This window comes from Chiloscyllium plagiosum, unplaced genomic scaffold, assembly GCF_037043375.1.
Source record: "Chiloscyllium plagiosum isolate Xiang-an unplaced genomic scaffold, Cpla_swu_hap1 HiC_scaffold_29, whole genome shotgun sequence".
NCBI classification, from domain to species: Eukaryota; Metazoa; Chordata; class Chondrichthyes; order Orectolobiformes; family Hemiscylliidae; genus Chiloscyllium; species Chiloscyllium plagiosum.
This window is the reverse complement of record NW_028270167.1, coordinates 71,659,657-71,948,014: the sequence shown is the minus strand read 5'-3', so window position 1 is coordinate 71,948,014 and position 288,358 is coordinate 71,659,657.

Sequence of the window (288,358 nt, the reverse complement as noted above, 5' to 3'; positions counted from 1 at the left end):
AGTGGTGTACCACAGGGTTCAGTATTGGGGCTACTGTTGTTTGTAATCTATATAAATGATCGGGAAGAGGGCACTGTTGGTATGATCAGCAAGTTTACAGATGATACGAAGATTGGTGGAGTAGCAGAAAGCATCAGGGACTGTCAGAGAATATCGTAGGATATAGATAGACTGGAGAGGTGGGCCGAAAATTGGCAGATGACGTTCAATGCAGACAAATGTGAGGTGATGCATGTAGGCAAGACTAATTCGAGAGCGAATTATACAATGAACAGAAGAGCCTTGAGAAAAGTTGATGGGCAGAGAGATCTGGTCTGCACAATGGGAGTGCAGGTCATTGTACATTGAAGGTTGCTGCACAGGTGGATAGAGTGGTCAAGAAGGCATATAGTACACTGGCCTTCATTGGACGGGGTATTGAGTATAAGAGCTGACAAGTCATGTTAACATTGTACAAGACTTTGGTTCGGCCACATTTGGAATACTGTGTACAGTTCTGGTCGACACATTACCAAAAGGATGTGGATGCTTTGGAGAGGGTGTAGAGAAGGTTTTCGAGGATGTTGCCTGGTATGGAAGGTGCTAGCTATGAAGAAAAGTTGAGTAGGTTAGGTTTATTTTCATTAGAAAAAAAGGAGATTGAGGGGACCTGATTGAGGTTTACAAAATCATGAAGGGTATACACTGGATGGATAGAGGCAAGCTCTTTTTCCCAGGGCGAAGGATTCAATAACGACAGGTCAAGCTTTCATGGTGAGAGGTGGAAAGTTTAAAGGGGATGCACGCAGCAGGTACTTAATACAGCAGGTGGTGGGCGTTGCCAGCAGAGGTGGTAGAGGAAGGCACGGTAGATTCATTTAAGATGCGTCTGGACAGATGCATGAGTAGGTGGGGAGCAGAGGTATACAGAAGCTCAGGAATTGACCGATAGGTTTAGACAGTACGTTTGGATCGGCTCAGGCTTGGATGGCCGAAGGGCCTGTTCCTGGGTTGGAAATTTTCTTTGTTCTTTGTTTGTCACATTTTTAAGAAAGCGAGTCAAATCATTCAAACATGATTTATTCTTCATAAAACTATGTTGACTGTGCTGAATTCTGGCTTGACTTTGAAAATTTCTTGTTATTAATTCCTTCGTAATGGACTCTAACAATTTGTCTTCAATACCAATGGATTTCTCACAACTTTCCATTCCCTAATGAATTTGGTTATACATCATCTATTGCATCCTCTACACCCGATGTGGCCTCCTCTATTTTGGGGAGACAGGCCGCCTACTTGCGGAGTGTTTCAGAGAACACCTCTGGGACACCCGGACCAATCAATCCAACCACCCTGTGGCCCAACACTTTAACTCCCCCTCCCACTCCACCAAGGATATGCAGGTCTTTGGACTCCTCCATCGCCAGACCACAACAACACGACGGTTGGAGGAAGAGCGCCTCATCTTCCGCCTAGGAACCCTCCAACCACAAGGGATGAACACGGATTTCACCAGTTTCCTCATTTCCCCTCCCCCACCTTGTCTCAGTCAAATCCATCGAACTCAGCACCGCCTTACTAACCTGCAATCTTCTTCCTGACCTCTCCACCCCGACCCCAGTCTGACCTATCACCCTCACCTTGACCTCTTTCCACCTATTGCATTTCTGACGCCCCTCCCCCAAGTCCCTCCTCCCTACCTTTTATCTTCGCCTGCTGGACAAACTTTCCTCATTCCTGAAGAAGGGCTTATGCCCGAAATGTCGATTCTCCTGTTCCATGGATGCTGTTTGATACATTCAGTCCCTTCCTCCAGATCTTTGACACAGATATTGATCGTTGATGATCCCATAGTGATTTCTGAGGCACACCACCAGTTACAGCTTTGTAATATGACAATAAGCATTTATCTCTACTCTATTTTCTGTTAGTAACAGCTTCCTGTGTAGCAGCTCACGCAGTTTAAATGGCCCCCTGAGCAGTAAAATGTACTCAATGAGCTAAAATGTTTAGTTCTATTTTCCTCTGTAACTCGTTAAATAGGTAGAATGGTCTCCTCCAGTCTCATGGTAACTATTATGACTGGCTGAATGAGAAGGTCCCCTATCTCTGTTACAGCGTCGAGGGGTGGATGGAGGGCACAATATATGGGGTAGTAGCAGCTGTACATCCCTGTAACAGCATCGAGGGTGGATTGAGGGAACAACACATCGGGTAGCAGTATATTTCTGTAACCGCATCGAAGGGTGGCTTGAGGGAACGACACATGGGGTAGGGACAGCAGTATATCCTTGTAACAGCATTGGCCGTGAATTACGAGAGCAACACATGACGTAGGGACAGCAGCATGTCTCTGTAACAGCCTCGAAGGTGGATTGAGGGAGCAACACATGGTGTAGGGGCAGCAGTTGGTCATTTGGCGCCTCTAGTCAGAATGATCATGACTGATCCGATTGTGTTTGACCATCCGTCTCCTGTCTGTTCTCAATAAATATTGACTTTCCTGTCCAGCAAAGATCAGTCGAGCTCAGCCTTGAATATGTTCAAAACCCGAGTCTTCACTGCTCCCTGAGGATGAGGGATAGTACAACACGAAAGTGAAAGGGGCGACCTTATTTCAGCGTGGACTCTGTTATTTTAATCTGCGTTAACCTAACATGAAATCGCCACCTCTTTTGAAACACAAGGACAGAATAATTAGGAATAGACATAAACCATTCAGTCCTCTAACCCTGTCCAATAGTACCACTGATTCTTTTCAATCAAATATGTATTAAACACATTCTCTGCTCCTGTACCAGGAAGAGAATAACTGATAGCATGACACCACACGTGCATTAAAAACGCAGAATTAGGACATTCGACTCATCGACTCTGAATGTCATTAAATAGCGGCTTAGAGATTTCTCAACATCATTCTCCTGATTACTCTCTGTTACTCTTGACATGCTTATTCATCAAAAACCTATCTATCTCTGTCTTATAAGCACTAGTGTCTGTGTCTCTGTGGGTCCGTGTGTACACTTGTGTGTGTTTGTTCATGTGTCTGTGTGTTTGTGTATTTATGTGCTGACATCGGTTCATCTGTGTATTAGCCTGTGCGTTTTACTTGTGCTTGTGTCTATTTGTGTGCGACGGTCTATGTCTCCGTATGCCACTACTTGTGTGCGGTTCTATCTCCGTGTATGCACTGTGAGTGTCAGTATATGAGCGTGTCTACATATGTCTCGGAATATTTTTGTGTCTGTATCTCTCTGCAATTAGATAATTGTTGTTTTGGGAGGGAGAAAATTGTGAGAACAGACAGAGTGGTAAAAGTGCGAATTGCCATTCACTGAACATTGTTTTTTACTTAGTTGGAGGGACATGGATGTCACGGAATCTCCAGACGACACGTCACGGTCCTCTCCAGCTCATACCAGGTTTCTGCCCACATGGCGGGGGAGGGGTGGGGTGATGGACGAGGGATCAGATATCGGGCGCTCCACCATCTGGCCTGGCACTTTCTCTCCTATTACAGTCCGTTTCTCTTGGAATGGGAGAAAGGGGGGGAGGGAGTGATGGTGGGAGTGAGTGGCCGTGCTGTTAGTGCTGGTGTACAAGGAGGGGGTGGGGGAATGGTGAGGTGCCCGGGGGGAGTCAGTCCACAGTGTTGTATCCATGCAGTGTTTTTAGTGTTGGGAGTATAGTGAAGGGAGAGAGAGTGCGCGGGGTGGGAGGGGGGTGCGGAAGGTGCTGAATTCAGTAGTGAGAGTGGTAGTGTGTGAGCCTTATTTGGAGATAGAGTGTGAGCCTTGTTGGGGGTAGTTGCTATAACAGGTAATGTGTGTGAGGGAGCAGAGAGAGGACAGTTAACCTGACAGAGTGGGGAGGATATCGATGCTTGTCCTGTGATGCTGGTAATTTTTTCAGATCATGTCAGAATCGAGGTGACCCTTCCCGAATGTCTTTTCCAAGTCTGTCACTAATAACGCCACAGACTCTGTCCCTCAGATTCAACAGAATCCGTTTGGATCGATCTTACAAATAGGAAGGAGAAGCAAGCATTGGTGTATTATATATCTAAACCAATGGCCTCGTGCAAATTCTGTGCATTATATGCTCTGAAAATTAGAGATGCAAATATTGTGGGTGCTACAGTATTACTGCATGATCTCAAATTGCATCTAAACTGTGTTAACTAAGTGACTGCTAATGTTGTGAAAAATAAATTCCATAAACGTATAACAGGTTGGTTGAAGAGTATGTTGTGACTCAAACAAGAGAGCAGGTTATTTTGTATTTGGTGTTGTGTGGTCAGAAGGACTCATTATTAACCTTGCTCTGAGGACTAGAGGCGTTAATATGTTATATTTTACACAGCACCAGCATACAACATAGAATGTTTGGGCATGAAGTGGTAGACACGCAATGGCTGTTAGAGTCATAGAATCATGGAGGCCTGCAGCATGGATACAGGCCCTTTGGACCAAAGTGGTCGTGCCACCAAAATGTCCATCCTGCTAATTCCATTTCCCTGCCCTTGCCCCTTATTCTTCTAAAGCTTCCCTATCCGCGTATTTGTCTAAAAGCCTTTTGAGTGTTGTTAATGTACGTGCCTCAATCAAACTGCTGTCTGCTCATTCCATATGTGCACCAACCTCTGCGTAAAAAAGTTACCGTTCGGATCCTTTTTATTCTTTCATCTCTAACCTGATGTCCTCTAGTTATTGATTCTCAAAACTGGGAAAAAGAATGAGTGCATTCACCTTATTCACGTATCTCATGATCTTGTGCAATTCTATACGATTTCCCCATCAGTTTCTTACAGTCAAAGTAAAATGTTCTGGTCGGTCCAAACTCTCCCTACAGCTCAGCGCGCATTGAGTACTGGCAACATCCGTGTACATTTCTTCTGTCCTTTTTCCAGGTTAATCACATCCTTCCTATGGCGAAATGAACACAACCGAACACAATACTCCAAGTGCATGCCTCATCAGCGTCCTGTCCAACTGCAATATAACTCGCCAACTTCTATACTCAGTGCCCTGACTGATGAAGGCCAGTTTGCCAAAAGCCTTTTTCACTGCCCTGTCTACGTGCAACTACTTTCAGAGAACCACGGACCTGAACTCCAAGGTCCCAATGTTCCACTACACTCCTTCAGGGTCTAACATTCACCACGAAACTCCGACCTGGATTTGACTTTCCTAAATGCAATAACCCACACATATCAATATTAATCTCCAGTTGCCATTTCTCGGCCCACTTCCCAGCTGAAAGAATGTCCTGCTGCAATTTCTGATAACCTTTCTCACTGTTCACAGTACTGCCTATTTTATTGTCATCAGCCTAATTACCAATCATGCCTTCTACATTCTCATCCAAATCATTGATATAGATAACAAACAGTAATAGACCCAGCACCGACCCCTGAGACACTCCACGAGTCACAGGCCTCAAGTCCAACAAGCACCCTTCCAGTATTAGCCTCTGCTTTCTACCATCAAGGAAATTGAGTATCCAATTTGCCAGATCCCCCTGGATTCCATGCTATCGAACCTTTCAGAGCAGCCTATCATGTGGAACCTTATCAAAGGCCTTTCTGAAACCGAAATAGACTACGTCTACCACCATACTCTCATCAACATTCCAGGTCACTTCCTCAAAAGAACGCTAAAGAATTGTGAACTATGATATCCTCTGCACAAAGCAGTGCTGACTGCTCCTTATGAAACTGTCTTTTCAAATGCATGTATATGTTATCTCTCAGAACCTCAAGGAACTTACATGTCACAGTTGTTAAGCAAACTGGCCTAGAGTTCACAGGTTCTTCTTCACAAACACAACTTGAACAAGAGCACAATATTCACTACCCTCCAGTCTTCCGGGACCTCCCCGGTGGACAGCGATGATGCAAAAAATCAGCCAGGGCCCCGGCAATATCTTCTCTCGTCTCTTGCTGTGTTCTTGGATACACCTGATCAGGACCAGGAGATCTACAGAAATACTGCAATGTCTGAAAAATATGTCTATTTCTTTAAGGTAGAATCACCGAAGAAAGGGCAAGTGACTTAATGAAGGTTAACATAATAAATTAAAGATTATATTAATCATAGGAAATGAGTTCAGAAAAATTCTAGACATTGTGGAAACCGGAGAATTCTCAGAAATTTGTGTGGTGTTTGCATAATCTCCCCGTGTCTGCGTGAGTTTCCTCCGGGTGCTCCGGTTTCCTCCCACAGCCCAAAGATTTACAGGTTAGCTGAATTGGAAATGCTTATTTTCCAAAAGTGTTCAGGGATGCGTAGATTAGGTGCATATGTCGCAAAGTGTAGAATCAGAGGGGGAAGGGTCTGAGTGGTTACTCTTCGGAGAGGCGGGGTGGACTTGTTGGGCCCAAGGTCCTTTTCCACACTGTGGGCTTTTAATGATTCTGTGAAAGAAGAACAGAAAGACTGCATAAATCTACAATCTGTCTTGCAAAGAAAACAAAATAAAAGCAAGGTCAAATGTGGAATTTTAGAATCGGGAGAGGAGAGGTTACTGTGGAGAACAGGGAAATGGCCAAGAAAGTAACCAGTTACTTTGCATCTGTCATCACGGAGGAAGAGCCAGAAAATCGCTGAGAAATAACAAGTGATCACATGGAACCTGTGGAACTAAAGACATAAAGTCAATTCATATCAATAACAAGGTAGTAGTTGAAGGCTGGCATAGTAGTATTGTAGCTGGTTTGAGCATTGCTAAGTCTGATGAGCCAGTTGTACTTCGTATCAAAATATTAGAAATAAATCAGCAATAGACGCATTAATTGTGCGTCGATGACTGTTTTATTTTCCTGTACATTCTGCAGAGGCTGGAAGTTAGTCAATATGTTCCAAGCATTTTAGATGAATGGGAAGGATTCAAGCATCTGCAAAGGGAAGAAAATATAGTGTGGAGAACTGCAGACCAATTAACTTGACATCTGTAGGGAAACTGAAGGAATCTATTATATAGGATCTGATATTGGATATTTAGAAATTAACAGCAACATTGGAGAGAATCAGTATACACTGATAGAGTCTGACAGAGTCTTCATACTTGAAAAAATTCAGAATGATATGAACTTGTTTATTACAACATAGAAATGGCATATTTCGATTTTCAGAAGGCTTTTTATAAGAACTCATGCAGTGAATACCTAAATAAAGTAATGTGAATGGTAATTGGAGGAATATATAGAAGTGGAAAGTTAAAGTCAGGTTCGCCTTCATTTAAGAGAATCAGAACATAGTTGGAAGGTCATGTTAAAGCAGTTTCACAGCTTGCTAATGAGACTGTGCATAGAGTATTGACCCAATCTGAGAAAGAATATACTGACCACGGAGGATGTGCAATGGACATTCTCGAGATTAATCCCTCAGATGGCGAGATTGCCTGATGTGGAAACTCGGCCTGTGGCCTGTAGAGTTTCGAAGAATGAGAGTTGATCGTAGTGAAATTTAGAAAAGTCACTAAACAAATGACAAGGTGGAAATAAACAGGATGTTTCTCTGGTTGTCTACTCTACATTTAAGGCAAATAATGGCAGGTAAATGATAGGCCATTTCAGACTGCAATAAGAAGGCAATTCTTCATTTGAAGGGGACTGACTAACACAGCGACATGGAAACCTGCTGGCAGGACAGGATTAGGGAGAATCCCCAGATATTCTACAGGTACATCAAGTGGAACAGAATAGCCAGGGAACAGGTAGGACTCATTAGCGACTTGCCAAGTTGCATCCACATCAACTTAGTGGTAGGAGACAGAAGGTCTGCTGGTAGAAGGCTGTTTGTTTGTCTGGAGACTCGTATCCAATCGTGTACCACAGGGATCAGTGCTGTGTCCCATATTATTTGTGATTCGGAGATGCCAGTGCTGGACTGGCTCGGGCAAAGTTTAAAAATTGCAGAACACTAGATGAAAGTCCAACAGTTTATTTGGAGGCACGAACTTTCAAAGAGCATAATCACGTGATGAAGAAGCAACGCTGCGAAAGCTAGTGCGTCCGAATAAAACTGTTGGATTATAATATGGCGTTGTGTGATTTTAACCTTATTATTTGTAGTATTCATAAATGATGCAGCTGTGAATATGGAGGTGTTGGGGTGAGTGATAAATCATTTTGCTTTTGACACAAAGTTTGGCTGGTTGGTTGGCAGTGAGGAGGAAGGCCTTATATTCCAGGAAGATACAGATGGAATGATCAAATGGGTGGATCAATGGCTGATGGAATGTAACCCTGATAAATATGAGGTGATGTACTTTGGAAGAAGGAACCAGGCAGGGAAGGACTCAATGAATAGCAGCACAGTAGGAAGCTCAGAGGGTGCTTCTCCACATATTCCTGAATGTGATTAAACAGATTAATGCACAAGTTGACAAAGCATAGCGAACATAAACAGAGCCTTTATTCATGCAGACACAGATTATAAGAGCTATGTGGAACTTTGGTTAGGCCAAATGGAATACTATGTACAATTCTGGGAGCCACATTACAAGAAGTGTGTGATTGCACTGGAGAGGGTGCAGTGGAGATTCACCAGGATGCTCCCTTGGATGGAGTAGATCAACTCGAGTTGTTTATTCTGAGAGGGACGTGCTTCAGAAGGAGATTAACAGGGGCATGGACAGGATGGAAAGACAGCAGCTGTTCCTTTCAGTCAAAGGGCGATGAACAAGGGAGTGCCATTTTAAAGTGAAGGGTTTGATTTTTAATGAGGATTTGAGGATTGGTTTTCATCCAGAGGCTGTTGGGGTCAGGAATGCAGAGGGCAGTTGGCACAGATAACCACACAACCGTTAATAAATACATGGTCATGCCCTTGAAGTGCCATAGCATACATGGCTATGTGTCTCGTATCGGAAAGTGGGACTAATGTAGGTCGTGCTGTATTTATGACAGTGCAGAATCAGTGCTTATGTGATTGTATGGGTTGGACGGTCAATTATTGAGCAGCATAAGACAGGAATTGATGAGTTTCTGATGAATGCATTAACGAAGGTTATAGAAGTGAACTTGTCTCCATGAGCTAGAACAGGGGAAGCTCAAAGTCTCGAATGCCTTGCTCCCTTCCTGATGTTTCTGTGCAGTGTGCGGGAAAGCTCTGTCATTATTGTCACAAGCTCTTAAACATTAGGAAGGCGGCATCTGTCTGGTTGAAAGGATTGTGTTTCCCGTTCCCTTCTCCAAAGCTCGTTGCCGGTGTTCTGTCTAGTTTTATCCTTTAAGAACTCACTGTAATTTGATACAATTGAGTGTCTTGCTTGGCCGTTTCAGAGACCATTGTAGAGTCTATCACATGTCTGTGTGTCTGGAGACACTTGTAGGCCAGACCAGGAAGCACGGGAGATTCACTTCCTGAAAGTAAATTTGGGAAGGGACAGATGTTTACAATGGACATTAGATTTAAAGTCAATATTACTGGCACCAGATTTTATGTCTCGATATTTTGTTAATTGTTTTCAACTTTCACCAGCTGCCAGAGCATTATCCTGGTCTGGATCAGTAATCCAGTGACATTTGCACAACAGCACCATCTACACATGGGGATCTATCGGAAACCACACTGAGCACATTATTTCTGTGCTGCTTGACAGCTCTGTCAAAAAGAACTCCCACCAATGCGACTATCGCGACGGGACTGAGGGCGTGGTAAATGGTCAGACTGTAGTCATTCCCTTGTTACGGGACTGGGTATAGTTGAGGAACTTTTCACGTGGCCAGGCAGATGTCAGAGTTGAGCTGGATTGAATCAGCTTCCCCACCCACACAGCTTGTTGTGCAGCACAATCTTCAGTCCCATTGTAGGAATGGTGTCAGAGCCCATTGCCTTTGTCATATCTACTGTGTTCAGCTGTTTCTTCATGTCACGTGCAGCGAATCGAATTGGTTGAAGACTGGCATCTGGGATTCTGTGGGCATCACGAGGAAGGGAAGTTGGATTATCGAGTCAATACTTCTGGCAGGAGGATGTTGCAGATATTACATCCTTGTCTTTTACACTGATGTACAGAGCTGGGGATATTTGTGGAGCCCTCTCCTCCTGTAAGTTGTTTATTAATCCATCGACATTGATGACAGGATGTGGCTTGACTGCAGAGTTTCGATCTTATCTGTTTGTCTTGGGATCTTTCCCCCCTCTCCACCAGATGGTAGGTCTGCTGTTAATCATGTAACCAGTCAAGTGCGGTAGCATTAATGGGTTGTCATCAGGTTTAGATACACATGGTTCTGACATTGGTATGTTCATCCAAACTCGGCACTGAACCATTACTCGGCTTGATGATAATGGTAGAGTGATGGATTATCCTGGGGAAAATGTTATGGATTGTGATTGAACGCAGTTCTGCGGTGTGAGCTGCAATATCTGCAAATCAATTCTTCAGACTTTCCCCCAGTTCACACTGAGACCCGTTCACCTATCAGCCCTGTACTCAGTGACCTAACCTGATTTCTGATGTGCGAACACATCCAGTTTCATAATCGCATTCTGATGAGGGTCTCACACTGACGTCACACCTCCAATTTGTTACATTACACAGATGCTTTAAAATATTAATCTGAAACGTTTCCTTTCCTGTAATACCATCTCCTGTGTTTGAAGTGAATGTTTTTTTTTCCCTCTGTTTTTCCCCTGGTCATGATTAAGACCTCAGTGGTGTTAGTGATGCCAGCCTTATGTCGTTTTAGGGTCAATGAACTTGTGAACTTTGCGTTTTTGTTCACTTCCCAATGTACAGCGCGCTGTGCTGGACAGAGCGTTAGACCAGATTCGACACATGTCTTTCGAAAACTTTTAAAAACAGAAATTGCTGAAGAAACTAAGCAAGTCTGGCTGCATCTTTTGAAGTGAAAGCTGAGTTCATTGTTCGGGTCCAGTGAGCCTTCGACAAAGCTCCCACTTTCTACAGCAATTTGTGCATTTTAATTTCCAGTATTCATAGTTATTTGTTTAATTGAAAATTTGTGCTGAGCTTATTCATTTCTGGAGAAACCCAGCAGGTCTGGAAGCATTTACAGAGACAGAGAAACAGAGTTAGCGTTTCAAGTCCAGTCTGACACTTCCTCAGAAAAAATGATTGGAAACTGGGCATTTTAGTCCTTTGCCAGAGGTGGGGGGTAGGTCACTGGGAAAAGAGGGTGTGACAACAGATAAACAGGCTTTTAGCGGTGGTGAACGAGAAGGTGGTATAAAATGAGTTTAAATTAAGATATGAATGGGGGAAAGGAGTTCTCTCTATTGATGCAAGATAAAGAAGACACAACCACATAAGGTCATAGGGAGACCAGGAGGGAAAATGTTGAACATATGGTATTATATAGATCTGGCCAGAGATACATTTTCACTGTAGAGATCATCACTGCCATCAGACAAAGGAATTCATGTGCTTGACGGCTTATTAGCACTAGTAAGATTTTCATGCTGTCTTATTATTGTAATATAATGAAGATAACAACTAACAGTATGAAATTTGGGCTGGGTGCTGGTTACCTGTCACTTTTAACATTGTTTCAAATTTACAGTGCTGATCTTTAAATGCTTGTTCTTGAAGTTAGTACCAGATGGAGTGTAGGAGGGTGAGGGTGGACATAATAGAAATTTATAAAATCAGGGAAGGCATGGATAGGGTGAAAAGCTAAGGTCTTTTACACAGGATAGGAAAATTAAATCAGAGAACCATAGGTTTATGGTGGAATAGGGAAAATTTAAAAGGGAGGAAGAGGAAATTGATTTTACACAGAGGGTGACGTGTTTATGGAATGCGCTGCCAGAGGAAGACTGGCAGATGCAAGTACAGCTCCAACATTTGAAAGACATTAGGACAAACATATGAATGGGGTCCGTTTCGAGGCCTATGTGCCAAATGCAAGAAGATGGGAATAGTTTAGTTTGGAAAACCTGGTCGGCATGGAGAAGTTGGACCAAAGATTCTGTTTGTATGCGGTAAGACTGTATGAATATTGAAATCAAAGAAAAGGGAAGAAAAGATGTGATGTAAGCAAATTGTCAAGAAATATAAAAACAAGCAGCAGGAGCTTTTCCATGTATGTAAGAGGGGTTCAAGAGGTGTGTGTGATCTTTGGTAGAAAGGAAGTCAGGAAGTATATTCGAGACATTTGGAGTGTGTGACTGGGGAACTGGATACAGGGAACAGAAAGGTAATTTACACCAATATTTTACTTCGTTCCTCACAGGTGAAGATACTGTAAGTATTTCAATGGTATAAACAAAATGGTAATAGGAGGGAAGATCCAGAACTAACAAAAGGAACAAGACATTTCTCAAACAGATGAGACCAAGGGTAAACAGATCATCAACAATTCATAGCTGGTTTTAAGAAAAGTGGACACAGAGTGGCAGGTGGCACTGTGTGAAATATTCCATAACTCTCTGGATTAAAGGAGTGTTCCAGTGAAACTGGAGACCCTCCAATGTGGCGCCTGTCTTCAAGAAACGAGCGAGACTAAAAGCGGGAACCACCTAGCCTAACCATGATTGCTGGGAATCTGTGAGAGTCTGTTATTAAGGAAGGGACTGCAGGCCATATAGAAAAGCTTCACAGAGAGTCAGCATAGTCATGTTAAAGCCGAACTATATTTTGTCTGTAAAATAATTCAAATGTTTTCTGGAGATCCATTAGAATGTAACAAGCGGCCTTGATAAATGGGGACTGGTACACATAGGGTCATAGAATCATCGAGATGTACAGCATGGAAACAGAACTTTCAGTCCAACCTGTGCATTCCGACCAGATATCCAATCTCATCCCACTTGCCAGTACCAGGCCCATATCCCTCCAAAACTTTCCTATGCATATACCCATCCAAATGCCTCTTAAATATGCAATTGTACCAGCTTCCACCACTTCCTCTGGCAACTCACTCCATACACGTCTGCATGAAAAAGTTGCCCATTAGGCCTCTTTTATATCTTTCCCGTCGCACCCTAAACCTATGACCTCTAGTTCTGGACTCCACGACCCCAGGGAAAAGACTTTGTCTATTTATCCTATCCATGCCCCTCATAATTTTGTAAGCCTCTATAAGGTCACCCCTCAGCCTCTGACGCTCCAGGGAAAACAGCCCCACCCTGTTCAGCCTCTCCCGGTAGTTCAAATCCTCCAACCCTGGCAAAATCCTTGCAAATCTTTTCTGAACCCTTTCAAGTTTCACAACATCTTTCCGATAGGAAGGAGACCAGAATTGCACGCAATATTCCAACAGTGGCCTAACCAATGTCCTGTACAGCCGCAACATGACAACATGACCTCCCAACTCCTGTACACAATACTCTGACCAATAAAGGAAAGCATCTCAAACGCCTCCTTCACTATCCTATCTGCCTGCGACTCCACTTTCAAGGAGCTATGAACAAGGTCTCTTTGTTCAGCAACACTCCCTAGGACATTACCATGAAGTGTATAAGTCCTGCTAAGATTTGCTTTCCCAAAATGCAGCACCTCACATTTATCTGAATTAAACTCCATCTGCCACTTCTCAGTCCATTGGCCCATCTATTCGAGATCCTGTTATGATTGAGAAAACCCTCTTCACTGTCCACTACACCTGCAATTTTGGTGTCATTTACAAACTTACTAACTGTACCTCTTATGCTCACATCCAAATCATTTATGTAAATGACGAAAAGTAAAGGACCCAGCACCGATCCTTGTGGCACTCCACTGGTCACAGGTCTCAAATCTGAAAAACAACCCTCCACCACCAGACTCTGTCTTCCACCTTTGAGTCAGTTCTGTATCCAAATGACGAGTTCTCCCTGTATTCCGTGAGATCTAACCTTGATAATCAGTCTCCCATGGGGAACCTTGTCACCATCCCCGCCCCAGAACTCCACCCCTGCTCATGACTCCACCCACATTCCCCCCCACCACGCCAACTCCGTTACATCCTCCGCCCCCACTCCCATCTCAATACCCCACACCGATTCCCAGCTCCCAGCCCTGCCGCGTTTTCACTACCCCTTCAGACCTGCCCCTCACGGTGGACGAAAGATCAGCGCACGGCAAAGGATTCACCTGTATCACCCTCTTCCCACGCATCAATGAATTTAATACACGCCGTGATGTCAAACACTTCTTCCGCCACCTCCGTGCTCACATTTACAATCAGGACTCCAGTCCACCTTCCGAGGACCCCTTCACCCACCTCCAACACGCTCGATCTACCTGTACACCCCGTGCCAGCCTATTACCCGCCCTCGACCTCTTCATTTCCATTTGCCGCTGGGATGTTAACCGCCTCAACCTGTCTACCCCGCCTCCCCATTCCAACCTCTAACCCTCACAACATGCAGCCCTCCACTCCCACTGTTCCAATCCCGACCTCACTATTAAGACAGCATTCAAAGTGGGTGCAGTGGTAGTCTGACGCACTGACCTCTACACTGCTGAAGCCAGCCGCCATAAAGAAGTCACCTCTTCCCACCACCCCCTCGACCATGACCCCACCCCATCACCAAACCGTCATCTCCCAGACCATACAGAACCTCATCACCTCAGGAGATCTCTCACCCACAGCTTCGAACCTCATAGTCCGGGAACCCCGCTCTGCCCGATTCTACCTCCTTCCCAAGATCCACAAGCCTGACCACCTGGCCGACCCATTATCTCAGCATGCTTCTGCCCCACTGGACACATCTCTACCTACGTCCACACTGTCCTAACCCCCCCAGTCCAGGAACTCCCCACATGCCTTCGGGACACAACCCACCCCTCCACCTCCTCCAAGACTTCACTTTTCCCGGCCCCCAACGCCTCATCTTCACCAAGGATATGAAATCCCTCTACACCTCCATCCACCATGACCATGGCCTCCAAGCCCTCCATTTATTCTTCTCCCGACGTCCCCAACAACACCGTTCCACCGACACTCTCATTCGTTTGGCTGAACTGGTCGTCACCCACAACAATTTGTCCTTTGAATCCTCCCTCTTCCTCCAGACAAAAGGGGTAGACATGGGCACCCATATGGACCACAGCTGTGCCTGTCTCTGTTGGCGACGTAGAAAAGTCCATCTTACGTAGTTACACCGGCATCACACCCCATCTCTTTCTCCACTATTTTGATGAATGCATTGGCGCCACCTCGTGCTCCCACAAGGAGGTTGAGCAATTCATCAACTTCACCAACACATTCCATCCTGCCTTTATGTTTGCCTGGAGCATCTCTGACACCTCTCTCCCCTTCCTGGACCTCGATATCTCCATTAATGACGACCGACTTGACACTGACATTGTTTATAAACCCACCAACTCCCACAGCTTCCTGGATCACACCTCTGCCCACCCTACCTCCTGCAAAACTTCAATCCCATATTCCCAATTCCTCCGCCTCCCCCGTATCTGCTCCCATGTGGACCAGTTCCACCACAGAACACACCAGATGGCCTCCTTCTTCAGAGACAGCAATTTCCCTTCCCACATGGTTAAAGATGCCTTCGAACGCATCTCATCCACATCCCGCCCCTCCGCACTCAAACCCCACCCCTCCAACTGTAACAAGGACAGAACCCCCCCGGTGCTCATCTTCCACCCTACAAACCTTCGCATAAACCAAATCATCTGCCGACGTTTCCACCACCTCCAAACGGACCCCACCACCAGGGATATATTTCCCTCGCCACTCCTTTCCGCCTTCCCTAAAGACCATTACCTCCATGACTACCTGGTCAGGTCCACGTCCCCCTACAACCCACCCTGCCATCCTGGCACCTTCCCCTGCCACTGCAGGAATTGCAAAACCTGAGCCAACACCTCCTCCCTCATCTCCAGCCAAGGTCCCATAGGAGCCTTCCACGTCCATCAAAATTTTACCTGAACATGCACCAATATCATTTATTGTAACCGTTGATCCCAATGCGGTCTCCTCTACATTGGGGAGACTGGACGCCTCCTAGCAGAGCGCTTTAGGGATCATCTCCGGGACACCCACAGCAATCAACCACACCACCCTGTGGTCCAACATTTCAACTCTCCCTCCCACTCAGCCGAGAACATAGAGGTCCTGGCCTCCTTCACCGCCGCTGACTCACCATCTGATGCCTGGAGGAAGAATGCCTCGTCTTCTGCCTCAGAACACTTCAATCCCAGGGCATCAATGTGGACTTCACCAGTTTCCTCATTTCTCCTTTCCCCCTCATCCCACCTCCAGCCTTCCAGCTCAGCACTGTCCCCATGACCTGTCCTACCTGCCTATCTTTCATTTATCTCTCCACCCTACAGGCACTCTGCCTCTACTCTTGGTGAAGGGCGTTTGCCCGAAACGTCAATTTTCGTGCACGACGGATGCTGCCTGGACTGATGTGCTTTTCCAGTACCATTCTAATCTAGAATCTGGTTTCCAGCATCTGCAGCCCTTGTTTGAATCTTGCCAATCACCTTACCGATGTCCATATAGATCACATCTACTGCTCTGCCCTCATCAATCTTCTTTGTTTCTTCTTCAAAAAACTCAATCATGTTTGAAAGACATGATTTCCCACGCACAAAGCCATGTTGACTATCCCTAATCAGTACTTGCCTTTCCAAAGACATGTACATCCTGTCCCTCAGGTTTCCCTCTCACAAATTGCCCACCACTGAGGTCGGGCTCACCGGTATATTGTTCTCTGGCTTGTCTTTACCGCCCTTCTTAAACGGTGGAACCACGTAGGCCAAACTCCAGTCTTCTGGCACCTCACCTGTGACTATCGATAATACAAATATCTCAGCAAGAGGCCCGGCAATCACTTCTCTAGCTTCCCACAGAGTTCTCAGGTATATCTGATCAGGCCCTGGGGATTTATCCACCTCTCACCATTTCAAGATATCCAGCACTTCCTCCTCGGTAATCAGGACATTTTGCAAGATGTAACCATCTATTTCCCTACCGTCTATATCTTCCATATCCTTTTCCACAGTAAATGCTAATGAAAATATTCATTTAGTATCTCCCCCATTTTCTGTGGCTCCACACAAAGGCTGCCTTGCTGATCATTGAGGGGGTCCGATTCTCTCCCAGTTATCCTTTGGTACTTAATATATTTGTAAACACCCTTTGAATTCTGGTTAACTCTATTTGCCAAAGCTTTCTCATGTCCCATTTTTGCCCTCCTGATTTCCCTCTTAAGTATACTCCTACTTCCTTTATACTCTTCTGAGGATTCACTCTATCTATCCTGTCTACACCTGACATATGCTTCCTTCTTTTTCTTAACCAAACCCTCAATTTCTTTAGTCATCCAGCATTCTCTATACCTACCAGCCTTCCCTTTCACTCTGACAGGAATATACTTTCTCTGGATTCTTGTTATCTCATTTCTGAAAGCTTCCCATTTTCCAGCCGTCCCTTTACCTGCGAACATCTGCCTCCAATCAGCTTTCGAAATTGACCTTTCTCCAATTTAGAACTTCAACTTTTTGATCTGGTCTATCCTTTTCCATCACTATTTTAAAACGAATAGAATTATGGTTGCTGGCCCCAAAGTGCTCCCCCACTGACACCTCAGTCACCTGCCCTGCCTTATTTCCCAAGAGTAGGTCATGGTTTACACCTTCTCTCATAGTTGCATCCACATACAGAATCAGAAAATTGTCTTGTACACACTTAAATAATTCCTCTCCATCTAAACCTTTAACACTATGGCAGTCCCAGTCGATGTTTGGAAAGTTAAAATCCCCAACCATAACAACCCTATTATTCTTACAGATAGCTGAGATCTCCTTACAAGTTTGTTTCTCAATTTCCCTCTGAATATTAGGGGATCTATAATACAATCCCAATAAGGTGATCATCCTTTTTTTTTCAATTCCACCCAAATAACTTCCCTGGATGTATTTGCAGGAATATCCTCCCCCAGCACAGCTGTAATGGTATCCCTTATTAAAATGCCACTCCCCCTCCTCTCTTGCCTCCCTTTCTATCCTTCCTGTAGCATTTGTATCCTGGAACATTAAGCTGCCAATCCTGCCCATCCCTGAGCCATGTTTCTGTAATTGCTATGAGATCCCAGTCCCATGTTCCTAACCATGCCCTCAGTTCATCTGCCTTTCCTGTTAGGCCCCTGGCATTGAAATAAATGCAGTTTACTTTGTTTGTGCTACCTTGTCTCTGCCTGCCCTGACAGTCTGACTCGTTTCTGTTCTCAACTGTACCAGTCTCAGATTGCTCTCTTTCCTCACTATCTTGCAGGGTCCCAAACACCCCTCCCCTTCCCACGCCGCCACCTTATTACTTTAAATCCTCCCAAGCAGTTCTAGCAAATTTCCCTGCTAGTATATTAGCCCCTTCCAATTTAGGTGCAATCCGTCCTTCTTGTACAGGTAACTTCTACCCCAAAAGAGATTCCAATGATCCAAAAATATGAATCCTTCTCCCATACACGAGCTCCTCAGCCATGCATTCATCTGCTCTATCCTCCTATTCCTGCCCTCACTAGCTCGTAGCCCTGGGAGTAATCCAGATATTACTACCCTTGAGGAGCTCCTTTTTAAATTTCTACCTAACTCTCTGTAATCTCCCTTCAGAATCTCAAACTTTTCCCTTCCTATATCGTTGGTTCCAATGTGGACAATGATCTCTTGGTGGCCCCTCTCCCCCGTGAGAACATTCTGTACCCTCTCTGAGACATCCTTGATCCTGGCACCAGGAAAACAACACACCAGGAAACTCATCTCTACTTACCTCGACACTGTCCTATCTCTCCTAGTCCAGAAACTCCCCACATATGTTCGAGACACCACCCACGCCCTCCACCTCCTCCAAGACTTCCGTTTCCCCGTCCCCAACACCTCATCTTCACCTTGGAGATCCAATCCCTCTACACCTCCATCCGCCATTACCAGGGCCTCCAAGCCGTCCGTTCTTTCCTCTCCCGACGTCCCCAACAGTACCCTTCCACCGACACTCTCATTCGTTTGGCCGAACTGGTCCTCACCCTTAACAATTTCTCCTTTGAATCCTCCAACTTCCTCCAGATCAAAGGGGTAGCCATGGGCACACGTATGGGCCCCAGCTATGCCTGTCTCTTTGTTGGTTACGTCGAACAGTGATCTTCCGTAATTACACCGCCACCACTACCCACCTCTTCCTCCGCTACATTGATGACTGCATTGGCGCCACCTCGTGCTCCCGCGAGGAGGTTGAGCAATTCAACTTCACCAACACATTCCACCCTGACCTTAAATTTACTTGGACCATCTCTGACACCTCCCTCCCCTTTCTGGACCTCTCCATCTCCATTAGTGATGACCGACTTGACACTGACAGTTTTTACAAACCCACTGACTCCCAAAGCTACCTGGATTACACCTCTTCCCACCCTATCTCTTGCAAAAATGCCATCCCGTATTCCCAATTCCTCCGCCTCCGCCGTATCTGCTCCCAGGAGGACCAGTTCCACCATAGAACACACCAGATGGCCTCCTTCTTTAGAGACAGCAGTTTCACTTCCCACGTGGTTAAAGATGCCCTCCATCGCATCTCATCCACATCCCGCACCTCCGCCCTCAGACCCCACCCCTCCAACCATAACAAGGAGAGAACGCCCCGGTGCTCATCTTGCACCCTACAAACCTTCGCATAAACCAAATCATCCGCCGACATTTCCGCCACCTCCAAACAGACCCCACCACCAGGGATATATTTCCGTCCCCACTCCTTTCCGCCTTCCGCAAAGACCGTTCCCTCCGTGACTACCTGATCAGGTCCACACCCCCCTCTGACCCACCCTCCCATCCTGGCACTTTCCCCTGCCACCGCAGGAACTGTAAAACGTGTGCCCACACCTCCTCCCTCACCTCTATCCAAGGCCCTAAAGGAGCCTTCCACATCCATCAAAGTTTTACCTGCTCATCCACTAATATCATTTATTGTATCCGTTGCTCCCGATGCGGTCTCCTCTACATTGGGGAGACTGGGTGCCTCCTAGCAGAGCGCTTTAGGGAAGGTCTCCGAGATATCCGCACCAATCAACCACACCGCCCCGTGGCCCAACATTTCAACTCTCCCTCCCACTCTGCCGAGGACATGGAGGTCCTGGGCCTCCTTCACTGCTGCTCCCTCACCACCAGACGCCTGGAGGAAGAACGCCTCATCTTCCGCCTCGGAACACTTCAACCCCAGGGCATCAATGTGTACTTCAACAGCATCCTCATTTCCCCTTCCCCCACCTCATCCTAGTTTCAAACTTCCAGCTCAGCACTCTCCCCATGACTTGTCCGGACTTGTCCGACCTGCCGAGCTCCTTTTCCACCTATCCACTCCACCCTCTCCTCCCTGACCTATCACCTTCATCTCCTCCCCCACTCACACATTGTACTCTATGCTACTCTCCCCCCACCCCCACTCTCCCCAAGCTTAACTCTCCACGCTTCAGGCTCACTGCCTTTATTCCTGATGAAGGGCTTTTGCCCAAACATCGATTTCGCTGCTCGTTGGATGCTGCCTGAACTGCTGTGCTCTTCCAGCACCACTGATCCAGAATCTGGTTTCCAGCATCTGCATTCATTTTTTTTTAACTTGAAGAAACGGGCTGGCATTGAATGAGAGGAATATTATGAGATTGACTGGGTAGGTAATGAGGTGAGTTCGATAAGATAGCACCAAGATTCTAGCTCAGCCTCGTACAGACAATCCCTCAGTCACAATTAATAAAATTGTCACTGAAACAAATTATTGTTAGATGCAGCCCAATGAATCGAAGACTCTGCTGACCGCACACCCAGTTACAATGTTGCAGAACAAATGCTCACCAAAACTCTCCATCATCTTTACTGACACCAATATCCCCTTCAGCTATCATTCCTGGGAATACTGGCTCATGTTGCAGAATGCTGTCGAAATGTCTTCATTTCAGCATTCTGAAATCTATGACCTTACATGAAATTGTCTCTCAAACTCCCTTTCTTTTTTTTCCCCAAAATCCTTTTGATTGTTGGTTGCTAAACTGATTTCCCCGCCATCTCTCTCTGACAGGGGCTAGGGATTACGGAATAGGCAACAAGGACTCTGTATCAGGGTGATAATGTACCCAGACGGTGAATTCAGAGGAACGGGCTGTGCTTCCCAAGCAGTGTTTAAAATCCTACCACAGCCGATGTCAGAGCTTAAATTCGAATGACAAAAATTGGAATGAAACCTAATTTCACTCTTGGAAACCAGAAACCGTCAGGATTTATTTTTATTATTTCACTGATAGTCTTTGGTAAAGAATCTTAACATCATTGCCCAGTCTGATCTCAGTGTGACTCCAGACCCACAACAAAATTGTTGGCTCCATTTTGTCTTGACAAATGGCCGTGTGGTCAAGTATAATTAGTGATGGACAACAAATGCTGCCCTTGGCCGTGATGCTGGCATCCCGGAAAACAACAACATTAAAGGTGAAATAAACCAAGGAATGGTGGGTGCTAGAGCTCGAGAATAAAATTCTCCAGCGTCTGAAAGTGTTGGAGAATCTCGCAGGTATGGCAGCTTCTGTCAGGGGAAATGCAGATAACGGTTTGAGTCCAGCGACCCTGTTTCACAACTGAAAGCAAGCTGGGAAATAATATTATTTATCCTGGTATCCTGGATGGTTGGGTTGGAGAGAGAGGTGGGGGCCAGGTTTAAATTGAATGGATGGAGAAATGGCCAGAAAAAGAGAGGAAAATAAATGAAAAGTGAGCAAAGGGATTGCTGATGATGAACTGAAAGGAAAACAAAATGGCAAGTTATTCTCACATTTCGCCGTTTTCCCATATTCCTGAATATAGCGTCCATTTAGATTTGTCCCTGTTTAAAGTGAATTGGGTCCCTGTATCTCTCTTCTCTGAGTGTGATGATCAAATCCATTAGCAATATTGGTGCTGCCCTTCTAGTTGCTGAGACATAGAGAAAGGTAATGTTACATTGTCAACTGCTTCTTTGGCGAGAGAAACTGTTACTGTGGGACTCTGTAGAGATGCAACGGCTTTCTCAGCCAGGAAGAGAAACTCAGGAGTAGAAATAAATTTCAACACTGAGCGCGTGCACATTCCGTGTGGGGAATTTACTTGTTCCTGTCATTGGAAAATCAGTGGATTTTCTGGGGATGCTTATCTCGGGTTTGTATTGTCAGCTGCTCAGTCTGGTGACCCCACTCTATACCCTGCATTTACAGAGTGTCTGGGACATGATAAACAAATGTAGGTGAGGCTCCACAGAAAGGAAGCTCTATAAATAGGGAGGTGCAGGACAGTGCATTATCTCTCCTGGGATTTCCCGGGACATTTGTCTAAGCTGGACCAGGTGTCAGGTATGAAACCAGTTTGTTTCAAAATTGAGGTGGTCACTGAGCTGTGTCCCCTCCTTTAGGATACTGTGACAGGACTGTGCTGATGCTCACCATGAATTAAACTGCATTAATTCTGGAACTTTCCAGGCAGGCGTGATTAACATATCCATCGTCACCGGAGTGCAGTCCTCCGATATATTCACTGGCTGACAGAACCCCTCTGTCCACTGAGAGCAATATATTGTGTCCATCTCCCTGAGGAAGATACAGAAAGAAACTTCCAGAAATACAGGGGAACAGAGTGACTGGTGAAAATGAGGAACAGCAGGAAATTAGAATTACTAAAAGTACGACTTTCAAAACCTCATTGAATTTAAGGTTGCTATATTGCTGCATCTGATGAGCTACATCCCAGATTATTGTGGAGGTGGCAGTAGAGCTAGTGGAAAAATTGCTGATTATTCTTCAAAGCTGGTTAGATTCTGGAAAGGATCCTCTAGACTGGAAAGCAGCGATTGCTGCCCCTGTCAGCGATGCAGACATTCCAAATAATAACAAAATTAAAGGTTAAATAAAGCAAAGAATGATGCAACAAATCTGAAACAATAACGAACGAGAAAGTACCAGACAAACTGAACAGATGTGGCAGCCTATCTGCCACATTGGGTCGAGAGAAAAATAGAATTGGCAATTCGATTCTAATGACCATACATCAGAACTGAACACAGTTGGGAAATAGTGTGATTGATGTTGGTGACACCGAAAACTGTTATGAAGGGGAGAAGGACTGAGTTGAATAGATGGAGAAAGAGAGAGATAGAGAGAAAGAAGCAAACAAAGGGATTGTTGATGATCAGCTGGGATGGAAATAAAAAATGAAATTAAACCTTACTTATGTTTCTCCTCTTCCCATATTATTGATAATTATGACCATGTAAGGAATATGGCAAAGTTCCTGTTTAAAGTTATTTATGTCTGTTTTTCTCTCTTCCCTGAGTGGGATCATCTTCCTGATTCATTAATGGGATGCTGGGCCAACATTTAATTCCCTTTCCTCATTGTCCTTGAAAAGCTTTTGGTGAGCTGCCTTCCTGATCCACTGCAGTCCGTGGGCTGTAAGTAGTCAGTGCTGGGGTCCATGCGGTTTCATTTCTTTTGGCTTTGAAGTGACTGATGTAAATGAGTAGCTGGCGTGGCTATTTTAAATTGCAACTGAGAGTTAACCACATTGCTGTGGGTCTGCAGTTACATGTAAGCCCGACCAGCTGAAGATTGTAGATTTCCTGTCCTGAAGGGCATGAGGGTGCCAGGTAGGACAATCAGCAATGGTTTCATTGTTTCATTTGATTCTTAATTACTGATATTTTATTGAATTCAATTTCCAACATTTGCCATTGTGGGATTCGGATCCAATGTCTGGGTCATTACCTGATTCCCTGGATTAATATTCGGAGATAATACAGCTGGGTCATCGCCTCCTCAGTATCTCCCATCAACCCCAATGGCAACAGTGATGTTGTGGTTGGTGTGACTTTGCTTCATAAGGCAAATAAATGATTGGCAAAAAATGCCATCCTTCGCATTTTGTATTTATGAGAAGGCGAGATGATGGGAAGTGCTCTTGGTGAAAAGGAGCTGGATGTCCTTGATCATGGGGCATTAACAGAATCCATACAGAGCAGTCGGGTACTGGCAGGTGGGACTAGATTGAGTTGGGATATCTGGTCGGCATGGATGGGTCGGACCGAAGGATCTGTTTCCATGCTGTGCATCTCTATGATTCTATGACTCAGCAAATAATCAGAACAATAAATGAGTAGCATCGTTCATTACAAAATGATTAAAGTATAAGTGTGAAGACATCGTCCTGCAGTTGTGGAGTGTACTTGAGACAGTATTGTCTTTCATTTATAATCAATGATCTCCTAGCTACAGAGAGACGGTGTGATGGAGTTTCACCAGACTAATCCCTGCAGTTATGATACCATGAGGAGAGTGTGAAAGAAATGAGTGTTTAATCTGTAACGCTACAAAAAGAATGAAACGTGATTGCATTAACATTGGAGTGTTATGAATCAACACTCATTATTTCCAAAACAAAATACGGATAGCATTAGATATAACATGTTTTCCATGATACGTGTCTTCACATTTGGACAAATGTATAGATAGGAAAGGTTTAGAAGGATATGGACCAAGCGCAGGGAAATGGGGTTTGCATGGATGGACATTTTGATCAGCATGAACCAGTTTGTGATAATGGGCCTGTCTCTGTGTTGTGGGATTCTATGACTCGATGATCGTTTACAGAGCTCTATGTAGCCCCCATGTTGGTTGAGAGAGAGCTCCAGGTTCTGAAAGAAGTCTCACCGTCTGGATGTACAGTTGGTATGTGACCCTGTATTGAACGTCATTTTGTTCACGAATCTGTCATCAGCCACACTCTGATCGTATTAGCCATTCCCACCAGCTTCTGACCTCCATACAGAACACTCGCCTGTCTTCTCTGACTTATTTATTGCTAAAAGCTGTTCATTGGCTCAAGTAGACGCTGTCCTTGATGTTTTTTCAGAGGGTCAATAAAACGGGACCAGGCAACGATCAGTCTGGTTTGGTACAGACACGAAAGAGATTTTAAGAGGCCTTTTATTTAAATGTAAACAGATGAAACTACAGACCAAAATCGTCATGCTTCAGAAGTGACCTGTATAATGAACGGGGAGTGGACAGCTCTTTTAGCTGAGCTAGCTGAGTTGAGCTGAGTTGAGCAGTTTTCAGTTGAGTTTTGAACTGGGAAGTTCAACTGGGAGCTGTGTGGAAACTCTCTCTCTTTTCTGCCCTTCAGCTTCAACCTGGAAGCATGCATTCCATTATAAAGTTTTTCCAAGGAAGTTTGATTATTGGGACTATTGTGTGTATTTGGAATAGCATAATTAAATCTAGCTGGCTAGGTTGAATTCTGTTCGGGTTCTTTATTCTGTTCTTTGTGTTTCATTGTGTAACTTTGTGAATAACGTTTTTTCTCTGAGTTAAAATCTGGTAGTCACCCGAGCTAAATTACTCCGGGTAATTTTCATTGGATAATGACTAAAACAAACTGCAAAGTTATGCACTGGTCTGCTTGCTTAAGAATGTTTTGAGTAGTCTAGCCTCGTCCATAACAGACTGGGGGCTCATTGCTGGATTTTTAACAGCGAGTGGGAGATTCTAGTGTCTTTAATTCGGGTATTAGTTTGATTGGGTTGACAGAGCTTCGAATAGTAATGGCTATTTCAGTCGCCAAACGTTTCCTGGGTGTGCATGCAGTGACTTTGGAAATTTTACGAAAAGTTAATAAGACCAAGTCGCAAGAATTAGCAGAGAAGCTGGAAGTGAAACTGACTGCATCTGTGAGGAAAGGAGAGATAATTACAGCAGTAGCTCGTCAATTAAACTTGCTGGAAAAACCATCAGAATCTATAGAGATGGCAATAATTCAGTTGCAAATGAAACATCTTGAGTTAACATCGAGAGGTAAGGAAAGGGCAGCCAAAATGAAACATTTGACTTTCGATAAAATGCAGAAAGTGTGTGTGTGTGTGTGTGTGGGGGGGGGGGGGGGGGGGGGGGGGGGGTGGAAGGGAGCAGGAGAACAGAGAGTACAAAAATTGGCAAAAGAGAGAGCAACAGGGGAGAGAGAAAGAGAGAGCTTTTGAATAGCAAAAACTGACACTTAAAAAGGATAGTCAGTGTAACAGGCTGGAGATAACGTCTGAGGGTGCGCTTAGTAAGGACGAGAGTGAGGATGAGCAAGCCCCTGGTAGTTAGAAGCCTAGTGAGAATTTGTTTGTGTGTGTTCAAGCATTGCCTCAATTTGATGAGAAGAATGTGATGCCCTTTGCATCTCATTTGAAACGTTGGCTAAACAAATGCAGTGGCCAGAGGCATTGCGGGTTTTGTTGATCCAAATGAAACTTGTAGGTAGGACTGATGAGGTACTCACATCCCTACAGAGGAGGTATCTGGGGAATACGAGGAGGTTAAAAAAAACATTTTATCTGCATTGGCAACCTTCCAGGAATCTAATGAGGAATCCTGGTCAAACCTACACTGAGTTTGTAAGGAACAAACAGACTAATTTCGATAGTTGGATATGAGCTTTAAAATTCGAGCAAAGCTATAATGCCCTTAGAGAGGTTAGTACTTGGAGGAATTCAAAAATTCACTGCCTGAAGTAGTGCAAACTCAGGTGGAATAGCAGAGTGTAAACAGCAAGGTTAGTTGCTGAAATGGCTGATGATTATGAACTGGTCTATAAACTTGGTTTGGCTTCCAGAACCAGTTCTGGTCTCTGAGGGACAGAAGTTGGAGCAAAGAGATATCCTCGCGTGCAAAGGGAAAGGTAGATAACAGTGTAGAACGTAAGGATAATTTACCACGGTAATAAAGAAAACCTTGAGGGGGACAAAGAAGTTAAAATACTATGGTGTTTGAATTGTAATAAACTGGGCCACACAAAATCACAGTGTTGGTGGGCTGGGAGAAAACCAGATGTAGGATAACAGACAAGCCTGGAAGTTTTGTTAGACTCGTAACAAAAAGCATAAGGGAAGGTAGGCAACTGCCTCAGAGTGTACAAGATGATCAGTAGACGTGCCAATTCTGCATAAAAAACATACATGAAAGGGTAAAGTTTATTCACATAGGCCAGGAGTAATTGGTAAGGAGGTTCCAATATTAATTGACACAGCATTTTTTCAGTCTGTAATGCTGAGGGGTGAGGCTTTATGCACTCTTGAGAGACTATTACCAGAAAATATGCTGGTAACAGGAATTCATAGTGAGGCAAAAAGTGCTCAGTTATGTAAAGTGTGGCTGGAGAGTCCAGAGAAGTGTGGAGAATGTGTGGTCGGAGTAGTGGACCCCTAACTCTCAGCTCCCGAATAAAATTTGTCCTTGCAAATAATATAGCTGATTCACTGGTAGGCGTGCTGCCTACTCTAGTTGAAAAGCCAGTGGAGATGCAGGCAACTGAAAACCTGGAAAATGTTTAACCATGAATTTCCCCTGATTGCGTGACCAGAAGATCACAGATGCACAGGTTTTAGCAGGATAAAGGGACAGATAAGGAAGCTGACGTAGAGTTATCCGAAAGTTTCTTTTTGATCGGATAAGTGGAACAGAGAAGGAACAAGTAGGAAAATATCAACATTTTTGTAGCTCTGGTAAGCTGATTGAATTACAGCAGAAAGATGAGGAGTTAAAAAATTTATATCAAAAGATATTTAACAAGAAAGAAAATGAATGCATTCCTGTGTGTTATTACTTAACAAATGATGTCGTAATGCGGATATGGAGATCAGCGTACATTGAAGCAGATCAGACGTGGACAGAAATTCTTCAAATTATTTTACCTGTTCGGGTATAGAAAGGAGGTGCTGCGAGTGGCACAAGAGCTACCACTTGGATATCATTTCGGGGTGAGGGCATTACAGGCTGAAATACAAAGTTGTTTTCACTGGCCTGGACTACACAAAGATGTCGTTGAATATTGCCAAGTGTCTCAAACATGTCTAACAGGCAGTAATAAAACCTGCAACTTTAATACCGATTCCAACATTTGAGGAAACTTTCACAAGAATCTTGATAGATTGTGTAGGTCCCCTACCTCAAACAAGAGTGGGAATAAGTATTTATTAACAATAATGGATGTGTCGATTAGATTTCCAGAGGCAGACCCATTATGCAGCATTCCAGCTAAAAGAGCTGTAGAAAAAAATTCTCCTTATTTAATTAGGTACGAACTACTAATAGAGATCCAGACAGATCAAACCTCACATCCGAACTATTCAAGTAGGTGATTGATAATTTGGGAATCAAGCAATTCAAATATACTACGTAGTATTCGGAATCACAGTCAGCATGAGCGAGATGGTATCAAACAGTGAAGACCATATTGAGGGCTTTTGGTCAGGATTATCCAGATGAATGTGATAAGGAAATTCCTTTTGAACTCTTTGTGATCAGACACGCACGGAATGAATTGACCAAATTCAGACTATTTGAATTAATTTGTGGGCATGAAGTAAAAGGACCATTACCATTGGTTAACGAGAAATTAATAAATCATAATTCAGAGACCACCCATTTGAACAATGTGTCAAATTTTAGGGAACGCTTAAATAGAGCTGGAGGGTGGCTAGACAGCATTTAAAAGTATCGCAGCATACAATGAAACAGGAAGTGGATCAGAAATCACAAATTCGCAATTTTGCAATTGGGAATAAGGTATTGGTGTTACTTCCAGTAACAGCTGAGCCTTTAGAAGCAAGTTTTAGTGTACCTTATCAAATTGGGGAAGAAATTGAATGAGGTGAACTACTTGGTACGGACTCCAGACAGGATGAGATCTCACAGAGTGTGTCATGTGAATTTGCTCAAAAGGTATTTTGAAATGGAAGAGAAGCAAGTGGAGAAGGTGTTAATGATTACAGCACAGAGTGAAGAACCAAGTTCAGAGGATTCTGAATTGGACATTCCTCAAATCAAATTGAACAATGAGAAAGTTGTCAAAAATTGGGATAAACTATTGAGTTACCTTACACAAGAAAAGCAAAGTGACCTGAAAGAGTGGAGAGATATCGTGGAGAGATATGCGGCAATAAACTGGGAAGTACGAACATAATTGTGCATGATGTAGACACAGGGAATCCTGTTCTGATTAAGCAACATCCTTATAGGCACATGTTCAGAAGTAGATAGAGCGCACACTCCAAGATGTCATAATTAAGGACAAAAATATCAGATTGCTTAGATGGAACTTGTGGCTGCAGCCATTCAATCTGACAACTGTGCATATGGCAGGTCGCGAAAACGTGAAAGCTCATGAGTTATTGAGACTCGAATGAGATACGAAGGTGTTCGATGGTGGGTGTACCGCGGCCTGAATTTGCATAGGTTTGTGTTTGAATGTTTACAGTTAGTATAGTGTATCTGTTTGTGTTGAGACTACTAACTGGGTTCGAAGGGTTAAAATGCAACCAGCTTTTAGCATCGATGGTTCTTTTTTTTAGGGGGAGGAGACATATCACAAAGCAAGTTCCTTTTTTGTCTAAAAGCCGATCCTTGGCTCAAGGAGACTCTGTCCTTGATTTTTTTCAGAGGTACAATAAAACGGCGCAAAGCTCAGATCAGTCTAGTTTGGTACAGAAATGAAAAGTATTTTCAGAGGCCTTTTGTTTTTATGGAAACAAATGAGACTTCAGGCCAAAGTGGTCATGCTTTATAAGTGACCAGTATAATGAACGGAGAGTGGTGTGCTATTTTTGCTGAACTAGCTGAGCTGAGCAGTTTTCAGTTGAGTTTTGAACTGGGAAGTTCGACTGGGGGCTGTGTGGAAACTCTCTCTCTTTTCTGATATTCAACTTCAACCTGGAAGGATTTGTTCCATTTATACTGGTTTTTATTGGGAGTTTGCGCATTGGGACTATTGTATATATTCAGAATAGCATAATTAAGTCTAGCTGAATCGGTTGAATTCTGTTGTGATTCTTTATTCTGTTCTTTGAGTTTTATTGTTTAATTTTATGAATAAAGTTTTTGTCTGTTTTAAAATCTAGCAGTCAACCTAGCTAAACTACTCCGGGTAATTTTCATTGTACACTTACCGAAACAAATTGCAAAGGTGTGCTCTGGGCTGCTGCTTAAAAGTGTTTTGAGTGGTCTCGCCTAGTCCGTAATATCTCGGAGATGGAAGGTGCCTCCTTGGGACTTGGTACAAACCAATCACTTTCCCTCCTCATGGTCAGCATAACACGTGTGTACCATTAGCAATGGGGCCAAGAGGAACAACATGGAGCAGTCTGTCTGTGCAGTCTATGCCTTATTGATTTGTCGTGTTGCAGCAACAATGACATCCTCCTATTTCAGTGTAACAGTTTGGAGGGGCTGTATAGCCTCTTCAGTTCATGTGTCAGTGTCTCGAGGGACTGAATGGCTTCCTCCTGGCCAGAGGGAAGGCATTCAAGGACTTCAGTGGGAAGCCCGTGGTTCCTGCCTACCAACACGTTGTGCTGACTAGACTCGATCTTCCTGAGTCATAGGAGACAAACGGAAGGCTGAAAAAACACTGCAAGACAGGCAGCATCATGAGCTGGGAAAGTCAACATTTCAGGTATAAATGTCCTTCAGAACTGGATTGGTGGATAGGGGGAGCTGCAGATAAAGACTGAAGGGGGTGGTTGGGGTGGGGAGATCGGAGGATGGTGAGTTATGGATATGTGGACACAAGTGGTGTGTGCAACCTGATTGGGCGATTGGAGGGATGAATCCCGTTGGCAGCTGAAAGGTAGGGTGGTTAGGTGGAATGGAAGACCTCCCAGTCACTTCCTATTTCAATTCTCTTTCCCAATCCCTTTCAAACATAGCCATCCTTGGCCTCCGCCATTGCCACAATGAACCAAACCATAATTTGGAGGAACAAGATCTCATCTGTCACCTTGTGCAGCCGACACCCGGGAACTCAACATTGAATTCTCCAATTTCAAATAACCTCCCTTCGAATGCCCCGACTCCCTTCCCAGGCTCTCCCCTCCCTTCCATTCCTCTGAGCAAGCTTTTGTCCAGCTACCAACTGGATTCAGCCCTCCCATCAACAACTCGCTGATACCCTTCATCTGTGTTCACTTATCCCCCACCTCGCCACTCTGGCTCCTCCTCCCTCACCCGCCCCTTTATCTATAGACCCCCTTACTCCCATCCACAGTCCTGACGAAGGGTTATATCCAAGGCGTTCACTTCTCAAAGTCTTGATGCTGCCTTGCTTATTTTGTTCTTCCAGCTTCCTCATGTGTATTTTGGATTCCAATACCTTTTTTTTTAATTGTCTCCTTGTGTAATAGGTAGGAGTGAGTGAACGCATTGCGCCTCTTGTTATCCAACAGATCAGATGGGCTGAATGGCTTTCTTATATTACTGTGAAACCAGCTAAAGTTGCTCAAGGAGTTCCTCTTTCTTTGAATAGTGGAAATGTTTAGTGTCCAGCAGTGCTTTTGATTCATGTTACCTTTATATAAACAGCACAAGCTTGAATGTTGTCCAGATTTGATACTTTAGTACTTTAGGAGGTGACTCATTATTCTGAACATTGTATCATCCTCACAGAACATCCCCACCCCTGATCGTATGACAGAGGGAAAGACATTGATGAAGCAGCTGAAGATGTTTGTGCCAAAGAAGCCATCCTGAGGATTGCTCACAGGGATATCCAGGGACTGGGAGGATTGATGTCAACCAGCCCAATTGTGTTCTGAATTATTCAACCAGTGGGGAGTTTACAACTGATTCCCATTATGTTAAATTTTGTTCAGTCTCCTTGACATCTCGCTCAATCAAGAACTGTCATGATATCAGGGCCAATCACTTTACGCTGTTTTCATATCTTCTATCCATGTCAACAGCCCAAGGTATATGTGTGGGGAGTGTTTCCTTCTCGCAGAGGGTAGTGATGATTGGACCAGACAGTTGGGGAGGCCAAATCACTGAAATGTTTGGGGGGTGCGAGTGGGTGTCAGTGGACTTTGACCCGTCAGAGAGTCGAGGGCTACAAAGAATTGGGCATAAAAGAGAAATTGCGGCCGAATGCAGATCAGCCCTGACTTACTGAATGGAAGGGGAGGTCTGAGGGGCTATGTAGCCTGGTTTTATTCCAGTATACCCCATAGTCCAGTCACTTTGTGGCCTCTTCCATTTCCTGTGTTATTAACTTCAAGTAACTGAATAGACTGATCCTGTTGCTGTGTAACTGGATACTGGTGCTGCATGATCTGGTTACACTTTTATAGGCCTTAGGGGCTTATTGGACTCCTCCTGTAATTGTGTATCAGGCTCCAGGGGCTAAAAAGCCTCATTCTGTTTTGGTGTAACTGAAATCCATATTGACTAAATCGATTGCCCTTGGAGAAAGTGAGTTCTGCAGATGCTGGAGATCAGTGTCGAAAAGTGTGGCACTGGAAAAACACGGCAGGTCAAGCAGCATCAGAGGAACAGGAGAATCCATGTTTTGGACGTTCCTCATTAAGGGCTTATGTCCGAAACATACATTCTCCTGCCCCTCAGAGTAGAAATATTCGTTGAGGACTTCACCCATTTCTTATAGTTCCACACATACTTGTCCACTTTGATCTTCGAGGGGTCCTATTTTCTCTCCATTCATTGCTTTTTTCTTTTAATATACTTAAAGTACCTTTTTGGATTCATCCTAATCTTCTCAGCCAAGGCTCTTTCTTGCCCCTTTGCACCCTACTGATTTATTTCCTCAGTAAACTCCTGTATCTCTTATATATCTCCAGGGATTCCCTTGATCCCAGCTGCCTGTACCTGAGCCACGTCCCAAGTTCGAACATGAACCTGTGGACTAGTTTTGTCCCTCTCCATAACTATTTGAAAACTAAGAGAACTGTGGTTAGTGGTCCCAAAGTGTTCCCCCATTATCAACTCAGTCACCTGTCCTGTCCTGTTTCCTAAGAAAATTTCGAGTTTTGCCCCTTCCCGAGTAGGACACTCTATATACTGCTTGAGGAAACTTTCCTGACGCATTTAATAGATTCTATCTCATCAAATCCCTTAATGCTCTGGCCGTTCCAGTCTATATTAGAAAAATGAAAATCCCGTATTATGATAACCCTATTGCACCTGCAGGTCTCCCCTCTCTACCTGCATATTTGTTACTCTCATTCCTGTTGACTCTTTGGGGGTCTATATTACAATCCCAATCACCTCACTTTTCCATTCGTATTTCTTAACTCCAACCACAAAGCCTCACTGGGTGATCCATCAGTTATTCTATCTCTGATTATTGCTGTGGGACACCCCTCAATCAGAAATGCAACTCCCCCTCCCCTCCTTCCACCATTTCTGTTTCACCTAAAGCACCTGTTCCCTAGCACATTAAGCTCTCAGTTCTATCCATCACTTAGCCATATTTCTGTAAAGGCTATAATTTCTCAGTCCCACCTACGTATCCACGCCCTGAGTTCATCGGCCTTACCTGTCAGCCCTCTTGCATTGAAACAGATGCAATTTAATCCAAAATGCATTACTTCCTCTCTGTCGTTTTCCAGCCTAACCTTACTATTTCTATTTACTCTGTCTCCTTCCACTTGCCTCCCTGCTCTTGAGGATACGACCACCTGCCAATCTAGTTTAAACCCTCCCTTGTAACCCTAGCAAAACTGGCCGCCAAGATATTGGTATCCCCTCCAGTGCATGTCTCGGACGGTAATCTCCCTCTCAGGAGATTATCACTGTCAAGGTTTTTTTTAAAATGTTTCTCCTAGCTCTCTGTAATCACGCTGCAGGACCTCGTCCCTATTTCTACGGGTATCATTTGTGCCAACGTGCATTATGATTTCTGGCTGCTCACCGTCCCCCTTGAAAATATTCTGCAGCCACTTGGAGACATCCTGGTCCCTTGCACCTGGCAGGTAGCCCACCATCCTGGATTCCCGTTTGCGACCACAGAATCTCCGAACTGTCCCTCTAACAATCGACCCTCCAATCTTTATCATCCTGTTTACTTTAACCCTTTCCCGTGGTGCCCCAGAGCTAGTGGTAATACCACCAACCTGGCTCCTGCTGCTTTCCCCTGAACGGACATCGCCCCCAACAATCCAAACTGGTCTACTTGTTTTCGAGAGGAATGGCCACATTGGATTCGTGTACACCCTGCCTACTCCCTTTGCCATTCCTGGTGGAAGCCCATCTACTCTCTGCCTGGAACATGATAGGAAGCAAAGAACGCCTGTTGGGATTAAATTGTGTTTATTTAAATACAACAGGACTGACAGGTAAGGCTAATGAACTCAGGACGATGAACGTTGGACTGGAATATTACACTCATTGAAGAAACATAACTAGGGTCGTGTCTATAAATTTGTCAGTATCTCGGATGACCCTGAGTGCATCCTCGATAAGATTACCTACAGTGGTCCACCAAGTCCGCACCAACCTACCGAAGAGCAGCCCACCCAGACCCACTCCCCTATGCGCAACACTACTGGTCATTTAGCATGACCAATTCACCTAACCTACACATCTTTGGACTGTGGGAGGAAACCGCAGCACCCAGAGGAAACCCATGCAGCCACGGGGAGAATGTGCAAACTCCACATAGACAGTTGCCCGAGACAGAACCCTGATCGCTGGTTCTCTGAGGCAGCAGTGCAAACCCAAGAGCCACCGTGCCGCCCAACGTCGCTCCCTAACACGGTCTCCCAGGATCTAAAGCTAAGTGCAGTGCCCACACGTGTAGCCATCAGTGACGGTGGAAATCTCCCCCTGAGCAACCACATACCATAAGAGGAGCATGCGACTGCCCTAAATGCCATCTCGACTGCTGTAACAATAAAGTTAAAAGGACTATATTTGAGTTTACCTATACATTTTGCTGAGATGGAGCTGTCCGAAGCCTCTCGTGCCAAAGACTTACCGCTTACTCTGCTACCAACGGCATGTCTCTCTATCTCTCCATATTTAATTTTGGTCAGGGAAGGAAGGAGACACGACAGTGATGTAGTGTTTAGGCCTTCAGCACTCTTTGACACCTGGCCTCTGACTACCTGTTCCCCAGTGCAGGTCTCTGCTTGGCCTTGGTGGGTGTCTTGCTGAGGTCTTCCTTCTGGTAGTGGTGACTGTGTCGATGCAAATCCTCACCCCGACAGGCAATCCGTGTTATCGCAGTCCTCTCATACTCTCTGTATATTAGTATCGCGTTTATGAATTCCTTGAATCCCTCGATTGCATTCCAAACTGTGTCTCACTCCACAGTGAGAGAGATGGTGTTCTTGTGAATACAGGGCTATTGGAAAAGAACACCATTAGACATAGGGGCAACAATATGTTTATCCTCTCACTGAGTCTGCTTTTCCTTCGATTAGGTTATATTTATTTTGTTAATCCCCCATTCCACTTTCCTGTGATTTCCCCGTAACACTTGTATAAAAACCTGTCTGTCTCAGACTTGATGTTTAATGATCCAGCCTCAACAGCCCTCCGAATTTTCTAGAATTGTTTACTTTTCACTGATGTGAGACTTGGTCTTTAATCTGGTGATTTGTCCACTCTATCTTACATAAAATTCCAATTCTTCCTCAGGTCCTGTATCAATTTGCTCAAGGGTCAAACGGTCACTCTCCCTGAATCCAAGAACTGCTTCTCCAAACTGAAGACAGATTCGTAGCATGTTTTTAACCTATTCTCTGGCTCTGTAAACAGGCTGCCTCCTTCTTCCCTAATACTCCCATTCTTTCCCGCGTTATCCTCTTCCCCTTAGTAAACCAAACAAAAATTACTTTGGATTCTTGCTAATCTTACCCGCTAAAATTTTATCAACCTTCCTTCTGCTCTTCCACTGATTTTTTAAGTTTAGTACTACGCTTTCTATATTCGTTTAGGTCCTTCATTGACCTGCTCACTTGGTGCCAGATTTAAGCTTTTCATTCCTTTTTCATCCTGTTCGGAATTTGTGTCGACATCTGAGGTTCTCTGGGTTTGTTTACTTAACTTTTATCTTCGGTGTAACATGCTGGGCCGACACTGTCATCAATTCAATTTTAATCAAATGATCCCCCAACCCCCGCCCCATCTTGTTCTGCTACACTTTCACCCAGACGCAACTGCACTTTGGCCAGATCCTGTCATTTGTTTCCATAAAATCTGTCTCTCCAATGCAAATAGCTCTTATTTTTCTAACATTGTTGGGGTCTTTTCCTTAGCAAAGTCAAAATGTGTGATATCACAGTCACTGGTCCTATAATGCTCTCCCACTTCTAGCTGGAACAGCTGACTGGCTTCGTTCCCCACAGTGAGGCCAAGCACTGCACTGCCCTTTTTTGTACCTGCTCTACGTTGATATAAGAAGCTCTCTGGAATAAATTTCAAAACACCTGCCCCCTCTTAAAAAGTTATCATTGACCTAATGAATGTTTGGGATTGAAATGCCTGAACATAATGATCCTATTATTGTGTTTACACATCTCAATAACTTGGTTATGTACCTGCTCTCGTACTTTCCTTTATCTGGGGACCTATAATATATCCCTAGCAGTGTTTCTGTCATGGTTTTGATCCTGAGCTCTAAACACCAAGCCTCATTAGAAGATCCTTTCAAGATATCGTCCCTTCTTACGCCAGTAACTGATTCCATAATTAAAAAAGGCAACACCAGTTCCTCTTTTACCCTCTCTGCTGTCCTGACTATAGTTCTGGTACCACAGAATATTGAGTTGTCAGCCCCGACCTCCCAAAAACACATCTCTCTAATGGCAAAAATGTCACACTTCCACATGCCACCTCGTTTCCTTACCATATCTGTCTGTCTGATAATATTAGCAGCGTTAAGGTAAAGCACACCCAACCTGGAATATATCACCTGGAATGCTCTGCACCTCGGAATTCTTCAGTCATTCATTGTTCGTTATCAACCTGTCCAATTCATGAAATAAGACTGTTACTCTCGGACTGAATGAATATTTGTTGAATTTGAATTTCGGTTTTAGTAAATGTGTTCATCAAATGCAACTTTCCAGAACTGAACAGTCAGCTCCAGATGCAACGAGTTTCTGCTGATTAGTTCCCTGCTCAGTGTGCAGAGGGGACAGCCCTCAGTAATGGAGAAAATGAGGACTGCAGATCCTGGTGATCAGAGTCGAAAATTGTGTCGCTGGAAAAGCACGGCCAGTCAGGCTGCATCTGAGGAGCAGCAGAGTCAAATCTTCCCATGTTTTCCATTCCATAATATACAGGATATTGGTAACCATACTTGGTCAGGAAGGCAGCACTCTACAGAGGAGAAAGTGAGGTCTGCAGATGCTGGAGATCAAAGTTGAAAGGATTCCTGAAGAAGGGCCTGTGCCCGAAACGTCGAATCTCCTGTTCCCTGGATGCTGCCTGACCTGCTGTGCTGTTCCAGCAATAAAGTTTCAGCACTCTACAGAGCCCTGAAATTGAAAGCAGTCAATCAGTTGGTTGGACAGGGAGTAAACAAGTTGCGTTGAAATACAGATTGATTGAAGTACAAACATAAAGATAGATAAATCCCTCGGCCAGATGGGAAACACACTAGGTTACTACAGGAAGAGAGGGTAGAGATTTCTGTGCCTTTGGCGATGGTCGTTGCGTCTTCAGTCTCCATTGGAGTAGCGTCGGTTGATTGGAGGGTGGCAAATGTTAGTTCCTTGTTCAGGCAAGGAAACAGGTATTTTCCTGAGAATGACAGTCCAGTCAGTCTTGCATCATAATTGGGCAGAGTGTTGGAGAGGATTCTGAAAAATTATAGTTTGATTATAAATAGTCAGCATGGCTTTGTGAGGGGCAGGTCATACCTCACAACTCTTATTGGATTCTTTGAGGATGGGATTAAGCACACTGAAGAAGGTAGAGCAGTGAATGCGGAGTGCATTGCTTTTAACAAGGTGTTTGATAAGCTTCTCCGTGGTAGTTTCATTCAGAAAGTAAGGAGGCATGACATACAGGGAGACCTATCTGTCTGGATACAGAGTTGGCTAGCCCATAGAATACAGAGGGTGGTGGTAAATGGGAAGTATTCAGTGTGGAACTCGGTGAGCAGTGGTGTTCCGTAAGGATCGATTCTGGGACCTCTGCTGTTTGTGATTTTGATAAATGACTTGGATGACGAACTGGAAGGGTAAGTTCGTAAGTTTGATGATATAACACAGCTTCGTGGAATTGTGGATAATATGGAGGGCTGTTGTAGTTGCAACAGGACATTGACAGGATGCAGGACTCAGCTGCTAAGTGGCAGATGGTGTTCAATATGGAAAAGCGGGATACGATTCATTTTGGAAGGTCGAATTTGAATGCAGAATACAGGGTTAAAGGCAAGATTCTTACATTGTGGAGGAACAGGGGGATCATATGGTCCATGGCATAGCTCCCGCAAAGTTGCCACCCAGGTTTATAAGGTTGTTAAGGAGGTGTTTGATGTGTTCATTAGCTGAGGGATTGAGTTTAAGAGCTGCAAGGTGATGCTGCAACACTATGGAGCCCTGGTGAGACCACACTTAGAAATTGTGATCAGTTCTGGTTGCGTCGTTATAGGAAAGATGTGGAAGCTTTGGTGAGGGTGCTGAGGAGATTTTTCAAGATGCTGCCTGGACTAGAGGGCATATCTTACAAAGAAAATTTGAGGGATCTCGGTTGTTTTCCTCATTGGAACTAAGAAGAATGTAAAGTGACTTGACAGGGGTGTTCAAGATGATGAGAGGCATAGATAGATTGGATAGCCAGAGACTTTCTCCCAGGGTGGAAACGGCTCTCCAGGGTATATGATTTTAAGGTAATTGGAGAAAGGTTTAGGGGAGATGTCAGAGGTAGGTTCTTTACACAGAGAGTGGTGGGTGTATGCAATGAACAGCCAGCAGTTGTAGTAAAATCAACTATATTAGGGATATTTAATTGGATAGCACATGAATGATAATATAATGAAATGTATGTAGGTTAGTCTGATCTTAGAGTAGGATAAAAGGTCGACAGAACGTCAAGGGCCGAAGGGACTGCACTGTGCTGCACTGTTCTATGTTTCCAGTTTCACCCAGCTAGTGGATTCTCATCAATTGTTGAATGTGTGAGGGAGTGATGTGTGTGAGTTCAGGAAGCTTTGGAGGGTATAAGGCCAAAACCTCCAGTTATGGTGTGCATTGTTACAGTCACCTGAAAGCCAGTATAATCTGTGTGGTTACTTAGACCAGACAGAATCCACCAAGTTCAGTTATTAATGCGATTTTTGGATTGCCGTTTGCTGCTGGTTATTTCACATACATTCTACTGTGTGACCCATGTAGTAATCTCTGACCATTCACAGAGATGTACAATTTTATTTTGATACTGGAGAATGTGAAGGTGGCATTTATTGGATATGGCTTTAGTGATTTCTTTGTGAGACACAAGGCACTGCAATAGATTGTCAACTTGTTAACGTCTTCACCCATGTCTGATCCGGGGTGCAGATGTATGGAGTCTGGGAGGCAGGTCAGATTTCATCACCATAGGTAACTTGTATGGTGTGATTATGGCTCTCCATGTCAACACGTCTGCTCTCTGGGCCAGTCTCTGACTGAAGATGAATTTTAAAACTTGGTTTCTGGTCAGCCATTAGTATTTAACGTGGACAACATTTTTACCTACACTGAGACCAGTGATAGTCTGTTGGCGGGTTCTCCTCCTGCCCAAGGTGTATTCCAAACTATTTATTTTGAAGTAATGTTTGGCTGACTGCCCAGAACCACGTTATATGCTCCATGCACAGATTGTGGAACAGGCCACTGAGTCTCTGTTTCACAGGCAGCTGTGAGGTCCAATAACACTGTAAATGGTTTCAGATCTATTTGAAACAATTTTCAGCGTAGCTCCTTGCAAGGATTTGAGTTTACTGACCCCGAACAATAATCGGATGTTTGCTATATTTCACGAATTGGACAAAACTAAGACGTGAATGATAATCCTTCAAGTGAACTATAATCTCTTGAATCAATTATGTTGATTCTATATTTATGGAACTAAAATATAAACTCCTGTCACGATTTTCTAACACAGAACTAAAGTATGTACATTTTATTTTATCGAAGAAAGAACTTAACTCTTGTAATCAGAATTAGATATTCAATGTCAGGGTTCAAAGCAATGTTTTGCCACTCCAATATTTTTAAAGTGGATGGCTTCTGAATGATTGCATGTTCAGAGTGAGCAAACGATTGAACATACAAATAGAATTAGCGTTCTTATACACATATATAAACAATCAGTTTAATTTCTCACTGAAATGTACGATCTTCAGCTATTTGCCAGCAATTCAAAAACGGCAATAATGCAACATGGACTGTGAATATTAAACTAAATAAATTATTTGTGTTACCAAAGTTTGTGAGTAGATTTGTAGCTCGGGTGCTCATTGTTGTGGTTCTGTTCGCCGAGTTGGGAGGAATGCTGGAGGAAAGATCACAGAAGCGCTTCACAGGAGGCTCCCAAGCACCGAGGATGTCACTTAGACAGGGGACGAAACATCTGCAACACAAATTCCAATGGGAATCATGTGCCAACCGCCTAAGCGCCACATACGATCCACTCCGGTTCCTGCATGCAACACAAATTCCCAGCTCGGCGAACAGAACCACAACTATTTGTGTTACCAAATTTTCGTGAATAATAATTTGAAAACTTCCAATTTTTAGAATGAATGATGTTTAATATGAAACGTGAAGAGTGAAAAATAAACAATGAACATGATATGGTGTAAGTTAAAAGTCAGAGATTTCCAAAGAGTTTTGTGACAAAGCAATGATATATATTTTGTTTTAGTAATTGAAATTCAACATGTAAAATATTCATGTTCTGAGTAATAATTAGACTTCACAATGAAGCTGACCTTGCAATACTTGCATTTTAAATGCTTATTCTGCACCAAACAATCAGATATTTGCGAGCATTTACACTGTAAAATAATTGGATACTGACTTTAATTCACAGCTGGCACATGATGGAGTACAAAACTTTAAAGTACAGGAGGAGGCTATTGGCCATTATGTATAAATCAGCTCCAAAATGTCTCCCAAGCACCCCCCATTTGCCAGCCCACTCTCTGTTGCCCGTTAAATTCATAATTTCCAAATATATATCGAGTTCTCTTTTGAATCTTCATCCCCAACTTTCCCAGCCGGTCAATTCCAATTCGTAATAACTCTCTAAATAAAGACGTTTTTCCTTATTTTACTCCTAGCTCTTTTGCTGACTACCTTGAAATTAGAATCCCTTGATGCTGTAATGCCAACTAATAGAGTATTCTTTTTCCTTTCTGCAACTTTTTCCATACTTTTGAGCACCGCAATAAATTCACATCTTTGTCTGTTCTGCTCTAGGAACAATAAGCCTTGCATGAACTGTAACAAACACCACAACGGAAAACAAGCCTAAAACAAGTCACCAGGATATATGAACATCAACTAGCTACAAACGACATGATCCCAACACTAATTTCTTGTGTACTGATGAGGAAGTACGCCACTTTGTCTAGGTCTCCGTATACATCTTAGGACAGGCCAAACGGAGACAAGCACAAGAATTCCTAGAAACATGGCATTCCAACCGGAACTCCATCAACAAACACATCAATTTTGACTCCATCTACCATCCTCTGAGAAAAAGGGCCTGAAATGACATCATCGACACAGGAAATTACATTACCAACTCAAGGAAACTGAAACATTTAAATAGAAAGTGGGAGATAACACCAGCACTTCTCTGGAGGCTAACTTACTGAGTACAGTTAATGGAACAAACCAGGAACAGCCATTAGCTATTGCTTCAGAATATATCTGAGTGTTCGTGGCTGCCACCACATAGAATAATTGAATGAAAATGCGAGCCTGCACCACCACGTGCATATCCAAAGGCTTTTTAAAAAGTTTATGAGATTACCTGCTCAATCACCCGCCTCGGCAATGTATTCCATGCACATATCCCCAGGATCTGAACGGCGGCACATTGGTTAGCACTCCTGCCTTAGAGCACTGGGGACCCAGGTTTTATTGCAGCCTCGGGTGACTGCCTGTATGGATTTTGCACATTCTCATCGTGTCCGCGTGGGTTTCCTCTCGGTACACCAGTTTCCTCCCACAATCCAAAGATGTGCAGGTTAAGTGAATTGGCCATGCTAAATTGCCCAAAGTGTTCATGGTTGTGTAGGTTAGGTACATTAGTCAGGGGTAAATATAGGAGGAACGTGTTTGGATGGGTTACTCTTTGGAGGGTCAGTATGGATTTGTTGGGCCGAAGGTCTGTTGCCACACATATGAGCTTTATATTCTATGTCTGTACCGCCTCTCAGTTCAATACAGACTCCACAAATTCTATCTCCATCCCCTGCCTTTCACTTCAAGAATGTTTCCCTATGTTTTTAACCCTTCGAGTAAAGAAAACAGCTGTTGACTGTTCATTTTCTCCGTATCCCTTATGCTCTTGTATACCTGTAATATGTTCCCTCCTCAACCTTTCCTGCTGTAAAGACAAAAGGAGCACGATTAGCCCTCGCCCTTCAAAGTTTTAATACTCACTTGTCTTGTTAATTCAGATGTGCATTATCTCACATTTATCAGTGTTAAACTTCATCGGCCATTCACCTGGATATAGAAATCATCTGTTTATATCGTCCTGTAGCATAACCCTTTCCTCATCACTGTGAAGCATCCATCTAATCTTTGTGTCATCCCCAACAATAGTTATCATTCCACTGCCATCCATTTTCCACATTCTCACCATCATCATTTATGAATATCAGAAACAAACCTTGATTTCCTTCCTGTTCTCCAGGTGTTATTCACAAAGCAATAATTAAGAATTCCAGTCTCTTGTTGTTCTTATTTTTGGGAATTCACAGAGTGATGTAGTTAACACCGATTATGAGAGTGCTGCAAATGCCATTTTTGACACAAAGTTAAATTCACCTTTTTCACTCTGTCCCTCGGCATGTCTTATTCATAAAGCTTGTAACTAATTTAGGGTGAACTACGGTTTTGGCACCTTGCACTGGAACATTACCCTTTTGTGTGGCACTGTGCTTTGTAACAATAGTCAGAACTGAGAAATTTTTCATCTGCAGGATGGACACAGACTCATTGCTTGAATCAGCTAATGTGATGAGGATAAATATTCAATTAAATTCTACGTTATGGACAAACTGCAGGAGATGAAATCATATTCTCATGTCTACCTTGAATTGGAAGCAAATACATACTGTTAAAAAATTCAAAAATGTTGATATACAACATCAGGGGAGAAGAAAACACGTTACCTGCATTTGATGGAGATACTAAACTATAGAGTGAATGTACAATCTGATAAAGAATCAAGCGATAGAAAAAGAACTACATCAAATCTCAATTTTCAATTGAATCAGTTCCCAATTTTTATTAACAGTGGTGGTTTTCACCCAACCTCACCTTTCCAAAAACAAGCTTTTCCCAGTCACGAAAACATCATTAGCCATTCTTCCTCCCACTTCCTACACTTTCTTTACACTCCTACTTCCCTTGCACTACCCCTTCTGCTGCCACATACTCTTCCACTGATGATATCTCTTCACACCCTTCTTCTGCCACTCCCACTGTAAAATACACCAATTCCCTAGTTAATCCCACTTTCACTGGCCATCCCTTACCCTTTTTGCTATCCACTGGGGAGATGGGAGCTGCTGGCTTCTGTGCTGCTATTGGTCAGCAGTGAATGATGAGATTGAGATGATCAATGCCCAATAGGAACAGACAATAGTTTATGTCTGTCATTGACCAATGCACCGTGAATAGAGTGTTTTTTTTTTCCCCATAGAGAGTGGAACTATTCATCCCAAATAGAAACACCTCTCCTCAGAATCAGAAGTCCATGCATTTGTTTGTTCTTAAACGTTGCGAAGACAGTGATCACATTGTTCAAATATGCCGTGTTCTACCCTTTTTCTCTTTAGTATTTTAACTTATTTTCTAATGTCAGTTGAGGTGAGATCATAGCAACTTCCCTTGCCATCAAAGTTGTATTTGACTCATGTAGCATCATTCACCCTCAGGAAACTGCGGTCAACGGGAATCAGAGGAAATTCTGTGCTGGCAATTTCCTCAATGAACAATGACACCTTCCCGAGAGCTATTGAGGATGACAAATAAACTCTGCCCTTGCTAGTGCATCCAAAACCATGGATACATTTGTCTTATTAATAACATCAAGATACATCTGTTTTCACAGTTTGGTCTAAAGTCTCAGAAAAGTAAGACCTTGCTATTGAGTGTCACCCCAATAAAATCAGAGCATTACAATAAGACAATGATTCCGATTATTTTCAATCATTTACTTTCTGAGGACCGGTCGTACAATGTCATTACCACTGAGATCAACACTTTCTCTGTTCAACAGCATCACATCACATTGGTTCAAGGCTGCACTGTTCCCCAATTCTATTTCATTCTCCAGCTCATTCGCCATGCTCGCCAGATATACGAGGCCCACAAAATGGAATAACTTAGAGATGCCTATGAGCCTCTGGCACCTGCCACCCATGCCCTGTAATCTGAGTCCATCCCCTTCCCCAAGCCCACCTCCTGTCGAGTATTCACCATCCCTCCTAAGCTTCCACGCTCTAATGCTGAATGTTCTGTACTCAGCAAAGATCTCAGCTTTAACACGTTGTGCCCCCAATTTAATGAATGTCAGGCGCGACATAATGTTGAACTTCTCTTCCACCGTCTTCTCCTTGGTGTCCATTTCTTCGTGCAAGAGTACACTCCCCATCCCATAGGCCGTTCGCCCAGCCCCAACACTCTCCCTCCCCCGGACCCATTCCTCTGGCGTTTACTTGAACTCAATCCTTTCATTGAGAACGCTCCATGGGAGTTTGGTTGTCTTAAATTCTCTGTATCCCCCTCACCCGATCCAACCTATAACCCTCTGAACAGACTGCATGCTGTATGCTTCGATCCAACCCTGACTATGTTTTCAAGCCTGTGCCAATAAGAGTGGTGCTGCGGTAGTCTGGTGGACTCAGTTCTACACTTCAGAGGTTGAGTGCCAGCTCTCAGATACCTCCACATATCACCCTCTTGTCCATATCCCTACCACGGCACATCAGGTTATTTTATTAACTAAATCTGACCACATTTCATCTGGAGATTCTCACGCACTCAACCCCCGCACCCAAACACACACACATACTCACCCCCACGTAACTGTCCAGAACATGATGGTCCTCTGATAGCAGAGTTCGCTTTTATCTGCTCCTGAAAACCCACGAACAGAACTGTCTGGGCAGACCCATTGCTTCAGCATGCTCCTGCCATACAGACGGGGTGCATGGATACAGACATGGGCCCAAGTTATATCTGTTCCTTCATGGGGTACGTCGACATTTCCTTGTTCCAGTTCTATTTCAGCCCCCATCCACAACTCTTTCTCCGATAGGTAGATGATTTCGTCGCTGCTTCTCCTCTCTCTTCTCCAAAATTGGAAAAGTTAATCGTTTCCAATTTGCACCCCTCTCTCATTTTCACCTGGTCTATCTCTGACTCCTCCCTTCCTTTCCTCGACATCTCTGCTCTATGTCTGAGGATAGACCGGTCACTGATATCCAGCATTAACCTACCATCTCCCAGAGCTACCTGGAGTATACATCCTCACACCCTGTTTCCTGCAAAGACTTCAATTAATTCTCTCAGTTCTTCCGTCTCCATCGCATTGCTTCTGATGATGTTAACTACAAAAATGTCGCCTCTGATATGTCCACCTTCTTCCTCACCCAAGAACTCCCCAGCACTGTTATCAACAGGACCCTCAACCAGTTCCGACCCATCTCCTGCACTTTTACCCTCAGCCTCATTTTTCCCGCCTGCAACAGCGTTAGAGTTCCCCTTGTCCTTACCTACCATCCCACTAGCATTCACATGCAAAAAATCATCAGTCCGCATTTACCCCACCTCCAGCGAGATGCCACCACTAGACACATATTTGCCTCCTCTCCCTTTTCCGCCTTCTAAAGGACCACTTCCTCCAGGACACCCTGGTCCGCTCGTTATTCACTCCCAACACCCCCCCCCCCAACCTCCTGCACCCCCACCACAGGTCCACATCACTTTCTCCTGCCAGAGGTGTTACATTTCCTATTTACCTCCAACCTCCTCACTATCCAAGAGGCCAAACATACCTCCCAGGTGAAGCTGCGTTTACAAACATTTCCCACAATCCGATCTACTGCATTCGCTGCTCACATTGTGGACTGCCCTACTTTGGGGAAACTAAAGGTAGACTGGGTGACCTCTTCACAGAATATCCAAGATGTACCTATGCAAAAGTCAGTGTCTCGCAATTGGTTTGTCTCACAATGCAATACGTCATCGATATTTAGAGCCCTGTGAAACATAGGAACTTTGTAATTTCTCATTTAATGTCCATAACAAATTATTCGAGATTCAACTGAGATAGCAGCTTTGCTTATATTGTTCAGATCTGTCAATTTTTCACAGTTCAGAAAGAAAAAGAAATCGAATGAGAGAAACTCAGCAGGCCTGGCACCCTCTGAGCAGAGATACACAGAATTAACCTTTGATTCCAATATGATTTTTTCAGAACAGTGTCACATCATATTCGATATATTAACTCTGTTTCTCTCTGCAGATACTTCCTCATCTGTTGCGTTTCTCCACCATTTTCAGTTTGTATTTCATGTTTCCATATCACTATGTTTCATGTTTTGTTGACAGGGGGACATGTTGAATTTCGTTCTTTATGGACAATGTCGCCCTTTTCTGTTCCTGTTATAGTTGGTGTGTCTTGGACACCTGTGTTGCAACCGAAATCTGTTTCCTCTTTAAGATTCAAAGTAAAAAAAAATGTTTTTCTGAATATCCTGTAAATCTCAGGAACTCCACTTTGATTGAAAAGGCATTTCAGAGCCAGCTGAAAATTCATGAGATATTAGGAATAGAGTATTGATGATGGAACACTCTGTATCCTTCATTAAACTAGTTTGTCTACACCCTCTCCAAAGGCTTTGATTACATATCACAGAATTAATTATAACAAAAGTGGGGGAAACTCAGCCCATTGTCTCTTCCAGCTTGGAATGACTATATCTCTACTGTTAATCTCCTCTATTGTCCCCATAGCTCTTCAAATTTTGTTATTAGTGTCTGCTTTTAATTGTAAGTATCCTGCTAGATATGAACAATACGATCAATCTCAAACAACAAAAAAAAACAGAACTTAGAGGGCAAGCTCAGCATGTCTGGCAATATCTGTGAAGAGAAGTCAAAGTTAATGTTTCAGGTCCTGTGACCTTACTCAGGCTGTATACCCAAAGATTAAATGGTGTGTATATAAAATATTGTTCATTTCATCACATTTAAAATTATCCTTTTCAGATCACATTTTCATTCAGCATTACATATCCCAAATGTTGGCTGTTTCCCTGTTGTGGATTAGATTTAATTCTGTCTGTCAGAAAGAGTGATGATGACTGGGGAATATCAATGTCTCCCCATGCATTCTCCGCAGCCACTGCCCCCAATCCGCCTTAGCTCACAGCCAATGTCATATTCATTCGAACCTGACTTATTAATTCATAAGTCTTAATGAATAAGTTCATTGTAATTATCGCTTTTGGTTTTGGACTGAGGCCAAAATGTGTTAAAAAATACTGCTTTACAGCAAATAAAACTGCATTTAGAATTTTCTCAATTTGTAAAAAATTAATTACTGAAGCATATTCCCTATGGAAGTTCCAAAGTCGCCTTATTAGAGCAGGGAGAGGAATATTCAGAGAAGTCCACACTTCCTAACTATGTTCAGGACAACTGTGCCCATTGACAGTCTGTTCGCTAGCGTTTGTTCCAGTGGAGGAGAGATTAGCACAGTAACAACATCCTAATTTTGATTCTTTTGGGGGGGAGGGGGTGGATGGATTTGGGGAGAGATGGTTACAGCATAGTAAACGGACAACAGAGCAAAATCATCTCGCTTATGAAAAGATAACACCCATCATTCTCCCTCACAACTGGCTTCACGAGAGCAATTGGTGATGGGAGATTTGACCAATAGCCGGCAATGCCAACATGTAGCCCAGTCCAGTTATATTGTGAAATGAATGTGCCGCATTGAAAGCTGGGACTGTTTGCTCAGTGACTGTGATTAATGTCAGTCTCCATGCAATGTAACTGTGTCAGTGGAGGGTTTCCCTCTCCGATTGGTGAGGGGCTTCATTCAGTCCGCTATCCCACTGTAGTAGCAGATGCATCAGCTCCAAACTAACAGAGATCAGCAGCTGTGTAGACAGAGAGAGGACAGATCTGAATCTGAGAATAGCAGACTGGAACATTACAACAATGGAGAGGAGATTTTCCTTGAGTCATTTCAAGATTTCGCCCTATTAGGAATTTCTACCATATCGAACATCAGCAGTGCTTATGATTATTCTGGGCGGGGTTGAGGGTGTGCTACTAACCTATTCTCGCTTTTGTTGGCGTTCTCTACCTCTGTCCATTCATTAATCGCAAAAGCAAATTTGAACTTCGTTGCAAATTCTGTTATCTATATTGTCAGAGAAAGAAACTATTGTCTTCAGATTCAATTGAAGTCTCCATTCATTATCCATGAATTGCAGACCACTACCTCAGAAACATCTGCGAACAAAACTGTTCACAACCTCGAGATCGCTTTTTGCCCTGGACTGCTTTATGTCTCGTGTTCTCTCTGTCACGAAACCTGTCCACTACCCGCTCCCCAAACTCCATCTCTGTGTCAGTGCTGTTGCTGAACAAACCAATGGCTGCATGTTGGTAAAATTCAGACTTCATGTTTCAAGCACTCTGCTGACCATTTCTCCAAATACAAATATTTCAAGCACAAAATTATTCTTGTCTCGGATCTTACTTCATGATTAGGACACTGTATGAATGTAAGAATGTCACTGGATGCATTTCAGAAGCAAAGCTAATTAAACGAAAGATATTGTTTCAAGTGATTTGTTTCAAGTCCTACCACTGCTGATGACAGAACTTAAATAAAAATGACAAGAAATGACAAGGGGATTTCCTCTCTTAAAAACCGGTCTATGGCTGGGTGATCGAATCAGTTAGACACCTTACTCGTTAGATTGATCTAGCCAATTAAAGACCTTTATTCTCTATGTTTGTAAGTTGCCATTCCCCATGTACTTCTCTACGGTACCGACCACCAAGGTAATACTTAAAGGTCAATTTTCATACCTTGGTCTGTGCCCAAGAGTTACCTGGTCGAATGCGCGCCCCATCCCGCGGCAATACCAGACAGCAAAAACCGTTGTCAATCTTGGTCGCCCGAAATTTACCTTTACCCGTGTCTTATGTAAACAAGAGTAACCCGACCGAACCACCACGTCTTAGTGCCCTTCGCACCGCGGCGAAACAGCAAGTAATGCTGCAAATCATGGCCGCTCGAATGCGGGCATTAAGTCCATAAGAGTTACCCGACCAATCCGCTGCGTCTCAGTGCGCCTCATCCGTGGCAAAGACCACAACAACAAATGTCGCTACAAATCTAATCCGGTCTTGTGTACATAAGAGTTACCCGTCAAAACACTACGTCTCAGCGGACCTAGAACCACGGCGAAAGATCAAATGCTGCTGCAAATCCCGGCTGCCCGTGAATGTGGGTCTTAAGTCCATAACAGTTACACGACCAACCCACCGCGTCTTAGTGCGCCTCGCTCGTGGCAAAGACTGACAACAAAACAAAACCCGCTGCCTACCCCGGTCGCCGGGATAATACTCTTTTAAGACCTTTATCTTACCCGTTTTTTTGCACAAGAGTTACCCAACTGAACCCGTCGCGTCGCGTCTACACGTCTTGTTTCCAGGGTCTCTCTGTCCGATCTCGCTCGCCCGAGCCGCCGCGGCAATGGGGGAAAGTTGAGACTGCCGAAATCGGTGGGTTCACCTTCTCCGATTTTTCCGAAATTGCCGAGCGACAGGAGCTTGGCATCCCGGACGAGCCCTCAAATCTGTAAGAAACAAACTCAATAAAATTATATGAGACCACCAAAGCTGGAAACAAGACAATTTATTTTACGATCTTGCAAAAAAAGGACCCCAATTTCAGAAAGCAATTGAAGGCAAGAGATTTCAAAGTACGACACAGTTATACGTTTTGAGCTACGTGAGGCTACCTCTTCCGATCCCTACATTACCCAATCTTTCTTACCATTTCATCTTTGCTCATCTATACTCCACGCCCATTGCCCCCTTCTTTCCAAGTTGGCAATTTTCCCCCTTGTATGTGCTGACATAAGGCTAAACTTGTATCTTGATGTTCCCTTCTTCCATTTTGTAATATCTTTCATTGTTCATAGGTACATTCCATTCTTGAACATACATCTTAACAATGTACCTTTTAGTGCCTCGCTTATATGTTTCAGCAATCTTAGGTTTTTTGCTGAACCTACTGTTTTAAACATTTCTTTAATAATTCTACATTAAATTTAGTACTTTTAATCCGCATTAAAAGTAAATATACATTTCCCTAATACTTTCCTAGATCCATCATATACTCCCTTGAAAAACAACACATTTTCCCATTTCTTACAGTATGATTCCGTGGGTATGTCTATGTCAGGCTGTTGCTTAACGTGTCTGTAAGGCAGTTGTTGCAATGTTGGCATTAGACCTCAGATATTAGTAAGGAAGACTTTGCAGGTTCTACATTGATGTTTCGAATGTTGACTTGTCTGGTTCCCATTTCGATGCCAAGTGTTCCATCCGGTTTCATTTGTTTCAAGCAATGTAGCGATTGGTACAACTGAATGACTCATTAGACCATTGCAGGGGGCGATTGAGAGTCAATGTCATTGCTTTGGGTCTGGAGTTGCATGTCAGCCAGACCAGGTGAGGATGGAAGATTCCTTCATTGCAGGATATTGGTGAACCAGATGGATTTTTCTGACAATCGGCAATGATTTTATTCTCATCAGTAGATTCTTAATTCCAGGGATATCTTTACATTATTGAATTGAATTTCCACCATCTGCAGTGGCGGGATTCCACCTGGATCCACAGAACAGGAGCTGATATTTCTGGATCGATAATCTATTGGTAATACCATGAGACCTACTTGTAAACACATGTTGTACTCAGCTGCCATGTCCTGTGTTACCCTGTTTTTCATTCATTCCTTATGTTATTCTGGAATCTCATCCTTCATTAAATCTTGATTGAAATACATACTCATGAACGTCTTCTCGACTGCTCGGATTTCATTCAGTCTGTTTTGTTTGAACAGACATTTCAAGGCAGCTGTACACCAGAGAAGAACAGGAAAAGATAATTGGTGATTGTGCACTGTACCTGTCACAGGACCAGCAGGTCTGTCCAGGAAGTATTTATTGTGGGTCAGAGAACCTCAATTATTATGGCATGGATGGAGGCCATTCAGCCCACTGTGGAGTCCAAGCTCTCCAACTGCACAATTGGAGACAGAGAGAGTTTGTGAAGAGAGGTTGTGTGAGAGAGAAATAAACAGAGAGAAAGCAAGTGTAGGGAGATAAACTTAGAGAGAATAGAAAGGGGAGCGACTGACTGAGTGCGAGAGGAAGAGGTGTGAGATGAGGGTGAAGTCAGATAGATCAGAAGACTGCATTACGGAGATAAATATTTAGAAGCTTTATTTAGAAATTCCTCTGGACGGCAAGCCCTTTGTCTGGGCTCCATACACTGTGAGCACTGTGCTGATACTGGCTGTCATCCCAAATTATTTATTTCCCACAATATCACAGAGCTGGGTTACTGACAGCTAAACAGAACCCATTTGGCCAATAGATTGGTTCCATGGAGAAAGCAGAGGTTTTAAATAGACTGTGCTAAGAGCAGCAAGAAATGATAACCACCACCCCACCTCCACGACGCCCTCCCCCACACCGATACTGTCTGAGAGACTAGGCCAGAGAATCTCAGTGAGGGGATTCACTGACAGAGGTGAAATCACGATCTTAGCTGTGGGTCAAATAATGATTGAGAAAGTTTGCATACCACTTTCCTAATTATGTAATTCACATTTCAATTTATATAGCTCAATATCAGGAGTGTATTTTAACAACCTTATCCCTTTGTACTTTGCATATATTGGTGGGTGCAGGAAATCATTTTGTTCCTGTATTTTATATTGCATAAACACATTTCATTAATATTGTCTCTGCTAATTTCTCATTGTAGATGTATTCTTGAATCAGTTCTTTGTATGAATTACAAAGAGTAACATTCCAATTCTGGTAACTGGGGAACATCACTGTCCCTCCACCCAATCTAATCAGCCATGTCCCCCTGTCCTCTCCATCCTCTGACTTTTCCCCAACATCATAATCACAATGTAATCGAAGCCCATTAAATGTCACTTCATGACAGTTCCTTAACATCGATAACATCAACAGCATGACCCACAGCTGCCCTCTCTGATCCTGGAATAACAATCTGAACTGTGTTGGCCATGTGCAATTCTCTGTTAACGTATCCATGCCGTTTGTTTGTTGTAACCCAGGGTTTTCTTTATTGGCAGATTTTGCTATCTCATCATGGATGATAGTTGTTTTCTCAATGTTTTACAGACATTGCAATCAGTAGTTACGGGATTTATTTCTGTATTTATGAACAGAGAAGCATGTCTATGTTCCGTTAAGCTTCTGGCATTACTTCCATATCCAAGGTTGACTGAATGAGTGCACACAATCAATCTGCCATCTTCAACATTCCTTCATTCAGTCACACTTGCATATCACACCCAGAAATCATAAATGTTCAACGTTATTTTGGATTTCAATAATGTAGCTTTGAATTCAAAGGGTTAACTGGAGCTATTTGTTCAGCGATTGTAATTATGTCAGTCTCCATGGATCGTATGCATCCCTTGACAGTTTGTCTCTTCGATCAATAAGGGAATGCTTTCAGTGTTTTATCTCATAGTGTGAGCGGGAGCATGTCCAACAGCAAGAAAAGGGATTAGCAACTTCAGAGGGAAGGGCAGGAGAGATGGAAATCTGGGAACATTAGACTGGAATGTTCCAACAATGGATAGGAGTTTAGCCTACGGTCTTTACAAGCTTTCCCAGCCTTGGATATCATTAGCATCGCGGATTGAATATGTACTGCTGGTTATTCAAGCTGGTTACTATCCTATCCTTGCTATAGTTGGTGCTCCTGGTAAGTCACTTTGTCTGTTTAGTGAAACGGTCTGAACTGATTCGATGCTCATGATATGTAGATTTGGTGAAGGTGCAAGCCAACGTTTTCAGCTCCAATCAAAAATTCCATTCCTTAAGAATTATACCTAGCAAAGTATTATTTACATGTTACTCACCAATACGCGAGGGTAAAACACACTGTTCTCAACCTCTTTGATTCGTTTTCTCCTGCAAAGTGTACATTTCCATATCCTCCCCACATACCAATCCTGTCCAGTACCACCATTAAGACGTCCCAGTCTCCTCCTCAGCCTCAGTTCAATTCCTGAATAAAACATCGTTTGTGACTTTGTTAATTCCAGATACATCGTTTCAACTCCCTTCTTACCACGTGCCCACTGCAACATAATTGCAATTGAGATGTTTAACTTGTTCTCTGCACAAAATCTGAAAGATGGGCAGACAGTGTATGGTGGGTCACGTCATTGGCTCGTATTCTAGAATCACACTGTTCTCAACCTCTTTGATTCGTTTTCTCCTGCAAAGTGTACATCTCCATATCCTCCCCATACAACAATCCTGTCTAGTTCCACCATTTCGACATCCCAGTCTCCTCCTCATCCTCAGCTCAATTCCTGAATACACCATCGTTTGTGCCTTTGTTATTTCCACATATATCTGCTTCAAGTCCCTTCTAACCACGTGTCCATGACAAAATAATTGCACTTCTGATGTTTAACTTGTTCTCTGCACAAAATCTGAAAGATGGGCAGACAGTGTATTGTAGGTCACGTCATTGGCTCGTATTCTGGAACCACAGAATGGTAATCTGTTGATATCGGCTTGCCTTATACCCATTAGAGAAGGCGGTGGGTCATCCTTCTCTGGTCACGTCTCTGTTTAACTGCAAACCCACGGCAATTTGTTTTACTATTTATTGTCCTGAAACAGCCACTAAGTTCAAGATCGGCATAACATGCTGGCCTGACCATGGCTGCACACATCCCGTGAGGGCAGAACAAAAGGAAAGGTAGCTCTCTTCCTCTGCCTGCATCCCATATTCCAACGGCTCGTTTCCATTCAGGTAGTTAGCCATTCACTGTTTTAGATGTATTCTTTGTGAGCGAGTCTCTTCCAAGAGTCATGTCCATCTCCTTGGGCACTTCTGGTGCTGGCTGTATTGATGCTGACCTACAGATGAGAGGATGTTTTTAAATTCTACATCAGTGGCAGTGCATTGTAAATGAATTGTTTCCTGTGTCACACGAAAGAAATGGAGCCAGCTAAGTGAGGGAAATGAATTATTGTGATCAAACCTGAGTGTTGTTGAGGCAGTATTTGGGGTATTGTGGACAGATTTTCTTTCCTTAATATGGAGTGATCTCCTAACCACAGAGAGGGTGAAGAGGAGTTCCACCACATTAATCCCTGAAATGATGACACCATGAGGAGTGAGTGAAGGTTGATCTGTAGCGCTGTGAGGGAATAAGGTGGTTGTATTGAACCCTGAGTGGGATGGACAATCACTCCATATATTATAAACAGACAATGGGAAGGTGATAATTTCCATGACTGCCATTTCACTCAGGATGCATGATTCGGGATAGTTTAAGTGCCTGGGCGGACGTTCCGCCCACCCACCCCAACGCCTACTCCCAATTGAGAGAGACGGAGAGGTCCAAGTTTTGAATAAACTCTCCCCACATTAATATAGTGCAGTTGGTGTGTGATCCTGCACGGAATGTCATATTATCCACCACCCTGACAGCAGTCACAATATCTTCATTTTAAAACAGTTAAGTATTCCCAACAGCTTCTGACCTTCATGAAGAACATGAATCTATCTTCTCAGAGATGCAAGGTACTTCCTTAAGGTTTAGAACCAGAAGATTATAAGACATTGGAGCATAAATTAGGACAGTAAGCCCATCGGGTCTGCTCCGTCATTCAATCATCGCTGATAGGTTTCTCAAACCCATTCTCCGACCTTCTCCGCGTAACACTTCATCTCCTGGATAATCAATAACTATCTATCTCCGTGTCAAATATTATCAATGACCTGACCACACAGCCTTCTGGGGGAATAAATTTCAAAGCGTCACCATTCTATGGTTAAATAACTTTCTCCTTATTTCTGTTCTAAAAAGTGTTCCCTTTCATTTAAGGCTGTGTCCTCGGACTTTGCCCTATTTTACCAAACGCTTTCAACTATTCAGAAATCTCATCCTACACAATGGATTCCAGGATCTTACCCATGACGGAGGTTAAAATGGTGTTTGTTTTGTTTTTTTCCTTACTCCCTTATTAAAAAGGGGTGTCACGTTCGTGGGTTTCCAGTGCTGTGGGATCGTTCCTTACTCTCGTGATCCTGAAAGATAACCACGAGTGTCTCCACTCCCTCTTCATCTATCTCCCTTATAATACTGGGATGTAGTCATCTGGTCAAGGTTATTTAACCACCTTCGGACTATTACATTTTTTTCTAGCATGTTCTCCATGGTGGGGGCCATCATACTCAGTTCTGGCCCCTCAATCTCTTGAATGTTTAAGGTATTACTCGTGCCTTCCACCATGAAAGCTGATGCAAAGTAATTATTCAGTTCCTTGGCCATTTTCTCGTTCCCCACTACTATCTCTCCAGTACCATTTTCCAGCAATCCAATGTTCACTTTGCCGCTCTTTTATACTTTATATATCGAAAGAAACTGTTACACTCTTCCTTTATCTTACTGGCTAGCTTACCCCCATATTTAATAATCTCTCTCCTAATTTTATTTTGTTTGCACTCTGTTTTGTCTTTGAAAGCTTTCCAATCCTCAGGTTTCCCACTGCACTTTGCCACTTTATATCATTTCTCTTTTGCTTTTATGTTATACCTGACTTCCCTAGTCAGCTATGGTTGTCCCATCCTCCCTATATAAGCCTCTTTTTCCTTAGGATAAATCTCTGTTGTATCCTGAATTACTCCAAAAATCTATTGCCATTGCTGTTGTACTGTCTTTCCTGCTGGGCCCGTCTCCCAGTCAATTCTACCCAGCTCCTCACTCATGTCTGTGCAATGGCCTTTATTCAGCTGTAATACTGTTACTTCTGATTCTAACTTCTCCACCTGAAATTGCAGAGTAAATTCAATCATATTATCATCACTGTCATTTTCAGCTCCCCTCATCTCGTCTGCCTGCATAAGCAGAAGGGCCTGTGCCCGAAACGTCGAATCTCCTGTTCCCTGGATGCTGCCTGACCTGCTGTGCTGTTCCAGCAATAAAGTTTCAACTTTGATCTCCAGCATCTGCAGACCTCACTTTCTCCTCTAAGCTGCTCCAAAAGCCATTCCACAAATTCATTTTCCTGCCAACCACTATCAATCTGAATTCCCAGTCCATTTGTATAATAAGATCCCACATGATCACTGTAACTTTGCCTTTCCTGCAGATCTTTCTAGCTCCTGGTGTATCTTACACCCCAGCTCCCTGTATATAACTCCAACTGCATTTTTTCACCTTTTTGATTCCTCAATTCTACTGACACAGATTCTACACCATCTGACCTTATTTCATTTCTTATTATTGATTATTGATTCAATTCCATTCTTAATACTGAGACAACTCTATCTCTCTGCCCAACTGCCTATCTTTTCGACAGGATGAATATCCTTGAATATTCAGCTCTGAATCCTGATGCTGTTGCAGCAATGTCACTGTAATGTCCACTATGTCGTACCTGCCAATTTATGGATGAGTCACAAGTTCATTTACCTTATTTCTTAGACAGCATTCATTCCGATATAATAGATCAGTCCTGTATTACCCGTCGCTCTTCTCATTGTCATTTGTTTGTCCAGCTGTCGGTACCTACACGGACCCTGACCACTGGATCATTCCCCTCCCGCTTCAAGTTCTGCAACCCAGATGATATATCCCAAACCCGAGCACCATGTAGGCAACACAACCTTCAGAACTCTTAATCCCGATCACGGAGAACAGTATCTATGCTTTTAACTATACTATCCCAAATTATCCAGCATTGGCCAGCCTGGTGACACAACAATGCTGCCTCACAGTGCTAGGGATTTGGGTTCATTGCCAATCTCTGGACCCTGTCTCTGTGGACTTTGTACATTCTTCCCGTGTCTGCATTGGGAGCATTAACTCTTTTCTTTCTCTACAATACGTCTCTGTGTTTGCTTCAGATTTCTACCATCTACAGTATTTTTGCTTTTGTTCGATGATGAAATGCAGCAAATGTGACAGGTTTTTGTTAAAGCAGTCGTGGTTCACGAGTTCCCTGGGTGGTTAGGAATCTTGCCTGGCCACTTGTCTGAGTGCAGTGTCTCTGAATGCCCATTCCATCTCTCTCAGTTCCCTCAGTCCATCGGCACTACATGCAGCCTTTCCTTGTGCCACCCCGGGACACCTCACACCCCATTGCCTGGCACTGGATACTCCCTTTGCAGGACTGTGCACACAATGACACTGGGAACTTTCTGATCCGCTGGGGATGCTGGGTAAAGACCCGGCCATTGAAAGGAACAGAGTAACTAGAATCCAACAGAATATCAAAGCAGAGTAAAAAGGCTGCATTACATCCATCTGCTCTGCCATGTTCTAATCTTCTGCTTATTCTCGTCCATCTGCAAATAGATGGTCCATATGTATGCCTTGTCAAACAGGTTTGGTGGCGGGGATAGATATCAGATCCGGTGGTCACTGGACTGATTTAGTGGTCTCACTTTCCTGACGTCACACTTAAGTTTTTATTATCAAGTCTATCCAGATTAAAGAAAATGCCTTGCTGGAGTTGTGCTGAAAGGTTATTTGAATTTTGGAGACATTAGAATATGTCACGTGTGAATGAGGTTAGGAATCGTAAGGTAGCACAGTTAAATACACGATAAAAGTGCTGGTCGAGCAGGCAGCACTTCCGATATGTGGATCATTGGGATTCCCATGTCGGTAGGATATACACAAAATGGACGGTATGAACCTGAACTGGCAGCAATTTACGATATGTCGATTATTGGGATACACGGGTCAGTAGGATACATACAAGAAGGACGGGATGCACATGAACTGATAAGACTCTCTGATAAGTGGATCATTGGGATTCCCGGGTTGGTATGATGGACGAGATGGACCTGAACTGGCAGCAATCTCCTGGCAGGCAGGTTTGCTATTGTCCTTTACGAGGGTTTAAACTAGTGTGTGGCGGCGGTGGGGGAGGGGTGTGTGGAATCACAGCAGTAGGCCACAGATACAGAGACTGAGTTAGAAACTAATCCCAGTACAGCTAAGACCAACAAAACAAAAAAAACAGGCAGAGGGTACTGAACACAGTGGCCTGGCAATCTGAAGTGTGCTGATTTTAATTTGAGGAATCTGTTTGTTTGAACAGATATTTCGATGTCGCTGCATGTCAGAAAATAGGAAGAGATAATGGTTAATTGTCCAATGTGTCCTTCACTGGACCAGCTTGTCTCTACAGGCACCAAAACTTGTTACTGTGGTCAGAGAACTTCAGAATTAATACAACACAGAAGGAGGCCATTCAGTTCACCATGCGTTCATGAGCTCACCAGAATGACAACTTGAAAATAGAGGGAATGATCGGAGCTAGACTGAGAGGGAGAGGAATAAACAGAGAGAAAGACAGTGAAGTGAGATAAACAAAGTGAAATAAAAGGAGCGACAGAGTGAGTGAGAGCAAGGGGTGTCAGACGAACGTGAAGTTAGATCAGGAGACAGCATGAAGAGAAATACACAGAAACTTGTCTTAGAAACTCTCACAGACTGAAAGCCCTTTGTCTGGTGCCCTCATACCCAATGAACACCATGCTGATAATGGCTGTCATCCCAGATCATTTATCGCCAATAACATCCCAGAGCTGAGTTGCTAACAGTTAAACACAATCCAATAGACCAATAGATTGCTTCCAGGGAGAAGGTGGATTAATTTAAATATGCTGGGCCAATAGGAACTTGTAGCCCCTCTCGACACTGCGTGAGAGGCGGGGGGAGTCTCAGTGAAGGGAATCACTGGCAGAGGGGAAATCAGGACCTCAGCTCTGGCTCAAATAATGATTGATAAAGTCTACACACCACTTCCATGGTTTTGTAATTCACATTACAATTTATATAGCTCCACATAGTAAGTATATTTTAATAATATTGTCTTTTTGTAGTTTTCATATTTTGGTATGTACAGAAAAGCTTTTTTATCCTTGTATTTTGTGTTGAATAAACACATTTTATTACTGAGGAAGAAAGGACCTGCTCCAATGGGACAGTCGTCATCTGAACCGCGCTGGGACCAGAGTCCGAGTGAATCCTAACCAGGGCTGGAGACAGAGCTTTAAACTGATTAGGAGCGTGTGTGTGTGTATGTATGTGTGTGTGTCTATGTGTGTGTGTGTGTGTGTGTCTGTCTGTCTGTGTGTGTATGTGTGTGTGTGTGTCTGTGTGTGTGTCTGTGTGTGTCTGTGTGTGTGTGTCTGTGTGTGTGTATATGTGAGTGTGTGTCTGTGTGTGTCTGTGTGTGTATGTCTGTGTGTGTGTGTGTCTGTGTGTGTGTCTGTGTGTGTCTGTGTGTATGTTTGTGTGTGTCTGTGTGTGTCTGTGTGTGTCTGTGTGTGTGTGTGTCTGTGTGTGTATGTGTGTGCATCTGTGTGTGTGTGTCTGTGTGTATGTGTGTGTGTCTGTGTGTGAGTGTGTGTGTCTGTGTGTCTGTGTCTGTGTGTGTCTGTGTGTGTGTCTGTGTCTGTGTGTGTATGTGTGTGTGTGTCTGTGTGTGTGTCTGTGTGTGCGTATGTGTGTGTGTGTCTGTGTGTGTGTATGTGTGTGTGTGTATATGTGTGTGTGTGAGTGTGTGTGCATGTGTGTCTGTCTGTGTGTGTGTGTGCCTGTGTGTCTCTGTGTGTGTATGTATGTGTGTCTGTGTGTGTGTCTGTGTGTCTGTATATGTGTGTGTGTCTGTCAGTGTGTGTGTGTGTCTGTGTGTGTGTGTGTATCTGTGTGTGTCTGTGTGTTGTATGTGTGTGTGTCCGTGTGCGTGTGTGCGTGTCTGTGTGTCTGTGTATGTGTGTGTGTGTGTGTGTGCCTCAGTGTGTGTATGTGTGTGTGTGTCTGTGTGTGTGTGTCTGTGTGTGTGTATGTCTGTGTGTGTGTCTGTGTGTGTGTCTGTGTGTGTGTCTGTGTGTGTGTGTCTGTGTGTGTGTATCCGTGTGTGTGTATGTGTGTGTGTATATGTGTGTGTGTGTGTAAAGTGTGTGTGTGATTGTGTGTCTGTGTGTTTGTGTGTGTGCGGATTGGGGGTGCAGTTATAGGGTTTAATTAGAAAAGCCGAATTAAAAGAGGAGGTAAGAGGACAGAACTCAGGAGAGGTTATTAAAGTCTCCAGCACACACACAAATATGATAGAGCATCTGGAAATGTTTAACATATCAAACTTCAAGCACACTGCACAAATGAATGACAATGAGAAGAGGGACGGTTAATGCAGGACTGAAGGGGTTATAACTGAATGCATGCTGTATAAGGAATAAGGTAAATAAGCTTGTGGCGCAGAGCTTGTGGCGCTTGTGGGCGGCACGGTGGCACAGTGGTTAGCACTGTTGCCTCACAGCGCCAGAGACCCGGGTTCACTTCCCGCCTCAGGCGACTGACTGTGTGGAGTTGGCACGTTCTCCCCGTGTCTGCGTGGGTTTCCTCCGGGTGCTCCGGTTTCCTCCCACAGTCCAAAGATGTGCAGGGCCAGGTGAATTCCCGTAGTGTTAGGTAAGGGGTAAATGTAGGGCTATGAGTGGGTTCGCTTCGGCGGGTCGGTGTGGACTTGTTAGGCCGAAGGGCCTGTTTCCACACTGTAATGTAATGTAATCTAATCTAATCTAATTAAATCAGCCGGTATGAAGCGATGGGCATCAGAGAAATGTGGCTGCAAGGCAATCTGAATATTTAAGGATATTTATCCTATCAAAAAGATAGGCAGGTGGGCAGAGGGAGTGGATTTGCATTATAAGCAAGAATTGAGATTAAATGAATAGTAAGAAAGGAAGTAAGGTCAGATGGTGTAGAATCAGCCTGGATAGAATTGAGGAACCACAAAGGTAAGACAACCACAGTTGAAGCCTTGTACAGGGCTCCAAAGGGTAGTCAAGAGCTGGGGCACAAGATACACCAGGAGATAGAAAAGATGTGTAGAAAAGGGAAAGTACAGTAATCACGGGTGATATCAGCATGCAGGGGCACTGGTAACATAAGATTGGCAGTGGTTCGCAAGAAAAGGAATTTTAGGAATGTTTATGAGATGGCTTTTTGGAGGAACATCTGGTGGTGCGCACTCGGGAACAAATGATACTGGATTTAATGACGCAGGATTCGTAAGGGAGATTAGGGTGAAGGTAAACTTCGGAAGCAATGATCAGAACATGATTGAATTTATTCTGCAATTTGATAGAGAGAGAAGATAGAATCCGAGGTAACAGTATTTCAGCTGAATAAAGGCAACTACAGAGGCATAAGGGAGAAGCTGGGTAGAAATCACTGGGAAAGGGGTCAAGCATGAAAGACAGGGGAACAGCAATGGCAGCAGATTCCAAGATTAATTCAGGAGACACAGCAGGGATTCTTGCCGAGGAATAGAGGCATGGTACAGGGAGGATGAGGCAGCCAGGGCTGACGACGGAAGTCAAGGATTGCATACAAGCAAAAGAGCAAGTGTATAATATGGTGAAGGGCAGTGGGAAACTAGAGAATTGGGACACTTACAAAGACTAACTGAGGGGAAAAAAAGGACAGAGAAGATTAGATATGGAAGTAAGCTAATCAGTAATACAAAGGAGACTGGAAGAGGATCTTTAGATATATAACGAGCAAAAGAGAGGCGAAAAGTGAATATGGACCACTGGAAAATGATGCTGGAGAGACAGTAGTGGAAAACAAAGAAATGAATGAGGAACTTTGCATCAATGTTCACGAGTAATTTCTCAACAATTGAAGAGAGTGAGAGGGCAGAGCTGAGTATGGTGGTCATCACCAAGGAGAACATGCTAGAAAACTGAATGGCCTGAATTTGGATAAATCACCGGAACCATATGGAATACACCCCAGAATTGTAAGGGACATAGCTGAAGAGGTAGTGAAAGTGAAAGTGGTAATCTTTCAGGAATGACTAAAATCAGGAATGGCTGGAAAATTGCTAACGTGACAGTCCATTTAATAAGGGGTTTAGGCAGAAGATGGAAAATTACAGATTGATTAGCCTAACCTTGTTTGTGGGTAACATCCTGGAATCCATCGTGAAGGATGGGATTTCTGAATACTTGGATTTATCAAAATAGTGCAAAGTCAGCATTGTTCCATCAATGGGAGGTCATGCCCAACTGGAATACTTTGAGGGAGTAACGAGCAGATTTGACCAAGGAGAACCAGTAGATGTTATCCACCTGCTTCTCTAAATTCCATTGATAAGGTGCCACGCAGGAGGCTATTGAGAAAGATTAGGGCCCCTGGTGTTACAGGCAAGGTGCTAGCTTGGATAGATGCATGGTTGTCTGACAGAAAGCAGAGAATGGGGATAAAAGTGTCCTTCTCAGGATGGCATCCAATGATAAGTGGTATTCCTCAAGACTCAGTGTTGGGACCACAACAATTCGCTTTGTGCATTAATGGTCTACATGAAGGAACTGAGGGAATCCTGACTAAGTTTTCCAACAGTGCAAAGATGGAATAGAGGGATAGGTAACATCGAAGAGGTGGTTCAGCTGCAGGAGGGCGCAGTAGCACCCTCTAGCAACCTTTCTGATACTCGGCTTCCAGACCACCAACCTCAGGATATCACCCTCCGCCAGTTCGACCACCAACAGGAAGACCACACCACCAGAGATATACTTACCTCCCCACCCCTATCAGCATTCTGCAGAGACCAATCCCTTCACGACACCCTTGTTAGTTCACGCGTCCCCCCTCCTACACCCCAACAAGCCACCTTCCACTCCCGGCACCTTCCCTTGCCATTACAAGAGGTATGAAACTGGTGCCAACAACTTGCTCCTCACCTCAATCCAAGGCCCAAAAGGATCCTTCCACATCAGGCAGAGAAGATCCTGTGCATCCAAACACCTCAGATACTCTGTCCATTGCTCCTAGTCTCCTCTACACTGGGGAGACAGGACGTCAACTTGCAGAACGGTTCAGGGAACACTCTCCGTCACACACCCAACAACCCCACTTCCCTGTGGCTGAATACTTCGCCTCTCCCACCACTCCTCCAAGGACATGCAAGTTCTTGGCTTCATCCACTACATTCTAGCCACCAGACGTCTGGATGAAGAGCGCGTCGTCTTCCACCTTGGAACCTTTCAACCACATGGTATCCAGCGCAATGTCACCAGTTTTCTCATCTCCTCTACCGCCACCTTATCCCAGATCTAACCTTCTAACTGAACACCCCCTGTTGAAATGTCCTACCTGTCTATCTTCCTTCCCATCTATCCACTCCACCTTCCGCTCTCACCACTCACCTCGATTTAGCCATTGTCTTCCAAGCTACCTTCCTCCCAACCCCTCCCATTCATCTCTCAACCACTTTCCGCCCACCAGCTTCATTCCCGATAAAAGATTTATGTCTGAAACGTCGAATATTGTGCTCCTCAGAGTCCGCCTGACTGGCTGTGCTTTTCTCGCACCACACTTTTTGACTCTGATCTCCAGCATCTGCGGTCCTCGCTTTCTCCTGCTGAAGGATTTGGACAAGTTAGGGGAGTGAGCAAATAAGTGGCAGATGGAGTATAACGTGGGCAAGTGTGAGGTTATGCAGTTTGCCAGAAAAATAAACGCATGGACTATTTTCTAAATAGCGAGCAAGTTCAGAAGACTCGGTGGGGGGGAGGGGGGGGCGGTGCTAGTCCAGGGATCTTGAAAGGTAAACCTGCAGGTTGTCAGCAGTTGGGAAGGCAAATGAAATGGTTCCATTTATTTCAAGAAGGCTTGAATATAAATGCAGGGATGTACTTCTGAGGCTCTATAAGATTTTGGCCAGGCTACAGTTGGATTATTGTGCACAGTTTTCGGTCCCATATCTCAGGAATGATGTACTAGCCCTGGAGCATTTTCCTATAAGATTCACGAAAGTGGTCCCAGGAATGAAAAGCTTAATATATGAAGTACATCTGAGGGCTCTGAGTCTATATTTGATAGAGTTCACAAGAATATTAGGAGGTCTAATTGAAACTTACAGACTATTGAATGACTTGAACAGGGTGGATTTTGGGAAGATATTTCCAATGGAGGGGAGATTAGGACCGAGGGGACAGAGTAAAGAGAAGACGTTTTCAAACACAGATAAAGATGAACCTCTTCAGCCAGAGAGTAGTGCATCTAGGGAATTCACTGCTACTGAAGGCTGTCGAGGCCAGGTAATTGAGTGTATTTAAGAGTAAGACAGATAGGTTCCTTATTGTAAAGGCGATGAAGGGTTACAGATAGAAATTGGAAGAATGGTGTTGAGAAGCTTAACAGCCATCATTGAATGGCGGAGCAGGCTCAATGGGCTGAATGGCCAAATTTCTGCTCCAATGTCTTCTGGTCGTATGGTTAATATTGGCTCTCCTCACTCCCCATTGGAGATGTCTCCTGGAATTTGATTTTCTTATGGTTTATAAAGAGTAACATCCCAGTACTGATGACTGGTAAATATCATGTTCCCTCCCTCCAGTCTCTGCAGCCATGTCCCCAAAAACATAAACACACTCAAATTGAAAACCAGTGCATGGTACTTAATCACAGTTGATTGACATCGACAACATTAACAGCATGACACTCACATGCCCTCTCTGATCCTCGACTAACCATTTGAATTGTGTGTCATATCATATTCTCTGTTAACATATCCATGCCATTTGTCTGTTATAGCTCCTGTTGTCGAAGGCACGTGTGCCTGTCAGATTCAGGACTAGAAATGTTCTCTCCATTTTTTACTGACATTATAATCACTGATCAGTAGTTACAGACTGGATGTTTCTATTTATAAACGGCGAATCTTATTTATGTTCTGACAATCCTTTGACATTATTCCCATATCCAAGGCAGATTGAATGATTACACGCAATCAATCTACCATCTCCAATATTCCCTCCCTCAGCCACCCCCACATATCCTAACCTAAATGAGTAAATTTTGAACGTTCTTTTGAATTTGAATAAAATCAATATTGAACTCAAAGAGGTTAAATTGAGCTATTTGTTCAGTGACTGTGATTAAAGAAAATCTCCGTGGATCCTAATTATCCCAGTGGAGAGTTTCCATCGATGAAAGATAAATGGGCTCTGTTCAATGTGCAATCCCATAGTGTAAGTAGGAGCATCACTTACAGCAACTCGAGAGAGAGAGGGAGGAGAAATCAGAATCTGAGAACATTAGACAGGAACGTTACAATAATGGTTCATAATCTGAGGACCATGGATTAGAATGTTCCAACAATGGATCCGAATCTGAGAACATTAGACTGGAATGTTCCAACAATGGACAGGAGTTTATCCGGGGGTCTTTACTGGCTTTCTCAGCCTTGGATATCATTAGCATATCGGATACAGGATATCCTTTGGATTATTCAAGGTGGTTACTATCCCATCCTCGCGATAGTTGGTGTTCCTGGTAAGTCATTATATTTGTCTACTAAACTGGGTTGAACTGAATTTCGGCTCATGCTATGTACATTTTGTAAAGTGCAAGTCAATATCTTCAGTTCCAAACAAAAATTCATTTCCTTATATATTATAACTATCAAACTACGATTTATAAATTAGTCATTGATATGCAAGAAGGAGCCAGACTCTTCTCAAACTCCATAATCCATTTTCTCCTTCACAGATTTACATCTCCATGTCCTCCTCACTCACCAATCCTGTCCAATACCACCGTCATGATATCCCAGTCTCGTCCTCTGTCTCAGTGCAATATCTGAATAAACCATTCGTGCCTTTGTTAAATCAGGATGCAACCGTTTCACGTTCTTAGTAACCATGTCCGTGACTAAATAATTGCTATTGAGAATGTTTAACTTGTTCTCTGCACATAAGGGAAGTCAGTTTATGGTGGTCAAGCCATTGACTCATAATCTAGAGCCACAGAATAATGGTCTGTTGAAATTGAGGAGTTTAATAGCAACCATTATCATTTGTTATAAAAACCAATCTGCTTGCCTCATGATCTTTAGGGAAGTCAATGTGTCATGATTCCCTCCTCAGGTTTCCGTGTGACTTCTTTGATGAACACGTGGGTGTACTGTACCTTTTAGAGAATTAAAAGCCAACAATAACAACCTGACAGCACCAAGAGTTCTGAACAATAGATATAATGTAACATTTGGTCGAACAACCCGATTAGCTCATTGTCTTGAAACAAATTCAGCAAACCATTTTAAATTATACCCCAAAATACCCACCTCCAAACAAGTTTCAATTTATTATATTGACAATCTTAACAGCAAATGATACAATCCAATAGTTTGGCGGTACAAGACCATGGAAAATTGAAAAAATGGGAGAAGAACTGTCGAGCTACCAGCGTGCAAAGACTGTCTGAAATATAGCTCTCCTATAGGTACTTTTATTGATTCGTATTTGGTGAAGCAGAGTCCCCAAGAAGAAAAGAAGACAGGAATATGGAGAAGAACCGAAAGTTTCCTGGTTTTGAGAAAATAAGTTTTGTTTTGTAAATCTTAATTAGGAGTCTAATCGGACTAGTACTGTGGAGGGGGAAGGTAAAAGACAGGTTAGAGGAAGAAGTTGTAAATAGTTGTTCGTTTATTATTCTCTGTAATACTTTAAGAAATAAAGTTGTTATTTTTTACTTTAAATAGATTTGGACTCTAGAATTATCACAGATTACTGCATGGGATAAATCTTTTCTCTGTTGCTGGTTTTAATTAAGCAGGAAGATTTCTCCTGTGATGTGACACTACAAACCCAAAGCTATGCGTTTTACTCTTTATGGTACTGTGGAACAGCTGAACCAGTCACTCAGTTCAAGATCTGCACAACATACTGCCCTGACCAGGGCTTCATACATCCTGTGAGAGAAGAATAAAGGTAAAGAAAGCTCCCTTTCTCTGCCTGTTTTCTGTATTGCTGCATCTCATTTCCATTCAGGTACGTGATCATCCCCTATTTTAGGTGTATTCAATCTTATTGAAATTCTCCCCGAGAGTGATGCACGGCTCCATAGGTATCTCTGGTGCTGGCTTTATTGATGCTGACGTACAGATGTCAGGGACTTATAAATTCCATGTCAGTCGTAGTGCATAGAGAAGGGATGGCTTTTTGTGGCACATGAAATAAATGGCGATGTCTAAATGAGAGAAAATATGTTTTTTGACAATCCCTGAGAGTGTTTTGAGGCAGTATTTGGGGTACTGCGATAGACGTTCTCTCAAGTTTCACCAGACTAAACCCTGGGATGATGGCACCATGAGTAATGAGTGAAGCTCAGTGAGAGAATAAGAGGTGATTGCATTGAACCTTAAGGGGGATGGACAATCACTCATGATGTTCTAAGCAGACACTGATATGGTGATGAGTTCCATGGCTTTTTTTTCCCACTCAGATCACATGATTCTCGATAGTTTTAGAGCCTCTGAGAACGGTCCACCCAACCACCCCACCCACTATTTAAACTGAGACAGAGAGAGAAAGAGAAGGGAGAGAGAGGAGAAAGAAAGGAGAGAGAGAGAGACAGAGAGAGAGACAGAGAGAGAGAGAGAGAGAGCGGGGAGGGAGGGAGAGAGAGAGAGAGACAGAGGTTCATGCTTTTGAATAAACTCTCCCAACATTAATAGAGTTCAATTGATGCGTCATCCTGCCATGAACGTCATGGTGTCCATAATCACGACAGCAGCAACAATACCTTCATTATAAAAGTGTTAACACTTCCCAGCATTATAGAGAGAAGGAAAGTCTTTTTACGCCACAGGAAAGAAACGGAGATGTCTAAGAGGAAAAAGAGATTTTATGATCGTCGCTGAGAGTGTTGTTGAGGCAGCATTTGGGATATTGTGGACAGACATTCTCTTCTTTATAAAGAATGATCGCCTTGCCACAAAGAGGATGCAATGGAGTTTCACCAGACTAATTCCAGGGATTATGGTACCACGAGGAGACAGTGAAGATTAATCCCTGGCGTTGTGAGAGAAGGTGAGGCGATTGCATTGAAACTTGAGGGGGAGGGACAGTCACTCACGATGTTCTAAATAGACACTGATACGGTGAAAGATTCCATGGCTTCTTTTTTACTCGGGTTGCATGATTGTCGATAGTTTGAGAGCCTCTGAGAATATTCCCCTCAATCCACATCCAATTCCCATGTCGCATGAGAGAGACAGAGGCCAGTCTTTGAATAATCTCTCCCCACATTAATACAGTGAATTTGGTGTATGGTCCTGCATTGAAAGTCTCGTTATCCACAATCCCTACAGCAGCCACAATACCATCATGCTAAAACAGTTAACTATTCCCACCAGATTCTGACCTCCATGGAGAACAAGGGTGTGTCTTCTCGGTGATGGAAAAATGCCTCCTTGAGAGATGACACAAATCATTTAGCTTCCCTCCTCATTGCCAGCAAACTATGTTAAAGCAGCACACGTTCTACAAACAATGGAACCATGATTAACATCATGGAGTCTTCTATCAGTGCAGTCTCGGTTTCATTGGTTTGTCATATTGGAATATCAATGATCCCCTCTAATTCCTGTATAACTGTCTCGTGGGGATGAATAGCATCCTCCTGATCTCATAGAACAGGTTTAAGGGTCTGATTGGGCTCTGCCTGTTCCTGTTTAACAGCTCGATGCACTGAACAGACCACTCTTCTTCCTGTGTAACAGGCAGGAATATTTAATGTGCTGTCACTCTTCCTGTTCCTGAATGCTAACTCATACCCGTGTGCAACCAGCTTGAGATGCTGAATGAGCTCCTCTGTTAACTGTTGAAATGTGCAGTGTGTGACCGTGCTGTTACATAAATTTTACCGACACGTTAACAGCACAAACCGGAATGCTGTCCGGGTCTTGCTGCACATGGACACAGAATGGTTCCGGAGCTGATGGGGGTCAATTTGTTCTGAACATTCTGTGAACTTCAGTCATCATGCCTACTTCAGATCGTATAATGGGGAAAGACATTGATGGACCAGCTGAAGATGTTTGTGCTGAGGAGGCTAACCTGAGGATGTCCTGCAGAGATGTCCCGGGACTGAAAGGATTGTTGGCAACTGACCCCAAACTTCTTTATTTGTATTCTGAAAGAACCCGTCCACATTCAGCTCAAATAAGTAGGTGGTCCCGATGCCATCCTCAACCAAATACTGCCTTGGTATCAAAGCCATTCGCTCTTTCCTGAGCCCCTGTGTTCACCTCTTGTTCATATCAATAGGTGACAGTGCATGTGTGGGGAATGCTTTCCTCTCACAGAAGGTAATCACTGTCAGGAATTATTTGGGCGGGAGAGCTAGGGGAGCTTTATCGCTGAAAGTATTTAAGGAGGAGTTAGATGGATTTTTGACCTGTCAGGTAGCTAAGGGGTGAAGAATTGGGCTTAAAAAAGAGGAGTTACTGTCAACGGTAGTTCAGCCATGATGTTATGCAATGGCTTGATCATCCGAATTACCTGATCCTGTTCCTTTTGTCCTCATATTCAGTAATTGCAAAGTTAATGGCTGTAATTTTCCTGAATGTTCTTTTATTGAACGTTGCAATCAGAGAGAGTACAGTATTTTGTGAGTCATCTTTGGTTGAGGTATGGGGACTGTATTCACGGTGAATCTGGGTCGATGATATCATCAACAAATGAACCACAAGTTGCAGAGAGGAAACACTCGTAAAGAGACAAGAAGCGTCTGTCGAAACAAATAACATTTTCCAACCGACACCAAACCATGTGTGACAATCTTGAGGGACTGATGAGATCCTGTGTTACTGTTGACCAGGTATTTGTAGCAAGTGGCCTCCATCTGCTCCTTGCAGGAGCTGTGGGGGGTTTAATAGAACATAGCAACACAGGACTGAGCAGCAGGAGTGAGCCATTAGATATTTTATCACCGCTCCATGTGCTTTTGGTCTCAGCAGCACGTTTCTGTCTGTATACCATTTTACTACATACTGAAAACAAATTTGAATAAATGCAAACATCCAGGCACCACAATCCTCTGGGGAAGAGAATTTCCACTTGAACAGCCTTCTGGGAATTTCTCATTTGTGTACCAACAAATGTTGGAGAGTCACTATGTCCTTTTCCAGTCCCACGTCTCCACTGGTTACACCCATCGTAAAGGCAGCCAGTTTAGTGAGGTGGTCAATGATTTAGGTCTCAGACCCCGCCATTTTTTAGAAAAATGTGAGACACAGAAAGTTGCACCCATAACAAATGTTAAAATAATAGAGTGCCCCAACATGTTATTCTGCCTTTTAAGTTATTCTGCTCACACAAGCTACTGATAGTGGGATTTCTTTTGGAACAGTGGGATTTGGCTGAATTCCCTTCGTTTCAGGCAGTGGAGAGATTCCAATGAGTCCTCACCAGGAATCCTTCACAAGTGGTAAAGATGACGCAAGGATTTTATGATCTCACACTTTTCTATCTGGCGGAACAAAGTAAGAGAGAGGGATCAATCGGCTGCTCCTTCTCAGACAGGGAACATTTTTCTCCCTCTCTGTGTTGGAACGTACAATTTTGTCAACTGAACACCAAACTGGACCATGTGCGATCTCCTGGAACATTCACTGGAAAACCTGATTATGGATTATATGCAGATGCGTCATTGCTCTTGTTGTACACAATTCTTCCAATCGCAAAAAAAATCCCCACTTTATAATTTGAAGACATGCTTACATGTGTCTGTGTAATTTGTAATATTGGTAGGTGTCTTCATAGTATTTGTGTTAATATCAATGCATGTTTTTCTTAAAGTTTATTCTCTAGCTTTAGTCTCCCTGACAGGAGATAATATGCATCCAGCTGATACACTTTTCAGAAAGTCATGGATGGTTAAATACTATTTCTCAGATAAGATCAAAACAGATAATCCCCCATAACAGAAGGCCGGCATTCTAGGAATGAGTAAAGGGAAACCTCTGTGAAAATCTTCGAAAAGAATTATATCTTTTTATTTTAGTTTAGGGGATCAATCCTGCACACAGTACATCAAGTGTGGTCTCAGCAATGCCCTGTACGGATGCAGTTAAACATTCCTGCAATTAAACCTGATAACATTTGCCAAAAACAGCATTATTCCACTTACCTTCCAAATCACTTGCTGCATCTGACTTCATGTGATTCATGTCGCAAGAATATGGAAACCTCCTGTATCACAGAGTTCGGAAATCTCTCTCCATTTAAATTATTTACCATTGTTGTATGCCAAAATATAATTTACCTTCATGCCAAAATTGACAACTTACGTTAAGTTATTTCTGCTGAAGGTCTGCTCACGAACCTTCCCTGCCTGTATCACTTTGCAGACTCACTACCTCCATTTGACGACACATTGAATGGCCATCTTGGTGTATGAGCTAATTGAGCTCCAAGCTATTCCCTCCCCTTCCTCCAGATCTTTGATAAAGATTATTGATCATTGATAACCCCACAGTGATCTCTGAGGCACTCCATCAGTTACAGCTTTGCAGACTGAAAATAAACATTTGTCTCTCCTCTCTATTTCCTGTTAGTGACAGCGTCCCTGTTCCTGTGTAGCAGCTCAGGTGGGTTGAAAGGCCTCCTCCTCGAATTTATGGTGTACTGAACGAGCTGAATTACTTCATTCTATTTTCCTGTGTAATTCCTTAGAGGGGCAGAATGGTCTTCTCCTGTCTCATTGTAACGATCCTGTCTGACTTAATGGAGTGGTCACCAACCCTGTAACAGCCTCGAGGGGTGGATTGAGGGAACACATGGGGTAGGGGCAGAAGTTGCCCATTCGGCTGCACCATTCAGAATGCTCATGGCTGATCCGAGTGTGCCTGACCATCCATTTCCTGTCTGTTCCCAATAAACACTGACCCTTCTGTCCAGTAAAGATCAGTCGAGCTCTGCCTGGAATATCTTCTATAACCAAGTCTTCACTGCTCCCTGAGGATGAGGACACCACAGGTAGCACAACACTAAAGTGAAAGGGACGTCCTTATTTCATTGTGGGACAACTGTTATTTTAAAACTGTGTTAACTGAACATCAAGTCACTACCTCTTTTCAGACATAAGGACAGAATAATTAGGAATAAAAGTAAACCTGTCCCACATTCCCACTGACCCTTTCCAATCAAATATCTATCACACCTAGCCTCTGCTGCTGTCTCAGGAAGAGAATGCCTGATCGCATAATACCGCAGGAGCATGAGGGAAATGAGCAGATTGAGGCCATTCAGCCTATTGAGTCTGAAATTCTGTTCAATAATTTCTTATTAGTACCTCGGCTTCATTCTTCTACCTTCTCCCTTGAATCGTGGATCCCCTTACAAATCAAAAACATATCGACTTGGGTCTTAATAATACTATTGTCTGTGCCTCTGTGTGTCTGTATGTGAGTAAGTGTTTGTGCGTGTATCTGTATGTGTGTGTGTGTGTCTGTGCCCTGTTTGTGTTTGTGTGCGTACCTGCGTATGTGTGTGTCCGTGTGCTTGTTGTCTGTGTGTTTGTGTCTACATCTGTCTGTCTGTGTTTCAGCCTGTGTTGCTATCTGTATTTATGTCTATTTGTATGTGACTGTATATGTCTCTGTGTGTTTATATGTGTGTGTGTATGCCTATCTCCTTGTCAGTATTGTATGTGTTCGTCTGTGTATTTCTGTGTCTGCGTCTCTGTGCAGTGAGGTATCTGTGGTTTTTGTTTGGAAGTGAAAGGACTGTTTTGACTGTTGTGGGAGCTGCCAGTGGGTTTAAAGTGAGAATTGTCTTTCACTGAACATTGCTCCTTAACTGGTCAGTAGGACGTGGATGTTTCAGGTTCTCCACACGCGGCTTCCTGGTCCTCTCCAGCTCTTTAAGTGTCCTCCCCATATGACGGGGGGAGGGGAGTGAGGGAACGGATATCGGGCACTCCACTACCCGGCTTGGAGTTTCTATCCTATTCCAGGCAGTTTCTCCTGGAATGGGAGAAAGGGATGGAGGGAGAGTGTGAATGGATGACCCTGCTGTTTGTGCTGTTGTAGGTGGGGGGAGTTGTGAGGTGTCTGGAATGAGTCAGTCGACTGTTTTGAATCCATATAGTATTATTAGTTGCTGATTTCAATAGTGAGAGTGGTAATGCCTGAGCCTTGTTTGGAGACAGAGCGTGAACCTTGTTCGGGGTTAGGTGCTATAACAGATATACAGTGAGTGTGAGGGAGCAGAGAGTATACGGTACCTCTTATCCTGACAGAGCGGGGAGGATATGGATGCTTATCCTGTATTGCAGGACATTTCTTCAGATCATCTCAGTGTCGAGGTGAGGCTCCCCGAATGTCTTGTCCAAATCTGTCACTAATAACAACACAGACCTGTCCCTCAGCTTCCACAGAATCAGTTTAGGTAGAGTTTACAGATAGCACGGAGAAGCAAATATTGGTGTGTTATATATCGAAACCAAAACGGTAGCAGAAAATCGGAGCATCATATGCCCTGGAAATTAGATAGGCAAGTATTGTGGATACCGCAGTCTTATTGGATGGATAACAGCGTTAACTAAGTGACTGCTGAAGCTGTGAAAAATAAGTTCCGTAAGTGTATATGAGGTGGGTTGAAGAGTATTTTGTGAAGCAAACTAGAGAGCAGGTTAGTTAGAATTTGATGTTGTGTGGTCAGAAGGACGACTTATTAACCTTGGTCTGAAGCAGCTTTTAAGGAATAATAGCATTTATAAGGTGCAGTTTACAAGGTGTCTGCATACAATATAGAATGCTTGAATATTCTAGTCAAACATTATGGAAGACCGGAGGCTAGAGTGTCAAGATATCTTCAGTAAATTGGTAAAGTACAATATAACATTCAGTGGGAAACAAGCAATGGTTATTAGAGACATAGAGGCAGACAGCACGGAGACATGCCCGTCAGCCCAAACTGGTCCAATGCAACCAAAATGCCCATCCACACTAACTCCATGTCCCTGCCATCGTCCCGTATCTTTCTAATCCTTTACTATTCATGTATTTGCCCAAATGCCTTTTAAATATTGTTAATGTATCCGCCTCAACCACTTCTCATTCCATATGCGTAACAGCCCCTGTGTTAAAAAGTTGTTCCTCAGTTTCCCTTTTATTCTGTCCCCTCTGACCTTAAACTGATGCCCTCTAATCTGTGATTGTCCAACATTTGGAAAAAAGACTGGGTGCATTCACTCTATCCATGCCTGTCATGATTTTATAAACTTCAATATGATCCTCCCTCAGTCTCATGCACACAACAGTAAAAAGACCTAGCTTGTCCAACCTCTTTCTGTAACTCAGACCATTGAGACCTTGACAACATCCTTGTCAATGTTTTCTGCACTCTTTCCAGTTTAATAACATCCTTCCTATAGCAAAGTGAACAAAACTGAACATAACGCTACCAATATGACCTCACCAGCATCCTGTATAACTGCATCATAACTCCCTAATTTCGATACTCAGTGATACAAACCGCTTAAGGCCAGTGTGCCAAAAGCTTTCTTCACTGTCTACCTCTGAATCAACTTTCAGAGAACCATGCACCTGAATTCCAAGGTCCCTCTGTTCCACTGCACTCCTTAGGACCCAACCATTCACCATGAAACTCCAAATTTGATTTGACTTTCTAAAATGCAAGAACTTACATTAATCTATACTAAAATCCATTTGCCATTTCTCAGCCCACTTCTACAGCTGATCAAGATACTGCTGTAATTTCTGAAATTTGTGATAACCTTCTTCACTTTCCTTGATGCCGCCTGATTTAGTGCCATCTTCAAACTTACAAATCATGCCTGTACATTCTCATGCAAATCATAGATATATGTAATATGTAATGGTAATAGCATCAATCCCTGAGGCATTCCACTATTCACAGGCCTCCAGTCTGACCAGCATGTTTCCAGTATTAATCTCTGCTTCCAACCATCAATGCAATTTTGTACCTAATTTGCCAGCTCCCCCTCAATTCTATGCGATCTCACCTTCCAGAGCAACGTACCACATGGAAACATATTGAAGGCCTTACTGGAATCAATCTGGACTACGTATACCACCCGGACCTCCTCAACGTTGCTGGTCACTTTATCAAAGAACTCCAACAAATTTGTGAGTCATGATCTCCCTTGCACAAACTCCCGTGCTGAAGTTGATAAAGGGCTTTTGCCCGAAACATCGATTTTCCTGCTCCTCGGATGCTGCCTGACCTGCTCTGCTTTTCCAGCACCATTCTAATCTTACTCCGAACCACACCCTGTCTTTCCAAATGCATGTATATCCAATCTCTCCAAATCTTCTAAAGTAACCTACCCACTAGATTTTAGGATTACTGGTCTTTAGTTCCCAGGTTTATCTTTGTAGCATTTCTTGAATAAGGGCTCAGCATTCGCTTTGCTCCAATCGTCCAGGACGGCACTCGTTGGCCAGCGATGATAGAAAAGAGCCAAGCAGTGCTCCCGCAATTTGTTCTCTATCCTCTTATCCTCCTGCTGTGTTCCTGAATATAACTGGTCGGGACCAGGAGTTTTTAGAAATACTGAAAAGTCTGAAACATGCATCTATTTATTTCAGGTACAAACACCAAAGAGTGAGAAAGTGACTCAGTGATGGTTAACATAACAAATTAGAAAATATGTTCATCGTAGGAAGTGATTTCAGAAGAATTCCAGCTATTGTGGAAACCTGAAAATTCTCAGAAATTAACGATCGAGGAAAGGAAGGCCATGAAACTGATAAGGAAATCAAAAAGAGAACATACCTGCTAACACACAGGAACACAAAGACTGTGTTGACTGTGTCAATCTGCGATCTATATTTCAAAGGAAACAAAATAAAAGCAAGGTCAAATGTGGAAATTTGTAGGAGAAAGTGAGGTCTGCAGATGCTGGAGATCAGAGCTGAAAATGTGTTGCTGGAACAGCGCAGCAGGTCAGGCAGCATCCAGGGATCAGGAGAATCGACGTTTCGGGCATAAGCCCTTCTTCAGGAATCCTGAAGAAGGGCTTATGCCCGAAACGTCGATTCTCCTGATCCCTGGATGCTGCCTGACCTGCTGCGCTGTTCCAGCAACACATTTTCAGCTGTGGACATTTGTAATTGGGAGTGGAAATGGCCAAGAAAACAACCAGTTACATTGCATCTGTCTTCATGGAGGAAGATCCAGAAAGTCACCCTGTAATACCAAGTGATCATATCGGACTCCTGGAGCTAAAGACATAAAGTCAATTCATATCAGTAACAAGGTAGTACTTGAACATAGAGCTGGATTGAGCATTGCTAAGTCTGACGAAACAGATGTTCTTCACATCAAAATGTCGGAAATAAACCACCAATAGTAGTATTAATTGCATTGTCGATGACTTTGTTTTATTTTCCTGTACATTCTGCAGAGACTGGAAACTATTGTGGATAAACTATAGATGAATGGAAGGGATCCAAACAGCTACAAAGGGAAAAAGATGTAGTGTGGAGAACTGCAGACCAGTTAACTTGACATTTGTAGGGAAACTGTTGGAATCTATTACACAGGATGACCTTTTTGCTATTTAGAATTAACAGCAATAATGGAGAGAATCAGCATGCATTTCTGAAAGAGACATCATACTTGATAAACTCTGGAATTGTTTGAAGATGTTTCTTAAAGCATAGATAACGGGGAAACAGTAGAAGTGGCATATATTGTATTTTCGGAAGGGTTTCTATAAGATTTCAGTGAGTTCGTAAATGCAATGAATGTGAAGGGTATTTGGAGGAACATGTGTAAGTGGAAAGTTAAAGTTTGGTTCGCCTTCATTTAGGGGAGTCAGAACATTGATGTGAAGACTTGTTGAAGCAGTTTCACTGCGTGTTGATGGGACTGTACCTGGAGTATTCTGTACAGTTTTGGTGACCGAATCTCAGAAAGAATATAATGACCTGAGAGGAAGTGCATTCTCCAGATTAATCCCTCAGATGTTGAAATTGCCTGATGAGGAAACTCGGCCTGTGTTCTCGAGAGTTTCAAAGAATGAGAGGTGGGTCACAGTGAAATTTAGAAAATTCACAAAACATCTGACAAGTTGGAAATTAACAGGACGCTTCCCTCGCTGTCTATTCCACAGTCAGGGCATTATAATGGCAGGATCGGGGACAGGCCAGTTAAGGCTACAATAAGGAGGAAATTCATCACTTGCAGGGGACTGACTAATACAGGGGCGTGGAAACCTACTGGCAGGCAAGGTTAATGAGAATCTCCAGATATTCTCCAAGGGTGTCCAGCAGAACAGAATAACCAGGTAACAGGTAGGACTCATCAGTGACTTGCCAAGGTGCAACCAAATCAACTTTAGTGATAGGAGACAGAGGGTGGTGGGAGAAGGCTGTTTGTGGGATTGGAGGCTAGTGTCCAATGGTGTACCACAGGGATCAGTGCTGTGTCTCTTAATATTTGGGATTCGGAAGTGTTGGTGTTGGACTGGGGTGGACAAAGCTAAAAATTGCATAAACCAGGTTATAGGCCAAAAGGTTTATTCGGTGGCACTAGCTTTCGAAGTGCTTCATCAAAGCTCACAATCACCTGATGAAGAAGCAGCGCTTCGAAATCTCGTGCCTCCGAATAAACCTGTTAACTATAAACTGATGTTTCCTGATTTTAAACCTTATCATAAAGGATGCAGCTGTGAATATGGACGAGGCGTGGGGAGTGTCATAGGTAAGTTTGTGTTTGATACAAAGATTGGCCGGGTAGATGGCAGTGAGGAGGAAGGCCTTTTGTTACAGGAAGATACAGATGGAATGGTCAAATGGTCACATCAATGGCAGATGGAATGTAACCCTGATAAATATGAGGTCATGCACTTTGGAAGAAGGAATCAGGCAGGGGAGGACTTAATGAATGGCAGTACACTAGGAAGCTGAGAGAGTGCTTCTCCACACATCCCTGAATGTGGCTGGACAGGGTAACACACAATTTGAGAAAGCGTACGGGAGCGTAAACATAGCCTTCACACATCGAAGCATAGATTATAAGAACTATGCGGAACTTTCGTTAGCCAAGATGGAATACTGTGTGTAATTCTGGGAGCTACATTACAGGAAGGATGTGATTGTACTAGAGGGGGTGCAGAGGAGACGTTCCCTGGGATGTTGCCTGGGATGGAGCATATCAGCTATGGAGAGAGCCTGGATAAGCTCGGGTTGTTTACTTTGGAGCAGAGAAGGCTAAGGGGGACGTGAATCAGGAGGATAAGATTACGAGGGATATGGATGGGGTGGATAGACAGCCGCTGGTCCTTTTAATCAAAGGGACACACCTTTAAAGTGAAGGGTTTGAGGCTTAGTGAGAATTTGAGGAATGTTTTTCAACCAAAGTGTGTTGTAGTCTGGGATGCACTTTGTGAGAGGGGAATTGTCATGGTAACCTCAAAACCATTAGAAAATACATGGTTGTGCACTTGAAATGCCATAAGATTCGCAGCGACAGGTTTTGTGTTGGAAAGTGGGGCTGATGTAGACCGCGCTGTATTTCTGATAGTACAGAGTCTGTGCTTGTGTGATTGTATGGCTGTGGAAGGTCAATCATTCAGTAGCTTATGATAGGAATTGATGGGTTTCTGAAGAATATCTTATCACAGTGTATATGAGTGAACTTGTAATATCTTCTGAAAATAAGTTAATGGCAAAATTAAGAGAAAAAGGTGCAGCTTTCTTACAGTCTAATACAAAATAATTGAGGACAGGGAAATAGCAGATCAATGGAGCAAATACTTCGGTTATGCATTCACAGAAGAAGAAAAAAAACACAAAAATAAAATGTCCATGCAATATTAGGGGACTTTAGTCTGCTGAGAAAAAGGGAATAGATTGACATTAGTAACTAAAACGTTTTAGAAAAAATATTGGACTGAAATTAATGGGCATAGACAAAGTCAACAGAGGTTTATAAAATAGGAATCATGTTTGAGAAAATTGCTTTTAGCAAAATTATGGAGAAGGTATCCACGCAATACGATTGGATTTTCAGAACAATTTTTGATAAAGCCCCAAGCCTATTGTGCAAATTCGAATCCTATGGGACCGGGGCTAATATATGGTCATGGTTTTAGAATGGGAGAGCAGGCAGGAAATAGTGAGTATGAACAAAACCATGTTTTTTTGAATGGAAGGCTTGGAGGATATAACAAGGATCGGGCTTTGGGATCCAGTTAATCCCAATACACATCATATCTTTGGTTGTGGAGCTCAATTGCAATATTCCCAAGTCTGCTGATAGCTCTAAAAGATGTCAGCTTGTGAGTGGATGAGGAGGATGTCAAAAAGGCTCCAAGTTGATTGAGACAAGTGGAGTGACTGGGCAAATATCTGGCAGATGGAGAGCAATGGCAGAGATGAGAGGTTGTATACATTGATGGGATCAATTGAATGGCAGCCTGTCATTTGAAAAGGGATTGGTTGAAAAATGTTGATACATAAATGAACTTTAGCTGCATTTTTGTTTATTTCTGCGCAGCCTTCCGAGTCCATGTAGGGCAGTGACCTCTGAACACGGAAGCCAATACTGGGAATGGCATTGGCACGCTGTATACAGTGTACATAGACCCAGCAAGTAGGGAGCTGTAACATTGAAAAGAATCTGGATCTTCCTGTACACCAGTCACTGAAAGCAATATTGAAGGAGCAGAAAGCAGGTAGGAAGATACATGGTTTATTATCCTTCATTTCAAGGGGATTTAGAATACAGGAGTAAGGGTCATTTACTGCAACTGTACAGGGCCTTGGTGGGACCCCATCTCGAACATTGTGCAGTATTGTGTGCAATTTTGGTCTCCGTACCTAATAAAGGGCAAACCTGACATCGAGGGAGTGCAGTGAAGGATGACCAGACTGATCTCTGGGATGACAGTTAGTTGTGGGAGCAGAGTTTGGGGTGACTGGACCTGTATTCCATGGGCTTTAGGAAAATGAGTGGAGATCTCAGTGAGATATACAAAACTCTGCCAAGGTGTGACAGATTGGAAGCAGGGATGATAGTTCACTTTATAGAAAGCGGTTCACGAATCGCATTGCAGTCAAATGGCACTTAATAAAAAAGCACTATCAGAGAACTCCCTATATATTGATGGGCCGAAGGCACTATAGTTCATAATGTTTAAACATATTTTGGGATATGAACATTGTGTGGGGAAAACTGCATTGAGGAGATGTTCGGCCATGAAATAGCATGGGGAAAGCTCAATGTGCTGAATGACCTCCTCCTCTCCCGATGTTTCTGTGCAGTCTGTGGGAAAGCTCTGCAAATGTTGTCACAAGCTCTCAGATGTTAGGAAGGATGTCTATGCAGGGTCAACAGGACTGTGTTTCCCATTCCCTTTTCTGATAACGATGTTGATGCCGGGTGTTCTGTCAGGTTTTATCCTTTAAAACCTCAGAGTAGTTTGATATAATTGAGTGTCTCACGTGGCCGATTCAGAGACCATGTCTGTGCGTCTGCAGTCACTTTTCGGCCAGACCAGGAAAGCACGGGAGATTCACTTCCTGAAAGAATATTGGTGAAGGAGATTGATGTTTACAATCAACATTGGACACAAGATCACTATTACTGACACCAGGTTTTAGATATCGATACTTTATTAATTATATTTAACTTCCACCAGCTGCCAGAGCATTATCCTGGTCTGGATTCGTAATCCAATGATATGTTCACTACAGCACTATCTCCACATGGGGACCTATCGGAAACCACACTGACCTGATTATTTCGGTGCTACTTGACAGCTCCATCAAAAAGTATTCCCACCAATTTGACTGTCGTGATGGGACTGAGGGTGTGGTAATTGGTCAGATTGTAATTATTCTCCTATTCAGGGACTGGACAAAGTTGAGTAATTTTCCACATTGCCAGGGAGATGTCAGAGTTGGAGCTGGAATGAAACAGCTTCCCCAGGGACACGGCTTGTTGTGCAGCACAAGACTTCAGTCCTATTGCAGGAATGGGGTCAGGGCCCATTGCCTTTGTTGTATCTACTGTGTTCAGCTGTTTCTTCATGCCCGTACAGCAAATCGAATTGCTTGAAGACTGGCATCTGCGATTCTGTGCGAATCATGATGAGTGTGAGGTGGATCATCCACTCAACACGTCTGGCTGAGGATAGTGCAGACACCACATCCTTGGCATTTTTCACTGACGTACAGAACTGTTCCGATATTTAGGATGAGGATATTTGTGGAGTAGTCCTCTCCTCCAGTAAATTGTTTAATAGTCCATCGATATTATTGTTTGGATTTGGCAGGACGGACAGACCTTAGATCGGATCTGTTAGTCTTGGGATCATTTCCCCTCTCCATCAGAAATTAGTTTTGCTGGTCGGAATTTAACCAGTTAAGTGTGGTAGCTTTAATGGGTTGTCAACAGGTTTAGGTCCACGTGATTCCGACCCTGGCATGTTCACCCACACTCATCACTGAACCATGGATCAGCTTGATGGTAATGGTAGACTGATGAATTATCGTCAGGAAAATGTTACACATTGTCGTCGAATACAGTTCTGCTTCTGCTGTTGTTGCAGCATCAAATGATAACACAGTTTGAGATGCAATATCTACAATTCAATTCTACTGATTGTCCCCCAATTCACACCGAGACCCATTCACCCATCAGTACTGTATTCTCTACCTAACCTGGTTTCTGATGCGGTAACACTTGCATTTTCATATTCTCATTCTGCTGAGGACCTCACCCTGGTGTCACGCCTCTAATTTGTTACTTTAACTCAATCCATTTAAAGTAATGATCGAAATCGTTTCTCTTCCACAATGTCAACTTCTGTATTTGAAGTGAATGTGTTTCCCTCTGTTTTTCTCCCTGACCATGATTAAGAGCTCTGCAGTGTCAGTGATGCCAGACTTATGTAGTTTCAGAGTCAAGGAACTTGTCCACCATGCGTTATTTTTCAGTTCCCAGTGTACAGCACTCCATGTTGGACAGGATGTTTGAGCATCTTTGACATACTTCTTTGGAAATTGTCCAAAGACAGAAATTGCTGAAGAAATTGCAGCATCTTCTGGAATGAATGCAGTGTTTATCTTTCAGGTACAGTGACCCTCGACAAAGCTCCCAGTTTGTCAAGCAATTTTAGTATTTTTATTACCAGTATCCATAGTCATTTGTTTTGTGAAAATTTGTTCCGTGCCTATTCATTTCTGGAGAAATTCAGCAGGTCTATCAGTATCTGCAGAGACAGAGAAACAGCGTTCGCATTTCAAGCCCAGTGTGACACTTCTTCACAACTGAAAAGGATTGGAACTTTGGCTTTGTAATAGCTTTCCAGAGGAGGGAGATAGGTGACAGGGAAAAAAGGGCGTGGCAAAGATAAACCGGCTTTTAGCAGTGGTGAATGAGAAGATGATATAAAATGGGTTTAAATTAAGGTGTGAATGGAGAAAGGGGTATTCTCTATTGAGTGCAAGATAAACAAGACACAATCACCCAAGGTCATAGGGAGGCCAGGAGGGAGAATGTTGAGTATGTGGCATTAAAAAGATCTGGCCATAAATACGTTTTCACTGTCGAGATCATCGACCCCTTTAGACAAAGGATATCAGGTGTTTGACTTCTTATTGGCACGAGGAAGCGTTTCATGCTGCCTTAGTATTGTAATATGGAGAAACACAAATCATCATACGAAGTTTGGACTGAGTATTGTTTACCTGTCATGTTTACTATAGTTTCAAATTTGCAGTATTTATCTTTAAATGCTTGTTCTTGAAGTTAGTATTGGTTGCAGTGTAGAAGGTTGAGGGATGACATTATGGAAGTTTCGAAAATCATGAGGGGTATGGATAGGGTGAAAGCCAAGGTCTTTTCCACAGGATGGGGGAGTTCAGCCGAAGAAGGCATAGGTTTAAGGTGAAAGAGGGAAAATTTACAAGGGACGCAGGGGCAATGTTTTTACACAGAGGGTGGTGTGGGTATGGAATGAGCTGCCAGAGGAAGAGTGATAGATGCCAGTACAGCTAACACATTTAAAACTCATTTAGACAAATATATGGATGGGAAACATTTCGAGGCATATTGGTCAAATGAAAGCAGATGGGACTAGCTTAATTTGGAAAACCTGGCTCACATTGACATTTAGAAAAGCTTCGCGCAGGTTCAGAGTGGTTTTGTGAAAGGGAAGTTATATTTTGCCCTGTAAAATCATGCAAAGTATTTCTGGAGATGCCTGAGAATGTAACAAGCGGACTTGATAATGGGGATCTGTTAGACACCAGGCTTTCCAGAGTTTTTCCACAAGGTAATACAAAATGAAAGTTCTCACACAAGACAGAAGCCCGTAGGATGATGGAGAATGTATTAACATGGGATGATGATTGCTTAACATATAGAAATCGGAGAGTCAGGATTAATGGATCTTCATGATAAAGGTATATCTGCTGGAGGACCACAGCTATCAGACCGATGACATCAGTTATTTACACTCTATACTGATAGCCTGAAGGAGGGAGCTGAGTGCAATATACATCCGAGTTTGAGGATGACACTGAGAATCAAAAGGCAGGCTGTTATTTAATGGAGAGGACTTCCAGAAAAAGAACAGTACAAAGGCATTGGAGTGTTCCTGTGTATGAAACATAAAGTTAGCATGTTGTTGCAGCAAGTAACTAGTTTGGTTCATTAGCCGACTTCGACCGATGAAAGGGTTGTGTTATTGAGAATCTGTAAAGTGGAGAGGCGTTTATTCATTGGGGTTTAAATGAATGAGGAGTGATACTGCTGAAAAATACAAGACACGGAAGGGACTGGAGAAGGTAGATGTTGAGAAGTTGTTACCATTCCTGAGTAGAGTCTCGAACTCGATGACATAGATACCGAATATGGAACATCGATTTCTATCTGAGATGCAAAGTGATGTTTTCTCTCAGAAGGTAGTGAATGTCTGGAATTCCCTAACCCAGAGAGGTGTGGAGGGATACAAGGAGTTGGCAAGAAAGTGGAGTTAGACCTGGAGTAGATCAGCCATGTTCGTAATTAATGAAAGGGCAATATTGAGGGGCCGAATAGCCTACTCTTGTTCTTATTTATTAATTTCACATGTTATGCTTTTGCAAAGTAACTGGTTATTTTTCCGGAAGTTGTGTTGTGTAATGCTACATTCAGGTGAGCAGAGGATTTGTTTAGGTTAGCGCTGGGTTGGGGGAAAGGGGCTGTATTTACAGCAAATCTGGGTCTGTAACATGACCCACATCTGGAGCAGACGTTGCGGAGAGGGGAAGCCTGGAAACAGAGATTGGGGGTGAGTGTCACTTCCTGACCCAGCCTGGATTTTCCAAGTACATTACAAAAACTGCACCTAACCATCGGAGTGGCTCGATCTGCCCCTATGTAGCAGGTCCGAAGGGCTGAATGGAACATCAAAATATAGGGCTGAGGGACAGAGTGGGCCATTTGGCCCTTTGACACGACTCAACCAGTAAATAAGGTCATGGCTCATCTCATTGTGGTTCCAGCTGCACTTTTCTCTCCTTGTACCATTATCCCTGATTCACCTGTCTATGGAAAATCAGACGAAGGAAGCCTCGATATAATATAAAGATTCAGCCATCCCATACTTCTGTGAAAGAGAATTCCCACTTGAATGAATTCCCACTTTGTGATTTTTTTCTCACTCCAGTTGTGACTGAGGATGGGGGGTGTCACTCTTTCCTTTTCTAGTCCCACTCATCCACTGCTCACAACAAATTTTAAATGTAACCAGGTTGGTGATATGGCCGATGTTAAAGGTCTCAGACTGGGTCAGGTTCAATGATAAGAACAAGTAAGGCAGATTTCTTTAGTCAGCCACAAGTTGCTTACAGAACTAACGGAGGAGTATGGTGGATCTGTGCGTAGCACTGCTTCCTCACATCACCAAGGAGCTGGGTTCAATTCCAACCTCGGGCGACCCTCTATGTGGAGTTTGAACATTCTCCCCGTGACTGTGTGGGTTTCCTCTCAGTGCTCCAGTTTCCTGCCACAGTCCAAAGATGTGCAGTTTAAAGTGGTTGCCCATAGTGCCCAGAGATGTGTAGGTTAGGTGGGTTAGTTATGGGAAATGCAGGGTTACATGGATAAGATTGGGGAGCACGTCCAAGTGGGATGCTGTTTGGTGAATCAGTGCAGACTTCATGTCCTGCCTCCACACTGTAGAGGATCTATGACAATGACAATAAATTTGGACAATACAAATACTCAGTGGATACATACCTAATCCACTCTTATCAAGGTCTTGTATGTTTCATTCTCATTCCAAGAGTAACCTGTTAAGGCCTTCATAATATAAGCCCTTCACCCCAGGAATACGTGAAATGAAATACCTCTGGACTGCTTCCAGTGTAATTATATCCTTTCTCACATAAGGAGACACAAAAAAACTAATCTCACACTCAGATCATAATGTTTATAATTGTTTTCTCAAAGTGCTGTGAGTCTTTGGAACACTCTTCCCCACAGACCATTGGAAGCGGAAATATTGAATATTTTTAAGGCACAGACGGAAGGTTCATAAATAACAACAGAATCAAGGATTACCGAGGAATGGGCAGCAATGTGCAGTGTGGGGGGAAATGTAGACAGTGGTATCAAATAACACGGCTTCAGAACCTCCAGGAATATAATGCAAAATGAAATGATAATATCGATAACATGATAAGGGGGAATACAAGATGGCAGCGATCCATGCTGGGCTCTGCATCAACACACTGGCAAAGTGGTTCTCTAACCCACCCCATCCAAGCCATTTACTTAAAATTCTACACTAAAAGAGCGATAGAATCTTTAGTAATCCCGTTTTATCAAGTGGAAATGACAAAACGTGGGAAAGGATCGAGTAAGTCCCAACACACGGTGCACCCATCAGAAGCATCGAGCCTGCCTGAGGCTGCAGCTGCAACCCACTCTGCTCGTTCCATAGACCCAGTTCCTCACCAGGCCTTGGTCACTGAGTTCACCAAGTTATGTGAAATGATTGAAGCCATGATTGAAGAAGGGTTCAGCTGTGGTTCGGGCCGCTCTCAGCCGTGCTCCAAAAACATGAGCAGCAACTTGACAGCCTTGGAAACAGAACAGAAGATGCCAAGCGCCGAACTGCAGCGACAGAGACCGTGATCGATTTCTCTCGGGAGAGGATCGTCGGCCTTGAAAATTAGGTCTGCCCCTTAACTGAACAAGATGACGACCTCGAGAACAGGGGTATGATGAAGAATATTCACATCGTCGGTTTGCTAGAGCGGACAGAAGATGGTCAGCCAGTGAGTTTTTTCAAGAACAGGCTGCAGCGATTCCTTCACTTCAAAACTGAGGAGGGACGGGTGAAGAGTGAGACAGTTCATCGGGTTACGGTGCGGAAGTGAGACTCAGACCAACGCCTTCATCCTGCCCTTGCGCGATTACATCGTTGTGGGGCCAAACAAAGACTGATGGAATCTTCCAGAACCGATGGTTTAATTCACGAGGGCTCCAGGATTATTTTCTTTCAGGACTTTTCAACGGCGGTGATTCAGGAAAGAAAATCTTTTGATGATATCAAGAGAAGAATAAGGGAACTCTGGATTCAGTATTCCTTACGGTACCCAGCGGTGCTCCGTATTGCTTTCAATGGATCCATACACTCGTCTGACTCTCCAGAGAAAGCGAAAACTTTGTGGACATTTTAAAGTAAGCTGGATATTTAGATAGTCATTTTAGATAGAATTTTTGTTGGATTTTTCTGCTATTAACCAGTGTTAAATTATAGCCGGGAGTGGGTAGAGTACTCATTTTTGACGTCTTCCTTAGTATTACTACTCTTTTTCTCTTTCTTTGCTTGTGTCTGGGGTGCAGCTCAAGCTGGAGGGAGTTACAAAGGTAGTTGTGATGACTAAGTCCCGACCGAAGGGCAGTTCAAGCCCGATGTTTGTTGTTAATTGCCTTGGATTCAATATTGGTAGCGGGCAGAAGATAAAGTTTTGAGATATGTAAGCGTCCCTAGTGGGCGGTGGGGGTAAATTCCCCAATCGAGTGTCATTGGCATTTTGGATTTTATTTCGTTCTTTGAATTTTTATGTGTTTGCTTTGGAAAGTTTTGAGAGCTTGTTAGTTGTAGTAGTTTTAGTTTGGGCAGGTTTTAGGCCCAATGAGTATTTTCTTAATTAATGATCAGCGATGTGTAATTCGATGTGAAACTCTCGAGTTGAAATGTTGCTACAGTGTGTTCTGGATAATGATGTGCTTAAATGTTGTACCTGGAACATTAAGGGGAGCCATCTGCCAGTCAAGAGGAAAAATGAAGTTTCTAGTCTTAAAACAGAGAGAGTGGATGTCGTCCTATTGCAGGAGATGCACCTTGATGACAAGGAACATTTGACCTTATAGCAGGGTGGATTTGATCGGGTTTATTTCTCGTCTTTTAATACTAGGAGTACGGGAGAAGCCATACTAGTGAAGAAGAATCTTCCATTTAAATTACTAGATTGTATTAGACACTCACGGAAGGATGATCATTCCCAAAGTCTTGAACTATGGGAAATAATACAGTCTTTTGAATGTTTATTGCCCCCTGGTGCACTGTCTTAAAATCCTGAAAGATGCATTTTCCAAAGTCAGTTATCTTGCATCATGGCACATTATTGTAGAAGGAGATTTCGACTGTCTTATGGCCCCACGGTGGACAGAATGTCCAAAGGTACCACAATACCCTCATTATAATGTAAGCAATTAGTGGGTTAGAGCTGGTGGATACCTGGAGGCAGATCTACCTCACAAGTAGGGATTTTATTTTCTTCTTTAACCCACACAAATGTCACAATAGGGTTGATCTCTTCCCCATCCCTGCAACAATCTTAGACACGGTGGCATACTGCACAATTGGGAATATTACCCCAACATACCTGCCCCAGAATTAAGATAGAAGTCATATAAGATTATGTTGTATGCAGATGAGGGTCTCATGTTTTTGTCAAATCCCACAGTTTCGGCAGCTCACGTGATGCAATGCATTAATTCGCTTATCGCCTTTTCGGGCTTTAAGATTAATTTTACAAAGTTTGTGGCCATACGTATGGGAGGTCTCAGGGAAATACCTGATTTTGAAGGAAAATCCTGGTTTACTTTTAAATGGTCACGGGGGTGCTTTCCCTATTTCAGTATATTCATTGCATCTGTCTTTGATCATTTATTTAACGTGAACTTTGACAAAATTAAAAAAAGACCTTCAAAGATGTGAGGCACTTCCAATATCCTGGCTAGGTCGGATAGCTGTTCTGAAAATGAATGTCCTTCCTAATTTACGATACCCCGTGTGAATGCTTCCTTTGATGTTTCCCAGACAGATATTTAGGAGACTTTATGGCTGGTTTAGCTCTTTTATTTGGCACCATAAGCGACTCTTTATCAAGCTAACCAAATTGCAACTACCCCACAGATTGTGGGGAGTAGATCTCCCAGATTAAAAGCTGTCAATTAAGTTCTTTATTATCATATGTTAGTGTGTGGACTACTGAGGACTCGGCGTCAATATGGTTAGATATTGAACTCTCTCAGACAAAATGAACACTTATTAGTCTGTTGTTCGTAGACAAAATGACAACATTTATGGAGTATTGTCATAACCAAATAATCATTAATGAAGTTAAAGTATGAATGGCAATGAGTCAGATCGAGGGCAATACAGCCAAAACCTTGTTTCTTACCCCTATAATTGGTATACCAAGTTGCCAACTGGGGATCACGGATTCCATGTTTAAACTGTGGGAAGCTAGGGGCGTACCTTGCTTCAGTGATTTAGAATTAATAGAATCCCTACAGTGTGGAAACAGGTCCTTGGGCCCAACAAGTCGACTTCGACCCACCTAGACCCATTCCCCGACCATCCTATATTTACCCTAACTAATGCCCCAGCCTACACATCCCTGAACACTATGGGTAATTTATCAATAGCCAATTCATCTAACCTGTACATCTTTGGATCCTGGTGCTGTGAGGCCGCAATGCTATCTACTGAGCCACAATGTTTTATTTCAGGGAGAAAGAATTACATCATTCGATCAAATAACTCGTAAGTATGGACTACCTAGTAGAGACCTCTTCTGTTTGTTTTTGTTTTCAGATCAGAGATTTGATTTAAAAAAAAAACACACACTTTTACCAGACTCTTACAGATCGGATAGAGAGAAGCGGGTGCTTAGTGCTCAGAATGCACTCTCTGTCGGTACCCTTCATCATTAGTTGGAGAGTGTCCCCTCAGACGAGACTGTGCAGCTTTGTGATGTCTTCAAGAGAGAGTTGGGGTTCAGAACACTTCGGAGACATGGGAGGATATTGGTGAAAATGCTCGAAGGATTTTGATCTTTAATAGGACCCATTCCATGCAGTTGAAAATTCTTCGTAGGATCTATCTGACCCCAAATTGTCTCTCGAAATGCAAAGTGCGATTATCTTCAGCATGTCGTAAATGCAGAATGACTACAGGCACTCTTACTCATTGCTTTTGGTCCTGCTGCAGGCTTCAAATATATTGGAGCACTGTGTTAGCTGTGATAGAGTGGGTCTTGGGGGCTGAATTGGAGATGGACCCGGTTTTTCTTTTCCTGGGCCTGCCCCGGATACTTTACAGAGATGCACATGCGGAAAAATTATATCCTTACTTTCTGTGCTAGGAAACATGTTCTGTTCTGTTGGACATCTGAAAACCCCGGGTCGGTTGGGTCGTCGTAAGTTCTTCATGGAGAATATCCCTTTGGACTTTCTCACCAGTATGGTGCATCAAAAAACAGAGACTTATATAAGACATGGCAGCCCTTTTTGGATTACCACGATACAGGCTTATCTGTCACATTAATAAGGGCTTGTGAATAGTCATGACGATATGGCCTAATGAATCTAATATCCAGCGAGAAATAGTTATGAACATAAAAATGTGTATCAGTTAATGCTCTTGAAGAACGAGAGCTATCGCTTTGTTATGCTGAGGTGTACTATTTATTCATTATTTATTGTTTATTTTTGTTTTTTTCTCTGTCTATTTAGTGTTTTTAAATGTACATGTTTTGCATGTACATGCTCACGAGTGTAATTTTGATCAGTTATTTGAGTTGTGTTGTTATTGGGTTAATATAATATTAAAAATCTCTTTTTCAATAAAATTACTATTTTTTAAATTAAAATGCTAACATTGATAGAATAGAGTCCCAAAGAACTCTCATTAGAGAGACCACTCATGCTGGTTTACCGTGAGGGTCACCACATTTTGGGTGATGGGGTGATGTTGAGAGAGCATTCCCTTCATGGTAATCTCAGTCAGTGTGAGGAACTGAACCTGCGCGGTTGGCCTCCCTCTACATCACAAACCTTCCGTCCAGCCAACTGAGGGACGGCAGAGCAACTGTTACGGACAGAAACAGTCACAGGCAAAGGGCAAGAGAAACTTTCACAACAATGAAAAGGGTACAATTCAGAAAACGGTCAAGATAACGGCTGAGGGTAAAAACGTTCTCTGCTCGAAATTATATTTTATAACAAGACGCGCTGAGAAGCTGTCTTTGATTTAATATTATTAAGGTTAGTCAAGTGAAATAACCAGAATTACTAAGTGTGATTGGACATCTATAACGAAAAAAGTGTAGATTTTTGTTTGGTTAGTGTTAAGTATGCTTACCGTTGCATGAAAGTATATAGCTGATGGAATATATTGTTAGGAGAGTGCATTCCATGGGAAATGCCCTCAAACAGACACCTAAAGAAAACTGGAGTAAAAGTGCCTGAGTGCCGTCTGGTCAGTGACAGGAACCCAGGGAGTTGAATGACTGAAAGTTCTTGTAAGATGGAGCTGAGAAAACCATCAGATCAGCCGGACCTTATTAAATGCTAGAGCAAGTTTGAAGGGCTGAATGACCTCAGCGTGGTTTGAATTGGGTGTGGTTTGAAAAACATACATCTCTACTCCTTCCTCTTATGTGTTACACACTGGGGCACTGCCATTTTCCTGAAACTGGGAATTATTTGGAACATCATCTGGAATTTTCAATAAGTGGTATTCTCCAGAATATTCTACAACTGTAATGGGGGGGCGGGGGGGGGGGTGGATATTGCAAACGAGAGAGAGAGAGAAGGCGCTGCAGTGAGCGTGTTGGAGCATGAGCCTTGTTTGGGGCTCGGTGCTATAACCGATATACAGTGACTGTGAGGGAACAGAGAGAATACGGTGACACTTACCCTGGCAGAATGGGGAAGGTTATTGATGCGTGTCCTGTATTGCTGGATATTCCTTCAGACCGCAGATACTGCACTGAGCTGGGTGGTGAGCACAGACCATGCTCGGTAGGTCTGGTGGTATGGCCCCCTCTGGGAAGGGAATGGTCCCCCTCTGTACGAGCCCATCCACTATGCCCGCCATGCTCCATCAACAAGCTGTGGTGTAATTGCCCCTTATATGCCATGCTCGGGGTAATCTGTGCAAGGCAGCACCAACCTGAGAAAGCTCAACTGTGTGCCCCTTGGCCTTTTAAAGATGGCACCAGTATCACGGAATATCCAGGGGCACCCTGGCTACTTGTGTACCTCCAGTCATGATGGGTGGGAGAATCGGGCTGGTATTGAATAAGAGGGACACCATGGGGTGGGTAGGTAGCTAATGAGGTAAGTTCGATAAGATAGCACCAGGAATCTAGCTCAGCTTCGTACAGACAATCCCTCTGTCACAGTCAATGAAAATGAATTTGAGACAAATTACTGTTTTGTACAGCTCAATGTGTCAAAGACTCTGTAGTCCCCCCTCCCAGTTGCAAAGCTGCAGGACAAATTCTCATTCAAAACTCTCCATCGCCTGAACTCACACTAGTATACCATTCACTCATAATTCTTCATAATACTGACCCGTATTGCATGATACTATCGAAATGTCTTCATTTCAGCATTCTGGAACCAGTGAACATATCTTTCCATGACATTTTTTCCTCGGTCTCCCCCTCCCTGTCTCTATCACAAAACGCACGTATTTGCAGTCATACGGTTCTACAGACGGAAAAAGGCCCTTCGGCGCAGATGTTCCATGCTGAACAAAATGTACATCCACACTCATCCAATTTCCCTGCGCTTGCTCAGTATCCTCTAATCATTTCCTATCTGTGTATTTGTCCAAGTGCCTTTTCAATGTTGTTAGTGTAACAGCTCAGTCCTTATGTGTACCATTATCTGTGTAAAAGAGTTGCCCCTACGAGTTAATTTTTATTTTATTCTTCTCGAAGCATGAACGGATGTCCTCGAGTACTCGATTCCCCAACCTTGCGAAAAAACTTGAAGTATTCACCCCGATGCACGTCTCTCACAATTTGATAAGATCTACACTTCTATAAGAACCCCTTCAGTTTCCTAGGCTGTAAAGAAATAAGTTCTGACCTGTCCATAATCACCCTATAACTTAAACTCTTTAGATCAGGAAACATCACTGAAATTCCTACTACACTCTTTCTAATTCAATAATATCCTTTCTACAGTAAGGAGAACAAAACTGAAACCTATGCTCCAACTGCAGCCTTACCTGCAGCCTTACCAACACCCTGTACAACTGCAACACAATGTCCCAACTTCTATACTCAATGCGCTGATGAGGGCCAGTGTGCCAACAGCCTTCTTCACTGTCCTGTGTATCTGTGACTCAAATTTCAGACAACCGTGCACCTGATCTCCAACGTCCTTTTGTTCCACTGCACTACTTAAGGCACTATCATTCATCACTAAACTCCTACCTGGATTTGACTTTCCAAAATGCAAGACGTCACACTTATCTATATTAAACTCCACATGCTATTTCTCAGCCCACTTCCCCTGCCGATCAAGGTACTGCTGCAATTTCTGATAATGTTCCTCACTGGATGCCTACTTTTTCGTGTCATCTGCAAACTTATTAACGTTGCGTTGTGCACTCTGGTCCAAATCATTGATATAGATAACAAACAGCAATGGGCCCAGGACCGATCACTGAGGCACTCCACTAGTCACAGGCCTCCAGTCCGACAAGCATCCCTCCACCATAGCCATTTGCTTCCTAACGCTAAGCCAATTGTGTCGCCAATTTACCAGATTATCTTGGAGTCCATGCGATCTAACCTGCTCGAGCAGCCTACATGTGGAACCTTATCAAAGACTTCACTGAAATCCATATAGAATATGTCCACCACCCTGCCCTCGTCAACCTTCCTGGTCACTTCCTCAAAAAATTCGAACAAAATTTGTAAGGCATGATCTGCCATGCATATAGCTATGCTGACTGTTCAAGTCAAACTCTGTCTTTCCAAATGCATGCATATCTTATTTCTCAGAATCTTCTCAAGTGGTTTACCGAAAACAGATGTGAAGCTTTCTGGTCTATATTTCCCAGGTTTTTCTTTGCAGCCCTTCTTGAATAAGGGCACATTTTTTTACCGCCCAGTCTTCCGGGACCTTGGCCCCTGACCTGTCTTCTCTCGTCTCTTGCAGTGCTCTTGGATATATCTGGTCAGGACCAAGAGATTTATCTGACTAAATGCATTCTACTATGCCCAACGGCACCTTCACTCTGATATGAACGGTACCATGATATGACAACTAACCCCTCCAAAAGGTCACAGATCTTCATGTCTTTCTTCATGGTAAATACAGAGGGGAATTTGAGGACCTCGCCCATCTCTTGTGGTTTTACACATGAATGCCCACTTTGGATTTTAAGGCGTCCTACTTTCTCTCTAGTCGTTCTTTTTCTTTACTATACTGAAAGCACATCTTTGGATCCACTGTAATTTTCTCAGCCAAGGCTATATCATACCCCCTTTTCGCCCTCCTGATTTCCTTCTTCAGTAAACTTCTGTATCCCTTGTGTCTCTCCAGAGATTCCATTGATTCCAGCTGCCTGAACCTGAGCCACGCCTTCTTTTTTGCTGGTCAGAGCCTAATTATCTCTTGTAATACAGGGTTCTCTCTTCCTGCCTCAATTTCCCTTCACCCTCACAGGCACATATAGACCTTGGATTTTAAAGAACTCCCACTTACCAGAGATCTTTTTGCCTGGAAACAAGCTACTCCAATCAATCTTTGCAAGTCCATGTCTAATTCCAACAAATTGGCCTCGCCCCAATTTAGAACTTGAATCTGTGGACCAACTTTGTCACTCCCATAACTATTTTAAAATTAATACAGCTCCAAAATGGTCCCCCACATTACCTCTGTCGACTATCCTGCCCTATGCCCCAACAGTAGGTCGGGTTTGTCCCTTCCCGAGTAGGACCCTCCATATGCTGCTTATGGAAACTTTCCTGAACACACTTAACAAATTTCATTCCATCTAAGTCCTTAACACTCTGGACCTTCCAGTCCATGTTAGTGTAATTAAAATCACCTATTATGACAATCCTATTGTTCCTGCAAGTCTCCCCAGTCTCCCTGCATATTTGTTCCTCCAATTCGCATTGATTATTTGGAGGCTTATAGCGCAACCACTGTAACATTACCACCTCCCTCTTACTTCTTTTCACCATCCACAAAACCTCACTGGACATTATCTCAGTTATTTCATCTTTAAATACTGGAGTGGTATGCGCCTGAATCGGAACCATTGGTATTTAAACGGTTTCCATTTCCACCTCTCCTTTGCAATGATTTTCACACCCACAGCACCCCTTGTCAAGGCACAGTGGAGACATAGAGCTGTAAATGGATAGGAGCTGCACATCCTGTCACTGCCAGCATCGGCTGCTAGTTTCCCCACACTGGGCAGTGATCTTACACAGTGTTAACGAACAATGCAAAAGCCTGGGGTTATATATGAATGAACCAGTGAGGTCTGCACAGCTCCCTACGCTGGACATTTAGCCCAGGATTGTAGATCAAACATTGGTGTGGGCTGCACAGAGAACCACTCTGGACCGGATTTACACAGTGCTCCATCCTGAATATGTAATGGATGGGCTGGTTATGTGAGTTGGATTACGAATGTGAGAGAACGAAACATCTGGCAAAGCCTTTATTTTGTATTTTCATTCTTGTGATTGGACCCTTCAAATCCTGACTCATCCGATTAGACCCGACCCTCTGGATGAGTGATGGTGACTGTTGTTACAGCATCTGGGTCTGTAACATGACCAAAAATGGAGCAGAGGCTGCAGAGACGGCAGTCTCCATAAAATGGCATGAGGAAATCACAATCAGATCAGCCATGGTCTGAGTGAATGGTGGGGCAGGATTGTGTGGACCACGAATGTAACTTATTCATATATTTCTGTTTGTAACAGGCAAATTCCACTTCTCTCCCAGTGTCCCATACTCGTGGGGAGTGAGTCACCTCCTCCTGTTCCTGCGTAACAGGATCCCCGGGCCTCACTAGCCTCCAGATTTCCCTGTGCCCTAGTTTCGAGCAGTTGAATGACTGCCTCCTGTTCCTGTGACCCAGTCTCGAGCAGTTGAATGACTCCCTCCTGTTCCTGTTTCCCAGACTCGAGCAGTTGAGTGACTGCCTCCTGTTCCTGTGTCCTAGACTCGAGCAGTTGAGTGACTGCCTCCTGTTCCTGTGTCCCAGTCTCGAGCATTTGAGTGACTGCCTCCTGTTCCTGTGTCAGAGTCTTGAGCAGTTGAGTGACTCCCTACTGTTCCTCTATCCAAGTCTCGAGCAGTTGAATGACTCCCTACTTTTCCTGTGTCCCAGTCTCGAGCAGTTGAGAGACTCCCTCCTGTTCCTGTGTCCCAGTCTTGAGCAACTGAGTGCTGCCTCCTGATCCCAAGTTTGTGAAAGTAGATGTCTTCCTCTTGCTACCGACTAACAAGCTCCAATCGCTCTGTGCTCACCTGCTGCTTCTGTAGAATGGAGTTGAGGGACTGAATGGCCTCTTCACATTCCTTACAGCTTCTCTTGACTCAAAGCCTTTCTCCTGTTTCTGCACAACACCATCAAAATCTGAATGATGTATTTTTGTATTTGACTCTCAGTAATTGAGCAAACAAGCTGACTGACAGAATTCAGAACCAGAGTAGCCTTTTCCTGTTCCTGTGTTATACACTCAAGAGTCAACAGAGTTTCAGTGATGTACAGCATGGAAAAAGACCCTTGATCCAGCCGTCCATTCTGACCAAATATCCTAAGTTTATCTTGTCCCCCTTGACAGCACCTGGCCCATATCCCTCTAAACACTTCGCATGCACGTACCCATTCAAATGCCTTTTAAATGGTGTAATTGTGTCTGCCTCCGCCACCTCTTTTGGGTGCTCAAACCATACACACAGCAGTCTATCTTTGTACCTCATTTCCCTTGATAAAACTTTCTCCTCTCACCTTAAACCTTTGTCCTGTAATTTTCGACTTGCCTATGCTGGGGAAAAGACGTTGACTGTTTACCTTATCTATGTTAAAAATCACACAACACCAGGTTATAGTCCAACAGGTTTAATCGGAAGCACACTAGCTTTCGGAGCGACGCTCCTTCATCAGGTGACAATCACCTGATGAAGGAGCGTCGCTCCGAAAGCTAGTGTGCTTCCAATTAAACCTGTTGGACTATAACCTGGTGTTGTGTGATTTGTAACTTTGTACGCCCCAGTCCAACACCAGCACCTCCGAATCATACCTTATCTATGCATGTCATGATTTTATAAATCTCTTTAAGATGGACCCTCAGCTTCAACGCTTGAAAATAGCCTCAGCCTATTCAAACTCTCCCTGTAGCTCAAACCCTCCAACACCTGCAACATTCTTTTAAATCTCTTCTGCACGCTTTCACGTTTGACAACATCTTTCCGACAGCAGGGTGACCAGAATTAAAAGCAGTATTACAAATGTGGCCGAACCAATGTCCTGTACAGATGCAACATGTCTTGCAAACGCATAGACTCAAATCAAGTACCAAAAAAGGGAAGATCACCAAGTGCCTTCTTCACTGCGCTGTCTACCTGTGACGGCACTTTCAAGGAATGGAGAACATTCACCACATGGTGACACAGTAGCTCAGTGACTAGCATTGCTGCTTCAGAGCGCAGCGATCTGGGTTTAATTCTATCCTTGAATGACTGCCTGTGTGGTGTTTGCACATTCTCCCAGTGTCTGCATGAGTTTCCTCCGGGTACTACGTTTTCCTCCCACAGTACAAAGATATACAGGCAAGTGTAGATTGGCCATGCTAAATTGCCCCAAGTACCCTGGGATGTGTAGGCGAGGTGGATTAGTCATGGGAAATGCAGGCTCAGAGGGATAGGGTAGAGGTTTGTCCAGTTGGATACTGTTTAGAGGGACAGTGAGGCCTTGATGGGCCGAAAATCCTGTTTCCTCGCTGTCGGGATTCTATAATTTCAATGGAGTTCTCTTTGATTGGCAACTTTCGACAGGGCACTACCTACATGTCTTGCCCTGATTTGTCTTGCCAAAATGCAACACGTCACATTTATCTAAATTTAACTCCATCTGTCACCCCTCGGCTCACCTAATCAAGTTTCCACTTTGTTCTGAGATATCATTCTTCACTGTCGACTGCACCACCAAATTTGGAATTATCTACAAACTTACTGACCGTACTTCATGTGCTCAATTGCAAATGATTTGTATATGTGACAAGAGGCAGTGGACTCACTATTGATTTTGTGGCACACCACTGGTCACAGGTCTCCAAGTTTAATGAACAAATGTCCACTGTCACGCCATATCTTCAATATTCAAGAAAATTTTGGATCTAAATGGCGAGCTCTCCCTGGATTCCAGGCAGTCTGACCTTGCTAACCAGTCTACCATGTAGAACATTTTGCTTTTCTTACTGAATTCCATAAAGGCAACATCCACTATCCTGCCTTCATCAACCATCTTCATCACTTCGTCACAAAATTCCACCGAGTCAGTGAGACGTGATGTCCAATGTGCAAAGCACTCTTCAGTCCTTGTCTTTCCAAATGCATATACATCCTTTCCCCCAATGTCCCCTCCAACAATTTAGTCACTATTGACGTCAGGCTCACCAGTCTATAGTTACCTGGTTTTTCGTTTCTTTCTGAAATGATGACACTATGTTAGCAGCTCTCCAGTCTTTTGATGCCTCACCTGTGGAAATCAATAATACTGATATATCAGCAAAAGTCTGAGCAATCTCTTTCCTAGCTTCCCACAATCTTCTGGGATACAACTGATCCGGTCCCAGGGACTTGTTCACCTTTATGTGTTTTCCAATGTCCAACACCTCCTTGTAATATAGATACTTTTCAAGATATCACTATACACTTCTTCATTTTCTCACTCTTGTAACCTCCACCGCATGAAATACTGAGGAGAAATACTTGTTTATATCTTTCCCATCTCTTGTGGTTCCACACATAGGTAGCCTTACTGATCTTTAATGTGCCCTATTTTCTCCCTAGTTAATCTTTTGCCACGATCAGATTTGTAGAGATTTGTCAATACCTCGTTAACCATATTTCTAAAGCCAACCCGTGTTCACATTTTTCTGGCCCGATTTCACCATTGACTATACATTTGCTGCCCTTATACTCCTCTGGGGTTTCACTTGATTTCAGCTCTGTTTACCTGACATATGCCTCATTCCTTACCTTGACCAGAGCATCAATATATCTAGCCATCCAGCAATCCCTGCACCCACAGCCTTGCCCATCTCACTAATAGGAACACGTTGGCTCTGAACTCTCTGGATCCAGGTTTTTATGGCCTTGCATTTTCCAACCATCCCTTTCCCTGTGAACAGCATATCGAAATCAGCCTTTCAAAGCATTCGCCTAACTCTTTCAAAATTGGCCTTATTCAAAGTTAGAACTTTAATGTTTACATCAGGTCTTTCCTATTCCATAACTATTATAAAACTAATATTTATGTGTAACAGACTTGAAATGTTAAGTAAATATTTCCTGCCCCTCTGTAACAGGCTCGAGAGGTTGAATAGGCTCCTCCTGTCCCTTTATAACAGCCACGAGACATTAAATGACACAGCAACCCTTGGATTATGAGCAGCCATTAAACTATATCTGATGGAGGTACATCCCTTTTCAGTTACCGAAACACAAATAACACAATGTACTCCAGGTGCCCTCTCAGTAACACCTCATACAGCTGCAGCGACAATTCCTTTTATTTTGAATGATTTTGTTTGCAAAATGTGCTAATGTTTCAGCGTTCCACCTTTTCAAGTCGCAACAGGCTAATATGGATTGAATGGCCTTCTCTTATCCCACTGTAAGAGGCCCATAGGGACAGAATCGCTTCGGCCTGTTCCTGAGCAGCAGTCTCAGTGCTCTGTCTCAAGATTAAGGAAGGTTCTGGAAAGAGGGCATTAAAAGCAGGAGTAGCCTCACACCAGATAATAAGTATCATACTTTGTGTTCAGGTATCTAGAAACTTGCCCACCCAACGTTTTTTTTTATGTAGCCGATCTGTTATTTTATAGCTGCTTCCTTTCATAAACAGAGTGGAACATATATAGAGCCTTGCACTGTCCTGTTAATACTCTCGTATGCAAGGAAAAAAATGATTAAAACATTGAAAGATTTATGGTTCATCCCTCAGCAACCCTTATCCATTCCATTCAAACCCAGTAACTGTTCCCTTTTATAATGATATGAAAAGTGATGTATGGAACTGGTTAACTGATCCTATTTGTTCAGTGACTGTGAATAATACCAGTCTTCGTGGATTCTAGTTATCCCAGTGGAGGATTTCCATCTTTTAACGATAAATGGGCGTCTTTCAATTTGTTATCCCATAACATGAGAGGGAGCATCACCGACAGCACTGACAGGGAACAGCAGACCCAGGGAGAGGAGGAGGAGAGATCAGACTCTTAGAACATTAGACTGGAATGTTCCAAACATGGACCAGACTCTGACAATATTGGACTAGAATGTTACAAAAATGGATCAGAATCTGGGAACATTAGACTGGAATGTTCCAACAATAGACAGGAGTTTATCCGATTATGTTTGGTATCTTTCTGCATTTTATTGGTTGTCCTTGTCATTCCAGATTTATTATGCTCTTCGCATTATTCAATATTTTTATTATCCTTTCCTGGCTATCGTTGGTGTTCCTGGTAAGTGTCACTGTCCAGTTTTTTTCTACAAACCTGTTATGACTGTATTACTGTTCTTTCATATATTCTACACTTCTGGCCACTATTATTGTTCATGTTGAAACTCTACAGACCACTACAAGCTACATCAATGAAGGTGTTCAATTACTGCCTCCCTCTGCTTTGGCAGTGTTACTCATGGGTCTCTATGTTGACCTCCTCAGTTTCAGCGGAGAACCGCAATGTATTGTATATTTGCCTTTGTTATTTAAATATTAAGAGCATGGAGGTCACTGTCTACTGTTCTGGTTACAAACTCCACTTTTTTCCAGTGTTTTCATCCCATCCCTGGCCAATATCTGCGGCTGAAACAGACGAGTCATAAATGTGCGGGTGATCCCTTTGACCATGAGCTGATTCCTGACACCATGCCCTGACCATTTCTAACTTGAAATATTTATCACTCCACAATGCATCTCACTGGCTTATTCCATCTCCTGTTTGAACCTTGAGTTATAAAATACAGTCTTAATGATGATAATAATCTGCTGCTGACGCTCCCGGCTTCAAACCTGCCGAAGCAAATCTGATTCGAACTCACAACAAACTCCCATCAATCTGTCATTCATGTGCACGCCGAGTATATTGCTATTGTGTATGGCAATGCCTTTATTTTAACATTCTCAAACACTTTCCCTCATCTGTCCATGAAACTTCCCTCGTTCTCTCTCTGTCGATTATCCAAAAGCCTGCCAGTTGTTCGTATGTAAAATAGTTTCCTTCACGTGTGTTCCTTTCGCATTCAACCACGCCAATCGCTCACGCACACGCACTCTCTCTCAGTTTCTGATGAACACACACACACACGCACACACACACACACACAGAGCAAACCTTCCCATTGTAGGCAGTAATCTGATGCGAGTTTAGTTAGCATATGATAGTAAAGTTTGCAGTACTCTCCATGCTGGGCAGATAGTGCAGTTTACTGAGCAACACACTCGCATGTTCTGCATAGCTCTCCATGCTGGGCTGTCATCTTGCCCCGGTTCATGTTGTTTGTGGTGTTGTGTGAAGCAGATTGAGAATTTGATGTAACAAACCATTTCAGCTGATCTGACAATGCCTTTATTCAAAGTTCTCATTCTTGTAATTTTACTCTCGAATATCTTACATTCTCCAGTCAGTCCCACTGCTCTGTCTTTTTTCCCCATATTTCCACAACCTCCTCCCAGTTAATTAACTGCCTGTTTCTGTCTTTAATGTGAATCTCTCAGCCCCTCTGTATCTTTCCCTGGCCTTGGGTTTTGTCTCCCTAATGTTTCGAGTGCTGGCATTGTGTAGCTCAGAAACAATGAAATGGTGTGTGTCAGGCTGTTGTTCACTTCCTGGTATGTCACATGTGATGGCCATGGACAGGCATGTTTCAGAAGTTATGAGACTCATCCTTGTAACTTGGACTGTACCTGTGTTTGCCCCACTCAGGTGACCTTGCGATCAGTAACTCGGAGAAGCCCATTGAGTAAAGGACCAGGCATCTAAATTGTGTGACAATGCTGTCATTTTCTTTAAAAATAAAAGGTTATTTTCTCTTTTTTTAACAAGATGTCTTAAAGGCCAAACGGCCTACTGAAATGGCTCAAGTAAATAACTGACGAGACTTTTAGGGTTTTTAATAAACAGTAGTAACAATGGCCAGCTCGCATAGACCAGGCTTTCTAGTTTTTTCCTTACGGCTGTAAGTCACCAGATGGTTGTGTCCCAGAAGGGTTGGAAGTTTTAGTAAATTATCCCTATCTGCTATTCTCTCTGAAGCTTCACTTGATGCTGTTTACTCCTGGATTGGAGAACTGAATGTCTGAATGCTCCTCTTTAACATGGAGTGTGTTTAGGTGATGTTAGTATATTGGAACAGTTCATTTGTAGAAGGTACTGTATCCATTATTTGGTTAATGTTTCCAATAGTTAAGTTATTCTAAAATCCTCTTCATTTTGTATGGCTTATCATTAGAATGTTTAAATATATTGTGGTTTAATTAACGGTGAGTGGTGTGACGAGTAGCATCACATCTGGAAAACCCACTTCACATCTACCTTTAAAATACGAAAAGGTTCGTATCCAAGCTACCTGCTTAAAATAGTTTGAGGCAGTCTGGTTGGTCTATAGCAAACTGGGGTCTCTTGTTTGGTTCTAAATCGGTAACACCAAATTGGGTTTAGAATTACAATCCCTACAGTGTGCCAACAGGCCATTCGACCCAACAAGTCCACACCGACCCTCCGAGGAGTAACCTACCAAGACACATTCCTCGACCCTGTTGTTACACATTTACCCCGACAAAGACTCCGAACCCACACATCCCCGAAAACTACAAACAATTTAGCATGGCTAATTCACCTGTCATGCACACCTTTGGATTGTGGGAGGAAACCAGCGAATCCAGAATAAGCTCATGCAGACACTGGAGAGCACGCACCAGGAAGCTATTGCGTTCAAAGGTCGCGGATGGTAGCTGTTACTGTCTCTTGTGCCCGATGTTGAATTCAGTTGGTTTAAACAGTATTTTGTGTATAAAGATTCTTTCAGTCACTGAGAGTTCTCTGGGTGTGGAAGAAGTGAAGTTGGGTGTTTTACAAAAGGTAATGAAGGCAAAGCTATAGGAATTGGCAGACAAGCTGGAGTTGGGGTTGCGTTTGTTTGTGAGAAAATGATAGATGATTACAGCTATAGCTCAGCAATTACATTTGGTGGAAGCGCCATCAAAGTCTTTGGAAATGGCGAGAATTCAATTTCAAATGAGGCACCGTGAACATGAGAAGGAATTGAAACAGTTTGAATTATGTTGAAAAGTAGAAATTAAAGAACAGGAAATGAAGAAGAAAGAGAGATTAAGAAAGAAGAAAAGCAGAGAGATTTAACTTCAAAGGTTAGTAATTAGAGAGGAAAGTTGACATAGAAGGTGGTGATGAAGGTAGACGGTAGGCTGGATGAGGAGGATAGTGAGGATGAGCAACCCTATAGTAGCCAAAGGCTTGATGGGGTTATGTTTAAATACATCCAGACATTATCTAAATTTGATGAGAATGATGGGGGAGCCTTTTTAATTTCACTTGAGAAAGTGGCTAAACAAATGCAGTGCCCAGTGAACATGTTGATTCAAACAAAGCTGATTGGCATTTGCATCTCTATCGGAGGCGGTGTCTGGGGAGTAGGAGGAGGTGAAGAAAGCCATCTGAAGTGTACATGAGCTTGTGCCAGAAGCCGACAGACAGTGTTTCAGGAATCTAAAATAGCGTCCGTGGTTAAACGCACATTGAGTTTGGAAGAATCTAACAAAGTAAATTTGAAAGGTGGGTAAGGGTATGAAAAACAGAGCAAAGTTGTGACACTCTCAGAGAGATTCTTATTTTGGAGAAGTTCAACAATTCACTTCCTGCAGTCGTGAGAACTCGTGTGGAAGAGCAGACTGTTAAAACGGCAAGATTAGAAGCTGAAATGGCTGATGATGATGATTGAGTTTAGAAATCAACGTTTGGTTTCTGTGAGGGATTGAGAAGAACGTACGAGACCTTCTTAAAACATATCCCTGTAGAGTAAGGTTTACTGGCATAGGCCAGGAGTAGCAGGTAAACAGGTTACAGCATTAAGAGATACAGAAGGATGTAACTCTTTTACGCTGAGACATGAGGAGCTATGTCATTCAGAGGGACTATTGGAGAGCTGAGAAGTGCTCCATTATGTAACGTGTGGTCAGAGTGTCCAGTGGAAACATCAACAGATTTATTCCACAGTGAGGAAGGAGGCCTTGAGCTTGGCGTTGGCATTAAAACATTTCAGCAGTTAAATTGCGAATAACATACCTGAGACAAATCTTTATCACTGATCGTGACCCCTTAAAGCTTTTGGAGAAGTTTAGGGAGAAGAATACCAGCCTGCTTCAACTGAGCTTATTATTGCTGTCATTCAATTTGAAATTATACAGGTGACAGGGCGAGAAAAAGTAAGTTTTGACATGTTGTGGAAACTTGGATGAAGAAATACAAAGGCATTCTGTGGCAGAAGTAAAATGACTGAAATCGAATCGAGTTGTAAACATTTGTATGTTCAGAGTCAATGTAATATATATATGCACCTCTTCCTCCGCTACATTGATGACTGCATTGGTGCCAACTCGTGCTCCTGCGAGGAGGTTGAGCAATTCATCAACTTCACCAACACATCCCACCCTGACCTTAAATTTTCCTGGACCATCTCTGACAGCCCCCTTCCCTTCGTGGACCTCTCCATCTCCATTAATGACGACCGACTTGACACTGACAGTTGTTACAAACCCACTGACTCCCACAGCTACCTGGATTACACCTCTTCCCACCCTACCTCTTGCAAAAATGACATCCCGTATTCCCAATTTCTCCGCCTCTGCCGTATCTACTCCCAGGAGGACCAGTTCTGCCACAGAACGCACCAGATGGCCTTCTTCTTTAGAGACCACAATTTCCCTTCCCACGTGTTAAAGGTGCCCTCCAACGCACCACGTCCACATCCCGCACCTCCGCCCACTGACCCCACCCTTCCAACCGTTACAAGGACAGAACGCCCCTGGTGCTCACCTGTCACCCTAGCAACCTTCGCATAAACCAAATTATCCACCGACATTTCCGCCACCTCCCAACGAACCCCACCACCAGGGATATATTTCCCTCCCCACCCCTTTCCGCCTTCTGCAAATACCGTTCCCTCCGTGGCTACCTGGTCAGGTCCACGCTCCACTACAACCCACCCTCCCATCCTGGCACATTCCCCTGCCCCTGCAGTAATTGCAAAAGTTGCGCCCACACCTCCTCCCTCACCTCCATCCAAGGCCCTAAAGGAGCCTTCGACATGCGGTCTCCTCTACATTGGGGAGTCGGGACGTCTCATAGCACTTTAGGGAACATCTCTGGGACACCCGCACCGATCAACCACACCGCCCTGTGGCCTAACATTTCACCTCCCCCTCCCACTCTGCCAAGGACCTGGAGGTCCTGCGCCTTCTTCACCGCCGCTCCCTCACCACCAGAAGCCTGGAGGAAGAATGCCTCATCTTTCGCCTCTGAACACTTCAACCACAGGGCATCAATGTGGACTTGAACATTTTCCACATTTCCCCTTCCCCCAACTTACCCCAGTTCCAAACTTCCAGCTCAGCACTGTACCCATGACTTGTCTTACCTGTCTATCTTCATTTCCACCTCTCAACTCCACCCTCCCCCCGACTGCCACCTACATCCCCTCCCCCACTCACCTATTGTACACTATGCTACTTTCTTCCCACTCCCACCCTCCTCTCACTTATCTCTCCACCCTTCAGGCTCTCTGCCTGTATTCCTGATGAAGGGCTTTTGCCCGAAACGTCTACTTTACTGCTCCTCAGATGCTGCCTGAACTGCTGTGCTCTTCCTGCACCACTAATCCAGAATCTGGTTTCCAGCATCTGCAGTCATTGTTTTTACCTATATATGCATTTCAGTCTACAAATAGAGGGCGATTAGGAGGTCTAAAATTAATCCATCTTTGTATATTGATGGATCATTTTATTAAAGGAGGAGTTGTGAGTATACTATCACTGTAAAGAGGTTAGTTTCTCTTAGGTTGTTTTTGAAGAGAGATTATAAAGGCAGAGGTGCAGAACTGCTGTCGAAACACTGTTTAAGTAAATAACTGAGGAGGCCTTTAGGTTTCATTAAACGGTGGTAACAATCGAAGGGTAGTGGCCAGCTCTCACACACCAGGTCTTCTCGTTTGGTTTTTAGCTGCAGCATTCAGAAGCTGTTGGGGATCCCAGCAGGGTAGGGAGTTTCAATACATGATCCGTAGCTGCTTTTCTCGTTGAAATCTCTTGTTGATGTTGATTTCTCCTGGATCGGAAAATTGCATGTAAGAATCTGTATTTGAATATATCTTTGTGTCAAGCGGTGTAAACCAAGAAGGTACGGTATCTATTGTTGTGTAAGTGTTCCAACATATAAGCTATCCCAAAATGTTCTTTCCTTTGATTGGATTTTAACTAAATCATTTGAATAGATTATATTATATTGTGCTTAATGTCGAGTGGTTTGACCAGTCACAACGTATCTGGAATGCACACTTCCCATCTATATTCAAATTAAGGAAAGCTTTGGGTCTAAGCGGCCTTCTTAAAATATTTTGCGGGGATCTGTAGCCGAGGGGTTTCTGATTGACTCCAGTTATTGAAAAGTTAGTGGAGGGGTTGGGGAATGGTTTGCTGGAGGTTGTGCTGTGAGTTGCCTCAGACATTCAGGGAGACCTGAGGATTTGCTGACCCAACTCGGGATGGAGCATTGGGACTGTAGTTACAACATCTGGGTCTGTAACATGATCAACAAACGGAGCAGAGGCTGCAGAGAGGGGAAGCTCTGAAACCACGCGGTGAGGGTGTGTGGGGAAAGCGATCTGCTGTATCCACCCCGGGTTTTCCAGGAACAGCTTCCCAACTCCACCTAACCTAGGATCAAAGTGTGAGGGGACCCTGATTGAACAAGGAGTTGGTCACAGAGCGGTGTCACCTCCTTCAACATGACCTGCAGCTTCACACCAGGCGGAGGACGGTGCTGCAAGTGGCTGTTAGCGTCACAGTTTCATTCAGCTTCTATGATCCAGAACTTTCCAGGCAGGACTGGGTGACATATCCATCATTTCCCAGTATCTCAACATCAGTGTCACCATACGGTGACGGAGTATGTATATGGTGGATGAGGTCAACACATTGTTTCTCCCACAGCAGGGAGCTGCCGGGTGTATCCAGTGTAGTGGGATTCCCGATGGTGTACATGGCATCTGCAGAGTCCCCATGTCAATGGGGAGAGGTTGAGGAACTGAAGGAGCTCTCTCTCTATTAATGTTACAGTGTGCCCATGCACAGTACTTCATGTTGGTGAATACCCACTGTCCTGGCAGCAATCAAGGCCTCTTCATTCAGAAGCAGTCAGCCATTCCCATCGTCATCGGGTCTCCACGTAGAAAGAAATGAATATATCTTGGATAAAGGCCGTCCCCTTGATGCACATTTCAAAACATCATCCCCATCTCCAACCAACCACATCAAAGTATTACATGTGTACGGAGAGCAATGGGGTCACTTGGAGTGTCTGGGAGCTGACGATCAGGGATGGAGCAAAACCTCCCATGTCTGAACGGGTCTGAGTGAACCCCCCAGTACACAGTATCATTTAATCCTGTAATCCCTCTCCATTTCAGTCACATACTGCCTTCCATTATTCCTGTAAATGAAATGATAGGTGATATCATGCTAAATTCGACCTGCCAAACTATTATCTATTGCCTTTACCTCTCTGAATCTATCTGCAGACTCTCCACCCTCTCGTGATAATTTAATCTCTTGCTTATCACAGCGACATCACCAAACTCAGCATCTGAATATCTGTTCCATCCTCCTGATCATTAATATAGATTGCAAATAGTTGAGAACCCAGTGCTGGTCACTGTGTCGCCCTACTGCTTACGTTCTGTCTAACTGATTGAGATTGATTTATCCTGAGTGCCTGCTTCCTGTATGATACCCAGGCCTTCCCCATTCCTATCCAACACAGTCGAAGGGCTGAATAAGAACAAGGAGCATCTGTGAGGAATCCAAACTCTCGATGAGGCTGATGTCAACGCGGCCTCTGTTCCACTTTCCTGCTATGTCTCCATCCTATACCCTCGTCTCTTGTTGTAGATTGTGCCACAGGAAAGAGAATTCTCTCCAAACCTACACTTCCAATTACATTTAGCATTTTACAGATCTCAATGAAATCTCCTTTTATTATTATAAACTCGAGAGTATAGGCCTAAAATGCTCAATTTTTCTTCATAAGACAAACACTTCAAATATGGAATCAATCTAATGAAGCTCTTCTGAATCGCCTACAATGCAAATATCTCATTCTGTAGGACACCCAAACTGTACTCCAGTTGCAGCCTCACTAATGCCTTGCATAGCTACAGCAACACTCCCCACTTTTCTACTCTATCCTTTTATAAATAAACACTGAAATTATGCTTGCATTTCTCATTACTTGAAGTACCCACAAGCAGGTTTTCTGTGATATGCAAGCAGGCACCCAGATTCCTCTGCACCTAAACACTTTGAACTTTCTCTCCATTTAGATAATAATTTGTCTTTTTATTATACTGGCCAACTTGAATAGCCCCATATTTATTCACTTTAATGTTCCTTGCCAAATGTTGGCCCATTCACACAACCTATCCATATAGTTTTAAATCTCTTGCATTATAATTCTGAAGTAATTTCTCACCAATATTAGTGTTATCTGAAAATGTGGTATCGTATTTTCTATCCCGTCAACCGAATACAGTAGTACTATCGATCGCAAATGAGAACTGAAATCAATGGCACACCACAAATTGCATTTGCCAAAATAAAATGACACATTTATTCCATCTGACTGCATTTTGTTGGTTAACCAATCCTCAATACAAGCTAATAAATTACTCCCAAACCCATGTTGTCTGATCTTACCACTTACACTTTGGAGAAGTGACACATCCAATGCCTTCAGGAAGACCAGATACATTCCATCTCCAGGAATCCTACTATCCACCTTGCTTGTCATATCTTTAAGTAACTCAAGCAAACACTTCAAACTCGATTTAACCTTTGTAAAACCATGCTGACTCCAATGGATTGTGGTTCAACTTTGCAAATGTCCTCAACAATGGATTCTAATAATTGTCTTAAATTACAATAGTTTATCATTACGTTTTACGCCCAAATGTAACAGTTATTATAATTTCTTCCCTTTTGAAAACCTTTACGTTTTCTTTGAATTCCTGTTTAATGGGCAAAAGGTTTTAAGATATTTGCTCCAATTGCTGTTTGAGGCATGTGTGACTGACTGCTGGTGTACAATCTCGAAGGGCTGACGTCTTTCTGGTGTTCCCATGCTGATGTCTCCAAGGCCAGAATGACCATCTCCCATTGATGCGTTAGGGGGTTGGGGGATTATGGAATCCTCCTGTTGCTGGGTAACATTTTGAGGGACTGATGGGGCTTCTCATATTTCCCCATAACAGGTGGAGATACTGAACGGTTTCTGCATGTATCCTGGATATGGGACCTAGGGAGTGATTGGTCTTCTCTTGTTCCCATACAACAGACATGTGTCTGAATTACCTCTTCCTTTCTCATGAAAGAAGTCGCAGATCGTTCTTATCCTTATCCAACTCCCTTGAAATAGACTCGGTGGGTCTGAATGACCTCCTGTTATCCCAGTGTAACAAGCTCGAGTCACTGTGTGACCTTTTCCAGTTCCTATGTTACAGACTTGAGGAGGCTGAATGGACTGAACCTGTTACTGTTTAACAGGATACTGGTGCAGCATGGCCTACTGTTATAGGCTCGAGTGGCTGATTGGCCTCCTTCTGTAAATGTATGTCAGGCTCCAGGGGCTGAATAGCCTCGTCCTGTTTTGGTGTAACAGGCTCGAAGGCCTTAATATCCCCCTGTTGTTCCTGTGTAACAGGCTGGAGAACGGAATGGTTCCTCCATTATCTGTGTAATTCACTTCACTTGTTGACTCCTTCTGTCATCTATGTTGAAATAGGACACTCTTTCATTTTTGTAAAACCCAATGCCTACTGGGTCAACCTGACCATCCTTTCGTTATAAGCTAGCACCTTCATTGCAGGAATCAGTTGAGGGAACTATCTCTGAGCTGCTTCCAATATAACAACATCCTTTCTTCATAGAAGAGATTAAATCTGTACACACTACTCCAGATGTGATCTCACTAAGACCCTGTACAGCAGCAGCAACACTTTACCAGCCTGTTGTAAGGTTCCCACCCAGGTTAGAGCTGTCTCCGCTCTCTGGAGGAATACAGACCATTGTTGGAAGATTATTGTCCTTCTCTACTCCATCAGCAAAACGGGAGATCTGGAGAAATTAATGTTTGAGAAGATCATAAATGATGTGGTGAGATGATCTCTGCCATTAATCTCCCCAGAGCCCACGTCGCTCAGATTCTACAGAATCTTGTAAGGTGGAGCGCAAAAACAGCAAGGAGGAGCAAACATTGATGGGAGTTATATATCAAAGTGAAAGCTGCAATACAAATGCTGGACATGTTATAAAACAGGAAATGAGATATTCACCTTTGTGGCGACTGCAGTAATAATTTACTGTTTAAATTATATCTAAACTGTGTTAACCCAATTGAATGCTAATGCTAGGAAAAATGGATTTCGTGACCACGTGCGAGATGGTTTACATGAACATTATGTCGAGCACTGAGCTCGAGATCAGGTTATTCAGGAATTGGTGTTGAGTGAGCAGAAGAGCTAATTGAAAATTTTGCTGGAAAGTACCTTTTGGGAACAGTGGCCACAATGTATTGGTTTTCTTTTATGCTGTTTGAGTACACGGCAGTTTTTGTTTTATTTGAAGTAACCGTTATAAATCTGAGTCATGCAAGCCATGAAAGTGTGAGGAGAAAGTGGGGACTGCAGATGCTGGAGATCAGAGTGGAAGAGTGTGATTCTGGAAAAACACAGTCAGGCAGCATACTAAGAGCAGATAAATCGATGTTTCGGGCATAAGCCCTTCATCAGGTATGAAGCTTATGGGCCAAGCGGGCTGGGGGATAAATGAGAAGGGGGTGCGACAGGGGGGAGGTTAGCAGGGATTGCGATAGGTAGATGAAGGTGGGGTTGAAAGTGATAGGTGACGAAGGGAGACAGAACACCTCAACTACTGCATCCATTAAACCCAATGTGTTCTTCTCTATATTGGCGCGACAGAACATCAACTTGTGGATCATTTCAGAGAACATCTCTGGGACAGCCACATTGAACACCTCCATTGCCTAGTGGCTGAGCACTTTAACTCCCCTTTCCACTCTGCCAAGGACATGAGGGGCCTAAGCCTGATCCATCACCAAACCTGAGCCACCAGAAGCCATGAGGAAGAAAGCCTCCTCTTCTGTCTTGGGACCCTCCAACCACAGGGGATCATAGTGGATTTCACCATTTCTCCATTTCCCCTAATCCCACCTTATCTCGCTCCAACCTTCCAAGTCAGCACCGCCCTTTTGAATGTTCCTATGTGTCCACCTTCCTTCCTATAAATCTGGTCTACCCTACTCTCCGATTATCACTTTCAACCCCACCTTCATTTACCTATTAGATGAAAGGAGGCAGCTTAGAAAAATGCCAAGTGTTGCAGTAAGCCAGTGGATTCAGAGAAATGTAGGACCCAGCAAAGGATGGCTAAGAAACTGAGAAGAAAATCAAAAAGAGAACAGCATTTAGCCAATCTGGATAAGGTTATAAAATATTATCCAACAGTTTAAGAAAGGATGAATTTGGAGAGTGGAGAACTACAGACCAGTTATCTTGCCATCCACAGTCAGGTGTCTGTTGGACTCGATTACAAAGGACATGCTACTAGATAATTAGAAGGTAATAATATAACTGGGAAGTGTGGGAATGTATCGATGAAAGGAAAACCAGAAGTGACAAACATTTTTTTAGAATGGTTTGAAGATGATTCTTGTGGACATAGGCAATGAAGAACCAATGTATAACATATAGTTGGATATTCATGAGCTTTTCTTTTCAAAGAACTCACACAGTAAGCTCAGAAGAAAAGTTAAAGCGAGAGGTATTGAGAAGAATATATGCAAATGGGAAAGTAAAAATTATGTTTACATTCATGTGAATGTAATTGGAATAGAGAGGATGTCGTGCACTAGCTGCATCGAGTGTTCATGAGACTACACTTAGAGTGTTTTGTATCGTTTGGAGTCCCAATCTAAGAAAGAATATATTGACTACAGAGGAACTGCAAAAGGTATTATCCAGATTAATCCCTAAAATGGCAAGATTGTCTGATGGGGAACCTCAGCCTGTGATCTCGAGTTTCAAAACATGAGAGTTGATTGTAGTGAATCTTAGAAACATCGAAAGGACTGAATAACAGAGGGACATGGAGAAGTACAAGTAGGCGAGATAATGGAGAATCCCACGATATTCTACACGGACAAGTAGAACAGAATAATCAGCAAACAGTTAATCTGTGTGTCAAGCTGGAGAACATTGATGGATTGTTACATGAGACCTTCACATCTATTTTACTTGGGAGAAGGAGGATGCAGCTACAGAATTCAAGAAGATGGACTAGGAAGCTCTTGAACAGATTGATGTAAAATACGAGCAGGGATTTGAGGTTTGTTCTGTACACATTTGGTCCAATCTCCGTGTCTGAATGAGTTGTATCACAGGCGGCTGTTGTGGTCAAAGGAGGAAAGACCCTGACTGAATATTTTAATTAGAATCTGACCATAGGGGAGGTGTCAGAGAACTGGAGAACTGCTAATACGATTCCACTTCACAGTAAGGGTTGGAGAGATTGACCAGGGAACTATAGACGAGCGAGTATTAGATCACTGTTTTGGAAAATACTGGAGAAAATAGGGAAGGAGAAAATTGAACTCCAATCAGAGTTGCAAGGTTTGACCAGGGATAATCATCATGACTTTATCAGGAGGAAGTCACATGCAATGAATTTGATTGAACTAGTTTGAGGAGGTCGATTGTTTAGTATTGTAGGAAGATCTTTGGCAAATTTCCACCTGGGAAACTGAAAAATAATGTAAAATCTCACAATATGATGGATAAGTTGCCAAATTACAACGAAATTTGTCTTAGTAGCAGGAGAGAGAGGGTGGTGGGAGAAGGCTGTTTGTGTGACTGAAGACCAATGTATCCTAGTGTACCACAGCGATCAGTGCTGTGTCCCTTATTATTTGTGATATTCATAAAAAAAATGTGAATGTGGAAGGGGCCAGATGGAGATCGGGGGAAGATGTGATAAGTAAGTGTATGTTTGACATAAAGATTGGCTGGGTGGTTCGCAGTAAGGAGGAAGGCCTGAAGTTACAGGAAGATGCAGATGGAATGGTCAGATGGGCAGATCAATAGCAGATAGCATGTAACCCTGATAAATATGAGGTGATGCACTTTGGGAGAAGGAACCAGGCAGGGGAGGACACAATGAATGGCAGCACACTGGGAACCTCAGAGTGTGCTTCTCCACACATCCCTGAATGTGACTGGACAGGTTAATGGGCTAGTTAAGAATTGGACCTTGGGTGTTGTGTTTCCTCATCAGGGCGTAGATTATAAGAGCAATACAGGGCTTTGGTTCGTCCAAAATGGAGTACTGTATGTAGTACTGGGAGCCACATTCCAGGAAGGATGTGATTGTACTGGAGAGGGTGCAGAAGGGATTCACCAGGATGTTCCCTGGGATGGACTATATCAACTATGGAGAGAGGCTGGATAAGCTCGGGTTGGTTACTTTGGAGCAGAGAAAGCTGAGGGGCCCGTGATTCAGAAGGATAAGATGATGAGCGACACGACACGATGGATAGACAACATATGTTCCTTTTAGTCAGAGGGTCAAGAATAAGCGAGCACACTTTTAAAGTGAAAAATTTGAGGTTCAGAGAGGATTTAAACTTTTTTTTCACTGAGAGGTTATTGTGTTCTGGGATTACTTCCTGAGAGGGGAATTATCACGGGTAACCTCACAATCATTAAAAAGTACTTGGACGAGCATTTGGAAGTGTAATGACATTTTAGGCTATGGGCGTGCTGGAGGGAATTGGGACAATATTGATCGTGCTGTACTTCTCTAGGCACAGAGTCTATGCTCCTGTGAGTGTATGGTGTGGAAGGTCAATTATTGAGCAACTTCAGGCAGGGATTGATGAGTTTCAGAAGAATATATTCACAAGGGTTATAAGAGTGAACTGTAATAACTTGTTAAATCATGTCAATGTGAGAAATATGAGAAAACAAGTGCAGTTTCATTACAGGCTGAAACCAGAGAATGGAGAATGGGGAACAGGGAAATGGCAGAGCTATGAAGCTACTACTTCAGTTCTGTCTTCGCAGAACTTTCTAACAATACAAGGAAAACCAGATCTGGTGTGGGAAAATTATAGAGTACATGGAACATAGAACGTAGTAAGGAAATGGTTTAGGAGAAATTATTGGGGCTGAAAGTAATGGTCATAGATAACACTAACATAGATTTATGAATGGGAATTGTGTTTGAGAAACAGACTGGGAGACAAATGAAAGAGAAGCAATGGATGTAAAACATGTTGAGTTTTAGAAAAAAAATGGTAAAGCTCCAAGCCCAGTTTACAAAATCAAATCTGAGTGGATTGGGGCTAATGTATGACCATGTTTCTAGAATGGGACAGCTGGCAGGAAACAGTTAATAGAAATAAACAGACTCGTCAGGCAACAGTCTGACATTGTCTCTAAGGTTCTGTAAGGTATAAGTCCTTCCACATCTAGTCAAGAAACGTTGGGGACAATTAAACAATTCACTGGAGAAGGAGATTCCACAAATCACCCCTGCCTCCATGATGGGAGAGCCCAGCACTTAAGTTTATAAGATAAGGCTGATTCATTTGTAACAATCTTCAGTCAGAAGTGCTGAGTGGATGATCCATTTCAGACTATATCCCAGACTCCCCATCACCTTCCCTGAATATCTCCTGTCTCATCAGCAGGACGGACACAGCAGAAGTGGCGGCACATTGGGATATAGTTGGAAGGGAATTTCTCTTGGAGTCCTCAACACTGACTCTGTATCCCATAAAGTCTAATGGCATTAGTTTACACATGGGAAAGGAAACCTCCTGCTGATTACCATGTACCAGCCTCTTTCAACTGAAGAATCAGTACTCCTCCATGCTGACCAACATTTGTAGGAAGCATTAAGGGTAGCACGGACACAAGATGTACTCTGGGTGGAGGATTTCAATGTCCACCTCCAAGAGTATCTCAGCTACAGCATTACTGATCGAGCTGGCCGGGTCCTAAAGGATATAACTGCTAGACTAGTTCTGCGGCAGGTGGTGAAGGAACCAGCAAGACGAAAATACTTACATGACCACAGCCTTACTAATCTGCCAGTTGCAGAAGTATCTGTCCATGACAGTATTGGTAAGAGTGACCACTGCATAGTCATTGTGGAGACAAAGTCACACCTGCACATTGAGAATAAACTCCGCCATTTTGGGTGGTACTATCACGGTGCGAAATAGGACAGACTTCGAACAGAACTAGGAACTCAAGTCTGGGTGTCAGGAGCAGCACCAGGCATACCTGAAAATGAGGTGTCAGCCTGGTGATGCCGCCAAACAGGACAACTTGTGCACCAAACAGCATAAGCAGTAAGTGATAGACAGAGCTAGGGATCAGAGCTAAGCACTGCAGTCCTTCCACATCTAGTTGAGAAACGTTGAGGACAATTAAACAATTCACTGGAGGAAGAGATTCCACAAATAACCCCTTCCTCCATGATGGAAAACACCAGCACCTCAATGTATAAGATAAGGCTGATGCATTCGCAACAATCTTCAGTCAGAAATCCTGAGTGGGTGATCCATCTCAACCTCCTCCAGTGGTCCACGGCGATTCATTTACCAGTCATCAGCCAATGAGATTCAGTCCACGCGATATCCAGAAACGGTTGGAGATACTGGATATTCCAAAGGGTCCATACTCTGACAACATTCTGGCAATAGTACTGAAAACTTGTGCTCCATAACTTGCCACTCCCCTAGCCAAAATGTTTCAATCCAGTTGCAACAATGACATTTCCCTGGTTATGTGAAAAATTACCCCAAGCATCTCCTGTATGTAAAAAATAGAACAAATCCAATCCGGCCAATTCACACTCCATCAGTCTACTCTCGATTATCAGTGAAGTGGTGGAAGATCTCAGTGCTTTTAAACAGCACCTGCTCAGCGCCCAGTTTGGACTCCACCAGGGCCACTCAGCTCCTGACCTCATTATCGTGGTTCAAACATGGACAAAATAGCTGAATTCCAGAGGTGGGATGAGAGTGATAGCCCTTTAAATCAAGGCTGCCTTCGACCAAGTATGGTATCAAGGGGCCTTAGCAACACTGGAATCAAGGGGTATCAGGGGCAAACTCCCTGCTGGTTAGAATCATACCTAACACGTAGGAAGGTGGTCATGGTTGATGAAGGTCAGTTAACTCAGCTCCAGGACAAGTCTGTAGGAGTCCCTCGGGCAGTGGCCGAAAACTTCTTCAGGGCTGCTTTATTAATGACCTTCCCTCCAGTTTAAGGTCAGAAGTGGGGATGTTCGCCAATGATTGTACAATGTGCTGCAACATTTGTGGCTCCTCAGATACAGAAGCAGTCCATGTTCAAATGTGACAAGATCTGGAGAGTATCCAGGCTGACAAGTGCCAAGTAATATTCAGGCCACACAAATGCCCGTGACCATCACCAATAAAATACAATCTTACCTGCCCCTTGGCATTCAATGGTGTTACTATCACTGAATCCCCCAGTATCAAAGTCCTGGTGGGTAATCATTACTCAGAAACTCGCTGGTCTCGCCACATAAACACAATAACTATAAGAGCAGGTCCGAAGCTAGGAATACTGCGGCGAGTAAGTCACGTCCTGACTTCCAAAATTCTGTCCATACTCTGCAATGCATAAGTCAGAAGTGTGATGGAAGACTCCCAATTTGCCTGGATGATTGCAGCCCCAACAACACTGAAGAAGCTTTACACCATTCAGGACAAAGCAGTCAGTTTGACTGTCCCTCCATCCACAATGCTCCACCACCAACGTTCAGCAGCAGCAGCAGTGTTTTACTATCTACACGCTGCAGTGAAATGATTCACCAAAGATCCTCAGAGACCATCTTCCCAACTCACGACCACGTCAATCTAGGTCAAAGGCTGCAGATGTATGGAAACACTGTCATCTTCAGGTTCCCCTCCATGCCATTCACCATCCTGACTTGAAAATATACCACCGCTCCTTCATAGTCGCTTGGTCAGAATCCTGGAATTCCCTCCTTAATGGCATTGAAGGTCAACTGCAACAGGTGGACTGCAGCGTTCAACAAGGCAGCTCACCACCACCTTCTCAAGGGCAACTAGGGACAGGCAATAAATGCTGGCCCAGCCAGTGACTCCCAGATTCACGATATAAATAAATAGAAATTAACAGAGGAAGGTTGCTGAGATGTCGCAGGGAATGGTACATGGGGCCCATCTGTTCACAATGCCCTTTAAACATTGGGTTGCTGGAATCAGATACAATATATCCCAGCCTGCTGACAGCACTAACGGATGTGGGATTGTGAATGGGTGAGGAGAATGTAAAAAAGCACTGAGAAGACTAAGACAAGTGGAGTGAATGGGTAAATACGTGACAGATAGAGAAAAATGTGGATAGAGGCGACGGTGTGCCCTTTGATGGAAATGATAAATTGGCAGCCTACCATTTGAAAAGAATTGGTTGAAACACGTTGATCTACAAAGGGACGTATGCTCCCTTTTGTTGTTTCCATCCGCATAAACCTCTGAGGCCTATGCAGTGCAGTGGGTTCTGCAACCATAAGTCAATATTGGGCATGGAATTGGCACGCTGAGCAGTGTACATAGACCCACCAAGTGGGGCGCTGCAACATTAAAAAGGATCTGCATCTCCTTGCACACCAGACGCTGAAAGTAATATTGCAGAAACAGAAAGCAGTGAGGAAGATAAATGGTGCGTTGACCTTCATTTCAGGGGGATGCGAGTCCAGGAGAAAGGGTGTCTTACTGCAGCTGTACAGGGTCTGGTGAGATATCATCTCGAACATTGTGCAGTATTGTGTGTAGTTTTGGTCTCCTTACCTAATAAAGGACAAACCTGACATTGATGGAGAGCAGTGAAGGATGACCAGACTGGTCTCTGGGATGACGGGATTGTTGTGGGAGCAGAGATTGGGGTAACTGGGCCAGTATTCCACGGGGTTTAGGAAAATGAGTGGAGATCTCAGTGAAATATACAAAACTCTGACAGGGTGAGTCAGATTTGAAGCAGATCACTCTGCGTTGAAATGAGAATAAATGTCTGCACTCACAGACTGGTGAACCTGGGGAATTCGCTCGCTCCTGGAAACCGAGACATTGATTTTCGGTAAGGATTTAGAGACAGTAAAGGGATGGTGGGAGAGCAGGAGTACGGTGTGGAAATGAAGGGCCAACCATCATTACTTTGAATTGGGTAGCAAACTCGATGGACCAAACGTACTACTGCTCTTCCTATTTTGTCGCTTCCCAAGGTTACTCACATTAACTGATATGGATATCGTGTGGGGTAAGTGCATTGAGGAGATTTTTTCCATGACCTAGAATGCGGGAGGCTCAATGTGTTGTATGACCTACTCCTTTCCCGCTGTTTCTGTACAGTCTGTGGGAAAGCTCTGTAAATGTTGTCACAAGCTCTCAGATGTTAGGAAGGAGGTCTCTGCAGTGTCGACAGGACTGTGTTCCCATTCCCTTTTCCGATAATGATGCTGAGGCCGGATGTTCTGTCCGGTTTCATCCTTTCAGACCTCGGAGTAGTTAGATTCAAATGAGTGCCTTGATTGACCGTTTCAGAGACCATTTAAATGTTTATCACATGTCAGGGTCTTTGGAGTCAGTTTTAGGCCAGCCCAGGAAATCACGGGAGATTCACTTCCTAAAGTACATTGGAGAAGGAAATTCTGTTTACAATCGATATTGGCTCCAAGGTCACTGTTACTGATCCCAGATTTTAGATCACGATATTTTATTAATTGCTTTTAACATCCACCCGCTGCCAGAGCATTAGCCTGGTCTGTATTAGTAATCCAGTGACATTTCCACAACAGCACCATCTCCACATGGGGACCTATTGGAAACCACACTGAGCTGGTTATTTCTGTGCTGTTTGACAGCTCTGTCAAAAAGAACTCCCACCGATTTGACTGTCGTGATGGGACTGAGGAGGTGGTAATTGGTCAGATTGTAATTATTCCCCTCTTCGGGAACGGGACATAGCTGAGTAATTTTCCACGTTGCCAGCGAGATGTCGGAGTTGGAGCTGGAATGAAACAGCTTCCCCAGGGACACAGCTTGTTGTGCAGCACAAGTCTTCAGTCCGATTGCAGGAATGGGGTCAGGGCCCATTGCTTATGTTATATCCACTGTGTTCAGCTGTTTCTTCATGTCACGTGCAGCAATTGAAATTGGTTGAAGACTGACATCTGTGATTCTGTGGGCATCATGATGAGAGTGAGGTGCATCATCGACTCAATACTTCTGGCAGAGGATGGTGCAGATGAAAAATCCTTATCTTTTACACTGATGTGCAGATATGTTCCATTATTTCGGATGGGGATGTTTGTGGACACCTAGCCTCCAGTCATTCGTTTAATTGTCCATCCCTATTTTATAACTGAACGTCACAGGATTGCAGGGCTTCGTTCAGATCTGTTGGTCAAGTCTGGTAGCTTTAATGAGTTAGCATCAGGTTAAAGTTCTGACATGTTCACCCACGCTCGTCACTGAACCATCGATGGTGTTGATGGCAATGACAGACTGAAGTGTTATCCTGGCAAAAAGTTTCAGGTTGTGGTTGAATGCAGGTCTGCATCTCCTGTTGCTGTGGTCCAGCAGTTTCGAGCTGCAATAGCTACAATGCAATTCTGCTGTCTGTTCCCCAATTTTCACTGAGACCTATTCACCCATCAGCCCTGCACTCAGTGATCTAACCTGGTTTCTGATGTGGAAATACTTCCATTTTCAAACTCTCATTCTGCTGAGGGTCTGTCTCCCTGGGTCTTGCTTCCAATCTGATACATTCCGCAAAAGCATTTAACTGATCTTAATTCAAATGTTTAATTCACCTGAATCTTTTTCCTAGAGAAATACCATCTTCTGTGTTTAAAGTGAATGTTTTTCCTCTGTTTCTCTCCCCGATCACGATTAAGAGCTCTGCAGTGTCAGTAATGCCAGCGTTATGTAGTTTCAGAGCCAATGAATTCTCTGGATTCCCAATCATCTTCACCACATTGTATATTTTCTCTTTTGGTTTGATGCCTTGTAACTCATGGCTGCCTTGTCCTCCCATGAGTATGTTTCATCTTCTTGGGGTTGCATTCTGGTATTATCTTCCGAATTATCCCCAGAACCTCCTCCCATTGCGGCTCCATGGTATTTCCTGCTCAGCTCCCCTTCCAATTAACTCTGGCCAGCTGCAGCCGCATGTCTTTGTAGTTACATTGCTTAATTATAACCACATTACATCTTGAAGAGTGCATTAGATATAAACTGAAAGAAGGAGTTTTAAGAGATGGTACACGAAGAATAATTGGTGGATTTCTTAACTAGATACAAAGGGAGAAACAAAGGAGAGGATATTGATATGGAGATGTGGAAAATGAGAAAACTACATTATCGAAAGAAATAGATGAACATCCCCCAATGTTTTGGCAATGCCTGTGTGCTGTGGTCCTTTGTACATTGCATGTACAACAGAGAAATATGTTCAAATGCTGAGTCTGATGCCAGAATATTTATCACCGATTATATGACAGACACTAACTTTGGAAAGAACCCAACAGACCAATATATTCAAGGGGATTAACTGAAATAAGTTGGGACACTAGAATCAAGAATTTGGAGCACACATCCTGGTAAGAATGAGAGAGTAGAGTTGGGAATTCCAGAAAAGGAGGGAACGTTGAGAGGATCAAATCATGTTTTAATGTTTTATCAATTTTATACATCATATGCATCATTTTTCGTTAACTGTGTCTCTGTTGTTCATTTATAATGTGTTGTGCACATGTGAAAAATGTTACTTAACTGCACACACATTGATTAAACAGTGTATATAAAATCACTTTTCCACCATTGAAACTGTCCTGTTGTCGTGTTACGAGGATACATGAACACCAACTCGCCACCAAAAGACATGACACACTATCACTATGTTCCATACATACAGATAAAGCAAGGCACTACTTTGACTGGGACAAAGCACACACACACACATGCTAAGACACGTAAGGACCTTCTTAGAGGAATGGCATTCTAACCAGAAGTCCATCAATAAACGGATCAATTTAGATCCTGTCTACATTGTCTTGTTAAAATAACCGGAAATGACATCACCCACTTTAAGAAACCAGGATCTATAAATAGAGAGGCGGGACATACCACCAGAGCTTCAGCGGAGACTCTCACTGATGATGTCACCTAACCATGGTGACGAAACTTCTGAAAACAAACCTTCAAGCTCAGCGAGCTAACTTGCACACATATAAATTGTTTATTAGTGGAATTTAGGAGTTCTCTGTCGCTCACGTTTTAACAAATTATGATGTGAGGTGAGCTTTTCTGGGTGTGTGGTTTTAATTAACAGAGGGATTCAACATTGATGTCATAACAGTTTGAGGCCTTGTTATATGGGATTTGGACAGACGTGAACAGATTTGGGATACAAAAGGTCCCAGCAAATTCCAACTCTTTGCAATTAGTGATTTTGATCTTCAAATAAAACCAGAGGGAAAATCCGTTTAATTTTGTTACTTGTGGTTGATTAAATCAAAAGTGAGGGAAATGGCTTTTAACATTACTAAAGAGGTTCCCAAATTTTCCAAGGAAGTTTAGAAGGACAGAAGGAGGACATTTTTTAGAATTAGCAAATAGTTTGGAATTGGGTTTAGCCAGGGAGAAAAGGGAAGCTGAAATTGTAATGGAGTTGGTTAAGCACTTTGATGTATCAGAGAAATAGGCAACTGCAGTAGAGTTATAAAAACTTAAATTGCAAATGTGGCAACTGGAAATAGAAGATAAATAAAGGGACGGAAACAGAGAGAGAAGAAACAGAAAGAAAGGAAAAAGAAAGAGAGTGAGGATTTGAAATTCAGAAGTTGAGAATTAGACAAGAAAGTTAAATTAACAGGATGGAGGTGAAGGGAGAACATTGGGATGTATAAAACTATGTTAATAACTTGCCATTTTTCGTTGAGAAAAATGTCAAAACCTTTTTTATTTCATTTGAAAAAATGGCTCGTCAGATGACGTGTCCAGTGAACTTGTGGGTAATGCTAGTTCAGACTAAGCTGGTGGGCACAGCTGGTGAGGTATATGCAGCGCTATCAGATGGGGGGTAAAGAGATTATCAAGATGTCAAATTGGCAATTTTGATTGGTTATGAATTGGTACTAGAAGCATAGAGACAGAAGTTCAGAAAAATAGAGACGGAACCAGGTCAGTCTTATATTGAGTTTGAAAGAAGTAACCACAGTCATTTTGATAGGTTGGTGCTGGCCTTATAAATGGATAAGGCCTGTGAGGCTTGACGGAAGATTAATTTGCTGGAGAAGATAAAAGACTCACTTACAGAGATAGTAAGAATTAATGTGAATGTACCGAAAGTTCAAGAAGTGAGAAGCACGGCAGAAAGGGCAGGTAAATATGCACTGGGGCATGGGATGATATTTAGTTTCTGGCAGGATTTTCATCCTGTGAGGGATAGAAATTGGGAGAAGGCAAGATCACACATTACAAAGCGAAGAGTAACGCACAATACTTTACCACAGGTGAAAAAGAAGCCCAAAGAGGTTGAAAGGTGGTGAAAGGCCTCAGGAGTTCTCACTATGAGGGAGTGGAAAACATAAAATGACAGTGCCAATGGTTTCAGAAGGGCACTGGGAAAAGGTGGCTTCACTGCAGTAAGCTGGGACACACCGTGATGGGCGTTGAATGAAGGCACTTTGAGGAAAGATGTGGTAGAAGAGGCTAAGCCCAGCGGAATTAGTGAAACTGGTAAAGGAGACCCCAAGTAAAGCCGAGGATCATGCAGGAGAGTGCACAGCCGAGGTCAGGGCTGGTTATGGAGTTACTACCTGATCTCTGAAAGAATTCGCCTCTGTAGATAAAGTTTACTCAGAAAGAACAGGAGAAAAAGGACAAGAAGATATAATTTTGTGAGATTTGGGATCTGCTCAGTCTCTAATAGTTGAGAGGTGAGGCGCCGGAAAAACACAACAGATCAGGCAGCGTCCGAACTGCAGGACAATCGAATATCAGGCAGAAACCCATCGTCAGGAACATGGTGGGGGGACAAGGGGGCTGAAAGATAAATACGAGGGTAGTAGTTGAGCTGGTTGGAGGGTCAATGGGAAGGCAATAAGAAGATGTAGGTGGGAGTGATAGTGATATGTCAGAGGGGAGGGTGGAGTCGATAGGTGGGAAAAAAGATGGCCAGTTAGGGTGGTTCAAGAGAGCAGTGCTGGGTTGAACGGTTGGATCTGGGAGAGGTTGGTGGAGGGGAGATTTGAAATTTGGTGAAGTCAACGATGATGTACAGTTTGAGGGTTCCAGCTGTCCTATCACCGATAGGTGTCCTATCACCCTGCTGTCCGCCTATCACCATCACACCCCACCTGCATCTACCTATCGCCTTCCAAGCTCTCTTTCACCCAGCTCCACTCCCACCCTCAAATTTATTTCTCAACCTCCTTCCCCCTCCCTTACCTCCCACTTCCTGATGAAGGATTTATGCCTGAAACGTTACGTCTCCGGCCCATCGGATGCTGCTGATGTGCTGTGCTTTTCCAACCCCACACTTTTCAACTCTGATCTCCAGCATCTGCAATCCTCACATTCTCTCGGCCGCTAATAGTAAGAGATGAAAGTAATTTCACTCTTTCTGGCATGTTAATCAAGAGTGTGATAATTTGTAGAATGGGGACAGAAATTAAGCATTCCCTTGTGTAACATCAGGATGCAGTGCCAAATCAAGATTAGGGAAGTAACAGTGACAGTGAGTAACAGAGTGTCAGTTCTCGGAATACAGTTTGTTCTTGGGAACGATTTAGCAGGAGGCGAGGTGGGAGACGCACCCCTTGTGGTGAAGAAGACAACGGAAGATTAGGGAATTGAGGTGTTGAAAGAAAAGTACCCAGGAATTTTTCCAGAGTGTGTAGTAACAAGATCCCACTTTCAAAAGTTACAGCAGTAAGGAAAAACGAAAGAAAAAGGCAAATGAGTTGACGCTTAGTGAACTGACACCCTGTTTGATGTAACGGTACAGAAAAAAAACTGAACAGGCAGAGGATCAGGCAGAGGTGTTTAGTCCTGAAAGGCTAATGGACTTACAACAGATATATACACGTTATTGACTTAAAGATAGAATCCTAAAATTAAAATGGAGACCCCAATAGGTTAGTGCAGAAGGGAAATGGGACGAAGTGCACCACGTCGTGTTACCTGTAGCATACAATGTTATGGCTAGCACATATACTAATTGCAGGCGGTCACTTAGGTGTACAGAAGACTCAGGCTAAGGTACAGAAGCATTTCTAGTGGCCTGGAATGCACAAAGACGTGGTTTTTTTTGTACATGACATACATACCAAATGGTAGGTAAGTAACAGGCAGTAATAAAACCAGCACCTTTCTTGCCAATTACTGCATTCGAAGAACATTTCACGTGGGTTATGATTAATTGTGTAGCTCCCCTTCCTAAAATAGAAGTGGAAAACTATATTTACTGACAATAATGAATGTGTCTACCAGATTTCCAGAAGCAATTCCATTATGGAATGTTAAGATAAAAAATGAGATGGAGGGGTTGGTAGCTTTCTTTACTCGCTGTGGGCTAGGCAGTAAGATTCAGTCAGACCAATGATCTCATTTTACCGCTCAGCTGTTTATGAAGTCATGGATAGGTTCAGGATAAGCAGTTTAAATCAAGTGCGTCAGAACCTGAATCCCAGGGAGCCTTGGAAAGTTAGCACCAGACCCTGAAGACCATGTTAACAGCGTACTGTTATGGTTACCCGAATGATTGAAATAAAGGTGTCCCATTATATTGTTTGCCATTAGAGATGCCCCAAATAAATCTCCTCAGTTTACTTCCTCTGAGTTAATATTCGTTTGTGAAGTGAGAGGACCTTTGAAATTAATAAAATATAAATTGACAGGACCGAAGTCGGAAATCTCACACTTGGATTCTGTGTGTGAGGTGAAGGAGAGAGTGAATGGAGTAGGTGAGTTAGCTAAATAGTATCTGAAGAGCACAACATAGAGTGAAGCAGGTGGCAGATAAAAGCTCTGAAACTTTGAGGACTTCCCGTGCGAATGACGTATTAGTATTGCCACCAGTGGTAAGAAATCTCTTCAAAGCCAGGTTTAGTGGCCCCTTTCAAATTAAAAAAAATGTGGAGCCAGTTAAGTTATCTAGCAAAGACACTGGAGATGACAGAAAAACTTAATCGAGTATTTCATTTGGATGAATAATGCACCAGCCACATTTAAGACTCAGGAAAAGAGCTGTGGCCAGATGAACAAATTGTGCAGTTTATCTGTATGATGTAGTGATCTTTAGCAAGTGATCAAGAATGATTATGTTTCGCACTGGCCTGACAATATTTTAATGTGTATATGACAAACAAATTATCGGAGATGGTTGTGGACAATGACAAATCTCTCGCATTTTTTGGAACAGTTAAAGAGCAGAATATGAGACTATTTCATTGGCGTCTTACCTTACCGACTTTAAACTTACAAAATGTACATGCTGCGGATCCTACAATGTGATAGCAGATGTGCTATCGCGGATTTAAAGGAAAAAGTGTGGATAAGATTTACCTTATTCCAGTGTTATAATGGTGTGCAGAATTAATATGAATGTTATAACTGAGATTAATACTTTCGTATTTCATATTTAAATTCCATTTGCCATTTCTCGGCCCACCTCCCCACCTGATTAAAGTCCTGCAGTAATTTTTGATAAATTTCCTCACTGGTCACGCAACCACTTATTTTAGTGTCATCTGCAAACTTACTAATCCTGCCTTGTACATTCTCAACCAAATCATAGATAACAAACAGCAATGGACACAGCCTCGAGTCTGACAAGCATCCTTCCACTAAACCCTCTGCTTCCTACCATCAATCCAACTGTGTATCCGATTGGCCAGTTCCCCAAGCATTCCACGTGATGGAAACTTCCAGAGCAGCCTGCTGTGTGGAACCTTATCAAAGACCTTACTGAAATCCATCGAGACCCTACGTCTACCGCTCTGTCCTCGTAAACATTCTCGGTCACTTCATCAAAGAACTCTAACAAATTTGGGAAGCATGATCTCCCACTCACAAGTCTACGCTGACAGCTCTGAATCAAACCCTGTGTAAGTAATGGGTGCAGTCAATGGAATGCTGTCCCTCATTGTAAGATTATTCGAGTATGTAATTAAAGCCATCTTCCTTGCTGAGACAGCATTAGGGGCACTTTCTACAGATTTGATCTCCTTTGTAAGTAATGATCTCCTTCCCACAGATACAGATGGTGGTATCATGAGGGTAGAGTGAAGTACCTGAGAGTTTAATCTGCAGAGCTGTGAAATACGAAGAAATGGTGATGCTGAAACATGAGGTGTCGCAGGTGTATTTCCAAAAGACACATTGATAGGGTGAGAAATTCCATACTTTACCCAGGATTGATTGGTGTGATTTATTGTCACATGTACCTCAGTACAGGGAAACAATTTATTTATGAGCAGTGGAGGCAGATCATAGTAAGCATGGCCAGACAGATCATAGGGTGGAAATAGTCTTGGACAGAGTAAGGCATACAGGATACACTGCACAAGACAAGCACTCAACAAGATCAACAAGAGCAAGATCAGCATTATTTGAACATAGAGAGTCGATTCATCAGTTTACCGAGACTTTCCTAATAGTTTATATGTCTAAATTAACTCTCCCCATGTTATTGTGCAGTCGGCGTGTGAGCCCGTACTGAACGTCAGGTTGCATACAATCCCCAACAGCAGCCACAATACCTTCGATCTGAGCAGGTAGCCATTCCCACCAGCTTCCACCCTACATAGAGAACACCAGGCTGGCTTCTCGGAGATGGAAGGTGCTTTCTTGAGACTTCACACAAGACATATGGCTTCCCTCCTCAACACTAGAAAACCACGTTAAAGTCCCACGTGTTTATCATGAGCAACGGAGCCAGGAGGATCAACGTGGAGCAGTCTGTCTGTGCACTACTGTGCCTCTGCTCCACTTGTTCATCATGTTGGAGCATCAATCTGGAAACAGCGAGGACTGCCGATGCTGGAGATTGTAGTAGAGAGTAGAATGCTGGAAAAGCACAGCAGTTCAGGCAGCTCCGAGGAGCAGGAGAATCCACGTTTTGGACATAAGCCATTCATCAGGAATCAGCATCAATTACCTCATTCTGTCCCTTTGCAAGAGCGTTGAGGGGGTATGGCCTCGTACTGTTCCTGTGTAAGTGACTCAAGGAGCTGAATGGCCTCCTCCTGTTCCTTTGTAAGTGACTTTAGAGGCTGAATGACCTCCTCCTGTTCCTGTGTAAGAGACTGAATGAGCTGAATGGCCTCACCCTGTTGCTGTGGAAGTGGCTTTAGGGGCCGAATGGCCTCCTCCTGTTCCCGTGTAAGAGACTCCAGGGGCTGGATGGCCTCCTTCTGTTCCTGTGAAAGAGACTGAAGGAACTGAATGGCCTCCTCCTGTTCCTGTATAAAAGACTGAATGGTCTGAATGGCTTCTTTTCCGATTGGACAGGACCAAGAGCTTGATTGACCAAGACTCTTATTTTACTGTGGCAATATGCAATTCAGGCAGTGCTGGTAGATGAATGTTACGGACCATTTAACAGCACAAGTCTCAATGGAGTCTGGGTCTTGCTGCACATGGACACAGACTAGTTCAGGAGCTGACGGGGGTACAAAATGTTCTGAACATTGTGGAATCTTCAGTGACAATTCCCACTTCTGATCTTATGGTGGGGAGTGTGGGGGCGGGGAGATATTGATGAAGCAGCTGAAGCTGTTTGTGAAGAGGAAGCTACCCTGAGGATCTCCCACAGAGGTGACCCAGGACTGACATGATCACCATCTTCCTTTGTGCCATGTTTGACTCCAAACACTGAAGAGTTTTCTCTGATTCCCATTACGTCCAGTTTTGTTAAGCTCCTTGATGTCATCAGACGTCAACCACTGCCTTGATATCAGGGCCAGTCATTTTTACCTGAACCCCTGTCTCAACCTCTTTGGTTCATATCAATAAACCATGATATAGGAGCAGCAAGTGTTTTCTTCAAACAGGTGGTATTGAATGTCAGGCTTTCTCTTCTCAAGAGTGGTGGGGAGCAAATGACTGAAAGTATTTGAAGAGGAGGTAGATGGATATTGATCTGTCAGAGAGTTGAGGGCAATAATGAATTGGGTATGAAAGAGGATTTGAGACAGAGAGCAGATCAGTCATGATCTTAGTGAAGGGCAAAGCAGGCTTGGGGAGTGAACGACCTGTTCCTGTTTCTGATGTTCTCACATTCTGTTCTTGGAAAGTTAGTGGGTGTTATTTTCATGAATGTCTGTTATGGAATGTTGCAGGCAGGGAGACGAGAGGATTTTGTGCGCCATCTCTGGGTGAGATATCGCGGCTGTATTCTCAGTGATTCTGGGTCTAAACATGACCAACAAATGAAGCACAAGTTGCAAAGAGGGGAAGCTCTGTAAAGAGAGATGAGGGGCCTCTTTCATATCCGTGCCTGGATTTTCCAACAGCATTTCCCAAATCACTTCAAAGCGTGTGTGACAGTCTTGAGAGGCTGAATGGTCTCCTCTGTTTCTGTACAACAGGTTATAGGAGTAAGTGGCCTCCAACCTCTCCTATCTAGCAGGTATGCGGGGCTGGATGGAATACAGAAACATGGGACTGAGGAGCAGGAGTGGGACATTAGATGCTTTGAGCCTTTTCCACCATGCACTAAGATTGTGGACTCAGCCCCACATTCCTGTCTGCATACTATTACCCGTGACTCACTTCCCTGTCAAATATTTAATTAAACAGCTTTCAATCCATGTGAACATAGAGGCACGATAAACTTCCAGTGAAGAGAATTCCCACTTGAAAGGTCCTTTCAGAATATTTCGCCATCCCTCTTATAGAATCTGACAGTCATGCAGAACGGGAACAGACCCGTTAGTCCAATCTGATAACCCCGATCAGATATCAAATCTGCTCCAGTCCCATTTGCCAGCATTTAGCCAATATTCCTCCTCTTTCATTTACTTTTTAAATGTGCGATTGTAGCCGCCTTCACCACTTCCTCTGACAGCACTTTCTGTACACACACCACTCTCTGTGTGAAACATTTACCTTCAGGTCCATTCTAAATTAATCGCCCTCTCATTTTCACACTATGCCCTCGTGTTCTGGACTCCCCTACCCTGGGAAGCAGAACGTGGCTGTTCAGAATATCTATGTCTCTGATGATTCTATACACCTCTATCATGTCACCCTTCAGCTTCTGACACTCCAGGGGGAAACACCTTAACCTAGTCAACCTTTCCCTGAAACTCAAATCTCCAGTTCTGCAACTGAGTTGTACGCAGTATTGCCTCACCAACATCCTGTACAGATACAAAATACCACCACAACTCCTATACTCAATGCTCTGAATGATTAAGGCAAATGTGCCAAATGTGTTCTGCACCACACTGTCTACCTGCGACTCCACTTTCAAGGAACAATGTACCTGCAGCCCTATGTCCCTTTGATTCACAACACGACCCAGGACCTTACAATTAGGTGTATAATTTCTGCCCTGATTTGCCTTCCCAAAATGCAAAACTTCGTATTTATCTAAATTTAACTACATCTGTCACTCCCTGTCCCTTTGTCCCATCTAATTGTGGTCTCGTTGTACTCTGAGATAATCTACTACACCACCTTTCTGATGTAATCTGTAACCTTACTAAATATGGCCCAAATATTCACATCTAAATCCTTTGCATAAATGATGAAATGCAGTGAACTCAGTACTGATTCTAACAGCACACTGCTGCTCACAAGCCTCCAGTCTGAAAAATATCCCTCTTCCTTCAAGCCAATTGTGACTAGCTTCCTCTCTATCTCGTGTGACCGTACCTTACTCATCTGCCTACCAATTGGAATGTTGTGAACACCTTACTGAGGTCCATGTAGACAATGTCTACCAAACTGCCTTCATCAATCTTCTTTGTCACCTCTTCATAAAACTCTATCAAATTAATGAGACATGATTTCCCATGGAGAAAGCCACGTTGACGACCCCGAACAGCCTTTGCCTTCCCAAACGTATGAGCTGAAAAATGTGTTGCTGGAAAAGCGCAGCAGGTCAGGCAGCATCCAAGGAGCAGGAGAATCTACGTTTCGGGCATAAGTATGCATGTAAATCCTTTCCCTCAGAATCCCCTCCAAGAACTTACCCACCACTGACATCAGGCTCACCGGTCTAAAGTTCCACAGCTTTTCGGGTCATGTTTCCTTTTCAATTCCCACTGCTCCACTGCTCACAACAAATGTCAAATGTAACCAGGTCGGTGATATGGCCGATGATATCGGTCTCAGACTGGGTCAGGGTCAGTTTTAGCAACAAGTCAGGCTAGTTTCTTTAATCTGCTAAAATAGTACGTTTATGATCCAGAGCAATGTTACTCAAACTATGGTGGAAAGATGAATGGCAAACTGTTTGGAACTTGCAAATAAAAATCGATATTTCCCTTTCTAAAAACACTGACACACACACACACACACACACACACACACACACACACACACACACACACACACACACACACACACACACACACACACACACACACACCAATTTCAAGTTGAACGCGCTTTGTCCATCTATTATTGTAACTCATGACAAAAGGAAAAATTGAGAGATTGTTCAAAATGTTATTCTGCTTCTGAAGACATTCTACTCACGCAAGCTGCTAGCAATGGGATTTCATCCTAGAACAGTTGCATTTGGCTGAATTCCCTTTGCATTAGGCAGTGAAGAGATTCCAATGAATTCTGGCCAGGGATCGCCCAAGGGTATCACAGTGGTTCAGTGGTTAGCACTGCTCCTCACAGCACCAGGGCTTTGCATTCAATTCCAGACTCGGGTGACTACTTGTGCAGAGGTTGCACATTCTCCCCTTCTAACGGTTGCTCCAGTTTCCTTCCACAGTCCAAAGCTGTGCTGGTTAGATGGATTGGTCATGATAATTTGTCCAAAGTGTTCAGGGGTTTCTAGGTTAGGTGCATCGGTCTGGGTAAATGTAAGGGAGCAAGCCTGAGAAGGTTGGTAAGTACGTTTTGTGCCGAAGGGCCTGTTTGCACACTGTAGGGATTCTATAAAAATAAGAATGGTAACGATGACTGTAGATTTTTTGTTTTAGCTCGCACACATTGCTATCATGAGGAACAATGAAGGAGAGAGAGTGTAATCAGGCAGATTACATTTTCTCTCTCTCTGAGCTGAATCACACAGTAATGTCATCCTCTCCCAAACATGTGAGGTCGCCTTGTACATTGTCCAAACTCTGTCTCCATCACGTTCCCTGTTCCATGTAGGTGCATCATTGTTGCTGTCATACACAGTGCCATATCCTTAGCAGAAAATGGTCTCGGTCGATTTGAAGATATGTTTATATGTCGCTGCATCATTAAAAAAAATAAAATGTTTAATGTATTCAGAATATTGTGTTAAAATGAATTCATTTTGCAACAAATACAGATATTGCTGGAAAAGCTCGGCAGGTCTGTCAGCATCCAGATGCCTTTTACATGCTGTATTTGTACCAGCCTCCACCACTTCCTCTGGCAGTTCATTCCAGACGTACACCACCCTCTGTGTGAAATGGTACTCGTGGGCTCGTCAAAACCTTTCCCCTCTCAATGTCAACCAATGCTCTCCAGTTTTGGACACCCCAATCTGGGGAAAAACCTGACTACTCACCCTATCCATAACCATTTTGATTTTATAAACCTTTATTGCTGCATAATGTGACTCCAATCAACACGGATGGCTGTGCTTTAAATCATCCTGGGCCTCAATTCTGAAATGCAATACTGACACTTCTTCCTTCTCCATCAAGCCACAATTCTAAATCCGTTTTAATCAGTTTGTTCAGGTGCGTTATGAAACACTTCTGTGGGATTTGCACCCAGACCTTTGTGCCCGGTGGTAGGGACACGAGCATCACTGGGCAATACCCATAAAGCTGTAACATTATTCTCCCGGGTGTTTGTTCATCAGCCTGTTCTGACATGCTGTGACATACCTCTGCAACAGGCAGGACTTGAATCCAGGCCTTCTAGTCCAGAGCTTGGAACACCACCACGCACGTTCAGGAATCAAATCCAGACCTCTGGCTCAGAGGCAGGGACATTACCCACGACACTACTATATCCAGATTTTGGGTCATATTTTAAGTGTCAGCTTTCAGCTCGGTGTGGATTTATTATAATCAGGTTACCTTTCCTGAATTACACAAAACACTTTGTATTGTTAAACAAAGGCAAAATATTTGTCTCAACTAATGAAGGGCTTTTGCCCGAAACGTCGATTTTACTGCTTCTTGGATGCTGCCTGAACTGCTGTGCTCTTCCAGCATTACGAATCCAGAATCTGGTTTCCAGCATCTACAGTCATTGTATTTACTTTGTTGAGTGTACGTGCTGTGCCATCGAAGTTAACTATGAACAGCTTTAATCGCCATTATCTGTAGTCTGCAATATTAGGGAAAGAAATACTGCAGACACACTCTGCACAATGAAGGGTCTCAAATAGATTTTCATCACTGAACACCAGAGACGGAAAAAGATCATAATTTCCGGTCCCAAAAAACCGATCAGTATTACCCAACTCTCAAGTGTGACTGCCTTCTTCCTAAAACCATGAAATGATACCAGGCCGCTGATTACTGTTCAGCCTCTCCTCACCACTGACTGTGTCTGCAATCTGACCCTCCTCCCCCTAACCACAGAAGGCAAACCAAGCTCAGGGTCTTTGTGAAAATCAAGGCCGGAGTGTGCAGGCCTCCTGGAGAGGGGGAGGGAATTTTAAAATTAAATGGGGAAGGTGAGGTGGCAGTAATATCACTCACTGGGCTGAGGGGTGGCAGATGGATTTTCGTTTGGATTAATGCGAGGTATTGGATTTGGTAAATCAAACTTGCGCAGGACCTATACAATTAAAAGCAGGGCCTTTGTCAATGTTGTAGAACAGAGACCTAGGCCGTCAGCGTCCCCATTGGGTCGGGGGGGTGCGTAAAAACCCTATCAAGTGTCATTGGCACTTTGGATTTTGTTTCTTTTTTTTATGTTTTTAGCTTTGGAAAGTTTTGAGAGCTTGTTAGTTGCAGTAGTTTTAGTTTGTACAGATTTAAGGCTCGATGAGTCTTTAGTCATTAATGCTCAGCGATGTGTAAGTCGATATGAAATTCTCTAGAGTTCAAATGTTGCTGCAGTGTGTTATGGATAATGATGTGCTCAAATGGTTTACCTGAAACATTAAGGGGAGCCATCGTCCAGTCAAGAGGAAAAATATACTTTCTCGTCTTAAAAAAAGAGAGTTGTCCTATTGCAGGAGATGCACCTTGATGACAAGGAACATTTGACATTACAGCAGGGCGGGTTTGCTCGGGTTTATTTCTCGTATTTTAATACTAAGAGTGGGGTAAAAGTCATAATGGCTAGGAAGAATCTTCCATTTAAATTACTAGATTGTATTAACACCCATGGAAGGATCATAATGGCAAAGTCTTGAACTACGGGAGTTAATACAGTATTTTAAATGTTTATTGCCAACCGGTGCACCCTATTAAAATCCTGGTAGATGCATTTTCCAAATTCAGTTATCTTGCATCATGGCACATGATTGTAGAAAGAGATTTCGACTGTCTTATGGCCCCACGATGGACAGAATGTCCAAAGCTCCCCCAATGCCCTCGTTATAATGTAAGCAATTAATGGATTTGTGTCTAGAACTAGAGCTGGTGGATGTCTGGAGGCAGATCTACCTCACAAGTAGGGGTTTTATTTTCTTCTTTAACCCGCAGAAATGGCACACGAGGGTTGATCTCTTCCCCATCCCTGCAACAATCTTAGATTCCATTGGGAATATTATCCCAACATTCCTGCCCCAGAAGTGGGATAAAAGTCTCATAAAATTATGTTGTATGCAGATGGTCTTATGTTTTTGTCAAATCCCGCAATTTCGGCAGCTCACGTGATGTAATGCAATACTTCGCTTGTCGCCTTTTCGGGCTCTATGATTAATTTTACAACGTTGGAGGCCATGCCTGTGGGAGGTCTTGGGGAAATACCTGATGAGGGCAAATCCTGGTTTCCTTTTAAATGGTCACGGGGGGTGTGGTGGGGAAGGGTTTCCCAATTTCGGTATATTCATTACATCCGTCTTTGATCATTTATTTAACGTGAACTATGTCCATTTATTTGACAAGACCTTCAAAGATGGGAGGCACTTCCAATATCCTGGCTAGGTCGGATAGCTCTTATTAAGGAATGTCCTTCCTCATTTACAATATCTCGTGTGAATGCTTCCTTTGATGTTTCCCACATAGGTATTTAGGAGACATAATGGCGGGTTTAGCTCTTTTATTTGGCAGCATAAGCAACTCTTTATCAAGCTAACCAAATTGCAACTACCCCACAGATTGTGGGGAGTAGATCGCCCAGATAAAAGCTATCAATTAAGCTCTTTTTTTATCCTATGTTCGTGCCTGGGCTGCTGAGGACTCGGCTTCAATACTGTGAGATATTGAACCCTATCAGATAAAGTGAACCTTTATTCGTCTGTTTTTCTTAGCTAAATTGACAACATTTATGAAGTATTGTCATAACCCAATAATCATCAATATTGTTAAAGCATGAATGGCAATGCGTCAGATCGACGGCAATACAGCCAAAACCATGTTTCTTACCCCTGTAATTGGTACACCGGGTTGTCATCCGGGGAGAATGGATTCCAGGTTTAAACTGTGGGCAGTAAGGGGTGTACCATGTTTGGGTGATTTAGAATTAGTAGAATTCCTACAGTGTGGATACAAGCTCTTGGGCCCAGCAAGTCCACTTCGACCTTCTGAAGAGTAACCCACCCAGACCCATTCCCCTACCATCCCATATTTACCCTGATTAATGCCCAAACCTACACATCCCTGAACACTATGGGTGATTTATCAATGACCAATTCATCTAACATGTGCATTTTTGTACTGTGGGAGGAAACCCACACAGACACGGCGAGAATGTTAACTTCACACAGCCAGTCACCCAAGGCCAGAACCAAAGCCGAGACCCTGGTGCTGTGAGGCAACAATGCTCACCACTGAGCCACCACTTGTTATTTGATGGAGAAACAATGATATCATTTGATCAAATAACTTGTACGTATGGACTACCTAGTAGAGATCTCTTCTGTATTTTTTCCCAGATCAGAGATTTGATTTAAAAAAAAAACACACTTTTACTACACTCTTACAGATCCGATAAAGGGAAGAGGGCGCTTATTGCTTAGAATACACTCTATCAGTACCCTTTATCATTAGTTGGAGAGTGTCCCCTCAGACGAGACTGTGCAGCTTTGTGATGTCTGCTAGAGAGAGTTGGGGGTTCAGAACACTTCGGAGACAAGGGAGGACATTTGTGAAAATGTTTGAAGGATTTTGATCTGTAATAGGACCCAAACCATGCAGTTGAAAATACTTCATAGGGTCTATCTGACCCCAAATTGTCTCTCAAAATGCGAAGTGGGATTATCTTCAGCATGTCCGAAATGCAGAATGACTACAGGCACTCTTACTCATTGCTTGTGGTTCTGCTGCAGACTTCATCTATTTTGGAGCACTGTGTCAGATGTGATAGAGTGCGTATTGAGGACTGAATTGGAGATGGACTTGGTTTCTGTTTTCCTGGGCCTGCCCAAGGTATTTTCCACAGATGAACATGGGAAAAAATTATATCCTTATATTCCGGACTTTCCGTGCTAGGAAAAATATTCTGTTGTGTTGGATGTCTGAACTCCCCCACCCCCAGAGAGGAAGAACTGTGAACATAAAAATGTGTATCAGTTAATGCTCTTGATGAACGAGAACTGTCATTTTGTCATGCTGAGCTGTATTATTTATTCATTATTTATTGTGTAGTTTTGTTTTTTTCTTCTGTCTGTGTAGTGCTTTAAGTTGTTTTGTATGTAATTTTTCTCAGTTATTTGAGTTGTGTTGTTATTGGTTTATTATAATATTAAAAAACTCTTTTTAAGTATTTTTTTTTAAATTAAAATGCTAACTTTGATATAATACAGCCCCAAAAAAACTCTCATTAGAGAGACCACGCATGGTGGTTTATCCTGAGGATCACCACATCTAGGGCGATAGGGTGAGGCTGAGAGAGTCTCCCCTTCATGGTAATCTCTGTCAGTGTGACGAACTGAACCGGCGCTGTTGCCCTGCCTCTACATCACAAACCTGCCTTCCTGCCAACTGAGTGGGAGACCGTGTAACTGTTAAAGACAGAAACTGTCACAAACAATGGGTAAGAGAAACATTCATAGTAAGGAAAGTGGTACAGTTCAGATAACGGTCAAGATAACGCCAGAGGGTAAAAATGGTCTCTGCTCGAAATTGTATTTATAACAAGACGTGTTTAGAAGTTGTTTTTGGTTTAATATCATTAAGGTGAGTCAAGTGACTCTTATGTGTTACGCATTGGGACACTACCATTTTCCTGAAACTGGGAAATATTTGGAACATTATCCCCTGTATACCTCCAGGGATTCCCTTGATGCAAGCTGCCTGAAAATGAGTCACGCCTCCTTTTTTCTGGTCAAAGTCTCAATATCTCTTGGCATCCAGGGTTCTCTCTTCCAGTCTCACATAACCTTCACCCTCACAGCAAAATGGAAACCTTGAACTCGAGCTATCTCCTACTTGCCCGAGATCCTTTTACCTGGAATCAAACAACTCCAATCATCCCCTGCAATCCCCTGTCTAACTCCAACAAAATACGCCTTGCCCCAATTTAGAACTTGAATCTGTGGACCAATTTTGTCCCTACCATAACTATTTTAAAATTAATACAACTCTGATCACTTTTACCAAAATGGTCCCCCTCTTTATCTCCTTCACCTGTCCTGCCCTATTTCCCAACAGTGGGTCGAGTTTGTCCCTTCCCGAGTACGATACTCTATATATTGATTGTGGAAACTTTGCTGTACACACTTAACAAATTACGTTCCATCTAAGTTCTTAACCATCTGGAAGCCCCAGTCTATGTTAGGAAAATTGAAATCACCTATTATAACAACCCTATTGTTCCTGCAAGTCTCCCCAGTCCCCCTGCATATTTGTTCCCCTAATTCACATTGTTAATTATAGTGCAATAGTGTTGATTATAACATTACCAACCCCCTCTAACTACTTTGTTTCACGAAACCTCATTGGATATTATTTCAGGTTTTTCAACTTTAAATACTGGTGTGATACTCGCCTTAATCAGAACTATTGGTATTTAAACTGTTTCCATTTACATCTCTACGTCGCAGTGATTTTCACATCCATGGCACCCCTTGTCAAGGCACAGTGGAGATATGGAGCTGGAAATGGATGGGAGCTGCACATCCTGTCACTTCCAACATTGGCTGCAAGTTTCCCCACACTGGGCAGCGATCTAACACAATGTTACCGAACAATGCAACAGCCTGGGTTTATACATGAGTGAACCAGTGCAGTCTGCAGAGCTCCCCAAGCTGGACATTTAGACCATGATTATAGATCAAGTATTGGTGTGGGCTGCACAGATTTCCACTCTGGACATTGCTGGGTTGTATTTAGCAGTACGCTAGCCATATCTACACAGTGCTCCATCCTGAAAGTATAATGGATGGGCTGGTTATGTGAGTTGGATTGCGAATGTGAGAGAACTAAACATCTGGCAATACCTTTATTTTGTGTTTTCATTCTTGTTATTGGACCCTTCAAATCCAGACTCATCCGGTTAGACCCGACCCTCTGGATGAGTCATGGGGACTGTTGTTGCAGCATTTGGGTCCCCAACATGACCAACAAATGGAGCAGAGGCTGCAGAGAGGACAGTCTCAGTAAAATGGAATGAGGGAATCACTATCAGATCAGCCGTGGTCTTAGCGAATGGTGGGGCAGGATTGTGTGGACCACGAATGCAACTTATTCATATATTTGTGTTTGTTCCAAGCAAACTCCCCTTCTCTCCCAGTGTCCCATACTGCTGGGGAGTGAGTCCCCTCCTCCTGTTCCTGCGTAACAGGATCCTCGGGCCTCAGTAGCCTCTAGATTTCCCTGTGTCCCAGTTTCGAGCAGTTGAATGACCGCCTTCTGTTCCTGTGTCCCAGTCTCGAGCAGTTGAGTGACTGCCTCCTGCTCCTGTGTCCCAGTCTTCAGCAGCTGAGTGACTCCTCCTGTTCCTGTGCCCCAACTGATCAGGTCCCAGGGCTTTGTTCACCTTTATATGTTTTTAAATGTTCAACACCTCCTTGTAATATAGACACTTTTCAAGATATAACTATATATTTCTTCATTCTCTCGCTCTTGTAACCTCCTCCACATTAAATACTGAGGAGAAATACATGTTTAGTATCCCTTCCATCTCCTATGGTTCCACACATAGGTAGCCTTTATTGACCTTTAAGGTGCCCTATTCTCTCCCTAGTTAATCTTTTGCAATTATTAGAGTTGCTTCAATGCCTCGTTAACCCTATTTCGAAAGCCATCTCATGGCCACATTTTTCTGGTCCGATTTCACCGTTCACTATACACCTACTGCCCTTCTACACCTCTGGGGATCCAATTGATCTCAGCTCTGTTTTCCTGACATATGCCTCCTTCCTTAACTTGACCAGAGCATCAATATATCTAGCCATCCAGCACCCCCTGCACCCACCAGATTTGCCCAACTCACTAATAGGAACACGTTGGCTCTGGGCTCTCTTAAACCACGTTTTGATGCCCTTGCATTTTCCAACCATCCCTTTACCTGCGAATAAGGTATCCCAATGTGCCTTTCACAGGGCTCGCCTAACACTTTCACAATTGGCCTTATTCAAAGTTAGAACTTTAATATTTACATCAGATCTTTCCTATTCCTCAACTAGTTTATAATTAATATTTATGTGTAACAGACTTGAATGTTAAATAAACGTTTCCTGCCCCGATGTAACAGGCTCAAGAGGCTGAATAGCCTCCTCCTGTCCCTCTGTAATAGACTAGAGAGGCTGAATGACCTCCTCTTGGCCCTCTGAAATAGACTCAAGAGGCTTCATGGCCTCCTCCTGTCCCTGTGTAACAGATCCGAGACATTAAATGAGACAGCAACCTGTGGATTACGAGCAGGCATTAAACTGTATCGATGGAGGTCCATCCCTTCTCAGTTACAGAAACACAAACAAGACAATGTCCTCCAGGTGCCCTCTCAGTAACACTTCATACAGCTGCAGCGACACATCTCTTTGTTTTGAATGATTCTTTCAGCAAAATGTGCCAATATTCCAGCTTTCCACCTATTCAAGTAGCAACAGGCTAATATGGGTTGAATGGTCTTCTCTTATCCCTCTGTAAGAGGCCCATAGGGACAGAATTGCTTCGGCCTGTTCCTGAGCAGCAGTCTCAAGGTTCTGTCTCAAGCTTATGAAAGGATTTGACAACAGGGCATTAAAACCAGGAGCGGCCGCACACTGGTCAATAAGTACCGTACTTTGTGTTCAGGTATCTAGAAACTTGCCCACACGACTTTTTTTTATGCAGTCGATCTATTATTTTATAACTGCCTCCTTTCATAAACAGAGTGGAACATATATAGACCCCTGCAGTGTCCTGTTAATACTCTCATATACAAGTTAATTAAAAGATTTAAAATATTTAAAGATTTATGATCCATCCCTCAGCAACCCTTCATCCAAAACCAGTAAATGAAAAGTGATGTTTTGAACGGGTTAACTGAGCCTACCTGTTTGGTAAGTGCGATTAATGCCAATCTCCATGGATTCTAATTATGCCAGTGGAGGATTTCCATCTTTTAATGATAAATGGGCTCCATTCATTGTGTTATCCCATAACATGAGCGGGAGCATCACCGGCAGCATTGACAGGGAACAGCAGATCGAGAGAGAAGGGGAGGAGATATCAGAATCTTAGAACAGTAGGCTGGAATGTACCAACAATGGATCAGAATTTGAGAACATTAAACTAGAATATTCAAACAATGGATCAGAATCTGAGAACATTAGACTGGAATGTTCCAACAATAGACAGGAGTTTATCCGATTATGTTTGGTATCTTTCTGCATTTTATTGGTGGTCATTATCATCTCAGATCTATTACGCCCTTCTCATTATTCAATACTTTTATTGTCCCTTTCTGGCTATCGTTGATGTTCCTGGTGAGTGTCACTGTCCATATTTTGATTTCTATAAACCAGTTATGACTATATTATTGTTATTTCATATAGTCTACACTTCTTGCCACAATTATTGTTCCTGTTGAATCTCTCAATCCAGATATTCACTCTACAGACCACTACTAACTACATCAATGAACGTGTTCAATTACTGTTTCGCTCTCTGCTCTGGCAGTGTTACTCACGGGTCTCTATGTTGATCTGTTCAGTTTCAGGGGAGAACCACAATGCATTGTATCATTGCCTTTGCTGTTAAGAGATTGGAGGTCACCGTCTACTGCTCTGGTTACAAACTCCACTTCCTTCCACTGTTTCCATCCCATCCCTGGCCAATATCTGCAGCTGAAGCAGACAAGTCACAACTGTGGGAGATCCCTTTGACTATGAGCTGATTCTTGACACCATGCCCTGAACATTTCTAACTTGAAATACTCACCACTCCAGAATATATCTCACTGATTTATTCCATCTGCTGTTTGAACCTTAAGCTATGAAGTACAGTCTTAATAAAGCCAATAATGTGCTGCTGACGCTCCGGGCTTCAAACCTGCCGAAGCAAATCTGATTCGACCTCACACCAAACTCCCATCCATCTGTCATTCATGTGCACGCCGATATATATTGCTATTGTGTCTGGCAATGACTTTATTTTAACATTCTCAAACACTTTACCTCATCTGTCCATGAAACTTCCCTCATTCTCTTTGTTGACTAACAAAACTTCTGCCAGTTGTTCGTATTTAAAATAATTTCCTCCATGTGCGTTCCTTCTCAAACAATGAGTTTCGCATTCAACCACGCACACGCACACAAACACACAGAGCAAATCTTCCCATTGCAGGCAGTAATCTGATGCGAGGATAGTTAGCATATGATAGTAAAGTTTGCAATGCACTCCATGCTGGGCAGATAGTGCAGTTTACTGAGCAGCACGCTCGCATGGTCTGCACAGCTCTCCATGCCGGGCTGTCATCTTGTCCCAGTGTATATTTGTTTGTGGTGGTCGGTGAAGCAGATTCAGAATTTAATGTAACAAACCATTTCAGCTGAGCTGACAATGCTTTATTCAATGTTATCATTCCTGTGATTTTACTCACAAAGATCTCACTTCTCCAGTTAGTCCCACTGCCCTGTCTTTTTCCCCATATTTCCACAACATCTTTTCAGTTAATTAACTGTTCGCAGGGGGCTCCCAAGCACTGATGATGTCGCCTAGCTAGGGGACGAAACGTTTGCAACAAAAACTTCCAGCTCGGCGAACAGAACCACAATAATTAACTGTCTCTTTCTTTCTTTAATGTGACTCTTTCTGTCCCTCTGTATCTTTTCCTGGCCTTGGGTTTTGTCTCCTTAGTGTATCTAGTGCTGGCATTGTGTAGCTCAGAAATAGTGAAATGGTGTGTATCAAGCTGTTATTTACTTCCCGGTATGTCACATGTGATGGTCCATGGACAGACTTGTTTCAGAAGTTATGAGACACATTCTTGTAATTTGGTCTGTACCTGTGGTTGTCCCTCTCAGGTGACCTTGCGATCAGTAACACGAGGGAGCCCACTGAGTGAAGGACCAGGCATCTAAATTGCCTGACAATGCTGTAATTTTTTTAATAAATCATTAGTTTCTCATTTTTATTAGTAAGAGGTCTTAAAGGACAAACTGCCTAATGAAAACGTCTCAAGTAAATAACTTACGGGGTTTTTAGGGATTTTAATAAATGCTAGTAACAATGGCCAGCTCGCACAGACCACACGTTCTAGTTTGTTTTTTCTGGAGCTGTAACAATCACCGGGTGCTTGGGGTCCCAGAGGGGTTGGAAGTTTTAGTAAATTATCCCTAGCTGCTACTCTCTCTAAAGCCTCACTTGATGGTGTTTCCTCCTGGAAGAATGCATGTCTGAATGTTCCTTTTAGCCAAAGGGTATGTTTAGGTGATGTTAATAGATTGAACAGTCCATTTGTAGAACGCACTGTATCCATTATTCGGTCAGGTTTTCCAATAGGCGCCTCATCTTCCGCCTAGGAACCCTCCAACCACAAGGGATGAACTCGGATTTCACCAGTTTCCTCATTTCCCCTCCCCCACCTTGTCTCAGTCAAATCCCTCGAACTCAGCACCGCCTTCCTAACTTGCAATCTTCTTCCTGACCTCTCCGCCCCCATCCCACTCTAACCTATCACCCTCACCTTGACCTCTTTCCACCTATCACATTTCCAACGCCCTTCCCCCAAGTCCCTCCTCCCTACCTTTTATCTTAGTCTGCTGGACACACTTTTCTCATTCCTGAAGAAGGGCTCATGCCCGAAACGTCGATTCTCCTGTTCCTTGGATGCTGACTGACCAGCTGTGCTTTACCAGCAACACATTTTCAGCTCAGGTTTTCCAATAGTTAAGTTATTCTAAATTCCTCTTCACTTTGTATGGATTTTCATTAGAGGATAGTGAGGTTGAGCAACTCTATGGTAGCCAATGGCCTGATCAGGAACTGTATAAATACATCCAGGCATTACCTAAATTTGATGAGAATGATGGGGGAGCCTTTTTAATTTCATTTCAGAAAGTGGCTAAACAAGTGCAGTGGCCAGAGAACATGTGGATTTAGTTTATCCAAACAAAGCTGATAGGTATTTGCATCCCTATCGGAGGAGGTGAAGAAAGCCAACTGAAGTGCCTATGAGCTTGTGCCAGAAGCCGACAGTGTTTCAGGGATCTAAAATAGCATGCCTGGTTAAACGCACATTGTGTTTGAAAGAATCAAACAAAGTAATTTTGAAAGGTGGGGAAGGGTATTAAAAACAGAGCAAAGCTATGGCACTCTGAGAGAGACTCTAATTTTGGAGAAGTTCAACAATTCACTTCCTGCAGTCGTGAGAACCCGTGCGGAAGAGCAAAGAGTTAAAACGGCAAGATTAGAAGCTGAAATTGCTGATGATGGTGATTGGGTTCAGAAATCAAAGTTTGGTTTCTGTGAGGGATTGAGATGAATGTGTGAGATCTTCTGAAAACATATCCGTGTGAGAGTAAGGTTTACTGGCCTAGGCCAGGAGTAGTAGGTAAAGAGGTTACAGCATTAAGGGGTACAGAAGGATGTAACTCTTTTATGCTGAGACATGAGGAGCTATGTCATTCAGAGGGACTATTGGAGAGCTGAGAAGTGCTCCATTATGTAACGTGTGGTCAGAGTGTCCAGTGGAAACATCAACAGATTTATTCCACAGTGAGGAAGGAGGCCTTGAGCTTGGTGTTGGCATTACAACATTTCAGCATTTAAATTGAAAATAACATACCTGAGACAAATCTTTGTCACGGATCGTGACCCCTTAAAGTTTTTGGAGAAGTTTAGTGAGAAAAATACCAGCCTGTTTCAACAGAGCTTATTATTGCTGCCATTCAATTTGAAATTATACAGGTGACAGGGCGAGAAAAAGTAAGTTTTGATACGTTGTGGAGACTTGGATGAAGAAAGACAAAAGGCATTCTGTGGCAGAAGTAAAATGACTGAAATCGAATCGAGTTGTGAACATTTGTATGCTCAGAGTCAATGTAATATATATTCGTTCCATTCTACTAATAGAGGAAGATTAGGAGGTCTAAAATGAATCCATTTTTGTATATTGATGGATCATTTGATTAAAGGTGGAGTTGTGAGAATACTATCACTGTAAAAAGGTTATTTTTTCTTGGGTTTGTTTTTGGGAGAGTTTTAAAGGCAGAGATGCAGAACTGCTGTCTGAAAACAGTTTAAGTAAATAACTGAGAAAGCCTTTAGGTTTTATTAAAACGGTGGTAACGATGGAAGGGCAGTGGCCAGCTCTCCCAAACCAGGTTTCCGCGTTTTGTTTTTAGCTGCAGCATTCAGAAGCTGTTCGGGTCCCAGAATGGTTGGAAGTGTCAATACATGATCCCTAGCTGTCTTTCTCTCTGAGATCTCTGTTGATGTTGATTTCCCCTGGATCAGAAAACTTCATGTATAGATCTGTTTTTGATTATGTCTTTGTGCCAAGCGGTGTAAACCAAGAAGGTACGGGATCTATTGTTTGTGTAAGTTTTCAAACATATAAGCCATCCTGAGATGCTCTTTTCTTTGATAGTATTTTATCTAAATCATTAAAATAGATTATATTTTGCTTAATGTCGAGTGGTTTGACCAGTCACAACATATCTGGAACGCACACTTCACATCTATATTCCAAATAACGAAAGGTTTGGGTCTAAGCGGCCTTCTTAAAATATTTTGTGGGGATCTGGTCTGGTCCACAACACTTATAGACGAGGGGTTTCTGACAGACTCCTGTTATTGAAAATTTCGTGGAGGGGCTGGGGTTGGTTTGCTGGAAGTTCTGATGTGAGCTGCCTCAGACATTCAGGGAGACCTGAGGATTTGGTGACCCAACTTTGGATGGAGTCTGGGGACTGTAGTTACAACATCTGGGTCTGCAACATGAACAACAAATGGAGCAGAGGTTGCAGAGAGGGAAGGTTTTAAACCACGCAGTGAGTGTGTGAGGAAAGGGATCTGCTGTGTCCACCCCGTATTTTCCAGGAACAGCTTCCCAAGCTCCACTTAACCCAGGAGCAGAGCGTGAAGGGACCCTGACAGAACAAGAAGCTGGTCACAGAGCGGTGTCACCTCCTTTAACACGTCCTGCAACTTCACACCAGGGGAAGGACGGTGCTGCCAGTGGCTGTGACGGTCACAGTTTCATTCAGCTTCTATGTTCTGGAACTTTCCAAACAGGATTGGGTGACATATCCATCATCTCAAAGTATGTTGCCATCAATGTAACCATTCGGTGACGGAGGATGGAGCAAAACCTCTCATGTCTGAACTGGTCTGAGTGAACCCCCCAGTACACAGTATCATTAATTTCTGTAATCCCTCTCCATTTCAGTAACATACTGAATTCCATTATTCCTGTAAATGATATGATAGAGTATATCATGTTATATTGCAGCTGCCAAATTATTATCCATTGCCTTTACCTCTCTGTATCTATCTGTAGACCCTCCACCCTCTCTTGATAATTTAATCTCTTGTTTATCACAGCAACATGACCAAACTCAGTATCTGTATATCTGTTCCATCCTCCTGATCATTAATATCGATTGTAAATAGTTGAGGACCCATCACTGGTCACTGTGTGATTCCTCTGGTGACGTTCTGTCAAACCGATTTAGACTGATTTATCCGGAGTGCCTGCTTCCTGTTGGATACATAATCCTCCCCATTACTATGTAACACAGTCGTAAAGCTGAATATGAACAAGGAGCATCAGTCAGGAATCCAACCCTTCGAACCTGCTATGCCATGGAATACAATCACGGCTGATGTCATTGCGGCCTCTGTTCCACTTCCCTGCCATCTCTCAATCCTAAAACTGTAGTCTCTTGTTGGAGATTGCGCGACATGAAAAAATATCCACTCCACATCGATACGTTCAATGACATTTAGCATTTTACAGACCTCAATAAGCTCTCCTTTCATTCTTATAAAGTCGAGAGTATAGGCCTAAACTGCTCAATTTCTCTTCATAAGACAAACACTTCAAATATGGAATCAATCTAATGAAGCTCTTCTGAATTACCTCCAATGGAAATACCTCATTCTGCAGGACACCCAAACTGTACTCCAGTTACAGCCTCACTAATGCCTTGCATAGCTACACTAACACTCCCTACCTTTCTACTCTATCCTGTTACAAATAAACGCTGAAGTTATGCTTGCATTCCTCATTACTTCAAGTACCCGCAAGCAAGTTTTCTGTGATATGCTAGCAGACACCCAGATCCCTCTGTACTTAAGCACTTTGAAGTTTCTCTCCATTTAGATAATAATTTGCCTTTTTATTATGCTGGCCAACTTGAATAACCCCATATTTATACGCTTTAATTTTCATTGCCAAATGTTTGCCCATTCACCCAATCTATTTTTAAATCTGTTGTGGTTCTGTTCGCCGAGTTGGAAGTTTTTGTTGCAAACGTTTCGTCCCCTGGCTAGGCGACATCATCAGTGCTTGGGAGCCTCCTGCGAAGCGCTTCTTTGATGTTTCCCCCGGTGTTTATGGTGGTCTGTCCCTGCCGCTTCCGGTTGTCAGTTTCAGCTGTCCGCTGTAGTGGTTGGTATATTGGGTCCAGGTCATGTGTTTGTTGATGGAGTTTGTCGATGAATGCCATGCCTCTAGGAATTCCCTGGCTGTTCTCTGTCTGGCTTGCCCTATGATAGTAGTGATACATCAGGAGCATCTCGGAACTGACAGCCAGACTACTGCGACCCCTAGGACTCATAACGGCACACAAACCAACAGCCACGCTCAGACAACAACTCACCAGAACGAAGGACCCGATACCCAACATGAGCAAGACGAATGTAGTGTACAAAATACCATGCAAGGACTGCACTAAATACCAAATAGGACAAACAGGAAGACAGCTAACAATCCGCATACATGTACATCAACTAGCCACGAAACGACACGACCAGCTATCCTTAGTAGCCACACACGCAGACAACAAGCAACATGAATTCGACTGGGACAACACTACTATCATAGGGCAAGCCAGACAGAGAACAGCCAGGGAAATCCGAGAGGCATGGCATTCATCCACAAACTCCATCAACAAACACATCGACCTGGACCCAATATACCAACCACTACAGCGGACAGTTGAAACTGACAACCGGAAGCGGCAGAGACAGACCACTATAAACACCGGAGGAAACATCAAAGAAGCGCTTCGCAGGAGGCTCCCAAGCACTGATGATGTCGCCTAGCCAGAGGACGAAATGTTTGCAACAAAAACTTCTAGCTCGGCAAACGAACCACAACAACGAGCACTCGAGCTATAAATCTTCGCACAAACTTTGAGTTTTTAAATCTCTTGCATCATCATTCCGACGTAATTTCCCACCAATATTAGTGTCATCTGAAAATGTAGCTATAGTACTTTATATCCCGTCAACCGAGTCATAATGTCGATCACAAATGGTTGAAGCATGAGAACTGAAATGTATGGCACCCAACAAATTGCATTTTCCAATAGAAAATGACACAGTTAATCCATCTTACTGCATTTTGTTGGTTAACCAACCCTCCAACCAAGCCAATACATTACTCCTAAACCGATGCTGTCTGATCTTACCACTCACTCTTTGGAGAAGCGACGTATCTGAATCCTTTATGAAGACCAGATATATTCCATCTCCAGGATTCCCACTATCCACCTTGTTCGTCACATCTTTAAATAACTCAAGAAAACACTTCAATCATGGTTTATCCTTTGTAAAACCATGTTGACTCTGATGAATTGTGGTTTACGTTTGCAAATGTCCACAACAATGGATTCTAATAATTTGCCTTAAATTACACTACTTTATTGTTACATTTTACTCCACAATGTATTCAGTTATTATAAGTTCTTCCCTTTCTAAAACCTTTACGTTTTCTTTGAATTCCTGTTTGATAGGCAAAAGGTTTGAAGAGATGTGCTCCGATTGCTGCATGAGTGGTGTGTGGCTGACAGGACTCATCATCCTGCTGGTGAACAAAATCGATGGGTTGAAGTCATTCTGGCGTTCCCATGTTGTCATCTCCAAGGCCAGAATGACCACCTCCTGTTGATGCGTTAGAGGGTTTGGGGATTATGGAATCTTCCCGTTGCTGTGTAACATTTTGAGAGGCTGATGGGTCTTCTCATATTTCTCCATAACAGGTGGATATACTGAACGGTCACCTCATGTATCCCAGTAATGGAACCGAGGGATTGATTGGTCTTCTCTTGTTCCAATACACAGTCACGTGTCTGAATTACCTCCTCCTTTCTCATGAAATAAGTCTCAGATAATTTTTATCCTTATCCAATTATCTTGCAACAGACTCGGTGGGTCTGAATGGCCTCCTGTTATCCCAGTGTAACAAATTTCCAGTCACTGTGTGACCGCTTTCAGTTCCTATGTTACGGACTTGAGGTGGCTGAATGGGCTGATTCTGTTGCTGTGTAATAGGATACTGGTGCCGCATGGATTACCCAGGGGCCAGTGTTATAGATTCGAGGGGCTGAATGGCCTCCTCCTGTAAATATACATTCGGCTCCAAGGGCTGAACAGCCTCGTCCTATTCTGGTGTAACAGGGTCAAAGGCCTGAATATCCTTCTGTTGGTCGTGTGTAAGAGGCTGAATAACGGAATGGATTCCTCCATTATCTGTGTAATTCTCTTCAGTTGTTGACTCCTTCCTGTCATCTATGTTGAAATATGATCTTCTTTCATTTTTATAAACTCCAATGGCTATTGGATCAACCTGATAATCCTTTTGTTATAAGCTAGCACCTTCATTTCAGGAATCAGTTGAGGGGACCATCTCTGAGCTGCTTCCAATATAACAAATCCTTTCTTCATTGAAGAGACCAAATCTGCACACACTACTCCAGATGTGATCTCACTAAGATCCTGTACAGCAGCAGCAATACTTTACCACCCTGCTGTAAGGTTCCCACCCAGGTTAGAGCAGTCTCAGCTCTCTGGGGGAAATACAGAGCATTGTTGAATGATCATTGTCCTTCTCTACTTCACCAGCATAACAGGAGATCTGGAGAAAATGTCACAATGATGCTTAAGAAGATCATAAATGATGTGGCGAGATGATCTCTACCATTAATCTCTCCAAATTCCTCGTCGCTCAGATTCTACAGAATCTTGTAATGTGGAGCGTAAAAACAGCAAGAAGAAGGAAACATTGATGGGAGTTATATATCAAAGTGAAAGCTGCAATACAAATGTTGGGCAGGTTATAAAACAGGAAAATGAGATATACACAATTGTGGCTACTGCAGTAATAATGTACTGTTTACATTATATCTAAACTGTGTTAACCCAACTGAATGCTAATGCTGGGAGAAATGGATTTCATGAGCATGTTTTGTCGAGCACTGAGCTGGAGGTCAGGTTATTTAGAAATTGATGTTGGATGATCAGAAAAGCTAATTGAAAACTTTGCTGTAAAGGACCTTTTGGGAACCGTGACCACAATGCATTGGTTTTCTTTTATGCTGTTTGAGTACACGGTAGTTTTTGTTTTATTTGAAGTAACTGTTATAAATCTGAATCATGCAAGCCCTGAAGGTGTGAGGAGAAAGTGCGCACTGCAGCTGCTGGAGATCAGTGGCGCTGGAAAAGCACAGTCAGTCAGCGTAATAGGAGCAGGAGCATTGACGTTTCGGGCATAACCCTTTATCAGGGATGAGGCTTCTGGGTCAAGGGAGCTTAGCGATAAATGAGAAGGGGGTGTGGCAGGAGGCAGGTAGCTAGGAATGTGAGAGGTGGATGAAGGTCGGGTTGAAAGTAATAGGTGATGAAGGGAGACAGAACGCCTCATCTACTGCATCCTTTAAACTCAGTGTGGTCTTCTCTACATTGGCGAGACACACGTGGATCATTTCAGAGAACATCGCTGGAACAGCCACATTGACCAACTCCACCGCCTTGTGGCTGAACACTTTACCTCTCCTTTCCACTCTGCCAAGGACATGAGAGTCCTGGGCCTCCTCCATCGGCAAACCCTAACCACCCGAAGCATGGATGAAGAAAGGTTCCTCTTCTGCCTTGGGACCCTCCAACCACAGGGGATTAATGTAGATTTCACCAGTTTCCCCATTTCCCCTAACTCCACCTTATCCCAGTCCAATATTCCAACTCAGCACACTCCCCCTTTTGAACTTTCCTATGTGTTCATCTTCCTTCCCATCAATCTGGTCCACCCTCCTCTCCAACCTAAACCTTTCAGCCTCACCTTTAAGTACTTATTAGGTCAAAGGAAGCAGCTTAGGAAAATGCCAAGTGTTGTAGTAAGCCAATGGATTCAGAGAAATGTAGGACCCAGCAACGGATGACCAAGAAACTGAGAAGGAAATCAAAAAGCGAAACAGCATGCAAACAAAAGAAAACCATAAAGACTGCTAAAGAAAAAAACATAAAGACTGCGAAAAAAAAAAGACTGCTAAAAAACAAATACATCAGTGAATGAAACAAAAGTAAAAACAAAGGTCAAATGTGGAACAGTAGGTGTGCGGACAGGGTAATTTATTGAAGAGAATAGAGAAATCACAGTGGAAAGAAACAGTTTCTTTGTGTCTATCTTCAAGGCAGAATATCCAGAAATTTTCCCAGAAATACCAAGTGACCATGGGACTTCTGTAAGTAAAATCTAAGATCATTCTTATCAATGTTGAGGCCATCTTTTAAAAGGAAGCTAGATTGAGTATTTGTAAATCTAACAGATCAGAAGTACTTCATACAAGAATTTCAGAGGAAGCAGCAATAGACGTATTGATTGCATCTCAGATTTTCATGTTATTTTCCAATACATTCTGGAAAGATATTTAGCCAATCTGGATATGGCAAAAGTTATAAATATTATCCAACAGTTTCAGAAAGGATGAAATGGAGAGTGGTGAACTACAGATCAGTAACTTGTAATCCGCGGTGGGGTGTCTCTTGGGCTGAATTACAAAGAACGTGTTGGTGGATATATAGAAGGTAATGGGAAAACTGGGGAGGATGATCATGCATCGATGAAACTAAAATCATAAGTGACAAACATTTTTTGGAATGGTGTGAAGATGATTCTTGTGGACGTAGGCAACAAGGAGCTAATGGATAACGTACCGTTGGATATTCAGGAGGATCTTTTTTTAAGAACTCTCCCACTAACATCATAAGAAAAGTTAAAGTGAAAGGAATTGGGAAGAACGCATGCAAATAGGAAACGAAAAATTAGGTGTACATTCATGTGTATGTAATTGCAACATAGAAGATGTCGTGCACCAGCTGAATATAGTGTTGCTGAGACTAAACTTAGAGTATTGTGTACCATTTGGAGTCCCAATCTAAGATAGAGTAACTGACTACAGAGGAACTGCAAAAGATATTTTCCAGACTAATCCATAAAATGGCAAGATTGTCTGATGGGGAAACTCAGCCTGTAGTCTCGAGTTTCAAAAGATGAGAGGTGATTGTAGTGAAACTTAGAAACTTAGAAACATAGAGGGGACTGAATAACAGAGGGACATGGAGAAGTGCAAGTAGGCGAGATTAGGGAGAATCCCACGGTATTCTACATGGACAAGTAGAACAGAATAATCAGCAAACAGTTAGTGTCCATTAGAAACCAAAGGGGGGCAATCAGTGCGTCAACCCGGAGAACATTGATAGATTGTTACATGTAAACATCACAGCTGTTTTACTTGGGAGAAGCAGGATGCTGGCACAGAATTCGAAAAGATGGACTGGAAAGCTCTTGAAGAGATTCATGTAAAATACGAGCAGGGGTTTGAGGCTCTGTCTGATATAAAATTCGACCAATCCGCAGGTCTGGATACTGTTGGAGTCAAGGGAGGAGTCTTTAATTGTATTCTGACCATAGGGGAGTTGCCAGAGGACTGGAGAGCAGCTAATATGATTCCACTTCACAGTAAGGGTGGTAGAGATTTGCCAAGGTAACTATGGACGAGCGAGTATTAGATCACTGTTAGGGAAACTACTGGAGAAAATAGAGAAGGAGAAAATCCAACTCCAATTAGAGTCGCAAGGTTTGATCAGGCATAATCATTATGACTTTATCAGAGTGAAGTCACACCTAATGAATTTGATTGAATTAGTTTAAGGAGGTCGCTTATTTAGTTTTGCAGCAAGATCTTTGACAAAGTTCCACATTGGAAACTGAAAAAAAATAAAGTAAAATCTCACAGTATCAAAGATAACTTGAAAAGGTACAACGAAAATTGTCTTAGTGTCAGGAGGCAGAGGGTGGTGGGAGAAGGCTGTTTGTGTGACTGGAGACCAGTGTCCCCTGGTGTACCACAGGGATCAGTGCTGTGTCCCTTATTGTTTGTAGCATTCATAAATGGTATAGATGTGAATCTGGAGGGGGGGGGGGTGTTGGTGGGTGGAGGGGTGGGAGTTGTGATAAGTAAGTTTGTGTTTGACACAAAGATTGGCAGGGTGGTTGGCAGTGAGGAGGAAGTTCCGATTTTACAGGAAGATTCGAGTGGAATGATCAGATGGGCAGATCAATGGAAGATGGAATGTGATCCTGATGAATATGAGGTGATGTACTTTGGAAGGAGGAACCAGACATGGGGTGTACACAATGATTGGCAGCACACGAGGAAGCTCATAGGGTGTTTCTCCACACATCCCTGAATGTGACTGAACAGGGTAATGGACAAGGTAAGAATTGAACCTTGGGTGTAGCTTTTATTAATCAGGGAGTAGATTATAAGTGCTATACAGGGCTTGGTTTAGTCCATGATGGAGTACTGTATGTCGTTCTGGGAGCCTCATTACAGGAAGGATGTGATTATACTGGAGGGGCTTGCAGAGGAGATTCACCAGGATGTTCCCTGGGAAGGAGCATATCAGTTATGGAGAGATGCTGGATAAGCTCGGGTTGTTTACTTTGGAGCAGAGGAGGCTGCGGGGGATGTGATTCAGAAGGATAAGTTAACAAGGGGCATGGACAGGGTGGATAGACAGTAGCTGTTCCTTTAAGACAGAGGGTCAAGAACAAGGGAGTACACCTTAAAGTGAAGGGTTTGACATTCAGAGAGGATTTAAAGATTACTTTTTTTCACCCAGAGTGTGTTGAGGTCTGGAATGTACTTCCTGAGAGGGAAATTATCGCGGCTAATCTCTCAACCGTTAAGTGTACTTGGAAGTGTCATAACATTCAAGGCTATGTGCCTGGTGTTGGAAAGTGGGACTAATATAGATCGTGCTGTATTTCTGTTGGTACAGAGACTATGTTCCTGTGCGTGTATGATGTGGAGCTGAGCAGCTTAAGACAGGAATTGATAGGTTTCTGAAGATAATGTTCACAAAGGTTATAAGGGTGAACTGTTATAGCTTTTCAAATTATGTCAATGTGAGAAGTATGAAAAAATAGTGTGGCTTCCTTCTAGTTTGAAACTAGAGAATGGAGAATGGGAAACAGGGAAATGGCAGACCTATGAATCCACTACTTCAGTTCTGTCTTCACAGAACTTTCTGACAATACCAGGAAAACCAAGTCTGGTGTGGGAAAACGAAATAGTACATGGAACATAGAACATAGTAAGTAAATGGTTTGGGAGAAATTATTGGGACTGAAAGTAATGGTCATATACAACACTAACATAGATTTGTAAAATGGGAATTATGTTTGAGAAACTGATTGGGAGACAAATGAAAGAGAAGCAATGGAGGTAAAACACGTGGATTTTCAGAAAAAGTTTGGTAAAGCTCCAAGCCCAGTTTACAAAATCAAATCTTAGTGGATTGGGGCGAATATATGGACATGCTTCTAGAATGGGACAGCTGGCAGGGAACAGTGAATAGAAATAATCAGACTCGTGAAGCAACAGCCTGACATTGTCTTTAAGGTATGATTCTGTGAGTATGATCATGTCCCAGACACCCCATCACCTTCCCTGGATATCTCCTGTTTCACCAGCAGGACAGATACAGCAGAAGTGGTGGCACAGTGGGATACAGTTGGAAGGGAATTGCTCTGGGAGTCCTCAACAGTGTCTCTGTATCCCATGAAGTCTCATGGCGTTCGTTTACACATGGGAAAAGAAACTCCTGCTGTTTACCATGTACCAGCCTCTCTCAACTGATGAATCAGTACTCCTCCATGCTGACCAACACTTGGAGGAAGCACTGAGGGTGGCAAAGGCACAAAATATACTCTGGGTGGGGGATGTCAATGTCCACAATAAGAGTGGTTCAGCAGCAGCATTACTGATCGAGCTGGTTGGGTCCGAAAGGATATAACTTCTCGACTTGGTCTGCGGCAGGTGCTAAAGGAACCATCAATACGGATAAGCCATATTTGACCACAGCCTTATTAATCTGACAGTTGCAGAAGTATCTGTCCATGATGTATCGGGTAAGAGTGACCACCGCATAGTCGTTGTGGAGACAAAGTCACATCTTCACATTGAGAATAACCTCCACCATTTTGGGTGGTACTATCACGGTGCTAAATAGGACAGATTAGAACAGATCTAGCATCTCAAATCTGGGTTTCCATAAGGTGTTGTGGGTCATCAATAGCAGCAGAACTGTACTCCAGCACAACCTCATGGTCTGGCATATCCCCCTCACAACAATTACCATCAAGTCAGAGGATCAACCTTGATTCAATGGATTGTGCAGGAGGGCAGGAGCAGTACCGGGCATACCTGAAAATGAGTTGTCAGCCTGGTGAAGTCACGAACCAGGACTACCTGCGCGCCAAACAGCATAATCAATAAGTGATAGACAGAGCTAAGTGACCCCACAAGCAACGGATCAGATCTAAACTCTGCAGTCCTTCTACTTCTAGTTGAGAATAGTTATGGACAATTAAACAAGTCATTGGAGGAGGAGATCCCTATCCTTAAGGATGGAAGAGCCCAGCACATCAGTACAAAAGATAACATTCATGCATTCGCAACAATCTTCAGTCAGAAGTGCTGAGTGGATGATCCATCTCATCCTCCTCCAATGGTCCTCAGGAATTCAGTTACCAGTCATCAGCCAATTTGGTTCACTCCATGCAATATCCAGATTCAGTTGGAGACACTGGATACCCCAGAGGGTACATACCCTGACAACATTCTGGCAATAGTACTGAAAAGTTGTTCTCCAGCCCTTGTCACTGCCCTAGCTAAGCTGTTCCAATACTGTTACAACAACGACATTTCGCCAATTACATCGAAAATTACCCCAAATATCTCCCATGCATAAAAAGCAGACCAAATCCAATCCGGCCAGTTACCACCCCATCAGTCTACTCTCGATCATCAGTAAAGTGGTGGAAGGTCTCAGTGCTTTTTAGCAGCACCTGCTCAGCAATAACCGGGTTAATGACACCCAGTTTGGGCTCCACCAGGGCCACTCAGCTCCTGATCTCATTACCTTGATTCAAACATGGACAAAAGAGCTGAATTCCAGAGGTGGGGTGAGAGTGATAGCCCTTTAAATCAAGGTTTCCTTCGACCAAGTGTGGCATCAAGGGGCCTTAGCAAGATTAGAATCAATGGGAATCAGGGGCAAACTTCCCGCTGGTTAGAATCATACCTGACACATAGGAAGATGGTTATGGTTGATAAAGGCCAGTCAACTCAGCTCCAGGACAAGTCTGTAGGAGTTGCTCGGGCAGTGACCTAGGCCCATACATCTTCAGGGCTTCTTCATCAATGGCCTTGCCTCTATTATAAGGTAAGAAGTGGGGATGTTCACTAATGATTGTACAATGTTCAGCAATGTTTGTGGCTCCTCAGATACTGAAGCAGGCCATGTCCAAATGCGACAAGATCTGGACAGTATCCAGGCTAACAAGTGGCAAGTAATATTCACGCCACACAAATGCCACACCGTGACCATCACCACTAAAATACAATCTAACCACTGCTGCTTGGCATTCATTGGTGTTACTGTCACTGAATCCACAGTGGGCTGCAGCGGTTCAACAAGGCAGCTCACCACCACCTTCTCAAGGGGCAACCAGGGACAGCCAATCACACCTAGATTGAGGAAAGAAATATTATTTTAAAAAAATAACAGAAGAATGTTGCTGAGATATCATAGAGATCGGTACTCAGGCCCCAACTGTTCACAGTACTCATCAAACATTTGGTTGTGGGAATCAAATGCAATATATCCCAACCTGCTGACAGAACTAAAGGATGTTGGATTGTGAGTGGGTGAGGAGGCTGTAAAAAAGCTTCAAGGCGACTAAGACAAGTGGAGTGAATGGTCAAATACGTGGCAGATGGAGAGCAATGTGGGTAGAGGTGACGGTGTGCCCTTTGTTGGGAACAATAGATTGGAAGCCTATCGTTTGAAAAGGGATTGTTTGAAACATGTTGATCTACAAAGGGACACATGCTCCTTTTTGTTGTTTCCTTCTTCGCAGCCCTCCGGGGTCCCTGCAGCACAGTGAGTTCTGAACCCAGAAGTCAATACTGGGAATGGCATTGGCACGCTGACCAGGGTACATAGACCCACAAAGTGGGGAGCTGTAACATTGCAAAGGATCTGGATCTCCCTGTACACCAGTCACTGAAAGCAATATTGCAGGAAAGAAAGCAGTTAGAAAGATCAGTGGTGTGCTGACCTTAATTCCAAAGGGATTTGGGTCCAGGAGTAAGGGTGTCGTACTGCAGTTATACAGGGCCTTGGTGAATCCCCATCTAAAACACTGTGCAGTATTGTGTGCGGGTTTGGTCTCTGTACCTTCATAAAGAACAAACCTGACATTGAGGGAGAGCAGCGAAGGATAACCAGACTGATCTTTGTGATGACAGGCTTGTTGTGGGAGCAGAGTTTGGGGCGACTGGGCCTGCATTCCATGGGGTTTAGGAAAATGGATGGAGATCTCAGTGAGATATATAAAGCTCTGACAGGGTGAGACGGATTGGAAGCAGCGATGATAATTCCCCAGGCTATGGTGTCTAAAACAAGGGGCCACAGTATTAGGTACAGATAGGCCATTCTGCAATGAGATGAGAATAAATGTCTGCACTCAGCGACTGGTGAACCTGGGAAATGCACTCGAACCTGGAAGCCAGGACATTGAATATAAATAAGGATTTATAGACAGAAAAGGAATGGTGGGCGAGCAGGAGAACGGTGTGGAAATAAAGGGCAAGCCATCATTATATTGAATTGGGTAGCAAACTCGATGGACCAAAGGGACTATTGCACTTCCTATTTTATAGCTTCCCAAGGTTAATCACATTAACAGATATATTCATTGTGTGGGATAAGTGCATTGTGGAGATGTTTGAACAGGAACGATAATGAGGAAGGCTCAATGTGTTGCATGGCCTACTCCATTCCTGATGTTTCTGTATAGTCTGTGGGAGAGCTCTGTAAATGTTGAGAGGGAGAGGGTACAGTCGGAAGTGACAGCATTTCTGTTGAATAAAGGGAATTATGGAGTTATGAGGGAGGAGCTGGCCAAAGTTCAATGGTGCAATACCTTAGCAGGGATGACCGTGGAGGAACAATGGCGGATATTTCTGTGTATAATGCAGAAGTTGCAGGATCAGTTCATTCCTAACATGAAGAAAGATCCCCTTCATAAATCCATGCTGACTCTGACCTATCCTGTAACTACTATCCAGATGTGCCGTAATTTCATCCTTAATAATAGACTCCAGCATCTTTCCCACCACTGAGGTCAGACTAACTGGTCTATAATTTCCTGCTTTCTCTCTCCCACTTTTCTTAAAAAGTGGTATAACATTGGCCACCCTCCAATCCGCAGGAACTGATGCCGAATCTATCGAATTCTGGAAAATAATCACCAACGCATCCACGATTTCCCGAGCCACCTCCTTCAGTACCCTGGGATGTAGACCATGGGCGGCCGTGGTTGACGAGGGATGTTAAGAAACATATAAAGTTAAAAGAGAAAAAGTATAATATAGCAAAGATAAGTGGGAAAACGGAGGATTGGGAAGCTTTTAAAGAACAACAGAGGATTACTAAGAAGGAAATAAGCAGAGAAACAATGAGGTACGAAGGTAAACTGGCCAATAATATAAAGGAGGATAGTAAAAGCTTTTTTAGGTATGTGCAAGGCAAAAAAATGGTTAGGACAAAAATTGGTCCTTTGAAGACAGAAACAGGGGAATATATTACTTGGAACAAAGAAATGGCAGAAGAATTAAATGGGTACTTCAGATCTGTGTTCACTGGGGAAGACACAAGCAATCTCCCTGAGGTAACAGTGGCTGAAGGACCTGAACTTAAGGGAATTTATATTTGCCAGGATTTGGTGTTGGAGAAACTGTTAGGTCTGAAGGTTGATAAGTCCCCATGGCCTGATGGTCTGCATCCCAGGGTACTGAAGGAGGTGGCTCGGGAAATCGTGGATGTGTTGGTGATTATTTTCCAGAGTTCGATAGATTCGGCGTCAGTTCCTGCGGATTGGAGGGTGGCCAATGTTATACCACTTTTTAAGAAAAGTGGGAGAGAGAAAGCAGGAAATTATAGACCAGTTAGTCTGACCTCAGTGGTGGGAAAGATGCTGGAGTCCATTATTTAGGATGAAATTACGGCACATCTGGATAGTAGTAACAGGATAGGTCAGAGTCAGCATGGATTATGAAGGGGAAATCATGCTTGACTAATCTTCTGGAGGATGTAACTCTGAAGATGGATGAGGGAGATCCAGTAGATGTAGTGCACCTGGACTTTTTTTTTAGATTACGTTACAGTGTGGAAACAGGCCCTTCGGCCCAACAAGTCCACACCGACCCGCTGAAGCGCAACCCACCCATACCCCTACATTTACCCCTTACCTAACACTACAGGCAATTTGTCATGGCCAATTCACCTGACCTGCACATCTTTGGACTGTGGGAGGAAACCGGAGCACCCGGAGGAAACCCACGCAGACACGGGGAGAATGCGCAATCTCCACACAGACAGTCGTCTGAGGCGGGAATTGAACCCGGGTCTCAGGCGCTGTGAGGCAGCAGTGCTAACCACTGTACCACCGAGTCTCTCAGAAAGCTTTTGATATAGTCCACATAGGAGGTAAGTGAGCAACATTAGGACGCATGGTATTGGGGGCAAAGTACTAACTTAGATTGAAAATTGGTTGGCTGATAGGAAACAAACAGTAGTTGATAAATGGCTCCATTTCGGAATGGCAGGCATTGACCAGTGGGATACCGCAGGGATCCCTGCAGGACTGCAGCTTTTTACAATATATGTTAATGATATAGAAGATGGTATCAGCAATAACATTAGCAAATTTGCTGATGATACAAAGCTGGGTGGCAGGGTGAAATGTGATGAGGATGTTAGGTGATTACAGGGTGACCTGGACAAGTTAGGTGAGTGGGCAGATGGATGGCAATTGCAGTTTAATGTGATAAGTGTATGGTTATCCACTTTGGTGGCAAGAACAGGAAGGCAGATTACTACGTCAATGGAGTCAATTTAGGTGAAGGGGCAGTACAGAGAGATCTGGGTGTTCTTGTACACCAGTCAATGAAGGTAAGCATGCAGGTACAGCAGGTAGTGAAGAAGGCTAATAGCATGCTGGCCTTCATAACAAGAGGGATTGAGTATAGAAGCAAAGAGGTTCTTCTGCAGCTGTCGGCCCTGGTGAGACCACACCTGGAGTACTGTGTGCAGTTCTGGTCTCTAAATTTGAGGAAAGACATTCTGGCTATTGAGGGAGTGCAGCGTTGATTCACGATGTCAATTCCTGGAATGGTGGGAATACCTTACACTGAAAGACTGGAGCGACTAGACTTGTATACCCTTGAGTTTAGAAGACTGAGAGGGGATCTGATTGAGACATATAAGATTATGACAGGATTGGACACTTTGGCAGCAGGAAACATGATTCCGCTGATGGGTGAGTGCCGAATCAGAGGACACAGCTTAAAAATACGGGGTAGACCATTCAGGACAGAGATGAGGAAACACTTCTTCACCCAGAGAGTGGTGTCTGTGTGGAATGCTCTGCCCCAGAGGGCAGTGGAGGCCCAGTCTCTGGATTCATTTAAGAAAGAGTTGGAGAGAGCTCTCAAAGGTAATGGAATCAAGGGTTATGGAGATAAGGCAGGAAGAGGATAATGATTAGGAATGATCAGCCATGATCATATTGTATGGCAGTGCAGGCTCGAAAGGCAGAATGGCCTACTCCTGCACCTTTTGTCTATTGTCTATCGTCTATTGTTGTCACAAGCTCTCAGATGTTAGGAAGGAGGTCTCTGCAGTGTCAACAGGACTGTTTCCCGTCGCCTTTTTCCGATACTGAGGCTGGAGTCAGGTGTTCTGTCCAGGTTTATCCTTTAAGCCCTCAGAGCAATTTGACACAATAGAGTGTCTTGTTGGCTGATTCAGAGATCATTGAAAAGTTTTATCCCATGTCTATGTGTCTGCAGTCACAGATAATCATAGATAATCATAGATAACAAACAGCTATAGACCCAGCCTCCAGTCAGACAAGCATCCTTCCACTGAACCCTCTGCTTCCTACCAACAACCCAACTGTGTATCCAATTGGCCAGTTCCCCCAGCATTCCACGCGATGTAACCTTCCTGAGCAGCCTGCCATGTGGAAGCTTATCAAATGCGTTACTGAAATCCATAGAGACTACGTCTACCACTCTGTCCTCGTCAACCTTCCTTGTCACTTCATCAAAGAACGCTAACAAATTTGGGAAGCATGATCGCCCACTCACAAGTCTATGCTGACTGTGCCGAATCAAACCCTGTGTTAGTAATGAGTGCAGACAATGGTATGCTGTCCTTCATTGTAAGATGATTCGAGTAAATAAGTAAAGCCATTTTCCTGCAGTTGTAGAGCCTTGCTGAGAGAGTATTTGAGGCTCTCTGTACAGATTTGATCTCCTTTGTAAGGAATGATCTCCTTACCACAGACACAGGTGATGGTAACATGAGGATAGAGTGAAGAAGCTGAGTGTTTAATCTGTAGAGCTGTGAGAGATGAGGAAATGGTGATGCTGAAACGCGAGGAGTGGCAGCGATCACTTATTTCCAAAAGAGACATTGACAGGGAGAGAACTTCCATACTTTACCCAGGATTGATTGGTTTGATTTATTGTCACGTGTACCTCAGTACAGAGAAACACTTTATTTATGAGCAGTGGAGGCAGATCATAGTAAGCATAGCCAGACAGATCAAAGGGTGGAAATAGACTTGGACAGAGTAAGGCATACAGGTTACACTGCACAGGACATGCACTCGACAAGGTCAACATGAACACGGTCAGCATTATTTGAACATAGAGAGTCCATTCATCAGTCTAACGTGACTATCCTAATAGTTTATATGCCTTAATTAACTCTCCCCACGTTATTGTGCAGTCGGCATGTGAGCCCGTACTGAACGCCATGTTGCTTACAATTCCCAACAGCAGCCACAATACCTTCGATTTGAAACAGGTAGCCATTCCCACCAGCTTCCGCCCTGCATAAAGAACACCAGGCTGTTTTCTCAGAGATGGAAGATGCCTTCTTCAGACTTCACACAAGACATGAAGCTTCTCTGCTCACCACTAGAAAACCACGTTTTAGTCCCACGTGTGTATCATAAGCAATGGAGCCATGAGGAACAACGTGGAACAGTCTGTATGTGAAGCCTCTGCTCCACTTGTTCATCATGTTGGAGCATCATTTAGGAGTAACTTAAGACTGCCGATGCTGGAGATCAGAGTTTCCAGCATCTGCAGTCATTGTTTTTACCTAGTTGATTTTAACCCTACTGCGAATCCTCTTGCAAGGATGCCTGCCTTGAAGAAGTTTGCCTCCTCGAAGGGCTATTGCCCGAAACGTCTATTTTACTGCGCCTCTCATGCTGCCTGAACTGCTGTGCTCTTCCAGCACCACTAATCCAGGATCAGAGTAGAGCGTCGATTGCTGGAAAAGCACAGCAGGTCAGGCAGCATCCGAGAAGCAGGAGAATCGACGTTGCATGGATAAGACATTCATCAGGAATCAGCATCAATTACCTCATTCTGCCCCGTGTAAGTGTATTGAGGTGGGAATGGCCTCCTACTGTTTATGTATAAGTGACTCAAGGGGCTGATTGACTTCTTCCTCGTCCGATTGGACAGGGCCAAGGGCCTGACTGGGTTACCCTTGGTTCCTGTTTGATAGTTCGATGTACTGACAAGTGTGATGATGCTGTAGCTTTACGAGGTTATTTTGTCCTGGTTTCTTTTAAGAGAGAGATTGAACGATCGTTACCAAGCTGGTTAGTTAAGACACTTGAGTAACAGCGAGGCATGCCTTAGGTTTATTTTAATGCAGACTGAATGGGTGTGGCCAGCTCTCACAGATTAGGATCTCTGGGTTTTGGTTTCTCAGTAACATCAAAAACTATAGCGGTCTCAACAGAGTTGGAAGCTTCAGGGAATGTCTCCTGGCTGCTACTCACTGAATTTTCTCTTGATGCTGTCACATTGCATCTGGAACAGACCCTTTATATTTCCTTTAAAATAATAAAACATTAGAAGCAAGGCTATTGCCTTCCAATATTTCGAGGGGCTCTGGTGTGGCCCATCACACTAGACTCCTTCTCTTCCTGAGTAATAGGCTGGAGGCACTGAATGGGTTGTCCCTGTTCTTCTCCAATAGTGTCAATGGGCTGAATGACTTCCTCATATTCCTGTGAAGTGCTGATTGAACTCTTATTTTACTGTGGCAATAGGCAGTGCAGTTACATGAATGTTACTGACACGTTAACAGCACAACTCTCAATGGAGCCTGGGTCTTGCTGCACATTGACACAGACCAGTTCAGGAGCTGAGGGGGGACAAAATGTTCTGAACATTGTGGAATATTCAGTGACCATCCCCACTTCTGATCTTATGGTGGGGAGGGTGGGGTCGGGAGACATTGATGAAACAGCTGAAGATGTTTGTGAAGAGGAAGCTACCCTGAGGATCTCGCACAGAGCTGACCCAGGACTGAGATGGTGAACATCTTCCTTTGTGCCATGTTTGACTCCAAACACTGGAGAGTTTAGTCTGATTCCCATTAAGTCCAGTTTTGTTAAGTTCCTTGATGTCAACAGAAGGTAACCATTGCCTTGATATCAGGGCGAGTCCACTTTACCTGAACCCTTGTCTCAACCTCTTTTGTTCATATCAATAAACCATGATATTGGAGCAGCAATTGTTTTCATCAAACAGGTGGGATTCAATGTCAGGATTCCTGTTCTCAAGAGTGTTCGGGGAGTGAGATGACTGAAATTATTTGAAGAGGAGTTAGATGGATATTGATCTGTCAGAGAGGTGATGGCTATGAGGAATTGGGTATTAAAAAGGATTCCAGACCGAGAGCAGATCAGCCACAATCTTAGTGAAGGACAAGGCAGGCTTGGGGAGTGAACGACCTGCCCCTGTTTCTGATGTTCTCACATTCTGTTATTGGAAAGGTAGTGGGTGTTATTTTCATGAATGTTATGTTATTACATATTGCAGTCAGGGAGCAGAGGATTTTGTGAGCTATCGCTGGGTGAGGTATGTGGGCTGTATTCACAGTGAATCTGGGTCTACAACATGACCAACAAATGGAGCACAAGGTGCAGAGAGGGGAAGCTCTGTAAAGAGAGATGAGGAGCCTCTTTCATAAACAGCCTGGGTTTTCCAATTACATTTCCCAAATCACCTCACATCGTGTGTGACAGTCTTGAGAGGCTGAATAGTCTCCTCTGTTTCTGTGCACCAGGTTATAGGAGTAAGTAGCCTCCAACTGCTCCTGTCTAGCAGGTTTGATGGGCTGAATGGAATACAGAAAAATGGGACTGAAGAGCAGGAGTGGGTCATTAAATACTTTGAGCCTTTTCCACCAGACACTAAGATTGTGGCTGATCAAGTTGGGGTCTCAGCTCCACTTTGCTCTCTATATCCTATTATCCGTGACTCACTTCTCTGTCAAATATTTACCTAATGCAGCTTTCAATCAATGTGAGCATGGAGGCACGATAAACTTCCAGTGAAGAGAATTCCCACTTGAAAGGTCCTTTCAGAATTATTCGTCATCCTTTTTATAGAATCAGAGCGTCATGCAGAACGGAAACAGACCCGTTAGTCCAACCTGTTCACTCCGATCAGATATCAAACCTGATCCAGTCCCATTTGCCAGCATTTGGCCAATATCCCTCCTCTTTCAGATACTTTTTAAATGTGCGATTGTAACTGCCTTCACCACTTCCTCTGACAGCACTTTCCATACACACACCACTCTCTGTGTGTAACATTTACCTTCAGGTCCCTTCTAAATCATTCGCCCTCTCCCCTTCAACCTATGCTCTCTTGCTCTGGACTCCCCTCCACTGGGGAGCAGAACGTGGCTGTTCAGAATATCTATGCCCCTGATGATTTTATAAATCTCTATAATGTCACCCCTCAACCTCTGACACTCCAGGGAGAAACACCTCACTCTAATCAACCTCTCCCTACAGCTCAAACCTCCAATTCTGGAACATCTGTGTCTAAATAATTTCTGCAGAAAACCGAGTTGCATGCAGTATTTTTAAAGTGGCCTCATCAACATCCTGTACAGATGCAACATACCATCACAACCCCTATACACAATGCTCTGACTGATTAAGGGAGATGTGCCAAATGTGTTCTGTCCAACTCTGTCTACCTGCGACTCCACGTTCAAGGAACAATGTACCTGCAGCCCTCTCCCTTTGTTTCACAACACGCCCCAGGACCTTACCATCAAGTGTATAATTCCTGCCCTGGTTTGCATTCACAAAATACAAAACCTCGTATTTATCTAAATTAAACTTAATCTGTCACTCTTTGCCCTTTTGTCCCATCTAATTGTGGTCTTGTTGTACTCTGAGATAATCTACTACACTGCCTTTCTGATGTAATCTGTAAACTTAGTAACAATGGCCCCAATATTCACATCTAAATCCTTTACATAAATGATGAAATGCAGTGAACTCAGTACTGATTCTTACAGCACACTGCTGCTCACAAGCCTCCTGTCTGTAAAATACCCCTCTTCCTTCAAGCCAATTGTGACTAGCTTCCTCTGTATCCCATGTGACCGAACCTTACTCATTTGTCTACCAATCAGAATGAAATACTTGCTATGAAGAGGGGCTGAGTAGGTTAGGTTTATTTTCACTGGAAAAAAGGAGATTGAGGGGGGACTTGATTGAGGTTTACAAAATCATGAAGGGTATAGACAGGGTGGATAGAGAGGGGCTTTTTCCCAGGGTGAAGGATTCAGTAACGAGAGGTCGTGCATTCAAGATGAGAGGTGGAATGTTTAAGGGGGATACACACGGTAAGTACTTCACACAGAGGGTGGTGGGCATTTTGAACGTGTTGCTAGCAGAGGTGGTAGAGGCAGACACGGTAGATTCATTTAAGAAGAGTCTGGACAGATGCATGAGTAGGTGGGAGCAGAGGGGTACATATGCTTAGGAATTGACCGACAGATTTAGACAGTACATTTGGATCGGCTCAGGCTTGGAGGGCTGGAGGGCCTGTTCCTGGGCTGTAAATTTTCTTTGCTCTTTGTTCTTTAAATGAACACCTTGCTGAGGTCCATATAGACAACATCTACCAAACTGCCTTCATCACTCTTCTTTGTCACCTCTTCAAAAAACTCAACCGATTTAATGAGACATGATTTCCCATGTAGAAAGCCATGTTGTCTACCCCGATCAGCCCTTGCCTTCCCAAATGTATTTAAATCCTTTCCCTCAGAATCCCCTCCAACAACTTACCCACCACTGACATCAGGCTCACCCGTCTATAGTTCCCCGGCTTTTTGGGTCACTGTTTCCTTTTCTAGTCCCACTCTTCCACTGCTCACAACACATGTTAAATATAGCCAGGTTGGTGAGATGGCCGATGATATCGGTCTCACACTGGGTCAGGGTCAGTTTTAGGAACAAGTCAGGCTAGTTACTTTAATCTGCTAAAACAACACGTTTATGATCCAGGGCAATGTTACTCAAACTATGATGGAAAGGTGAATGGCAAACTGTTTGAGTATTGCAAATATATAATCAATAGCTTGGAGAGGGTGGACGCTAGGAAATTGTTTCCGCTAGGCGAGGAAACTAGGACCCGTGAACACAGCCTTAGAATTAGAGGGGGTCGATTCAGAACAGAAATGCGGAGACATTTCTTCAGCCAGAGAGTTGTGGGCCTGTGGAATTCATTGCCGCAGAGTGCAGTGGAGGCTGGGACGCTAAATGTCTTCAAGGCAGAGATTGATAAATTCTTGATGTCACAAGGAATAAAGGGCTACGGGGAGAATGCGGGTAAGTGGAGTTCAAATGCCCATCAGCCATGATTGAATGGCGGAGTGGACTCGATGGGCCGAATGGCCTTACTTCCGCTCCTATGTCTTATGGTCTTATGGTCTAGTACTTCCCTTTCTAAACACACACACACACAAACACACAAACAAACGCACACACGCACACACGCACACACAAACACAAACACATGCATACACACACACACACACAGATTAACAAAATTTCTGCAATTTTAATTTGAAAGAACTTTGTCCAGATATTAATGGAACTCATGACAAAAGTAAAAATTGAGGTTGTCTAAAACATTTTTCTGCTTCTGAAGATATTGTACTCACATAGCTGCTAGCAATGGGATTCCATCCTGGGAGAGTTAGATTTGGCTGCATTCCCTTTGCTTTAGGCAGTGAGTAGATTCCAATGAATTATGGTCAGGGAGCACCCAATGGGTAGCACGGTGGTTAGCACTGCTGCCTCACAGCACCAGGGACTTGGGTTCGATTCCAGCCTTGGGTGACTGTCGGTGTGGAACTTGCACATTCTCCACTTTCCTGTGTGAGCTTCTAATGGGTGATCCAGTTTCCTACCACAGCTCAGACTGTGTAGGTTTGGTGGATTGGTCATGCTAAATTGTCTGTAGTGTTCAGGGAATTCTAGGTTAGGCGCATTAGTCAGGGGCAAATATAGGGGAATGGGTTGGGAAGGTTGGTATGGATTTGTTGGGCCGAAGGGCCTGTTTCAACACTGCAGGGATTCTATAAAAATAAGAATGGTAATGATGACTGTAGAGTTTGTTTTAGCTTGCACACATTGCTGTGGTGAGGGACACTGAAGGAGGGAGAGTGCAATAGGCCGTTCCTTCTCAGGAGGATTGCATTTTCTCCCTCTCTGAGTTGAATCACATAATAATATCATCCTTTCCCAAACTGGACCCCATGTGAGGTCTCCTTGTACATTGTCGAACTATGTCTCCATCACATTCCCTGTACCATGTAGATGCATCATTGCTGCTGTCATACACAGAGCCATATCCTTAACAGAAAATGGTCTCGGTCAATTTGAAATATGTTTACATTGCCCTGCGTCATGAAAAAATAAAATATTTAATGTATTGAGAATACCTGTGTTAAAATGAATGCATTTTTTTAACAAATACAGAAATTGCTGGTAAAGCACAGCAGGTCTGTCAGTACCCAGATGCCTTTTACATGCTGCAGTTTGTGGGCGGCACGGTGGCACAGTGGTTAGCATTGCTGCCTCACAGCGCCAGAGACCTGGGTTCAATTCCCACCTCAGGCGACTGTCAGTGTGGAGTTTGCACATTCTCCCCGTGTCTGCATGGATTTCCTCCGGGTGCTCTGGTTTCCTCCCACAGTCCAAAAATGTGCAGGTTAGATGAATTGGCCGTGCTAAATTGCCTGTAGTGTTCGGTACAGGGGTAAATGTAGGGGAATGGGTATGGGTGGTGCGCGTCAGCGGGGCGGTGTGGACTTGTTGGGCCGAAGGGCCTGTTTCCACACTGTAAGTAATTTGTAAAGTTGTACCAGCCTCCACCACTTCCTCTGGCAGCTCATTCCATACACACACCACTCTCTGTTTGAAAAGGTGCCCTTTAGGTCTCATCAAACTTTTCCCCTCTCACTTTCAAACAATGCCCTCTAGTTTTGGACGCCCCAAACTGGGGTAAAACCCTGACTACTCACCCTATCCAGGACCGTTCCGATTTTATAAATCTTTACTGCTGCGAAATGTGACTTCAATCAACACGAATAACTGGACTTTCAGTCATCCTGGGCCTAAATTATGAAATTGCAATACTGACACCTCTTCCTTCTCCATCAAGTCACAATTTTAAATCAATTTTAATCAGTTTGTTCAGATGTATCATGAGACACATCTGTGGGCTTTACACCCAGACCTGTGTGCCCAGAGTTAGGGACACTAGCAATACCCATAATGCTGTAACAGTATTCTCCTGTGTGTTTGCTCATCAGCCTGTTTTGACATGCTGTGACATACCTCTGCAACAGGCAGGACTTAAATCCAGGCCTTCTAGTCCAGAGCTAGGAATGCTACCACACAAGTTCAGGAATTGGAATCAAATCCAGAGTTCTGGCTCAGAGGCAGGTACACTACCCACTACACTACCATACCCAGATTTTGGGTTATATGTTATGCCCACTTTCAGCTCGGTGTGGATTTATTACAATCAGTTTACCATTACTGAACTACACAAAACACTTTGTATTGTTAAGCAAATGCAAGATATTTGTCTCAACTGTAGGATGTTGAGTGTTTGTGCTGTGCCATCGAAATTAACTATGAACATCTTTAATCGCTATTATCTGTAGTCTGCAATATTAGGGAAAGAAATCCTGCAGCCACACTCTGCCCAATGAAGGGTCTCAAATGGATATTTATTACTGAACAGCAGAGACGAAGGAAGAGCTTAATTTCTGGTCCCACAACACCGATCACTCTTACCCAACTCTAACGTGCGAATCCCCTCTTCCTGGCCGGTGATTACTGTCCAGCCTCTCCTCCCCACTGACTGTGTCTGCAATCTGTCCCTCCTCCCTCTAACCACACAAGGCAAACCAAGCTCAGGGTCTTTGTGAAAATCAAGGCCGGAGTGTGCAAGCATCCTGGAGAGGGATGGACATTTTAAAATTGAAGGGGGAGGGGGAGGTGGCAGTAATACCACACACTGGGCTGAGGGGTAGCAGATGGAGTTTTAATTGTATTTGGTAAATCAAACAAGAGCAGGATCAATACAATTAAAAGCAGGGCCTTTGGCAATGTTGTAGAACAGAGACCTAGGCCCTCAGGTATACTTCTTTAAAATTTGCATCTCATATAGATAGTGTGTTTAAGAAGGTGTTTAACACACTTGTCTACATCGGTCAGACCTTTGAGTATCAGAATTGGGACGTCATGTTGAGGATGTACAGGACATTGGTGAGACCTCTTCTGGAATACTGTGTTCAGTCTGGTCATCCTGCCCGCTCATTCCATAGGCACACCACCCTCTGGGTGAAAAAGCTGCCCCTTATGTCACTTTAATATTTCCCCTCTCACTTTAAGCCCATATCCTCTAGTTTTGGTCTCCCCGTACCTTAGAAAACACATTGACTATTCACTTTGATATTACTGACCTTGATATTATTAAGCTGGAGAGGATGGAGAAGAGATTAACCTGGATGTTGCTGGGAAAGGAGGGAGTGAGCTAGAAGGAGAGGCTGGATCTTTTTTCACTGAAGAATATGAGATTCTGCGGTAACTTTACACAGGTTTATAAAATAATGAGGGATACAGATAAGCTGAAGGGCTGATGTCTTTTCCCTAGAGTTGGGGATTCAAAACTGAGGGATAATTAAGGTGCAAGGAAAAAGATTTACAAAAGTCGAAGAGGTAATTATGGCTTGGATGTGGAATGAACTTCTAGAGGAAGTGGTGAAAGCGGGGACAGTTACAACATTTAAAGGACATTTAGATCAGTCCATGGATAAGACATCCGTTTGGATGGTGCTGTGAGCAGCTGCCCTCTCCCTCGCCCTCTCTGAATGAATCCCTGTTGGTATTCACCCTCTGCCAATGCTGTGCAGTGGCGTGGGGAGGCCAGCAGAGGGTGGCATTGCATCACTTTAAGCACCACAGAGACTGCCAGACCTGCCTCACACAGAGACACACAGATACACGCACAGCAATTGTTAGGACACAACATTGAGCTCATCTGGTAATTTAAACTAAACATAAAGAAATGCTCAATTTGCCTTGTAAACTGTTACAATATGAGAGACAGAGAACTCCCAAATTCCACTGTTTAAATAAAAACACCAATTTATTTTTTTAACCCTGAAACTGAACATTTTACATCAACTATTCACAACTCGGAGACCTCATTTCTCTTAATTGCTTATTACCCTACTCCAACTCTACAGCAATATACTGTTTCAAAAAGACACTTATTAACATTACATAAACGTAATTTCAAAACCACACAGCAGCTGACCTCACACCAATATCACTTTTTCCCAACTTTCCTGGGAAGCTTGTCTCATGTTACAGGATGCTATCCAAGTGTCTACATTTCAGCATTCTGTAATCTGGGAACACATCATTCCATGACACTGTCTCTCAGTCTCCCCCTCTCTGTCTATACCCCAACCCCTCCCATGTGGTGATATTTAAACTGATTTCCCCGCCACCTCTCTGTGGCAGTGATGTTCACACCCACAGCACCCCCTTGTCAGAGCACAATGGAGATCGGGAGCTGTAAATGGGTGGGAGCTGCACATCCCGTCACTTCCAGCATGGGCTGCAAGTTTCCCCACACTGGGCAGTGATTTATCACAGTGTTACTGAGCAATGCACTGGTGTGATGTACACAGCTCTACATGCTGGGAGCGTAACTACTCCAGGGTTACAGATCAATTCACTGGTGTGATGTACACAGCTCTACATGTTGGGAGGGTAACTGCTCCAGGGTTACAGATCAATGTACTGGGGTGGGGTACACAGACCTACATGCTGAGAGGGTCACTGCTCCTGGCTTATAGATTAATTCACGGGTGATCACTGCTCAGGTCGCTGTGGTGGTCAGACTATCTGGTTGAGTTTTATAGGTAACGCACTGCTGTGATCTGCACAGCTCACTGCCCTGGACAGATATATGGTCTGGGTTCATAGACCAATGCCCTGATCTGATCTGCGCAGTGTTCCACTCTGGACAGATCGCTGGATTGCATTGACCAGTGCAATGGATGAATCTGGACAGATTGCTGGGTTGTACTGAGCAGGACACTGGCCTGGTCTGCACAGTGTTCCACAGTGAACAGATATCCCCTCTGGGTTGATGGTGTCTGGGCTGGGACTGGGAGGTGGATTGAGAATGTGGTATATCTAACCATTTCAGCTGATCTGGCAATGCCTTTAGTTCCCATCCCTGTGACTGGACCCTCCGTCTCTCACCCCATTAATGTTACAGTGTGTCCAGGCACAGTACATCATGTTGGTGGGGTGGGTAGGGGGGAAAGGTGATGGACAGGTCAAGGAGTTACCCGGAATGTTCTGTCCCCAACATTCTATAACTGACATTTCCCGGAACGTTCCATCCCCAACATTCCATAGCTGACATTCCCTGGAACGTTCCATCCCCAACATTCCATAACTGACATTCCCTGGAACGTTCCATCCCCAACATTCTATTCCTGACATTCCCCGGAACGTTCTGTCCCCGACATTCTATAACCGACATTCTCCAGAACGTTCCATCCCCAACATTCTATAACTGACATTCCCTCGAACGTTCTGTCCCTGACATTCTATAACTGACATTCCCCGGAACGTTCTGTCCCTGAAATTCTATAACTGACATTCCCCGGAACGTTCTGTCCCCGACATTCTATAACTGACATTCCTCGGAACGTTCTGTCCCCGACATTCTATAACTGACATTCCCCGGAACGTTCTGTCCCCAACATTCTATAACTGACATTCGCCGGAACGTTCTGTACCTGACATTGTTTGTGAACGGCCGGACGTCAGTGAATTGAACAAACGATAAGATCCCGAGGGAAGAGATCCCGTTCCAGGGAGAAGGAGACACTGTTCCGAAGGCCCCTCAGGCAGTTAAAGGGGGAATACTTTTTCTCTGCATTTACATTTCTTCCCGACACACGATCGACCACAATTTAGACCAAAATACAGGAATTCCCAAACTCCGTTTGCCTTTAGGAAACTGGGAGAGAATCCTTCTGGACAGCAATGTTTCCAGCCTCCGTATTCGGAACTGGGAAGGAGTGACCTGTGTCTGCTCTGGAGTGACCCAGTGTGTGGGAATGTTCTAGAAACCATCTGTCCTTATGGATATGTCTCTGTGTGTTTGGGGAGGGAGGGTTTCTTGTGGTTTATGTCACATTTTTGTCAGTAATTCAGACCTTCCCATTTGTTATTCCAGCTCCAATTATTTTAATAAATCCCTGAATACAGGGACACATTTGAAAATCTCACTGGGTCCCCGATCAAACGGGTCCCTTTGCCTCCAGGCTGATGGATAATGGGTTTGTTTTCCTTCCTCACAGTTAACGTCGTGGCCATCTACGTCCTGCTTTATAAAGATTGTGGATTGTCTCCATGTGTCAGACGTTACCTGGGGGCCATGGCAGCAGCGGATCTCCTGGCCATTATCCTCGACCTGATCCTGAGACACATTCCCATTGTTTATCGGGAACAGTTTTATTTCCTGAAGGACTCCGTCCCCGTGTGTCATATCCACGCAGTCCTGCTTTATGCAGCCACTGACTGCTCTGTCTGGTTCACCGTCACTTTCACCTTTGATCGGTTTGTGGCCATTTGTTGCCAGAAGCTAAAAAGTAAATATTGCAGTGAGAAAACGGCGGCTGTGGTTCTGGGAGCAGTGACTGTGCTGAGCTGTTTAAAGAACATTTCCTGGTATTTTATGCTCACGGCTCGGTATTGGCTGATGAACGCCCCCTGGTTTTGTGATGTAACAGACGCTGATGCATTCTCCAGTGTCTGGGTCACAATCGAGTTCCTCCACCACATTCTAACCCCGTGTGTCCCATTTCTCCTGGTTCTGCTGCTCAATGTTCTCACCGTCAGACACATTGTAGTGACCAGCAGAGCCCGCAGGAGACTCCGCGCTCACACCAATGGGGGCGCTCAGTCTGACACAGAAATGAGAAACCGAAAAAAATCCATCGTTTTACTGTTTGTCATCTCGGCCAATTTCATCCTGTTATGGTCAACGTTAATGCTGTATTCTATATGGAACCGGATGGATTGGATTGTGGACACCCCTGTGTATCTGCATGCTTTTGTGCAGGAATTGGGCTTCATGCTGCAGCTCCTCAGTTGCTGCACAAACACCGCGATTTATGCCGTGACCCAGACTAAGTTCAGGCAGCAGCTGAAGAATGTGCTGAAATATCCCTTCACCCAAATCCTTCCATCCATCAAATTCCCTCATTAATCAATCCATCCGGGATTTTCTCATTTCAGTTCAGTGTTTCAGCGATGGAGCAGCCTGTCGCTATGGTAACAGACTGAGGGTAGCGCTGGGTTGTCCATCCTTATCCCCCAGGGGGGTTACAGGGAAACATTTCAATGTTTCTCACAACTCAGGGCCCAGTGAGAAAAGGCACCATCCCACTGACTGTATCCATCACTTCCATTTGTAACCAATCAAAATTTGATTAAAGCGTGCCGAGCAGCAGAGTGACCGATGTTGTTGTGTGTCTTTGTGATGGAGAAGCTGAGCTGGAGAGAGACAGACTCAGCCCCAAGTCCTGGTCCTCAGGGAAGGGGAGGGCACCGCACCCTGAGCTCAGGAGCTGAGTTTAACTCCCTCTGACACCCCCCCCACTCAAACCTGGCCTCCCCATTTCCTCTCCCCCACTCTTCCTCCTCAATTCTCTCCCTCTCTCTCTCTTTCTGCACACTGTCTCTCTCTCACCTCCTCTCCCTTTCACTCTCTCTGGTCCCCTCTCAGACACCTCCACCCCACCCCAACCCCGGTTTCTCCACCTGCCTCCACTATTCTTTCTGCCTCACTCTCCCTCTCTCTCTCACACACCCCAACATGAGTTTCTCCACCTGCCTCCTTTTTTTTCTCTCCCCCTCACCCTCACTCTCTCTCTCTCCTGTCTCCCTCCCGCAATTCCGTCTCTACCCCAATTTCCCCACCTCCCACTTCTCACATCTCTCGATCATCTCACCCCCCCCCCCCCCCCCACGCAACCTCACCACCAACACCCAGTCTCTGGGTTAGATGGAAAGGGAAGGACTAGGGAGACAGAGTGTGTCAGAGAGAGAGGAAGGGCAGGACAGGAGGGAGAGAGATTGAGTCTGAGAGAAACGGAGGGAGGTGGGGAGAGAGAGAGACCAAGGTAGGGGGATCGAGAGTGGGAGAAGATGGAGAGAGAGCAAAGGAGCAGGGAGAGACAGAGGGAGAGAGAGAGGGAAGGGAGAGATAAGGTGAGGGAGGGAGAGAGAGAAATAGGGGAGGATATAGTGAGAGAGGGGTCAGAGAGAGGGCGACAGAGAGAGGGGCACAGAGAATGGGGGAGATAGAGGGTGTAAGAGAGAGGGGGACAGAGAGGGGGACACCAAGAGTGGGGGAGATAGAGGGGGGTCAGGGAGAGAGCGGATCAGAGAGAGGGGGGACAGAGAGAGAGGGGGACAGAGAGATGGCAACAGAGAGAGTGGGACAGTGAGAGGGGTACAGAGAGAGAGAGGGGGACAGAGAGAGAGGAGGGCAGAGAGAGAGGGGGGCAGAGTGTGGGGAAGATTGAAGGGGACAGAGAGAGAGAGGGGGACAGACAGAGGGGGACAGAGAGTGGAATAGATAGAGGGGGGCAGAGAGAGGGGGACAGAGAGTGAGGGGGACAGAGAAAGGGGGCGACAGAGAGAGGGGGACAGAGTGGGGGAGACAGGGAGAGAGGGAGACAGAGAGAGGGAGACAGAGAGAGAGGGAGACAGAGAGAGAGAGGGGATAGAGAGAGAGGGAACAGAGAGAGAGAGGGGGACAGAGAGAGTGGGAGAGAGAGAGGGGGGTCAGAGAAAGGGTGACAGAGAGAGGTGGAACAGAGAGAGGGGGACAGAGAGAGGTGGAACAGAGAGAGGGGGACAGAGAGAGAGGGGGACAGAGAGAGAGGGTACAGAGAGAGGGGGGGACAGAAAGAGAGGGTACCGAGAGAGACAGAGGGGCAGAGAGAGAGCGGGATCAGAGAGAGAGGGGCAGAGAGAGGGGGGGACAGAGAGACAGAGGGGGGGAAAGGGGGGGGGGGGACAGAGAGAGGGGGGACAGAGAAAGGGGGAACAGAGAGAGGGGGACAGAGAGACGGTGACAGAGAGAGGAGGGCAGAGAGAGGGAGACAGAGAGAGGGACAGAGAGAGAGGGGGACAGAGAGAGGGGTCGGCGGGGCAGAGAGAGTGGGGGCAGAGAGAGGGCAACAGAGAGGGGTTCAGAGAGCGGGGGAGAGAGAGAGGGGACAGAGAGGGGAACAGAGAGAGGGGGGTCAGAGAAAGAGTGACAGAGAGAGGTGGAACAGAGAGAGGGGGACAGAGAGAGAGGGAGACAGAGAGAGAGGGTACAGAGAGAGGGGGGGACAGAAAGAGAGGGTACCGAGAGAGACAGAGGGGCAGAGAGAGAGCGGGATCAGAGAGAGAGGGGCAGAGAGAGAGGGGGTCAGAGAGAGAGGGGGTCAGAGAGAGGGGGGAAGAGGGGGGGGGACAGAGAGAGGGGGGACAGAGAAAGGGGGAACAGAGAGAGGGGGGATAGAGAGACGGTGACAGAGAGAGGGGGGCAGAGAGAGGGAGACAGAGAGAGAGAGGGACAGAGAGAGAGGGGGACAGAGAGAGGGGTCGGCGGGGCAGAGAGAGTGGGGGCAGAGAGAGGGCAACAGAGAGGGGTGCAGAGAGAGTGGGGTCCGAGAGAGGGCAACAGAGAGGGGTTCAGAGAGCGGGGGAGAGAGAGAGGGGACAGAGAGAGGGGGACAGAGAGAGAGGAGGACAGAGAGAGGGGGGGACAGAGAGACCGCGATAGAGAGAGGAGCGACAGCGAGAGAGGGGGACAGTGAGGTGGTACAGGGAGAGGCGGGTGTGAGAGAGTGGGGGTCCGAGAGAGGACGACAGAGAGAGGGGGTCAGAGAGGGGGTCAGAGCGAGAGGGGGCCAGAGAGAGAGAGGGGGGAAAGAGAGAGGAGGGACAGAGAGAGGAGGACAGAGAGAGAAGGGGTCAGAGAGAGGGGGGCAGAGAGAGAGGGGGACAGAGAGGGGGTCAGAGAGAGCGGGAGAGAGAGAGAGGGGACAGTGAGAGGGGGATAGAGAGAGGGGGACAGAGAGAGGGGGACGGGGGGGCAGAGAGAGAGGGGGCAGAGAGAGAGGGCGACAGAGAGGGGGTCAAAGGGAGGGGGAGAGAGAGAGAGGGGACAGAGTGAGGGTGACAGGAGTGAGGGGGACAGAGAGAGGGGGACAGAGAGAGGGGAACAGAGAGAGAGGAACAGAGAGAAGGGGACAGAGAGAGGGGTCGGGGGAGCAGAGAGAGCGGGGGCAGAGATAGGGCAACAGAGAGGGGGCAGGGAGCGGGGGAGAGAGAGGGGACAGATAGAGGGGGACAGAGAGAAAGAGGACAGAGAGAGAGGGGGACAGAGAGATGGCGACAGAGAGAGGGGCGACAGCGAGAGAGGGGGACAGTGAGGTGGTACAGGGAGAGGCGGGTGTGAGAGAGTGGGGGTCAGAGAGAGGGCGACAGAGAGAGAGGGACAGAGAGGGGGTCAGAGAGAGAGGGGCCAGAGAGAGAGAGAGGTGGGAAAGAGAGAGGAGGGTCAGAGAGAGGGGGACAGAGAGAGGGGTACAGAGTGGGGGAGAGAGAGGGGGTCAGAGAGAGGGGGACAGAGAGTGGGGGGACAGAGAGTGGGGGGACAGAGAGGGGGGCAAAGAGAGCGGGTGAGAGAGGGGGGGCTGTGAGAGGGGGATAGAGAGAGGGGGACAGAGAGAGGGGGACGGGGCGGCAGAGAGAGAGGGGGCAGAGAGAGAGGGCGACAGAGAGGGGGTCAAAGAGCGCGGGGGGGAGAGAGAGAGAGAGGGGACAGAGTGAGGGGGACAGGAGTGAGGGGGACAGAGAGAGGGGGACAGAGAGAGGGGAACAGAGAGAGAAGATCAGAGAGAAGGGGACAGAGAGAGAGGTCGGGGGAGCAGAGAGAGTGGGGGCAGAGAGAGGGCAACAGAGAGGGGGCAGAGAGAGGGGGAGAGAGAGGGGACAGATAGAGGGGGACAGAGAGAGAGAGGACAGAGAGAGAGGGGGACAGAGAGACGGCGACAGAGAGAGGGTGACAGAGAAAGAGAGGGACAGAGAGTGGGGAAGATATAGGGGGTCAGAGAGAGAGGGGGTCAGAGAGAGAGGGGGACAGAGACAGAGGAGGACAGAGAGAGAAGGGGTCAGAGAGAGGGGGCGACAGAGAGGGTGGGGACAGAGAGAGGGGGGGACAAAGAGAGGGGGAACAGAGAAAGGTGGGACAGAGAGAAGGGGGGATAGAGAGACGGTGACAGAGAGAGGGGACAAAGGGAGACAGAGAGAGGGATACAGTGTGAGGGAGAGAGGGGGTCAGAGAGTGGGGGATGGAGAGAGTGGGGGATAGAGAGAGAGGGGGGGACAGAGAGAGAGAGGGGGAACAGAGAGGGGGCAGAGAGAGAAGGGGCAGAAAGAGAGGGGGCAGAGAGAGAGAGGGGACAGAGAGATGGGGACAGAGGAGGGGGCAGAGAGAGAAGGGGCAGAGAGGAGTGGTCAGAGAGATGGCGACAGAGAGAGGGGCGACAGAGAGAGGGGTGACAGTGAGGTGGTACAGGGAGAGGCGGGTGTGAGAGAGTGGTGTTCAGAGAGAGGGCGACAGAGAGAGGGGGACAGAGAGCGGGGAGAGAGAGGGGGTCAGAGGGAGAGGGGGACAGAGAGAGAGGGGGGCAGAGAGAAGCGACAGAGAGAGGGGGGCAGATAGGAGGACAGAGAGAGAGGGGGCAGAAAGAGGGCGACAGAGAGAGGGGGCCAGAGAGAGAGGGGGCCAAAGGGAGAGGAGGCCAGAGACAGGGGGGCAGAGAGAGAGGGGCAGAGAGAGAAGGGGAACAGAGAGTGGGGGAGATAGAGAGAGAGGGGACAGAGAGAGAGGGGGACAGAGAGAGAAGGGGGCAGAAAGAGGAGACAGAGCGAGGGGGACAGAGACAGAGGAGGACAGAGAGAGAGGGGGACAGAGAGAGAGAGGGGCAGAGAGAGAGGGGGACAGAGAGAGAGAGGGGCAGAGAGAGAGGGGGCAGAGGGGGGGACAGAGAGAGGGGGGACAGAGAAAGGGTGAACAGAGAGAGGGGGGATAGAGAGACGGTGACAGAGAGAGGGGGGCAGAGAGAGGGAGACAGAGAGAGAGGGAGACAGAGAGAGAGGGGGACTGAGAGAGAGAGAGGGAGACAGAGAGAGGGATCGGGGGCAGAGAGAGTGGGGGCAGAGAGAGGGCAACAGGGAGGGGGTCAGACAGCGGGGCAGAGAGAGAGGGGACAAAGAGAGGGGGACAGAGAGAGAGGCGAACAGAGAGAGGGGGGAACAGAGAGACGGCGACAGAGAGAGGGGCGACAGAGAGAGGGGGGACAGTGAGGTGGTACAGGGAGAGGCGGGTGTGAGAGAGTGGAGGTCAGAGAGAGGGCGACTGAGAGAGGGGGACAGAGAGCGGGGGACAGAGAGGGGGTCAGAGAGAGAGGGGCGACAGAGAGAGGGGGGACAGTGAGGTGGTACAGGGAGAGGCGGGTGTGAGAGAGTGGGGGTCAGAGAGAGGGCGACTGAGAGAGGGGGACAGATAGCGGGGGACAGAGAGGGGGTCAGAGACAGAGGGGGTCAGAGAGAGGGGGGGCCAAAGAGAGAGGAAGCCAGAGACAGGGTGGCAGAGAGAGAGGGGGAACAGAGAGTGGGGGACATAGAGAGAGAGGGGACAGAGAGAGAGGGGGACAGAGAGAGAGGGGGACAGAGAGAGAAGGGGGCAGAAAGAGGAGACAGAGCGAAGGGGACAGAGACAGAGGAGGACAGAGAGAGAGGGGGACAGAGAGAGAGGGGCAGAGAGAGGGGGGGCGGGGGGGGCAGCGAGAGGGGGTACAGAGAAAGGGGGAAAGAGAGAGGGGGGATAGAGAGACGGTGACAGAGAGAGGGGGGCAGAGAGAGGGAGACAGAGAGAGAGGGAGACAGAGAGAGAGGGAGACAGAGAGAGGGGGACAGAGAGAGAGGGGGACAGAGGGGGGGGAAAGTGAGGTGGTACAGGGAGAGGCGGGTGTGAGAGAGTGGGGGTCAGATAGAGGGCGACTGAGAGAGGGGGACAGAGAGCGGGGGACAGAGAGGGGGTCAGAGAGAGAGGGGGTCACAGAGAGGGGGGGCCAAAGAGAGAGGAAGCCAGAGACAGGGGGGCAGAGAGAGAGGGGGAACAGAGAGTGGGGGACATAGAGAGAGAGGGGACAGAGAGAGAGGGGGACAGAGAGACGGCGACAGAGAGAGCGTGACAGAGAGAGAGGGGGACAGAAACAGGAGACAGAGAGAGGGGGACAGAGACAGAGGAGCACGGAGAGAGAAGGGGTCAGAGAGAGGGGGGACAGAGAGAGGGGGGACAGAGAGAGGGGGGACAGAGAGGGGTGCAGAGAGATAGGGGGCAGAGAGAGGGCGACAGAGAGAGGGTCAGAGGGCGGGGGAGAGAGAGAGGGGACAGAGAGAGGGGGACAGAGAGAGGGGGAAGAGAGAGGGAGTGACAGAGAGGTGGTCAGAGAGCGGGAGAGAGAGGGGACTGTGAGAGGGGGATAGAGAGAGGGGGACAGAGAAAGGGGCGGAGAGAGAGGGGGCAGAGAGAGAGGGCGACAGAGAGGGGGTCAAAGAGCGGGACAGAGAGAGGGGGGACAGAGAGAGGGGGATAGAGAGAGGGCGACAGAGAGAGGGGACAGAGAGAGGGTGACAGAGTGAGGGCGGACAGAGTGGGGTGGACAGAGAGAGGGGAACAGAGGGAGCGGAACAGAGAGAGAGAGAGGGGGACAGAGAGAGGGGTCGGGGGGGCAGAGAGAGCGGGGGCAACGAGAGGGCAACAGAGAGCGGGGGAGAGAGAGAGAGGGGACAGAGAGACATGGGGACAGAGAGACGGCGACAGAGAGAGGGGTGACAGAGAGAGAGGGGGACAGTGAGGTGGTACAGGGAGAGGCGGGTGTGAGAGAGTAGGCGTCAGAGAGAGGGCGACAGAGAGAGGGGGACAGAGAGCGGGGAGAGAGAGGGGGTCAGAGAGAGAGGGGGCAGAACGAGGCGACAGAGAGAGGGGGACGGAGAGAGAGGGGGACAGAGAGAGAGGAGGACAGAGAGAGAGAGGGGGGCAGAGAGAGTGGGGGACAGAGAGAGAGGGGGACAGAGAGAGGGGGGCAGAGAGAGAGGGGGACAGAGAGAGAGGGGGACAGAGAGAGGGATGGACAAAGAGAGGGGGAACAGAGAAAGGTGGGACAGAGAGAAGGGAGGTAGAGAGACAGTGACAGAGAGAGGGGGCACAGAGAAGGAGATAGTGAGAGTGGTACAGAGTGGGGGACAGAGAGGTGGTCAGAGAAGGGGGAAGAAAGAGAGAGGGGGACAGAGAGAGGGGGGCAGAGAGGGGGTCAGAGAGCGGCGGAGAGAGAGAGGGGACAGAGAGAGTGGGGGCAGAGAGGCGGGGGCAGAGAGAGAGGCGGTCAGAGAGAGAGGGGGGCAGAGAGAGGGGGAGGCAGAAAGAGGCGACAGAGAGAGGGGGCAGATAGGAGGACAGTGAGAGAGGGGGACAGAGAGAGGGCGACAGAGAAAGGGGGTCCAGAGAGAGAGGAGGCCAGAGACAGGGGGCCAGAGAGAGAGGGACAGAGAGAGAGGGGGAACAGAGAGTGGGGGAGATAGAGAGAGAGGGGCAGGGAGAGATGGGGGCAGACAGAGGGGGACAGAGTGAGGGGGCAGAGAGAGAGGGACAGAGAGAGGGGGACAGAGAGAGGGAGGCAGAGAGTTGGGGAGATAGAGGGGGTCAGAGAGTGGGAACAGAGAGAGGTGTACAGAGTGGGGGAGATGGGATGTCAGAGAGAGGGGGACAGAGAGTGGGGGATGGAGAGAGATAGGGGGACAGAGAGGGGGGAAAGATAGAGTGGACAGAGAGAGAGGGACAGAGAGAGGGGGCAGAGAGAGGGGGCAGAGAGAGAGGGGGACAGAGAGAGAGGGGGACAGAGAGAGAGGGGGACAGAGAGAGAGGAGGACAGAGAGAGGGGGGACAGAGAGAGGGGGTGACAGAGAGAGGGAGGGACAAAGAGAGGGGGAACAGAGAAAGGTGGGACAGAGAGAAGGGAGGTAGAGAGACAGTGACAGAGAGAGGGGGCAGAGAGAAGGAGATAGTGAGAGTGGAACAGAGTGGGGGAGAGAGAGGTGGTCAGAGAAGGGGGAAGAGAGAGAGAGAGGGGGACAGAGAGAGGGGGACAGAGAGGGGGTCAGAGAGCGGCGGAGAGAGAGAGGGGACAGAGAGAGTGGGGGCAGAGAGGGGGGCAGAGAGAGAGGCGGTCAGAGAGAGAGGGGGGCAGAGAGGGTGGGGCAGAAAGAGGCGACAGAGAGAGGGGGGCAGATAGGAGGACAGTGAGAGAGGGGGGCAGAGAGAGGGCGACAGAGAGAGGGGGTCCAGAGAGAGAGGAGGCCAGAGACAGGGGGCCAGAGAGAGATGGACAGGGAGAGAGGGGGAACAGAGAGTGGGGGAGATAGAGAGAGAGGGGCAGAGAGAGATGGGGCAGACAGAGGGGGACAGAGTGAGGGGGGCAGAGAGAGAGGGACAGAGAGAGGGGGACAGAGAGAGGGAGGCAGAGAGTTGGGGAGATAGAGGGGGTCAGAGAGTGGGAACAGAGAGAGGTGTACAGAGTGCGGGAGATGGGATGTCAGAGAGAGGGGGACAGAGAGTGGGGGGATGGAGAGAGATAGGGGGACAGAGAGGGGGGAGAGATAGAGTGGACAGAGAGAGAGGGACAGAGAGAGGGGGCAGAGAGAGGGGGCAGAGAGAGAGGGGGACAGAGAGAGAGGGGGACAGAGAGAGAGGAGGACAGAGAGAGGGGGGACAGAGAGAGGGGGGACAGAGAGAGGGGGAGACAGAGAGAGGGGGAGACAGAGAGAGAGGTGGGTGGGAGAGAGAGGGGGACAGAGATGGGGGAACAGAGAGAGCGGGACTGAGAGAGAGGGGGACAAAGAGGAGGGATAGAGAGATGCGGGTGGGAGAGAGAGGGGGACAGAGGGGGACAGAGAGTGGGGAGATGGAAAGAGTGGTGGACAGGTAGAGAGAGAGAGGGGGACAGAGAGAGCGAACGACAGAGAGGGGGTCAGAGAGCGGGGAGAGAGAGGATACAGAGAGAGGGGAACAGAGAGAGGGGGACAGAGAGTGAAGGGATGGCGAGGGTGGTGGTCAGAGAGAGAGAGGGGGACAGAGAGGGGTGAGAGAGAGTGGACAGAGAGAGAGGGACAGAGAGAGGGGGCAGAGAGGGGGGGCAGAGAGAGAGGGGGACAGAGAGAGAGGGGGAGAGAGGGGGACAGAGAGAGGGGGAGAAAGAGCGAGAGGTGGGTGGGAGAGAGAGGGGGGCAGAGATGGGGGAACAGAGAGAGCGGGACTGAGAGAGAGGGGGACAGAGAGAGAGGGAGACAAAGAGGAGGGATGGAGAGATGCGGGTGGGAGAGAGAGGGGGACAGAGGGGGACAGAGAGTGGTGAGATGGAGAGAGTGGTGGACAGATAGAGAGAGAGAGAGGGGGACAGAGGGGGACAGAGAGTGGGGAGTGGAGAGAGTGGGGGACAGAGAGAGAGGGGGACAGAGAGAGAGGGCGACAGAGAGGGGTCAGAGAGCGGGGAGAGAGAGAGGATACAGAGAGAGGGGGACAGAGAGAGGGGGACAGAGAGAGGGGGGCAGAGAGATAGGGGGCAGAGAGAGAGGGGACAGAGAGAGTGCGGGCAGTGAGAGGTGGCAGAGAGGGGGCAGAGAAAGGAGACAGAGAAAGGGGGACAGAGAGAGAGGGGGACAGAGAGTGTGGGACAGAGAGAGGAGGGCAGAGAGACAGGGGACAGAGAGAGAGGGGAACAGTGAGGGGGTACAGAGAGAGAGGGGGACAGAGAGAGAGGGGCAGAGAGAGGGGATCAGAGGGAGGGGGACAGAGAGAGAGGAGGACAGAGAGGGGGGACAGATAGAGGCGGGACACAGAGGGGGCACAGAGAGAGGGGACAGAGAGAGGGGGAACAGACAGGGGAATGAGAGAGAGGGGATAGAGAGACGGTGACAGAGACGGGGCAGAGAGAGGAGGGCGACAGAGAGAGAGAGGGGGACAGGAAGGGGGGCAGAGAGAGAGGGAGAGATAGATGGGACAGAGAGGGGGACAGAGAGAGGTGGTCAGAGAGAGGGGGACAGAGCGAGGGGGATATAGAGAAGAACAGAGAGTGGGGGACAGAGAGAGGGGTACAGAGTGGGGGAGGTGGGGGGTTAGAGAGAGGGGGACAGAGAGTGGGGGGATGTAGAGAGTGGGGGACAGAGAGAGAGAGGGGGAGACAGAGAGGGGTCAAAGAGAGAGGGAGAGAGAGAGGGGACAGAGATGGGAGAACAGAGAGAGCGGGACAGAGAGAAAGGGGGACAAAGAGGAGGGATACAGAGAGGCGGGTGGGAGAGAGAGAGGAGGACAGAGGGGGACATAGAAAGGGGGAGATGGAGAAAGTAGGGGACAGAGAGAGAGGGGGGTACAGAGTGAGAGGGTGACAGAGAGGGGGTCAGGGAGCGTGGGAGAGAGAGAGGACACAGAATGAGGTTGACAGAGACGGGGGGACAGAGAGGGGGGACAGAGAGAGAGGGCAGAGAGAGAGGGTGACAGAGAGAGGGAGAGAGAGTGAGGGGGCAGAGAGAGAGGGCAGAGAGGGGGCAGAGAGAGAGGGGGACAGAGAGAGAGGGGGACAGAGAGAGCGGGGACAGAGAGAGGGGGGACAGAGAGAGGGGGGACAGAGAGAGGGGGGACAGAGAGAGGGGGTGACAGAGAGAGGGGGACAGAGAGAGGGGGAAGAGAGAGGGGGGCAGAGAGAGAGGGGGACAGAGAGAGTGGGACACAGAGAGGAGGGCAGAGAGAGAGTGGGGCAGAGAGAGAGGGGAACAGAGAGAGGGGGACAGAGAGAGGGGGACAGAGAGAGGGCGACAGAGAGAGGGGTGGCAGAGAGAGAGTGGAACAGTGAGGGGGTACAGAGAGAGAAGGGGCAGAGAGAGAGGGGGACAGAGAGAGAGGGGGCAGTGAGAGAGGGGGACAGAGAGAGAGGGGGACAGAGAGTGGGGAGATAGAGGGGGTCAGAGAGAGGGGAACAGAAAGAGAGGGGTACAGAGAGAGGGGTCAGAGAGAGGGGGACAGAGAGAGGGGGACAGAGAGAGAGGCCAACAGATAGAGTCGGGACACAGAGGGGGGACAGAGAGAGGGGACAGAGAGAGGGGAAACAGAGAGAGAGTGGACAGAGTGGGGGGAACAGAGAGACGGTGACAAAGAGTGGACAGAGAGAGGGCGACAGAGAGAGGAGGGACAGAGAGGAGGGACAGAGGGCGGGGAGGGGGACTGAGAGATGGTGACAGAGAGGGGACATAGAATGGGGAGATGTAGAGAGTAGGGGACAGAGAGCGAAGGGGGGGGGACAGAGAGAGAGGGTGACAGAGAGGGGGTCAGAGAGCGTGGGAGAGAGAGAGGACACAGAGTGAGGTTGACAGAGACGGGGACACAGAGGGGGGACAGAGAGAGAGGGCAGGGAGAGAGGGTGACAGAGAGAGGGAGAGAGAGTGAGGGGGACAGAGAGAGAGGGCAGAGAGGGGGCAGAGAGAGAGAGGGGGCAGAGAGAGGGGGACAGAGAGAGGGAGGACAGAGAGAGGGGGGACAGAGGGAGGGGGTGACGGAGAGAGGGGGACAGAGAGAGGGGGCAGAGAGAGGGGGGCAGAGAGAGATTGGGACAGAGAGAGTGGGACACAGAGAGGAGGGCAGAGAGAGAGGGGACAGAGAGAGAGGGGAACAGAGAGAGAGGGGGACAGAGAGAGGGCGACAGAGAGAGGGGTGGCAGAGAGAGAGTGGAACAGTGAGGGGGTACAGAGAGAGGGGGGACAGAGAGAGGGAGGACAGAGAGAGAGAGGGGCAGAGAGAGAGGGGGACAGAGAGAGAGGGGGACAGAGAGTGGGGAGATAGAGGGGGTCAGAGAGAGGGGAACAGAAAGAGAGGGGTACAGAGAGAGGGGTCAGAGAGAGGGGGGCAGAGAGAGGGGGACAGAGAGAGAGGCGGACAGATAGAGACGGGACACAGAGGGGGGAACAGAGAGAGGGGACAGAGAGAGGGGAAACAGAGAGGGGGGACAGAGAGAGGGGCAGAAAGAGGGGGGATAGAGAGAGGGGGACAGAGAGACGGTGACAGAGAGGGGGAGAGAGAGGGCGACAGAGAAAGGGGGCACAGAGAGAGTGGAGCAGATAAAGGGGGGACAGAGAGAGGGGGGCAGAGAAAGGGGAACAGAGAGAGGGGGCAGAGAGAGGGGGTACAGAGAGAGGGCGACAGAGAGAGGTGGACAGAGAGAGTGCGATAGAGTGAGGGGGGACTGAGCGAGGGGGGACAGAGAACGGGGGTCAGAGAAAAGAGGGGGACAGAGAGAGGGGGTCAGAGAGAGAGGGGAGAGAGTGAGAGAGGGGTACAGAGAGAGGGGGACAGAGAGAGAAGGAACAGAGAGAGAGGGGGACAGAGAGAGAGGGGGACAGAGAGGGGGCAGAGAGAGGGCGATAGAAGGGACAGAGAGTCGGGGAGATAAAGGGGGTCAGAGAGAGGGGGACAGATAGAGAGGGACAGAGAGAGAGGGGGACAGAGAGATGGCGCAGAGAGTGGGGCAGATAGTGGGGGGGGTCAGAGAGAGGGGTGACAGAGAGGAGAGGGACAGAGAGAGGGGGACAGAGAAATGGTGACAGAGAGTGGGGGAGAGAGAGGGCGACAGAGAGAGGGGTGGCAGAGAGAGAGTGGAACAGTGAGGGGGTACAGAGAGAGGGGGGACAGAGAGAGGGGGGACAGAGAGAGAGAGGGGCAGAGAGAGAGGGGGACAGAGAGAGAGGGGGACAGAGAGTGGGGAGATAGAGGGGGTCAGAGAGAGGGGAACAGAAAGAGAGGGGTACAGAGAGAGGGGTCAGAGAGAGGGGGGCAGAGAGAGGGGGACAGAGAGAGAGAGGCGGACAGATAGAGACGGGAAACAGAGGGGGGAACAGAGAGAGGGGACGGAGAGAGGGGAAACAGAGAGGGGGGACAGAGAGACGGGCAGAAAGAGTGGAGATAGAGAGAGGGGGACAGAGAGAGGGCGACAGAGAGAGGTGGACAGAGAGAGTGCGATAGAGTGAGGGGGATTGAGCGAGGGGGGACAGAGAACGGGGGTCAGAGAAAAGAGGGGGACAGAGAGAGGGGGTCAGAGAGAGAGGGGAGAGAGTGAGAGAGGGGTACAGAGAGAGGGGGACAGAGAGAGGGGGACAGAGAGAGAGGTGACAGAGAGGGGGGGGCAGAGAGAGAAGGAACAGAGAGAGAGGGGGACAGAGAGAGAGGGGGACAGAGAGGGGGCAGAGAGAGGGCGATAGAAGGGACAGAGAGTCGGGGAGATAAAGGGGGTCAGAGAGAGGGGGACAGATAGAGAGGGACAGAGAGAGAGGGGGACAGAGAGATGGCGCAGAGAGTGGGGCAGATAGTGGGGGGGGCCGGGGGAGAGGTGACAGAGAGGAGAGGGACAGAGAGAGGGGAGAGAGTGAGAGAGGGGGACAGAGAGAGGGGGACAGAGAGAGAGGTGACAGAGAGGGGGGGGCAGAGAGAGAAGGAACAGAGAGAGAGAGGGGGACAGAGAGAGAGGGGGACAGAGAGGGGGCAGAGAGAGGGCGATAGAAGGGACAGAGAGTCGGGGAGATAAAGGGGGTCAGAGAGAGGGGGACAGATAGAGAGGGACAGAGAGAGAGGGGATCAGAGAGATGGCGCAGAGAGTGGGGCAGATAGTGGGGGGGTCAGAGAGAGGGGTGACAGAGAGGAGAGGGACAGAGAGAGGGGGACAGAGAAATGGTGACAGAGAGGGGGGGAGAGTGAGGGCGACAGAGAAGGGGGAATGGAGAGAGGAGGGCAGAGAGAGGGGGTCAGAGAGAGGGTGACAGAGAGAGAGGGACAGTGAGAGAGGGGGACAGAGAGAGAGGGGGAAAGAGAGAGGGGGACAGACAGAGGGGGGACAGAGAGGGGGGACAGAGAGAGGGGGACAGAGAGAGGGTGACAGAGAGACGGGGGACAGAGAGACGGGGGACAGAGGGGGGGAGAGAGAGAGAGGGGGACAGAGAGAGGGGGGACAGAGAGACGAAAACAGAGAGGGGGAGAGAGAGGGCGACAGAGAGAGGGGGGAAGAGAGAGGGGGACAGAGGGAGGGGGGACAGAGAGACGGTGACAGAGAGAGAGGGACAGTGAGAGAGGGGTCAGAGAGAGAGGGGGAACAGAGAGAGGGGGGCAGAGAGAGATTGGGACAGAGAGAGTGGGACACAGAGAGGAGGGCAGAGAGAGAGGGGACAGAGAGAGAGGGGAACAGAGAGAGAGGGGGACAGAGAGAGGGCGACAGAGAGAGGGGTGGCAGAGAGAGAGTGGAACAGTGAGGGGGTACAGAGAGAGAGGGGACAGAGAAAGGGGGGACAGAGAGAGAGAGAGGGGCAGAGAGAGAGGGGGACAGAGAGAGAGGGGGACAGAGAGTGGGGAGATAGAGGGGGTCAGAGAGAGGGGAACAGAAAGAGAGGGGTACAGAGAGAGGGGTCAGAGAGAGGGGGCAGAGAGAGGGGGACAGAGAGAGAGGCGGACAGATAGAGACGGGACACAGAGGGGGGAACAGAGAGAGGGGACAGAGAGAGGGGAAACAGAGAGGGGGACAGAGAGAGGGGCAGAAAGAGTGGGGATAGAGAGAGGGGGACAGAGAGACGGTGACAGAGAGGGGGAGAGAGAGGGCGACAGAGAAAGGGGGCACAGAGAGAGTGGAGCAGAATAAAGGGGGGACTGAGCGAGGGGGGACAGAGAACGGGGGTCAGAGAAAAGAGGGGGACAGAGAGAGGGGGTCAGAGAGAGAGGGGAGAGAGTGAGAGAGGGGGACAGAGAGAGGGGGACAGAGAGAGGGGTACAGAGAGAGAGGTGACAGAGAGGGGCGGGCAGAGAGAGAAGGAACAGAGAGAGAGGGGGACAGAGAGAGAGGGGGACAGAGAGGGGGCAGAGAGAGGGCGATAGAAGGGACAGAGAGTCGGGGAGATAAAGGGGGTCAGAGAGAGGGGGACAGATAGAGAGGAACAGAGAGAGAGGGGGACAGAGAGAGGGCGCAGAGAGTGGGGCAGATAGTGGGGGGTCAGAGAGAGGGGTGACAGAGAGGAGAGGGACAGAGAGAGGGGGACAGAGAAATGGTGACAGAGAGGGGGGGAGAGAGAGGGCGACAGAGAGAGGGGGGCAGAGAGAGGGGGACAGAGGGAGGGGGGATAGAGAGACGGTGACAGAGAGAGAGGGACAGTGAGAGAGGGGTCAGAGAGAGAGGGGGAACAGAGAGAGGGGGGAAGACAGAGGGGGGACAGAGAGAGGGGGGACGGGGGGGGAGAGAGAGAGGGGGGACAGAGAGAGGGGGGACAGACAGACGAAAACAGAGAGGGAGAGAGAGAGGGCGACAGAGAGAGGGGGACAGAATGAGGGTGACAGAGAGGGGGGGTCAGAGAGACGGTGACAGAGAGGGGGGAAAAGATAGGGCGACAGAGAGAGGGGACAGAGAAAGGGGGGTCAGAGAAAAGGGGGACAGAGAGAGGGGGTCAGAGAGAGAGGGAGAGAGAGAGGGGACAGAGATGGGGGAACAGAGAGAGCGGGACAGAGAGATAGGGGGTCAAAGAGGAGGGATAGAGAGAGGCGGGTGGGAGAGAAAGAGGAGGACAGAGGGGGACATAGAGTGGGGAGATGGAGAAAGTAGGGGACAGAGAGAGAGGGGGGTACAGAGAGAGAGGGTGACAGAGAGGGGGTCAGAGAGCGTGGGAGAGAGAGAGGACACAGAATGAGGTTGACAGAGACGGGGGGACAGAGAGGGGGACAGAGAGAGAGGGCAGAGAGAGAGGGTGACAGAGAGAGGGAGAGAGAGTGAGGGGGCAGAGAGAGAGGGCAGAGAGGGGGCAGAGAGAGAGGGGGACAGAGAGAGGGGACAGAGAGTGGGGGGACAGAGGGAGGGGGTGACAGAGAGAGGGGGACAGAGAGAGGGGAAGAGAGAGGGGGGCAGAGAGAGAGGGGGACAGAGAGAGTGGGACAGAGAGTGGGGGGACAGAGGGAGGGGGTGACAGAGAGAGGGGGACAGAGAGAGGGGAAGAGAGTGGAGGGCAGAGAGAGAGGGGGCAGAGAGAGAGGGGAACAGAGAGAGGGGGACAGAGAGAGGGCGACAGAGAGAGGGGTGGCAGAGAGAGAGTGGAACAGTGAGGGGGTACAGAGAGAGAAGGGGCAGAGAGAGAGGGGGACAGAGAGAGAGAGGGGGGCAGAGAGAGAGGGGGACAGAGAGAGAGGGGGACAGAGAGTGGGGAGATAGAGGGGGTCAGAGAGAGGGGAACAGAAAGATAGGGGTACAGAGAGAGGGGTCAGAGAGAGGGGGACAGAGAGAGAGGCGGACAGAGAGTGGGGAGATAGAGGGGGTCAGAGAGAGGGGAACAGAAAGAGAGGGGTACAGAGAGAGGGGTCAGTGAGAGGGGGACAGAGAGAGGGGACAGAGAGAGGGGAAACAGAGAGAGAGTGGACGGGGGGGGGGGAACAGAGAAACGGTGACAAAGAGTGGACAGAGAGAGGGCGACAGAGAGGAGGGATAGAGAGCGGGGGGGCACTGAGAGATGGTGACAGAGAGGGGACATAGAGTGGGGAGATGGAGAGAGTAGGGGACAGAGAGAGAAGGGGGGACAGAGTGAGAGGGTGACAGAGAGGGGGTCAGAAGCATGGGAGAGAGAGAAGACACAGAGTGAGGTTGACAGAGACGGGGGGACAGAGGGGGGACAGAGAGAGAGTGCAGGGAGAGAGGGTGACAGAGAGAGGGAGAGAGAGTGAGGGGCACAGAGAGAGAGCGCAGAGAGGGGGCAGAGAGAGAGGGGGGGACAGGGAGAGGGGTCAGAGAGAGGGAGGACAGAGAGAGGGGGGGACAGAGGGAGGGGGTGACGGAGAGAGGGGGACAGAGAGAGGGGGCAGAGAGAGAGGGGACAGAGAGAGAGGGGAACAGAGAGAGAGGGGACAGAGAGAGGGCGACAGAGAGAGGGGTGGGAGAGAGAGAGTGGAACAGTGAGGGGGTACAGAGAGAGGGGGGACAGAGAGAGAGGGGGACAGAGAGTGGGGAGATAGAGGGGTTCAGAGAGAGGGGAACAGAAAGAGAGGGGTACAGAGAGAGGGGTCAGAGAGAGGGGGACAGAGAGAGGGGGACAGAGAGAGAGGCGGACAGATAGAGACGGGACACAGAGGGGGGAACAGAGAGAGGGGACAGAGAGAGGGGAAACAGAGAGGGGGGACAGAGAGAGGGGCAGAGAGAGAGGGGGACAGAGAGAGAGGGGGTCAGAGAGTGGGGAGATAGAGGGGGTCAGAGAGAGGGGAACAGAAAGAGAGGGGTACAGAGAGAGGGGTCAGAGAGAGGGGGACAGAGAGAGGGGGACAGAGAGAGAGGCGGACAGATAGAGACGGGACACAGAGGGGGGAACAGAGAGAGGGGACAGAGAGAGGGGAAACAGAGAGGGGGGACAGAGAGAGGGGCAGAAAGAGGGGGGATAGAGAGAGGGGGACAGAGAGACGGTGACAGAGAGGGGGAGAGAGAGGGCGACAGAGAAAGGGGGCACAGAGAGAGTGGAGCAGATGAAGGGGGGACAGAGAGAGGGGAGCAGAGAAAGGGGAACAGAGAGAGGGGGCAGAGAGAGGGGGTACAGAGAGAGGGCGACAGAGAGAGGTGGACAGAGAGAGTGCGATAGAGTGAGGGGGGACTGAGCGAGGGGGGACAGAGAACGGGGGTCAGAGAAAAGAGGGGGACAGAGAGAGGGGGTCAGAGAGAGAGGGGAGAGAGTGAGAGAGGGGGACAGAGAGAGGGGGACAGAGAGAGAGGTGACAGAGGGGGGGGCAGAGAGAGAAGGAACAGAGAGAGAGGGGGACAGAGAGAGAGGGGGACAGAGAGGGGGCAGAGAGAGGGCGATAGAAGGGACAGAGAGTCGGGGAGATAGAGGGGGTCAGAGAGAGGTGGACAGATAGAGAGGGACAGAGAGAGAGGGGGACAGAGAGAGGGCGCAGAGAGTGGGGCAGATAGTGGGGTGTCAGAGAGAGAGGTGACAGAGAGGAGAGGGACAGAGAGAGGGGGACAGAGAAATGGTGACAGAGAGGGGGGGAGAGTGAGGGCGACAGAGAAGGGGGAATGGAGAGAGGAGGGCACAGAGAGGGGGTCAGAGAGAGGGTGACAGAGAGAGAGGGACAGTGAGAGAGGGGGACAGAGAGAGAGAGGGGGACAGAGAGAGGGGGACAGACAGAGGGGGGACAGAGGGGGGGACAGAGAGAGGGGGACAGAGAGAGGGGACAGAGAGACGGGGGACAGAGAGAGGGGGGACAGAGAGAGGGGGGGACAGAGAGAGGGGGGGACAGAGAGACGAAAACAGAGAGGGGGAGAGAGAGGGCGACAGAGAGAGGGGGTCAGAGAGAGGGGCACAGAGGGAGTGGGGACAGAGAGACGGTGACAGAGAGAGAGGGACAGTGAGAGAGGGGGACAGAGAGAGAGGGGCGACAGAGAGAGGGGGGAAAGACAGAGGGGGGACAGAGAGAGGGTGGACAGGGGGGAGAGAGTGATGGGGGACAGAGAGAGGGGGGACAGACAGACGAAAACAGAGAGGGAGAGAGAGAGGGCGACAGAGAGAGGGGGACAGAGAGAGGGGGACAGAGAGAGGGGGGGTCAGAGAGACGGTGACAGAGAGGGGGGAGAAGATATGGCGACAGAGAGAGGGGACAGCGAAAGGGGGGTCAGAGAAAAGGGGGACAGAGAGAGGGGGTCAGAGAGAGAGGGGAGAGAGAGAGGGGATAGAGAGAGGGGGCAGAGAGAGGGGGACAGTGAGTGGGGGGATAGAGAGGGGGGGGACAGAGAGCGGGGTGACAGGGAGAGTGGGGACAGAAAGAGGGGGGACAGAAAGAGGGGGACAGAGAGAGGGCGACAGAGAGAGCGGGACAGAGTGAGGGGGACAGAGAGAGGCTGTACAGAGAGAGGGGAACAGAGAGAGGGGAACAGAGAGAGGGCGACAGAGAGAGGTGGACAGAGAGAGTGCGAAAGAGTGAGGGGGTCAGAGTGAGGGGAACGGAGAACGGGGGTCAGAGAAAAGGGGGGGACAGAGAGAGGGGGTCAGAGAGAGAATGGAGAGAGAGGGGACAGAGAGAGGTGGACAGAGAGAGAGGGGACAGAGAGTGGGGTAGATAGTGGGGGCAGAGAGAGGGGTGACAGAGAGAGGAGGACAGAGAGGGGGGGGGACAGAGCGAGGGGGGACAGAGAGAGAGAGAGTGGGAGAGAGAGAGGGGGACAGAGAGAGAGGGGGAAGAGAGAGACGGTGACAGAGAGGGGGCAGAGAGAGGGTGACAGATGGGGAGCAGAGAGAGGGGGTACAGAGAGAGAGTGGACAGAGTGGGGGACAGAGAGATGGTGACAAAGAGGGGACAGAGAGAGGGCGACAGAGAGAGGAGGGACAGAGAGGAGGGACAGAGAGCGGGGGGGATAGAGGGGGCAGAGAGAGGGGGACAGAGAGAGGGGAGAAAGTGAGGTCTGCAGATGCTGGAGATCAGAGCGGAAAATGTGTTGCTGGAAATGCGCAGCAGGTCAGGCAGCATCCAGGAAACAGGAGAATCGACGTTTCGGGCATAAGCCCGAAGAAATCCTGAAGAAGGGCTTATGTCCGAAACGTCGATTCTCCTGTTCCCTGAATGCTGCCTGACCTGTTGCGCTTTTTCAGCAACACATTTTCAGCTCTGACAGAGAGAGGGGCAGAGAAATGGGAGGTACAGAGAGAGGGGAACAGAGAGACAGGGGACAGAGAGAGGGCGACAGAGAGAGGGGGACAGAGAGAGGGCGACAGATAGATGGGGGACAGAGAGAGGAGGGACAGAGAGAGGGGGGACAGAGAGAGAGAGCGGAAGAGAGAGAGGGGGACAGAGAGAGAGGGAGCTGAGAGAGTGGGGACAGAGAGAGGAGGGACAGAGAGGGGGACAGAGACGTTGACAGAGAAGGGGGAGAGAGAGACCGCGACAGAGAGGGGGGACAGAGAGAGCAGGGCAGAGAGAGGGGGTGAGAGAGAGAGGGGCGACAGATAGAGGGGACAGAGAGTTGGGGAGATAGAGGGGGTCAGAGAGAGGGGGACAGAGAGAGAGGTACAGAGAGAGAGGGGGGAAAGAGAGAGATGGTGACAGAGAGGGGGCAGAGAGAGGGCGACAGAGGCGGGAGCAGAGAGAGGGGGTACAGAGAGAGGGTGGACAGAGGGGGGGAACAGAGAGACGGTGACAGAGAGGGGACAGAGAGAGGGCGACAGAGAGAGGAGGGACAGAGAGGAGGGACAGAGAGTGGGGGTGACAGAGAGATGGTGACAGAGAGGGGACAGAGAGAGGGCGCAGAGAGAGGGGGGGCAGGGAGAGGGCGACAGAATGACCGGGGACAGAGTGAGGGGGGACAGAGAGGGGGGCAGATAGAGGGGGACAGAGAGAGTGGGGACAGAGTGACGGTGACAGAGAGGGGGAAGAGATAGAGGGCGGACAGAGCGCAGTGGGGGACAGAGAGAGGGGGAGAAAGAGGGGATCAGAGGGAGAGGGGACAGAGAGTGGGAGACAGAGAGAGGGGTACAGAATGGGGGAGAGAGAGAGGGGGCAGAGAGAGGGGGACTGAGGGGGGGACAGAGAGACGGTGACAGAGAGGGTTAGAAAGTGGGCACAGAGAGAGAGGGACAGAGAGAGGGGGGATACAGAGTGGGGCAACAGAGAGAGGGGGCCAGAGAGAGGGGTACAGAGGGAGGGGGGACAGAGAGACGGTGACAGAGAGGGGGCAGACAGAGAGAGGGGACAGAGAGAGAGGGGGGTCAGAGAGAGGGGAGACAGGGAGAGGGGGGACAGAGAGAGATGGGGACAGAGAGAGGGGGACAGAGAGAGGGGGACAGAGAGAGGGGGTATTAGGGAGGGGGACAGAGAGAGGGGGGACAGAGAGAGGGGGAACAGAGAGAGGAGGAGCAGAGAGAGGGGACAGAGGTATGGGGGACAGAGAGACGATGACAGAGACGGGGCAGAGAGAGGGTGACAGAAAGGGGGGGACAGAGAGCGGGGGAGAGAGAGAGGGGTACAGAGAGACGGGTAAAGAGAGAGACGGGGACAGGGGGGGACGGGGGAACAGAGAGAGGGGTGGACAGAGAGAGGGGGACAGAGAGACAGGGACAGAGAGACGGGGACAAAGAGGGGGGACACAGAGGGGTGAGGACGGAGAGAGGGGGACAGAGAGGGGTGAGGACAGAGAAAGGGAGGACAGAGAGAGGGGGGACAGAGAGAAATGGGGACAGAGAGGGGGGACAGAGAGACGGGGACAAAGAAAGGGGGCAGAGGGGGTGACAGAGAGAGAGGGGGGACAGAGAGAGGGGGACAGAGAGAGGGGGTACAGAGAGAGGGGGAACAGAGGGGGGGACAGAGGGAGGGGACAGAGGGAGGGGACAGAGGGAGGGCTGACAGAGAAAGTGGACAGAGGGAGGGGTGACAGAGAGGGGGCAGAGAGAGGGGATCAGAGAGAGGGGGCAAAGGGGGGGAACAGAGAGAGATGGGGGACAGAGAGAGATGGGGACAGAGAGGGGGAGACAGAGAGAGCAGGACAGAGAGAGGGCGACATGGAGAGGGGGGACAGAGAGCGGGGGAGATAGAGGGCGTCAGTGAGAGGGCGTCAGAGAGAGAGGGGTACAGAGAGAGGGGGTACAGAGAGTGGGGGTCAGAGAGTGGGGTAGATAGAGGGGGTCAGAGAGAGGGGTGACAGAGAGAGGGGAGAAAGTTGAGGTCTGCAGGTACTGGAGAGATCAGAGCTGAAAATGTGTTGCTGGAAATGCGTAGCAGGTAGGAGGGCGATAGAGAGGGGGGAGAGAGAAGGAGGGGGCAGAGAGACGGGGGACAGAGAGTGGGGCGACAGAGAGAGGGGGCCAGAGAGAGGGGTACAGAGGGAGGGGGGACAGAGAGACGGTGACAGAGAGGGGGCAGACAGAGAGAGGGGACAGTGACAGGGGGACAGAGAGAGGGGGGACAGGGAGAGGGGGGGACAGAGAGAGTGGGGGACAGAGAGAGGGGGACAGAGAGAGGGTGACATAGGGAGGGGGAAAGAGAGGGGGGACAGAGAGAGGGGGAACAGAGAGAGGAGGAGCAGAGCGAGGGGACAGAAGAGGGGGGACAGAGAGACGATGACAGAGAGGGGGCAGAGAGAGGGTGACAGAAAGGGGGGCAGAGAGCAGGCGAGAGAGAGAGGGGTACAGAGAGACGGGTACAGAGAGACGGGGACGGGGGGGACGGGGTAACAGAGAGAGGGGTGGACACAGAGAGGGGGACAGAGAGACAGGGTCAGAGAGACGGGGACAAAGAGGGTGGACAGAGAGGGGTGAGGACAGAGAGAGGGGGGACAGAGAGGGGTGAGGACAGAGAGAGGGGAGGACAAGAGGGGGGTGGACAGAGAGAGATGGGGACAGAGAGGGGGGACAGAGAGAGAGGGGGGTCAGAGAGAGGGGGGGGGTCAGAGAGAGGGGGGACAGAGAGAGGGGGAACAGATGGGGGGACAGAGAGGGGGGAACGGGGGGGACAGAGGGAGGGGACAGAGGGAGGGGTGACAGAGAAAGTGGACAGAGGGAAGGGTGACAGAGAGGGGGCAGAGAGAGGGGATCAGAGAGAGGGGGACAGAGAGAGGGGGACAGAGAGAGGGGGTATTAGGGAGGGGGACAGAGAGAGGGGGACAGAGAGAGGGGGACAGAGAGAGGGGGTATTAGGGAGGGGGACAGAGAGAGGGGGACAGAGAGAGGGGGAACAGAGAGAGGAGGGGCAGAGAGAGGGTGACAGAAAGGGGGGCAGAGAGCAGGCGAGAGAGAGAGGGGTACAGAGAGACGGGTACAGAGAGACGGGGACGGGGGGGACGGGGTAACAGAGAGAGGGGTGGACACAGAGAGGGGGACAGAGAGACAGGGTCAGAGAGACGGGGACAAAGAGGGTGGACAGAGAGGGGTGAGGACAGAGAGAGGGGGGACAGAGAGGGGTGAGGACAGAGAGAGGGGAGGACAAGAGGGGGGTGGACAGAGAGAGATGGGGACAGAGAGGGGGGACAGAGAGAGAGGGGGGTCAGAGAGAGGGGGGGGGTCAGAGAGAGGGGGGACAGAGAGAGGGGGAACAGATGGGGGGACAGAGAGGGGGGAACGGGGGGGACAGAGGGAGGGGACAGAGGGAGGGGCAGAGAGAGGGTGACAGAAAGGGGGGGACAGAGAGCGGGGGAGAGAGAGAGGGGTACAGAGAGACGGGTAAAGAGAGAGACGGGGACAGGGGGGGACGGGGGAACAGAGAGAGGGGTGGACAGAGAGAGGGGGACAGAGAGACAGGGACAGAGAGACGGGGACAAAGAGGGGGGACACAGAGGGGTGAGGACGGAGAGAGGGGGACAGAGAGGGGTGAGGACAGAGAAAGGGAGGACAGAGAGAGGGGGGACAGAGAGAAATGGGGACAGAGAGGGGGGACAGAGAGACGGGGACAAAGAAAGGGGGCAGAGGGGGGGACAGAGAGAGAGGGGGGACAGAGAGAGGGGGACAGAGAGAGGGGGTACAGAGAGAGGGGGAACAGAGGGGGGGACAGAGGGAGGGGACAGAGGGAGGGGACAGAGGGAGGGGTGACAGAGAAAGTGGACAGAGGGAGGGGTGACAGAGAGGGGGCAGAGAGAGGGGATCAGAGAGAGGGGGCAAAGGGGGGGGAACAGAGAGAGATGGGGGACAGAGAGAGATGGGGACAGAGAGGGGGAGACAGAGAGAGCAGGACAGAGAGAGGGCGACATGGAGAGGGGGGACAGAGAGCGGGGGAGATAGAGGGCGTCAGTGAGAGGGCGTCAGAGAGAGAGGGGTACAGAGAGAGGGGGTACAGAGAGTGGGGGACAGAGAGTGGGGTAGATAGAGGGGGGCAGAGAGAGGGGTGACAGAGAGAGGGGAGAAAGTGAGGTCTGCAGGTACTGGAGAGATCAGAGCTGAAAATGTGTTGCTGGAAATGCGTAGCAGGTAGGAGGGCGATAGAGAGGGGGGAGAGAGAAGGAGGGGGCAGAGAGACGGGGGACAGAGAGTGGGGCGACAGAGAGAGGGGGCCAGAGAGAGGGGTACAGAGGGAGGGGGGACAGAGAGACGGTGACAGAGAGGGGGCAGACAGAGAGAGGGGACAGTGACGGGGGGACAGAGAGAGGGGGGACAGGGAGAGGGGGGGACAGAGAGAGTGAGGGACAGAGAGAGGGGGACAGAGAGAGGGTGACATAGGGAGGGGGAAAGAGAGGGGGGACAGAGAGAGGGGGAACAGAGAGAGGAGGAGCAGAGCGAGGGGACAGAAGAGGGGGGACAGAGAGACGATGACAGAGAGGGGGCAGAGAGAGGGTGACAGAAAGGGGGGCAGAGAGCAGGCGAGAGAGAGAGGGGTACAGAGAGACGGGTACAGAGAGACGGGGACGGGGGGGGGACGGGGTAACAGAGAGAGGGGTGGACACAGAGAGGGGGACAGAGAGACAGGGTCAGAGAGACGGGGACAAAGAGGGTGGACAGAGAGGGGTGAGGACAGAGAGAGGGGGGACAGAGAGGGGTGAGGACAGAGAGAGGGGAGGACAAGAGGGGGGTGGACAGAGAGAGATGGGGACAGAGAGGGGGGACAGAGAGAGAGGGGGGTCAGAGAGAGGGGGGACAGAGAGAGGGGGAACAGATGGGGGGACAGAGAGGGGGGAACGGGGGGGACAGAGGGAGGGGACAGAGGGAGGGGTGACAGAGAAAGTGGACAGAGGGAGGGGTGACAGAGAGGGGGCAGAGAGAGGGGATCAGAGAGAGGGGGACAAAGGGGGGGAACAGAGAGAGATGGGGGACAGAGAGAGATGGGGACAGAGAGGGGGGGACAGAGAGAGCAGGACAGAGAGAGGGCGACATGGAGAGGGGGGGACAGAGAGCGGGGGAGATAGAGGGCGTCAGTGAGAGGCCGTCAGAGAGAGAGGGGTACAGAGAGAGGGGGTACAGAGAGTGGGGGACAGAGAGTGGGGGACAGAGAGAGGGCAACAGAGAGAGGGCGACAGAGAGGGGGCGACAGAGAGGGGGCGACAGAGAGGGGGATCAGAGCGGGGGACAGAGAGCGGGGGACAGAGAGCGGGGGACAGAGAGCGGGGGACAGAGAGCGGGGGACAGAGAGCGGGGGAGATAGCGGGCGTCAGTGAGAGGGGACAGAGAGAGAGGGGACAGAGAGAGGAGGACAGAGAGAGGGGGACAGACAGAGGGGGCAGAGAGAGGGGGCAGAGAGAGGGGGGTCAGAGAGAGGGTCACAGAGAGTGGCGGAGATAGAGGGGGTCAGAGAGAGGGGGACAGAGAGAGGGTGCAGAGAGTGGGGGGACAGAGAGAGGGGATCAGAGAGAGGGGGACAAAGGGGGGGAACAGAGAGAGATGGGGGACAGAGAGAGATGGGGACAGAGAGGGGGGGACAGAGAGAGCAGGACAGAGAGAGGGCGACATGGAGAGGGGGGACAGAGAGCGGGGGAGATAGAGGGCGTCAGTGAGAGGCCGTCAGAGAGAGAGGGGTACAGAGAGAGGGGGTACAGAGAGTGGGGGACAGAGAGTGGGGACAGAGAGAGGGCAACAGAGAGGGGGCGACAGAGAGGGGGCGACAGAGAGGGGGCGACAGAGAGGGGGATCAGAGAGGGGGACAGAGAGCGGGGGACAGAGAGCGGGGGACAGAGAGCGGGGGAGATACCGGGCGTCAGTGAGAGGGGACAGAGAGAGAGGGGACAGAGAGAGGGGGACAGAGAGAGGGGGCAGAGAGAGGGGGGTCAGAGAGAGGGTCACAGAGAGTGGCGGAGATAGAGGGGGTCAGAGAGAGGGGGACAGAGAGAGGGAGCAGAGAGTGAGGGAACAGAGAGAGGGGGGACAGAGACAAGGAGTCAGAGAGAAGGGGAGACAGAGAGAGGGGGACAGAGAGAACGGGCAGAGAGAGGGGGACAGAGAGAGGGGGTCAGAGGGAGTGGGGACAGAGAATTGGGGACAGAGAGAGGGAACAGAGAGGGTTGGACAGAGAGACGGGGACACAGAGAGAGGTGACAGAGAGTGTGTCAGAGAGAGGGGAACAGAGAGAGGGGATGGAGAGAGTGGGGGACTGAGTGGGTTGGGGGGACGGAGAGGGAGAGGACAGAGAGAGGAGGGACAGAGGGGAGGCAGTAAGAGATGGGGAGAGAAAGAGCACGGGGACAGAGAGTGGGGGGACAGAGAGAGGGGGACAGAGAGAGGGGGACAGAGAGAGGGGAGACAGAGAGAGGAGGGACAGAGAGAGGGGGGACAGAGAGAGGAGGGACAGAGAAAAGAGGACAGAGAGAGGGGGGCAGAGAGAGGGGGGACAGAGAGAGGGGGACAGAGAGAGAGGGGGACAGAGGGAGGGGGTCAGAAGGAGGGCTACAGAGTGGGGAAGAGAGGTGGGTCAGAGAGAGGGAGTCAGAGAGAGGGGAAAAGAGAGAGTAGGACAGAGAGACAGGTACACAGAGAGGTGACAGAGAGGGGGCTGAGAGAGTGCGACAGAGAGAGGGGGACAGAGAGAGGGAGGGACAGAGAGAGGCGGCTAGGAGAGAGAGGGGGACCGAGAGAGGGGGAACAGAGAGAGGGGGACAGAGAGAGGAGGACAGAGGGAGAGGGGGTCAGAGAGAGAGGGGGACAGAGAGAGAGGGACAGAGAGAGGGGGGGTCAGAGACCAAGGGGGACAGAGAGAGAGGGGGTACAGAGAGAGAGAGGGGGTCAGAGAGAGAGGGGGACAGAGAGAGGGGGACAGAGAGAGGAGGACAGAGAGAGAAGGGGACAGAGAGAGAGAGGGGGACAGAGAGAGAGGGGTCAGAGAGAGAGGGGGACAGAGAGAGGGGGACAGAGAGAGGGGGACAGAGAGAGGAGGACAGAGAGAGAAGGGGACAGAGAGAGAGGTGGGGACAGAGAGAGAGAGGGGGAAAGAGAGAGTGGGGGACAGAGAGAGAAGGGGACAGAGAGAGAAGGGACAGAGAGAGATGGGGACAGAGAGAGGGGGACAAAGAGAGGGGGACATAGGGAGGGAGGACAGAGAGAGGGGACAGAGAGAGGGGGAACAGAGAGAGGAGGAGCAGAGAGTGGGGACAGAGGGAGGGGGGGTCAGAGTGAAGGAGTCAGAGAGAAGGGGAGACAGAGAGAAGGGGCAGAGAGAGGGGGATAGAGAGAGGGGGTCAGAGAGAGGGGGTCAGAGGGAGTGGGGACAGACAGTTGGGGACAGAGAGAGGGGGGGACAGAGTGAGAGGGGGTCAGAGAGCGAGGGACACAAAGAGAGAGGGGGTACAGAGAGGGGGGGACAGAGAGAGAGATACAGAGAGAGAAGGGGAAAGAGAGAGATGGGGACAGAGAGAGAGAGGGACAGAGAGAGGGGGACAGAGAGAGAGAGAGGGGGACAAAGAGAGAGGAGGAAAGAGAGAGTGGTGGACAGAGAGAGAAGGGGACAGAGAGAGAAGGGACAGAGAGAGAAGGGGACAGAGAGAGGGGCACACAGTGAGGGGGGACAGAGAGAGGGGGACCAGAGAGAGGAGGAGCAGAGAGAGGGGACAGAGGGAGGGGGGGGGCAGAGAGACGATGACAGAAAGGTGGCAGAGAGAGGGTGTCAGAGAGGGGTGGCAGAGAGCGGGGGAGAGAGACGGGTACAGAGAGACGGGTACAGAGAGACGGGGACAGGGGCGGACGGGGGAACAGAGAGAGGGGTGGACAGAGAGAGGGGGACAGAGAGACTGGGACAAAGAGGGGGACAGAGAGGGGTGAGGACAGAGAGAGGGGTGAAGACAGAGAGAGATGGGGTCAGAGAGAGGGGAACAGAGAGACGGGGACAAAGAAAGGGGGCAGAGAGAGGGCGACAGAGAGAGAGGGGGGACAGAGAGAGGGAAAACGGGGGGACAGAGAGGGGGGGACAGGGGGAGGTGACAGAGAGGGGCGGGATGGAGAGAGTGGGGGACAGAGGGGTTTGGGGTACGGAGAGGGAGAGGACAGAGAGAGGAGGGACAGAGGGGGAACTGTAAGAGCATGGGGACAGAGAGAGAGGGACAGAGAGAGGGGGACAGAGAGAGGGGGGACAGATGGAGGGGGGACAGAGAGAGAGGGGGAGAGAGAGAGGGGTACAGAATGCTTCAGTGAGCGGGGGACAGAGAGAGGTGGACAAAGAGAGAGGGGCAGAGAGAGGAAGGTAGACAGGGTCAGAGAGCGCGGCGATAGAGGGGGTCAGAGGGAGGAGGGACAGAGAGAGCATCAGTGAGGGGATGACAGAGAGAGAGAGACGGGGACAGAGAGAGGTGAACAGAGAGCAGGTCAGAGAGACGGGAAGATAGAGATTAGATTAGTTTAGATTACATTACAGTGTGGAAACAGGCCCTTCGGGCCAACAAGTCCACACCGCCCCGCCGAAGTGCAATCCACCCATAACCCCACATTTATCCCTTACCTAACACTACGGGCAATTTAGCATGGCCAATTCACCTGACCTGCACATCTTTGGACTGTGGGAGGAAACCGGAGCACCCGGAGGAAAGCCACGCAGACACGGGAGAACGTGCAAACTCCACACAGTCAGTCGGGAATTGAACCCAGGTCTCTGGCGCTGGGAGGCAGCAGTGCTAACCACTGTGCCACCGTGCCACCCACGGGGACAGAGAGAGAGGGAGGGAGAGAGAGGGGGGTACAGAGTGAGAGGGACACAGAGAGTGAGGGACACAGAGAGTGAGGGAGATGGAGGGGGGTCAGAGAGAGGGGGACGAAAAGAGGGGGAGGTAGACGGGGTCAGAGAGAGCGAGGCAGATAGCGGGGAGGTAGTCAGAGGGAGGGGGGACAGAGAGTGGGGGACAGAGAGACGGGTACAGAGTGGGAGAGAGTGAGGGGGGCAAAGAGAGGGGGACAGAGAGTGGGCAGAGAGAGGGCAACAGAGAGAGGGGGACAGAGACCGGGGGAGAGAGAGGGGGACAGAGAGAAGGGGACAGAGAGAGAGAAGGGGACAGAGAGAGAGGGGGAAGAGAGAGAGGGGGCAGAGAGAGAGGGGGACAGAGAGAGAGGGGGACAGAGAGAGATGGGGCAGAAAGAAAGGGACAGAGAGAGGGGGACAGAGAGGGGGGACAGAGAGAGATGGGGACAGTGAGACGGGTGGACAGAGAGAGAGGGACAGAGAGATGGTGACAGATATGGCTTCAGAGAGAGGGGGACAGAGAGAGGGGGACAGAGAGGGGGGGGCAGTGAGAGTGGGGGACAAAGGGGGGGGACAGAGAGAAAGGGGCTACAGAGAGGGGGGACAGAGAGGGGGACAGAGGGAGGGGGACAGAGGGAGGGGGACAGAGGGAGGGGGGACAGAGAGATGGTGACTGGGAGGGGGCAGAGAGAGGTGGACAGAGAGGGGGGAACAGAGAGAGAGGGGGTCAGAAAGAGGGCGACAGTGAGAGGGGGGACAGAGAGAGGGGGACAGAGAGAGGGGGACAGAGAGAGGGGGACAGAGAGAGGGGGGACAGAGAGAGGGGGCTGAAGAGGGGGACAGAGGGAGGGGGACAGAGGGAGGGGGACAGAGGGAGTGGGTCAGAGAGTTGGTGACTGGGAGGGGGCAGAGAGAGGGAGACAGAGAGGGGGGACAGAGAGAGGGGGACAGAGAGAGGGGGACAGAGGGAGGGGGACAGAGGGAGACTGACAGAGGGAGGCGGGACAGAGAGATGGTAACTGGTGTGGGGCAGAGAGAGGGAGACAGAGATGGGGGACAGAGAGAGGGGGGACAGAGAGGGGGGACAGAGAGAGGGGGACAGAGAGAGGGGGACAGAGAGAGGGGGACAGAGAGAGGGGGGACAGAGAGAGGGGGCTGAGAGAGAGGGACAGAGGGAGGGGGACAGAGGGAGTGGGTCAGAGAGATGGTGACTGGGAGGGGGCAGAGAGAGGGAGACAGAGAGGGGGGACAGAGAGAGGGGGACAGAGAGGGGGGACAGAGGGAGGGGGACAGAGGGAGGGGGACAGAGGGAGGGGGGACAGAGAGATGGTAACTGGGAGGGGCAGAGAGAGGGAGACAGAGAGGGGGGACGGAGAGAGGGGCTACAGAGAGAGGGGGGACAGAGAGGGGGACAGAGAGAGAGGCTACCGAGAGAGGGGGGACAGAGAGGGGGACAGAGAGAGAGGGGGTCAGAAAGAAGGCGACAGAGAAAGGGGGACAGAAGGAGGGGGACAGAGGGAGGGGGGACAGAGAGAGGGGGACAGAGTGAGCGGGGTCAGACAGGGTGGACAGAGAGATGGTGACTAGGAGGGGACAGAGAGAGGGGGACACAGAGGGGGGCACAGAGAGAGAGGGGGTCAGAAATAAGGCGACAGAGAGAGGAGGACAGAATGAGGCGGACAGTGGGAGGGGGACAGAGAGAGGGGGACAGAGTGAGCGGGGACAGAGAGGGGTGCAGAGAGAGGGGGACAGAGAGAGGGGGACAGAGAGATGGGGACAGAGACGGGGGAAAGAGATGTGGAACAGAGAGGGGGGTACAGAGAGAGGGGGACAGAGAGAGGGGGACAGAGAGAGGGGGACAGAGAGAGGGGGGGACAGAGAGGGGGGACAGAGACGGGGGAAAGAGATGTGGAACAGAGAGGGGGGTACAGAGTGAGGGGGACAGAGAGAGGGGGACAGAGAGAGGGGGACAGAGAGGGGGGGGACAGAGAGAGGGGGACAGAGAGAGGGGGACAGAGAGGGGGGGACAGTGAGAGTGGGGGACAAAGGGGGGACAGAGAGAAAGGGGCTACAGAGAGGGGGGACAGAGAGGGGGACAGAGGGAGGGGGACAGAGGGAGGGGGACAGAGGGAGGGGGGACAGAGAGATGGTGACTGGGAGGGGGCAGAGAGAGGTGGACAGAGAGGGGGGAACAGAGAGAGAGGGGGTCAGAAAGAGGGCGACAGTGAGAGGGGGGACAGAGAGAGGGGGACAGAGAGAGGGGGACAGAGAGAGGGGGACAGAGAGAGGGGGGACAGAGAGAGGGGGCTGAAGAGGGGGACAGAGGGAGGGGGACAGAGGGAGGGGGACAGAGGGAGTGGGTCAGAGAGTTGGTGACTGGGAGGGGGCAGAGAGAGGGAGACAGAGAGGGGGGACAGAGAGAGGGGGACAGAGAGAGGGGGACAGAGGGAGGGGGACAGAGGGAGGGGGACAGAGGGAGGCGGGACAGAGAGATGGTAACTGGGGTGGGGCAGAGAGAGGGAGACAGAGAGGGGGGACAGAGAGAGGGGGGACAGAGAGGGGGGACAGAGAGAGGGGGACAGAGAGAGGGGGACAGAGAGAGGGGGACAGAGAGAGGGGGGACAGAGAGAGGGGGCTGAGAGAGAGGGACAGAGGGAGGGGGACAGAGGGAGTGGGTCAGAGAGATGGTGACTGGGAGGGGGCAGAGAGAGGGAGACAGAGAGGGGGGACAGAGAGAGGGGGACAGAGAGAGGGGGACAGAGGGAGGGGGACAGAGGGAGGGGTACAGAGGGAGGGGGGACAGAGAGATGGTAACTGGGAGGGGCAGAGAGAGGGAGACAGAGAGGGGGGACAGAGAGAGGGGCTACAGAGAGGGGGGGACAGAGAGGGGGACAGAGAGAGGGGGGGACAGAGAGGGGGGACAGAGACGGGGGAAAGAGATGTGGAACAGAGAGGAGGGTACAGAGAGAGGGGGACAGAGAGAGGGGGACAGAGAGAGGGGGACAGAGAGAGGGGGGGACAGAGAGAGGGGGACAGAGAAAGGGGGACAGAGAGGGGGGGACAGTGAGAGTGGGGGACAAAGGGGGGGGACAGAGAGAAAGGGGCTACAGAGAGGGGGGACAGAGAGGGGGACAGAGGGAGGGGGACAGAGGGAGGGGGACAGAGGGAGGGGGGACAGAGAGATGGTGACTGGGAGGGGGCAGAGAGAGGTGGACAGAGAGGGGGGTACAGAGAGAGAGAGGGTCAGAAAGAGGGCGACAGTGAGAGGGGGGACAGAGAGAGGGGGACAGAGAGAGGGGGACAGAGAGAGGGGGACAGAGAGAGGGGGGACAGAGAGAGGGGGCTGAAGAGGGGGACAGAGGGAGGGGGACAGAGGGAGTGGGTCAGAGAGTTGGTGACTGGGAGGGGGCAGAGAGAGGGAGACAGAGAGGGGGACAGAGAGAGGGGGACAGAGAGAGGCGGACAGAGGGAGGGGGACAGAGGGAGACTGACAGAGGGAGGCGGGACAGAGAGATGGTAACTGGGGTGGGGCAGAGAGAGGGAGACAGAGAGGGGGGACAGAGAGAGGGGGGACAGAGAGGGGGGACAGAGAGAGGGGGACAGAGAGAGGGGGACAGAGAGAGGGGGACAGAGAGAGGGGGGACAGAGAGAGGGGGCTGAGAGAGAGGGACAGAGGGAGGGGGACAGAGGGAGTGGGTCAGAGAGATGGTGACTGGGAGGGGGCAGAGAGAGGGAGACAGAGAGGGGGGACAGAGAGAGGGGGACAGAGAGAGGGGGACAGAGGGAGGGGGACAGAGGGAGGGGGACAGAGAGATGGTAACTGGGAGGGGCAGAGAGAGGGAGACAGAGAGGGGGGACAGAGAGAGGGGCTACAGAGAGAGGGGGGACAGAGAGGGGGACAGAGAGAGAGGCTACCGAGAGAGGGGGGACAGAGAGGGGGACAGAGAGAGAGGGGGTCAGAAAGAAGGCGACAGAGAAAGGGGGACAGAAGGAGGGGGACAGAGGGAGGGGGGACAGAGAGAGGGGGACAGAGTGAGCGGGGTCAGACAGGGTGGACAGGGAGAGGGGGACAGAGAGGGGGGACAGAGAGATGGTGACTAGGAGGGGACAGAGAGAGGGGGACACAGAGGGGGGCACAGAGAGAGAGGGGGTCAGAAATAAGGCGACAGAGAGAGGAGGACAGAATGAGGCGGACAGTGGGAGGGGGACAGAGAGAGGGGGACAGAGTGAGCGGGGACAGAAAGGGGGACAGAGAGAGGGGGACAGAGAGAGGGGGACAGAGAGATGGGGACAGAGACGGGGGAAAGAGATGTGGAACAGAGAGGGGTGTACAGAGAGAGGGGGACAGAGAGAGGGGGACAGAGAGAGGGGGACAGAGAGAGGGGGGGACAGAGAGGGGGGACAGAGAGCGGGTGACAGAGAGAGGGGGACAGAGAGAGGGGGACAGAGGGAGGGGGACATAGAGATGGTGACAGAGAAAGGGGGACAGTGAGATTAGATTAGATTAGATTAGATTAGATTAGATTAGATTACTTACAGTGTGGAAACAGGCCCTTCGGCCCAACAAGTCCACACCGACCCGCCGAAGCGTAACCCACCCATACCCCTACATTTACCCCTTTACCTAACACTACGGGCAATTTAGCATGGCCAATTCACCTGACTTGCACATCTTTGCAGTGTGGTAGGAAACCGGAGCACCCGGAGGAAACCCACGCAGACACGGGGAGAATGTGCAAACACCACACAGTCAGTCGCCTGAGGCGGGAATTGAACCCGGGTCTCTGGCGCTGTGAGGCAGCAGTGCTACCACTGTGCCACCGTGCCGCCCACTAAGGGTGACTAGGAGGGGGCAGAGAGAGGGTGGCACAGAGGGGGGCACAGAGAGAGAGGGGGTCAGAAAGAAGGCGACAGATAGAGGGGGACAGAATGAGGGGGACAGTGGGAGGGGACAGAGGGAGGGGGACAGAGAGAGCGGGGACAGAGAGGGGGGACAGAGAGAGGGGGACAGAGACGGGGGACAGAGAGGTGCAACAGAGAGGGGGGGACAGAGAGAGGGGGACAGAGAGGGGTGGACAGAGGGAGGGGGACAGAGGGAGAGGGGACAGAGAGAGGTGGACAGAGAGAGGGACAGAGAGAGGGGGACAGAGGGAGGGGGGACAGAGTGAGCGGGGACAGAGAGGGGGGACAGAGAGAGGGGGACAGAGACGGGGGACAGAGAGGTGCAACAGAGAGGGGGGGACAGAGAGAGAGGGGGCAGAGAGAGGGGTGGACAGAGTGAGAGGAACAGACAGACGGTGACAGATATGGCGACAGAGAGAGGGGGACAGAGAGAGGGGAACAGAGAGGGGGGGAACAGAGAGAGGGGGGGACAGAGAGGGGGGACAGAGAGAGGTGGACAGAGAGAAGGGGGACAGAGGGAGGGGGGACAGAGGGAGGGGGACAGAGGGAGGGGGACAGAGAGAGGGGGACAGAGAGAGGGGAACAGTGGGAGGGGGCAGAGAGAGGGAGACAGAGACGGGGGACAGAGAGATGGGGACAGAGAAAAGGGGACAGAGAGAGGGGGACAGACCAAGGGAGGACAGAGAGATGGTGACAGAGAGGGCGACAGAGAGATGGGGACAGAGAGAGGGGGACAGAGAGAGAGGGGGACAGATAGAGGGGGACAGAGAGAGGGGGACAGAGTGAGGGGGGACAGAGAGAGGGGGCAGAGGGAGGGGGACAGAGGGAGGGGGGACAGAGAGAGGGGGACAGAGAGGGAAGACAGAGAGAGAGGGGGTCAGAGGGAGGGGGACAGACCGATGGAGTACAGAGAGACGGTGACAGAGAGGGCGACGGAGAGAGGGGGACAGAGAGGGGTGGACAGAGAGGGCGACAGAGAGAGGGGGACAGAGAGGGGTGGACGGTGGGGAACAAAGAAATGGTGACTGAGAGGGGGCAGAGAGAGGGCTACAGAGAGGGGGGACAGAGAGGGGGAGACAGAGAGGGGGGACAGAGAGAAGGGGACAGAGAGAGAGGTGACCGAGAGAGGGGGACAGAGTGAGGAGGGACAGAGAGAGGGGGGACAGAGAGACAGTGACAGAGAGGGGGCAGAGAGAGGGCGATAGATTTGGGGGGACAGAGAGCGGGGAACAGAGCAAGGGGGCTGAGAGAGAAGGGGTCAGAGAGAGAGGGGTACAGAGAGAGAGGGGGACAGAGAGAAGGGGACAGAGAGATGGGGACAGAGGGACGGGGATAGAGAGAGGGGTACAGAGGGAGGGGGGACAGAGAGAGGTGGGACAGAGAGAGGGGGACAGAGGGAGGGGGACAGAGGGAGGGGGACAGAGGGAGGGGGGACAGAGGGAGGGGGGACAGATTGAGGGGGACAGAGTGAGGGGGGACAGAGAGATGGTAACTGGGAGGGGGCAGAGAGAGGGAGACAGAGAGGGGGGACAGAGAGAGGGGCTACAGAGAGAGGGGGACAGAGAGGGGGACAGAGAGAGGGGTACAGAGAGAGAGGGGACAGAGAGAGGGGGACAGAGTGAGGGGGGACAGAGAGAGGGGGAACAGAGAGACAGTGACAGAGAGGGGGCAGAGAGAGGGCGATAGATTTGGGGAGACAGAGAGCGGGGAACAGAGCAAGGGGGCTGAGAGACAAGGGGTCAGAGAGAGAGGGGTACAGAGAGAGAGGGGGACAGAGAGAGAGAGGGACAGAGGGAGGGGGACAGAGGGAGGGGGACAGAGGGAGGGGGGACAGAGTGAGGGGGACAGAGAGAGGGGCTACAGAGAGAGGGGGCACAGAGAGAGGGGGACAGAGGGAGGGGGACAGAGGGAGGGGGACAGAGTGAGGGGGGACAGAGAGATGGTAACTGGGAGGGGGCACAGAGAGGGCGACAGAGAGGGGGGACAGAGAGAGGGGGACAGAGAGAGAGGGAGAGGGAGACAGAGAGAGAGTGGTCAGAAAGAAGGTGACAGAGAGAGGGGGACAGAAGGAGTGGGGACAGAGAGATGGGGACAGAGTGAGCGGTGACAGACAGGGTGGGACAGAGAGAGGGGGACAGAGAGGGGGTACAGAGAGGGTTTGATAGAGGGGGGGACAGAGAGAGATAGGGACAGAGAGAGGGGTGGACAGAGAGAGAGGTACAGAGAGACGGTGACAGATATGGTGACAGAGAGAGGGGGACAGAGAGAGGGGGACAGAGAGAGGGGGACAGAGAGTGTGGGAACAGAGAGGGGGGCACAGAGAGAGGGGGACAGAGTGAACGGGGACAGACAGGGTGGACAGAGAGGGGGGACAGAGAGGGGTTGATAGAGAGGTGCGGACAGAGAGAGATGTGGACAGAGAGAGGGGTGGACAGAGAGAGAGGTACAGAGAGATGGTGACAGATATGTCGACAGAGAGAGGGGGACAGAGAGAGGGGGACAGAGAGAGGGGGGACAGAGTGAGGGGGGGACAGTGAGGGGGGCACAGAGAGGGGGGACAGAGAGAGGGGGACAGAGAGAGGGGGACAGAGAGAGGGGAACAGAGGGAGGGGGACAGAGAGGGGGGACAGGGGGGGACAGAAAGTTAGTGACTGGGAGGGGGCAGAGAGAGGGAGACAGAGAGGGGGGACAGAGAGAGGGGGACAGAGAGAGGGGGACAGAGGGAGGGGGACAGACCGAGGGAGGACAGAGAGGCGGTGGCAGAGAGGGCGACAGAGAGAGGGAGACAGAGAGGGATGGACAGAGGGAGGGGGACAGAGGGAGAGGGGACAGAGAGAGGGGGATAGAGAGGGGGGACAGAGAGAGGGGCTACAGAGAGAGGGGGGACAGAGAGGGGGACAGAGAGTGGGGGACAGAGAGAGAGGGAGACAGAGAGAGAGGGGTCAGAAAGAAGGTGACAGAGAGAGGGAGACAGAAGGAGGGGGACAGAAGGAGCGGGGACAGAGAGAGGGGGACAGCGTGAGCGGTGACAGACAGGGTGGGACAGAGAGACGGGGACAGAGAGGGGGTACAGAGAGGGTTTGATAGAGAGGGGGGGACAGAGAGAGATGGGGACAGAGAGAGGGGTGGACAGAGAGAGGGGGACAGAGAGAGGGGGACAGAGAGTGTGGGAACAGAGAGAGGGGCACAGAGAGAGGGGGACAGAGTGAGCGGGGACAGACAGGGTGGACAGAGAGGGGGGACAGAGAGGGGTTGATAGAGAGGTGGGGACAGAGAGAGATGTGGACAGAGAGAGGGGTGGACAGAGAGAGAGGTACAGAGAGATGGTGACAGATATGTCGACAGAGAGAGGGGGACAGAGAGAGGGGGACAGAGAGAGGGGGACAGAGAGAGGGGGGACAGAGAGAGGGGGGGACAGAGAGGGGGGCACAGAGAGGGGGGACAGAGAGAGGGGGACAGAGAGAGGGGGACAGAGAGAGGGGAACAGAGGGAGGGGGACAGAGAGGGGGGGCAGTGGGGGTCAGAAAGATGGTGACTGGGAGGGGGCAGAGAGAGGGAGACAGAGAGGGGGGACAGAGAGAGGGGGACAGAGAGAGGGGGACAGAGGGAGGGGGACAGACCGAGGGAGGACAGAGAGGCGGTGACAGAGAGGGCGACAGAGAGAGGGAGACAGAGAGGGATGGACAGAGGGAGGGGGACAGAGGGAGAGGGGACAGGGAGAGGGGGGACAGAGAGAGGGGGGACAGAGAGAGGGGGACAGAGGGAGGGGGACAGAGGGAGGGGGACAGAGGGAGGGGGGACAAAGAGAGGGGGACAGAGGGTGGGGGACAGAGGCAGGGGGACAGAGAGATGGTGACTAGGAGGGGGAAGAGAGAGGGGGACACAGAGGGGGGCACACAGAGAGGGGGGTCGGAAAGAAGGCGACAGAGAGAGGGGGACAGAATGAGGGGACAGTGGGAGGGGGCACAGAGAGAGGGGGACAGAGAGAACGGGGACAGAGAAGGGGGTCAGAGAGAGGGGGACAGAGACGGGGGACAGAGAGGGGGTGACAGAGTGTGGGACAGAGAGAGAGATGGGGACAGAGAGAGGGGGGACAGAGAAAGAGATGGGGACAGAGAGGGGGTGGACAGAGAGAGAGGTACATAGAGACGGTGACAGATATGGCGACAGAGAGAGGGGGAACAGAGAGAGGGGCTACAGAGAGAGGGGGTACAGAGAGGGGGGGACAGAGAGAGGGGGGACAGAGAGGGGGGGACAGAGAGAGGGGGGACAGAGGGAGGGGGAACAGAGAGATGGTGACTGGGAGGGGGCAGAGAGAGGGAGACAGAGAGGGGGGACAGAGAGAGGCGGACAGAGAGAGGGGGACAGAGAGAGGGGGACAGAGGGAGGGGGGACAGAGAGATGGTGACTGGGAGGGGGCAGAGAGAGGGAGACAGAGAGGGGGACAGAGAGAGGGGGACAGAGAGATGTGGACAGAGAGAGGGGGACAGAGAGAGGGGGACAAAGAGAGGGGGACAAAGAGAGGGGGACAGAGGGAGGGGGACAGACCGAGGGAGTACAGAGAGAGGGGGACAGAGGGAGGGGGACAGACCGAGGGAGGACAGAGAGACGGTGACAGAGAGGGCGACGGAGAGAGGGGGACAGAGAGGGGGTACAGAGTGGGAGAGAGTGAGGGGGGCAAATAGAGGGGGACAGAGAGTGGGCAGAGAGAGGGCAACAGAGAGAGGTGGACAGAGACCGGGGGAGAGAGAGGGGGACAGAGAGAAGGGGACAGAGAGAGGGGGGGGACAGAGAGAGAGGGAGACCGACAGAGAGGGGGAAACAGAGAGAGAGGGGGACAGAGAGAGAGGGGGACAGAGAGAGGGGGCAGAGAGCAAGGGGGACAGAGAGAAGGAGGGACAGAGAGAGCTGGGTGGGAGAGAGATAGGGACAGAGAAATGGGGGACAGAGACGGGGACAGAGAGAGAGGGGGACAGAGAGAGAGGGGGGGACAGAGAGAGAGCGACAGAGAGAGAGAGGGGGACAGAGAGAAGGAGGGACAGAGAGAGGCAGGTGGGAGAGAGAGGGGGACAGAGAAATGGGGGACAGAGACGGGGACAGAGAGAGAAAGGGACAGAGAGAGAGAGGGACAGAGAGAGGGGGACAGAGAGAGGGGGACAGAGAGGGGGAACAGAGAGGGGGGGACAGAGAGGTGGACAGAGAGAGGCGGGGAGGGAGAGGGGAGCAGAGAGTGGGTGACAGAGAGAGGGCCACAGAGAGTGAGGGAGATAGAGGGGTTCAGAGAGAAGGGGGACAGAGAGTGGGGGAAAGAGAGTGGGGGGACAGAGAGTGGGGGGACAGAGAGTGTGCAGAGAGAGGGCAACAGAGAGCGTGGGACAGAGAGTGGGGGAGAGAGAGGGGGCAGAGAGAGAGGGACAGAGAGAGAAGGGGACAGAGAGAGGGTGACAGAGAGAGAGGGGGACAGAGAGAGAGGGGGACAGAGAGAGAGGGGGAAAGAGAGAGGGGGACAGAGAGAGGGGACAGAGAGAGGGGACAGACAGAGTGTGACAGAGAGAGAGGGGGACAGAGAGAGAGGGGGAAATAGAGAGGGGGGACAGAGAGAGAGGCGGTAGAGAGAAGGTACAGAGAGAGAGGGGCACAGATACTGTGGGTGATAGATGGGGTCAAATAGAGGGGACGGAAGGAGGGGGAGGTGGAGGGGGACAGAGAGAGCAGGACAGAGAGAGGTGGAGATAGAGGGGTCAGAGGGAGGGGCGACAGAGAGTGGGGGACAGAGAGAGAGGGGTCAGAAAGACGGCGACAGAGAGAGGGGGACAGAAAGAAGGGGACAGAGTGAGCGGGGACAGAGAGAGATGGGGCAGAAAGAAAGGGACAGAGAGAGGGGGACAGAGAGGGGGGGCAGAGAGAGGGGGACAGAGAGGGGGGACAGAGAGAGATGGGGACAGTGAGACGGGTGGACAGAGAGAGAGGGACAGAGAGATGGTGACAGATATGGCTTCAGAGAGAGGGGGACAGAGAGAGGGGGACAGAGAGGGGGGGACAGTGAGAGTGGGGGACAGAGGGGTGGGACAGAGAGAAAGGGGTTACAGAGAGGGGGGACAGAGAGGGGGGACAGAGGGAGGGGGACAGAGGGAGGGGGACAGAGGGAGGGGGTACAGAGAGATGGTGACTGGGAGGGGGCAGAGAGAGGTGGACAGAGAGGGGGGAACAGAGAGAGAGGGGGTCAGAAAGAGGGCGACAGTGAGAGGGGGGACAGAGAGGGGGACAGAGAGAGGGGGACAGAGAGAGGGGGACAGAGAGAGGGGGGACAGAGAGAGGGGGCTGAGAGAGGGGGACAGAGGGAGGGGGACGGAGGGAGTGGGTCAGAGAGATGGTGACTGGGAGGGGGCAGAGAGAGGGAGACAGAGAGGGGGGAAAGAGAGAGGGGGACAGAGGGAGGTGGACAGAGGGAGGGGGACAGAGGGAGGGGGGCAGAGGGAGGGGGACAGAGGGAGGGGGACAGAGAGATGGTAACTGGGAGGGGCAGAGAGAGGGAGACAGAGAGGGTGGACAGAGAGAGGGGCTACAGAGAGAGGGGGGACAGAGAGGGGGACAGAGAGAGAGGGGGTCAGAAAGAAGGCGACAGAGAAAGGGGGACAGAAGGAGGGGGGCAGAGGGAGGGGGGACAGAGAGAGGGGAACAGAGTGAGCGGGGTCAGACAGGGTGGACAGAGAGAGGGGGACAGAGAGGGGGGAGAGAGAGATGGTGACTAGGAGGGGACAGAGAGAGGGGGACACAGAGGGGGGCACAGAGAGAGAGGGGGTCAGAAATAAGGCGACAGAGAGAGGGGACAGAATGAGGCGGACAGTGGGAGGGGGACAGAGAGTGGGGGACAGAGTGAGCGGGGACAGAGGGGAAAGCAGAGAGAGGGGGACAGAGAGAGGGGGACAGAGAGATGGGGACAGAGACGGGGGAAAGAGAGGTGGAACAGAGAGGGGGGTACAGAGAGAGGGGGACAGAGAGAGCGGGACAGAGAGAGGGGGACAGAGAGAGGGGTGGACAGAGGGAGGGGGACAGAGGGAGAGGGGACAGAGGGAGGTGGACAGAGAGAGGTGGACAGAGAGAGGGGGACAGAGTGAGGGGGGACAGAGAGAGGGGGACAGAGAGAGGGAGACAGAGAGAGGCGGACAGAGAGAGGGGGACAGAGAGTGGGGGACAGAGAGAGGGGGACAGAGGGAGGGGGACAGAGAGATGGTGACTAGGAGGGGGCAGAGAGAGGGTGGCACAGAGGGGGGCACAGAGAGAGAGGGGGTCAGAAAGAAGGCGACAGACAGAGGGGGACAGAATGAGGGGGACAGTGGGAGGGGGACAGAGGGAGGGGGACAGAGTGAGCGGGGACAGAGAGGGGGGACAGAGAGAGGGGGACAGAGACGGGGACAGAGAGGTGCAACAGAGAGGGGGGGACAGAGAGAGGGGGACAGAGAGAGAGGGGGCAGAGAGAGGGGTGGACAGAGAGAGAGGAACAGACAGACGGTGACAGATATGACGACAGAGAGAGGGGGACAGAGAGAGGGGAACAGAGAGAGGGGGAACAGAGAGAGGGGGGGACAGAGAGGGGGGACAGAGAGAGGTGGACAGAGAGAAGGGGGACAGAGGGAGGGGGGACAGAGGGAGGTGGACAGAGGGAGGGAACATAGAGCGGGGGACAGAGAGAGGGGGACATAGTGAGGGGAACAGTGCGAGTGGGCAGAGAGAGGGAGACAGAGACGGGGAACAGAGAGATGGGGACAGAGAAAAGGGGACAGAGAGAGGGGGACAGACCAAGGGAGGACAGAGAGATGGTGACAGAGAGGGCGACAGAGAGAGGGGGACAGAGAGAGGGGGACAGAGGGAGAGGGGACAGAGAGAGAGGGGGACAGGGAGAGGGGGACAGAGAGAGGGGGACAGAGAGAGGGGGACAGAGTGAGGGGGGACAGAGAGAGGGGGGCAGAGGGATGGGGACAGAGGGAGGGGTACAGAGAGAGGGGGACAGAGAGGGAAGACAGAGAGGGGGGACAGAGAGAGGGGGACAGAGAGAGAGGGGACAGAGAGAGAGGGGGACAGAGAGAGGGGGACAGAGAGAGGGGGACAGAGTGAGGGGGACAGAGGGAGGGGGGATAGAGAGAGAGGTGGGACAGAGAGAGGGGAACAGAGGGAGGGGGACAGAGGGAGGGGGACAGAGGGAGGGGGGACAGAGTGAGGGGGACAGAGAGAGGGGGACAGAGAGAGAGGGGACAGAGAGAGGGGGACAGAGTGAGGAGGGACAGAGAGAGGGGGGACAGAGAGACAGTGACAGAGAGGGGGCAGAGAGAGGGCGATAGATTTGGGGGGACAGAGAGCGGGGAACAGAGCAAGGGGGCTGAGAGAGAAGGGGTCAGAGAGAGAGGGGGACAGAGAGAAGGGGACAGAGAGATGGGGACAGAGGGACGGGGACAGAGAGAGGGGTACAGAGGGAGGGGGGACAGAGAGAGGGGAACAGAGGGAGGGGGACAGAGGGAGGGGGACAGAGGGAGGGGGGACAGAGTGAGGGGGACAGAGAGAGGGGCTACAGAGAGAGGGGGCACAGAGAGAGGGGGACAGAGGGAGGGGGACAGAGGGAGGGGGACAGAGTGAGGGGGTCAGAGTGAGGGGGGACAGAGAGATGGTAACTGGGAGGGGGCAGAGAGAGGGAGACAGAGAGGGGGGACAGAGAGAGGGGCTACAGAGAGAAGGGGGACAGAGAGGGGGACAGAGAAAGGGGGACAGAGAGAGAGGGGTCAGAAAGAAGGTGACAGAGAGAGGGGGACAGAAGAAGCGGGGACAGAGAGAGTGGACCAGAGTGAGCGGTGACAGACAGGGTGGGATAGAGAGAGGGGGACAGAGAGGGGGTACAGAGAGGGTTTGATAGAGAGGGGGGGACAGAGAGAGAGATGGGGACAGAGAGAGGGGTGGACAGAGAGAGAGGTACAGAGAGACGGTGACAGATATGGTGACAGAGAGAGGGGGACAGAGAGAGGGGGACAGAGAGTGTGGGAACAGAGAGGGGGGCACAGAGAGAGGGGGACAGAGTGAGCGGGGACAGACAGGGTGGACAGAGAGGGGGGACAGAGAGGGGTTGATAGAGAGGTGGGGACAGAGAGAGATGTGGACAGAGAGAGGGGTGGACAGAGAGAGAGGTACAGAGAGATGGTGACAGATATGTCGACAGAGAGAGGGGGACAGAGAGAGGGGTACAGAGAGAGGGGGACAGAGAGAGCGGGACAGAGAGAGGGGGACAGAGAGAGGGGTGGACAGAGGGAGGGGGACAGAGGGAGAGGGGACAGAGGGAGGTGGACAGAGAGAGGTGGACAGAGAGAGGGGGACAGAGTGAGGGGGGACAGAGAGAGGGGGACAGAGAGAGGGGGACAGAGAGTGGGGGACAGAGAGAGGGGGACAGAGAGTGGGGGACAGAGAGAGGGGGACAGAGGGAGGGGGACAGAGAGATGGTGACTAGGAGGGGGCAGAGAGAGGGTGGCACAGAGGGGGGCACAGAGAGAGAGGGGGTCAGAAAGAAGGCGACAGACAGAGGGGGACAGAATGAGGGGGACAGTGGGAGGGGGACAGAGGGAGGGGGACAGAGTGAGCGGGGACAGAGAGGGGGGACAGAGAGAGGGGGACAGAGACGGGGACAGAGAGGTGCAACAGAGAGGGGGGGACAGAGAGAGGGGGACAGAGAGAGAGTGGGCAGAGAGAGGGGTGGACAGAGAGAGAGGCACAGACAGACGGTGACAGATATGACGACAGAGAGAGGGGGACAGAGAGAGGGGAACAGAGAGAGGGGGAACAGAGAGAGGGGGGGACAGAGAGGGGGGACAGAGAGAGGTGGACAGAGAGAAGGGGGACAGAGGGAGGGGGGACAGAGGGAGGTGGACAGAGGGAGGGAACATAGAGCGGGGGACAGAGAGAGGGGGACATAGTGAGGGGAACAGTGCGAGTGGGCAGAGAGAGGGAGACAGAGACGGGGAACAGAGAGATGGGGACAGAGAAAAGGGGACAGAGAGAGGGGGACAGACCAAGGGAGGACAGAGAGATGGTGACAGAGAGGGCGACAGAGAGAGGGGGACAGAGAGAGGGGGACAGAGGGAGAGGGGACAGAGAGAGAGGGGGACAGGGAGAGGGGGACAGAGAGAGGGGGACAGAGAGAGGGGGACAGAGTGAGGGGGGACAGAGAGAGGGGGGCAGAGGGATGGGGACAGAGGGAGGGGTACAGAGAGAGGGGGACAGAGAGGGAAGACAGAGAGGGGGGACAGAGAGAGGGGGACAGAGAGAGAGGGGACAGAGAGAGAGGGGGACAGAGAGAGGGGGACAGAGAGAGGGGGACAGAGTGAGGGGGACAGAGTGAGGGGGGACAGAGAGAGGGGTACAGAGGGAGGGGGGACAGAGAGAGAGGTGGGACAGAGAGAGGGGAACAGAGGGAGGGGGACAGAGGGAGGGGGACAGAGGGAGGGGGGACAGAGTGAGGGGGACAGAGAGAGGGGGACAGAGAGAGAGGGGACAGAGAGAGGGGGACAGAGTGAGGAGGGACAGAGAGAGGGGGGACAGAGAGACAGTGACAGAGAGGGGGCAGAGAGAGGGCGATAGATTTGGGGGGACAGAGAGCGGGGAACAGAGCAAGGGGGCTGAGAGAGAAGGGGTCAGAGAGAGAGGGGGACAGAGAGAAGGGGACAGAGAGATGGGGACAGAGGGACGGGGACAGAGAGAGGGGTACAGAGGGAGGGGGGACAGAGAGAGGGGAACAGAGGGAGGGGGACAGAGGGAGGGGGACAGAGGGAGGGGGGACAGAGTGAGGGGGACAGAGAGAGGGGCTACAGAGAGAGGGGGCACAGAGAGAGGGGGACAGAGGGAGGGGGACAGAGGGAGGGGGACAGAGTGAGGGGGACAGAGTGAGGGGGGACAGAGAGATGGTAACTGGGAGGGGGCAGAGAGAGGGAGACAGAGAGGGGGGACAGAGAGAGGGGCTACAGAGAGAAGGGGGACAGAGAGGGGGACAGAGAAAGGGGGACAGAGAGAGAGGGGTCAGAAAGAAGGTGACAGAGAGAGGGGGACAGAAGAAGCGGGGACAGAGAGAGTGGACCAGAGTGAGCGGTGACAGACAGGGTGGGATAGAGAGAGGGGGACAGAGAGGGGGTACAGAGAGGGTTTGATAGAGAGGGGGGGACAGAGAGAGAGATGGGGACAGAGAGAGGGGTGGACAGAGAGAGAGGTACAGAGAGACGGTGACAGATATGGTGACAGAGAGAGGGGGACAGAGAGAGGGGGACAGAGAGTGTGGGAACAGAGAGGGGGGCACAGAGAGAGGGGGACAGAGTGAGCGGGGACAGACAGGGTGGACAGAGAGGGGGGACAGAGAGGGGTTGATAGAGAGGTGGGGACAGAGAGAGATGTGGACAGAGAGAGGGGTGGACAGAGAGAGAGGTACAGAGAGATGGTGACAGATATGTCGACAGAGAGAGGGGGACAGAGAGAGGGGGACAGAGAGAGGGGGGACAGAGAGAGGGGAGGACAGAGAGGGGGGCACAGAGAGGGGGGACAGAGAGAGGGGGACAGAGAGAGGGGAACAGAGGGAGGGGGACAGAGAGGGGGGACGGGGGGGACAGAAAGATGGTGACTGGGAGGGGGCAGAGAGAGGGAGACAGAGAGGGGGGCCGAGAGAGAGGGGGACAGAGAGAGGGGGACAGAGGGAGGGGGACAGACCGAGGGAGGACAGAGAGGCGGTGACAGAGAGGGCGACAGAGAGAGGGAGACAGAGAGGGATGGACAGAGGGAGGGGGACAGAGGGAGAGGGGACAGAGAGAGGGGGACAGAGAGGGGGGACAGAGAGAGGGGTTACAGAGAGGGGGGGACAGAGAGGGGGACAGAGAGTGGGGGACAGAGAGAGAGGGAGACAGAGAGAGAGGGGTCAGAAAGAAGGTGACAGAGAGAGGGAGACAGAAGGAGGGGGACAGAAGGAGCGGGGACAGAGAGAGGGGGACAGAGTGAGCGGTGACAGACAGGGTGGGACAGAGAGAGGGGGACAGAGAGGGGGTACAGAGAGGGTTTGATAGAGAGGGGGGGACAGAGAGAGATGGGGACAAAGATAGGGGTGGACAGAGGGAGGGGGACAGAGGGAGAGGGGACAGAGAGAGGGGGACAGAAAGAGGGGGGACAGAGAGAGGGGGGGTGCAGAGAGAGGGGGACAGAGGGAGGGGGACAGAGGGAGGGGGGACAAAGAGAGGGGGACAGAGGGTGGGGGACAGAGGCAGGGGGACAGAGAGATGGTGACTAGGAGGGGGAAGAGAGAGGGGGACACAGAGGGGGGCACAGAGAGAGGGGGGTCAGAAAGAAGGCGACAGAGAGAGGGGGACAGAATGAGGGGGACAGTGGGAGGGGGCACAGAGAGAGGGGGACAGAGTGAACGGGGACAGAGAAGGGGGTCAGAGAGAGGGGGACAGAGATGGGGGACAGAGAGGGGGGGACAGAGTGGGGGACAGAGAGAGAGATGGGGACAGAGAGAGGGGGGACAGAGAGAGAGATGGGGACAGAGAGAGGGGTGGACAGAGAGAGAGGTACAGAGAGACGGTGACAGATATGGCGACAGAGAGAGGGGGAACAGAGAGAGTGGGAAACAGAGAGGGGGGGGACAGAGAGAGGGGCTACAGAGAGAGGGGGGAAAGAGAAGGGGGTACAGAGAGAGGGGGGACAGAGGGAGGGGGAACAGAGAGATGGTGACTGGGAGGGGGCAGAGAGAGGGAGACAGAGGGGGGACAGAGAGAGGTGGACAGAGAGAGCGGGACAGAGAGAGGTGGACAGAGGGAGGGGGGACAGAGAGATGGTGACTGGGAGGGGGCAGAGAGAGGGAGACAGAGAGGGGGGGCAGAGAGAGCGGGACAGAGAGAGGTGGACAGAGAGAGGGGGACAGAGAGAGGGGGACAGAGAGAGGGGGACAGAGGGAGGGGGACAGACCGAGGGAGTACAGAGAGAGGGGGACAGAGGGAGGGGGACAGACCGAGGGAGGACAGAGAGACGGTGACAGAGAGGGCGACGGAGTGAGGGGGACAGAGAGGGGGGGACAGAGAGCGGGCGACAGAGAGGGGTGGACGTGGGGGGAACAGCGAGATGGTGACTGAGAGGGGGCAGAGAGAGGGTGATAGATTTGGGGGGACGGAGAGCGGGGAACAGAGCGAGGGGGCAGAGAGAGAGGGGGTCAGAGAGAGAGGGGTACAGAGAGAGAGGGGGACAGAGAGAGAGGGGGACAGAGAGAGAGGGGGACAGAGAGAGAGGGGGTACAGATAGAATGGGGACAGAGAGAGAGGGGGACGGAGAGAGAGGGGGATAGAGAGAGAGTGGGACAGAGAGAGAGGGGGTCAGAGAGAGGGGGTCAGAGAGAGAGGGGGTACAGAGAGAGAGGGGGACAGAGAGGGGGGGCAGAGGGGGGTACCAGAGAGGGAACAGAGAAAGGGGGAGATACAGAGGGTGCAGAAAGAGGGGGACAGAGAGAGAGAGAGGGGACAGAGAGAGAAGGGGGCAGAGAGTGAAGGGGCAGAGAGACGGTGACAGAGTGGGGGCAGAGAGATGCCAAAAAAGAGAGGGGACAGTGAGGGGGGGACAGAGAGAGCGGGGGACGAGGGGGACAGAGAGAGAGGGGACAAAGAAATTGTGACAGAGAGGGGGGCAGAGAGCGGGCGACAGAGAGGGGTGGACGGGGGGGCGAACAGAGAGATGGTGACTGAGAGAGGGCAAAGAGACGCGAACAGAGAGAGGGGAAAGAGAGACGGTGACAGAGGGGGGTAGAGAGAGGGAGATAGGATGGGGGAACAGAGAGCGGGGAACAGAGCGAGGGGGCAGAGAGAGGGGGTCAGAGAGAGAGAGGGAAAGAGAGAGAGGGGGACAGAGAGAGAGGGGACAGTGAGAGAGAGGACAGAAGGGGGATGGGGGGGACCAGAGTGATGGGGGGGGGGGCAGAGAGAGGGGTACAGAGCGAGAGGGAACACAGGGAGAGGGGACAGAGAGATGGTGACCGAGTAGGGGCAGAGAGAGGAGGGACAGAGAGAGGGGGACAGAGAGAGAGGGGGACAGAGAGAGGGAGAACAGAGAGAGGGGGACAGAGAGAGGGGGACAGAGAGAGGGGGACAGAGAGGGGGAAAAAGGGGGGCAGAGAGAGAGGGGGACAGAGAGAGGGGGACAGAGTAGGGGAGAAAGTGAGGTCTGCAGATGCTGGAGATCAAAGTTGAAACTTTATTGTTGGAACAGCACAGCAGGTCAGGCAGCATCCAGGGAACAGGAGATTCGACGTTTCGGGCACAGGCCCTTCTTCAGGAATGAGCAGAGAATGTTCAGCAGGAGAAGATAAAAGGTAGGGAGGAGGGACTTGGAGGAGGGGCGTTGGAAATGTGATAGGTGGAAAGAGGTCAAGGTGAGGGTGATAGTTCGGAGTAGGATGGAGGCGGAGAGGTCAAGAAGAAGACTGCAGGTCAGGAAGGCGGTGCCGAGCTGGAGGGATCCGGCTGAGACAAGGTGGGGGGAGGGGGGATGAAGAAACTGGTGAAGTCCAAGTTCATCCCCTGCGGTTGGAGGGTTCCCAGTCAGAAGATAAGACGCTCCTCCTCCGACCGTCGGGTTGTTGTTGTTTGGCGGTGGATGAGTCCAATGACCTGCATATCCTCGGTGGAGTGGGAGAGGGAGTTGAAATGCTGTGCTACAGGTTGGTTGGGTTGGTTCGTCCGGGTGGCCCAGAGGTGCTCTCTGAATCGCTCCGCAAGTAGGCGGCCTGTCTCCCCAATATAGAGGAGGCCACACCGGCTGCAGCGGATGCAGTAGATGATGTGGGTGGAGGTGCAGGTGAATCTGTGGCGGATATGGAAGTTTCCTTTGGGGCCTTGGAGAGAAGTGAGGGGGGAGGTGTGGGCGCAAGTGTTGCACCTCCTGCGGTTGCAAGGGAAGGTGCCGGGAGTGGAGGTTGGGTCGGTGGGGGGTGTGGATCTGACAAGGGAGTCGCGGAGGGAGTGGTCTCTATGGAAAGCTGATAGGGGAAGGGAGGGAAATATATCCTTGGTGCTGGGGTCTGTTTGGAGGTGACGGAAGTGACGGCGGATGATGCGCTGTACATGGAGATTGGTGGGGTGGTAGGTGAGGACCAGTGGGGTTCTGTCCTGGTGGCGGTTGGAGGGGCGGGGCTCAAGGGCGGAGGAGCGGGAAGTGGAGGAGGTGCGGTGGAGGGCACCGTCGACCACGTCGGGGGGGAAATTGCGGTCCTTGAAGAAGGAGGCCATCTGTGCGGTCCTTGAAGAAGGAGTCCATCTGGACTACACCTCCTCCCATCCTGCCCCCTGTAAAAACGCCATCCCATTCTCCCAATTCCTTCGTCTCCGCCGCATCTGCTCCCAGGAGGACCAGTTCAAAATACGTACAACACCGCCAAACCACAACAACGCGACGGTCGGAGGAGGAGCGTCTTATCTTCCGACTGGGAACCCTCCAACTGCAGGGGATGAACTTGGACTTCACCAGTTTCTTCATCCCCCCTCCCCCCACCTTGTCTCAGCCGGATCCCTCCAGCCCGGCACCGCCTTCCTGACCTGCAGTCTTCTTCTTGACCTCTCCGCCTCCATCCTACTCCGACCTATCACCCTCACCTTGACCTCTTTCCACCTATCACATTTCCAACGCCCCTCCTCCAAGTCCCTCCTCCCTACCTTTTATCTTCTCCTGCTGAACACTCTCTGCTCATTCCTGATGAAGGGCCTGTGCCCGAAACGTCGAATCTCCTGTTCCCTGGATGCTGCCTGACCTGCTGTGCTGTTCCAGCAATAAAGTTTCAACTTTGATCTCCAGCATCTGCAGACCTCACTTTCTCCCGGACAGAGTAGGGGCAGAGAGCCGGCGACAGAGGGGGTGTAGTGAGAGGAGGGACAGAGAGAGGGGGACAGAGAGAGAGGGGGGCAGACGGGAGGGGGACAGAGAGAGGGGGACAGAGAGAGGGGGGAAAGAGGGGGCAGAGAGAGGGGGACAGAGAGAGGGGGACAGAGAGAGGGGGGAAAGAGGGGGGCAGAGGGAGAGGGGGACAGAGAGAGGGGGACAGAGAGAGGGGGACAGAGAGAGGGGACAGAGTGGGAGAGAGAAGGGGGGCAGAGAGAGAGGGACAGAGAGTGGGCAGAGAGAGGGCAACAGAGAGAGGGGGACAGAGACCGGGGGAGAGAGAGGGGCCAGAGAGAGGGGGACAGAGAGAGGGGGACAGAGTGGGAGAGAGAAGGGGGACAGAGAGAGAGGGACAGAGAGAGAGGGGGACAGAGACGGGGGACAGAGAGAGAGGGGGACAGAATGAGGGGGACAGAGAGAGTGGGGGACAGAGACGGGGGACAGAGAGAGTGGGTCAGAGAGAGAGGGGGACAGAGAGAGGGGGACAGAGAGAGGGGGCAGAGAGAGGGGGGACAGAGAGGGGTGACATAGAAAGAGGGGGACAGAGAGCGGGGAGGTAGAGGGCATCAGTGAGAGGGGGTCAGAGAGAGAGTGGGACAGAGAGAGGGCAACATAGAGAGGGGGACAGAGAGTGGGGTGCAGAGAGAGGGGAACATAGAGAGGGGGACAGAGAGGGGGGACAGAGAGAGGGGAACAGAGAGAGGGGAACAGAGAGAGGACAACAGAGAGAGGGGGACAGAGAGAGGAGGGACAGAGAGAGAGCAACATAGAGAGGGGGACAGAGAGGGGAGGACAGAGAGGGGGAGAGAATGGGGGAGAGAGTGTGGGAGACAGGGGGCAGAGAGAGGGGGAACAGAGAGAGGAGGGACAGAGAGAGGGGGACAGAGAGATGGGGACAGAAAGACGGGGACAGAGAGAGGGGGACAGTGAGCGGGGGACAGAGAGAGAGGGGGACAGAGTGGGGGGCAGAGGGGGGAGAGAGGGGGGGCAGAAAGAGTGGGACAGAGAGAGAGAGGGGACAGAGAGAGAGAGGGACAGAGAGAGAAGGGGCAGAGAGACGGTGACAGAGCGGAGGCAGAGAGAGGCCACCAAAGAGAGGGGACAGTGAGGGGGGGACAGAGAGAGGGGGGGACGAGGGGGATAGAGAGAGAGGGGACAGAGAAACTGTGACAGAAAGGGGGCAGAGAGCGGGCGACAGAGAGTGGTGGACGGGGGGCGAACAGAGAGATGGTGACTGAGAGGGGGCAGAGAGACGAGGACAGAGAGCGGGGACAGAGAGACGGTGACAGAGAGGGGGTAGAGAGAGGGCGATAGAGATGGGGGAACAGAGAGCGGGGAACAGAGCGAGGGGGCAGAGAGAGGGGGTCAGAGAGAGAGAGGGATAGAGAGAGAGGGGGACAGAGAGAGGGGACAGTGAGAGAGAGGACAGAAGGGGGATGGGGGAGGACCAGAGTGGGAGGGGGCAGAGAGAGGGGTACAGGGCAAGAGGGAACAGAGGGATAGGGGACAGAGAGGTGGTGACAGAGTAGGGGCAGAGAGAGGGCGACAGAGGGGGTGGAGTGAGAGGAGGGACAGAGAGAGGGGGACAGAGTGAGAGGGGGGCAGAGAGAGGGACACAGAGAGAGGGGGACAGAGAGAGGAGGGACAGAGAGAGGGGGAAAGAGGGGGGCAGATAGAGAGGGGGACAGAGAGAGGGGGACAGAGAGAGGGACACAGAGAGAGGGACACAGAGAGAGGGGGACAGAGAGAGGAGGGACAGAGAGAGGGGGGAAAGAGGGGGGCAGAGGGAGTGGGACAGAGAGAGGGGGACAGAGAGAGGGGGACAGAGAGAGGGGGACAGAGAGAGGGGGACAGAGTGGGAGAGAGAGAGGGGGCAGAGAGAGAGGGACAGAGAGTGGGCAGAGAGAGGGCAACAGAGAGAGGGGGACAGAGACCGGAGGAGAGAGAGGGGGCAGAGAGAGAGGGGGACAGAGAGAGGGGTACAGAGTGGGAGAGAGAGGGGGCAGAGAGAGAGGGACAGAGAGAAAGGGACAGATACGGGGGACACTGAGAGAGGGGGACAGAGACGGGGGACAGAGAGAGAGTGGGACAGAGAGAGGGGGACAGAGATGTAGGGGGTGGTGTAATTTTTAAATCATTAACTGTTGTAGTAAGCACATAGTAAGTACAAAGCCACCATTTTAGTCTTCTCTACCTTGTAGTAAGCACGAGCAGACACTCCCCCAGATTTTCATGAATGGAACAATGGAAACAGCTTTCCTCGTGGCTGAGGGACCGCCCACAAGCACGGCTGTACGTCATCATCCATATAAGGGAGAAGCGGGGAACTCGAACACTGATTGGCTGGGTGAATAACCAAATAATCTCATCCATCAGGAGGACAGTGGGGAACTTTAACACTCATTGGCTGAGACAGTAGAAGGCCCCGCCCACTCCTACATGTATATAACGTGCGGGGATTACAATCTGTGTGTGTGCCTCGTGGGAAGCCATTGAGGTAACATCCGGTTCTGCAGAATTGAATAAATAGTTTTGGACGAACTCCTCCGTGTCTTTGTTCTTGGGAAGGGAAGCAGAGTGCCTGATGGGGGTCGCAGAGTCCCCTATCTTGCACAATTGGGGGCTCGTCCGGGATGCAATAATTATTGCCGGGGCTCTCTTCGGCTCGTGGATCAAGTCTGATACAAAAAGACGCGTTTGGTATATATTTATACTGCTCACTGGATCGGCTTGGTCCGTCAGCCGCTGACCCGGCTCATTAAAATAATTTTGAATCCTGGAAAAGGAACACACGGACGAGTGTTGGGACGACCGGTTAGTGACTATACGCGGGGGTACACACATTTAAAAAGGCCAGACAACTCCGTGCACGGATCAAGGTAAGAGAGTTTCTTTTGTTCTTCCTTGTTGGCCACGTGGTTTTGACGGTCATCTGTGAAAACGCTTTAAGCGTTTAAGACCAGGACCGAAGATAGACCATGGGAAATTGTGGTTTTGACGGTCATCTGTGAAAACGCTTTAGGCGTTTAAGACCAGGACCGAAGATAGACCATGGGAAATTGTGGTTTTGACGGTCATCTGTGAAAACGCTTTAGGCGTTTAAGACCAGGACCGAAGATAGACCATGGGAAATCAGACTTTTCGGTCCACTAAGGACAAGTCAGGGAGGACTGTAAATGGAAAAGAAATACTCCCCGATAGTCCACTAGGTCGGAAATTGAGTTTATGGACGGAAAGCAGTAGAACAAAGGACTTAAAGAAAGAGACCATGATAAAATATTGTTGTTTTATATGGACCAAAGAACCTATCCGCGCCCCCTCGGTAGTTTGGCCCGAGTTTGGGTCTGATGAAGACTGGGTGTGTCAACTCCTAAATATATATGTTAACAGAAAACAACTGACCCAGAAGAGAGCAAATACGCCGCCGCCTGGTTGGCGAGTGACTGCGGGGACCCCACGAGTCTCTATCCTCTGATTCCCCAAACAGACCCGAGAAAGCCCCAGAAGTCTTGGGACGTCCTCACCGACGGTTTGCCCCCTTCTGCCCCGCCCCCGTATGTACGACCCGCGCACGGCCAGGCGTCCAGCGCGGACCTCCCTCCTGCGTCGGATAATCCCGGTTCCCGGCAGGTCATGCTCAGTGAGGGAGAGCCTGCTGGGGGGGGGGGACACAGGAAGGGAAGAAGAGCCCACCCCAGGCATTAGGAGATCAGCCCGAATTGAGATGCGGAGAGATCAAGAAGAGAGATTGGGTGCTGAGAGGGTTAACAATGTTGAACAGATGAACCCTTTACGAGAGGTGCCGTTTGGGAACGAACGGACCGGATTCGTAGTACAACCTTTAAATTCTGGGGATATCCGACGACTCCGAAATGAACTACCCCGTCTACTGGACGACCCTGTCAGTGTGGGAACACAATTAGATCAATTTCTGGGGCCCAGTATATACACATGGGCCGAATTGCAGGCCATGATGAGAATACTATTTAATTACGATGAAATTGTCATGATCCGGAATAGTGCAATGGCCATTTGGGATAGGGAGCATCAGGACGCCCCTCAGCGTGGAGAGCAGAAGTACCCCTTAGAGGACCCCCGGTGGGATCATAATGACGAGGGGGGATGGGCTAATATGACAGACCTCAGAAACCTTATAATCAGGGGAATCAAAACCTGCGTGCCTAAACAGCGGAATTTAGCGAAAGCATTCGAAGTTGGACAGAAAAAGGATGAATCCCCGAGTGAGTTTTTAGACCGTTTGCGGGAGTCCATGCGAAAGTATTCAGGTTTAGACCCCAATGGGGAAATAGGCAAGGGCATGCTTCAGGTGCACTTTGTGACTAAGTCATGGCCTGACATTCAGAAGAAATTACAGAAAGTGGCGGATTGGGCTGAAAAGATGTTGCAGAATTATTACGGGAAGCACAGAAGGTGTATGTTCAGAGGGATGTAATAAGGGAGAAACAGAAGACAAAAATGATGGTGGCAGCCGTACGGGAAGCTTGTAAATCCACCGGAATGGGGGAAGAAGGTTATGGGATGGAAAGAGGAAGGTCGAGGGAAAGTTGGAGAGGGAGAGGAGCGAGACGGGGCAGAAGTGGAAGAGGAGGATCTTATGGAATCGAACGGCCTCAGGCGGCCGGATGTTACCATTGCGGGAAACTGGGACACTTCAAGAGGGATTGTCCCGATTTTAAAAGGGAGCGAGAAGGGATGTATGAAAAGGAGCGCGAACAAATGGATTAGGGAAGTCAGGGGAGGATCGGAACACGGGCCTACCAAGAACCCCTGGTAAATTTACGGGTGGGCCCATTTAGACAAGATGTTACTTTCTTAGTTGACACAGGCGCCGGCAGGTCCTCAATCCCCCTCCATCCTAGGGGGGTTGGCTTCCAGGCTAAAACATTAAACATTTCAGGAGTAAAGGGTGGGGTTTTCAGTGCAAGAATATTTGAACCACAACCCTTGTGGCTGGAGGAGGGGGAGCTCTAAGTGAAACTCCTTCACCTCCCGCACCTTCCCTATGGGTTGTTGGGACGGGATTTAATAGTCCGTTTCGGACTACGAATAGAAGTGGGAGAAGAGGAAGAATTAGCCATTACCATGTCATACCTTAGTGAGTCCCGATTGACAGAGATAGACCCTAGGGTTTGGGTCGCCAAAGGGAACCGGGGGGGGGGGGGGGGGGCTCGCAATTCGACCTGTAGAGGTAAAATTAAAGCCCCAGAGCCCCGACGTCAGAGTGCACCAATACCCCATCTCTTGGGAAGGGAGGCAGGGCCTGAAGACAGTTACCAAATGCCTACCCCTCGCCCTGTTGCAAATTCGCACCCAGCCAAGACGGGATTTGGGCGTCTCCCCTTACGAAATGCTGTTTGGCCTCCCGTTCCATGGGCCGAAGGGAGAACCTCCCTTATTCGAGTCTCGGGACATGTTTGTGCAAAAATATGTGGTGGCTCTGGGGTCTGCTCTATCTCGTTTACGCCAACAGGGACTTTTGGCACAGACGCCGCCCCTCGAGTTTGCGGTGCACACCATCAAGCCGGGTCAGTGGGTCCTGATTAAAAGCTGGAAGCAACGCACCCTCGAACCAACTTGGGACGGTCCCTTCCTAGTACTTTTGACAACCGAAACGGCTGTCCGCACGGCCGAAAAGGGCTGGACACATTATACTCGGAACAAGGGACCGGTGCCACAACCGACGGAGGACAAACAAACCTCTCTGACAGAGGCATCTAAGGAACAGAGACCCTGAGAACAGACTAATTGGACTTTGGCGAGTTTAAAGGACTGTGTCCTCCGGCCGGACACGAGTGTTGCAACAAAATGCAGTCAATCATATTGTTAACTTGCTTTGCCATTATCCTTCGGCTGGGTCATAGTGTGCGTGTTACCCAATTCGGCCTCTGGGAAAAAAACAGGCAGAGGACCGTCGGTGGCTCTCCATCTCCGTTCCCGCCAACAAGCCAACACAGACACTTAGTTTAGACCTATGTGGGTTGGTGCCCTGTGCGACTAAAAGTGAACTGAATCAGACTAAGCGTAACCTAGAGAGAGAAAGGGGATTCCAGGGTCAGACGTTAGTATTACAGTTGCATGGCAAAGAGGGCATCAATAGGCCTCCGGCCCCCGGGGTCCAGGCTATGGTGTCAGTTGTCCGTGATCCCATCACCCCTGGGCGGAATTGTGAGCAGAATCAGTGCAATCCACTCTATCTGACCATAAAGACCTTGGGGAACAACGGGACGAGCCTTAATGGAACGATCCTGGGTATTAGGGTTGGGGGCCAGGCAGGACAGAAGGGGTTGCAGCTCTGCTGCACAACCATCACGGTCATTGAAGCTGGGTCTGGGGCCTCATCCACCCCCGATGAGCAGGAAAAGGTTAGGATAATTGAGGTGATGGACTTGGAAAGGACCTTTGAAATCGAAACGGGATACGGGGAGGCGAATGCCTGGATGGAATGGGTCAAATATACGGTAAGGAGCATGAAAAAGAGTGATTGCTACGCGTGCACGGGTGCCCGTCCTAACCCTCAGGTGGTCCCATTCCCGCTGGGATGGGAGAAACATCCACAAGCCTTGGACTGCATGGTAAGTCTGTACCAGGACCGAGAGGCCTGGAACGACCCCACTTGTCGACCTTTAAGTTTGAAGTTTCCTCCCGTCAGGTCTAAAGGGGCGCCCCGCCCTCCGTCATTCACAGGGGTAACGGGTACGCACCAAGCCTGCGTCTCTCGGACGGGACCGCAATGGGACAATGATGTGGGGACATTTGACAAGTGCAGCGGATCAATTCGGCGGGTCAACGAAACTACCGGGGGCAGGAATTACTCCCACATTCATGTGCCTAGGGCAGACCTCTGGTGGTACTGTGGTGGGAGGATTCTGCGACTGACCCTGCCCCAAAAATGGGCGGGCACTTGTGCAATCGTTCAATTGGCCATCCCATTCACCGTGGCATTCGAAAAACAAGAGCAACCCCGTTCCAGTAGAAGAACTAAGGGCTTTGGAGAGCTCTTTTGATGATAACATATTTAGATGCCATAGGGGTCCCCAGGGGTGTTCCTGATGAATACAAGGCTAGGAACCAGATAGCGGCGGGTTTTGAGTCGTCACTGTTCTGGTCGGTTACCATCAATAAGAACGTGGATTGGATTAATTATATTTACTACAATCAGCAGAGGTTCATTAATTATACTCGGGATGCAGTGAAGGGACTAGCAGAATGGCGTGGGAAAATAGGTTGGCCCTGGACATGATGTTGGCAGAGAAGGGGGGGTTTTGTGTCATGATAGGCACTCAGTGCTGCACTTTCATCCCCAACAACACAGCCCCTGATGGGTCCATCACCCGCGCCCTGGATAGGCTCACCACATTGGCGGATGAACTCGCTGAAAACTCGGGCATTGATTCTGGCCTCACGGGTTGGTTGGAAGCTTGGTTCGGTAAATGGAAGGGGGTGGTCGTTTCCTTTCTCGTCTCATGTATAGTGGTGGCAGGGGTACTAACTGCCCTCGGGTGTTGTATCATTCCCTGCGCCAGGGGGTTAACTCAGTGACTGATCGAAACCGCCCTTACTAAGAGGGATGTTCCCTATGGGCAGGTTGAAAGGATGAACCTCGAGATAGAACAGTCTGAATCCCTCTTGGGCGGGGGTAGCATTAGAGACGGGCAGCTTGATAAACAAGCTCGGGAGCTATTGGATGCCCTGGAGAAGAAACTCCCAGTTTAAAAATTACAAACCGTAAGAAAAGACACGGGGGATTTGTAGAGGGTGGTGTAATTTTTAAATCATTAACTGTTGTAGTAAGCACATAGTAAGTACAAAGCCACCATTTTAGTCTTCTCTACCTAGTAGTAAGCACGAGCAGACACTCCCCCAGATTTTCATGAATGGAACAATGGAAACAGCTTTCCTCGTGGCTGAGGGACCGCCCACAAGCACGGCTGTACGTCATCATCCATATAAGGGAGAAGCGGGGAACTCGAACACTGATTGGCTGGGTGAATAACCAAATAATCTCATCCATCAGGAGGACAGTGGGGAACTTTAACACTCATTGGCTGAGACAGTAGAAGGCCGAGCCCACTCCTACATGTATATAACGTGCGGGGATTACAATCTGTGTGTGTGCCTCGTGGGAAGCCATTGAGGTAATACCCGGTTCTGCAGAACTGAATAAATAGTTTTGGACGAACTCCTCCGTGTCTTTGTTCTTGGGAAGGGAAGCAGAGTGCCTGATGGGGGTCGCAGAGTCCCCTATCCTGCACAAGAGGGGGGCAGAGAGAGAGGGGGACAGATAGAGAGGGGACAGAGAGAGGGGGCAGAGAGAGAGGGGGACAGAGAGAGAGAGGTGGGCAGAGAGAGAGAGTGGCAGAAAGAGGGGGACAGGGAGAGAGGGAGACAGATAGAGAGGGGACAGAGAGAGGGGACAGAGAGAGAGGGGGACAGAGAGAGGAGGGCAGAGAGAGAGGGGTACAGAGAGAGAGGTGGACCGAGAGAGAGAGGGAGAGAGAGGGAGGACAGAGAGAGGGGACAGAGAGGGGCACAGAGAGAGAGGGGGACAGATAGAGAGGAGACAGAGAGAGGGGACAGAGAGAGATTGGCAGAGAGAGGGGAACAGAGAGAGAAGGGGACAGAGAGAGAGGGGACAGAGAGGGGGGACAGAGAGAGAGGGGGACAGATAGAGAGGGGACAGAGAGAGTGGACAGACAGAGGAGGGCAGAGAGAGAGGGGTACAGAGAGAGAGGTGGACCGAGAGAGAGAGGGAGAGAGAGAGGGAGGACAGAGAGAGGGGACAGAGAGGGGCACAGAGAGAGAGGGGGACAGATAGAGAGGAGACAGAGAGAGGGGACAGAGAGAGATTGGCAGAGAGAGGGGAACAGAGAGAGAAGGGGACAGAGAGAGAGGGGACAGAGAGGGGGGACAGAGAGAGAGGAGGACAGATAGAGAGGGGACAGAGAGAGTGGACAGAGAGAGAGGGCGACAGAGAGAGGGGGGCAGAGAGAGTGGGGGCAGAGAGAGGGGGACAGAGAGAGTAGGACAGAGAGTGGAGGGCAGAGAGAGAGTGGGACAGAGAGAGAGAGGTGGACCGAGAGAGGGCGACACAGGGAGGGGGCAGAGAGAGGGGGACAGAGAGGGAGAGGTACAGCGAGAGGGGGACAGAGAGAGAGAGAGTGGACAGAGAGAGATTGGCGGAGAGAGGGGAACAGAGAGAGAAGGGGGCAGAGAGAGAGGGGACAGAGAGGGGGAACAGAGAGAGAGGGGGACAGATAAAGAGGGGACAGAGAGAGTGGACAGAGAGAGGGCGACAGAGAGAGGGGGCAGAGAGAGTGGGGGCAGAGAGAGAGGGGGCAGAAAGTGGCGACAGGGAGGGGGAACAGAGAGAGAGGAGGACAGATAGAGAGGGGACAGAGAGAGGGGGCAGAGAGAGGGGTACTGAGGGGGGGGACAGAGAAAGGATGACAGAGAGGGTTAGAGAGTGGGCACAGAGAGAGGGGGACAGAGAGAGGGGGATAGAGAGAGGGGGAGAGAGAAGGATGGGGGAAAGAGAGAGGGGTGTCAGAGAGTGGGGCGAGAGAGAGAGGGGGACAGAGAGAGAGGGGGACAGAGAGAGAGAGGTGGGCAGAGAGAGAGAGTGGCAGAAAGAGGGGGACAGGGAGAGAGGGAGACAGATAGAGAGGGGACAGAGAGAGGGGACAGAGAGAGAGGGGGACAGAGAGAGGAGGGCAGAGAGAGAGGGGTACAGAGAGAGAGGTGGACCGAGAGACAGAGGGAGAGAGAGGGAGGACAGAGAGAGGGGACAGAGAGGGGCACAGAGAGAGAGGGGGACAGATAGAGAGGAGACAGAGAGAGGGGACAGAGAGAGATTGGCAGAGAGAGGGGAACAGAGAGAGAAGGGGACAGAGAGAGAGGGGACAGAGAGGGGGGACAGAGAGAGAGGGGGACAGATAGAGAGGGGACAGAGAGAGTGGACAGACAGAGGAGGGCAGAGAGAGAGGGGTACAGAGAGAGAGGTGGACCGAGAGAGAGAGGGAGAGAGAGAGGGAGGACAGAGAGAGGGGACAGAGAGGGGCACAGAGAGAGAGGGGGACAGATAGAGAGGAGACAGAGAGAGGGGACAGAGAGAGATTGGCAGAGAGAGGGGAACAGAGAGAGAAGGGGACAGAGAGAGAGGGGACAGAGAGGGGGGACAGAGAGAGAGGAGGACAGATAGAGAGGGGACAGAGAGAGTGGACAGAGAGAGAGGGCGACAGAGAGAGGGGGGCAGAGAGAGTGGGGGCAGAGAGAGGGGGACAGAGAGAGTAGGACAGAGAGTGGAGGGCAGAGAGAGAGTGGGACAGAGAGAGAGAGGTGGACCGAGAGAGGGCGACACAGGGAGGGGGCAGAGAGAGGGGGACAGAGAGGGAGAGGTACAGCGAGAGGGGGACAGAGAGAGAGAGAGTGGACAGAGAGAGATTGGCGGAGAGAGGGGAACAGAGAGAGAAGGGGGCAGAGAGAGAGGGGACAGAGAGGGGGAACAGAGAGAGAGGGGGACAGATAAAGAGGGGACAGAGAGAGTGGACAGAGAGAGAGGGCGACAGAGAGAGGGGGCAGAGAGAGTGGGGGCAGAGAGAGAGGGGGCAGAAAGTGGCGACAGGGAGGGGGAACAGAGAGAGAGGAGGACAGATAGAGAGGGGACAGAGAGAGGGGGCAGAGAGAGGGGTACTGAGGGGGGGGACAGAGAAAGGATGACAGAGAGGGTTAGAGAGTGGGCACAGAGAGAGGGGGACAGAGAGAGGGGGATAGAGAGAGGGGGAGAGAGAAGGATGGGGGAAAGAGAGAGGGGTGTCAGAGAGTGGGGCGAGAGAGAGAGGGGGACAGAGAGAGAGGGACATAGGAAGGGGGGACAGAGAGAGGGGGGACAGAGAGAGGGGGAACAGAGAGAGGAGGAGCAGAGAGAGCGTACAGAGGGAGGGGGGACAGAGAGACGATGACAGAGAGGGGGAAGAGAGAGGGTGACACAGAGGGGGGACAGAGAGCGGGGGAGAGAGAGGGGTACAGAGAGACGGGTACAGAGAGACGGGGTCAGAGGGGGGGACGGGGGGAACAGAGGGAGGGGTGGACAGAGAGAGGGTGACAGAGAGAAGGGGCAGAGAGAGGGGGACAGAGAGAAGGGGGGATAGAGAGACGGAGACAAACAAAGGGGGCAGAGAGAGGGGGGACAGAGAGAGAGGGGGGACAGAGAGGGGGGAGAGAGGGGGCAGAGAGAGAGGGTCAGAGAGAGGGGGAACAGAGGGTGGGACAGAGGGGGACAGAGGGGGGTGGCAGAGTGGGGGGGACAGAGGGTGGGACAGAGGGGGACAGAGGGAGGGGACAGATGGAGGGGTGACAGAGAGAGGGGATCAGAGAGAGGGGGACAGAGAGAGGGGACAGAGAGCGGGGGAGATAGAGGGCGTCAGTGAGAGGGGGTCAGAGAGAGAGGGGACAGAGAGAGAGGGGACAGAGAGAGGGGGACAGAGAGAGAGGGGACAGAGAGAGGGGTACAGAGTGGGGGAGAGAGAGGGGGAGAGAAAGGTCCACAAAGACAGGGGGACAGAAAGAGGGGGACAGAGAGAGGGCACATAGAATGGCGGAGATAGAGGGGTTCAGAGAGAGGGGGACAGAGAGAGTGGGCAGAGAGAGGGGGAACAGAGAGAGGGGACAGAGAGAAGGGGCAGAGAGAGGGGGACAGAGAGAGGGGGTCAGAGGGAGTGGGGACAGAGAGTTGGGGACAGAGAGAGAGAGGGAACAGAGACAGTTGGACAGAGAGACGGGGACACAGAGAGAGGTGACAGAGATTGTGTCAGAGAGAGGGGGACAGAGAGGGGGGGGACAGACAGGGGGGGACAGAGAGAGGGGGAACAGAGAGAGATGGGGACAGCGAGAGGGGGGACAGAGAGAGAGGGGCGACAGAGAGAGGGGGAGAGAGAGGGGGCAGAGAGAGTGGGTCAGAGAGAGGGGATTTAGAGAGGGGGACAGATGGAGGGGGGACAGAGAGAGGGGGAACAGGGGGGGGGACAGAGTGGGGGGACAGAGGGGGGGACAGAGAGGGGACAGAGGGAGGGGTCAGAGGGAGGGGTGACAGAGAGGGGGCAGAGAGAGGGGAGACAGAGAGAGGGGATCAGAGAGAGGGGGACAAAGGGGGACACAGAGAGCAATGGGGGACAGAGAGAGATGGGGGCAGAGAGGGGTGGACAGAGAGAGCAGGACAGATAGAGGTCGGCAGAGAGGGGGACAGAGAGCGGGGGCGATCGAGGGGTTCAGTGAGAGGGGGGTCAGAGAGAGAGGGGTACAGAGAGAGGGGGTACAGAGAGAAGGGGGGACAGAGACACGGAGACAAAGAGAGGGGGCAGAGAGAGGGGAAACAGAGTGAGGGGGACAGAGTGAGGGGGACAGAGAGAGAGGGGGACAGAGTGAGTGGAACATAGAGAGAGGGGGCTGAGAGAGTGGGGAACTGAGAGACGGTGACAGAGAGGGGGCAGAGAGAGGGCGACAGGGAGAGGGAGACAGAGAAAGGGGACAGAGAACGGGGGTCAGAGAAAAGGGGGGGACAGAGAAAGGGGGTCAGAGAGAGAGGGGAGAGAGAGAGAGAGCGGGGACAGAGAGAGGGGGACAGAGAGAGAGGGGACAGAGAGTGGGGAAGATAGAGAGGGCAGAGAGAGGGGTGACAGAGAGAGGGGCAGAGAAATGGGAGGTACAGAGAGAGGGGAACAGAGAGACAGGCGACAGAGAGAGGGCGACAGAGAGAGGAGGACAGAGAGAGGGTGACAGAATGACCGGGGACAGAGTGAGGGGGGACAGAGTGAGGGGGACAGAGAGAGGGGGACAGAGAGAGGGGGGACAGAGAGAGGGAGGACAGAGAGAGGGGAGGAGAGAGAGATGGGGACAGAGAGAGAGGGGGATGAGAAAATGGGGACAGAGAGAGGGGGGACAGAGAGAGGGGGACAGAGACGTTGACAGAGAAGGGGGAGAGAGAGACCGCGACAGAGAGAGGGGTCGGAGAGAGGAGGGAAGAGAGACGGGGTGACAGAAAGAGGGGCGACAGATAGATGGGACAGAGAGTTGGGGGGATAGAGGGTGTCAGAGAGCGGGGGACAGAGAGAGAGGGACAGAGAGAGAAAGGGGGAAAGAGAGAGATGGTAACAGAGAGGGGGCAGAGAGAAGGCGACAGAGGGGGGAAGAGAGAGGGGGTACAGAGAGAGGGTGGACAGAGATGGGGGAACAGAGAGTCGGTGACAGAGAGGGGACAGAGAGAGGGCGACAGAGAGAGGAGGGACAGAGAGGAGGGACAGAGAGCGGGGGGACAGAGAGATGGTGACAGAGAGGGGACAGAGATAGGGCGCAGAGAGAGGGGAGACAGAGAGAGGGCGACAGAGAGAGAGGGGGACAGAGGGGGGGACAGAGGGGGGGACTGAGAGTGGGGGATAGAGAGGGGGGTACAGAGAGGAGGGAACAGAGGGGGGGACAGAGGGAGGGGGGAAAGAGAGGGGGCTGAAAGAGAGCGACAGAGAGAGGGGGACAGAGTGAGACGGGGTGACAGAGCGGGGGCAGAGAGAGGGTGAAAGAGAGAGCGGGACAGAGGGAGGAGGGCAGATAGAGGGGGACAGAGAGAGGGGGGACAGAGAGACGATGACAGAGAGGGGGCTGAGAGAGAGGGGGACAGAGCGTAGTGGGGGACAGAGAGAGGGGGAGAAAGAGGGGATCAGAGGGAGGGGGGACAGAGAGTGGGGGACAGAGGGAGGGGTACAGAGTGGGGAGAGAGAGGGGGCAGAGAGAGGGGGACTGAGGGTGGGACAGAGAGACGGTGACAGAGAGGGTTAGAGAGTGGGCACAGAGAGAGGGGGGACAGAGAGAGGGGGATAGAGAGAGGGGGATAGTGAGAGGTGGAGAGAGAAGGAGGAGGGCAGAGAGGGGAGTACAGAGAGTGGGGCGACAGAGAGAAGGGGACAGAGAGAGATGGGGACAGAGAGTGGGGGACAAAGAGAGGAGGGGCAGAGAGAGGGGACAAAGTGAGGGGGGCAGTGAGACGATGACAGAGAGGGGGCAGAGAGAGGGTGACTGCGAGGGGGGACAGAGAGCGGGGAGCAGAGAGAAGGGGGACAGAGAGAGTGGAACAGAGTGGGGGAGAGAGAGGAGGAAGAGAGAGGGGGACTGAGGGGGGGACAGAGAAAGGATGACAGAGAGGGTTAGAGAGTGGGCACAGAGAGAGGGGGACAGAGAGAGGGGGATAGAGAGAGGGGGAGAGAGAAGGATGGGGGAAAGAGAGAGGGGTGTCAGAGAGTGGGGCGACAGAGAGAGGGGGACAGAGAGAGAGAGGGACATAGGAAGGGGGGACAGAGAGAGGGGGGACAGAGAGAGGGGGAACAGAGAGAGGAGGAGCAGAGAGAGCGTACAGAGGGAGGGGGGACAGAGAGACGATGACAGAGAGGGGGCAGAGAGAGGGTGACACAGAGGGGGGACAGAGAGCGGGGGAGAGAGAGGGGTATAGAGAGACGGGTACAGAGAGACGGGGTCAGAGGGGGGGACGGGGGGAACAGATGGAGGGGTGGACAGAGAGAGGGTGACAGAGAGAAGGGGCAGAGAGAGGGGGACAGAGAGAAGGGGGGATAGAGAGACGGAGACAAACAAAGGGGGCAGAGAGAGGGGGGGACAGAGAGAGAGGGGGGGCAGAGAGGGGGGAGAGAGAGGGGGCAGAGAGAGAGGGTCAGAGAGAGGGGGAACAGAGGGTGGGACAGAGGGGGACAGAGGGGGGAGGCAGAGTGGGGGGGACAGAGGGTGGGACAGAGGGGGACAGAGGGAGGGGACAGATGGAGGGGTGACAGAGAGGGGGCAGAGAGAGGGGGACAGAGCGAGGGGATCAGAGAGAGGGGGACAGAGAGAGGGGACAGAGAGCGGGGGAGATAGAGGGCGTCAGTGAGAGGGGGTCAGAGAGAGAGGGGACAGAGAGAGAGGGGACAGAGAGAGGGGGACAGAGAGAGGGGGACAGAGAGAGGGGTACAGAGTGGGGGAGAGAGAGGGGGAGAGAGAGGGCCACAAAGACAGGGGGACAGAAAGAGGGGGACAGAGAGAGGGGCACATAGAATGGCGGAGATAGAGGGGTTCAGAGAGAGGGGGACAGAGAGAGTGGGCAGAGAGAGGGGGAACAGAGAGAGGGAGGACAGAGAGAAGGAGTCAGAGAGATGGGGAACAGAGAGAGGGGACAGAGAGAAGGGGCAGAGAGAGGGGGACAGAGAGAGGGGGTCAGAGGGAGTGGGGACAGAGAGTTGGGGACAGAGAGAGAGAGGGAACAGAGACAGTTGGACAGAGAGACGGGGACACAGAGAGAGGTGACAGAGATTGTGTCAGAGAGAGGGGGACAGAGAGGGGGGGACAGAGAGAGATGGGGACAGAGAGAGGGGGGACAGAGAGAGAGGGGCGACAGAGAGAGGGGGAGAGAGGGGGGGCAGAGAGAGTGGGTCAGAGGGAGGGGATTTAGAGAGGGGGACAGATGGAGGGGGGACAGAGAGAGGGGGAACAGAGGGGGGGACAGAGTGGGGGGACTGAGGGGGGGACAGAGAGGGGACAGAGTGAGGGGTCAGAGGGAGGGGTGACAGAGAGGGGGCAGAGAGAGGGGAGACAGAGAGAGGGGATCAGAGAGAGGGGGACAAAGGGGACACAGAGAGCGATGGGGGACAGAGAGAGATTGGGGCAGAGAGGGGTGGGACAGAGAGAGCAGGAAAGATAGAGGTCGCCAGAGAGGGGGACAGAGGGCGGGGGCGATCGATGGCTTCAGTGAGAGGGTGTCAGAGAGAGAGGGGTACAGAGAGAGGGGGTACAGAGAGAAGGGGGGACCGAGACACGGAGACAAAGAAAGGGGGCAGAGAGAGGAGGAACAGAGAGAGAGGGGGGACAGAGAGGGGGGAGAGAGAGGGGGCAGAGAGAGAGGGTCAGAGGGAGGGGGAACAGAGGGTGGGACAGAGGGGGACAGAGGGGGGTGGCAGAGTGGGGGGGACAGAGTGTGGGACAGAGGGGGACAGAGGGAGGGGACAGATGGAGGGGTGACAGAGAAGGGGCAGAGAGAGGGGGACAGAGAGAGGGGATCAGAGAGAGGGGGACAAAGGGGGGGAACAGAGAGAGATGGGGGACAGAGAGAGATGGGGACAGAGAGGCGGGGACAGAGAGAGCAGGACAGAGAGAGGGGACAGAGAGCGGAGGACATAGAGGGCGTCAGTGAGAGGGGGTCAGAGAGAGAGGGGTACAGAGCGAGAGGGTACAGAGAGTGGGGGACAGACAGTGGGGGACAGAGAGAGGGCAACAGAGAGGGGGAGACAGAGAGGGGCGACAGAGGGGGTGACAGAGAGGAGGGACAGAGGGGGGTCAGAGAGCGGAGGAGATTGAGGGCGTCAGTGAGAGGGGGTCAGAGAGAGAGGGGACAGAGAGAGAGGGGACAGAGAGAGGGGGACTGAGAGAGGGGGACAGAGAGAGGGGTACAGAGTGGGGGAGAGAGAGGGGGAGAGAGAGGGCCACAAAGACAGGGGGACAGAAAGAGGGGGACAGAGAGAGGGGCACATAGAATGGCGGAGATAGAGGGGTTCAGAGAGAGGGGGACAGAGAGAGTGGGCAGAGAGAGGGGGAACAGAGAGGGGGGGACAGAGAGAAGGAGTCAGAGAGATGGGGAACAGCGAGAGGGGACAGAGAGAAGGGGCAGAGAGAGGGGGACAGAGAGAGGGGTTCAGAGGGAGTGGGGACAGAGAGTTGGGGACAGAGAGAGAGAGGGAACAGATACAGTTGGACAGAGAGACGGGGACACAGAGAGAGGTGACAGAGATTGTGTCAGAGAGAGGGGGACAGAGAGGGGGGGACAGAGAGGGGAGGACAGAGAGGGGGGTAACAGAGAGAGATGGGGAAAAGAGAGAGGGGGACAGAGAGAGAGGGGCGAGAGAGAGAGGGGGAGAGAGAGGGGGCAGAGAGAGTGGGTCAGAGAGAGGGGATTTAGAGAGGGGGACAGATGGAGGGGGGACAGAGAGAGATGGAACAGAGGGGGACAGAGTGGGGGGACAGAGAGAGGGGGACAGAGAGGGGACAGAGGGAGGGGTCAGAGGGAGGGGTGACAGAGAGGGGGCAGAGAGAGGGGAGACAGAGAGAGGGGATCAGAGAGAGGGGGACAAAGGGGGACACAGAGAGCGATGGGGGACAGAGAGAGATGGGGGCAGAGAGGGGCGGACAGAGAGAGCAGGACAGATAGAGGTCGGCAGAGAGAGGGGACAGAGAGCGGGGGCGATCGAGGGGTTCAGTGAGAGGGGGTCAGAGAGAGAGGGGTACAGAGAGACGGGGTACAGAGAGTGGGGGACAGTGAGTGGGGGACAGAGAGAGGGCGAGAGAGAGGGCAACAGAGAGGGGGGACAGAGAGGGGCGACAGCGAAGGGGGACAGAGAGGAGGGACAGTGGGGGGAACAGAGAGCGGAGGAGATAGAGGGCGTCAGTGAGAGGGGGTCAGAGAGAGGGGGGACAGAGAGAGAGGGGGACAGAGAGAGGGGTACAGAGTGGGGGAGAGAGAGGGGGAGAGAGAGGGCCACAGAGAGAGGGGGACAGAAAGAGGGGGACATAGAGAGGGGGCAGAGAGAGGGGGGACAGAGAGAGGGGCACAGAGAGTGGCGAAAATAGAGGGGGTCAGAGAGATGGGGACAGAGAGAGGGGACAGAGAGAGGGGGAACAGAGAGAGGGGGGACAGAGAGAAGGAGTCAGAGAGAAGGCGAACAGAGAGAGGGGACAGAGAGAAGGGGCAGAGAGAGGGGCAGAGAGAGGGGGTCAGAGGGAGTGGGGAGAGAGAGTTGGGGACAGAGAGAGAGAGGGAACAGAGACAGTTAGACAGAGAGACGGGGACACAGAGAGAGGTGACAGAGAGTGGCGGAGATTGAGGGGGTCAGACAGAGAGGGACAGAGAGAGGGGGCAGAGAGAGGGGGAACAGAGAGAGGGGGGCAGAGAGAGGGAGACAGAGAAGGGGAACAGAGAGAGGGGGACAGAGAGAAGGGGCAGAGAGTGGGGGACAGAGAGACGGGGAACAGAGAGAGGGGGACAGAGAGAAGGGGCAGAGAGTGGGGGACAGAGAGTTGGGGACAGAGAGAGAGAGAGGGAACAGAGACAGTTGGACAGAGAGATGGGCACACAGAGAGAGGTGACAGAGAGTGTTTCAGAGAGTGGGTGTCAGAGAGAGGGGGGATGGAGAGAGTGGGTGACAGAGGGGGTTGGGGGGACGGAAAGGGAGAGGACAGAGAGAGGAGGGACAGAGGGTGGACACTAAGAGATGGGAACAGAAAGAGCACGGGGACAGAGAGAGGGGGACAGAGAGAGGGGGGACATTGAGAGGGGGACAGAAAGGGGGGGTACAGAGAGAGGGGGACAGAGAGAGGGACAGAGAGAGGGAGGGACAGAGTGAGGCGGGTGGGAGAGAGAGGGGGACCGAGAGAGAGGGAACAGAGAGAGGGGGACAGAGAGAGGAGGACAGAGAGAGAGGGGGTCAGAGATAGAGGGGGGCAGAGAGAGGGACAGAGAGAGTGGGGGACAGAGAGAGAGGGACAGAGAGAGAAGGGGACAGAGAGAGAGGGGGGACAGATAGAGAGTGGGTCAGAGAGAGAGAAGGGGAGAGAGAGAGGGGGACAGAAAGAGGGGGCAGAGAGAGGGGGGACAGAGAGAGGGGCACAGAGAGTGGCGGAGATAGAGGAGGTCAGAGAGAGGGGGTCAGAGAGGGGGCAGAGAGAGGGGGAACAGAGAGAGGGGTACAGAGTGAAGGAGTCAGAGAGAAGGGGAACAGAGAGAGGGGGACAGAGAGAAGGGGCAGAGAGAGGGGGACAGAAAGAGGAGGTCAGAGGGAGTGGGGATAGAGAGTTGGGGACAGAGACAGAGGGAACAGAGACAGTTGGACAGAGAGACGGGGACACAGAGAGAAGTGACAGAGAGTGTGTCAGAGAGCGGGGGACAGAGAGAGCGGGGATGGAGAGAGTGGGGGACAGAGGGGATTGGGGAGACGGAGAGAGAGAGGACAGAGAGAGGAGGGACAGAGGGGGGACAGTAAGAGATGGGAACAGAAAGAGCACGAGGACAGAGGGGGGGGACAGAGAGTGGGGGAGAGAGAGAGGGGCACAGAGAGAGGGGGGACAGAGAGAGGGGGACAGAGAGAGGGAGAGAGAGAGAGGGGGGACAGAGAGAGGGGGGACAGAGAGATGGGGGACAGAGAGGGGGGAGAGAGAGGGGGGCAGAGAGATGGGGGACAGAGAGACGATAACAGAGAGGGGGGAGAGAGAGGGCGACAGAGAGAGGGGGACAGAGAAAGGGGGGTCAGAGAAAAGCAGGTACAGAGAGAGGGTTGTCAGAGAAAAGGGGGACAGAGAGAGGGTGTCAGAGAGAGAGGGGGACAGAGAGTGGGGCAGATAGAGGGGGTCAGAGATAGGGGTGACAGAGAGAGGGGAAAAGAGAGAGGGGAACAGAGAGAGGGGGGACAGAGAGAGGGAGAGGGAGAGGGGGGACAGAGAGAGGGGTTCAGTGAGTGGGGGGACGGGGGGGGACAGAGAGAGGGGGACAGAGAGAGGGGGACAGAGAGAGCGCACAGAGAGAGGGGGACGGAGAGAGGGGGGACAGAGAGAGGGGAACAGAGAGATGGCGACACAGAGAGGGGCACAGAGAGAGGGCGACAGAGTGAGGGGGGACAGAGTGAGGGGGACAGAGTGAGGGGGACAGAGAGAGAGGGGACTGAGAGAGTGGGGACAGAGAGACGGTGACAGAGAGGGGGCAGAGAGAGGGCGACAGAGAGAGGGAGACAGAGAGAGGGTGACAGAATGACCGGGGACAGAGTGAGGGGGGACAGAGTGAGGGGGACAGAGAGAGGGGTACAGAGATAGGGGGGGGGGGAACAGAGAGGGATGATAGAGAGAGAGGGGGAGAGAGAGAGGTGGACAGAGAGAGAGGGGGCTGAGCGAGTGGGTTCAGAGAGAGGGGGGACAGAGAGAGGGGGGACAATGGTGTTGACAGAGAAGCGGGAGAGAGAGACCGCGACAGAGAGGGGGGACAGAGAGAGGAGGGCAGAGAGAGGGGGTGACAGAAAGAGGGGCGACAGATAGGGGAGAGGGGACAGAGAGTTGGGGAGATAGTGGGGGTCAGAGAGAGGGGGACAGAGAGAGAAAGGGGGAAAGAGTGAGACGGAGACAGAGAGGGGCAGAGAGAGGGCGACAGAGGGGGGGGAAGAGAGAGGGGATACAGAGAAAGGGTTGACAGAGAGGGGGGGACAGAGAGTCGGTGACAGAGAGAGGAGGGACAGAGTAGAGGGACAGAGAGGGGACAGAGAGAGGGCGCAGAAAGAGAGGGGACAGAGACAGGGGGTACAGAGAGAGAGGAGGCAGAGAGAGAGGGGGACGGGGGGGTACAGAGAGAGAGTGGTCAGAGAGTGGGGGACGGGGGACAGAGAGGAGGGGACAGAGAGGGGGACAGAGGGAGGGGGGACAGAGAGGGGGCAGAAAGAGAGTGAGAGAGAGGGGGGGACAGAGAGAGGGGGTGACAGAGCGGGGGCAGAGAGAGGGTGAAAGAGAGAGCGGGACAGAGGGAGAGGGGGCAGATAGAGGGGGACAGAGAGAGGGGGGACAGAGTGACGGTGACAGAGAGGGGCAGAGAGAGAGGGGGGACAGAGCGCAGCGGGGGACAGAGAGAGGCGGAGAAAGAGGGGATCAGAGGGAGGGGGGTCAGAGAGTGGGGGACAGAGAGAGGGGTACAGAGTGGGGGAGAGAGAGGGGGCAGAGAGAGGGTGACTGAGGGGGGGACAGAGAGACGGTGACAGAGAGGGTTAGAGAGTGGGCATAGAGAGAGGGGGGAGAGAGAGGGGGGAAAGAGAGAGGGGGATAGAGAAAGGGGGAGATAGAAGGAGGGGGGCAGAGATAGGGGAGACACAGAGTGGGGCGACAGAGAGAGAGGGGGCCAGAGAAAGGGTACAGAGGGAGGGGGGACAGAGAGACGGTGACAGAGAGGGGACAGACAGAGAGAGGGGATAGTGACGAGGGGACAGAGAGAGGGGCTACAGAGAGAGGGGGGGTCAGAGAGAGATGGGGACAGAGAGTGGGGAACAGAGAGAGAGAGACAGAGAGAGGGGGACATAGGGAGGGGGAACAGAGAGGGGGGACAGAGAGAGGAGGAGCAGAGAGAGGGGACAGTGGGAGGGGGGACAGAGAGAGATGGGGACAGAGAGTGGGGGACAGAGAGAGGGGACAGAGAGGGGGACATAGGGAGGGGGACAAAGAGAGGGGGGAAACAGAGAGAGGGGGAACAGAAAGTGGAGGAGCAGAGAAAGGCGACAGAGGGAGAGGGGGGGCAGAGAGACGATGACAGAGAGGGGGCAGAGAGAGGGTGACAGAGAGGGGGTACAGAGAGCGGGGGACATAGAGAGGGGGACAGAGAGACGGGGACAAAGAAAGGGGGCAGAGAGAGGGGAGACAGAGAGAGGGGTGGCATAGTGAGGGGGAGAAAGAGGGCGTCAGTGAGAGGGGGTCAGAGAGAGAGGGGTACAGAGCGAGAGGGTACAGAGAGTGGGGGACAGACAGTGGGGGACAGAGAGAGGGCAACAGAGAGGGGGAGACAGAGAGGGGCGACAGAGGGGGTGACAGAGAGGAGGGACAGAGGGGGGTCAGAGAGCGGAGGAGATTGAGGGCGTCAGTGAGAGGGGGTCAGAGAGAGAGGGGACAGAGAGAGAGGGGACAGAGAGAGGGGGACTGAGAGAGGGGGACAGAGAGAGGGGTACAGAGTGGGGGAGAGAGAGGGGGAGAGAGAGGGCCACAAAGACAGGGGGACAGAAAGAGGGGGACAGAGAGAGGGGCACATAGAATGGCGGAGATAGAGGGGTTCAGAGAGAGGGGGACAGAGAGAGTGGGCAGAGAGAGGGGGAACAGAGAGGGGGGGACAGAGAGAAGGAGTCAGAGAGATGGGGAACAGCGAGAGGGGACAGAGAGAAGGGGCAGAGAGAGGGGGACAGAGAGAGGGGTTCAGAGGGAGTGGGGACAGAGAGTTGGGGACAGAGAGAGAGAGGGAACAGATACAGTTGGACAGAGAGACGGGGACACAGAGAGAGGTGACAGAGATTGTGTCAGAGAGAGGGGGACAGAGAGGGGGGGACAGAGAGGGGAGGACAGAGAGGGGGGTAACAGAGAGAGATGGGGAAAAGAGAGAGGGGGACAGAGAGAGAGGGGCGAGAGAGAGAGGGGGAGAGAGAGGGGGCAGAGAGAGTGGGTCAGAGAGAGGGGATTTAGAGAGGGGGACAGATGGAGGGGGGACAGAGAGAGATGGAACAGAGGGGGGACAGAGTGGGGGGACAGAGAGAGGGGGACAGAGAGGGGACAGAGGGAGGGGTCAGAGGGAGGGGTGACAGAGAGGGGGCAGAGAGAGGGGAGACAGAGAGAGGGGATCAGAGAGAGGGGGACAAAGGGGGACACAGAGAGCGATGGGGGACAGAGAGAGATGGGGGCAGAGAGGGGCGGACAGAGAGAGCAGGACAGATAGAGGTCGGCAGAGAGAGGGGACAGAGAGCGGGGGCGATCGAGGGGTTCAGTGAGAGGGGGTCAGAGAGAGAGGGGTACAGAGAGACGGGGTACAGAGAGTGGGGGACAGTGAGTGGGGGACAGAGAGAGGGCGAGAGAGAGGGCAACAGAGAGGGGGGACAGAGAGGGGCGACAGCGAAGGGGGACAGAGAGGAGGGACAGTGGGGGGAACAGAGAGCGGAGGAGATAGAGGGCGTCAGTGAGAGGGGGTCAGAGAGAGGGGGGACAGAGAGAGAGGGGGACAGAGAGAGGGGTACAGAGTGGGGGAGAGAGAGGGGGAGAGAGAGGGCCACAGAGAGAGGGGGACAGAAAGAGGGGGACATAGAGAGGGGGCAGAGAGAGGGGGGACAGAGAGAGGGGCACAGAGAGTGGCGAAAATAGAGGGGGTCAGAGAGATGGGGACAGAGAGAGGGGACAGAGAGAGGGGGAACAGAGAGAGGGGGGACAGAGAGAAGGAGTCAGAGAGAAGGCGAACAGAGAGAGGGGACAGAGAGAAGGGGCAGAGAGAGGGGCAGAGAGAGGGGGTCAGAGGGAGTGGGGAGAGAGAGTTGGGGACAGAGAGAGAGAGGGAACAGAGACAGTTAGACAGAGAGACGGGGACACAGAGAGAGGTGACAGAGAGTGGCGGAGATTGAGGGGGTCAGACAGAGAGGGACAGAGAGAGGGGGCAGAGAGAGGGGGAACAGAGAGAGGGGGGCAGAGAGAGGGAGACAGAGAAGGGGAACAGAGAGAGGGGGACAGAGAGAAGGGGCAGAGAGTGGGGGACAGAGAGACGGGGAACAGAGAGAGGGGGACAGAGAGAAGGGGCAGAGAGTGGGGGACAGAGAGTTGGGGACAGAGAGAGAGAGAGGGAACAGAGACAGTTGGACAGAGAGATGGGCACACAGAGAGAGGTGACAGAGAGTGTTTCAGAGAGTGGGTGTCAGAGAGAGGGGGGATGGAGAGAGTGGGTGACAGAGGGGGTTGGGGGGACGGAAAGGGAGAGGACAGAGAGAGGAGGGACAGAGGGTGGACACTAAGAGATGGGAACAGAAAGAGCACGGGGACAGAGAGAGGGGGACAGAGAGAGGGGGGACATTGAGAGGGGGACAGAAAGGGGGGGTACAGAGAGAGGGGGACAGAGAGAGGGACAGAGAGAGGGAGGGACAGAGTGAGGCGGGTGGGAGAGAGAGGGGGACCGAGAGAGAGGGAACAGAGAGAGGGGGACAGAGAGAGGAGGACAGAGAGAGAGGGGGTCAGAGATAGAGGGGGGCAGAGAGAGGGACAGAGAGAGTGGGGGACAGAGAGAGAGGGACAGAGAGAGAAGGGGACAGAGAGAGAGGGGGGACAGATAGAGAGTGGGTCAGAGAGAGAGAAGGGGAGAGAGAGAGGGGGACAGAAAGAGGGGGCAGAGAGAGGGGGGACAGAGAGAGGGGCACAGAGAGTGGCGGAGATAGAGGAGGTCAGAGAGAGGGGGTCAGAGAGGGGGCAGAGAGAGGGGGAACAGAGAGAGGGGTACAGAGTGAAGGAGTCAGAGAGAAGGGGAACAGAGAGAGGGGGACAGAGAGAAGGGGCAGAGAGAGGGGGACAGAAAGAGGAGGTCAGAGGGAGTGGGGATAGAGAGTTGGGGACAGAGACAGAGGGAACAGAGACAGTTGGACAGAGAGACGGGGACACAGAGAGAAGTGACAGAGAGTGTGTCAGAGAGCGGGGGACAGAGAGAGCGGGGATGGAGAGAGTGGGGGACAGAGGGGATTGGGGAGACGGAGAGAGAGAGGACAGAGAGAGGAGGGACAGAGGGGGGACAGTAAGAGATGGGAACAGAAAGAGCACGAGGACAGAGGGGGGGACAGAGAGTGGGGGAGAGAGAGAGGGGCACAGAGAGAGGGGGGACAGAGAGAGGGGGACAGAGAGAGGGAGAGAGAGAGAGGGGGGACAGAGAGAGGGGGGACAGAGAGATGGGGGACAGAGAGGGGGGAGAGAGAGGGGGGCAGAGAGATGGGGGACAGAGAGACGATAACAGAGAGGGGGGAGAGAGAGGGCGACAGAGAGAGGGGGACAGAGAAAGGGGGGTCAGAGAAAAGCAGGTACAGAGAGAGGGTTGTCAGAGAAAAGGGGGACAGAGAGAGGGTGTCAGAGAGAGAGGGGGACAGAGAGTGGGGCAGATAGAGGGGGTCAGAGATAGGGGTGACAGAGAGAGGGGAAAAGAGAGAGGGGAACAGAGAGAGGGGGGACAGAGAGAGGGAGAGGGAGAGGGGGGACAGAGAGAGGGGTTCAGTGAGTGGGGGGACGGGGGGGGACAGAGAGAGGGGGACAGAGAGAGGGGGACAGAGAGAGCGCACAGAGAGAGGGGGACGGAGAGAGGGGGGACAGAGAGAGGGGAACAGAGAGATGGCGACACAGAGAGGGGCACAGAGAGAGGGCGACAGAGTGAGGGGGGACAGAGTGAGGGGGACAGAGTGAGGGGGACAGAGAGAGAGGGGACTGAGAGAGTGGGGACAGAGAGACGGTGACAGAGAGGGGGCAGAGAGAGGGCGACAGAGAGAGGGAGACAGAGAGAGGGTGACAGAATGACCGGGGACAGAGTGAGGGGGGACAGAGTGAGGGGGACAGAGAGAGGGGTACAGAGATAGGGGGGGGGGGGAACAGAGAGGGATGATAGAGAGAGAGGGGGAGAGAGAGAGGTGGACAGAGAGAGAGGGGGCTGAGCGAGTGGGTTCAGAGAGAGGGGGGACAGAGAGAGGGGGGACAATGGTGTTGACAGAGAAGCGGGAGAGAGAGACCGCGACAGAGAGGGGGGACAGAGAGAGGAGGGCAGAGAGAGGGGGTGACAGAAAGAGGGGCGACAGATAGGGGAGAGGGGACAGAGAGTTGGGGAGATAGTGGGGGTCAGAGAGAGGGGGACAGAGAGAGAAAGGGGGAAAGAGTGAGACGGAGACAGAGAGGGGCAGAGAGAGGGCGACAGAGGGGGGGGAAGAGAGAGGGGATACAGAGAAAGGGTTGACAGAGAGGGGGGGACAGAGAGTCGGTGACAGAGAGAGGAGGGACAGAGTAGAGGGACAGAGAGGGGACAGAGAGAGGGCGCAGAAAGAGAGGGGACAGAGACAGGGGGTACAGAGAGAGAGGAGGCAGAGAGAGAGGGGGACGGGGGGGTACAGAGAGAGAGTGGTCAGAGAGTGGGGGACGGGGGACAGAGAGGAGGGGACAGAGAGGGGGACAGAGGGAGGGGGGACAGAGAGGGGGCAGAAAGAGAGTGAGAGAGAGGGGGGGACAGAGAGAGGGGGTGACAGAGCGGGGGCAGAGAGAGGGTGAAAGAGAGAGCGGGACAGAGGGAGAGGGGGCAGATAGAGGGGGACAGAGAGAGGGGGGACAGAGTGACGGTGACAGAGAGGGGCAGAGAGAGAGGGGGGACAGAGCGCAGCGGGGGACAGAGAGAGGCGGAGAAAGAGGGGATCAGAGGGAGGGGGGTCAGAGAGTGGGGGACAGAGAGAGGGGTACAGAGTGGGGGAGAGAGAGGGGGCAGAGAGAGGGTGACTGAGGGGGGGACAGAGAGACGGTGACAGAGAGGGTTAGAGAGTGGGCATAGAGAGAGGGGGGAGAGAGAGGGGGGAAAGAGAGAGGGGGATAGAGAAAGGGGGAGATAGAAGGAGGGGGGCAGAGATAGGGGAGACACAGAGTGGGGCGACAGAGAGAGAGGGGGCCAGAGAAAGGGTACAGAGGGAGGGGGGACAGAGAGACGGTGACAGAGAGGGGACAGACAGAGAGAGGGGATAGTGACGAGGGGACAGAGAGAGGGGCTACAGAGAGAGGGGGGGTCAGAGAGAGATGGGGACAGAGAGTGGGGAACAGAGAGAGAGAGACAGAGAGAGGGGGACATAGGGAGGGGGAACAGAGAGGGGGGACAGAGAGAGGAGGAGCAGAGAGAGGGGACAGTGGGAGGGGGGACAGAGAGAGATGGGGACAGAGAGTGGGGGACAGAGAGAGGGGACAGAGAGGGGGACATAGGGAGGGGGACAAAGAGAGGGGGGAAACAGAGAGAGGGGGAACAGAAAGTGGAGGAGCAGAGAAAGGCGACAGAGGGAGAGGGGGGGCAGAGAGACGATGACAGAGAGGGGGCAGAGAGAGGGTGACAGAGAGGGGGTACAGAGAGCGGGGGACATAGAGAGGGGGACAGAGAGACGGGGACAAAGAAAGGGGGCAGAGAGAGGGGAGACAGAGAGAGGGGTGGCATAGTGAGGGGGAGAAAGAGGGGGCAAGGAGAGGGGGTCAGAGAGAGGGGGTATAGAGAGAGGGGGACAGATGGAGGGGGAACAGAGAGAGGGGGAACAGAGGGGGCAGGGGGGCAGAGGGGGACAGAGGGGAGGACAGAGGGAGGGGACAGAGGGAGGGGTGACAGAGAGGGGGCAGTGAGTGTGGGGACAGAGAGGAGGGGACAGAGAGAGGGGGACAGAGAGAGGGGGACAGAGAGAGGGGTACAGAGAGAGTGGAGGACAGAGAGAGGGGGACGGAGAGAGGGGGGACAGAGAGAGGGGAACAGAGAGAGGGGAACAGAGAGAGGATCAGAGAGAGGGGGGACAGAGAGAGGGCGATGCAGAGAGTGGCACAGAGAGAGGGCGACAGAGTGAGGGGGGACAGAGTGAGGGGGACAGAGTGAGGGAGACAGAGAGAGAGGGGGACAGTGTGAGTGGAACATAGAGAGAGGGGGAGCAGAGAGAGGGCGACAGAGAGAGTGGGACAAAGAAAGGAGGACAGAGAACGAGGGTCAGAGAAAAAGGGAGACAGAGAGAGGGGGACTGAGTGACAGGGGAGAGAGAGAGAGAGGAGGAGCAGAGAGAGGGGACAGATGGAGGGGGGACAGAGAGACGGGGGCAGAGAGAGTGTGACAGAGAGGGGGACAGAGAGAGGGGGAACAGAGAGAGGAGGAGCAGAGAGAGGGGACAGATGGAGGGGGGACGGAGAGACGGGGGCAGAGAGAGGGTGACAGAGAGCGGGGGACTGAGAGCGGGGGAACAGAGAGAGGAGGAACAGAGAGAGGGGACAGATGGAGGGGAGACGGAGAGACGGGGGCAGAGAGAGGGTGACAAAGAGCGGGGGACAGAGAGCGGGGGAGAGAGAGAGGGGTACAGAGAGACGGGTACAGAGAGACGGGGACAGACGGGGGACGGGGGAACAGAGAGAGGGGTGGACAGAGAGAGGGGGACAGAGAGACAGGGACAGAGATACGGCGACAAAGAGGGGGTCAGAGAGGGGTGAGGACCGAGAGAGGGGGGGACAGAGAGGGGTGAGGAACTGAGAGAGGGGGCGACAGAGAGAAGGGGGGACAGAGAGAGATGGGGACACAGAGAGGGTGGACAGAGAGACGGGGACAAAGAAAGGGGGCTGAGAGTGGGGACAGAGAGAGAGGGGGGACAGAGATTTGCGGAGAGAGAGGGGGCAGAGAGAGGGGGTCAGAGAGAGGGGGTATAGAGAGAGGGGGACAGATGGAGGGGGACAGAGAGAGGGAGAACAAAGGGGGGACAGAGAGGTGGGCAGGGGAAGACGGGGGGGACAGAGGGAGGGGACAGAGGGAGGGGTGACAGAGAGGGGCAGAGAGAGGGGGGACAGCGAGAGGGGATCAGAGAGAGCGGGGACAAAGGGGGGGAACAGAGAGAGATGGGGCAGAGAGAGAGATGGGGACAGATAGGAGGGGACAGAGAGCGCAGGACAGAGGGAGGGCGACAGAGAGAGGGGACAGAGAGCGGGGGAGATAGAGGGCGTCAGTGAGAGGGGGTCAGAGAGAGAGGGGTACAGAGAGAGGTGGTACAGAGAGTGGTGGACAGAGAGTGGGGGACAGAGAGAGAGCGAGAGAAAGGGTAACAGAGGGGGGCGACAGAGAGGGGCGACAGAGAGGGGGACGGGGGGGGGACAGCGGGGGGACAGAAAGCGGGGGAGATAGAGTGCGTCAGTGAGAGGCAGTCAGAGAGAGAGAGGACAGAGAGAGAGGGGACAGAGAGAGGGGGACAGAGAGAGGGGTACAGAATGGGGCAGAGAGAGGGGGAGATAGAGGGCCACAGAGAGAGGGGGGCAGAAAGAGGGGGGCAGAGAGAGGGGGGACAGAAAGAGGGGCACAGAGAGTGGCAGAGATAGAGGGGCTCAGAGAGAGGGGGACAGAGAGAGGGGGCAGAGAGAGGGGGAACAGAGAGAGGGGGACAGAGAGAAGGGGCAGAGAGAGGGGGACAGAGAGAAGGGGTCAGAGGGAGTGGGGACAGAGAGTTGGGGACAGAGAGAGAGGGAACAGAGACAGTTGGACAGAGAGACGGGGACACAGAGAGAGGTGACAGAGAGTGTGTCAGAGAGAGGGGGACAGAGAGAGGGGGGATGGAGAGAGTGGGGGACAGTGGGGGTTGGGGGGACGAAGAGGGAGAGGACAGAGCTCGGGGACAGAGGGGGGACAGAGATGGGGGGGCAGAGAGAGGGGGACAGAGAGAGATGGGGACAGAGAGAGGGGAAAAGTGAGAGTAGGACAGAGAGATGTGTACACAGAGAGGTGACAGAGAGGGGGCAGAGAGAGGGCGACACAGAGAGGGGCACAGAGAGTGGCGGAGATACAGGGGGTCAGCGAGAGGGGGACAGAGAGAGGGGGCAGAGAGAAGGGGATCAGAGAGAGGGGGACAGAGACAAGGGGCAGAGAGAGGGGGACAGAGAGAGGGGGTCAGAGGGTGGGGACAGAGAGTTGGGGACAGAGAGAGAGAGGGAACAGAGACAGTTGGACAGAGAGACGGGGACACATAGAGAGCTGACAGAGAGTGTGTCAGAGAGAGGGTGACATAATGACCGGGGACAGAATGAGGGGGGGCAGAGTGAGGGGGACAGAGAGAGGGGGACAGAGAGAGGGGGCAGAGAGAGGGAGGACAGAGAGAGGGGGTGACAGAAAGAGAGGCGACAGATAGAGGGGACAGAGAGTTGGGGAGATAGAGGGGGTCAGAGAGAGGGGGACAGAGAGAGAGGGACAGAGAGAGAAAGGGGGAAAGAGAGAGACGGTGTCAGAGAGGGGGCAGAGAGTGGGCGACAGAGAGAGGAGGGAAAGAGAGGAGGGACAGAGAGCGGGGGGGACAGAGAGATGGTGACAGAGAGGGGACAGAGTGTGGGCGCAGAGAGAGGGGGGGGCAGAGACAGGGGGGACAGAGAGAGAGGGGGACAGAGAGAGAGGGGGACAGAGAGGGGGGGACAGAGAGAGAGGGGACAGAGAGTGGGGGACGGAGGGGACAGAGAGGAGGGGACAGAGAGGGCGAACAGAGGGAGGGGGGACAGAGAGGGGGGGACAGAGAGTCGGTGACAGAGAGGGGACAGAGAGAGGGCGACAGAGAGAGGAGGGACAGAGAGGAGGGACAGAGAGCGGGGGGGGGGGGACAGAGAGATGGTGACAGAGAGGGGACAGAGAGAGGGCGCAGAGAGAGGGGGGACAGAGAGAGGGGACAGAGAGAGAGGGGACAGAGAGAGAGGGTCAGAGAGTGGGGGACGGGGGACAGAGAGGAGGGGACAGAGAGGGCGGACAGAGGGAGGGGGGACAGAGAGGGGGCAGAAAGAGAGCGACAGAGAGAGGGGGACAGAGAGAGGGGCGACAGAGCGGGGGCAGAGAGAGGGTGAAAGAGAGAGCGGGACAGAGGGAGAGGGGACAGAGAGAGGGCGCAGAGAGAGGGGGGACAGAGAGAGGGGGGACAGATAGAGAGGGGGACAGAGAGAGAGGGGACAGAGAGGGGGTACAGAGCGAGGGGACAGAGAGTGGGGGACAGAGGGCGGTCAGAGAGGAGGGGACAGAGAGGGGGTCAGAGGTAGGGGCGACAGACATGGGGCAGAAAGAGAGCGAGAGAGAGTGGGGGACAGAGAGAGGGGGTGACAGAGCGGGGGCAGAGAGAGGGTGAAAGAGAGCGCTTGACAGAGGGAGAGGGGGACAGAGAGAGGGGGGACAGAATGCAGTGGGGGACAGAGAGAAGGGGAGAAAGAGGGGATCAGAGGGAGGGGGACAGAGAGTGGGGGCAGAGAGAGGGGTATAGAGTGGGGAGAGAGAGGGGCAGAGAGAGGGTGACTGAGAGGGGGACAGAGAGACGGTGACAGAGAGGGTTAGAGAGTGGGCACAGAGAGAGGGGGGACAGAGAGAGGGGGAAAGAGCGAGGGGGATCGAGAGAGGGGGAGAGAGAAGGAGGGGGGCAGAGAGAGGGGGGACAGAGAGTGGGGCGACAGAGAGAGATGGCCAGCGAGAGAGGTACAGAGGGAGGGGGTCAGAGAGACGGTGACAGAGAGGGGGCAGGCAGAGAGAGGGGATAGTGACGGGGGGACAGAGAGAGGGGGGACAGAGAGAGGGGGGGTCAGAGAGAGATGGGGACAGAGTGAGGGGGACAGAGAGAGGGGGACAGAGAGAGGGGGACATAGGGAGGGTGGACAGAGAGAGCGGGGACAGAGAGAGGGGGAACAGAGAAAGGAGGAGCAGAGAGAGGGGACAGAGGGAGGGGGGACAGAGAGACGATGACAGAGAGGGGGCAGAGAGAGGGTGACAGAGAGGGAGGGACAGAGAGCGGGGGACAGAGAGAGGGGGACGGAGAGAGGGTGACAGAGAGGGAGGGACAGAGAGCGGGGGACAGAGAGAGGGGGACGGAGAGACGGGGACAAAGAAAGGGGGCAGAGAGAGGGGATACAGAGAGAGGGCGGGGACAGAGAGCGGCGGAGAGAGAGTGGGCAAGGAGAGGGGGTCAGAGAGAGGGGGTATAGAGAGCGGGGGGCAGGTGGAGGGGGGACAGAGAGAGGGGGAACAGCGGGGGGACAGAAAGAGGGGACAGAGGGAGGGGTGACAGAGAGGGGGCAGAGAGAGGGGAACAGCGAGAGGAGACGGAGAGCGGGGGAGATAGAGGGCGTCAGTGAGAGGGGGTCAGAGAGAGAGGGGTACAGAGAGAGGGGGTAGAGAGTGGGGGACAGAGAGAGGGCGAGAGAGAGGGCAACAGAGAGGGGGCGACAGAGAAGGGTGACAGAGATGTGGGACAGAGAGCGGGGGACATAGACCGGGGGAGATAGAGGGCGTCAGTGAGAGGGGGTCAGAGAGAGAGGGACAGAGAGAGGGGTACAGAGTGGGGGACAGAGAGGGGGAGAGAGAGGACCACAGAGAGAGGGGGACAGAAAGAGAGGGGGAGAGAGAGAGGGGGCAGAGAGAGGGGGGACAGAGAGAGGGGCACAGAGAGTGGCGGAGATACAGGGGGACAGAGAGAGGGGGACAGGGAGAGAGGGCAGAGAGAGGGGGAAACAGAGAGAGGGGGGACAGAGAGAAGGAGTCAGAGAGAAGGGGAACAGAGAGAGGGGCCAGAGAGAAGGGGCAGAGAGAGGGGGACAGAGAGAGGGGGTCAGAGGGAGTGGGAACAGAGAGGTGGGGACAGAGAGAGAGAGGGAATAGAGATAGTTGGACAGAGAGACCGGGACACAGAGAGAGGTGACAGAGAGTGTGTCAGAGAGAGGGGGACAGAGAGAGGGGGGATGGAGAGAGTGGGGGACAGAGGGGGTTGGGGGGACGGAGAGGGAGAGGACAGAGAGAGGAGGGACAGAGGGGGGACAGTAAGAGATGGGAACAGAAAGAGCACGGGTCAGAGAGAGGGGGGACAGAGAGAGGGGGGACAGAGAGAGGGGGACAGACAGAGGGGGGACAGAGAGAGGGGGACAGAGAGAGGGGGACAGAGAGAGGGGGGGCAGAGAGAGGGGGACAGAGAGAGGGGGACAGAGAGAGATGGGGACAGAGGGAGGGGGTCAGAATGAGGGGTACAGAGTGGGGGACAGAGGGGGTTGGGGGGACGGAGAGGGAGAGGACAGAGAGAGGAGGGACAGTGGGGGGGGGGGCAGTAAGAGATGGGAACAGAAAGAGCACGGGGACAGAGAGAGGTGGGGCAGAGTGTGGGGGGACAGAGAGAGGGGGACAGACAGAGGGGGAGAGAGAGGGGAACAGGGAGAGGGGGACAGAGAGAGGGGGGGCAGAGAGAGGGGGACAGAGAGAGGGGGAACAGAGAGAGATGGGGACAGAGGGAGGGGGTCAGAAGGAGGGGTACAGAGTGGGGGAGAGAGAGGGGGTAAGAGAGAGGGGGTCAGAGAGAGGGGAAAAGAGAGAGTAGGACAGAGAAACGGGTACACAGAGAGGTGACAGAGAGGGGGCAGAGAGAGGGCGACAGAGAGAGAGGGGGTCAGAGAGAGAGGGGGACAGAAAGAGAGGGACAGAGAGAGAGTGAGTCAGAGAGAGGGGGGGACAGAGAGAGAGGGGATACAGAGAGAGAGGGGTCAGAGAGAGAGGGGGATAGAGAGAGGGGGGACAGAGAGAGGCGGACAGAGAGAGAAGGGCACAGAGAGAGAGAGGGGGACAGAGAGAGAGAGCTCAGATAGAGAGGGGGTTAGAGAGAGGGGGGACAGAGAGAGGAGGACAGACAGAGAAGGGGTCAGACAGAGAGAGGGGTACAGATAGAGAGGGGGAACAGAGAGAGTGGCCGACAGAGAGAGAGAGGGAACAGAGACAGTTGGACAGAGAGACCGGGACACAGAGAGAGGTGACAGAGAGTGTGTCAGAGAGAGGGGGACAGAGAGAGGGGGGGTGGAGAGAGTGGGGGACAGAGGGGGTTGGGGGGACGGAGAGGGAGAGGACAGAGAGAGGAGGGACAGAGGGGGGACAGTAAGAGATGGGAACAGAAAGAGCACGGGGACAGAGAGAGGGGGGACAGACAGAGGGGGGACAGAGAGAGGGGGACAGACAGAGGGGGGACAGAGAGAGGGGGACAGAGAGAGGGGGACAGAGAGAGGGGGGACAGAGAGAGGGGGACAGAGAGAGGGGGCAGAGAGAGATGGGGACAGAGGGAGGGGGTCAGAATGAGGGGTACAGAGTGGGGGACAGAGGGGGTTGGGGGGACGGAGAGGGAGAGGACAGAGAGAGGAGGTACAGTGGGGGGACAGTAAGAGATGGGAACAGAAAGAGCACGGGGACAGAGAGAGGGGGGGCAGAGAGAGGGGGGACAGAGAGAGGGGGACAGACAGAGGGGGACAGAGAGAGGGGAACAGGGAGAGGGGGACAGAGAGGGGGGGGCAGAGAGAGGGGGACAGAGAGAGGGGGAACAGAGAGAGATGGGGACAGAGGGAGGGGGTCAGATGGAGGGGTACAGAGTGGGGGAGAGAGAGGGGGTAAGAGAGAGGGGGTCAGAGAGAGGGGAAAAGAGAAAGTAGGACAGAGAGACGGGTACACAGAGAGGTGACAGAGAGGGGGCAGAGAGAGGGCGACAGAGAGAGAGGGGGTCAGAAAGAGAGGGACAGAGCGAGAGTGAGTCAGAGAAAGGGGGGGACAGAGAGAGAGGGGATACAGAGAGAGAGAGGTCAGAGAGAGAGAGGGGGATAGAGAGAGGGGGGACAGAGAGAGGAGGACAGAGAGAGAAGGGCACAGAGAGAGAGAGGGGGACAGAGAGAGAGGGCTCAGACAGAGATGGGGTTAGAGAGAGGGGGGACAGAGAGAGGAGGACAGAGAGAGAAGGGGTCAGACAGAGAGAGGGGTACAGATAGAGTTGGGGAAAGAGAGAGTGGCCGACAGAGAGAGAAGGGGACAGAGGGAGAAGGGACAGAGAGAGAGGGGAACAGAGAGGGGGGGACAGAGTGAGGGGCCAGAGAGAGGGGGACATATTGAGGGGGACAGAGAGAAGGGGACAGAGAGAGGGGGAACAGAGATAGGGGGACAGAAAGAGGAGGACAGAGAGAGGGGGGGTCAGAGAGAGAGGGGGACAGAGAGAGAGGGACAGAGAGAGAGAGGGGGTCAGAGAGAGAGGGAGACAGAGAGAGAGAGGGACAGAGAGAGAGGGGGCAGAGAGAGAGGGGAACAGAGAGGGGGGGACAGAGTGAGGGGCCAGAGAGAGGGGGACATATTGAGGGGGACAGAGAGAGGGGGACAGAGAGAGGGGGAACAGAGATAGGGGGACAGAAAGAGGAGGACAGAGAGATGGGGGGTCAGAGAGAGAGGGGGACAGAGGGAGAGGGACAGAGAGAGAGGGGGTCAGAGAGAGAGGGGACAGAGAGAGAGGGGGTCAGAGAGAGAGGGGGCAGAGAGAGAGGGATAGAGAGGGAAGGGGCCAGAGAGAGAGGGGGACAGAGAGAGAGGGGGTCAGAGAGAGAGGGGGACAGAGATAGGTGGACAGAGAGAGGGGGCAGAAAGGGGGGGGATAGAGAGAGTGGGATTGAAAGAGGGGGAGAGAGAAGGAGGGGGGGCAGAGAGAGGGGGCAGAGAGAGGGGTACAGAGGGAGGGGGGAAAGAGAGACGGTGACAGAGAGGGGGGGACAGAGAGAGAGTGGACAGTGACGGGGGGACAGAGAGGGGGGGACAGAGAGAGGCGGTCAGAGAGAGGGGGACAGAAAGAGGGCGACAGAGAGAGATGGGGAAAGAGGGTTGGGGCCAGAAGGAGGGGTACAGAGTGGGGGAGAGAGGGGGGGGGGTAAGGGAGAGGGGGTCAGGGATAGGGGAAAAGAGAGAGTAGGACACAGAGACGGGTACTCAGAGAGGTGACAGAGAGGAGGCAGAGAGAGGGCGACAGAGAGAGGGGGACAGAGAGAGAGGCGGGTGGGAGAGAGAGGGGGACCGAGAGAGGGGGAGCAGAGAGAGGGGGACAGAGAGAGGAGGACAGAGAGAGGGGGGATCAGAGAGAGAGAGGGGGACAGAGAGAGAGGGACAGAGAGAGATGGGTCAGAGAGCGAGGGGACAGAGAGAGACGGGGTACAGAGAGAAAGGGGTCAGAGAGAGGGGGGATAGAGAGAGGGGGGACAGAGAGAGGGGGACAGAGAGAGAAGGGCACAGAGAGAGAGGGGGGGACAGAGAGAGAGGGGCCAGAGAGAGAGGGGGATAGAGACATGGGGGACAGAGAGAGGAGGACAGAGAGAGAAGGGGACAGACAGAAAGAGGGGTACAGAGAGAGAGGTGGAAAGAGAGAGTGGGGGACAGAGAGAGAAGGGGACAGAGAGAGAAGGGACAGAGAGAGGGGGACAGAGAGAGGGGGAACAGAGAGAGGGGGACAGAAAGAGGAGGACAGAGAGAGAGAGGGGATCAGAGAGAGAGGGGGACAGAGAGAGAGGGACTGAGAGAGAGGGGGTACAGAGAGAGAGGGGTCAGAGAGAGGGGGTATAGAGAGGGGGGGACAGAGGGAGGGGGACAGAGAGAGAAGGGCACAGAGAGAGAGGGGGGGACAGAGTGAGAGGGGTCAGAGAGAGAGGGGGATAGAGACATGGGGGACAGAGAGAGGAGGACAGAGAGAGAAGGGGACAGACAGAAAGAGGGGTACCGAGAGAGAGGTGGAAAGAGAGAGTGGGGGACAGAGAGAGAAGGGGACAGAGAGAGAAGGGACAGAGAGAGGGGGACAGAGAGAGGGGGAACAGAGAGAGGGGGACAGAAAGAGGAGGACAGAGAGAGAGAGGGGATCAGAGAGAGAGGGGGACAGAGAGAGAGGGACTGAGAGAGAGGGGGTCAGAGAGAGAGGGGGACAGAGAGAGGGGGGTACAGAGAGAGAGGGGGACAGAGAGAGAGGGATAGAGAGGGAAGGGGACAGAGAGAGATGGAGCACAGAGAGAGAGGGTGTCAGAGAGAGCGGGGGACAGAGAGAGGTGGACAGAGAGAGGGGGCAGAGAGAGGGGGGATAGAGAGAGTGGGATAGAGAGAGAGGGAGAGAGAAGGAGGGGGGCAGAGAGAGGGGGACAGAGAGTGGGGCGACAGAGAGAAGGGGGCAGAGAGAGGGGTACAGAGGGAGGGGGGAAAGAGAGACGGTGACAGAGAGGGGGCAGACAGAGAGAGTGGACAGTGACGGGGGGACAGAGAGGGGGGGACAGAGAGAAGGGGGACGGAGAGAGGGGGTCAGAGAGAGGGGGACACAGAGAGGGGGACAGAGAGAGAGGGGGACAGAGAGAGAGGGACAGAGAGAGAGGGGGTCAGAGAGAGAGGGGGACAGAGAGAGAGGGGGACAGAGAGAGAGGGGCAGAGAGAGAGGGATAGAGAGGGAAGGGGACAGAGAGAGAGGGGGACAGAGAGAGAGGGGGTCAGAGAGAGAGGGGGACAGAGATAGGTGGACAGAGAGAGGGGGCAGAAATGGGGGAATAGAGAGAGTGGGATAGAGAAAGGGGAGAGAGAAGGAGGGGGGGCAGAGAGAGGGGGCAGAGAGAGATGGGGAAAGACGGTTGGGGCCAGAAGGAGGGGTGCAGAGTGGGGGAGAGGGGGGGGGGTAAGGGAGAGGGGGTCAGGGATAGGGGAAAAGAGAGAGTAGGACAGAGAGACGGGTACTCAGAGAGGTGACAGAGAGGAAGCAGAGAGAGGGCGACAGAGAAAGGGGGACAGAGAGAGAGGCGGGTGGGAGAGAGAGGGGGACCGAGAGAGGGGGAGCAGAGAGAGGGGGACAGAGAGAGGAGGACAGAGAGAGGGGGGGTCAGAGAGAGAGGGGGACAGAGAGAGAGGGACAGAGAGAGATGGGTCAGAGAGCGAGGGGACAGAGAGAGAGAGGGGGTACAGAGAGAGAGGGGTCAGAGAGAGGGGGGATAGAGAGAGGGGGACAGAGAGAGGGGGACAGAGAGAGAAGGGCACAGAGAGAGAGGGGGGCACAGAGAGAGAGGGGGGGACAGAGAGAGAGGGGTCAGAGAGAGAGGGGGATAGAGACATGGGGGACACAGAGAGGAGGACAGAGAGAGAAGGGGACAGACAGAAAGAGGGGTACAGAGAGAGAGGTGGAAAGAGAGAGTGGGGGACAGAGAGAGAAGGGGACAGAGAGAGAAGGGACAGAGAGAGGGGGACAGAGAGAGGGGGAACAGAGAGAGGGGGACAGAAAGAGGAGGACAGAGAGAGAGAGGGATCAGAGAGAGAGGGGGACAGAGAGAAAGGGACTGAGAGAGGGGGGGTCAGAGAGAGAGGAGGACAGAGAGAGGGGTGGTACAGAGAGAGAGGGGGACAGAGAGAGAGGGATAGAGAGGGAAGGGGACAGAGAGAGAGGGAGCACAGAGAGAGAGGGTGTCAGAGAGAGCAAGGGACAGAGAGAGGTGGACAGAGAGAGGGGGCAGAGAGAGGGGGGATAGAGAGAGTGGGATAGAGAGAGGGGGAGAGAGAAGGAGGGGGGCAGAGAGAGGGGGGACAGAGAGTGGGGCGACAGAGAAAGGGGGGCAGAGAGAGGGGTACAGAGGGAGGGGGGAAAGAGAGACGGTGACAGAGAGCGGGCAGACAGAGAGAGTGGACAGTGACGGGGGGACAGAGAGGGGGGGACAGAGAGAAGGGGGACAGAGAGAGGGGGTCAGAGAGAGGGGGACACACAGAGGGGGACAGAGAGAGAGGCAGGTGGGAGAGAGAGGGGTACCGAGAGAGGGGGAGCAGAGAGAGGGGGACAGAGAGAGGAGGACAGAGAGAGAAGGGGACAGACAGAGAGAGGGGTACAGAGAGAGAGGTGGAAAGAGAGAGTGGGGGACAGAGAGAGAAGGGGACAGAGAGAGAAGGGAGAGAGAGAGGGGGACATAGGGAGGGGAGACAGCGAGGGGGGATAGAGAGAGGGGGAACAGAGAGAGGGGGACTGAGAGAGAGGAGGTCAGAGAGAGAGGGGACAGAGAGAGAGGGGGTACAGAGGGAGAGGGGGACAGAGAGAGAGGGATAGAGAGGGAAGGGGACAGAGAGAGGGGGGGACAGAGAGAGAGGGGGTCAGAGAGAGAGGAGGACAGAGAGAGGTGGACAGAGAGAGGGGGCAGAGAGAGGGGGGATGGAATGGGATTGGGGGGACGGAGAGGGAGAAGAAAGAGAGAGGAGGGACAGTAAGAGATGGGAACAGAAAGAGCACGGGGACAGAGAGAGGGGTGGCAGAGAGAGGGGGGCCAGAGAGAGGGGGACATATTGAGGGGGACAGAGAGAGGGGGACAGAGAGAGGGGGAACAGATATAGGGGGACAGAAAGAGGAGGACAGAGAGAGAGGGGTCAGAGAGAGAGGGGGACAGAGAGAGAGGGACTGAGAGAGAGGGGGTCAGAGATAGAGGGGGACAGAGAGAGGGGGGTACAGAGAGAGAGGGGGGCAGAGAGAGAGTGATAGAGAGGGAAGGGGACAGAGAGAGAGGGGGACAGAGAGAGAGGGGGTCAGAGAGAGAGGGGGACAGAGAGAGGTGGACAGAGAGAGGGGGCAGAGAGGGGGGATAGAGAGAGTGGGATAGAGCGAGGGGGAGAGAGAAGGAGGGGGGCAGAGAGAGGGGGCAGAGAGAGGGGTAGAGAGGGAGGGGGGAAAGAGAGACGGTGACAGAGAGGGGGCAGACAGAGAGAGTGTACAGTGACGGGGGGAAGAGAGGGGGGGACAGAGAGAGGGGGGGACAGAGAGAGATGGGGACAGAGAGTGGGGGACAGATAGAGGGGGTCAGAGAGAGGGGGACAGAAAGAGGGCGACAGAGAGAGATGGGGAAAGAGGGTTGGGGCCAGAAGGAGGGGTACAGAGTGGGGGAGAGAGGGGGGGTAAGGGAGAGGGGGTCAGGGATAGGGGAAAAGAGAGAGTAGGACAGAGAGACGGGTACTCAGAGAGGTGACAGAGAGGAGGCAGAGAGAGGGCGACAGAGAGAGGGGGACAGAGAGAGAGGCGGGTGGGAGAGAGAGGGGGACCGAGAGAGGGGGAGCAGAGAGAGGGGGACAGAGAGAGGAGGACAGAGAGAGGGGGGGGTCAGAGAGAGAGGGGGACAGAGAGAGAGGGACAGAGAGAGATGGGTCAGAGAGCGAGGGGACAGAGAGAGAGGGGGTACAGAGAGAGAGGGGTCAGAGAGAGGGGGGATAGAGAGAGGGGGACAGAGAGAGGGGGACAGAGAGAGAAGGGCACAGAGAGAGAGGGGGGCACAGAGAGAGAGGGGGGGACAGAGAGAGAGGGGTCAGAGAGAGAGGGGGATAGAGACATGGGGGACAGAGAGAGGAGGACAGAGAGAGAAGGGGACAGACAGAAAGAGGGGTACAGAGAGAGAGGTGGAAAGAGAGAGTGGGGGACAGAGAGAGAAGGGGACAGAGAGAGAAGGGACAGAGAGAGGGGGACAGAGAGAGGGGGAACAGAGAGAGGGGGACAGAAAGAGGAGGACAGAGAGAGAGAGGGGATCAGAGAGAGAGGGGGACAGAGAGAGAGGGACTGAGAGAGAGGGGGTACAGAGAGAGAGGGGTCAGAGAGAGGGGGGATAGAGAGAGGGGGGACAGAGGGAGGGGGACAGAGAGAGAAGGGCACAGAGAGAGAGGGGGGACAGAGAGAGAGGGGTCAGAGAGAGAAGGGGATAGAGACATGGGGGACAGAGAGAGGAGGGCAGAGAGAGAAGGGGACAGACAGAAAGAGGGGTACAGAGAGAGAGGTGGAAAGAGAGAGTGGGGGACAGAGAGAGAAGGGGACAGAGAGAGAAGGGACAGAGAGAGGGGGACAGAGAGAGGGGGAACAGAGAGAGGGGGACAGAAAGAGGAGGACAGAGAGAGAGAGGGGATCAGAGAGAGAGGGGGACAGAGAGAGAGGGACTGAGAGAGAGGGGGTCAGAGAGAGAGGGGGTCAGAGAGAGAGGGGGACAGAGAGAGGGTGGGTACAGAGAGAGAGGGGGACAGAGAGAGAGGGATAGAGAGGGAAGGGGACAGAGAGAGATGGAGCACAGAGAGAGAGGGTGTCAGAGAGAGCGGGGGACAGAGAGAGGTGGACAGAGAGAGGGGGCAGAGAGAGGGGGGATAGAGAGAGTGGGATAGAGAGAGGGGTAGAGAGAAGGAGGGGGGCAGAGAGAGGGGGGACAGAGAGTGGGGCGACAGAGAGAGGGGGGCAGAGAGAGGGGTACAGAGGGAGGGGGGAAAGAGAGACGGTGACAGAGAGGGGGCAGACAGAGAGAGTGGACAGTGACGGGGGGACAGAGAGGGGGGGACAGAGAGAAGAGGGACAGAGAGAGGGGGTCAGAGAGAGGGGGACACAGAGAGGGGGAAAGAGAGAGAGGGGGACAGAGAGAGAGGGGGCAGAGAGAGAGGGATAGAGAGGGAAGGGGACAGAGAGAGAGGGGGACAGAGAGAGAGGGACAGAGAGAGATGGGTCAGAGAGCGAGGGGTCAGAGAGAGAGGGGGTACAGAGAGAGAGGGGTCAGAGAGAGGGGGGATAGAGAGAGGGGGGACAGAGAGAGGGGGACAGAGAAAGAAGGGCACAGAGAGAGAGGGGGGGACAGAGAGAGAGGGGGGGGACAGAGAGAGAGGGGGGGGACAGAGAGAGAGGGGTCAGAGAGAGAGGGGGATAGAGACATGGGCGACAGAGAGAGGAGGACAGAGAGAGAAGGGGAAAGACAGAAAGAGGGGTACAGAGAGAGAGGTGGAAAGAGAGAGTGGGGGACAGAGAGAGAAGGGGACAGAGAGAGAAGGGAGAGAGAGAGTGGGACATAGGGAGGGGAGACAGCGAGGGGGGATAGAGAGAGGGGGAACAGAGAGAGGGGGACTGAAAGAGAGGAGGTCAGAGAGAGAGGGGACAGAGAGAGAGGGGGTACAGAGAGAGAGAGGGGGACAGAGAGAGAGGGATAGAGAGGGAAGGGGACAGAGAGAGGGGGGGACAGAGAGAGAGGGGGTCAGAGAGAGAGGAGGACAGAGAGAGGTGGACAGAGAGAGGGGGCAGAGAGAGGGGGGATGGAATGGGTTTGGGGGGACGGAGAGGGAGAGGAAAGAGAGAGGAGGGACAGTAAGAGATGGGAACAGAAAGAGCACGGGGACAGAGAGAGGGGTGGCAGAGAGAGGGGGGCCAGAGAGAGGGGGACATATTGAGGGGGACAGAGAGAGGGGGACAGAGAGAGGGGGAACAGATATAGGGGGACAGAAAGAGGAGGACAGAGAGAGAGGGGTCAGAGAGAGAGGGGGACAGAGAGAGAGGGACTGAGAGAGAGGGGGTCAGAGAGAGAGGGGGGCAGAGAGAGGGGGGTACAGAGAGAGAGGGGGGCAGAGAGAGAGGGATAGAGAGGGAAGGGGACAGAGAGAGAGGGGGACAGAGAGAGAGGGGGTCAGAGAGAGAGGGGGACAGAGAGAGGTGGACAGAGAGAGGGGGCAGAGAGGGGGGGATAGAGAGAGTGGGATAGAGCGAGGGGGAGAGAGAAGGAGGGGGGCAGAGAGAGGGGGCAGAGAGAGGGGTAGAGAGGGAGGGGGAAAGAGAGACGGTGACAGAGAGGGGGCAGACAGAGAGAGTGGACAGTGACGGGGGGGACAGAGAGGGGGGGACAGAGAGAGGGGGGGACAGAGAGAGATGGGGACAGAGAGTGGGGGACAGAGAGAGGGGGTCAGAGAGAGGGGGACAGAAAGAGGGCGACAGAGAGAGATGGGGAAAGAGGGTTGGGGCCAGAAGGAGGGGTACAGAGTGGGGGAGAGAGGGGGGGTAAGGGAGAGGGGGTCAGGGATAGGGGAAAAGAGAGAGTAGGACAGAGAGACGGGTACTCAGAGAGGTGACAGAGAGGAGGCAGAGAGAGGGCGACAGAGAGAGGGGGACAGAGAGAGAGGCGGGTGGGAGAGAGAGGGGGACCGAGAGAGGGGGAGCAGAGAGAGGGGGACAGAGAGAGGAGGACAGAGAGAGGGGGTGGTCAGAGAGAGAGGGGGACAGAGAGAGAGGGACAGAGAGAGATGGGTCAGAGAGCGAGGGGACAGAGAGAGAGGGGGTACAGAGAGAGAGGGGTCAGAGAGAGGGGGGATAGAGAGAGGGGGGACAGAGAGGGGGGGACAGAGAGAGAAGGGCACAGAGAGAGAGGGGGACAGAGAGAGAGGGGTCAGAGAGAGAGGGGGATAGAGAGATGGGGGACAGAGAGAGGAGGACAGAGAGAGAAGGGGACAGCCAGAAAGAGGGGTACAGAGAGAGAGGTGGAAAGAGAGAATGGGGGACAGAGAGAGAAGGGGACAGAGAGAGAAGGGAAAGAGAGAGGGGGACAGAGAGCGGGGGAACAGAGAGAGGGGGACAGAAAGAGGAGGACAGGGAGAGAGAGAGGGGGTCAGAGAGAGAGGGGGACAGAGAGAGAGGGACTGAGAGAGAGGGGGTCAGAGAGAGAGGGGGACAGAGAGAGGGGGGTTCAGAGAGAAAGGAGGACAGAGAGAGAGGGATAGAGAGGGAAGGGGACAGAGAGAGAGGGGGCACAGAGAGAGAGGGTGTCAGAGAGAGCGGGGGACAGAGAGAGGTGGACAGAGAGAGGGGGCAGAGAGAGGGGGGATAGAGAGAGTGGGATAGAGAGAGGGGGAGAGAGAAGGAGTGGGGCAGAGAGAGGGGGGACGGAGAGTGGGGCGACAGAGAGAGGGGGGCAGAGAGAGGGGTACAGAGGGAGGGGGGAAAGAGAGACGGTGACAGAGAGGGGGCAGACAGAGTGGACAGTGACGGGGGACAGAGAGGGGGGGACAGAGAGAAGGGGGACAGAGAGAGGGGTGGCAGAGAGAGATGGGGACAGAGAGTGGGGGACAGAGAGAGGAGGACAGAGAGAGGAGGACCTAGGGAGTGGGGACAGAGAGAGGGGGGACAGAGAGAGGGGGAACAGAGAGAGGAGGAGCAGAGAGAGTGGACAGAGGGAGGGGGGACTGTGAGAGGGGGGACAGAGAGCGATGGGGACAGAGAGTGGGGGACAGAGAGAGGGGGACAGAGAGAGGGGTACATAGGGAGTGGGGACAGAGAGAGGGGGACAGAGAGAGGGGGACAGAGAGAGAGGTGGAAAGAGAGAGTGGGGGACAGAGAGAGAAGGGGACAGAGAGAGAAGGGACAGAGAGAGGGGGACAGAGAGAGGGGGAACAGAGAGAGGGGGACAGAAAGAGGAGGACAGAGAGAGAGAGGGGATCAGAGAGAGAGGGGGACAGAGAGAGAGGGACTGAGAGAGAGGGGGTACAGAGAGAGAGGGGTCAGAGAGAGGGGGGATAGAGAGAGGGGGGACAGAGGGAGGGGGACAGAGAGAGAAGGGCACAGAGAGAGAGGGGGGACAGAGAGAGAGGGGTCAGAGAGAGAGGGGGATAGAGACATGTGGGACAGAGAGAGGAGGACAGAGAGAGAAGGGGACAGACAGAAAGAGGGGTACAGAGAGAGAGGTGGAAAGAGAGAGTGGGGGACAGAGAGAGAAGGGGACAGAGAGAGAAGGGACAGAGAGAGGGGGACAGAGAGAGGGGGAACAGAGAGAGGGGGACAGAAAGAGGAGGACAGAGAGAGAGGGGATCAGAGAGAGAGGGGGACAGAGAGAGAGGGACTGAGAGAGAGGGGGTCAGAGAGAGAGGGGGTCAGAGAGAGAGGGGGAAAGAGAGAGGGTGGGTACAGAGAGAGAGGGGGACAGAGAGAGAGGGATAGAGAGGGAAGGGGACAGAGAGAGATGGAGCACAGAGAGAGAGGGTGTCAGAGAGAGCGGGGGACAGAGAGAGGTGGACAGAGAGAGGGGGCAGAGAGAGGGGGGATAGAGAGAGTGGGATAGAGAGAGGGGTAGAGAGAAGGAGGGGGGCAGAGAGAGGGGGGACAGAGAGTGGGGCGACAGAGAGAGGGGGGCAGAGAGAGGGGTACAGAGGGAGGGGGGAAAGAGAGACGGTGACAGAGAGGGGGCAGACAGAGAGAGTGGACAGTGAAGGGGGGACAGAGAGGGGGGGACAGAGAGAAGAGGGACAGAGAGAGGGGGTCAGAGAGAGGGGGACACAGAGAGGGGGACAGAGAGAGAGGGGGACAGAGAGAGAGGGGGCAGAGAGAGAGGGATAGAGAGGGAAGGGGACAGAGAGAGAGGGGGACAGAGAGAGAGGGACAGAGAGAGATGGGTCAGAGAGCGAGGGGTCAGAGAGAGAGGGGGTACAGAGAGAGAGGGGTCAGAGAGAGGGGGGATAGAGAGAGGGGGGACAGAGAGAGGGGGACAGAGAAAGAAGGGCACAGAGAGAGAGGGGGGGACAGAGAGAGAGGGGGGGACAGAGAGAGAGGGGTCAGAGAGAGAGGGGGATAGAGACATGGGCGACAGAGAGAGGAGGACAGAGAGAGAAGGGGACAGACAGAAAGAGGGGTACAGAGAGAGAGGTGGAAAGAGAGAGTGGGGGACAGAGAGAGAAGGGGACAGAGAGAGAAGGGACAGAGAGAGGGGGACAGAGAGAGGGGGAACAGAGAGAGGGGGACAGAAAGAGGAGGACAGAGAGAGAGAGGGGACAGACAGAAAGAGGGGTACAGAGAGAGAGGTGGAAAGAGAGAGTGGGGGACAGAGAGAGAAGGGGACAGAGAGAGAAGGGAGAGAGAGAGTGGGACATAGGGAGGGGAGACAGCGAGTGGGGATAGAGAGAGGGGGAACAGAGAGAGGGGGACTGAAAGAGAGGAGGTCAGAGAGAGAGGGGACAGAGAGAGAGGGGGTACAGAGAGAGAGAGGGGGACAGAGAGAGAGGGATAGAGAGGGAAGGGGACAGAGAGAGGGGGGGACAGAGAGAGAGGGGGTCAGAGAGAGAGGAGGACAGAGAGAGGTGGACAGAGAGAGGGGGCAGAGAGAGGGGGGATGGAATGGGTTTGGGGGGACGGAGAGGGAGAGGAAAGAGAGAGGAGGGACAGTAAGAGATGGGAACAGAAAGAGCACGGGGACAGAGAGAGGGGTGGCAGAGAGAGGGGGGCCAGAGAGAGGGGGACATATTGAGGGGGACAGAGAGAGGGGGACAGAGAGAGGGGGAACAGATATAGGGGGACAGAAAGAGGAGGACAGAGAGAGAGGGGTCAGAGAGAGAGGGGGACAGAGAGAGAGGGACTGAGAGAGAGGGGGTCAGAGAGAGAGGGGGGCAGAGAGAGGGGGGTACAGAGAGAGAGGGGGGCAGAGAGAGAGGGATAGAGAGGGAAGGGGACAGAGAGAGAGGGGGACAGAGAGAGAGGGGGTCAGAGAGAGAGGGGGACAGAGAGAGGTGGACAGAGAGAGGGGGCAGAGAGGGGGGATAGAGAGAGTGGGATAGAGCGAGGGGGAGAGAGAAGGAGGGGGGCAGACAGAGGGGGCAGAGAGAGGGGTAGAGAGGGAGGGGGGAAAGAGAGACGGTGACAGAGAGGGGGCAGACAGAGAGAGTGGACAGTGACGGGGGGGACAGAGAGGGGGGGACAGAGAGAGGGGGGGACAGAGAGAGATGGGGACAGAGAGTGGGGGACAGAGAGAGGGGGTCAGAGAGAGGGGGACAGAAAGAGGGCGACAGAGAGAGATGGGGAAAGAGGGTTGGGGCCAGAAGGAGGGGTACAGAGTGGGGGAGAGAGGGGGGGTAAGGGAGAGGGGGTCAGGGATAGGGGAAAAGAGAGAGTAGGACAGAGAGACGGGTACTCAGAGAGGTGACAGAGAGGAGGCAGAGAGAGGGCGACAGAGAGAGGGGGACAGAGAGAGAGGCGGGTGGGAGAGAGAGGGGGACCGAGAGAGGGGGAGCAGAGAGATGGGGACAGAGAGAGGAGGACAGAGAGAGGGGGTGGTCAGAGAGAGAGGGGGACAGAGAGAGAGGGACAGAGAGAGATGGGTCAGAGAGCGAGGGGACAGAGAGAGAGGGGGTACAGAGAGAGAGGGGTCAGAGAGAGGGGGGATAGAGAGAGGGGGGACAGAGAGAGGGGGACAGAGAGAGAAGGGCACAGAGAGAGAGGGGGACAGAGAGAGAGGGGTCAGAGAGAGAGGGGGATAGAGAGATGGGGGACAGAGAGAGGAGGACAGAGAGAGAAGGGGACAGCCAGAAAGAGGGGTACAGAGAGAGAGGTGGAAAGAGAGAGTGGGGGACAGAGAGAGAAGGGGACAGAGAGAGAAGGGAAAGAGAGAGGGGGACAGAGAGCGGGGGAACAGAGAGAGGGGGACAGAAAGAGGAGGACAGGGAGAGAGAGAGAGGGGGTCAGAGAGAGAGGGGGACAGAGGGAGAGGGACTGAGAGAGAGGGGGTCAGAGAGAGAGAGGGGGACAGAGAGAGGGGGGTACAGAGAGAAAGGGGGACAGAGAGAGAGGGATAGAGAGGGAAGGGGACAGAGAGAGAGGGGGCACAGAGAGAGAGGGTGTCAGAGAGAGCGGGGGACAGAGAGAGGTGGACAGAGAGAGGGGGCAGAGAGAGGGGGGATAGAGAGAGTGGGATAGAGAGAGGGGGAGAGAGAAGGAGTGGGGCAGAGAGAGGGGGACGGAGAGTGGGGCGACAGAGAGAGGGGGGCAGAGAGAGGGGTACAGAGGGAGGGGGGAAAGAGAGACGGTGACAGAGAGGGGGCAGACAGAGTGGACAGTGACGGGGGACAGAGAGGGGGGGACAGAGAGAAGGGGGACAGAGAGAGGGGTGGCAGAGAGAGATGGGGACAGAGAGTGGGGGACAGAGAGAGGAGGACAGAGAGAGGAGGACCTAGGGAGTGGGGACAGAGAGAGGGGGGACAGAGAGAGGGGGAACAGAGAGAGGAGGAGCAGAGAGAGTGGACAGAGGGAGGGGGGACTGTGAGAGGGGGGACAGAGAGCGATGGGGACAGAGAGTGGGGGACAGAGAGAGGGGGAAAGAGAGAGGGGTACATAGGGAGTGGGGACAGAGAGAGGGGGACAGAGAGAGGGGGACAGAGAGAGGGGGAACAGAGAGAGGAGAAGCAGAGAGAGGGGACAGCGACGGGGGGACAGAGAGAGGGTGGACAGAGAGAGGGGGGACAGAGAGAGTTGGGGACAGAGAGAGCGGGGACAGAGAGAGTTGGGGACAGAGAGAGGAGGACAGAGAGAGGGGACAATGGGAGGGGGGCAGAGAGAGGGGGGACAGAGAGTGGGGGAACAGAGAGAGGAGGTGCAGAGAGAGTGGACAGAGGGAGGGAGGACAGAGAAAGGGGGGACAGAGAGAGATGGGGACAGAGAGTGGGGGACAGAGTGAGGGGGACAGAGAGAGGGGTACATAGGGAGGGGGACAGAGAAAGGGGGGACAGAGAGAGGGGGAACAGAGAGAGGGGGCAGAGAGAGGGTGACAGAGAGGGGGACAGAGAGCGGGGCACAGAGAGGGGGCAGAGAGAGGGTGACAGAGAGGGGGGACAGAGAGCGGGACACAGAGAGAGGGGGACAGAGAGAGGGGGACATAGGGAGAGTGTATAGAGAGAGGGGGACAGAGAGAGGGGGAACAGCGAGAGGAGGAGCAGAGAGAGGGGACAGATGGAGGGGGACAGAGGGGGGGGACAGAGAGAGATGGGGACAGAGTGTGGGGGACAGAGAGAGGGGGTCAGAGAGAGGGGGACACAGAGAGGGGGACAGAGAGAGAGAGGCAGGTGGGAGAGAGAGGGGGACCGAGATAGGGTGAGAGAGAGAGGGGGTGGGGAGATGAGAGAGAGAGGGGGTGGGGGTGTAAGAGCGAGGGTTGAGAGAGAGAGAGGTGGGAGAGAGAGAGGGAGGTAGGAGAGAGAGGGGTGAGAGAGAGGGGTGAGAGAGAGGGAGCGAGCAGGAGAGAGAGGGGATGAGAAAGAGGCAGAGAGATGATGGGAGAGAGGAAGGGATGAGAGAGCAAGGGTGTGTGAGAGTGTGTGCAAGAGAGTGGGATGTGATTGAGATTGGGTGGGTGAGAGAGGGGGTGTGGGAGAGAGAGGGGTGAGAGAGAGAGAGCTGGGTGAGAGGGCGCTGAGAGGGAGAGGTGGGAGTGAGTGACAGAGGGGGTGGGAGAGAGAGGGGGTGAGAGAGAGAGGGGGTGAGAGAGAGGGTGAGAAAGAGGGAGCAAGAAGGAGAGAGAGGGGATGAGAAAGAGGCAGAGAAATGGTGGGAGAGAGGGAGGGGGTGAGAGAGCGAGGGTGTTTGAGAGTGTGTGAGAGAGGGGGATGTGAAAGAGATTGGGGTGGGAGAGAGAGGGGTGACAGAGAGAGAGGGGAGGGGTTGGAGAGAGGGAGATGGATGTGAGAAAGGGAGGGGTTGAGAGAGAAGAGGGTGAGAGACTGAGGGTGTGAGAGAATGAGGGGATGAGAGATTGAGGGGGGTGAGAGAGGGGTTGAAGAGAGGGGGTGTGAGAGAGAGGTGGATGTGAGAGAGAGAGAGGGGTTGAGAGAGAGGGGTGAGAGACTGAGGGTGTGAGAGAGTGAGGGGATGAGAGATTGAGGGGTGTTGAGAGGGGGGGGTGAGAGAGAGGAAGGTGGGAGAGAGGGTGTGAGAGAGGGGTGTGTGAGAGACTGATGAGGTGAGAGAGTAAGGGGATGAGAGATTGAGGGGGGTGAGAGAGGGGTTGAAGAGAGATGGGGGTGAGGGAGAGGTGGATGTGAGAGAGAGAGGGTTGAGAGAGAGGGGATGAGAGACTGAGGGTGTGAGAGAGTGAGGGGATGAGAGATTGAGGGGTGTTGAGAGGGGGGCGTTTAGAGAGAGAGGGAGTGAGAGAGAGGGATGAGAGCGAGAGAATGAGAGAGGGGGTGAGCAAGAGGGGTGAGAGGGAGAGGGGTTCGAGAGAAAGAGCGGGGTAAGAGAGAAAGGGAAAGGGGTGAGGGGGTGAGAGAGGGAGGAGGGTGAGATGGGGTGACAGAGAGAGGGGTGAGAGAGAGGGGATGAAAGAGTGAGGGGGGTTGAGAGAGGGGGTGGTGAGAGAGGAGTCGTGGGAGACGCAGGGTGTGAGAGAGAGGTGTGAGAGAGAGGGGTGAGAGACAAGGGCTGTTTGAGAGAGAGAAAGTGGGGTGTGGGTAAGAGAGAGAATGGCATGAGAAGGAGAGGGTGTGTGAGAGAGAGTGGGTGAGAGAGAGGGGAGAGAGAGCGAGGGGTGAGAGAGAGTGAGATGGGAGTGAGAGAGAGGGGGTGTGAGAGACAGGGGGAGAGGGGTAGAGAGTGGGGGGCAAGAGAGGGGGGACAGAGAGGGGGAGAAAGGGGGGGAGAGAGGAGATGAAAGAGAGAGGGGGTGAGAGCGAGAGAGGGTGAGAAAGAGAGAGTGTAAGTGAGAAAGAGAGCGTGAGTGAGAAAGAGAGAGCGGGTGAGAGAGACGGGGTGAGAGAGAGGAGGTGAGGGGGTGAGAATGAGGGGGTGATTGAGAGAGAGAAAGTGGGGGGGGGTAAGAGAGAATGGAGTGAGAAGGAGAGGGTGTGATTGAGAGAGTGGGTCTGAGAGAGGGGGTGTGAGAGACAGGGGGAGAGAGGGGGTAGAGAGTGGGGGGCAAGACAGAGGGTAGAGAGAAGGGAGAGAGAGGGAGAGAGAGAGGAGTTGAGAGAGAGGGCGTGAGAGAAAGAGGGGGTGAGAAAGAGAGACAGTGAGTGAAAAAGAGAGAGAGTGTAAGTGAGAAAGAGAGAGCGTGAGTGTGAAAGAGAGAGGGGGTGAGAGAGCGAGGGGTGAGAGAGAAGGGTAGGGTGAGAAGGGGTGAGATAGAAGGGGTGAGAGACAGAGGGGATGGGACAGAGAGAGAGAGAGACTGTGGTGAGAGAGGGGGGGAGAGAGTGAGATGGGAGTGAGAGGGGGTGTGAGAGAGGGCTAAGAGAGAGAGAGGGAGTGAGAGAGAGGGAGGTGGGAGAGAGAGAGGGGTTGAGAGACAAGGGGTGATTGAGAGAGAAAGTGGGGAGACGGTAAGAGAGAGAGAGGAGTGAGAAGGAGAGGGTGTGAGAGAGAGCGGGATGAGAGAGAGGGGTGAGAGAGAGTGCGGTGAGAGAGAGGGGTGTGGGAGAGAGAGGGGGTTGAGAGAGAGAGCTGGGCGAGAGGACGGTGAGAGAGCGAGAGGAGTGAGAGAGAGCGGGGTTGAGATAGAGAGCGGTTGAGAGAGAGAAGGGGGTAAGAGAGAGAGAGAGAAGGGGAGTGAGAGACAGAGTGGAGTGAGAGAGAGGGGAGTGAGAGAGAGGGGTGAGAGAGCGCGGTTGAGAGAGGGGGCTGAGAGAGAGAGGAGGAAATAAGGGGTGAGAAAGAGAGAGAGACGTGGGCTAAGAGTGAGAGAGAGGTGAGAGAGTGAGCGTGGGGTGAGGGGGTGAGTGGGGTGAGAGAGTGAGATGGGAGTGAGACAGAGGGGGGGTGAGAGACAGGGGAGAGAGGGGGTAGACAGTGGGGGGCAAGAGAGGGGGTCGTGAGAGGGGAGAGAGAGGGGGAGAGAGAGAGAGGAGTTGAGAGAGAGGGTGTGAGAGAGAGGGGAAAGAAAGAGAGAGAGTGAGTGAAAAAGAGAGAGGGTGTAAGTGAGAAAGAGAGAGGGGGTGAGAGTGCGAGGGGTGAAGAGAGGAGGTGGGGTGAGAAGGGGTTGAGAGAGAAGGGGTGAGAGACAGAGGTGATGGGACAGAGAGAGACTGAGGTGAGAGAGAGAGGGGTGAGAGAGTGAGATGGGAGTGAGAGGGGGTGTGAGAGAGGGAGGTGGGAGAGAGAGGGGTGTGAGAGACAAGGGGTGATTGAGAGAGAAAGTGGGGAAGGGGTAAGAAAGAGAGTGGAGTTAGAAGGAGAGGGTGTGAGAGAGAGAGGGGTGAGAGAGAGGGGTGAGAGAGCGAAGGGTGAGAGAGAGGGGGTGGGAGAGAGAGGGGGTGAGAGAGAGAGAGCTGGGAGAGAGGAGGAGGTGGGAGTGAGTGACAGAGAGGGGGTGGGAGAGAGAGGCATTAAGAGAGAGGGGGGTGAGAAAGAGGGAGTGAGAAGGAGAGAGAGGGGATGAGAAAAAGGCAGAGAGATGGTGGGAGAGACGGCGGGGAGTGAGAGCGAGTGTGTGTGAGAGTGTGTGTGAGAGAGAGGGGGGATGTGAAAGAGATTGGGTGGGAGAGAGAAGGATAACGGAGAGAGAGGAGAGAGAGAGGGGTGAGAGAGAGATGGATGTGAGAGAGAGAGAGGGGTTGAGAGAGAGGGGGTGAGAGACTGAGGGGGTGAGAGACTGAGGGGGTGACAGAGTGAGGGTTGTTGAGAGAGGGGGTGGTGAGAGGGGGGCAGTGAGCGAGAGAGGGAGTGAAAGAGAGCGGTGAGAGAGAGGGGTTGACAGAGAAAGAGAGGTGTGAGAGAGAGAGGGGTGAGAGAGTGGGTGTGAGAGAAAGTGATGAGAGAGAGAGGGGTTGAGAGAGAAAGAGAGGGGTGAGAGAGAGAGGGTTAGAGAGAGGGGGTGACCGAGAGGGATGAGAGGGGGAGGGGTTAGAGAGAGAGAGAGCGCAGGGTAAGAGAGAAAGGGAGAGGGGAGAGGGGGTGAGAGAGGGAGGAGGGGTGAGAGGGGGTGACAGAGAGAGGGGTGGGAGAGAGGGGATGAGAGAGTGAGGGGGGTTGAGAGAGGGGGTGGTGGGAGAGACACAGGATGGGAGAGAGAGGTGTGAGAGAGAGGGGTGAGAGACAAGGGGTGTTTGAGAGTGAGAAAGTAGGGAGTGGGTAAGAGAGAGAATGGGGTGAGAGGGCAGTGAGAGGAAGAGGTGGGAGTGAGTGAAACAGAGGGAGTGGGAGAGAGAGGGGTGAGAGAGAATGGGGGTGAGAGAGGGGAGGAGAAAGAGGCAGAGAGATGGGGATGTGAAAGAGATTTGGGTGGGAGAGAAAGGGGTGACAGAGAGAGAGGGGAGAGAGTGGGGGGTGAGTGAGAGATGGATGTGTGAGAGAGGGGTTGAGAGAGAAGGTGTGAGAGAGAGGGGTGAGAGAGAGAGAGGGGTTGAGAGAGAGGAAGGTGGGAGAAAGAGACGGTTGAGAGAGAGGGCGTGTGAGAGAGAGAGGGGTGAGAGGGCAGTGAGAGGGAGAGGTGGGAGTGAGTGACAGAGAGGGTGTGGGAGAAAGGGGAGCAAGAGAGAGAGGGGGTGCGATAGAGAGGGTGTGTGAGAGTGTGTGTGAGAGAGAGGGGGGATGTAAAAGAGATTGGGGTGGGGGAGCGAGGGGTGACGGAGAGAGAGAGGAGAGAGAGAGGGGGATTGAGAGAGAGATGGATGTGAAAGAGAGAGAGGGTTGAGAGAGAGGGGGTGAGAGGCTGATGGGGTGAGAGAGTGAGAGGATGAGCGATTGAGGGGGGTTGAGAGAGGGGGTGAAGAGAAAGGGGGGTGAGAGAGAGAGGGAGTGAGAGAGGGGTGAGAGCGAGGGGTTGACAGAGAAAGACAGGGTTGAGAGAGAGAGTGGAAGAGAGAGAGGGGTGAGTGAGGGGGTGAGAGAGTGAGGGGATCAGAGAGTGAGGGGATTTGAGCGAGGTGGTGGTGATGGGGGAGGTGAGAGAGAGTGTGAGAGAGAGCGGGGTTGAAAGAGAGTGGGGTTGAGAGAGAGAAGGGAGTGATGGGTTGAGAAAGATGGGTTGAGAGAGAGGAGGTGAGGGGGGATACTGAGAGAGAGACCGGAGAGAGAGAGAGCGACAGAGAGAGAGAGATAAAGCAAGAGTGAGAGAGAAGAGGTGAGGGGGGTAGGGTGGACTGAGAGAGAGTGAGAATGCCAGGCAGAGAGAGCATGAGCAACAGAGAGAGAGAGAGAGAGAGAGCACGAGCAAGAGAGACCGAATGAGAGAGACCGTGAGATAAGAGCGAGAGGGAGGCAAGAGAGAAGGAGAGAGGCAGGGAGAGAGAGATAGTGTGAGAAGAGGGTGAGAGAGTGAGAGAGAGACCGCAAGAGGAAGAGAGCGAGCGGAAGTGTGTGTGAGAGAGAGAGAGATGATGCGAGAGAGAGAGAGAGAGTGCCGTAAGAGAGGGGTGTGAGAGAGAGGGGCGAAAGAGGAGGGGAGACAGGAGGAGAGAGATGGGGCGAGGGAGGGGGGAGGGAGAGGGAGAGGGGGAGAGAGAGGGGGACAGTAATGGGCGGAGAGAGGGGGAGAGAGTGGAGGAGGGGGGAGAGGGGGGAGAGAGAGGTGTTGAGAGAGAGGGGGTGAAAGAGAGGAATTGAGAGGGGGGTGAGAAACAGGGGTGTGAGAGAGTGAACGGGTGTGAGAGAGAAAGGGTGGGAGACAGGTGGCGGGAGAGAGAGAGACATGGGGGAGAGAGTGAGAGTGGGGTGAGAGAGTGAGATGGGAATGAGAGAGAGGGGGTGTGAGAGACGCGGGAAATAGGGGGTAGAGGGTGGAGGCAAGAGAGAGGAGAGAGAGGGGAGAGAGGGGAGAGAGAGAGGAGTTGAGAGAGAGAGGAGTTGAGAGAGCGCGGTTGAGAGAGGGGGTTGAGAGAGAGGGGTTGAGAGAGAGGGGTTGAGAGAAATGGGGGAAATATGGGGTGAGAGAGAGAGAGACGCGGGCTTAGAGAGAGAGAGTGGTGTGAGAGAGTGAGTGTGGGGTGAGAGAGTGAGTGGGGTGAGAGAGTGAGATGGGAGTGAGAGAGAGGAGCTGTGAGAGACAGGGGCAGAGAGGGGGGTATAGAGGGGGGTGCAAGAGAGGGGGTAGAGAGAAGTGAGAAAGAGAAGGAGAGAGAGGAGTAGAGGGAGAGAGAGGAGTTGAGAGAGAGGGCGTGAGAGAGAGGGGGTGAGAAAGAAAAAGAGAGTGAGTGAAAAAGAGCGCGAGTGTAAGTTAGAAAGAGAAAGAGTGAGTGAGAAAGAGATACCAGGTGATAGAGCGAGGGGTGAGATAGAGGGGGTGGGGTGAGAAGAGGTTGAGAGAGAAGGGGTGAGAGACAGAGGTGATGGTACAGAGAGAGAGAGACTGTGGTGAGAGAGAGGGGTGAAAGAGTGAGGGGGTTGAGAGAGGGGATAGTGAGAGAGGGGTGGTGAGAGACACAGGGAGTGAGAGAGAGGTGTGCGAGAGAGGGGGTGAGAGACAAGGGGTGATTGAGAGAGAGAAAATGGGGAGGGGGTAAGAGAGAGAGTGGAGTGAGAAGGAGAAGGTGTGAGAGAGATTGTGGGTGAGAGAGAGGGGTGAGAGAGCGAGGGATGAGAGAGAGGGGGTGAGAGATGGGGTGAAAGAGAGAGCTGGGAGAGAGGGGTTGATAGAGAAAGCGAGGGGTGAGAGAGAGAGTGGGGTGAGGGAGAGGGTGTGAGAGAGAGTGGTGAGAGAGAGGGGTTGAGAGAGAAAGAGAGGGGTGCGAGAGAGAGGGGAAGAGAGAGTGGGTGAGCGAGAGGGGTGAGAGGGAGAGGGGTTAGATAGAGAGCGCAGGGTAAGAGTGAAAGGGGATGAGAGAGTGAGGAGGGTTGAGAGAGGGGGTGGTGGGGGAGAGACACAGGGAATGAGAGAGAGAGGGGTGAGAGAGAGGGTGAGAGAGACAAGGGGTGATTGAGATAGAGAAAGTGGAGAGGTGGTAAGAGAGAGTGGAGTGAGAAGGAGAGGGTGTGATTGAGAGAGTGAGTGAGAGAGGGGGTGAGCGAGAGGGATGTGAGGGGGAGGTTAAAGTGAGAGCGCGGGGTAAGAGAGAAAGGGTGTGAGAGGGGGTGAGAGAGGGACGGGGTGAGGGGGGCGAGAGAGAGGTGTGAGAGAGAGGGATTGAGAGAGAGGGGGTGAGAGACTGAGGGGGTGAGAGAGTGAGGGGATAGGAGATTGAGGGGTGTGAGAGAGGTGGTGGTGAGAGGGGGCGGTGAGAGAGGGGTGTGTGAGACAGAGAGTGAGGGAGAGAGAGGGTGAGAGAGAGGGCTTGACAGAGAAAAAGAGGGGTGAGAGAGAGGGCGTGACAGAGAGTGGTGAGAGAGACGGGTTGAGAGAGAAGAGAGGGGAGTGAGAGAGAGAGAGGAAGAGAGAGAGGGGGGAGTGAGGGGGTGAGAGAGTGAGGGGATGAGAGAGTGAGGGGGTGTGAGCGAGGGGTTGGTGAGGGGTGGTGAGAGAGAGGGGGTGAGAGAGAGAGGGGTGAGAGAGCAGGGTGAGAGAGAGAAGGTGGTGAGAGAACGAAGGGTCGTGAGAGAAAGGGGAAGTGAGAGAAAGGGGGTGAGAGAGCGCGGTTGAGAGAGAGGGGGAGAGAGAGATTGAGAGAGAGGGGTTGAGAGAGAGGGGGCTGAGAGAGAGACGAGGGAAAGAGGGGGTGAGAGAGAGAGGGTTAGAGAGAGAGTGGAGAGAGAGTGGTTGAGAAAGTTGGGTTGAGAGAGAGAGGAGGTGTGAGCGAGGACTGAGAGAGAGACGGAGAGAGAGAGCAACAGAACAGAGAGAATGATAGAGCAAGAGTGAGAGAGAAGAGGTGAGAGAGATAAGGTGGACTGAGAGAGAGGGGACACAGAAAGTGAGAGGGACAGACAGGAGAGGGGGGAGAGAGGGGGTGAGAGAGAGGAGGAGAGAGGGGGGTGAGAGAAGTGTTGAGAGAGAGGGGGCGAGAAACAGGTGTGTGAGAGAGAAGGGGTGTGAGAGAGAAAGGGTAGGAGATAGAGAGGGTGGGAGAGAGAGACGTGTGGGAGAGAGTGAGAGTGGGGTGAGAGAGTGAGATGTGAGTGAGAGAGAGAGATGTGGGCTAAGAAAGAGAGAGTGGGGGGAGAGAGTAAGACGTGAGCTAAGAGAGAGAGAGTGGGGGAGAGAGTGAGAGTGGGGTGAGAGAGTGAGATGGGAGTGAGAGAGAGGGGGTAGAGAGTGGGGGGCAAGAGAGGGGAGAGAGAGAGGGGGAGAGAGGGGAGAGAGAGGGGGCGGGAGAGAGAGGAGTTGAGAGAGAAGGGGTGAGAGAGAGGGGGTGAGAAAGAGAGAGAGTGAGTGAAAAAGAGAGCGCGGGTGAGAGAGAGGGGGTAGGGGTGAGGGGGTGAGAGAGAAGGGGTGAGAGAGACGGGTGGGGTGAGAGGGAGATGAGAGAGAAGGGGTGAGACAGAGGGGGTGGGACAGAGAGAGAGACTGTGGTGTGAGAGAGAGGGGTGAGAGAGTGAGATGGGAGTGAGAGAGGGGGGAGTGAGAGAGAGGGAGTGTGTGAGAGAGAGGAGTAAGAGAGCGAGGGGTAAGAGAGAGGGGTTGAGAGAGAGAGTGTGGGTGGTGAGAGAGAGAGCTCGAGGTAAGAGAGAAAGGGTGTGAGAGAGGGGTGAGGGGTTGCGAGAGGAGGGAGGGGTGTGAGAGAGGGGATATGAGAGTGAGAGGTTGAGAGAGAGATGGGGTGAGAGAGAGATAAGGGGGTGAGAGAGAGAAGGGAGTGAGAGAGGGGGGTGAGACAGAGGAGTAAGAGAGTGGTTGAGAGAGAGAGGGGGAGAGAGAGGTTGAGAGAGAGAGTGGTTGAGAGAGGGGGTTGAGAGAGAGGTGGGGGAAGAGGGGTTGAGTGAGAGAGAGAGGGTTAGAGAGAGAGGGGAGAGAGAGGGTTTGAGAAAGATGGGTTGCGAGAGAGAAGAGGTGAGGGGGAGGACTGTGAGAGAGAGAGACGGAGAGAGAGAGAGCAACAGACAGAGAGAACGATAGAGCAAGAGTGAGAGAAGTAGGGTGGACTGAGAGAGAGGGTGACAGACAGAGAGAGCATGAGTGACAGAGAGAGAGAGAGAGAGAGAGAGCGAGAGAGATCGTGAGATGAGAGAGACAGGGAGGCAAGAGAGAGGGAAAGAGCCAGGGAGAAGAGAGAGTGTGAGAAGAGGGTGAGAGAGTGAGAGAGAGCAAGAGGAAGAGAGCGAGTGGAAGAGTGAGAGAGAGAGAGGATGCGAGAGAGAGAGAGGAGGGAGAGAGAGGGAGGCGAGAGAGGAGGGGAGAGAGGAGGAGAGAGAGGGGGAGAGGGAGGGGGAGAGATGGGTGAGAGAGAAGGGGAGAGGGGGGAGAGAGATGGGAGAGGGGGTTGTGAGGAGGAGAGAGCGGAGGAGAGGGGGAGAGAAGAGGAGAGAGATGGGGAGAGAGAGGAGGGAGAGAGATGGGGAGGGGGAGTGAGGGGGAAGGAGTGGAGGAGAGGACGAGAGAGGGGGTGAGAGAGAGGGGGAGAGAGGAGGTGAGAGAAAGGTGTTGAGAGAGAGGGGGTGAGACAAAGAAGGGTGTGAGAGAGAAGGGTTGTGAGAGAGAAGGGGTGGGAGGGAGTGAAATGTGGGGTGAGAGAGAGAGTGGGGTGAGAGAGTGGGGTGAGAGAGTGAGATGGGAGCGAGAGAGAGGGGATGTGAGAGACGGGGGAGTGAGGGGGTAGAGAGAGTGTGGAGAGAGAGTGAGGAGAGAGAGAGGGGGGAAAGGGGGGAGAGCGGATGAAAAAAATGGGCAGAGAGAGTGGGAGAGAGAAGGGGAGAGAGAGGGGGAAGAGAGAGAGGGTTTGAGAGAGCGGGTGAGAGAGAGGGGTTGAGAAAGAGAGAGTGTGAGTAAAAAAGAGAGAGAGAGTGTAAGTGAGAAAGAGAGAGTGAGTGAGGAAGAGAGCGCGGGTGAGAGAGGGGGGTGAGAGAGAGGAGGTGGAGGTAAGGGGGGTGAGAGAGAAGGGTGATTGAGAGAAAGAAAGTGGGTTGGGGAAAAGAGAGAGAGTGGAGTGACAAGGAGAGGGTGTGAGAGAGAATGGGCGAGAAAGGGGGTGAGCGAGAGAGGTGAGGGGGAGGGGTTAGAGAGAGAGAGGGGTAAGAGAGAACGGGTGTGAGAGAGTGAGAGGGGGTGAGGGGGTGAGAGAGAGAGGGGTGAGAGAGAAGGGCTGAGATAGAGGAGTTGAGAGAGAGGGATGAGAGAGTAAGAGTTGGAGAGATTGAGGGGATGAGAGAGTGAGCTGGGTTGAGAGAGGGGGTGGTGAGAGAGAGGGTGGGGTGAGAGGGGGGGAGAAGGGTGAGAGAGGGAGGAGAGGGGGTAGAGAGAGAGGGGTTGAGAGAGAGAGGGTTGAGGGAGAGAAGGGGGTGAGAGAGTGTGGGGGAGTGTGAGAGAGAAGGGGTAGAGAGAGGGGTTGAGAGAGGGAGAGAGGATGAGAGAGGGGGTTAGAGAGAGAGGGAGAGAGACAGAGGAGTGGGAGAGTGAGGGGTGGGTGAGGGAGTGGGGTGAGTGAGAGAGGGCGCTGTGAGGGGGGTGAGAGACAAAGGAGGAGAGACAAAGGGGGAGTGAGAGTGGGTCAGAGAAAGACTGGAGGAGAGACAGAGAGGGGCTGGGAGAAAGGGCATGAGAGAGAGGGTTTGAGAGAAATGGGGTGAGAGTGAGATGGGGTGAGAGAGAGAGGGAGTGAGAAGGAGAGAGAGGGTATGAGAAAGAGAAACAGAGAGGATGGGAGAGAGGGTTTGAGAGAGAGGGGTTTTGAGAGAGCGAGAGAGAGCGGGTGTGAGAGAGAGAGGAGGATGAGGGGGATGAGAGAGAGAGGGTGAGAGAGAGGGGTTTAGAGAGAGAGGGGGTTTGAGAGAGCGAGAGAGCGCGGGTGAGAGAGAGTGAGGAGGATGACGGGGGTGAGTGAGAGAGGGTGAGAGAGAGGGGGTTTAGAGAGAGAGGGGCTTTGAGAGTGCGAGAGAGCGGGTGAGAGAGAGAGGAGGATGAGGGGGGTGAGAGAGACAGGGTGAGAGAGAGGGGTTTTAGAGAGAGGGGGTTTGAGAGAGCGAGAGAGAGCGGGTGAGAGAGAGAGAGGAAGATGAGGGGGGTGAGAGAGAGAGTGTGCGAGAGAGGGGTTGAGAGAGAGAGGGGGTTTGAGAAAACGAGAGAGAGCGGGTGAGAGTGAGAGCGGAGGATAAGAGCGGTGAGAGAGAGAGGGTGAGAGAGACAGGGGGTTTCAGAGAGCGAGAGAGAGCGAGTGAGAGAGAGAGAGAGGTGGATGAGGGGGTGAGAAAGAGAGGGTGTGAGAGAGAGGGGTTGAGAGAGAGGGAGTTTGAGAGAGCGAGAGAGCGCGCGTGAAAGAGAAAGAGGAGGATGGGGGTTGTGAGGGAGAGAGGGTGAGAGAGAGAGGGGTTGAGAGAGAGAGTGGGTTTGAGAGAGCGAGAGTGCGCGGCGGAGAGAGAAAGAGGAGGATGAGGGGGGTGAGATCGAAAGGGTGAGAGAGAGAGGGGAGGATGAGGGGGTGAGAGAGAGAGGGTGAGAGAGAGGGGGTGAGAGAGGCAGGCGGTATGAGAGCGCGAGAGAGAGCGTGTGAGAGAGAGAGAGAGGAGAATGAGGGGGGTGAGAGAGAGCGTGACAGAGAGCGGGTTTGGAGAAAGAGGGATTTGAGAGAGCGGGTGAAAGAGAGAGAGGAGGATGAGGGGGTGAGAGAGAGAGGGTGAGAGAGAGGGGTTTTAGAGAGAGAGATGTTTGAGAGAGCGAGAGAGAGCGGGTGAGAGAGAGAGGAGGATGAGGTGGGTTAGAGAGAGAGGGTGAGAGAGATGGGTTGAGAGACAAAGGGAGTTTAAGAGAGCAAGAGGCAGCGGGTGAGAGAGAGAGAGGAGGATGAGGGGGATGAGAGAGACAGAGGGTGAGAGACAGGGGTTTTAGAGAGAGAGTGGTTTCAGAGAGCGAGAGAGAGCGGGTGAGAGAGAGAGAGGAAGATGAGGCGGGTGAGAGAAGTTGAGAGAGAAGGGTTAAGTGAGATAGGGGGTTTGAGAGAGCGTGAGAGAGCGGGTGAGAGAGAGGGAGGAGGATGAGGGGGTGAAAGAGAGAGAGGGTGAGAGAGAGGGGGTTGAGAGAGCGAGAGAGAGCGGGTGAGAGAGAGGAGGATGAGGGGTGTGAGAGAGAGGGTGAGAGAGAGGGGTTTTAGAGAGAGAGGGGGTTTGTGAGAGCGAGAGAGATCGGGTGAGAGAGAGAGAGGAGGATGAGAGGGGTGAGAGAGACAGGGTGAGTGAGAGGGGTTTTAGAGAGAGAGGGGTTTGAGAGACCGAGAGAGAGCGGGTGAGAGAGAGGAGGATGAGGGGGGCGAGGGAGAGAGGGTGCGTGAGAGGGTTTGAGAGAGGGAGGGGTTTGAGAGAGCAAGAGAGAGCGGTTGAGAGTGAGAGGAGGATGAGAGCGGAGAGAGAGAGAGGGTGAGAGAGGGGGAGGGTTTGAGAGAGCGAGAGAAAGCGTGTGAGAGAGAGAGGAGGATGAGGGCGGTGAGAAAGAGAGGGTGAGAGAGAGGGGTTGAGAGAGCGGGGGTTTGAGAGAGAGAGGGGGTTTTAGAGAGCGAGAGAGAGCGGGTGATAGAGAGAGGAGGATGGGGGTTGTGAGGGAGAGAGGGTGAGAGAGAGGGGTTGAGAGAGAGAGTGGGTTTGAGAGAGCGAGAGCGCGCGGCGGAGAGAGAAAGAGGAGGATGAGGGGGTGAGATTGAGAGGGTGAGAGAGGGGGGTTTTCGAGAGAGCGGGAGTTTGAGAGACCGAGAGAGAGCGGCTGATAGAGAGAGGAGGATGGGGGGTGTGAGGGAGAGAGGGTGAGAGAGAGGGGTTGAGAGAGACAGGGGGTTTGAAAGAGCGAGAGAGCGCGGGTGAGAGAGAATGAGGAGGATGAGGGGGGTGAGATCGAAAGGGTGAGAGAGAGAGGGGAGGATGAGGGGGTGAGAGAGAGAGGGTGAGAGAGAGAGGGGGTATAGAGAGAGAGGGGGTTTGAGAGAGCGAGAGAGAGCGGGTGAGAGAGAGAGGAGGATGAGGGGAGTGAGAGAGAGAGGGTGAGAGAGCGTGGTTGAGAGACAGAGGGTGTTTGAGAGAGGGGGGTTTGAGAGAGCGAGAGAGAGCGGGTGAGAGACAGAGAGGAGAATGAGGTGGGTGAGAGAGAGAGGGTGCGAGAGAGGTGCTGAGGACGAGGGGGGTTTGAGAGAGCGAGAGAGAGCGGGTGAGAGAGAGAGAGGAGGATGAGAGCGGTGAGAGAGAGAGGCTGAGAGAGAGGGGTGGTTTGAGAGAGCGAGAGAGAGCGGGTGAGAGAGAGAGAGGAGGATGAGGGGGTGAGAAAGAGAGGGTGAGAGAGAGGTGTTGAGAGAGAGGGGGTTTGAGAGAGCGAGAGAGCGCGCGTGAAAGAGAAAGAGGATGATGAAGGGGGTGAGAGAGAGAGGGTGACAGAGAGGGGGTTTAGAGAAAGAGGGGTTTGAGAGAGCGGGTTAGAGAGAGAGGGGGATGAGGGGGTGAGAGAGAGGGTGAGAGAGAGAGTGGTTTGAGAGAGCGAGAGAGAGCGGGTGAGAGAGAGAGAGGAGGATGAGGGGGTGAGAAAGAGAGGGTGAGAGAGAGGGTTTGAGAGAGAGGGGGTTTGAGAGCGCGAGGGAGCACGCGTGAAAGAGAAAGAGGAGGATGAGGGGGTGAGAGAGAGAGAGAGGATGAGAGACAGGGGTTTTAGAGAGAGAGGGGGTTTGAGAGAGCGGGTGAGAGAGAGAGAGGAAGATGAGGGCGGTGGGAGAGGGTGAGAGAGAGGGTTTAAGAGAGATAGGGGCTTTGACAGAGCGAGAGAGAGCGGGTGAGAGAGAGGGAGGAGGATGAGGGGGGTAAATGAGAGAGAGGGTGAGAGAGAGGGGGTTTGAGAGAGCGAGACAGAGCGGGTGAGAGAGAGAGAGGAGGATGAGGTGGGTGTGAGAGAGAGGGTGAGAGAGATGAGTAATGGAGAGAGAGGGGGTTTGAGAGAGCGAGAGAGAGCGGGTGAGAGAGAGAGAGGAAGATGAGGGCGGTGGGAGAGGGTGAGAGAGAGGGTTTAAGAGAGATAGGGGCTTTGACAGAGCGAGAGAGAGCGGGTGAGAGAGAGAGAGGAGGATGCGGGGTGTAAAAGAGAGAGAGGGTGAAAGAGTGGGGGTTTGAGAGAGCGAGACAGAGAGGGTGAGAGAGAGAGAGGAGGATGAGGGGAGTGAGAGAGAGAGGGTGAGAGAGAGTGGTTTAGAGAGAGAGGGGGTTTGAGAGAGAGGGGGTTTGAGAGTGCGATAGAGAGGGTGAGAGAGAGAGAGGAGGATGAGGGATGTGAGAGAGAGAGGGTGCGAGGGAGGGGTTGAGAGAGATCGGGGTTTTGAGAGAGCAAGAGAGCGGGTGAGAGAGAGAGAGAGGATGATGAGAGCGGTGAGAGAGAGAGGCTGAGAGAGACAGGGGGTATGACAGCGCGAGAGAGCGGGTGAGAGAGAGAGAGGAGGAAGAGGGGGGTGAGAGAGAGAGAGTGAGAGAGATGGGTTGAGAGAGAAAGGGAGTTTCAGAAAGCGAGAGGCAGCGGGTGAGAGAGAGAGAGGAGGATGAGGGGGGTGAGAGAGACAGAGGGTGGGAGACAGGGGTTTTAGAGAAAGAGTGGTTTGAGAGAGCGAGAGGGAGCGGGTGAGAGAGAGAGAGGAAGATGAGGCGGGCGAGAGAAGGTGAGAGAGAAGGATTAAGTGAGATAGGGGGTTTGAGAGAGCGAGAGAGAGCGGGGAGAGAGAGAGAGGACAATGAGGGGGGTGAGAGAGAGGGTGAGAGTGAGGGGTTGAGAGAGACGGGTTTTGAGAGAGCGAGAGAGAGAGAGGGTGAGAGAGAGAGAGGAGGATGAGGGGGGTGAGAGAGACAGGGTAAGAGAGAAGGATTTTAGAGAGAGAGGGGGTTTGAGAGAGCGAGAGAGAGCGGGTGAGAGAGAGAGAGAGGAGGATGAGGGGGGTGAGAGAGAGAGGGTGCGAGAGAGGGGTTGAGAGAGAGGGGTTTGAGAGAGAGTCAGCGGTTGAGAGAGAGGAGGTTGAGAGCGGTGAGAGAGAGATGGTGAGAGAGAGAGGGGGTTTGAGAGAGCGAGAGAGAGCGTGTGAGAGAGAGGAGGATGAGTGGGATGAGAAAGAGAGGGTGAGAGAGACGGGTTGAGAGAGCGGGGGTTTGAGAGAGGAGGATGGGGTTTGAGAGGGAGAGATGGTGAGAGATAGGGGTTGAGAGAGAGAGGGGGTTTGAGAGAGCGAGAGAGCGCGGGGGAGAGAGAGAGGAGGATGAGGGGGCGGGAGAGACAAACGGTGAGAGACAGGGGTTTTAGAGAGAGTGGTTTGAGAGCGCGAGAGAGAGCGGGTGAGAGAGAGAGGGGAAGATGAGGCGGGCGAGAGAAGGTGAGAGAGAAGGGTTAAGTGAGATAGGGGGTTTGAGAGAGCGAGAGAGCGCGGGTGAGAGAGAGGGAGGAATATGAGGGGGTGAACGAGAGAGAGGGTGAGAGAGAGGGGGTTTGAGAGAGCGAGAGAGAGCGGGTGAGAGAGGGAGAGGAGGATGAGGGGGGTGAGAGAGAGAGGGTGAGAGAGAGGGTTTTAGAGAGAGAGGGGTTTGAGAGAGCGAGAGATAGCGGGGAGAGAGAGAGAGGACAATGAGGGGGGTGAGAGAGAGGGTGAGAGAGAGGGGTTGAGAGAGAGGGGTTTTGAGAGAGCAAGAGAGAACAGGTGAGAGAGACAGAGGAGGATGAGGGAGGTGAGAGAGAGAGGGTGAGAGAGAGAGTTTTAGAGAGAGAGGGGTTTGAGAGAGCGAGAGAGAGCGGGTGAGAGAGAGAGAGGAGGATGAGGGGGGTGAGAGAGAGGGTGCGAGAGAGGGGTTGAGAGAGAGAGGGGTTTGAGAGAACGAGAGACAGCGGTTGAGAGAGAGAGAGGAGGTTGAGAGCGGTGAGAGAGAGAGAAGGTGAGAGAGAGAGGGGGTTTGAGAGAGCGAGAGAGAGCGTGTGAGAGAGAGAGAGGAGGATGAGGGGGGTGAGAAAGAGAGGGTGAGAGAGACGGGTTTAGAGAGCGGGGGTTTGAGAGAGAGAGGGGGTTTGAGAGAACGAGAAAGCGCGGGTGAGAGAGAGAGAGGAGGATGAGGGGTGAGTGAGAGAGGGTGAGAGAGTGGTTTTAGTGAGAGTGGGGGTTTGAGAGAGCGAGAGAGAGCGGGTGATAGAGAGAGGAGGATGGGGGTTGAGAGGGAGAGAGGGTGAGAGATAGGGGTTGAGAGAGAGATGGGGTTTGAGAGAGCGAGAGAGCGCGGGAGAGAGAAAGAGGAGGGTTAGGGGGCTGAGATAGAGAGGGTGAGAGAGGGGGTTTTCGAGAGAGTCGTGGTTTGAGAGAGCGAGAGAGAGCGGGTGATAGAGAGAGGAGGATGGGGGGTGTGAGGGAGAGAGGGTGAGAGAGAGGGGTTGAGAGAGAAGAGGTTTGAGAGAGCGAGAGAGCGCGGGTGAGAGAGAAAGAGGAGGATGAGGGGGGTGAGATCGAAAGGGTGAGAGAGAGGGATTGAGAGAGAGGAGGTTTGAGAGAGCGAGGGAGCACGCGTGAAAGAGGAAGAGGAGGATGAGGGAGTGAGAGAGAGAGAGGATGATAGACAGGGGTTTTAGAGAGAGAGGGGTGAGAGAGAGGAAGATGAGGGCGGTGAGAGAGGGTGAGAGAGAGGGTTTAATAGAGATAGGGGGTTTGAGAGAGCGAGACAGAGCGGGTGAGAGAGAGAGAGGAAGATGAGGTGGGTGAGAGAGAGAGAGGGTGAGTGAGATGGGTTATGGAGAGAGAGCGGGTTTGAGAGAGTGAGAGAGAGCGGGTGAGAGAGAGAGGAGGAGGATGAGGGGGTCAGGGAGAGAGGGTGAGAGCGAGTGGTTTTAGAGAGAGTTGGGTTTGAGAGAGCGAGAGAGAGCGGGTGATCGAGAGAGGAGGATGAGGGGAGTGAGAGAGAGAGGGTGAGAGAGAGTGGTTGAGAGAGAGAGGGGGTTTGAGAGAGAGGGGGTTTGTGAGAGCGAGAGAGAGAGGGTGTGAGAGAGAGAGGAGGATAAGGTGGGTGAGAGAGAGAGGGTGCGAGAGAGGTGTTGAGAGAGAGGGGGGTTTTGAGAGAGCGAGAGAGAGTGGGTGAGAGAGGGAGTGGAGGAGGATGAGAGCGGTGAGAGAGAGAGGGTGAGAGAGACGGGGGTATGAGAGCGCGAGAGAGCGGGTGAGAGAGAGAGGAGGATGAGAGGGGTGACAAAGAGAGGGTGAGAGAGAGGGGTTGAGAGAGAGGGGGTTTTAGAGAGCGAGAGAGCGCGCGTGAAAGAGAAAGAGGAGGATGAGGGGGATGAGAGAGGGAGGGTGACAGAGAGGAGGTTTAGAGAAAGAGGGGTTTGAGAGGGCGGTGAGAGAGAGAGTGAGGAGGAAGAGTGGGTGAGAAAGAGAGGGTGTGTGAGAGAGGGGTTTTAGAGAGAGAGAGAGATGGGGTGTGAGAGAGCGAGAGAGAGTGGGTGAGAGAGAGAGAGGAAGATAAGGGGGGTGAGAGCGGGTGACAGAGAGAGGGGTTAAGAGAGATAGGGGGTTTGAGAGAGCGAGAGAGAGCGGGTGAGAGAGAGGGAGGAGGATGAGGGGGGTGGAAGAAAGAGAGGGTGAGAGAGAGGGGGTTTGAGAGAGCGAGAGAGAGTGTGTGAGAGAGAGGAGGATGAGGTGGGTGAGAGAGAGAGGGCGAGAGAGGGGGTTTAGAGAGAGAGGCGTTTGAGAGAGCGAGAGAGCGCGGGTGAGAGAGAGAGAGGAGGATGAGGGGGTGAGTGAGAGATGGTGAGAGAGAGTGGTTTTAGAGAAAGTGGGGGTTTGAGAGAGCGAGAGAGATCGGGTGATAGAGAGAGGAGGATGGGGGCTGTGAGGGGGAGAGGGGGAGAGAGAGGGGTTGAGAGAGAGAGGTGGTTTGAGAGAGCAAGAGAGCGCGGGTGAGAGAGAAAGAGGAGGATGAGGGGCTTGAGATAGAGAGGGTAAGAGAGGGGTTTTTCGAGAAAGAGGGGGTTTGACAGAGCGAGAGAGAGCGGGTGAGAGAGAGAGAGGAGGATGAGGGGGTGAGTGAGAGAGGGTGAGAGAGAGTGGTTTTAGAGAGAGTGGGGGTTTGAGAGAGCGAGAGAGAGCGGGTGATAGAGAGAGGAGGATGGGGGTGTGAGGGAGAGAGGGTGAGAGAGAGGGCTTGAGAGAGAGAGGGGGTTTGAGAGAGCGAGAGAGCGCGGGTGAGAGAGAAAGAGGAGGAT